Raw genomic sequence first — 288,358 nt, 5'->3', positions numbered from 1 at the left:
CTTACTACTATCACAGTAAAAGTGCGACTTAAGCACCATATTTTGTAAATACGTGTTGGGGCTAAAGACGCCCAGTGTTATCCTGCACAATAAGCGACCTACAAACCGACAATGGCGCATTTCTCCACCACGTATATATCAGTAACGAGAAACATATATCTTTGAGTAAGATTTGTCTTCTACTTATTATCTCTCTGTCGGTTTGCACCTCGTAACTGTTATGATCAGTATAAAAATATATGTGCCTATTGGCTATTGGTCAACAATCACTATCCTCTCAATCTTCAAACACACTCATATTCACACTTCACTATCCACCTCAATGCTGGGTCTGTAAGAAGCACTTGTCGTGAAACGAAATAGGTAAAATAAATCTGTATTTTAATAATCATTGTAAATTCATCCCTAGTATTTTATATGTGACATAATAAATCATACACATAAAGATCCTATACAGTTTAAAATAATAAAAGCACCACACACTTTGTCACAATTGTTTCAAAACATTTTTCATGCCATAAAAAGGAGAACGGTAATCGACAAGCAATGTGTCATACATCTGTCAATTTGGATTTGTCAAAGGCAGTGTCAGACATAAGTTACTGATCCCTGTCTTTCCCTAACTGCACCAAATTTAACACTTTGAAAACAACAGGCGTCGACGCGTTTCGGTGGTGAAACCTTCACATAGAACCACCTTCCTCAGGACTCAAGCTATTTTCTCCTTGTGTGTATAAGTGTTCAATTATGATGTCGAATTCACCTATTGGAAAAGCATATTTGTACACTGTAAAATCCAAACTGGTGATTTAAAATTTTTTTTTTACAATGGTGCATTTACATAGGTTACCCATACAGATGTATAATGTCCTACACGTGTTTAATTTTGTAATCTATCTTTAAATAGACTTTTATTTCCAAATGTGTAAACTAGTTCAAAACCAAAAGTGCTTAATACAGGTCAACAAACCCTTCTATTTGATATACAAATATATATTTCTCGTTGCACGCGTCTTTCAGTAATCATTCAACCATTACGCTTTCACTCAACTCTTTTCATCCAATTGTTCATAGAACTCACCGGTACAATTGTACTGCGGCAAGAATGTCTCCTACAACGGAGTACTTCTAGATATCTTGGCGGAACGTTGGAGGCTTGCAAAAATTGCTGGAATGATAAAAAAACCCACATGTAAATCTCTATTTTCGAGAAAATGAGATTTAAAGATCCCTTGTTACTTCCACCTTTTCAATATCACTAGTTTCGTTCTTATGTCTCCCATACAGGAGTACTTCTAGAATTCTTAACAGGTGGTTGTGCGCTTACATGGATTGCTTCAATGAAAGGGTACATAAGACCAATTGTTATAATTATTGGGCTACTGTGAGAACCCTCATCAATTTATCTCTTTAGGAGAAAAGTTCCCAATTTAAAAATATAATGCCTAGATTACATCTAACCCCATAAAATCTCTATATTGGTATGATGGAGTTCTTTTCCTATCTAGGTCCAAAACCCACCTTAATGTTTATCATAGGACGCAAAGACGGGGTAGACTTCAGTTCAAGTTCATTTTATTTGCCGGAAATAGTCTCGGTCGCTGTAAAAGATACATGTTTGGTATAATATGGTTCAATTAAAAATGGAGCAGTGGTTGTTAATTAATCTCCCTTTCTTTCTACAACTCTTGTTGACGAATGATTTACTCACTTCGCGCTCACCTCTCTTGTCTGGAACTGTGTTTATTCCATGTGGATGTCAATCCCTCTCTTGCGATTTCTTATAGTTCAAAAAGGGGCGAGCATATTATTTGTCATCTCCCTTGGTTGTCTGTAAAGCGGGTGAAAATAACTATATAAATCGTAATGTATCACCACCAATCAGTTATTGTCTATTTATGTTCTTAAGTAAGTTCTCTATCAGTCCTCTTGCTGTTTAATAAATTGGTCTTTAATGCTTTCCTTCAAACCTGCTACCTTTCTGCTGTTAGATTACTTCTATGAAGGTAGGGGTATTCGTTAAACCTTATTGGTTACATTTCCTAAAAGGATCAGCCTGTATATCCATCCTCCTAAATAAGCGTCGTACTATACGTCACTATTTTGTTAGTTATCCACGAACCCTCAATTGTTAGATCAATGTCCACCTAGCTTGCTACGGTTCGCTACACCAAGGGAGATGACAAATAATATGCTCGCCCCTTTTTGAACTATAAGAAATCGCAAGAGAGGGATTGACATCCACATGGAATAAACACAGTTCCAGACAAGAGAGGTGAGCGCGAAGTGAGTAAATCATTCGTCAACAAGAGTTGTAGAAAGAAAGGGAGATTAATTAACAACCACTGCTCCATTTTTAATTGAACCATATTATACCAAACATGTATCTTTTACAGCGACCGAGACTATTTCCGGCAAATAAAATGAACTTGAACTGAAGTCTACCCCGTCTTTGCGTCCTATGATAAACATTAAGGTGGGTTTTGGACCTAGATAGGAAAAGAACTCCATCATACCAATATAGAGATTTTATGGGATTAGATGTAATCTAGGCATTACATTTTTAAATTGGGAACTTTTCTCCTAAAGAGGTAAATTGATGAGGGTTCTCACAGTAGCCCAATAATTATAACAATTGGTCTTATGTACCCTTTCATTGAAGCAATCCATGTAAGCGCACAACCACCTGTTAAGAATTCTAGAAGTACTCCTCTATGGGAGACATAAGAGCGAAACTAGTGATATTGAAAAGGTGGAAGTAACAAGGGATCTTTAAATCTCATTTTCTCGAAAATAGAGATTTACATGTGGGGTTTTTTATCATTCCAGCAATTTTTGCAAGCCTCCAACGTTCCGCCAAGATATCTAGAAGTACTCCGTTGTAGGAGACATTCTTGCCGCAGTACAATTGTACCGGTGAGTTCTATGAACAATTGGATGAAAAGAGTTGAGTGAAAGCGTAATGGTTGAATGATTACTGAAAGACACGTGCAACGAGAAATATATATTTGTATATCAAATAGAAGGGTTTGTTGACCTGTATTAAGCACTTTTGGTTTTGAACTAGTTTACACATTTGGAAATAAAAGTCTATTTAAAGATAGATTACAAAATTAAACACGTGTAGGGCATTATACATCTGTATGGGTAACCTATGTAAATGCACCATTGTAAAAAAAAAATTTTAAATCACCAGTTTGGATTTTACAGTGTACAAATATGCTTTTCCAATAGGTGAATTCGACATCATAATTGAACACTTATACACACAAGGAGAAAATAGCTTGAGTCCTGAGGAAGGTGGTTCTATGTGAAGGTTTCACCACCGAAACGCGTCGACGCCTGTTGTTTTCAAAGTGTTAAATTTGGTGCAGTTAGGGAAAGACAGGGATCAGTAACTTATGTCTGACACTGCCTTTGACAAATCCAAATTGACAGATGTATGACACATTGCTTGTTGATTACCGTTCTCCTTTTTATGGCATGAAAAATGTTTTGAAACAATTGTGACAAAGTGTGTGGTGCTTTTATTATTTTAAACTGTATAGGATCTTTATGTGTATGATTTATTATGTCACATATAAAATACTAGGGATGAATTTACATTGATTATTAAAATACAGATTTATTTTACCTATTTCGTTTCACGACAAGTGCTTCTTACAGACTCAGCATTGAGGTGGATAGTGAAGTGTGAATATGAGTGTGTTTGAAGATTGAGAGGATAGTGATTGTTGACCAATAGCCAATAGGCACATATATTTTTATACTTATATTCCTGGGTACTCCAGCCTTCTGGCTTTAAGAGTCCCCTCTCCTTGTTTTCAAGACTGTTATGATCACACTAACACACTGTTTAAGCACCACATTGTGCCAATTCCTGTTAGGGCTAGGAAACTTTAAGCTTAGCAGTACAAAGGTGCGGCCGCGCACGAAAAACGGCTGTATCAACTAACATATCGACAATGGTCTATTTCAGCTCACTACCACGCAACTGACACCAATGAGCCTAATGAAAAGTGACCATATATACATACAGTTATCTTTTAATAAGAGTTGACATTTTTATACTTGCTTTTGCCTCGAAATGTGTTCTACTACTAGCTACGTGTTCGAACACCACTTGCATTTTATTTAAACTGTATCTAGAAGATTTGCCATTTATTTTGCTTCATTGGTAGATTCACTAATTTAGCATTGCATCACCATTGGTTTTTCGACGTATGTGCTACCAAATATGTAAGGACTTCGATGTCTTTTTACCCATGCACTCTTTCTCTCCCACAGGCAAATAAAATAACCTTCTTTAGGAGTTCTACAGATTGACATTTGAACTCCCTCTTTTCTTGATTCTGGGTATTATCCCTTTATCCCAGCACCCTTTCAACACCTTCAAGGTCCTGACGAAAGCCCCCCCGACCCTTCGGGGCGAATAAAGGGCTGAAACATGTCGACCAATTATTCGGACTGATTGCGCAGTGGACTCACTAAATGCCTATTCTGCACAACCTTCCCCTTTTTATTCTTTCCCCATGCACCAGACAACAATAAAAATATAGTCCAGGTAGCATGAGGGACTAAACCCCCTTTTTTTAAAACGTATTTTTTCAATCAACACAAGCACTTTATCACAATTTTTATTTCTGATCACTACCGTTAATATCCAGTGGTTCCCTCCGGGTGGAGGAAGCATAAACAAAACCCAATGATGATGCTGTCACGTTTCTTAGGTGGAGAATCAAGATATACCGCCCTACGAACCACCTAAACTTGAATGAGGGTTTTTTAATAAATAGAAAAAACATGAATGAAGGCAGCCACGGTTTGGAGGGCGGAGGCCTTGTCCTCATGGTGTGGGTTGTCCTGTCATGTTCTCTTCCATGATTCCGTGATCTGCTGGTAATCCACCATCTGCTGTCTGATGCTTGGGGGCACTAATATGGGACTGTTCAGGGGCCTAATGTTGGTTATCCATTTCCTGTGTTCCTAAGTTATCCAGGACCGGTGTAGGTCTTCTGGATCATAGAAATCCCTTGAGTCACCATCTCATTATACAGAACCGTGAGGGTTCAAAAGGACCATATTTGATATTCATCTGGCGCAACGTATGCCTCAATCAATCAATCAATCAATCACTGCATTTATAAAGCGTGATACATACCCGAGAGGGTCTCAAGGCGCTGGGGAGGGGGGGTGCTACTGGTCAAAGAGCCAGGTCTTGAGGAGTCTTCTGAAGGACAGCAGGTCCTGGGTCTGTCGTAGGATGGTGGGGAGAGTGTTCCAGGTCTTGGCGATGAGGTAGGAGAAGGACCTGCCGCCGGCGGAGGTTTTTCAGATGCGAGGGACTGTGGCGAGGGCGAGGTTGGCTGAGCGGAGGCTTCGGGTGGGGGTGTGGAAGCTGAGTCGGTTGTTGAGGTATGTGGGTCCGGTGTTGTGCAGTGCTTTGTGTGCGTGGATCTGAGGAAATATGAATTCTGTGATCAGTTATGTCCCCTATCGTAGACCCCAACGGCTCCATGTACATGCTATAAGTACATGTATGTTCCCTCCTGCTCCAGTTTTGAAGACGCAAATATATGTGCGTCCACCGTCAACATGTCCTCTTTCAGATCCACCATGAATGGGTCAGATATTCCTTTCCTAAGTATGAAAGGCCACCGACTTTATGTGGTTCACTTTCCACATTTTTACAGATTCAGGCGAGTAGGCCCGAATTCTGTCATCAAGCCTTTTCCTGCCTTCTGCCTCTGAAAGCTCCAGTCTGAGCCTGCATCTGTGACCATGAACTTTGTCTTACTCCCTGCGCGGCTAACGGTGCCTGATCCAGCCCGTCGCCTGCCAAAAACTGTATTTCACCTTCAAGATTATCTCCTCCGCCCCTCATCCGATGCATTCCTGTCTAGCAGTTTAGGTAAACATTCCTCCAGCTACCGTGCAAAGGGCCAGGCCTCGCTGTCCTCATGCAAGTAATTCATAGTCCTGTTACCATGGAATATTCCTACCCCCTCGCATCTAGTGTAGACACTTAGACGCTTGTACACGCACTAACAGTCAGTATAGTCAGTATAGAATAAGATTCTATCCTAAGAGACCTCTCTTTTTGGATAACACAGTTCTTTAAACATAGGATATTAGATATGATTTGGGATTAGGTTGACATAACCCCAGACTTCTGTCTCCACATGTAGAGCTAAATGTCAAGTCCCTTTCTCCCTCTAGTTGCACGTCAATCACACGTCATGCGGCTGCGCACGCATCTCTGCCAAATATTTCTGCTGACATTGCAGGATTCTCTTATGGATCCACCCACTTGTGACATCATGTATAATGACGTTTTCTAGTTACGCCTATTCTAGTTACGCATGCATATTTTATTTTGTCTTATCAGTTGATACGCCTACTGCATCTGTTTCACTGTAATGCCTTTTCTATAAAAATGATTACCTGTCAATAATATATGCCCTTCCTTCCTGAACTTTCGTGGTGATGGAATAGAATGCCTACAATTCGAATTGTATTCCTTTGTATAGGAATAAAGCCTTTTAAAACCTCTAATACCACGGATTCTGCCTCTCATTTTACTGAGTTATTCTTAATAGACTTTACCGCATAAAAAATAGTACCGGTCACGAAATATTTACCACATAAATTGGCGCCCGAATAGGGACACTTTCTCATCTCACGCGCCGGCGGTGCGTTGCAGGCCCGGTCTCCTGCCACAGCTGAACGGACAAAAACGCGTACCTGCAGGATTTCCTGTATCTCCCTCCGGCCAAGCGGGGACGACTGAGGCTGCGATCAACACCCATACGAGGCGGTGAGAAGTGCGAAGTATCCCGACCAGAGCCTAGCTGAGAGAGCAAGATCCGAGGTATACAGAGACCCGCCAGGTTCCGAAGTTCCGAGTCCAGTCGAGTCGAGTCCAGTCCGGTCCAGTTTCAGTTCCGTTCCGAGGCCTTCCGTTCCGAGCTACCCGGTGAGTACCATTACCGGGGAGGCATTTAACGTGCACATAGTCTGTGCCGGTCAAGACGGGTTTGGGTACACAAATCCGGTCTGCACTGTTTCAGCAGTGTATCTGTACTGTTTAGCAGTATATATAGTATGTTTCGCATATAAATTAATATAAATAAGTATTATCTAGTGTCAGTATTATGTCAGTAACTAGTTTTCTATTAGTTATCATTGTTCGTAAAACTGTTAAGTGTCCAATGTTTTGAAATACGTTCTATATACTGTGGTGTGAATGACTGTTCATTATTGTGTTTTTTTGTATAAAGTGTGTTCTAGTAATAAGGTCTAAAAATGCCGCTCTTTTCGAAACTAAGACAGATCAAAACTAGAAAAGGTGTACTCGAAGAAGCTGTTCCCATCCCACCTAGGGACACTCCAGGGTACTTTATGTATCATAAGCATGGCCTAGATGCCGTATTATTTCTTGATTTATGGGTGGACTACACCAAGGATTTACCAGAAAGTCAGAGATGGCCCGCAGCGGGGACCTGGGATGCAGATTGCATCATGAGAGTAGAAGAAGAATTATGGAAAAAGAAAGCCAGACAGTCACAGAAAGATGCCATTGAATTATGGCGTAAAGAATCGTATAGACGTACAGAAAAAGCACTCAGACAGGAAGAGAAAGGTAGAGAGAATTCAAATAACACCCGAGAAAATTTATTACTTGAGGAAGGTACCCGAGTAAAATCAGAACAAGTAGACAGACAAAGAAACGCCCTTATGAATGGTATGTATCCACTTCTGGCCGAAGGGTTACCTAAGGCTACTCCGGAAATACCAAAAGACTTGCCACCTCCATTGTTTCCGATAAAAGCACATCCCAAGGGGCATCCTAGAACCGCAGAAGATGTTTTCCTTTCTTCTTATTTAGATGACGCAGCTCCCGAGTATGCAAATACCGCACCACATAGACCGCTTGCCGATGATGCTCATCGCCAAGATTCTCCGTCTGTACCTCCACAACAACAAGCTCCGACACACATTCCGACAAACACATCTGTTTCTACAGCTTTTCCCGCAACGACGGTTGCTGTCTCACCTTCAACAAATCCTTTCACGTCCAGCACCCCAGACGGTGCTACAGGAGGTACGACAGACATTTTTTCTACGCCACCCAGAGGAAATAAATTTTCCCTTAGAGAATTAGCACACCAACGTACGCCCAAACTAGCAACTCCCGACATGCTTAAGGAACTTCTAGTAGATTGTAGATATGATCCTGTGCCCCGTAAACGGGACGAAATGCTGCTGTCATCATTACGTATTCGACGAGCTGCAATATATTTAATGAAGCTACCAGGAATGGCTACACATTTAGAAAATATATATCACTTTGTCCAGTCAGGACGAGGTCCTGAAAGTATTAGCAGAGCCATGGAGTACCAGAAAGCGGAGGTACAGGGACAACTGTTACGTTTCCTCATAAACTGTGTAATCAGAAATCAAGACCGGCCTGGGGTAAATCCGGAAGAAATGCAAAAACTTGTCACTTGGGGCCAGAATATATCAGAAGGGAGACATGATAAACAGTTATGTATAGTAGCTATGTACCGAAAGATCCGCAAAGAAGTAGAACGAATGCACGAAGAAAGATTAGAGGTAGACGCCACTGACCTAAACAGAGAGGAGGGGGAGCAAGAATCAGACCAAGTAGATACAATAGCTTATGTAGGTAGAGGAAGATCCCATAATAATACCAGAGGTTTTAACGACCCAATACGTCCAATACGTCCAGAATGTAATAGACATCTTCCAAACCCTATGCTAAATACAAAATCCCCTGAACACTTATTCCAAGCCGCTGATAAATTACTCCGAGATCGAAGGGGATACCACGTGCTTGATTCCATGGACGAACAAGAATTAGCCAGGTCAGCAGTACAATGGGCTGACAGTCCCGGCGAATACAATGATGATGTACTTGCACACACGTTTCTGAATCTAGACCCATATGAACAGCGTTTAGCTAGTATATACATGATTCAACACCTCCTTATATTATATAAAGGCCAACATTCCGATCCAGGACCCTTACCTGACATATTAACAGAACTACTCACGAATATATGGAGAGGGTCAGGTACTGATTTGATTAAGGAAATTCTAGAATACCGAAACCAATATTTAAATTTCGTAAGCCCAGAACACGTTCCAGTTCCCATCATGGGAAGAAAAATGTATCACATAGATAGACAGAATCCGTTACGCGAAGTACACCCAATTAGAGGTGCCGGTGATAATTTTACACGCGTGTTTGTGTACACGCCTATAACCAAACTGGAATTATTAGAAATGAAGAAAGTAGTACCCAGCCATGACAAGGACCCAGCAGGTTTCCACCGTGAGATAAAAGACATGTTACTCATGGGAGAGTATACCTACCCCGACATTATGAAAATATTGAAAGTCCTATTACCCGCCGGTGTTTATGAGAAACTCAAAGAAAAAGAATGGGAGGTGGGAGACCAAAAGATAGATTGGACAGCATTAGAAAACGAAGAAAAGGCCCGAGCTGCAGGAGCAGGGCTTGGGGAAAAGACTACAGCACTAGCAGGATTACTAATACAGGTACTGCCACGTTTATTAACTACGAAAAAGGAAGACTGGGGTGCAATCTCAGCCTGTAAACAAAAGCCAGATGAAGACACTAGTGATTTCTATTCCCGATTTGAAAAATGTTTTAGTATAAATAGTGGCATAAAAGCCAGTAGTGAGTCTTATCCACATCTGTTTGTGACAAAATTAGTTGAAAATTCTCTGCTACAAGTCAAGAATGGAGTATTGAAATTCGAAAGTACCTGGCAAGGTAATACCCCATCACAGATGCTACAGATGTTACAATATCACCACAATAGAATTAGAGAAGAACAAGAACACGAACAAAGACGTATGAAAGATACAAAAATGAAAATGCTTGTTGCACAGTCAGTTCCAGCCGATAGTCATCAAAAGGGTGATTCCGCAAGTCCTGCGAAAGGGACATGCAACTATTGTAAACAACCAGGTCATTATATACACGATTGTCCAGTCCTGAAACATAATATTGCCACAGGTAGAACGCATGAGAGACCACGTCCACCTAGACAGGATCAGAATCAACAACTAATGCCTCAGCAGGCACAACATAGGTTAGCTCCGCAACAATTAGCTCCGCAACAGGCAGCTCCACAACAGATCGTAGCTCCACCACAAGCGCAGCCTATTGCTGCAACTCAAGCAACAACACAACAAATGTATCAGTATGCACAAACAGATTATCCCGATTATCAGCGATACTCATGAGATAGCCTAGAGAGGGAAGTTGGCTTACCCCTTATAGAGGTTCCTGTAGACCAAGAGGGACCTTATGTACATAGTGAACTATTAGGGGAAGACAGAAAGTTTTTACTTGATACAGGGGCAAGCAGAACAACTATAAGACGCAGTGAAGTTCCAGGGGCACCCCTCTCAGGCTCACAAAATATTTCCCTTGGATTCTCAGGAAAACCTATAATAAATGACGTAACACAACCTCTTCCACTTACAGTCGGTCCATTAACACGTACTACAGATTTATTGCTTACTAAATCATGTCCAGAAAACCTGTTAGGTATAAAAACATTGTAAGCTCTAGGAGCCATAATATGTTGTTCTCCGGAAGGAGTACGACTATTTTTACGTGACTTTAAAGGTCACTACGTATCCAGAGACATGGATCACCGACTGCAGAATTTACCTACACATTTATGGGCACAAGGCCCCACTGATGTTGGTTGCATGAACATTACACCATATCGAGTCACACTAAAGACAGGAGTGGTACTACCACGAATGCGACAATACAAGTTACCTCCAGATGCTGTAGTGGCTTTACTGCAAATCATTGACGAGCTTATTGCCCAAGGAGTGGTTGTGGAAACTGACTCCAATGTATGTAATTCCCCGATAATTCCGATCCTTAAAAGAACGGATCCAAAAGCACCACCAGTATATCGATTAGTTATTGATCTGCGCGAATTAAATAAATGTATTGTACCACAATACCCTGTGGTCCCAGATATCTCCTCATTACTCACAGCTATTGACTCAGAAGCAACGTTTTTCACTGTAATTGATCTCAAGAATGCTTTCTTTAGTGTCCCAATTGATCCAGAAAGTCAATATCTTTTCGGTTTTAGTTTAAATGGACGAAGTTTTAAGTTCACACGCGCACCTCAAGGATTTACAGAAAGCCCCAGCATCTATAGCCAAGCACTGAAACGAGAACTTGACAGTATACACATGCCAGTTAACACTGCCTTGCTTCAATATGTCGATGATCTGCTGATCACCGCCCGAAGCGAACCTGAATGTGAAAAAGCGTCACTGACGGTTTTGAAATTTCTGGCTGACAAGGGACACAAGGTGTCCCCTTCCAAGCTGCAATTCTGTGTCCAGCGAGTTATTTATCTTGGGCACTCGCTGTCCAAGGAGGGAAGGCAGCTTACACCCGATCGCATCCAGTTAATTGCTAACATGCCACCACCCAAGACACAAAAGGAGGTGCGGGCTTTTATAGGCCTCACTTCATACTGTAGGCAGTGGATCCCTCAATATGCATTTCTAGCAAAACCACTCATCCAGTTGACAACACAGGAGGCAGCCACATCGACTGTCCTCCCTTGGACTCCAGAACATACACATGCCTTTGAAAGCTTAAAGAAAGCTTTATGTCAAGCACCTGTCCTAGCAACACCATGTTACAGTAAACAGTTTACACTCTTTGTTACAGAACGCGAAGGTACTGCTTTGTCAGTACTCACTCAGGAACAAGCAGGATCACAGAAACCATGTGCTTATTTCTCTAGTACATTAGATCCAGTAGCTCAGGCACTTCCAGCGTGCCTGAAATCAGTGGCAGCGACAGCTTTAGCAATCAGGCAAAGCGATGCCATAGTGTTAGGACATCAATTGACAGTACAAGTACCACACGCAGTAGAGGTTCTCTTAAACCGCACACAAACACAACACTTGACTATAGCGAGACTCACCGGTTACGAATTGACATTGTTTCAGCCACACATAGAAATCAGACGTTGTAATACGTTAAATCCTGCCACATTGTTACCAGTAGGCGGAACAGACCCATTGGCACATGATGGTGTCGAAGTTATTACTATCACGACGAAACCCAGACAAGACTTGACAGACATCCCTTTGTCAGATCCAGACTTGACATGATATGTAGATGGGTCATGTATGAGAACAAGTACAGGAGAGTTAGTGGCCGCTTACGCAGTCACAACAGACACTGAAGTCATTGAAACAAATTGTATTAACACTTTGTCAGCTCAAGCAGCAGAGCTCACCGCTCTGACACAAGCCTGTATTCAAGCCACAAATAAAAAAGTTAACATATACACAGATTCACGTTATGCATTCGGAGTCGTCCATGACTTCGGCGTACTGTTGCGAGAGAGAGGTTATTTAACGTCTCACGGTGCCCACATCCAACATGGACCCCTCATTCAAGCCCTATTAGACGCGATTCATCTACCTACTGCAATATCGATTATGAAATGCAAAGCCCATACAAAAGTTACCGATATCATTTCTCAGGGTAATGACCTAGCTGACAGAACAGCTAAACAGACTGCTCAGAATCAGACTCATACAACTGATACGACAAAGACAATAGTCCCGACACCAACACATTGCATGACAGTCAAGGATCCCGCTCTTGATGTAATTGACATACAGACACATGCTACACCAGACGAAATAAAGAAATGGACTGAATTAGGAGGGATCCAAACAGATCAAGGATGGATGACGAAGGAAAAATCTATATGGTTTCTTCCCGACTCAATGGTCCAAGTCATCATTAACACAATACATAGTCCAGCGCACCTAGGAGAAAAAGCTATGCTAGACAGCATTCAACACATCTGGTTCAACAAACACTTGCGAGCCGCAGCTAAAAAAAAAGTTCGTACCTGTATGATATGTTGTCAGTTTAACCCAGGTAAAAGCATTCCCGTAGAACAGGGTGGATTTCAGCCTCCTGACCACCCTTTTGAAGTCCTCCAGATGGATTATATCCAGATGGAACGATGTCGAGGATTCAAATATGTTCTCGTAGTTGTCTGTGCTCTTTCCCGTTGGACCGAAGCCTACCCGGTTTCAGATTACACTGCCCCGACTACTGCCAAACAGTTAGTTCGAGAATTCTTCCCACGGTACGGTTTACCACGTGTTGTCTACTCAGATAACGGCCAGCCGTTCTCGTCCGACCTAATGAAACACGTTTCCCTTCTATTAGGCTACAAATGGAAATTCCATTGTGTCCGACATCCTGAGGCGGCAGGTCTCGTGGAACGTCATAATCAAACTCTGAAAATTAGATTGTCCAAAATATGTAGAGAAAAAGGAGTCGATTGGATAGTAGCCTTACCAGTTGCGCTCTTTTACATGAGAATGGTAGCACATTCTCGAACAGGGCTATCCCCGTATGAGGTGATCTTCGGTAGACCACCAAATATGTGGGGGACGCCTATACCTCGTAAAATCACTGATGTTGACTGTAATATGCTGACAGATTACCTGGCTTCCTTGATGTCTGCACTACAATCTTGTCGTTCACAGGTATCCGCAGCTTTTCCCGACAATACTGAGGTAAAACCCCATGACGTGGTTCCTGGGGACTTGGTGTTGGTCAGGAATTTTGACCGGAAGACCCAACTGGATCCTAGGTGGAAGTCACCGAAGTTGGTTCTACTCACCACAAGGACAGCTGTGAAGATCGAGGGAAGGAAAGGGTGGTTGCACTCGAGTCATATCAAGAAATTTTATGGACTACCATCCAGCGTAGATACTCAACCCTGTATTCCCTCACAGACAGGCTCAAAGCTCCCCTTGGCTGAATTAACAAAACCGGAACTGTATAAACTAAAATTGAGGTCTAGTAAGTCAGACAATTTGATTGTTTAAGTCCTCTCCAAGGTGAATCGGTTGAATTTGTCTCTGACATGTATCCTCTAGACCGGAATAGAGAAACAAATCATCAAATACAGCTCAAGAAGCATGCGTATTGTAAATCATTTCGTAGTCACTGCACAGTAACATTATTAATTTTGTTTTTTCTAAGTCTTCTGATCATCATTGTCAGCATCCTATTGCACATGTATTACCCTATTCCTAAGCGTGCTTACAATATAACTGCAGAACATTCTTTTAGTGAATTACCTCCACATGAATTGTCTTATAGATTTGCGCTGCGCAACAACACATTCATTAGTATGTTACATCATTCCCATCAAACCAGCAATGCCACAAATTGTTGGATATGTGGCCGACTCCCTCCCTATCAGAACTATAAGGGAGTTTTGCCCCTCTTTCCCTATCCGTTCACACACAATGGCTCCTGTGGAGCATGGTTTAGTTTGATTAATTCCCTAGATTCGAATTCCGCAGTTTATCAAGACAACTGGGTATGGGGAAACCTGAACTTAGTTTTGCTTAAAGTCTGCTACCCTAACAAGGAGGGACTTCCCAAAAGAACAGGAACTGATCTAGAAAATGAAGTATATGGATTAGGTAATTTTACACTTAACCTTATGATCCTGAACGTTGAATCAGAGGCTACACCAATCTTGCCCGCCATGTCCGTATTCCCAGTAAAAGGGAAACTATGTATAAGAAAGAATGGCTCCATACACATGGGCCATAGTAAATGCACCACTGTAATAAAATTCAGTGATCAAGGCAAGTCTACATTTAGAGCTTCCCGTCATTCCTACTTTATATGTGGCCAGACCGCATATATACGCCTACCTTTAGATTGGGATGGTACCTGTTACATAGCATTCCTTCTACCACCTGTTTTTCTAGCTCCTCCTGATTATCATAGAAATACCCATTTAGTACACAATAGACAGCAGAGAGATCTCCCAATTGTCGATTACACTGAAACAGCATGGGAAAAATACACAGATTTCAATAAAGGTTTCTTTCCCTATATAGGTACAGTCACTAATAGTAAGCTGATACGTAGATGAACCAGAACCCTTGAAGCAGTAGTGAACGAAACTATTTCCGCCTTGGGCAATTTAACAGAAGAGCAGTCTGCTATGCGGATTGTTGTGCTTCAAAATCGTCTTGTCCTTGACGTCATCCTGGCCGATAGGGGCGGAGCTTGTAGGGTCATCGGATCAAGTTGTTGCATTTTCATACCAGAAAATTCGCCGTCAGTATATAAAGCCATAACCCGCCTTCATAAGATTGTAAGCCAGATACACCAGAGTCCAGGCACCTGGACTTGGTCCGGTTGGTTCTGGGGCGTGTTGTCAGCCTGGGGATGGAGAATGCTCTCCTTCCTAGGTATTGGCTTTCTCATACTATTCAGTTGCTGCTTATGTCTACAATGTGGGCCAGCGATTTGTGGTCTGTGTGCCACCTCGTGTATCCCACATCCAAGTTTTCGCTCAAGATCCCGGAAGAAGAAAGAAGAACAAATGATGTTATATGAACAGATCGACGGATTGATGAAGATCGATATCTCCTAAGGGTCCGAAGGGGACAAGGAGGGAATGAGGAAATATGAATTCTGTGATCAGTTATGTCCCCTATCGTAAACCCCAACGGCTCCATGTACATGCTATAAGTACATGTATGTTCCCTCCTGCTCCAGTTTTGAAGACGCAAATATATGTGCGTCCACCGTCAACATGTCCTCTTTCAGATCCACTATGAATGGGTCAGATATTCCTTTCCTAAGTATGAAAGGCCACCGACTTTATGTGGTTCACTTTCCACATTTTTACAGATTCAGGCGAGTAGGCCCGAATTCTGTCATCAAGCCTTTTCCTGCCTTCTGCCTCTGAAAGCTCCAGTCTGAGCCTGCATCTGTGACCATGAACTTTGTCTTACTCCCTGCGCGGCTAACGGTGCCTGATCCAGCCCGTCGCCTGCCAAAAACTGTATTTCACCTTCAAGATTATCTCCTCCGCCCCTCATCCGATGCATTCCTGTCTAGCAGTTTAGGTAAACATTCCTCCAGCTACCGTGCAAAGGGCCAGGCCTCGCTGTCCTCATGCAAGTAATTCATAGTCCTGTTACCATGGAATATTCCTACCCCCTTGCATCTAGTGTAGACACTTAGACGCTTGTACACGCACTAACAGTCAGTATAGTCAGTATAGAATAAGATTCTATCCTAAGAGACCTCTCTTTTTGGATAACACAGTTCTTTAAACATAGGATATTAGATATGATTTGGGATTAGGTTGACATAACCCCAGACTTCTGTCTCCACATGTAGAGCTAAATGTCAAGTCCCTTTCTCCCTCTAGTTGCACGTCAATCACACGTCATGCGGCTGCGCACGCATCTCTGCCAAATATTTCTGCTGACATTGCAGGATTCTCTTATGGATCCACCCACTTGTGACATCATGTATAATGACGTTTTCTAGTTACGCCTATTCTAGTTACGCATGCATATTTTATTTTGTCTTATCAGTTGATACGCCTACTGCATCTGTTTCACTGTAATGCCTTTTCTATAAAAATGATTACCTGTCAATAATATATGCCCTTCCTTCCTGAACTTTCGTGGTGATGGAATAGAATGCCTACAATTCGAATTGTATTCCTTTGTATAGGAATAAAGCCTTTTAAAACCTCTAATACCACGGATTCTGCCTCTCATTTTACTGAGTTATTCTTAATAGACTTTACCGCATAAAAAATAGTACCGGTAACAAAATATTTACCACAGATCAGGAGCTTGAAGGTGATCCTTTGGTTGACGGGGAGCCAGTGCATGCTTCTCAGGTGGAGTGTGATGTGGCTGCGGCGGGGGACGTCGAGGATGAGTCTGGCCGAGGTGTTCTGGATGCGTTGGAGTCGTCTCAGGAGCTTGTTTGTAGTTCCTGAGTAGAGGGCATTCCCGTAGTCAAGTCTGTTGGTGATGAGGGCCTGGGTAACGGTTTTTCTCGTGTCAAGGGGGATCCATTTGAAGATCCTGCAGAGCATACGGAGGGTGTTGAAGCAGGACGCAGAGACGGCATTGACTTGCCTGGTCATGGAGAGAGTGGAGTCGAGGATGACCCCCAGGTTGCGTGCGTGGTCCGTGGATTCCGGGGCTTTGCCAAGTGACGTGGGCCACCAAGAGTCGTCCCAGGCGGATGGGGTGGGTCCGAGAATGAGGACCTCTGTCTTGTCTGAGTTCAGCTTCAGTCTGCTGTCCTTCATCCAGTCGGCTACGGCATTCACTCCTCTGTGGAGGTTAGCTTTGGCGGTGTGGGGATATTCGGTGAGGGATATGATCAGCTGGGTGTCGTCGGCGTAGGAGATGATGTTGAGGTTGTGTTGTTTTGCGACGTGGGCGAGGGGGGCCATGTAGATATTGAACAGCGTCGGGCTGAGGGAAGATCCCCTGTGGGACGCCGCAGATGATCTCGGTGGTTTTGGAGCGGAAGGGTGGGAGGTGGACGCTCTGGGCTCTGCCGGAGAGGAAGGATGTGGTCCAGGCCAGGGCCTTCACTTGGATACCGGCGTCATGGAGGCGTGCTGATAGGGTGCGGTGGCAGACCGTGTCAAAGGCTGCTGATAGGTCCAGGAGGATGAGAGCGGCTGTTTCTCCTTTGTCCATCAGGGTCCGGATGTCATCAGTGGCGGCGATGAGGGCGGTCTCGGTGCTGTGGTCGCTGCGAAAACCGGATTGGGAAGGGTCCAGGATGTTGTTTACTTCGAGGTAGCGGGTCAGCTGTTTGTTGACAATCTTCTCGGTCACTTTTTCCGGGAAAGGGAGCAGGGAGATGGGCCGGAAGCTCTTGAGGTCCTTGGGGTCCGCCTTGGGCTTCTTCAGAAGGGCGTTGATCTCGGCGTGCTTCCAGCTTTCTGGGAAGGTTGCTGTTTCCGGAGGTGGGGCGCAATGATTGCGCTGGCTTTGTTGAAGATGTGGTGAGGGCAGGGGTCCGATGGGGATCCGGAGTGGATGGAATTCATGGTTTTGATGGTGTCTTCGTCGCTGACGCTGGACCAGACGGTCAGGCGACTGGTGCGAGTGGTAGTCGCAGTGTTGAAAATTGAAACAGCGATGTGATTAAGCATTCACCAAAGACATGAATTCCCCTTCGTTGGGCCAAGTTTCCCTCCTATGTTGACTAATGTTTGGACTCCATTTTGTGTTGTCATGTCTCCACGTGCTTTGCACAAGACGAGTCCTATCTTTCTGCTAGTTGCTCTACAATCTGCCCAGTAACAGTCTATAAATAGCTCCTTTGTCCGTCTGGCGCATGCCCAGACTTGACCACATCTGTTATCAGTTAGTCCTTGTTTGACCATGTTTTCGCGGGCTCAGGAAATTAGTTACTCCGCTCACATATTGATTCTGTATCGAAAATGCCCATAAAAGGTAATGCATTTTGCTCCATGTTGTATCCACCCACTCATGAGCCCCTCTGTTGTGTATAAAAGGGGACTATGTACGCAAGTTCTTTGTGCTACTCTATGCAATACAGAAGAGTGTTGTATAGGTTGTAGGACCACCCTTAAGGGTTAATAAACTTTGTCTTTGTACTTTGCAGTTTCCGTGCCAACTTCCTTCTAGCTTCCGTTACAGGAGAGCGAACCCTTGTATGCTGCGGGCCTAGCTGCGGCCTGTACTCATCAGCAGGGGTGGTGGACTCGGTGGTGGGTGCGGGGGGGGTCGGAGTTGAAGCTGTCGTGGATGTTGGTGATCTTGCGGTGGAAGAAGGTGGCCAGGGAGTCGCACAGGTCTTGAGATGGCGGGATGTCGTTGGTGTTGGAGCTGGGCTTGGAGAGTTCTTTCACGATGCTGAAGAGCTCTTTGGTGTTGTGTGCATTGCTGTCTAGGCGGTCCTTGAAGGCGGTCTTCTTGGCGGTCCTGATGAGTTGGTGGTGTCTGCGGGTGGCGCTCTTGAGGGCTGTGTGGTTGTCTGGTGTTCGGTCGTGGAGCCATTTCTTCTCCAGCTTCCGACAGGTGTGCTTGGAGATCCGGAGGCCCTCGGTGAACCAGGCGGCTTTCTTGTTGGTGTGGTTGGTTGTAGAGGTCTTGAGAGGGGCGAGGGTATTGGCGCAGTCGTTGATCCACTGTGTGAGGTTGGTCGCGGCGGTGTCTGGGTCAGTGGGGTCGGTGGGTGGTCTCAGGGCGAGGGCGGTAGTCAGTTGGTCCTCGGTGACCTTGCCCCAGCAGCGGCGTGGTAGCTGTTGGGTGCGGTGGTGTGTGGTGGGTTTTCTGAAGGTGAAGTGGACGCATCTGTGGGCGGTCCAGTGTGGTTTGGTGGTGTGGTTGAGGGAGACGTGGGTGCTTGCGGAGAAGATGGGGTCGAGCGTGTGTCCAGCGGCGTGAGTAGGTGTCATTACGAGCTGTTTGAGTCCGAGGTTGGCGAGGTTGTCGATCAGGGTGGTGGAGTTGGTGTCGTTGTTGTTCTCGAGGTGGAAGTTCTGGTCCCCGAGGAGGATGTAGTCCGTGGAAGCGAGGGCGTGGGTGCTGATGAGGTCGGCGATGGTGTCACTGAACTGTGGGCGGGGTCCGGGAGGTCTGTAGATGAAAGTTCCTCTGAGAGTGGTGTTGGGGTCGGTGTGGATCTGGAAGTGCATGTGCTCGGCGGTGGTGAGGGTGTCATCGGTGTTTGTTGAGATTTTGATGGAGTCTTTGTGGATGATGGCGATTCCTCCTCCCACTCCGTTGGTGCGGTCTCTGCGGGAGATCTTGTAGCCCTGTGGGATGGCTATGGCGATGTCTGGTGCTGGAGTGGTGTTCAGCCAGGTCTCCGTCAGGAAGGCGACGTCAGGGGCGGTGGAGTCTAGGAGGTCCCAGAGTTCGATGGCGTGCTTGCGAGCGGAGCGGGTGTTGAGGAGGATACAGCGGAGGTGGTTGGGTTCTCTGGCTGGTGGTGTGGAGGGTTGTATGCTGGTAAATCTGCAGTTCTGGCAGGTGAAAGGCCCCGGGGTGCGTTTCGGAGTGGCCTAGTAGCAGGGGTGGTCTCGTCTGTTGTGGAGTGTGTGGAGGGTGATTGCGTCGTAGTGCAGTCTGGCGTTGTGGGGGGTGCGGGGTCCAGGGGTTCTGGTGCTGGGTGCGGTCCAGGCGCGGACGGGCGCAGACAGGCTTGCCTTAGGAGCGCCTTCGGCGCACCAGCAGCGCGCCCGCTGCAAGCGGCCGCTGCGCAGCCGCTTAGCAGCTTAGCAGCCTCCATATGGGGGCAGAGGGAGGGAGGAGCAGCTGGGAGGTGGGAGTGGGGCGGCAAAAGGGAGTGAAGGGGGCGGGGCCGCAGGGGCTCAGCGGCGGGGAAAACCCGGGGAAAACCCGGGAAAAAAAACGGCAGGAAAAGACGGCGGGAGAGGGACAACAGAGCACAGGGGTACAGAAAGCAAAACACAGGGGCACAGAATGAAAAAACAAAGTGGCACAGAAGCCAAGTGCAGGGTACAGAATAAAAAAGGGAGCGAGCAGTCAGGCGGCAAAAGCGGCAACGGAGGTTCAACCCACAGGGGGCTGCGTGGCGGATGGGGGGAGCGACCTGCCTGGTGACAGGGTCAAAGGTCGCTCTCTACCACCGCTTCATGGCCTCCATATGAGGGCAGAGGGAGGGAGGAGCAGCTGGGAGGTGGGAGCGGGGCGGCCAATGGGAGCGAAGGGGGCGGGGCCGCAGGGGCTCAGCGGCGGGGAAAACCTGGGGAAAACCCAGGGAAAAAACGGTGGGAAAAGACGGCGGGAGATGCACAACAGAGCACAGGGGTACAGAAAGCAAAACACAGGGGCACAGAATGAAAAAACAAAGTGGCACAGAAGCCAAGCGCAGGGGTACAGAATAAAAAAGGGAGCGAGCAGTCAGGCGGCAAAAGCGGCAACATAGGTTGAACCCACAGGGGGTGCGTGGCGGATGGGGGGAGCAACCTGCCTGGTGACTGGGTCAAAGGTCGCCTCAGGGAGGGAAAAGTCTTGTGGCGCTCAATAGTCTCTCTGGAGAAATCAGCATGCACCCGAATACCATGGCCTTCTTAAGGGAATAATCCTTGGGCACACGCCGCAGCCAGTATCTGCCTCATCTGCTTGTGGCATAGGAAACAGTAACTGAGCTGACGGGGTCATGTGTTAGAGTCCTTGCGTGGGAGGCCTATGCGATGAGCACAGTGTGTCTCCAATGGAATCAAAGGCAGCATGTGTAACTTTGGGCCTTCAATTGTTTCTGGGAAGCCAAAGAAACAGGCATTGTCCCTTTGACTGCAGTCTTCCAGGTCAATCAGTTTGCTACGGAGGAAGAGAAGTTATTGATCCCTATCCTGCATGGTGTTGAGATGGCCGTCCACTGCCATTAGTCTTTGGTCCGTCCTTTCGCTTGTGTGTGGAACCCTCCGATGACTGCTCCTATTGATTTCACCTCATCAGTAAGCTTAGAGATATTGGAACACATTCCTTCCAGCCATCGGCTGACTCTGGAGATTCCCTCCAGGATGCGGTCCATGGTCTCACCTGTTGCAGAGGCTGTTGGAGGTGTAGAGGAATGGCTTACAGGGAAGGCGTCTCCCTACATGGCCAGGGTGCGAGGTTGTTTGAATGCCTCCGTGAATAGGAGCTGCCTTGAGGGTTTATTCCTGTGTTTATTGGTGGGCTTTCGCTACTGTTCACAGGGTGAGGCTTGGTAATGTCGTGCCAGACTGCCTGGTAGCCAGACAGCAAGACCAGTGGCGTTCCAATGAAGGGCTAGAGAGCGGGAGCAAAGTATCTAGAGTGGTTGCTCCTCAGTGGCCTGTGGTTGAAGGTTAAAGGTAGGTGCCCACCCCACTGCAACACCTCTGTAAGTTGTCCCTTAGTTCACCCCTGAAGGGGCCCAGGAGAGCTTGCCTTATTGCATTTGCTGCCTAGGCTGTGGCATACGGGGCAGCCCCGGAGGTGACAGGCGAAGAGTCCTATGGGCTCGTCTGCAACTCGCTGCATTGTTTGTGATGGATAGCTCCTATCTGGGATGCCAAGAAAAAGTAAATGGGTACAGTTAACACTGTGCACCCTCCAAGGGTTCAATGTCACACAAGGGTCAGCCTCTGCGAGTCCCAGCAAAGTTGAGGTGGGGCCATCTGGGATATATGCGGGCGTCCACTTTGCCCTTGGTAGGGAGAGACACCAGTAGATGAACAGTGGCCAACAGGTCAATGCTCACTTAAGCATGGTGTATGAGGTGACATGGTGGTCTGGAGGACCGTGTTTGGCTCGCTCCCCCTAGGATCTGCTTCCTGGTTACACCCCCATGTGTTCTTTCACTAGTTAGGGAGAAGGAGGATGGGGTTGATCAACCTTGCGTTTTGTTGCCCTTTGGGTAGTTCTCACTGTCTGCTGTGTCCCATGGGACATGGAGTATGTAGTTGTCCAATTAGAGGCCCCAGGAGGCATCACGCTTCGTCACAGCAGCAAGCATGCCCTTGGTCTGCCAGGAGTGCAACCCACTGTGTAGTGTAGTTCCTATATCCCTGATAGGCTCTGTGCATTGGAATAACATACACTATAGCTTTGACATAGGACTAAGGTCAGTATGTCTCTATGGAGTATAATAAACTTAATTACTTGTGTGTGCCAGCTAACTCAGAGGTCACTAGAAACTTCTCGAATATACAAGAAGGGATTAGTCTCTGACAACCACATAAACATGACAACTTTATTTCCCTTTAGAATCTGAACAGTCTCAGAATCGTGGAAACAATAGATAACAGTTTCACTCAGTCAATCATGCATGCTTCGTTTCTACGGAGTTGCACAGAAATAGAGAGACGGGCCTTTCAATAAAAGGGTTTATTGAACAGTCTTATTTCTCATGCAAGATATATGAATTGCTACAATCGTAAGACAGACAATATGTACAAGGTTAGCAGTAAGATAAAATAATACTGCAATAGCATGCTTTGTAGCTATTACATATATTAATCAAAATACATACATAAATAGCATAATGCTAAAATGTGATACTCATGTGATGCTTCTAAATTGTTCTACCTCAGTGTACCTAACCTAAGTGCAGTACGAGGTTTGAAGGATAGCTAGTTATATTTTAGTTTAGCCAAGAGTTGCCAAACGTTTCTCTAAGTTCTAGTCAGCTCCATACCTGAGAATGAGAGAGGTTGGAGTCTCTTTTCTGGACTCGATAGTCTAACCCCCACAAGGGAAGTCAGAGTGCACTGGAGCTGGATTCTCTGCGAGGAGGATGGCAGCGTCAGGTCAGTGCGTCAGGCTGGAACTCGATTTCCTTCCGAACTTGCCGTGGTGAACCGTGTAGTCTGGGTTGGATCGAATCCTCCGGGAACCGCAATTTTCCAGGGCAAGTGCTGGTAAATTTATACCTTGAAGGTGTCCAGGAATGCCAGTATTGACGTAAAAGTCGGCAAGAGGAACGTCATAAATGAACCCCTAAGGAATAGATGTTTATGCATACCTAATGAGTTCTTGGAGAAATCAATATTCAACCTGAGGGAAATTCCTAAAGGCTTAAGGGTCTGATTTTCCAAGAATTTGTTGTGACGTGGATGGGCTGATGTAGGTTGCCATGCCTGTATTTAGTTTGTATGGAAAATGTCTAAATAAGGGCCGGATTTCTATGTCCAAATAAGGGCAATGTGAATTGTACCTATATAAGGGAATACATCGGGAAACCTATATTCGGAATCAAAATCTGCACACAACAGCTGATGTTTCAGGGCTAGTGCACTGCTGCCGTGAAAGAAGGAAGGATGCAAAAAGAACAATTGACAGAATGCAGAACAATGACATACATTCACCCTAGTACAGAGATCTGGGCCTAAATCCAATGACTTTTTGCTCACCATGCCATTCCAGTTTGGACCCAGCCATATGCAAATCAGTCTTGACCCTGCTCCCAATGGAAACAGTTCAGCCCGAACTGCGAGGCCAGGTTCTCCCTGGACTGAAAATAAGCATCCTAGGACCGGTTTTGGATTTACAGCCCTCATCAGCCAGGATAGCTTGAGTCCAGTGGCATGGAGAGCACAGGACCCATGTCTGGGCATACCCATCCCACCTAAAATGATGGATTTAGGCCCATATCTCTGTACTGGGGTGAATGTATGACATTGTTCTGCATTCTGTCCATCAATTGTTCTTTTCATGTGAGAGAAGGAAGGAGCAGGAAGGGATGTTATGCTACTCGGGGGGTGCTGTCCCCTCTGCGCCAGTTTCACAGCTCTTGAGCACTGGCAGGGGAGCCCCTCTGGTCCTCGGACTCAGGCCCTCAGGGTGGAAGTCTGATGGAGAGTAGCCCAGCAGTCCCACATTGAGGTGAGTATGAGGTTGAGAAGGGCTTCCAGGAGGTTTTCATGTTGGGCCCGCTTGTGGGGGACAGCCCCCTTCTCGATAGCGGGATGGTCATAGGTCTGCAGTGCGAAAGGCTGGCGCAGCAGGGCGAGGCAATGCGCAAGGTGCAGAGGGCAGGGTCAGGCTGCAATGGAAGGGCCAAGGCTTCAGTCACGCCTCATGGCCCCACACTCCCACCTCATCACCAGTGTGAGTTCGCTCCAATGGGGCATACAACAGTCGCAGACCATGAACCGGGGTGTCCAGAGGGTTAGGCAGCATGCGGGCGGCAAAAGATTGGCCCCACCCACCACTGGAAGGCTGCTGTCACTACTTGGAAACACCCTCAGAGTAGAGCTCTCCGTTTAGGTCACCATCCTCGTTTGTGGCCAGACCACACCTGTGACGTATAGGTTTTGAGAGCAGTGACATTAGATATAGGGAAACCTAGCACCAGCTTATGCAGCTTGCAATGTCAGGCCTGTAGTTAGAGTTTGAGTAGTTTCCCATGGGTGGCATAATTCATGCTTTTGTCCATGTGCGGCCCTTGGTGTACCTATGCCCTGGGTACCTCAGTACTAACCATGGGCAATAAACATCACTCCGCTAGCAGAGGCTGCGGAGATTTGTTAACTACACATTATATTGAAAACACAGAATTCATGCTATAATTCCGACTCCGCCACGTAGCGGAGTTAGCTTCGGCACCCACAACCCTTTAATAAAATAACCTTACCTTTAGGTGCTAAATAGCATATAACAAATTCAGAAAAGTGAACTCTGAAAAATATTAGGCAATGAGAGAGGTGATGATTTTGGGGTGACCCCTAACCTAGGGGGAGGGCAAGCAGATGCCTTAAACACAAAGAGCATATCATGCTAAATGATTCGGTGGTGGTCCCATCCTCCTAGGACCAACCCACGCAAAGTTATGGGCAAAAATACCATGCCAACAAAAGGCCCAGCAAAGTATTATGGGGCGAGATTCTATAGTGCAGTGAATATTATAGTATTAGCTCTCAGCTGAGCCTGAGAGCCTGCCCCTTGAGTAATGTTTTAATATTGGATACTATAATATTCAAATTCAAATATTGGGCAAAAATACATTGCCAACCGAAAGCATTATGAGACTCTGTCCATTTTATCTGTGAGAAACATTGAAACTTGAATGACTCCTCAAGCGTATCCAAACAACAATAGATGACTATAATACTAATCAGCTCTGAGTTTTCTTGTCAACGTTGGTGCATGAATAGTTGTCACCATTATCTGCTATACACCATCACTCCTTTGAGCATGCAGTGCACCCAAGAAGAATACTTTTTTAAGAACTTGGTCACAGAATGTACCATCATTAGAGGCAGATAAGAATGTCACAGGGAGGTGATTTTTACCCTTTTTCACAAATCACATATTCTGTTTCTATAATCTGTTTTTAACTTCACTCAAATGCACGGTTTTAACCCCTATAGATCCCCTAAACGCAACGGAACCTCTAGCACCCATGTTGATTTTATTGTAAACAGGTTAAACATATATATTACAGGACATTAAGATTGTAATGAAAAATTGACATAGGTGCACGTAACCATTGAAATGTCATTAATTGTGTGTCCAATGCAGTGAAAGTTGAGACGGTGACCTGACGAAGGCAACTTGCTGAAACGCGCGTAGTTCCATCTACCGCCGACCCTCCTTTCTGTGCATATATGATCTGGAGCCTGTTCTAAATATATGAGAAAACATATTGTATCCTTAGAGAACAGTATCATTATGTTCTAATCTCTTATCTATCTGACTATGTCTTATATATCGGAATATGCGTTGCTGCATTGTGATTGTAAAATTTTCTGAAATATATATTTTTGATATTCTGGAAAAAAATGATAAAATATTATGCAAAACAATATAAAAATATATTTTTTGATAATAGGTAAGCACTATGTCGTTTGATTAGGTGTAAGATGTCCTGTCATAATTTTAAACATTCATGCTTGTGATTAGCTTGTCCTTTTCCCCTTGCCCAATCTGGGATGTACCTAAGTACTTACCATAACCAATTTAGGGGAGAAAGAAGAGAGACTGGGGAACTAATTAGCAGGATACCAGTCAGTCAGACTAGTGAGCATAGCACCAGGCAAAGAGTGGGGGTAACCATAAAGGCAGATCCTGCTTTCCTACAGCATTTACAAAAAGCGAACCACCTGTCAATACAATAAACAAACTTCCACCACATTAGCATAAGATAATTAGGATGTTAAGTAAAACCGACTAAAAGAGACCATGTGGCAATATCAATACTTAAGGGCCCAATGAACAAAAGAAAGAGGATGGGGTAGAGTGCCATTAAACCAAATCTGAGTAACTTCAACATCAGCGCCTAAGGGTGTTAAGCAGGCGGACCAGCAGCTGGAGTGTAAAGATGGAAAGAATCATCATTTGCATACACTGTAGGAAACATAACCCAAATGTAAAATACTTTGTTATGGTATGATTCCAGAACATTCCACCACAGAAATGTGAGGAAGATGTGTTTTTTTGGACACATTTTGAGGTTTGCAAGGGATTCTGGGTAACAGAACCTGGTGAGAGCCTGACAAGTCACCCCATCCTGGATTCCCCTGGGTGTCCACTTTTCAAAAATGTGTAGGTTTGCTAGGTTTCCATAGGTGCTGGCAGAGCTAGGGTTTGTCTCGGTCGAAAAACAGGCTCCAAAACCGGATTGGGAGGAGTGTAAGAAATTAGAGGATTCAAAAAACTGTAAATTGTAAAAATTGAAAATGTATGTGCTTTTCCAAAATGTTTGAAATAGATCGGAAGTAAAGAAATTGGTCTGAAATTGGAAGACTGAGCAGGATCTGCATTAGCCTTTTTCAGGAGCGGGAGGACATAGCGTGTTTCCACTCAGATGGAACAATAGCTTCCTTCAAGGAAGCATTAAGTAGCTCCATGATTAACATGAGAGATGATAATTCAAGCTGCTGTAGCACAGTGGTAGGCAGAGTATCTCAGGGAGAGCCTGATTTAATGCTACCTAGGATCTTCTTATAAGAATGAATGTCTAGGAGTGACCAAGATTCCAGTTTATTAGAGGGTTCAGCCATACAAGTAAACCCAGAGGTGAAGGCTAACTCAGTAAAGTCAACTGACAGAGTATTGCATAATGTAAAGTGAATTTGCTTCACTTTGTTCAGGAAAAAATTAGCAAGGTTCTCACATTGCAGCACATCAGTGATTGGGGCGTGGGCTAAGTATCAGAACCAGACAACTTTTTGACCATTGTAAACAGGGTGCGGAAACAATACTGTGCATTGGAAATAGTAGATGAAAGAAAATCCGAGCGAGCTGATTTACAAAGGGCTTGGTAATCTTTTGAGGCCTTTTTTATTTAAGTTTGGAGTCTGCTGCATAATTCCTCCTCCAACTTCTATCCAGGGCTTTACATTTAGTTTTTTCAGTTTTTAATTTCTCTGTAAACCAAGGGGCAGGGAGACAGTGATTATAAGACCTTTTAACTAAAGGTGGAAGACAGTCATTAATAGCTTTAAGAATCCAATTTTGGATTATGCCCTGTGACGTGGTCGACATTTTTATGAATGGTGGGGACACTATTTTACAGGAGTTTATTAAAAAGTTCCATATCTAATTTTCCCCGATTCCTACATTTTTCCTGAGTTCCAGAGACAGCTGTAGGCAAGTTCATCGGAATTGTGCAACAAAATTGACTGCAAAATGATCTGACCAGCAAACGGGAAGAACAGGCAGACACAGAATGTTAGGGAAGCTAGAAAAGATGGGATCCAGTAAGTGGCCTGCCATGTGATTAGCACCGGTTTTGCAGAGCACCAAATTCATCGCTGCAAGATCCAAGATCAGCGTACTGCTGATTGTGCATTCAGGGTTATCAACCTGAAGATTAAGGTCACACAGAATGGTAAAGTTGGCTGCTTAAAGAAGGTAAGGAGTATTTAAGTCAGAGAATGATGAGGCCCAGGGGCCTGATGACCCAGGAGGACGGTAGATAATTATACCCCACAAAAATAAATAGAGGGGTCAAGGCAAGTTTGAAAAATGCTGCCAGGAGATAGTTATAGTTAGGAACTAGTTTAAAAAGTGTTTTGGGGGGGCGTGGCCAAGATGGCGGGGTGAGCGGACGCTTCCTCCCGTAGCTCCTCCGGCCCGGCCAAGCTAGAGCCCTTTTCTTATGCTTTTCTCCCCCCGCTGAGGCTCAGCGCGGGAGAGGAGCGTGGCGGAGCATCAGGGGTGCACATTGGTGCTGTTTTGGTTCGGATCGCCTCGGGGGAACCCCCCCAAAAGTTCGATCGAGACCAAGGAACGACGACGGCGAGCCCGAGGGGCGGAGCGCATTGGAGAGCTGTCCGGGCGCCTCGGCTGGGCCTGGTGCTGAAAGTTGCGATCTGGAGGGGATCTGGCCCGCCGTTCGACGGTGACTGAAGGAGCCTTGCGGGAAGGGACCCGACGGTGTGGAAGGCTTGGGACGGGTGCCCCGGCATTTAGACTGGTGACGGCGACACCTCGCACTGCGGAGGCCCTAACCCCTAGCCGAGGTACAGCGGACTCCCTGATGGGGTTGGACCATCTGGGCCCCTGTGCGTGACAGACGGGGGCCGGTGGTGGAACTTATTTTACTGTGGGGTGCCTCGGGGGCCCCGGTGGTGTCGTCGGGCCTGGTCGTTTTGGCCTGCTCCGCCCGGCCGCCATTTTGTCCCCGAAGGAGCAGTGGTGGCAGCCTTCGCCGGAGTCCTGGCTGCTGGATGCAAGCGACCCCCGCTGCTGCTGGGCTGATTACCGGAGGGATGTGCTGATGAGACCCCTCTGCTGCGGCCCCCTTGGTTGTCTCACACAAGCTCTTGCGGCTGACGGTGACCGGACTGGGCCGCCATTTTGTCACCTGTGACGCAGCGACTTCACTCGTGGGGGATACCCAGGTCGAGTGCTAGCCGGCGGCTGAGCATCCCTGGAGCGCCTGGATCGGTGCCCGACTGCGGAGCTAGCGATGTCTGGAAGAGGAGGCCCGAAGAAAGGGGACCGTACCCTGCCGGAAATGCTTGGCAGGGCCCAGCACTTGCGGGACAGGACGCAGCCCTCACCGGGGCCCTCCCGGGCTCCGGCGGATGTGACTGGAGGGGAGCCACCCGTCACGAGGGCCTTTATGGAGGAACTGTTCAGCTCCCTCAGGGAGGACTTCCAGACACTGAAGCGGGAGGTGGCCAGCGAGGTCCGAGAAGTGCGCAGGGAGGTGGAGGGCCTTGGCGAGCGTGTGGAAGCGGTGGAGACGGAGGGCCAACAGCGAGCGGAGGAGATAGTCCACCTCCAGCAGGACGTTCTTCGCCTCCGGGAACAGTGTGTGGAGCTCCAGGCCCACTCCGAGGACCTTGAGAACAGATCTCGGAGGAACAACATCCGAGTGCGTGGCGTGCCGACTGCGGACGAGGGGTCCGATCTGGGGAGCTACCTGCGGGCCCGGTTCCGAGAGATCCTGGGGGAAGCTGCGGACTTTCCCATCAGCATTGACAGGGCGCATAGGGTTGGCCGGCAGCGCCAGTCATCGGCACCTCCACCGGACATTCTGGCCTTCCTGCCCGACTTTCCACTAAAGGAACGCATCATGGCTGAAGCCCGCAGGAAACAGCCCCTGACTTTCCGGGATCGGCCGGTGGCGCTTTACCAGGACCTCTCCGCCATCACTCTGCAGAAACGCAGGTCCTTTAGGATTGCCACTGACTTTTTGCGCGAGCATGAGACGCCGTACTCTTGGGGTCACCCCTTCCGCCTGATTTTTCGGTGGAACGGAGTGCTACACCAGCTACGCTCCTTGCAAGACATTTGTGGTGTCCTGGGGCTCACGGCGGCGGAGGAGGAGGGAGCTACGCCGTCGTGGAGGTCCTCGGAGAGACGGAACCGGCGGAGGTCAACGAGGCGGCGCTCAGCGACCAGTGTGGGGCGCCCGGACTCCCCTACCATCAGAGCGGACATGGCCGACGCCCTGAGGGCGGCGGCCGGGGACTCGACCGGCTCCTCTAGCGTGGCCTTGACGGCCTAACACACACTCCGGGGGGAGATGTCTTTAGCTTCTTTACATGCTTGGTACGGGGCGGGGGGGTTGGGGGGGAGCGGTTGGAGGTGAGTGGCTGGACGTCCACTTCGCTCTTTTCTACGGACTTGCCCGTTTTGGGGCTTGACTGAGACTATGGGGTGTTTGAGTTTGTGGGTGGCTAGTTGCCAGGGTTGTGTTTTGGGTGGGGGAGGGGGTTGTTTTGGGGTTGGGAAGGTCCCGTCCAATGTTGTCTATGCCCGCTTTGTTTTGGCTTGTCCTGCGCTGCGGCCCCGCGCGCCCCACCCGCTGATTCCCTGCCCATTGCATGGCGCTCCCGACCCCCGCGAGGAATTCCGGGCCTAAAGGTAGTGACCCTTAATGTTCAGGGTCTGAACAACCCGGTGAAGCGCAGAGCGATCCTGTCATTGCTGGAGGGGACGCAGGCGGACATTTGCCTTTTGCAGGAGACACACTTATTGCCCCGAGATTGCCATAGGATGCGCTCTGCTAAGTTCCCTACCCAGTTCTTTTCCTCGGCAGCGAACAAGACGGCGGGGGTAGCCATTCTCCTAGCGAGCTCCTTTCGGGGGGAGGTGTTGCATAAGTGTGCTGAACAGAAGGGGAGGCTCCTTGCGTATCGCATGCGCCTGGGAGGCATAGCATTTACGGTCGGCTCCGTTTATAGCCCAAACGATCACCAAGAGCGCTTCCTAGATTCCGCGCTGGTGGATGTCACTGCTTCCCCCGACCGCCACATTATCTTGGGGGGAGACCTCAACATTGTCTTTGACTCTGTGATGGACAGATCGGCGCAGCGCTTCCCGCAGACGGGGGAACTGTCCCAGGCTGGGAGGGCCCGGATTGCGGAAATGGATCTGCACGACCTCTGGCGCTCCATGCACCCCACGGATAGGGACTACTCTTACTTCTCGCACGCACACCGAACCTACTCACGGCTGGACTACCTCCTGGTGAGTGGACCGATGCGTGCCGCTGCCACGGCGGCGGACATCGGGGTCCTGACCCTGTCTGACCACTCCCCAGTCACCGGCGTTTTCCAGTGGCCGGCGGCCTCCCCCTCTCGGGGGGTGTGGCGCCTCCGGGATACACTTCTACACAAAAAGTCGGTGGTGCAACGCATCGGGGAGGTCATACAGTACTATCTCACCCACAATAGCAACACTGACACCTCGCAGGCGACACAGTGGGCGGCATTGAAGGCCGTCCTCCGGGGGGAATTCATCTCTATCTCTGCAGCTGAGAATAAGGAGCGGCAACTGAAGAGGGATGAGCTGACAGCTCAAGTCCGGGAGCTTGAGCAGGTCCACCGCCGTACGGGGGCGCCGAGGGTGTGGAGGCAGTTGAAGGCAGCGAGGAAGCTCCTGTCGGCTCTGGATCTTGACAGGGCGGAGTACGCCGCCCTACGCTTGAAACATGCCTACTACACTGGGGGGGACAGATGTGGCAAGCTCCTAGCACACCGGCTCCGGGTCGCGCAACAGCGCAGCGTTGTGAAAGAATTGGTGGGCGCGGACGGGGGGGTTGTCTCCGGGGACGCGGAGGTAGCGGAGTCTTTCCGCGGCTTCTACGAGGCGCTGTATGCTGAGGAGCCATCCTCGCCACGGGATGCCGACGGCTATTTGGAGTCGGTGACCCTCCCGGTACTGGATCCGGCTCAGGCTGACCACCTGGAGCGGGACATCCATGTTGAGGAAGTGATTTCAGCTATCGCGCGGCTGAAACATGGCAAGGCCCCGGGCCCGGACGGGTACACGTCGCTATTTTACAAGACTTTTTGCACGGCCGTGGCCCCTGTCCTTACTCGGCTATTTAACTCTTTCTCCGAACCGGGAGCCATCCCTCCGGATCTCCTGAGGGCGACGGTCGCGGTAATCCCGAAACCTGGGAAGGACCGGGCCCTCTGCGGCTCGTACCGACCCATCTCGCTTTTAAATGTCGACCTCAAGTTGTACACGGGGATTCTCTCGTCCAGGCTGAGTCCACACCTCCCCGACCTGGTGGAGGCGGACCAGGCTGGTTTTGTGCCCGGCAGACAGACGGTTGACAACACCAAGAGGGTGACGCATGTTCTGGAGAAGGCCTCAAGGATCTCGGGGGAGCGGATGTTGCTGTCCGTTGATGCGGAGAAGGCCTTCGACAGAGTTCACTGGCCGTATCTTGAGCTGGTCCTCAAGAAACTGGGAATTGGCGATAAGTTCCGCACCATGGTCTTTAACTGCTATAAGCATCCTTCAGCGTCGGTGCGGGTCAACGGGTGTAGCTCCGGTGGCTTTGCCATCGAGCACGGCACGCGGCAGGGCTGCCCTCTTTCGCCGCTCTTGTTTGCCCTCTACATGGAGCCGTTTGCTCAGAGGATTCGTAATAATCCGGATGCTGTCGGGGTCCGGATGGGCCAGTACGTCCACACCGTCAGTCTCTACGCGGATGATGTCCTGCTGACTTTGGACGACCCTAGGAGGTCGCTGCCTGCTTGCCTCCGAGAGCTGGACGCCTTTGCGGGGGTGGCCGGCTTCAAAATGAATATGAGCAAGTCGATGGCATTAGACGTGTCCCTGGCTGCGGAAACCAGGAGGGATCTTCAGCGGCTCTTCCCCATGCAGTGGTCCTCGTCCACGGTGCCGTATCTGGGGATTCTGCTGGCGCCTACATTACCGGAGATGGTTACGGCCAATTATGCCTCCCTCAGCAGGAAGATCAAGGACGAGCTTGGCCGCTGGAACAAAGGCCTGCTGTCCTGGCTGGGGCGAATCGCGGCGGTCAAGATGACGGTGTTGCCCCAGATACTATATCTTTTCCGGGCCCTTCCGCTCCAACCCCCGGTGGGCTGGATACGACAAATGCAGGCTGACATCTCCCGCTTTGTCTGGCAGGGCCGCAGGCCACGCATGAAGAGGGTCCTCTCCACGCTTGCTCCGGAAGCGGGGGGTCTCGGCATTCCGGACCTCCGTAAGTACTTTCAGGCGGCACAGCTCCGCTATCTGGTGGAGTGGAGCAGGTGGGAGTCCGACAAACATTGGCTCTTCCAAGACCAGGCAGTGGCGGGCCGCACCTTACAAGAGGTTCCATTCCTGCGCCGCGCGCATCACCCCCCTAATCTTTACGCTTCCTTTGTTACGCGGGTCCCCCTGCGTGTGTGGGACGCGGTCTGTGAGGCCCGGGGCCTTACCACCTTCCCTTCGCCGCTCACGCCCATTGCGGGCAACCCGGACTTCTCCCCAGGGATGGAGCCGGGGGTTTTCTCCCACTGGGTGCAGGCGGGCTGCAGGGCACTCTTCCAGATCTATGGCCCGGAAGGAGTGGTTCCTTTTCAGCAACTCCGCCAGGAGTTCGGCCTGACGGAGCTGGACAGATTGCGCTACATGCAAGTTCGGCATTGGGCCCTCCAGCCCCAGGTGCGTGCCACCGCCGCCCGTCCAATTACACCGTATGAGAGGTGGTTGGCTACTCGGACCTCCGACGCTAAACTGATCACCGATCTGTACAAATACCTACAACCCCCGCCGTTTCACTATTACAACCCGGGGAGGGAGCGTTGGCACAGGGAATTGGGTAGGACACTCAGCCACAAGGAATGGGACAAAATTGCGTATCGGGCGCGGCACTCTGCATATCACACGGGCCTTACGGAGACCTTTACTAAGGTGTCCACATACTGGTACTACACCCCGGAGAGACTGTATGAAATGCATAAACACACTGACAGGGGGTGCTGGCGGAGCTGCGGGCAGGAAGGTACCCTTACACACATTCTTTGGGATTGCCCAGTGCTGACCGCCTACTGGAAGGAAGTCTTGGACGAGGTGGATAAGCACTTTGGGATAGAGCTGCCGCGACTCCTGGCGTATGTCCTGTTGGGCCTCCCCAATGACCTAATGTACCCACTGAAGTCCCGTAGGGGTAGGCAGATCGCAATCGCGCTGGGGTCTGCGGTCCAGAACATTCTAATCCACTGGCGCACAACCACCGTCCCCTCCATCACCGATTGGTTGCATAGGCTCTGGCATGTGCTGGGGATGGAGAAGCTGTCGCTTACGGTTGCGGGGGAGATAGACCAATTTGAGGAGCTATGGCAACCCTTTCTAGCGCTGCTGTCCACTGAATTCCGGGAGCTCACCTGCCCGAGGTATCTTAGGCTTCTCAGGCTGACGCCGCCGGTGACCCCGGCGGACTAGCTTACATGTGAGACGGGGACCCCCCGGGGAGGGGGGGGGGTGCGGGGCTTCCTGGTTAGGATTACTCTGATGCGGGACCATAGGACGGGGGGGGGGGAGTGTTGTTGTTTCGTTACTGGGAGGATGGGGGATGGGAGGGGGGGGATTGTGTTCTATTGAGGTGTTGATGGGGGGGTTTTTATTGCTTAGATTTGGGGTGTCGGATACGCGTGCGGGGATTCCACAGCTTGTATTTCTAGCTTTCATTTACTGTGTTTTTCCCCCTGACCCACCGCGCTACCTATTGCCAACCCTCTGGAGTTGCACCCTTTTTCTTTGACTGTATTCCATGTATCCTGCCCTCCTATCCCCCTCCCCCATGGTTTGTTTTGTCTCAATAAAAACGTTTTAAACATAAAAAGTGTTTTGGGGGCGTGCCTATAACTTTGGCATGTTTGACCAATCTTCATGATTTTTCCCAAAAAAGTGTCAAAGTAGGTTCTGTGTGATGGAAAGTTTGGGGGTGATCCGTGATGTGGGGACCAAGAAATTGGCCCACAAAAAAAGGGTGCCTTTGTAATGTTCATTTCCATAGAAACCAGTTGTTAAACCTACAACCTGAACCACTGGATAAAATTACACCAAATTTGGCAGAAAGGTGAATGTTGTTATGAAGATTGTGCTTTTTGTTATTTATTGTAAATCCATCCAGTAGTTTTGAGAAATTTAAGCTGCAAATTACAGATATATCTCTGGCTGTGGATATTTTGCAGCGGTTTTGTGATGAATCACAAATGTGCGTGCCAACGGGAATGCTCTGATTGGATGAATGCAACATCAACAGAAAGGTGTGTCCTCCATTTTATGATTTGTGAATGGTTCCCGGGGCTGAACATTTGTTTAAAAACTAAAATGAGGGGTCAGGGTGGAGATATACTGATGCCATTCTTGATTAATGGGTGTGATAGTGACACAAGTAATGTTTTCAGAATTGATTTCTTTAATCGCACGTGCTATATGCAACGATGCTGCTGCCTCCAATGCAGACCTCCTGTGTACCATTGTGGGGACATCACAAAAGCATCATGAATATTAGTAATAATATAATAAAACATATATATATATATATATTTGTGCATACTCACGGGTCACTGTTACACACTCAAGTATGCACTGACAAACCACTCAGACACTTATTAACATACCCACTCAGATACTCATGCACTCACTGACATACCCATCCAGGTACTTTTACGCACCCAATTACAGACTCATGCAGAGAGTGACGTACCCTTGTACAGGCCCACTCAGAGACTCATGCACATATTTAGAGACTAGTCATAGACCCATATATACATTCTCACCCATTCTTAGAGACTCTTACACCCACTCAGAACCATTTAGGGACTAATATACCAATTCACAGAATTACTCACATACTCATGCACCCACTTACAGACTTAATTGGAGAGTCATGCACCTTTGTACACACCCACTCAGAGACGCAAGCACCTACTTAGAGACACACTCATAGACTCATCTGTAAAGTGTGATACCCACTTAAAGACTTTTACACCCACTCACAGAACTACCTGGGTATTCATGTACCCATTCACTGACCCACCCGGGTTCTCAGATACCCACTCACAGACCCACTCAGGTACTCTTGCGCTCACTTTAATACTCACTGAGAGAGTCCCACACCCATGTATAGACCCACTCAGAGACTCAAATCTACTTACAGATCCAATCACACACTCATGTATGCACTCACAGACCCACTCATACACTCACTTACAGATCCACTCAGACACTCATACACCCACCTACTCACCAATACAGTCACTCCCACAATCAGTTACAGAAGCTCTCAGACACTTATGGACTCAACACTTACTCATACACTCAGAAACTCAGACACCCACTCACAAAAATGCTACATGTACCCACTCAAGGCTCATGTATTCACCCACTGACTGACCCAGAAACTCAGATATCAATGTATGTACCCATTCACTCACCCACTGAGAGACTTATGCTCTCACTTACAGACCAATTGAGACACTCATACATCCACTCACGGAGTCACTCAGACACTAATAAACTCATTCACAGGCCCACTAAGGTACCTACATACCCATACATCCACTCATAGACCCACTTAGAGACTTATGCACTCATCAGTTATGCACTCAGTCTCATATACCCACTCACATTTGCATTCTGAGACCCACACACCCACTGACAGAACAACTCAGACGCTGTCAGTCATAGACACACTGGGAGACTCATGCATTCAGTCACAGATCTACTCATGCACCCACTCATTCACTAACTGAGACAGCCACTTAGAGACTCATGTAAGCACTCACAGATCCAGTCAGACAGTAATATATTTACCTATAAATGGACAAAGACACTCATGTACCTACTCACAGATTGAGTGAGAGACTTACACACACAAACACAAGCCCACTGTGACACTGATGTATCCACTCATTGATGTACTGTGGTAATCATGCATTTTGGTACAGAAGTTTTGATAGACTGATGCAACATCTCACAGATCCCCTCAAATGCTTATACAGTGAATGAGAGACTTAGGGGATGATTTCAATGCAGTTAGAAACAGCTCTTACAATTGGCCAGAGCCATTCCATCTGCAACGTAATATGCCAGCTGGATTCCTTTCTGACTGCCTCATTGCTATGGAGGTGGTCCGAAAGGAATCTGAACGGTCATTCTGAAGGTCTCAGAGAGCCCGTTCGCAAATTGGAGTACAGCCAGTAATCCCTAGGGTGGCTCTTTCTGCACTATAGATTATGATGTCAGGTTTCGGCAGCCTTTCTTTGCCATCCTTTCTGACACAGAAAGGCTGTCCAAACTCAACTTTAGGGGCCCCAGCAGGGCCCCCTTGGTTGTACGCTCTCCTGTTTGAGGCCACAGGGGCACCCTATAGATCCTTGCATCCTGTAGCAGGCACCTTGAGTTGCCTGCCACCGGGTGCAGGGATGAACTGCACCTCCTATTTTACAATGGGAGTGTGCATTCCAGCCGGAATCAAGGCATGAAACAAGTCGACCTATAGACTACTTTCACTTTTCAGCCCTCACTTTGAGCTACAGCAGATTTAATTTTCCTTGTCAGCCACAACTCTCATAGTCGGTTATAATCACAGCATCAGTATCAAGAGAATAACGGATCTTCGGACACTCATAGCTATTTTTAGACACACTTTCACTATGCATAACTATATATAACCTACTGGCGGTCACCAGTAGGTAGTTATAGTTAGGACCTAGGGGCATATCAACAAGGGCTTTATCTCTGCTTTTTTGGCTTTAAAAGCCAAAAAAGCAGAGATAAAACTAGCGCCCTATCAACAACAGGGTGCTAACATGCAAATGTGCATGTTAGCACCCTTTTACTCTACGCTTCCCCTTGCATCTTTAATGAGATGCAAAGGGGGCGTTCCAGAGTAAAATAATAGGAGAAATGTCGCTAAGCGACATTTCTCCTATTATCAAGAATGTCGCTAACCCTGTTAGAGACAAAAAAAGCAGCGCTAACCGCGGTTAACGCTGCTTTTTTACGTCTGGTATTTTTCTGACTTAGCCATGATATCCTATGGAAGGTGGATATCATGGCTAAGTTTGTCTGTCCCTATCAACAAGGTAACGTGACATTATCGCTGGGTTTCCAGCGATAATCTCACGTTAGCCTGTTAGCGTGTAGATTTTTATCGCTATTGAGATAAGCGTTGCTAATAGCACGCTATCTCAGCGATAAAAATTCACGCTAGCCGGCGATAATTATCCTCACGCTAAGAGCGCTGAGCGATAATTATCGCCGGTTGTTGTTGATATGCCCCCTAGTTTCCATAGGAAAAGCGTTCTTTCATTTACCAATAGCTTTGATGCCGTTTGACAAATCTTTGCGAAACTTTTAAGACTAATGGGGTACTCCGGTCAGCTCATATCTTGGAAGTTTCCGGGTGATTTGTCAAGTGGGGTCGGAGAAAAAAGGGGGGTCCCAAAACATGTTTTCCCCATGCCAATTTCCATAGAAAACTTTAGACACAGCTACAGTCCGAACGCTGAACGGAATTACACCAAACTGGCAAAGAGGTAGCTCTTGGTTCAGAAAGCTACTTTTTTTAAATGGTGTAAATCTGTTCAGTAGTTTCAGAGAAATTCAAAAATAAAGAAATTATATATCTGATCACCGAGGAGGAGTCACAACTCCTCCTGAGCACGAGCTTCATTCTAATTGGCTGTCAACACTCCAAACCAGGAAGTGATGGCAGTCATCTTGTGACTCGGTAACCGAGTCACAAGAAAACAGAAAAAAGAAGGTGAAAAATAAGAAAAGGGGGCACGGTAGAAATACACTGACCCCCAAGGCCTGCTCAGGGTTTTTTTTACAAACCCTTAGAATAATGCATCTACACAATAAGATAGAAAAGTGATTTTATAAACAAACTCAATCTTCTGAGATGTTAATTACATGTTTTTGAAAGTCACAAAAATTATTACTAAGCAATATAATTTTGTCATATTGAAATAGAACATGTTTTAATATATATTATTATTTAAGCTATATAAATCAAATTGTACGTTTTTGTTATATATCTATTAATAGGTAAGTAAGAAATAGTTTGTCTCACGTTCAGATTAGATGTCTGTCAAGTTAGTTTAGAATGTGTTTCCATTGAAGTCAATCTTGCACTTGTATTGCTTTAATGCATTCTGGAAGTGGTTGGAAAAAAAACTGCACACTAATCGTTAAACCTATATGTTATCTTGTAGTATATTATATCAAGATTTTATATGTGTATATAAGATGTGCTGCTTATGACTAATGTTTGTATTTGAATTCTGGGAGTTATAGTCATATTTGGTCCATTATAAAAGATGAATACAACACTCAGTTTTGAAAGTGGGATTTATGCACTATAACTGTTTATGAATTATGAATCTGAATGGATCTGTGTATGGAGCTTTATTGGTAGGGGTGTCTTAACACATTAAAACTGCTAAAGAACTTATACATATTTCTTAAACCATATATAACTGAACAGCGAGGTAGGCTATAGCTAGGCCATAGAGCAGGGAGCTATTGGCTTAAAAAGTAAAAGATGCATCAGAAAATGTTTCAGTGAGCTATATGCACTCATATAAACCTATGTGCCCAATTATACATCCGGCCTACACCAAGACTCAAATCTGATCTACCTAAGTAGGAAAGCAGTCAGACACTGAAGCATCTAGTGTGATAGTTAGAGAGGCACGGAAAGATTCGCTCACACAGACAGCCACAGCTGATATATATTTTGTGATAAGGAAAGCAGTTACTTACACAGTTAAATAACCCAATATTCAATAGTACACCCAGGAGGCAATCTATGCAGGCCATTACAGACACATTCACATATCACCTAAAGAGAGGCAGAGATGTACTAATACATTTACATACATATGGAATCACAGCACTGGAAGTTAAACACTTATTCAGATGTCTGCTGAACAACTGATACTTTCAAGTTTAGTATGCAGAGAAATATCCCTTGCATTATGTCTCACACATGTTATATCTGAGCTTGGGCAAGTAGATTTTCTGGTAGAGCTGTCTTATCACTTAGAAGTGCTACATAAGATGAAAACTGTCCTTGTACCACATTTGAGTACACAATGAGCTCGTCTGTAGCTAGGCAACAGTGCAGGGAGCTATTACCTTAAAAATGAAGAAGGTGCACTTTGATGTTCCAGCTAAATATATGCATTCATAGAAACCTATGTGGCAAATTTTATATCCAGTGTACACCCACACTTAAATCTGAGATAGCATAGGGTAGAAAAGCAGACAGACACTGAAACACCTAGTGAGGTACTTAGAGAAGCACACAAAGATTGACTCACACAGACTGGCACAACTCGTGTGCATTTTTTATGGTAAGAAAGTCAGTTTCTTACAAACCTAAATAACCCAATATTTACTAGTTCACCCAGGAGCAAATCTATCCAGGCTCTTACAGAGACATTTAGACAATCACATACCACATAAAGAGAGGCAGTGATTTTGTGCATGATTTACATACACATGGAATCACAGTCCCAGATTATTATTATTATAGAGGCTTTTGTAACGCGCTCTGCTACTAAATAGTATAGTATCCTGGCGCGGAGAGAAAAGGAAGGGGGCAGATCACAGTAAATGCAAAAGAGGGACAGCCATTAGGCGTTGGTGTTAAAGAGGTAGGTTTTTAGGCCTTTCCTAAATGCCATGATGGAAGGGGCTGTTCTCAGTTGCAGGGGGAGGGCATTCCAAGCTCTCGCTGCTCTAACAGAAATGGATTGTCCACCAAGCCTACTATATTTGAACTTTGGTACAGTCATTTGATGAAGATTGCTTGATCTGAGAGGGCGGTTGGGGGCATAAAGGGAAAATCTTTTTCTCAAATAGGTAGGGCCTGTTAGGTGGAGTGCACGGTATGCTAACACAAGGATCTTAAATAAGATTTTTGAGCCACTGGAAGCCAGTGAAGGTCTCGGAGAGGTTGGCGGACGCTAGATCTTCTGGGGATGTTGAACAGCAGCCGGACCGCAGCATTTTGGATGACTTGGAGGCGGTGGATCAGATAGGCTGGGAGTCCGCAGTAGAGAGCATTCGCATAATCCAATCTGGATAATATCAGAGCGCGAATGACCGTCTCCTTAGCTGTTCGCGGGAGCAAAGGAAGGAATCTGCGTAGAGTTTTGAGAGTGGAGAAGCAGATTCCGGTGAGTTTTTTCAGGTGATCTTCAAATCTTATATTATTGCTAAACCAGATTCCTAGGTTTTTTGCAGGTCCACCTGTGGATTTGGGGCTGGGAAAATCGGTGGGCCAGAGAGAATCATAGAAATTATCTGGGAAGGAGCCGTACAGCAGAATTTCCGATTTGCTCTCATTACACTTGAGTTGAGCCAAGGCCAGCCAGCGGAAGACCGATGATAAGCAGAATTGGACTCTCGTCGTGTCCAGGTTGTTTTTGGGCCATGTAAACAAGAGCTGGGTATCATCGGCGTAGGCCATAATTTTGGCCCCCAGCTGTTCCGCTAGATAGATAAGGGGGGTCATATAGACATTAAAAAGCAGGGGGCTCAAGGTGGAGCCCTGTGGTACGCCAGTTGAAAGTTTTTTGGGAGAAGAAGAGAAAGGCGGCATCCACACTTGCTGGGACCTGTCATCTAAGAAAGATCTTAACCATCCGAGAGCAGGGCCAGTTATGCCTATGTCTGCTAGTCTGGTAAGTAGGAGGGAGTGAGGAACCGTATCGAAGGCGGCAGAGAGGTCCAATAAAATCAGCGCCGCTCTGCCACCTCCGTCTAAGCACTCACGGATAGCCTCAGAGACCTCAACTAGGGCCGTCTCTGTACTGAAAGCAGCTCTAAAGCCTGATTGCGCAGGGTGGAGAGCTTGAGAGTTTTCTACGAATCGGTCCAGCTGTGAAAATGCAACTTTTTCGCATATCTTTGTTAGAGCTGGCAGTAAAGAAATGGGTCGGAAATTAGCGGGAGTTTTTGGATCTAGGCCATTTTTCTTAAGGAGTGGTAGCAGTTTTGCCTGTTTCCAGCAAGCTGGCACTGTGGCGCTGGAAAAAGAGAGGTTCACAATATGTGTCACCTCTTGGCCGACTGTGTTAGCCAGGCCCGCAAGAACTCTGGCTGGGCAGGGGTCCGCAGGGGAACCCGATTTTAAGGTAGCCAGAATTTTCACGACCTCGGTTGTATTCACTGGAGTGAAGAGGGCAAACTGATCCGTAGAAGCGGGCATAGTGGGGATAGAAGTAGTCATGGAGGATGGAAAATTGTTGCATACGGTAAGTAGATCATCTTGGATTTTATCAATTTTTTCCACAAAAAACACAGAGAGTTCCTCACACCATTTTGCCGATGAGGCTAGAAGAGGGTGAGCGGCGCTAGGAGAGACAAAGCTTTTGACAACAGCAAAGATTTCTGCGCTGTTGTTATTGGCCTTGGAAATACGCTCTTCATAGTATGAGCTTTTTGCCACTCTAATTGCAGCATAATACTTCTTTTGAGCTGTTCTGAGTTCTTTCTTGGCCTCAGGGAGGTATGCTTGTCTCCAACGTCTTTCGAGTTTTTTGCAGCCTGATTTAAGATCGCGGAGGGTGTTGGAGAACCAGGGTTTAGAGGGGGAGGAGCGAACTCTACAGACGCGACCTAATTTGGTGGAAAGAGCAACCCCTTCTTCAATCCATGAATTGAATAAGCTCACTGCTGGTTCAATTTCTGAAGGCAGTGAGGGGCGAGAGGTATCGAGATGATCACAGAGCAAAGCTAAATTAATTTTCTGTGTATGAGCCTCAGCATGGTTGGTCTCAGCAAGGCGGGACAAGGGCCAGGAGAATCTTATTAGCATGTGATCAGACCAGTTTAAAATCTCAGGTTCAGACATATTAATGTTGAAGTTGGTACATACTAAGTCAAGGGCATGACCTCCTGAATGGGTGGGAGCCTTGATCCACTGTTTCAGTTGGGCCATTGCAAACGCCTCGTTTAGCCGAACTGTGTCAGATAGATCAGGCTGGTCCACATGGATATTAAAGTCCCCCAGAAGGAGATATGTGGGGTATTTCAGGGCGCGTGGGACTATCATGTCCTCTAGTGCCTCAAGAAATTTACCTGCGTGGCCAGGTGGTCGGTATACCAGAGATCCACCTAAAGTAAAATGAGCCCCTAAGGTGAGAGAAAAATGGAGTACCTCAGCATCAATGGATGGGCCCATAGGGTCTAGAGAAAAGGTCCATTTATCCCGAAAAATGGCTGCTACGCCGCCTCCTCTGCCTAGGGGGCGGTCTTGTCTGATAATTTTAAAGCCACGTGGGATGGCGAGTTCGATCACTGGGTTACATGTATCATTGAGCCATGTTTCTGTGACAAAGAGAAGGTCAAACTCGTTGTCGCTAAGTAGCTCGAATATTTCATTAGAATGTTTTACCAGAGATCTGGCGTTGATCAAGCCGGCCTGGAGACATGACGGGTCAGTAGCACACTGTGTAGGGGCTGGAAGAGTAGGTTGAAAGCGAAATGTGCATGATTGACAAGTGTACTGAACAGTATCTGCCAGGTCCCATTGACTCGAACAGGAGCATGGTTTAGTATTAAGTGCAATTAGGTACTCACGAGAGTAGGGAACACGTGGTCGATTACAGGGTAGGAGGGCAGCTACAAGGGGGCTGGCGCTGGCTGCGTCCGGGACATGGACGGGCACAGACGGGCCCTCCTTTGGCGCTCCTTCGGCGCGTAGACGGCGCTCCCGCTGCGCTCGTCCGCTGCGCGTCTGGAAGTAACACATAATGTAGCTGAGGAAGGGGGCGTGGCCTGCGATGTGGGCGTGGCCCAGGGACTCGCCTGAATGGCGTTTGCAGCGGTCGTTGCAGCCGGCGCTATGCAGCGCTTCACGGCTGTTTCAAGAGGGCTTGGGTAGGTTGTCAGCAAACAAGTTAAAAAGATAAGAACTGAAACACTCATTGAGATATCTCCTAAACAACTGACACTTTCAAGTTTAACATGCAGACAAGTAGTGCTTACATTATGTCTCACACCTGGCATACTTGAGCTTGGGCATGTAGTTTTACTGGTAGAGCTGTCTTATCACTTAAAAGTGTTACACAAGGTGTAATCTGTTGTTTTGCCAGATATACGTGAACTTTGAGGTCGGCTGTAGCTAGGCATACTGCAGGGAGCTATTTGCTTGAAAAGTAAAAGATGCATTTTGAAGTTTCAGTGAGCTATGTGTACTCATTTAACCCCTTGTGTGCCCCGCCCTTTCCCCGCCCTGTGCCGGGCGTTGAATTAGCGGGCGGGGTTCATGACGAGATAGTCTCGTCATGAGCACAGCGCAACCGCGGCCCATGACGAGACCATCTCGTCATGGGCACTCAAGGGGTTAAATGTATGTGCTGAATTATACATCCAGCCTACACCCAGACTTAAATTTGAGATACCTAAGTACAAAAGCAGACAGACAGTGAAACACATAATGATGTACTACATTTACACATGTAATCACAGCCCGTTAAGTTAATGAATGTGTAAGTGGGTGTATGGATGAGTGATAGGGTATGTTAACTCTATGAGTGAGTAAGTGTTTGCATGAGTTGCTGTATGATCAACCTCTCTTCAAAGTGAACACATGCAGTCTGAATAATGCCTAAGCTATATACATATCCACATCTAAACAAAATGTTTGAGTAGTTAAACATATGTAAAGTGACACTATATAATTAAGTGATGAATGTACTTTTCTATTATTTTGTTTTCAGATATCAATATCTAGTTATCTCCACAGAGTTACCATGCCAACAAAAACTCAGAGAAGAAGCAGCGGCAAAAAGAGCGTATCCCTAGAACTAAGAAACAAAAGGGGTGAAATGCAAAAATGATAGTCAACGAGAAAAAGCTTGCTGGTAAGAGGACCCAGATATTTCTTAAAATCTTTTGTGTAGAAATGGTAATAGTACAAAAATAAGTAAAGAAAATGAAAACTATAACATTGAGTACTAAAGCACAAAAGTCACTGATGTAAAAAGTGAGAAGTCATTGAAAAAAGCAGACTTTAAACAGAAGGCAAGAGTTCAAGGAAATCAGAAATAGGATTTTCCATACTAGAGTAATTCAGAACTTGTTAGCATCTATGAAGAAATATAAAAGAAGAACACAAGAAATCACACAAAAAACTATATTGAAGGTGTAGTTGATAAGGCATTTGCTCTGAAGAGAAAACTATGAATGAATACACTGGACAAAATAGTGCTGTCTATGAGAAGACACAGCCAAAACAAAAGACTAGTTAATAGAAGTAACTTTTCCAAAGTTTTCAGTGGTAAATAGATACATACTTCATGTACTGAGACTTTCTTTAATGAAGAAGGCTATTTCCAAGACAGCACATTAGTGCATGCAGTTGATGAATCTAGATGATGTTATGAGATAAGAAACAAAAATGATATTCCTGTTTCAAAGGTACCTAGAAATGTTGAGGAAGACATTGCTGAAGAGATGCAAGGAAGGTGTAGACAGGACCCTGTGTACAAATGGAATTGTAGTAGTGTTTGTAGTATTCATGAACAATCAATTGATATATTGAGACATTCCCTCTGCATGTTGCAGACGTTTTAAACAGAAAATACATAGGGGCAGATGTACAAGCCCCTTGCGCCTCTTTGCGCCGCCATTGCGTCTCTTTTTTTGACTCAATGGCGCGCAAACAATACACCCTATTTACAACGTGACTCATCTAGGGAGATGCGTCACGCTGTAAAGCCCTGTGTCACATTATACCTGCGCCAGGTATTGTGTATGCAGGGGGCGTTCCTACGCAGGAAAGCCTCGTTAAAGTGACGCAGTCAAATCTACCAGATTTCACTGCGTCACTTTTAGGATGCCACTGGGTCAAAACCTTACGGCTGCTTGAAGCAGGCATAAGGAGTGACGCAGTGTAGTCGGACTAGGCTACAAAATGCATTGCTGGAGTTGCGTCGTGCTTGCAACACGACTCCAGCAATGTGTGACATTTGCCCCAACTGATGCTTCAGAATTTCTGACGCATCTGTCAATCCATCCACCATGGTGCGATGTATTGTAAATACGGCGCATACTTGAGCATACACGGGGGGGTTCGACTCGAGCGTACACGGGGGGGTTCGACTCGAGCGTACACGGGGGGGTTCGACTCGAGCGTACACGGGGGGGTCCGACTCGAGCGTACACGGGGGGGTTCGACTCGAGCGTACACGGGGGGGTACGCACCGTACATACACGGGGGGGGTTTGACTCGAGCGTACACGGGGGGGTTCGACTCGAGCGTACACGGGGGGGTTCGACTCAAGCGTACACGGGGGGGTTCGACTCGAGCGTACACGGGGGGGTACGTACCGTACACGGGTGTACACACAGGGGGGGTCGACGCGTACCTACGGGGGCTGGGGGGTGTCGGCGCGTACCTACGGGGGCTGGGGGGGGTCGGCGCGTACCTACGGGGGCTGGGGGGGGGTCGGCGCGTACCTACGGGGGCTGGGGGGGGGTCGGCGTGTACCTACGGGGGCTGGGGGGGGTCGGCGCGTACCTACGGGGGCTGGGGGGGGGGTCGACGCGTACCTACGGGGGCTGGGGGGGTACGGCACGTACCGGGCACCTGTTTGGACGTCTCCATGGTTGTTATGGGAGTTCGGTGCGGACGGTCTTTTCACCATACGGTTGTACATTCGGACGCCCGGGATGGATCGTGATTCCCCGGTCGGAGTTCACCTTTCACGTTTGTACGGTGAATCGTCCGAGGACGTGTCGGACACATTTTCCGACCCGGGGACGTGTGGGGAAATATTCCCAGTGCGGTTCGTATGGACTTTTTACCATGCGAATCGTGATTGCCAGTTCGTACGGCACTTGTACGATTCGTACGGTAAAAAGACCCGATACGAGTCGTACGGGGACATTTTTTACCGGATCGTGATCGCCACCCTAGTCTTCCAGCAACTCTGGTTTAAGCCTACACGTAGCGATTGTGTGTCGGGGTTGAGCCCATTGTAAATGTAATAGGACAGGATTATGATTAGGGGTGGGCGGAATTCGCGTAATCGCGTTACGCAAATCTCCGCGAAATGGTAAAAAATCTCCGCGAACACGCAGAAGTTCCGGGAACACGCGGAATTGCTTGTTCGCGATACTTTTTTCCTGTTCGCGATCGCTGTTTGCGTGCTCGGGGTGAAATATCTCGCGAACACGCATATTGAGAACGCGAACAAGCAAAAAATTTCGCGAAGTCGCGGAACGCAGATTTTTGGGCAATTTCGCGTTCTCCGCGGAACGCGAAATTACCCAAATTCCGCAAATTCCGCAAACGGAACGGAATTTACCGCCCGGGCCTAATTATGATCCAATATGGTGCAGGAGAGATACTCCACAGTGTGTACTAGGCTATGAAGACTTGGGGTACAGAGAAATAGATCTAATCGGACATGAACATCATGAACCCCAGAGAAGAGGGAGTAGTCCCCCCCCATCGCTTATAGCCATCCCTATGAGTCAATGAGCCCCCAATGCTGTTGCCAGTCTTTAAACGCATAGGCTGTGCGAACAGTTTGGAAGTCATGTAGTGGAGGGTGCAATCTACCCAACTGAATATCAATAATTTCCCACCTTTGTGGGTCGGTGGAATCCAGATCTCTTATAATAGCTGTTCTACATTACTTTATGTCTCTATCCAGGAACTCTCTCTGTGTTGGTTGCAGTATCTGACAGTGGCATACCAGATGAACCGAATTCTCCTTTTTATAGCCACAATGCCTCCAATTTTTGTTTTCCTTATGCATCCAATGCGGGGCGTCTGCAAGAGTAGGGAACTGTCCAAAACGCAGGGTTATTTATTTTCTTTTAACATACATAGAAAAAGTGGACTCCAAATAGGCTGCTTGTTTCAATGTTTTATAAGTATTGATCACTGTCCACGAGTGAGTTCTTTTAGAAAAAATACTTTTATCAACCAGCCGCGAATGGAACTTTGCAGCCTTGTTTAATGTTAATTTGAAGGTTTGGTAGGGCATACATTTATTCCAAAGATCTTCAGTGCAGGTAATCTTTAGCGCATGTTCCAAAAATGTATAGGCTGGCAAATGTTTATCCTGTTCCATTTCCTGCCATAATGATTCGTTAAGACTATTTTCCTCTACAGTCTGTTTTGTCTGATACCAAACGTTTATGTATGTGTAAAGTCTGCCCAGTACCTCGTTCAGTAGCCCAAACTCTGAGCACATCTGTGCTGGTGAAGCAGTCTTTGGAAGCTGAAGAACCTTTTTGTAGATACTCGTTATTAGTTTGTTTACAATTTCTGAGTCCTTCCCGTACATTGCAGCACTGGCGTATGATAGTGTTGGCAGTGCTTTAGCAGAGATTGCCATCAATAATGGTCTTAAGGAAGGACCCTCCAGTTTCTTTGCAAGAGCTTTTAGGGCAAATGTTAGGGCCCCTGCTCTCTGCGTCATGTATTTTTTCTGGTCTCTAAATAATAATTTGTTGTCAACATAAAATCCCAAATATTTGTAGCATGATACATTCTCCAGCAAATTACGTTTTAGTCTAATCTTGTGATTCGAGGCTATACGGTTTGTAATGAGCATCATTTTTGCTTTTGAAAGATTTAATTCCAATTTATTAACAGACAGAAAATCAGAAAGTTCATTTAGTAGTCTTGCTAAGCCTACCTTAGTTAAGCTTAACAGAACAATATCATCTGCATAAGGTAGATGCGACAGTTGTAATTTGCCCAACTTTGGTGAAAGTGAGTTAATTCCATCAAGCTTTCTCGAGAGGTCTGAGATGAATAAATTAAATAGATGCGGAGCCAGCACGCACCCCTGTTTCAGTCTCGTGTTGGTATACACTTTTCTGGATATTCTAGCTCCATTTCCGAGCTTCACGCCTACCCAGGATGCTGTATAAAACAGCAATAGACCCTTCAATAGTCTCTCTGGTATATTCCAGGATTTTAATTTAGACCACATGAGTTTCCGGTCTACGCTGGCAAAGGCAGCTTTTAAGTCTATATAATACAGGTGAAGATCCTGTTTTCAGCTTTTGCATCTTTCAGCAATCAGTGAAATGGACAGGATATTTGTGATAGTTCCGATGTCCTTTCTAAATCCTGTTAGATTTTTTGGTATCAAGTTACATTCTCTTGACTAGTCAGCTGGATCTTTAAGGAGCAATGAGGCAGGGTTCCTGTAGGGCTATTATATCGCAATCTGCCTCTCGTTAAGTGGAAGGCCTTCATTAAGTAGTCGCCTGGCTCCAGCTATATTCCAAGATAGCATGTGTATTGCATGTGTTTCAGAGGTAACATCTGAGGCATTTTTAAAGGTAACCAGTTCCTCTTTTATAGTACATTAGGCATATACGTGCAAGTTAACACGGCATGCCTGACACTTTAAGTCGTCACGAGCACAGCGGTGCCACGGCCCCCGCACCACGGGGGAATTACCCCCGCAGGGAAGGGGTTAATTTACACCTCTCCTGTTCAAGTAAGAGAACAATTTATAACGAAAAGCATTTATATGTCATTTGCCCTACAGTAGATGCCATGTAAGGAAAAGTCATTATGCAAGTCCTCTTTATATCTCCTGTCCCGCAACCCCAATAAGCACAGTATGGGCACAATATACAATGTTTTACGACTCATCAATCCCCAAGATTTTAAAACAATAACTAGTGTCCCAACTCCGCTTCCCCAGGACAAGCCGAGGAACACCACCCATCCAAACAGTAAAATAAAACAGAGCCAGTAATGTAAGTTCTTCCATGCTATGTATGAGTAAGGGGGTTAGCCAGTGAGTTGCCCAAGCTATTGAACTTACGTTCAGCTTATTTCAATAGCATTGTAAATTCAGCCCATTGTTTAGTGTTAGACTTGGGGGTCTCTAGTTGGCACAGGTATGCACTTGTGACAAATAGGGACCCTCGCCTCTAGTCAGGGTAAGGGGCTACACTCCTAAAATAACCCCTGCTCACCCCCTTGGTAGCTTGGCACGAGCAGGCAGGCTTATCTCAGAGGCAGTGTGTAAAGCATTTGTGAACACATACAGTAATCAAGTGACAACACTACAGATGGACACCACACAGGTTTTATATAAAAAATAAGTATTCTTTATATATATTTACCACAAGACCTTTAAAGGACAAAAACACACAATACTGTTACTTTAGATGGTAGAATTTAACTTAGTTCTCTTAAGTTCTTAGATGCGACACTTTAAGTCAATGTACCTTTTAGATGCGACACGCAGGGCAACGAAAGTGTTGCAACGATGTTGATGCGATGAAGTTTTTGGTGCAAAGAAATAAAGATGTGAAGATCTTCCAGATGCGGCACGCTTCTCCGATGTTGCGAGAAGACTCGACTCGATGCTTCAGCTGCAGCGGCGACACACTTTACGCGATGCGACGACATCGGGCTTGGCAGCAACACTCTTCTCCGACGTTGCGCGATGCTTCCGCTCAATGCGATGTTGCAGCGGTGACACCCCTATACGCGATGTGATGACAGCAGCTCCGACGGCAGCACGCTTCTCCGTGGATGCGAGGCACTTCTCTTGATGCGGTGCAATGCGACAACTATGATGGCTGCGATGGCGACACGCTTCTTCCTCGATGCGAGACTCTTCTCTTGATGCGGTTCAATACGTCAGCTACAATCTCTGCGATGGCGGCATGCTTCTTCGGTGTTGCCAGACACTTCTTCGATGATGCGAGACGTTTCCGCTTGATGCGATCCTGCAGTGGCAACACACTTTACGCGATGCGACGACAACAGTTTCGACGGCGTCACGCTTCTCATTCTTGAGTTGCGCTTCCAGCTCCTTGCGACGCGCAGTCCCTCATAAGGCCCAACAGCAGCAGGCAATTCCAAAGGACTCTGGGGAGCTGGGGGGTGAAGTCTGTTGTTCCTGAGACTTCAGCAGGAGGCAAGCTCTTTTCCAAGCCCTTGGAGATCCTTCACAAGTTGAGCAAAAGTACACACAAAGTTCCTTTCTCCTTTCTTTGGCAGTAGGCAACCCCTGCAGGCCAATCCCCAAGTTTCAGGGATAGTCTCTCCTCAGTTTCTTCTTGATTCCTCTCCTCAGCAGAGGTTCTTCTTGTTTCCCAAAGTGATCTAAATTCTTGGGATCAGGGTCTCAATACTTATACCCCAACATCCTTTGTCCTCTGAAGGCAGAGGGGCCTTTGCCTTGTTCAAGCCAGTTCTGGTCAGTCCTGGAGAACTTTGTTTATCTGACTCCTTCTTTCCTTTCAGAGTGCAGGGCAGAGACCTCAGACGAACCACAGGAGGTGGAGCCAGCATTGTGGAGGGAAGGCACAGCCCTATTCAGGTCCCAGGTGCAACTCCTCCAACCCATCTAGATGCAGATCTCTCTATTCACCACTGGGACACCTCAGCCTGTCTCCTGGAATTCCTCAGCCCTGTCAGTCAAACTCCAGGCAGGGAATAGACAGCCTAGCAGAGGCAGGTTTGAATGGTTAGACAAGAAAATACCTAATTTCTAAAAGTGACATTTTCAAACACAGAATGTTAAAACCAACTTTACTAAATGATGTATTTTATCATTCTTTGTTCAGGCATACTAAATTCAAATTTCTACCATGTTCCCTCAGTCAGTTAGGATTATAAGATGTAATAACCAAACTGCCCATGCTGGTCTATGGAGAACAGGTAGCCTTCCAATAGTGAAAAATGAAAATGGCTGTAATTCACTATTAGAACATGCCACACACACCAGGCCATGCCCTACCTTATCCTTACAATGCACCCTGCCCTTGGGCCTACCATAGGGGTGTCTGATATGAAAAGGGAAGATTTAGGGACTGGCAAGTGGGTGCACTTGCCCAGTCTGCATGACAGTACCAGACTGCACGCAGGTTCTGCAATGGCAGACCTTAGACACATTTTTACAGGCTGCTTCTGTGGGTGGCACAACCAGTGCTGCAAGCCCACCAGCAGCATTTGGATTTACAAGCCCTGGTCACTCCTGGTGCACTGTACTAGGGTCTGACAAGTAAACCAAAGCAACCAATCGGAATCACAAATCATACATCAATTTACAATAGGGAGCACTTGCACTGTGGCACTGGACAGCAGTGGCACAGTGCCCTGAGCAACTAACAGCAGCAAAAACATATGAGGCAACAGCAAGAAATGGAAGGGAGACCCACGCCAATGTGCCAGGTCTAACATTCAGCTATCAGTATCTTTCTCAGGTGTCCCACGTGAGTGACAACCATGCTATTCTTTTGTAGTATTCCCCCAACATGTTACCAGTTTGTCGTATAGCTCAGGTAATGTCATCCAATGATTTTGGTGATACCTTGTGCATCTCCAGGCTTGAGCCCTCTGAAGCATTAGAGCCATGTCCAGAATCTGAGTCGCGAGTAGGAGAACTCGGCTCCGGCGTCATAGATACCATCATTCTCCCACTTGTCTTGTCTACGACTTCCATTGCGCTCTGCCACCCAAGTTAAACTATGGCCTGTGAAGGGGCAGTAATACCTCGCTGCAATTGTGTCAAAATCAGGTAACTCACTGTTGTTTAGGGCTCTTGTCAGCTCTCGGTGCCTGTTGGCAGTCCAGCCAATCCCAGGCTTCCTGTGGGGAGTGGGAGAACTGTGTCCCCTCTGAGGTCGCCACCATCAGCCTTGCAGGGAAAAACCTTGCATACTTAGGGTCCAGTTATCATAGTTTTTTCTTAGCATCATTAAACAATGCTTTGTCTTTCGATGTCTCTGGAGAAGTCAGGGAACATTTGTATAACTGTATTATCAATTTGGAGCTCCTTCTTTCGACTGGCCTTAATCAAAATATGATTGCGATGGGACTTGGTGTGCCCTCTCAACTGCAAAGAATGTAGAGAGGTCCTCAAGCACAACCTTTGTATATAACCAATTCTCAAGATAGTTCATCATGTTGGCGCCCTCCACAATCTCAAGTAGTCTGACCACTCGGATATTATTGTCGGGGGAACAATTTTATACATTTCCACTTTTCCGAACATTAGATTTCACCGCTGTCAATTGAGCCTTCATTGTAGAATTGGTAGGGGGTATTTCCCTCAGAATCTGTTAGTTTATAGTGACTTTCTCCACAAGGTGCTTATGATCATCTCATAAGAGGCCCAAGTCTATGCTAATAGTATCTATTTTGGATTCCAGTATCTCACAGGAAGCTATCATAGCTTGAAGTATGTCCTGTAACATCAGATTTCTAGGAGACCCCGCAGGCTGTGACTTGCCTTCAGCCCGTTCTGGCAGGTAAGCATTGCTCTCAGGACCCTAGTCCCTTCTGTGAGTAATCTTGCCCATAATTCCCAATATTAGACTAATGCTAGCGGACATACTCTCTTCCTGCACCTGCACCTGATAAATTACAGTGCCATCAATCTGGCAGGGGCCATACATACCACCCCCTTAGTAGTGCAGACTGAGAGTCAGAAAGAGCTTCAAGCAGGGGGGTGATAACCCATTCACGATAATATTCTGCTTAAGGACAACAAGGGCCCAAACACATCTTGTCAGCCAAAGACTCCCCAGACACAGGCCTCGCAGTATTCTCTGAAATGATATAGGTTGTAAATCACCTCCTGGTCATATTACTTACCCCCTTTTCCAAGGAGATGCTGGTAGAAAAGTGCTAGCAATTCTTTAGTCTGTTTCCTTTGTCGTACTTATATCGGTTATCTCTGAGACAGGGCCTCTTCTTTACAGCCTCTTCTAGCCGTCACTGGAATGGGAATGCGCTGCTCAGATCCAAGCCACTCCTTCAGACCCGGGTCAAAGTCAATCTTGCGGTCCTCAACTGATGCAGCCATATGGCCCAGGGATAGGAAGAGCACCCAGCAATCTCCCAGGTCTCCTTGCAATGCTCAGCAAGATGTCCCTTGAACTCAAAGGACTAGGGCCAATATGTCTGAAAGGAGAATTCGGTGCCTTCATCTACACAGGGGGGCCCAGCAGCCTCTAGTACTGGCATACCTCACATCTCTCACATTGCTTTTCAGTTGGTATGCCTCTGTGCTCCAGCACTCACATCTGGCCTACACTGTGTGACACAGGCCCCACTATTTTTCTTCCTTGCAGGTTCCTCTGAGTACCTCCTCATCTTCAGCAGTCTCCAGCTGGCAATACAGCAGATATAGAACCCTCAGTAGCATGCCAATATGGAGGGGGGAGTTGGGGCTCTTGAGCTGGTCTCAGTTTATCAATTTGGAGCTGGATGCAGGTCAGCCAAACAGAGCTCTGAGCAATGCTGTTCACTCCATTGGCACCAGGCCACACTCCACATGCATACTTGATGCTGCTAAGATGGGACAATATCAAATTCCATGGGTGTTCAGAGATAAAACCAACATCAACACCTGTGGAAGGCCTCATTCATGCAGAGTAAGGCAAGGCAGCAACATGCACCGATTTGCCTTACTCCATATCTACAAGTCAATGAAAAGTCACACAGGGTGGTTTTATGTGGCCTTGTAGATATAGCTAAGCCCTGTATACCAGCTGAATGTTACCAAAGTGATATCTGGAGGTACACATGGCTTTTAAATAAGTCCCTCAGTATGGCAATTGGTGTTATTCATCATGATAAGATCTGATGTACATAGCCTCTCCATCACCTGTGGCAAGTTCCAATGCACCCAGAGTGCTCAAGGGCTAGAAGCAGCAATCTTCGATTATAGCCGAATGCGCACCAATGTAATTATCAATTGGCTCACTCTTGAAAACATACCCATAACATCACCACTTTCCTATAACCTTTTAGGTCTTTTGTTTAAAGTCTAATGTTTAAAAATATTGAATTTCAGTAAGTGCCAAGGAATGAAGGAAAATAAACTACCCTCCTAATTTTCAAAATAAATATCAAGAAATCATGAGTGCATGGTCAACCTTCCCAAGTGTCATTTCATTGTCAGAGATGAAGTGGAATTAGTGGTCGACTTCTGTACAACTGATGAACTGATGCTGGAAACCGGGCACTAGTACTGTCAGGCTTCTGGGTTATGAATATAATTGCCTGAAAGAGAATCCAGGTCCTTGGGGTTTACAATTAAAAAGAAAGCACCAGAAATGAGAAGCTCTTGAAAAGAAAGCCATGTCCAGGAGTTAGGATGACATCATTGTTTATTGATTGTATTTATGAACCAACTACTCACTAATGGTTTCACTCACCATGGTTACTCAACATTGCCCAGCTTTGTGGACTACTTCTGTGTTCTATGAACAGTTCATTATAATATTACAGAAATAATTATAATTTTGAAGAATATATATAATGCGAAAATGGAAATGAAAGAAATTTGATGCTCAGATGAGCTTAATTTTTCATAATTTTGCATCCACTTTTTTATCTACTGAAAGATTACAGTTCTCTTTCTTTGCGTGCTTTTATAACAGCAAAATATTTAAAATCTGCTAGATTGTACAAACCTTCAGTTTTCCAAGGATAAATGTGATCTTCCTCAATGACAAAACCAGCCCCCTTGAGAGCATCCTTCACAAAATCCGCATCCAAGCAGAAAACAGGTAACTTGACGTCACCGCACATGAAAAATGTCGCACAGAATTTTGTAATCATTATCAGATGTCCTCCAGTCTTTAACAGTGACGAGACATTTTTCAGAGCTTCGCAGTAGGACTTCTCGTCTGAGACAAAGTGCTCCACACAGTGCACCAGGAGCAGACAGTCAGCTTGGGAGTGGATGACGGGAGACAAAGGGTTACTGCTCATGACGTCATATTTCAGAACTCTTGTAATTTTTTTTCGTAACATCTGTTCCTTCTCAGTCAATGTTTCACTGGAATAAAGAAATACAAGGTGATTAATATGCTTTTAATTGTTGACTGACACTTGTTATGCAATGGGACCATCTTCATAGCTGCAATGGAAAAATGTATAAACCTTTTCAAGATGGCCGCTCCACTGCCCGTGCTGTTCACTTTCTGTCTTGCACTTCGCTGCAGCTATCAGTATGTTATGTTATGATAACAGGTATTTATTAAGCGCGCGGCTACTCCCGGGAGTGTCCCGGCGCTTTGGGTCACTGGGTTATTAGCTACAGCACATTCACATACACATCTCATTGCATTTCTGCCTTCCCTGGAATCCTATTAGACATGCTGGTGTCAGTTTATATGTTTGGAATTATTGTTTTCCTTGATGTAAAAGAGCATTCTGTTCCTAGGCAATGTGAAAATATCCATAATTTCTTAAATATGGTCATTGCCAGATACGTTTACGGTGATCCTTCCATCTACATCACACATTATTACAACCACTGTGTGGGAGCAGTCATCTCAATCGGCATTAATAAACCTTCCCATCAAATCAAATCCCTCACCAAAGCATGAAACAGCAAAATATAAGACCCTCACTTCCAAAAAATCCATTGAGTGAATATATATTTCTACCTGGGTTTCAAGACAAAATTCACAGTAGTCCCCACAGAGATTCTTTCTAGATACTGATGCATTGGAAGACTGGTGTCCTCAGACCCTGGCAATGAAACACATCACCTTAACCTCATTCAAACCCCATTCTCTTCCACTGATTTCCAAAGCAATCCTCCTCAAATGTCTTCCACTCAAATGCTGCTGGCCTCAAGACAACACCTTAAGTAAAACCTCAACATTTTATTTTATTCCTAACAGAAATCTGGTTAAATGTCTCCTCGGTTTATTGATAGATTAGAATATTGTGTCCATAAAAATAAGCCCAAAAATATTGAGATTGTAAGTGTAATTAAGTATATCCACTAGTGGGGGACGAAAAAAGGGGGGTAAGAAAGTGAGTTTCCTATTCTATTTCCCTTAGGGTTTATAGACATGAATACAGCCTGAACAGCTGGACAGAATTACACCAAATTTGGTAGAAAGGTAGATCTTGGTCCAGTAAGCGACTCTTTTTGTAATTTGGTGAAAATCAGCTATGTAGTTTTCAAGATAGCAACTGTAATTCAAATGTGTATCTATAGGGGTTTGTCCCTCTGCAGATCCTCCTCGTATTCCTGATTCAACATGCCAACAGCAATGTAGTGATTGACTGGCCACACCTGATTGGAAATTTGGTGTTGTCATTGTGTTCATTCATATACGGTCCTAGTGGGGAAAATAAAGTTAAAAGGTGATAGAAGGGGTCAGGGTAAAGGTACCCTAACCCCATGGGACTAATGGAGGGGTCTGTGAGGGATCCCTCATGGACCATAAATGTCCAAAAATGTTTTGATTTAAGCATCAGAGAAGCCACAGATCCTCCCCAGATCCTCATGGATTAGGGTGGATCTACCAATCCAGAACACAACAAATAAGCATACACTCACTCAGAGATCCATAACCCTACTCATTCCTCACTAACATACTCCAACACCACCTTACTCTCCCATGATGTCACTCACACAGCCACTCACGCACCTATGCAGGCACTCTCACACCTACTCACAAATCGTAAAAACCACTCACATACATTTACACACCCACACAACCAATGATATACCTACTGACACACCCACACAGCCAGTCCCATACCCACTCACAGCCCCACACAGACAGTCACATACACACTCATATAGCCACCACACACTCACACACCCACACAACCACTCACACACACACTCACATGCCCTGAGACACCCAGGTTGCAGGGACATTATAGTTAGGAAACAGCAGTGAAAAAACATAGAAATTCACTGAATAAAAACAAAGGTTACAGGGACATTTTAGTTAGGTTCAGATTTTACACACACAAAACCACTGAAAATCAAAAGTTATACTTACAGTTATCTCAAGTAACTATATGTGCCCTAAGGTAACTATAACTCAAGCCCTCATCATGCACTGCTAAGTACCCCACATATTAAATTGCTCATGACATCTTCTATGACATCATTAATAATATTACTGCAACATTTGAAGTGAGCATTTTTATGAGAAACCTGTGCATGGGGGTGTGAGTTATAGTTACCTTAGGGCCAATTTTGGACCCGGGGAGGGGGTCGATTGTGGACTACGGGACCACATTCCCCAGGGCACAGCCTTTAAATTATGTTTTTAATAGGGGAGTGGGCTGTGGAGCTACCCCCTCCTCTCCTATGGGGTCCCGGGGACCCCATCACCCGGCCTTTTTGCCATGGAGGAGGGGAGCAATTTTGGCCAAGGGACCCCAGCCCCCTGGGCCCGGCCATTATATTACTGGGTGGGGGTCTGCACAGCCCTCCCCCGGCCAATTTCTGCCCTGAGGACCCCATCCCCAGAGTTTCAGACATTATACTATCGGGGAGATTGCCTATGTGGCACTCTCCCAGAGTCAATATCTGTCCAGGAACGCCAATCCCTGTGGCCCAGCCATATTTTCCTGCGGGTCCCCAAGGAACACAGTCTGCACCTGGACTGCAGGAGTAGCCTGAAGGCACCTTCAGTTCCTGTCGGTGCCTCACCTCCTGCATGAACTAACATTGCTTCCACACATATGGAGGTGCTGAAAATACAGCTCCCTGTGTGTGAAAGCAATTTGCCTGTTCCCCTGCTCGCTTGAAAGTGGGCAAGGAAACAGATGAATGCTCTGCTTCCAGCAAGTGAGAGAATTTTCCCGCTCTCGCTTGCTGAAAGTGGAGTGTTTGTTATGGCTTGGCAGGAGCAGTTAAAGCTCCTGCCATGGAACAGTAATCCGCAATATACCAGGGTGAACACCCCAGGACAAAGCAGGAGCTGGCCCTGGGAGGTAGCTATCACCAGACAATCTATGGCTCCAAGAGGTGGGTGGCACAGCCCCCCTCCACTGTGATATATAGCCCAAGGGAGGTGGTGGTCCCTGGGGCTGTGGAAATTCCGTGCAGGCCCCCCATTTATTTGATGTTTAGCCTTGGGCAAGTGGCATGCATGGGGCCATATATATATATATAGGGCGGAACATGGATACTTATGAGGAAACTGCCAGCTGCCTCTCTTCATTGCCTTCCCGTGAGCAAGGGCTAGAGGAAGCCCGAAACGCGTTGGGACATTGATGGCCAAAGTTCATGCTGTACTTAACGTGCTGTTGACCGTTGCTGCCTTGCAGAATAAAGATGTAAACACGCTGAGAATGGGCCTCCAAATGTCGGGTTCTTACAATTGAATATATATATATATATATATTCAGGTGCCTATATATTTGGTAACAGTTGATAAATCTTCATGAAATGCTGATACTTCACATGGGGTCTGGAAAGTTTTGGGGTGCTTTTGTGTAAAAGGGGCAGAGAAAAAGGTAGGGTCCCAAAATGTGTTTTCCCTATGTTAATCCTATAGGACCATTAGACACGACTACAGCCAGAACTGCTGGACGGAATTATATCAAATTTGGCAGAAAGCTAAATCTTGGTTCACAGATCATGTATTTTGTGATTTGGCGTAAATCTGTTCGGTAGTTTGGAAGATATTAACTGGAAAACAAATTTTTATATCAGGGGATGTGGATTCAAATTCACTGACGAACTCCTGATTGGCTGGCTGCACCTCGACAGAAAAGATCATTATGTTTGCCATGGAACGGTTGCAGTTGTTGAAATCATAGAGTGAATATTAAGTGAAGGGGACAGGTGAGAGGTTTATTGACCCCATGTGAATGCTTGCAATGAAGAGTGAGGGTGTATTATGGCCATAAATATGGCTCCAATTTTTTTTTGATCATTCGTTTAATCTGCGGATTCCTTGCGAGGCGAGGCTAGAGATCCGCTAAATTAAAGCAGCTGAAAAAATATATACATATAGAACAATATATACATATTTGTATCCTATTCTTCTCACAGCTACTCACATACCCATACAGATAATGTTACACCCCCTCTTATACCCATACAGTCATTTACACATTCAGTGTTCCACCCATATAGACACTGTCACACTGATTAACAACCCCATAATGACACTGTCACTCCTATTCCTAAACCCATACAGACATTGTCACACCCATTCATAAAGTCATATAGACACTGTCACATCCATTCACGTACCTAACCAGGCACTGTCAATCCATTGACAAAGTTGTACAGACACTGTCACACCTATTCACAATCCCTTAGAGACTGTCATACCCATTCAAATCCCCTTAGAGAGCCGTGGGGCTCATCGGCGACTCGGATGCTCGAAGGACTGGTCGCGACGAAGGTGAGGAGTTTGGCCAGGGACGTGATCACTGCCAGCGGCGTCTTAGCCTTGGCATCCCGAGGTTTTTCTTCCTTCCCTTCCGAGCTGACCATCTGGGTGGCGCCGGTCATCGACTGAGACCTCTTCTGTCGGTCCTGCCGTGAGAGCCGTTTGGGCGATTGTGGAGCTTGGCAGTTGGAACCTGGACTCTTGATTGGTAAGAACCGTTGTACGGTACTTGCTCCGAGTTTTGAAGCCTGGTGTGGCTATTTGAGTTTGATTGATGGTGACTAGTCATATTTTGAATTTGTCTTTGTGAACATATATGCGTTGCAACACATATAGGCAGGTAATGTGGAGAAATTTCTCCGGAGCTGTGTAAACTTGGAACGGCGCAACGATTAAGTGCCATTTTTCTTGATAATACTGCATATTTTGCATTATTCCTAACATGCCTGCTTTTAGCGCACTCCGTAAGTGGTGCTGCTGTTTGGGTAACCGGTTGAACCTCGAGGAATCTGCTCCAGCTCCCCCAGAGGGGACTCCTAATAGGGATATGTACGTGAAGCATGGTCTTTCTTCCATAATGTACAGCACATTGTGGAGGAAATATACCAAGAAGGATCCTGAGTTGCGATGGCCTTTGTATGGATCGTTTGATATGCGTAAGATTGAGTATGTGGAACAGTGTATGTGTAAGCGACGTGCTCGTCAGGATATGTTTGAGTGTGTGCGGTTATGGGTGAAGGAAGTGCGTGAGCGAGAGAAACGTGAGAAAGCATTGTTTGATAAAGAGCAACGAAAGAATGATCATGTGCGAGCACAGGAAGCAAAGCGTCGGGAGGACAAAGAACAGACGGATAGACAAGAGAAAGAGCGTAGGCTACAAGTTTCGGGTCAATATGTTGTTCGCCAGCCACTTTATCCTGTCCTTAATAATCCTGATGACGATTTTTATTTACTAGATCGCTCTCCGCCCCCTTATGTTGGCGCATCTGCTCCGCGGACGCAAGATTCTGACCCGGCTTCGGGTAAGGTAGACACGCGGTCCATGTTGCCAGCCGAGCAAATGGCTGAGCTTCGGCAAATTTCCTTCCGTGCGCTGAAAGGCAAGGTATCCCAGGAGGACTTATTTCAAATTTGGGGGCCATGGCAGGAGAGAGATAAAGTGTATTTTCTGGGTCATTTCGCGGATGAAGTGATTAATGCTTTCCGAAAATATTCTCATGTTTTTGAGCCTGACGAAGTGTCTTCGGATGCCAGAGCAATACGTAACGGTGCTTTTTCTCCCTCTAAGGCTCCTGAGGCGGCTCGGCGGCTGTTCGCCTTGCGGGACGAGGTACTGGCCCTTCGAGAGAAAGCACGCCAACGAGCGGAAACGGAGAAGCAGTCGGATTCGGTTGCAGCAGAGGGCCACCCATCCGCCTCCCAGTCAGATAAGGATGACATAGTGCATGCTAAACCAATGCGAGAGGCGGGGACTAGCTCCGATATTAACTCCGTCGATGCTAAGGGATATTTCGTGTATAATTGGGTTTATACTCCATGGCATAGAGCCGATGTTATGGCGTTAAAGAATGCATTGCCTGACCCCCGCAAGAATCCAGCGGCCTTCTATGAAGAAGTCGAGGGGGCCTTGAATTCTTGCATTATGACCTTAGCGGATATAGATCTGTTCTTTGGCCTTATTCTACCACCGGACACGTGGCGATCTGTCCGAAAGGTGGATGATATAGTTGCTTTTAAGGCCCGGTGGTCTGACCTTGAGGATGAGGATAGGGAGCGGAAGCCCGCACAGAAACCTCCCCGGAATATTCTAGATCTCCCTGCTGCTATTGTGGCTAAATTAAAAACAATAATCCCCCCCAAGAAGATTGACTGGAATATGTTGGCGGCATGTAAGCAGAAAGTTGATGAGTCAGTGGCAGATTTCTTCACGCGCTTTGAAGAAACGTTCCATGATTTTAGTGGCCAGTCGCTTACCGACGACACAGGCCGCCACCTTTTCGCGGACAAATATGTGGCTAATCTACTGCCGGCAGTTGCGGCCCGGTTAAAAGCGAGTGAGAGCTCTTGGTCCTCCGCGACACCGACGGCCCTTCTGACCATCGCCCAGTATTATGAGCGTCAGGAGCACGAGGCGAAGGGCCAGGAGGAGAAGAAGTCAAAAGATCTCAAAACGAAAGTTATGTTAGCACAAGTATATGGCCCGCCCCGCCGGGGTAATAACAATAGGGGAAGGAGCGGATCTTATGGTCCCCCTTCGGGCCGACCTGATTTGAATAAGAACCAATGTGCGTACTGTAAGCAGTTGGGCCATTGGGCCAGGGAGTGCCCAGCTTTGCGCGCTTCGCGGCAGGGGCACACTCTAGGTGGCCAGAGGGGGAGAGGGGGCTTCTCGAACTTTAGAGGGACCTCTAATGATAATGTCCGTTTTGATACTGCCGGACAGCACCGAGATAGCTCGAATATTTTTGATCGCCAGCATCAGTACCATGTATCGGACATCGATCACTCGGGATATCACGATTCTCAGCATGCATAGGAATGCGTAGGATGGGGGTCCGAATCAGTTGAGGTGCCGGTCGATCAGACGGGTCCTTATGTATCGGCTGAGGTTTTAGGTTCTACTGATCAGTTCCTAGTGGATACAGGAGCGACACGTAGTGCGTTGTCTAGGTACTTGGTTCCGGGGGCTCCCCCATCCGGCTCAATAGTTACATCGGTAGGGTTTGACGGTACACTTTCCCGAAGCCCTCTTTCACAGCCCCTTGCATTTAAAGTTGATTGTTTTTCTGCGCCTTGTCCGTTTCTGCTTGCTCCGTACACACCGGATAACATTATGGGCCTTGATATGTTAAAGCATTTTAGGGCTACAATTCGCTGTTCCCCTGAGGGTGTGAGGGTGATTTTAAATGACAACTACCCCCGATCTGGGCGGATGTGTACGATTTCAGAGGATGCGTTGTTGGCTACCCTCCCCCGAGCTTTATGGGCCACGTCGGACACGGATGTGGGACAAATGGTGATTCCTCCGGTCCACATTAGTGTCCAGGAGGGGGCGGTGCTACCACGCCTCCCCCAGTATCGTATTTCCCAGGAGGGCGAGGAAGCTCTCATACAGATTGTGCAAGATTTGATCGCGGTAGGAGTAGTGGAAGAAGTTCCCTATAATATCTGTAACAGTCCGATTCTCCCTATTCTGAAAAAGGACACGGATGCAAAGGTTTATCGGTTCATAATTGATTTGAGGGAGGTGAACAAGATCGTGATACCTCAGTACCCGGTGGTTTCCGATATCACGACGTTGCTCACCCTGGTCCCGCCTACGGCGACCGTGTTCTCAGTGATTGATTTGAAAAATGCCTTCTTTTCTATTCCCATTCACCCTGATAGCCGATTCCTTTTTGGGTTTACATTAAACAATAGATCTTATCGCTTTTGTAGAATTCCCCAGGGCTACACAGAAAGCCCTAGTATTTACAGTCAGGCCTTGAAACGACAGTTGGATTCCTTTGCTTTACTCGAGGGGGTCGCCCTCATTCAATATGTCGATGACATCCTGTTGGCGGCTGACACCCTGGAGTTGTGCGAGGAAAGTACGATAGCTTTACTTTCCTTTTTAGCATCCCACAATCACAAGGTCTCTAGGAAGAAATTGCAATTCTGTAGACCAAAGGTGACTTATTTGGGTCACCTTTTGTCTAAGGAGGGGCGTGCACTCACACCAGATCGTATCCAAGTAATTTTGGACACACCAAGGCCATCCACGCAGAAGGATGTGCGTGCATTTTTGGGTCTTGTTTCTTTTTGTAGACAGTGGATATTGGGATTTTCACACATAGCTAAGCCATTACTAGCGCTCTTGACAAAAGACACGCCCATCCCGATCCCCTGGTCAGATGAGTGTGACGCTGCTTTTCAGCAATTAAGACAGGCCCTTTGTTCAGCACCAGTGTTAGGGACCCCTGATTATGCAAAACCCTTTTCGTTGTATGTGCATGAGAAAGATGGATGTGCATTATCAGTCTTAGTGCAGATGCACGGCGATAAGCAGCGCCCTTGTGCATACTTTTCGGCTGTGCTTGATCCTGTCGCCCGAGCATTACCAGGGTGTTTTCGCTCGGTTGCGGCGACAGCTGTGTCAATACGGCAGAGTGAAGGAATTGTATTGTCCCATAAACTGTTGGTGTTAGTTCCCCACGCTGTTGATGCCCTGCTTAATCAAACAAAGACGCAGCATTTGACCAGTGCCCGTTTAACGGGATATGAGTTGACGCTTTTAGCTCCTCACATTACGTTAAAAAGGTGCGTGACGTTAAACCCGGCCACATTGTTGCCATACCCCGAGATCCAGCCTGAGGCGCAGAAAGCGCATGATTGTATTCTTGTGACTGAGGAACAAACAAAGGGTCGTATTGATCTCCAGGATACGCCCTTTTCAGAGGTAGATGGAGAGTTGTGGGTAGACGGATCATGCCTGAAGCTACCAGATGGTACGACTTCAGCAGCGTATGCAATTACCACGTTACAGACGATAGTGGAAACAGCACGCATACCACAGAAATCAGCTCAAGCAGCGGAACTGATAGCGTTAACACGAGCGTGTGAGCTCAGTACAGGATTGTGTGTGAATGTTTACACAGACAGCCGCTATGCCTTCGGAGTAGCGCACGATTTCGGCCTACTCTGGAAGGAGAGAGGGTTTCTAACGTCACATGGGGTACAGATAATGCATGGGGAGTTAGTTCATAACCTTTTAACTGCATTGACATACCCAAAGAAAATCGCCATTGTTAAGTGTAGCGCCCATAGGAAAGTGGTTGATAAGGTTGGAGAAGGGAATGCGTTAGCAGATCGAGTAGCACGGGAGACTGCGATGCAGCCCGGCACTACTGCCATGTATGTAGTGAAGTCACAGGTGGAGAGATGGCATGATGCGAAGGAGCAAGTGCGAGAAATACAAAAGACCGCTTCTGACAAAGAGCGGGAACAATGGGTTAGCGAAGGAGAGCTGGATGACGAGGGTTGCTGGAGAAATAAGCAGATGGATAGATGGAAATTACCCACGGCTTTTGTACAACCTATGGTCCAGATGGCACATGGGCTAGCACATGTTGGAGCTTCCGCAATTGTGAAATTGCTTACTCAAGTCTGGGAGCATCCAGAGATTGCTAGCACGGCAAAGAGGGTGGTGCAGACCTGTATGATCTGTCTGAAGTACAACCCAGGGAAAGGCACGCGAACTCCAGCAGGAGGATTTGCGACACCCACTGCACCCTTTGAGGTTCTGCAGATGGATTATATCCAGCTTGAGCGCTGTAACAATTTGAAGTATGTTCTAGTAGTGGTTTGCGCCTTCAGTAAGTGGGTTGAGGCGTACCCTGCGAAAGACAATACTGCAATGACTACAGCGAAGCTAATGCTGAAAGAGTTTTTCCCCCGATACGGCGTCTGTAGACTTCTGTGGAGTGATAATGGCCCTCACTTTGTAGCGGATGTTATAAAGTATGTCTTGAAGGGCCTAGGCATCACTCAGAAGTTCCATGCCGTGTTCCACCCTCAGTCTGCAGGACTAGTCGAGAAGTATAATGGTACACTGAAGCTTAAGATCGCCAAAATTCAAGCTTCAACATCTTTGACTTGGCCAGACGCCTTGCCACTGGCGTTATTGTCAATTAGGTCGGTGCCACACTCTCGAACCGGCCTTACACCCTATGAGATTGTATTTGGACGCCCAATGAATATCTGGGGTCCACCAAGGCCTAAGGCTGTGTATGATGTACCTTGTGTAATGATGAGCGATTATCTGGCACAGTTAATGGATAACTTGGTTTCTATTCATCAACAGGTCCGAGAGGCGCTCCCTGATCGGTCTACCGGTGAAGGACATGGTCTCCGGCCTGGGGATCATGTCATGCTGAAGGTCTTCGACAGAACGAACAGTTTGGAGCCGAGATGGATCGGACCTGAGCAAGTCCTTCTTGCAACGAGGACGGCAGTGCGAGTCTCGAACAGGAAGAATTGGATCCATTCCTTGCACTGTCGAAAGGTACCGCCCGGATTGGTGGAGTCTGCCGTGCTGACCGATCAACGAGACATCTTAGCAGCAGAGACAGGCCGTGTTGCGAGGCCAAACGACACTGAGGAGCTCTTTTCGGACCACACGACTTCTGGAGGAAGGCGATATCATCTGCGACCAAGGAAGTGAGATCTTCAGTACTGGGACATACTGTCAGAACGGCCCTTGGGTTAGTGAAACGGAGAGCCGCTGAGGCAAGGGGGGGGATCAGCCCTGCATTAGTGTAGCGACACCCGTCTTGGCCCGTTGGTGAAGAAATCAACCGCTGCCCAAGGGGAAGAGTTCTGACAGACTTTTAGTTTCAGGAAGATATTAGGGTATTGTTTCCTTTGACATGGAGAAGAAGAAGATTTTTTGTGCGTTGGGGTTCATGCTAACAGTAGCTATCGTTGGTATAACCACATGGTTTGTGGAGGAGGCAACTCCAGCTCGAGAGACACTTGTGTTGACGACTCCAGTGCCTGCGGAGCACTACTTTTACACATTGCCATATCAAGAGTTGAAGCATCGACAATCCTATTTGAATAACACTTTCATTCAGATGCTGCATCACACCCACGTTGCTACAAATGCTACGAACTGTTGGATATGTGGGATGATGCCAGCCCATCAGAAGAAAGGAGGTACGCCATTCATACCACTTCCTTTCTCTCACAATGGCTCTTGTAGAGCATGGTACACTTTGTTGTTTGCCACTCGGAAACCGACAGTGGGACGACTGCTTTTTAGACTTAATAAAGAATGTCATCAGGACAGAAATGGATATCCACAAGCAAATGGAACGATTTGGGAATGGGAAGAGTACCGACCAGACAATGAATCCATTCCCTATATCTTTACGAACACTAGAGACACTATGGGGAAGGACAAGTTTGTGATCCAAGTGGCACAAGCCCAAGCGGACCTGTGTGTCCAGAGTGTGGGTTTTATCCCTGTTGGTGTCAGTGATTGTTTAACTGTTCTGAATATCGACGGACTGAATAACAGCACCTTCCTAGCATCCCATAATACCTATTTTGTATGTGGAAATAAAGGTTATTACCGTTTGCCGGCTGGGTGGTCCGGGGTATGCTATGTATCATTCCTACTACCCCCTGTATTCCTAGCACCTGCATCGTATCATAAAGACCTGAAATTGTTGAATAATGTGACTGTAAATAGGTATAAACGTACTTTATCGACGGATGATGTGGACCAGACTGATACCAGTTTGCAACAGTATATTGATTTTAACTTAGGATTGTTCTTCTTTGTTGGTGCCGCCTTGAATAGTAGGAAGATCCGAAGATTAACAAGAGTGGTAGAAGCTGTGACAAATCAGACTGCTGCTGCTCTTGGGAATCTTACGGAAGAATTACAGATTACCAGAATTGTTGCATTGCAGAACCGTATGGTATTGGATGTAATGCTAGCTGATCGAGGAGGAGCCTGTAAAATTATTGGAAGTAGCTGCTGTGTGTTCATTCCTGATCATACACCATCCGTTTATAACGCCATTAATAAGCTGCATAAAATAGCAGCTGAAATCCACACGGAAAACGGCACTTGGTCCTTTTCTGGATGGTTTTGGGCATTGGTTACTGCCTGGGGATGGAAGGTCTTAACTGGTCTTTGTATTATCATAGCAATTCTATTCTTTCTCTGTATGTGTATTCAATGTGGACCATTATGTTGTTCTGTATGCATTTCATTCTGCATTCCAGATAAGAAAGCTATTGCCGAAGTTGCCCGCCAGAAGGGTCTAGCTAAAGAGGTTAAAGGAATGATGATAATTGACGTATACGATGATTATTCTTGGAAGCCAGATGTCTTCAGTAAATGCTGAAAGGGTCGTCTGTTGTAAATTAAGGCAGAATGTGATTAAGCATTTACTGAAAACATTAGTGTTTCCCTTTTATCGTGTTTTCCCCATTATGTTGGCAGAAGTCCGGACTCCATTTTGTATTGACATGCTGCCACGTGTTCACCACGAGGAGAGTCCGACCTCTGTGTTAGTTGCTCTTGTAATCTGCCTAGCAACAGTTATAAATAGCTCCCTCTTGTCCATCTGGCGCATGCCCAGACTTGACCACATCTGTTATAATTAGCTTTGCTTGACCATGTGTTTTCGCGGGCTCAAGGAGTGTGTTAGCTCCGCCCATGTATTGATTTAGAATCGAGAATGACCCTAAATGGTAATGTTCTTCGACTTCATGTACTATCCACCCACTCATGAGCCCCTCTGTTGTGTATAAAAGGGGACTGTGTACGAATGTTCTGTGTGCTACTCCTTGCAATACTGAAGAGTGTTGTGTGGATTGTAGGACCACCCTTAAGGGTTAATAAACGTTGTTTTTGTACTTTGCAGTTTCCGTGCCAACTTCCTTATAGATTTCGTTGCAGAAGAGCGAACCCTTGTCTCTTGCGGGCCTAGCTGGGGCTTGTATTCATCAAGCCTGTTATACCCATCCACACACCCATAGAAACTAAATTACATCCATTCACAAATCCATAAAGTCACTGTTACCCCTCCTGACAAATCCGTACAGACATTATCACAGCCATTCAAAACTCCGTCAATACTCTGTCATACCCATTTACAACTCTAAAGAAATACTCTAATATACATTCATAACCCCATACAGACTCTATGACGCCTATTGGAAAACCTATAAAGACAGTGACACAACCATTCACAAACCCTTACAGTCACTGTCAAACCTATTGATAAACCTATAGAGACTGTCACACTCATTGACAACCTCATACAACCTTTGTTATATCCATTCATATACCCATACAGACACTGTCACACCCATTTATATCCAATACAGTCACTGTCACACCCATTGACAAACCAATACACACACCGTTACAGACATTCACAACCCCATATAGCTTCTGTCATGCCAATGCATATACCCATACAAACAATGTCACACTCATTCACAAGCACATACAGCCATGTCCATACTCATTCACAAAGCCATATAGACACTGTTACACCAATTCATGTACCTAAGCAAACAGTGTCAGAGCTATTCACATACAGACTCTATTAAACCCAAAACCCATACAGTCACTGTCACAGCTTTTAAGAACCCCATATAAACTGTCAAACCAATTAATATACCCATACATAGACTTTCATATATACTTACAACCCCATACAGACTCTGTGATACCTATTCACAAACCTTTTGGGACACTGTCACACCCATTTACAAACCCATACAACACTGTTACACCCTTTGGCAAACCCACTTATGCACCTAAAATAACACCAATTTAGACTATGTTATACCCACTGTGAAAAATCATTCAGAAGCTTTTAATCGAATTATTAAATGTGCTCTTTTTCATTGAATGTCTGCTTTTGATTTATTGGGCTGCGGAGTCAAAAACCATTTGGGACATAGCGTGCCTCTTAGAAGAGCTTTTGTGTTAATTGTGAGTCTATGATAACTACATATACGAGTGATTGCAGAGTTTCCAGTTGTTCAGAAACACTCTGTTGCCTTCATCTGGGAAGTGAAAACCATCTCTCCTGTATATTCCATGCATGTTGAAATGCAGGTAAATATTTTTGCCAGAGTCCATGTTACAAGAGATTTATTAAGATATTTCCTGGCTTTCTCTGTCTGTGGACAGAATTCAGAAAACAACTTCCATTTCTGCCTCTGGCATATCTTAGAAAACCCCAAGGCAGTGTAAGGGAAAAGTTTCATTAAATGTTCAAAGGTACTCTTCATTGGGATTTCCAGTCCTTTCTCAGTCACTGTGTCCAGGCCATTCCCACCACTGTGTACAATCTTGAGGGCTGGATGTTGGTTCTCCATAAAACTTTCAACCAATAGAAGCAGGTGATGCCACTTTAACTGGCCAAAGATGAGAGTGGTTTACCATTCTTCTGTTTGGTTTTTGCATGCTTTCTTGAAACAAGTTTGAAAACCTGATAGTGAGTACCAAACATGATCAACACCAATCACATTTAACAGGCATGTGTATCCATCTATAGCAAAAGAAAATGATACAGAGGGTCTGAGTATTATTAAGATGGATGAAACTGAGCAGGATGTCAAAGGACATTTTGAAAGTGAGTAGATCATGAAAATAAAGTGAAGTGAACTGATAAGTAACTATGAATAAAAAGTGGTGAAGGAAAACAAAACAGAGGCATACATCAATGTATGGAGTAACACAAGGAGTGAAATGCTAATGTATGCTGTGAGATATTAAGGCATTTTATTATGTATACAGTTATACAATGAGATATACACATATATGTAGATTAAGATGAGCTGGTTCACACTGATGCTTTTGCAAAGAGAGCAGGGTATAATTAAAGATATTTACTTTTTTCAGATATTGATATAGCTATGCATAGACTAACAGAGAAAGGTTTACAGTAATGCATACATTACATAGTCAGGAGGAAACTGATGTGTGCATCATTTCTTATACTCATTCAGACCTCTTTTATTCTCCTTTATATACCTACAAAGACGCTGTTATACCCATTCACATACTGAACCAGAGACACTGACATCCTCTTATATACCCAATGAGAGACTCTCACGTACCCATACAAACTCATACGTACTGTCATATCCTGTCACATACCCTTTTAGACCACCTTTAACCCTATCCACATTGCCATACAGTCTGCCCCCCATTCACATACATATACAGATAGTCGCATCCTCTCACATACCCATACATATACTGTCATCCCCTGTGAGAAGTTGGCCTGGCACATGGTGTCTCCTAGTTATAAGGGACACCTTGCACCAGTCCAGTTCGACTCCTATTGATGATAGGTTTAAGACAACCTTTAAAGAAAGCTATCCTAGTGGTAGCTGTGGAGAGCAGCCTTCAGGCTAAGTCTTGAAGGAGTGTTAAGCTTATTGTTTTACCATAGATAACCTCTTGAATGACCAAATGAAAGAGTATCCCACACAGGTATATATATAAAATATATGTATTTATTCTAAACAGAATCCCACAAGTCTCTTTATGAGGCTGAGGCAAAGTTACAATTCAAACAAGCATTGATAGATACAATAAAATAGCACTGGAATCATAGGACCCCAGGGGGGGACCAAACCATATATTAAAAAAGTGGTATAAGAACCACAACAATTCTACAGACAATGCCTAGGGCATTTAGGATCACTGGCCCCTTAAGAATCCACCCCAGGTTATGAGGAAGGGGACCCACGGGAGGCGTGTGCAGTGGAAATAGCTGCTATCGAGCTCTCTATTAAAGTCTATAGAGAATGTTGCGGTTTGATTTAAACAGATTAAAGTCACTTCTAGCAGGAGTACAAAGTTAAAACTTTAGAGTTAAGCTTTTGAAGAGCCCACTACCACGAGAGTACCAAGGTACCACTGTTACCTGCCCCAGGGAAGCCGGGTGCATAGGTCGTTTTCGATGTCGGGTCGCGGGCTGATTTTCAATGGGAAAATGTTCAAAAGTGCTGCTAGCCAAAAGCGTTGATGATGCCGTGAAGATTGAAGTTGTAGATCTTGTAGAGAAGAACATGAAAGCAGAGGGGACAGAGTCTGGGTCACGGCACAGTGACCAGGGAGCTCAAAGCAAAGAGCCCTTCAATGTCGGGTGCTTCAAGTGGAAAGAGGTGTAGCTTGGATCTGCAGCCATGGGAGGCTTCAAGGAAGGCCAGCTTCGGGAGGGCAACTGTCCCACATCGCATGAGGGTCGCTGCGGTGTTAGTGGCCGGATTGGATCCACTAAGCCTTGGCAACTGCAACCCACGCAAGATAAACAAATCAGCTACTGGTGCAGATCCACGAGGTCTGTGAGAGGTCTCCTTTGGAGAGACTGTAGAGCAGGCCTGGAGCAAGGGGACCAGGCCCTACCCCTGTCTATGTGGTATTAGCGAACCGCAAATGGTAAATGCGGCATGTACGAGTGCTTTACTCGTCGTTCTGGCCTTGAATGCACTGCGTACACGTTATCTTGCTGCACTACGCGGGTTCCATTTTGGAAACAGTGGCCATCTTGTCATTGCCCCCACACAGGCTATAATGGAGCAAATACGGGCCTCTCAGTACATGTGCTTTCCCGTGACTTCTCGGTGACCTGGGCAGCTGGCTCCGCTGCCCCGGGTCAAACCGGTCTCACGAGCTCCCCTTCCTCCGTCCACCTGTGATTGGCATCAGGGCTCGACCCATCATAAAACCCTTCTCATCCTACACAAACCCCCGGCTAATCTCTTCCACACCTGCTTGTTCCTGCTTTATGACTTGTTTCCCAAAACAGGAGATGCTCATGTTTATTGGGGGGTCTACTGACATCTAACGTGGGATCGCAACCTTATTGTGTAAATCATTGTGAGTTGGCCGAACTGGAATGTGGGATGGTCATCATGACTCTGCCTTTTCTTTGTAATGTACACTGTTATATTGCCGTTTCATAAAACTCAGGAATGTACGCTTGAGGCCGAAAAAGGCCTATTTAAGATGTAGTCCGTTCCTATGATTGGCAGCAGTCTCCTGAGAACATACACGCTGTTGTACTTCTAGGATACCTGTCATTGGTCTGCAGCCAATAAACGATTCTTTGACTTCACCCAGAAGACTCTGGTTTTCTGTAGGTCCGGAACAGGGTGAAACCCCGAAGTCATAGGGTGTGTGCCCCTGCACCGCTGGGTCTAAAATACCCGGTACTTCAGTTTGGCGCCCAACGTGGGGCCGATTTCAGCGGTACCAGTCCAAGCCAGAGGTTCGTGAGGAGCTTTGTGTGGAAATTCCGGAGGAAGGCCGCCACTTCATCGACCCCTGCATGTCGACGTGGTCCGAAAGTCTTTTCTGTGAGGTTCCCCGCGTCCCGACGGCTACGAAGGACTGCTGCCCTGATTAATCGACCTGTTTTGGACCCTTGACGAGTTTGAGAGAGCGAAACAATCGAGAGAGTCTTCTGGTGACGTCATCGATCAGCAATATTCAGTTAAGTATAAGTGGAGCGTCTCCCATTTGTTTTGGTATCCCTCGGGATCGTTTGATTTGATTTGGTAATTGGTGATTTGGTGTTTGCAAACCCCAAAGCCAGAGGATTCGTGTATTCACGAGACTATCGTAATCGATAATCCTTTGACGTTTGGATCTAGACTAGTGAGCGAAGATGCCTGGTTCTAGAATATTTGGTAGATTATTCTGTTTAGGTTGTGGAAAAGATTTCCAGCTGGAAGAATCATGTCCGGTTCCTCCGGTTGGAACTCCAACTTATGAGCTCTATGTAAAACATGGCGTAGGCCCTATTGCATATAACGAAGTGTGGATCCACTACACCAGGAAGGACGGTGTTCTAAAATGGCCCCAAAATGGTAGTTTCGATACCGATATTCTAGATAATTTGGAAATTAAATTGTTTAAGAAGAAAGCCCGGCCGGCGATGTTTGACTCTTTCCGCTTATGGCGGAAGGAAGCCAAACAGAAGGAAATTAAGCTAGCGAAAAAGAATAAAAGAGAGAAAGGTATGTCAGTAATGCAAGCAGCTGTACAATTTAGAGATACTGAGGAGGAGCAGATGAGCGAGCAATTGCACAGGCAGCGTAAGTTAGGGATTGACAAATGTTACCCGGCTTTACCGCACTCTAAGCAAAATGAGTCCGAAGACAAGGAGAAAGATCCCCTAATGTCACACTTGTTGAGTTCGCCACCCCCATATGCGCAAAATGCTACGGCGCCTCCTCAGCTTGTTAATATGCCACCTCCAGTTAATGTATTGCAGGCTTTGCCGCAACCACCAGCTGCCGCACAACCTGTGGAAATATGGATTTTCTGATCAGTTATGTCCCCTATCTTGGACCCCAACGGTTTCATGTATGAATCACAAGTACATGTATGTTCCCTCCAGTTCCAGTTATGAAGACGCAAACACATGTGCGTCCACCGTCAACATGTCCTCTTTCAGATCCGCCATGAATAGGCCGGATATTCCATTCCTAAGTATGAAAGGCCACCGGCTTTATATGGTTCACTTATGCCATTTTTCAGTCCAGGCAAGTAGGCCCTGATTCTGTCGTCAAGCTCTTCTTGCCTTCTGCCTCTGAAAGCTCCAGTCTGAGCCTGCATCTGTGACCATGAACTTTGTCTCATTCCCTGCGCGGCTCTCGATGCCTGACATCAGCCTGTTGCCTGCCAAAAACTGTATTTCACCTTCGAAATTATCTGCTCCGCTCCCTGCCCAATGCATTCCTGTCTAGTAGTTTAAGTAAACATTCTTCCAGCTACCGAGCAAAGGCCAGGCTTCTCTGTCTTTATGCAAGTAATTCATAGCCCTATTATTATGGAAGACTTCTGCCCTCGCATCTAGTGTAGACACTTAGACGCTTGTACACACACTAACAGTCAGTATAGTCAGTATAGAATAAGATTCTACTCTAAGAGACCTCTCTTTTGGATAACATAGTTCTTTAAACATAGGATGTTAGATATGATTTGGGATTAGGTTGACTTGACCCTCCAGACTTCTGTCGCCACATGTAGAGCTAAATGTCAAGTCCCCTTCACCCCCTAGTTGCACGTCAATCATACGTCATGCTGCTGCGCGCGCATTCCTGCCAAGTATTTCTGCTGACATTGCGAAATTCTTTCATGGAACCACCCTATTATGACATCACACCTGATGACGTTCTTTAGTTACACCCAGTTACGCCTACTTTTGCTACGCATGTATGTTTTATCTACATTATGAATTGTTACGCCTCCTGCATTTGCTTCATTGTAATGCCTATTGTATAAAAGTGATTACTTATCAATAAAGTATGTACTTCACTTCCTGAACCTCCGTGGTGATGGAACTTGGAGTCACCGATTCGAATCGTCCACTGGAATAAAGCCCATTCCGAACCTCTAATACCACGGATTCTGCCTCTTATTTACTGAGCTATTTTTGTTATGTTTCTGTATCAAATTAAGTCCCGGTAATTAAATTATTTACCACATGAATGGTGCCCGAATAGGGACACTTTCTCATCTCACGCGCCGGCGGTGCGTTGCAGTCCCGGTCTCCTGCCACAGCTGGACGGACAACAACGCGTACCAGCAGGATTTCCTGTATCTCCCTCCGGTCAAGCGGGGGCGACTGAGGCTGCGATCAACACCCAGACGAGGCGGTGAGAAGTGCGAAGTATCCCGACCAGAGCCTAGCTGAGAGAGCAAGATCCGAGGTATACAGAGGCCCACCAAGTTCCGAAGTTCCGAAGTTCCGAGGTTTCCGATGTTCCGAAGTGTCCGAAGTTTTCGAGTCGAGTCCAGTCCGGTCCAGTTCAGTTCCGTTCCGAGGCCTTCCGTTCCGAGCTACCCGGTGAGTACCATTACTGGGGAGGCGTTCTGACGTGCACATAGGTTGTGCCGGTCAAGACGGGTTTGGGTACACAAATCCGGTCTGCACTGTTTTAGCAGTGTATCTGTACTGTTTAGCAGTATATCTAGTATATCAAGTATATAAATTCAGAATAATTCAGTTAATGCCGAGTATTATGTTTAGTGATTAAGTTTCCTTAGATCGTCATCATCATTGTTGCTCATTTAAATGTTAAATGTTAAATTTGTTAATACGTCCTGCATATTGTGGTATGAATGACTGTTCATTATTGTGTTTATTGTATTAAGTTTGTTCAAGATTAAGTATCAGATCAGTTCTCAATATGCCGCTCTTTTCTAAATTAAGACAGATCACAACTAGAAAAGGGGTACTCGAAGAAGCTGTTCCTATTCCTCCTAGGGACACTCCAGGGTACTTCATGTATCATAAACACGGCTTAGACGCTATATTATTTCTTGATTTATGGGTAGACTACACCAAGGAATTACCAGAAAGTCAGAGGTGGCCCGCAGCTGGGACCTGGGATGCAGAGTGCATCATGAAAGTAGAGGAAGAGTTATGGAAAAGGAAAGCCAGACAGTCACAGAAAGACACCGTTGAGTTATGGCGTAAAGAATCTCATAGACGTACAGAAAAAGCACTCCGACAGGAGGAGAAAAATAAGGAGAATTCAAATAAAGTCCGAGAAAATCTATTAATTGAAGAAGGTACACGAGTGAAATCAGAACAAGTAGACAGACAAAGAAATGCCCTTATGAATGGTATGTATCCCCTCCTGGCCGAGGGATTACCTAAGGCTACTCCGGAGATACCAAAAGACTTGCCACCCCCATTGTTCCCAATAAAAATGCATCCTAAGGGGCATCCTAGAACAGCAGAAGATGTTTTTCTTTCCTCATATTTAGATGACGCAGCTCCCGAGTATGCTAACCCCGCCCCACATAGACCGTCTGCCGGGGTGGTTCAACGCCAAGATCCTGTATCTGTATCTCTACAGCAACAAATCCTGACACAAGTTCCGGCAAGCACATCTGTTTCCACATCTGTTCCTACAGCTACTTCTATAGCCGTGTCCACACCTATAGTTGCTGTATCGCGTTCAACGAATCCTTTCACGCCCGATACCCCAGATGGGGCTACCGGAGGTGCTACCAACATTTTTTCTACGCCACCCAGAATAAATAAACTTACCTTTCAAGAATCAGCACATCCACGTACCCCCAAACTCATAAATTCCCGCACGCTTAAGGAACTTCTTATAGATTGTAGATATGACCCTGTGCCCGGCAAAGAGGACGAAATGATCATGGCATCATTACGTATCAGACGAGCCGCGGTGTATTTAGGGAAGTTACCAGGAATGACTATGCATCTAGATAATATATACCATTTTGTCCAAACAGGGCGAGATTCTGAATGTATTAACAGAGCTATGGAATACCAGAAAGTGGAGATACAGGGGGAACTGTTACGTTTCCTCATAAATTGTGTGATCAGAAATCAAGACCGACCGGGGGTAGATCCGGAAGCAATGCAAACTCTTACCAGATGGAGCCAGAATATATCAGAAGGGAGACATGATAGGCAAAATTGTATAATAGCCATGTGCCGAAAGATCCGTAAAGAAATAGAACGCCTACACGAAGAGAGATTAGCGGTAGACCAGTTTGAACAAAACGAGGAGGAAGAAGGATCAGGACTGCCCACAGGACAGTCAGAAACAATAGCCTATGTAGGTAGAGGAAGATCTTGTAATAGTACTAGATGTTTTTCTGACCCGATACGTCCGATATGTCCAGATAATAACAGGAATTTCCAAACACCTATTATAAATATAAGGTCCCCCGAGCATTCGTTCCAAGCCGCTGACAAATTACTCCGAGAACGAAGGGGTTATCATTTACTCGATTCTATGGATGAACAAGAATTAGCCAGGTCAGCCGTTCATTGGGTTGACAGTCCCGGAAAATATGGTGATGATACAGTAGCACACACATTTTTGAACCTTACCCCAGATGAACAGCGTTTAGCTGGGATTTATATGATTTAACAACTCCTTATACTATATAAAAACCAACATTCAGATCCTGGTCCCTTACCTGATATATTGACTGAATTACTCACGAATAGATGGAGAGGTTCAGGTACTAAGTTAATTAGAGAAATACTAGAATCAAGAAAGCAGTACATTCTTTTTGTATGCCCAGAACATGTCTCACTGCCCATCAAGGAAAGAACGACGTATTACATGGACAGACAGAATCCCTTACGAGAAGTACACCCAATAAAAGGCGAGGACAATCAGTTTAAACGTGTATTTGTATATACGCCCATATCGAAAATAGAATTGTTACAAATGAAGAAAGTGGTACCCAGTCATGACAAAGACCCAGCGGGTTTCCACCGAGAAATTAAAGACATGTTACTCATGGGAGAGTATACCTATCCCGACATTATGACAATATTAAAGGTATTGATGCCTGCTGGCATTTATGAAAAACTCAAGGAAAAAGAGTGGGAGGTGGGAGACCAAAAGATAGACTGGACAGCATTAGAAGCAGAAGAAAAGGCCCGAACTGCAGGAGCAGGGCTTGGGGATAAAACTAAAGCACTACCAGGTTTACTAGTACAGGTACTGCCACGTTTATTAACTACGAAAAAGGAAGACTGGGGTACAATTTCAGCCTGTAAACAAAAGCAAGATGAAGACACTAGTGATTTCTATGCCCGATTTGAAAAATGTTTTGGTATAAATAGTGGCATAAAAGCAAGTAGCGAATCATACCCACATCTGTTTGTGACAAAATTAGTTGAAAATTCCCTGCCCCAAGTGAAGAATAGAGTATTAAAATTCGAGAGTACCTGGCAAGGTAACACCCCATCACAAATGTTACAAATGTTACAGTATCATCACAATAGAATTAGAGAGGAACAAGAACATGAACAAAGACGCATGAAAGACACGAAAATGAAAATGCTAGTCTCCCAGACAGTTCCAGCTGAAGGACATAAAAAGGGTACGACACATTCCGGTGATTCAGCAGGACCTGTAAAAGGGACATGCAACTATTGTAAACAGCCAGGACATTACATACACGATTTCCCAGTCCTAAAGCGTAATATTGCCACAGGTAAAACACAGGAAAGACCACGGCCACCTAGACAGGATCAGAATGAACAAGGAGCCCCGCAGCATGCACAGTCCATGCCAGCTCCACAACAGTCTATACAGTTTGTGCCAGCTGCACCAGCGCTGCCTGTTGCTGCCACACAAACCACGACACGACAGCTGTACCAGACCGCACAGTACGACTATCCTGATTATCAACGATACGCATGAACCAGCCTAGAGAGGGAAGTTGACTTACCCCTTATCGAGGTCCCAGTAGACCAAGAAGGACCTTATGTACATAGTGAATTATTAGGCCAAGATAGAAAATTTTTACTTGATACAGGGGCAAGTCGAACAACCATAAAACGTAGTGAAGTTCCAGGGGCACCCCTCTCAGGCTCACAGAATATTTCCCTTGGTTTTTCAGGAAAACCTATTGTTAATGAAGTATCACAGCCTCTTCCACTTACGATAGGACCTCTGACCCGAACTACAGATTTATTACTTACTAAATCATGTCCAGAAAACTTGTTAGGTATAAAAACACTGAAAGCTCTAGGAGCTATAATATGTTGTTCTCCGGAAGGAGTAAGATTGTTTTTACGTGATTTCAAAGGTCACTATGTGTCTCGAGACATGGATCCCCGACTGCAGACTTTACCTACACATTTATGGGCACAAGGCCCTACTGATGTTGGTTGCATGAATATTACACCATATCGAGTTACACTAAAGGCAGGAGTGGTACTACCACGAATGCGACAATACAAGTTACCCCCAGATGCTGTAGTGGCTTTACTGCAAATCATTGACGAGCTCATTGCCCAAGGAGTGGTTGTGGAAACAGACTCCAATGTATGTAATTCCCCGATAATTCCGATTCTTAAACGAACAGATCCAAAGGCCCCGCCAGTATATCGATTGGTTATTGATCTGCGCGAATTGAACAAATGCATTGTGCCACAATTCCCTGTGGTCCCAGATATCTCGTCATTACTGACAGCTATTGATTCCGAAGCAACATTCTTTACTGTAATTGATCTCAAGAATGCCTTTTTCAGTGTCCCAATAGATCCGGAAAGCCAATACTTGTTCGGATTTAGTTTAAATGGACGTAGCTTTAAATTCACACGCGCACCTCAAGGATTTACAGAAAGCCCCAGCATCTATAGTCAAGCACTGAAAAGAGAACTCGACAGTATCCACTTGCCAGTCAACACTGCCCTGCTTCAATATGTCGATGATCTGCTGATCACCGCTAGAAGCGAACCGGAATGTGAGAAAGCATCACTGACAGTTTTACAATTTCTAGCCGAAAAAGGGCACAAGGTGTCCCCTTCTAAGCTGCAATTCTGTGTCCAGCGAGTTGTTTATCTTGGACACTCGCTGTCCAAGGAGGGAAGGCAGCTTACACCAGATCGCATCCAGCTAATTGCTAATATGCCAATACCCAAGACACAAAAGGAGGTGCGGGCTTTCATAGGCCTCACTTCATATTGTAGGCAGTGGATCCCTCAGTATGCATTTCTAGCAAAACCACTCATTCAATTGACAACACAGGAGGCAGCCACATCGACTGTTCTCCCTTGGACTCAGGAACATGCACAAGCTTTTGAAAGCCTAAAGAAAGCCTTATGCCAAGCACCTGTTTTAGCAACACCATGTTACAATAAACAGTTTACACTCTTTGTTACAGAGCGCGAAGGTACTGCCTTGTCAGTACTCACACAGGAACAAGCAGGATCACACAAACCATGTGCTTATTTTTCTAGTACATTAGATCCCGTAGCTCAGGCTTTGCCTGCATGCCTAAAATCAGTGGCAGCAACAGCTTTAGCAATCAGACAAAGCGATGCCATAGTGTTAGGACATCCATTGACAGTTCAAGTACCACATGCAGTAGAGGTTCTTGTGAATCGAACGCAAACACAACATTTGACTATAGCGCGACTTACAGGGTATGAATTAACATTGTTTCAGCCACATATAGAAATCAGACGTTGTAACACATTGAATCCTGCCACACTTTTACCTGTAATCGGAACAGACCCACTAGCTCATGATTGTATTGAAGTTATTACAATCACGACGAAACCCAGACAAGACTTGACAGATGTCCCATTGTTAGACCCAGACCTGACGTTGTATGTAGATGGTTCATGTATGAGAACAAGTACAGGAGAGTTAGTGGCCGCTTACGCAGTCACAACGGACACTGAAATCATTGAAACAAATTGCATAAATACCTTGTCAGCTCAAGCCGCAGAGCTCATCGCTCTGACACAAGCCTGTATTCAAGCCACAAATAAAAAAGTCAACATATACACTGATTCACGTTATGCATTCGGAGTTGTACATGACTTCGGCGTGCTGTGGCGAGAGAGAGGTTATTTAACTTCTCACGGTGCCCACATTCAGCACGGACCCCTCATTCATGCCTTATTAGATGCAATACATCTACCCACTGCAATATCAATTATGAAATGTAAAGCTCATACGAAAGTTACTGATATTATTTCTCAAGGCAATGATCTAGCTGACAGAACAGCTAAACAGACTGCTCAAACTCAAACATCCGACATGACAAAGACAATAGTCCCGACGCCAACACATTGTATGACGGTTAAAGATCCCACTCTTGACGTAATTGACATACAGACACATGCTACACCAGACGAAATAAGGAAATGGACTGAATTAGGAGGGATCCAAACGGATCAAGGATGGGTGACGAAGGAACAATCTGTGTGGTTCCTTCCTGATTCAATGGTCCAAGTCATTATTAACACTATACATAGTCCAGCGCATCTAGGAGAAAAAGCTATGCTAGACAGCATTCAACACATTTGGTTCAACAAACATTTACGAGCAGCAGCTAAACAAAAAGTTCGTACCTGTATGATCTGTTGTCAGTTTAACCCAGGAAAAAGCATTCCCGTAGAACAGGGTGGATTTCAGCCTCCTGATCACCCTTTTGAAGTCCTCCAGATGGATTATATCCAGATGGAACGATGTCGAGGATTCAAATATGTTCTCGTAGTTGTCTGTGCTCTTTCCCGTTGGACAGAGGCATACCCGGTTTCAGATTACACTGCCCCGACTACTGCCAAACAGTTAGTTCGAGAATTCTTCACACGATACGGTTTACCACGTGTTGTCTACTCAGATAACGGCCAGCCGTTTTCATCCCAACTAATGAAACACGTTTCACTTTTGTTAGGCTATCAGTGGAAATTCCACTGTGTCCGACACCCCGAGGCAGCAGGTCTCGTGGAAAGACATAATCAGACCCTGAAAATTAGATTGTCCAAAATATGCAGAGAGAAAGGTGTCGACTGGGTAGTAGCGTTACCAGTTGCACTCTTTTACATGAGAATGGTAGCACACTCTCGAACAGGGCTATCCCCGTATGAGGTGATCTTTGGCAGACCACCAAATATGTGGGGGACGCCGATACCACGCAAAATAACTGATATTGACTGTAATATGCTGACAGATTACTTGGCTTCCTTGATGTCTGCACTACAATCTTGTCGTTCACAGGTAGCTGCAGCCTTTCCCGACAACACTGAGGTGAAACCCCATGACGTAGTTCCGGGGGACCTGGTCTTAGTGAGGAACTTTGATCGGAAGACTCAGCTGGATCCTAGGTGGAAGTCGCCGCAACTGGTCTTGCTCACCACAAGGACAGCCGTGAAGATCGAAGGCAGAAAAGGCTGGGTACATTCAAGTCATATCAAGAAATTTCATGGACTACCATCGGATGTAAATACCACACCTCGTGTGTCTTCACCCATTGACTCAAAACTTCCTTTGGTTGAAATGAGTAATCACGAACAATACAAACTAAAACTCAGGTCTAACCAGTCAGGCAATTTGATTGTTTAAGTCCTCTCCAAGGTGAAGCGGTTGAATTTGTCTCTGACATGTATCCCTTAGACCTGAATAGAGAAAAAACCTGAAAAATGTTGAAACGACATGCGTACTGTAAATCACTGCGTAGTCATTGCACAGTGACGTTATTAATTTTGTTTTTCTTACGTTTTTTAATAATTACTGCAAGTATATTGTTGCACATATATTTTCCTATTTCTAGACATGTTTATAATGTTACTGCTGAACATTCTTTTAGTGAATTACCTCCGCATGAGTTGTCTTATAGATTTGCGCTGCGCAATAACACGTTTATTAGTATGTTACATCATTCCCATCAGGTTAGCAATGCTACAAATTGTTGGATATGTGGTCGACTCCCTCCCTATCAGAATTATAAAGGAATTCTACCTCTCTTTCCATACCCGTTCACACACAACGGCTCCTGTGGAGCATGGTTTAGTTTAATTAATTCCCTAGATTCGAATTCTGCAGTTTATCAAGACAACTGGGTATGGGGAAATTTGAACTTAGTTTTACTTAAAGTCTGCTACCCTAACAAGGAGGGACTTCCCAAAAGAACAGGAACTGATCTAGAAAATGAAGTGTATGGATTAGGAAATTTTACGCTTAATCTTATGATCCTAAATGTCGAATCCGAAGCTACTCCAATTTTGCCCGCTATGTCAATATTTCCAGTAAAAGGTGAATTATGTGTAAGAAAGAATGGTTCCATACATATGGGCCATAGTAGATGCACCACTGTAATAGAATTTAGTGATCAAGGCAAGTCGACATTTAGAGCTTCCCGCCATTCCTATTTCATATGTGGTCAGACGGCATATGTACGTTTGCCTCTAGATTGGGATGGTACCTGCTACATTGGATTCCTTTTGCCACCTGTTTTCCTAGCTCCTCCTGATTATCACAGAAATACTCATTTAGTACACAATAGAGAAAGGAGAGATCTCCCAATAGTCGATTATACTGAAACAGCATGGGAAAAATACACAGATTTCAATAAAGGTCTCTTTCCCTATATAGGTACCGTTACTAATAGTAAGCTGATACGTAGATTAACTAGAACCCTTGAAGCAGTAGTGAACGAAACTATTTCCGCCTTAGGCAATTTAACAGAAGAGCAGTCTGCTATGCGGATTGTTGTGCTTCAAAATCGTCTTGTCCTTGACGTCATCCTGGCCGATAGGGGCGGAGCTTGTAGGGTCATCGGATCAAGTTGTTGCATTTTCATACCAGAAAATTCGCCATCTGTATATAAAGCCATAACTCGCCTTCATAAGATTGTAAGCCAGATACACCAGAATCCAGGCACCTGGACTTGGTCCGGTTGGTTTTGGAGTGTATTATCTACCTTTGGATGGAAGGTCCTATCCTTCCTAGGTATTGGCCTTCTCATTCTATTCAGTTGCTGTCTATGTCTACAATGTGGACCAGCGATCTGTGGTCTGTGTGCCACATCGTGTATTCCACCACCAAGATTTCATTCATCCCAGAAGAAAAAAGAAGAACAAATGATGCTATATGAACAGATCAACGGATTGATGAAGATTGATATCTCTTAACGGGCAAGTAGGGGACAAGGAGGGAATGTGGAAATATGGATTTTCTGATCAGTTATGTCCCCTATCTTGGACCCCAACGGTTTCATGTATGAATCACAAGTACATGTATGTTCCCTCCAGTTCCAGTTATGAAGACGCAAACACATGTGCGTCCACCGTCAACATGTCCTCTTTCAGATCCGCCATGAATAGGCCGGATATTCCATTCCTAAGTATGAAAGGCCACCGGCTTTATATGGTTCACTTATGCCATTTTTCAGTCCAGGCAAGTAGGCCCTGATTCTGTCGTCAAGCTCTTCTTGCCTTCTGCCTCTGAAAGCTCCAGTCTGAGCCTGCATCTGTGACCATGAACTTTGTCTCATTCCCTGCGCGGCTCTCGATGCCTGACATCAGCCTGTTGCCTGCCAAAAACTGTATTTCACCTTCGAAATTATCTGCTCCGCTCCCTGCCCAATGCATTCCTGTCTAGTAGTTTAAGTAAACATTCTTCCAGCTACCGAGCAAAGGCCAGGCTTCTCTGTCTTTATGCAAGTAATTCATAGCCCTATTATTATGGAAGACTTCTGCCCTCGCATCTAGTGTAGACACTTAGACGCTTGTACACGCACTAACAGTCAGTATAGTCAGTATAGAATAAGATTCTACTCTAAGAGACCTCTCTTTTGGATAACATAGTTCTTTAAACATAGGATGTTAGATATGATTTGGGATTAGGTTGACTTGACCCTCCAGACTTCTGTCGCCACATGTAGAGCTAAATGTCAAGTCCCCTTCACCCCCTAGTTGCACGTCAATCATACGTCATGCTGCTGCGCGCGCATTCCTGCCAAGTATTTCTGCTGACATTGCGAAATTCTTTCATGGAACCACCCTATTATGACATCACACCTGATGACGTTCTTTAGTTACACCCAGTTACGCCTACTTTTGCTACGCATGTATGTTTTATCTACATTATGAATTGTTACGCCTCCTGCATTTGCTTCATTGTAATGCCTATTGTATAAAAGTGATTACTTATCAATAAAGTATGTACTTCACTTCCTGAACCTCCGTGGTGATGGAACTTGGAGTCACCGATTCGAATCGTCCACTGGAATAAAGCCCATTCCGAACCTCTAATACCACGGATTCTGCCTCTTATTTACTGAGCTATTTTTGTTATGTTTCTGTATCAAATTAAGTCCCGGTAATTAAATTATTTACCACAAACCGGCTCTTATTAATGTGACGCAGCCCCCTCAAGGGCCGCCAGTTGTGCTTCCAACTGCCCCCGCGCTTCCTGTAACCTTGCCTAATTCACCAGCGGCCTCTCCCAACACTTTTCCTTGCACCACTTCGGTACCTGTTTCTACGTCCTCTTTTCTTCCCTCTGTTTTCCCCCCTGTTTCTGCCTCAGCTTCTCCTTCAGCGCGACAGCGTTTAGCTAATGTGGTTACTTCATTAATGTCGCCTCTCTTTGAGTTGTCTGGTGCGACTCCTGGTTTGCAGCGTAAGCAATTGCGTAGTCAGTTGCCTACCTCTGACGAGAAGAACGTAATAGACAGCATGGCACGCAGATGGATTGTTTTCCCTTCATTGTATGATGTGGAATCAATTGCTAATGTCTTCCATCAGTGGGATGCCCCGAAGCAGAGATATGTGTTTGAGAAGATGTGCGAAATTCTCTGTGAGGAATTGGAGGATAGTGGTAGAAATCCGAGGCCACGAGAATTGTGTAGAGTAAGGTCCGATATTGGAGCTGGTATGATTATAGACCGCGATATAGATAAAGCCGTTGCGGTTGTACTATCCTTCAGGAATGATGAATGTCAACAGTCATTGTTCGAACAGGATGTCCCTGTGGGGAGAAAGGAGAAAGTGCGACAATACCCCATGAGAGAAGTGCCCCCGGTATGGAAGGAAGCGGTTGCAGCTGTCGGTGCTAACCCCGCTGTGGCAGCACATTTCCAGCGTATTTGGGTGCATGTGCCATGGAAGCGTTCTGAGGTGTTAGCGCTTAAGCAGTCCTTGCCTGATCCCCGTAAAAATCCGGCAGGTTATTATAAAGAATTGTCACAAACGGCAGGATCATGTATTATGAATCTGGCCGACATAGACATGTTGTTTGGTAATGTTGTTCCACAGCCCCTATGGGGGTCAATCCGTAATGCGGATCATGACCAAGAGCTGGGGGATACATGGGCTAACATTATTGCTGCCGATGCAAGACAAACTGGTGGCGCGAAACCTGAGCCTTTAGTGGCTGAACTCCCTGGTAGAATCATCACGTATATGAAGACACTAATGCCAGCAATGCGCGTAAATTGGGACAAGTTATCTGCATGCAAGCAGAAAAAGGATGAGACAGTGTCAGACTTCTTTACTAGGTTTGAGGAAACGTTCATTGATCACAGTGGGCAGGATATGAGTACGGAGGGTGGCCAACGGTTGTTTGTGGATAAGTTTGTGCAGAATTTACTCCCTGACCTGTGTAAAAAGTTGAAAGATTCAGAGAGTTCTTGGGCCGTTTCCTCTTCAGCGCAAATACTGGCTACCGCACAGTATTATGAAAACAGAGATAAAGACGAGAAAGATAGAACAGAGAAGAAAACGAAGGAATTAAAGACAAAGGTCCTTTTACAGCAGGCCTATCCGCCACGTGGAGGTGGTAATAATTATAGGCAACCCCAAGGTGTCTATCACCAACCCCAACAATTTCAGAACAATCAGCAAATGAATGGGTATTATCAACCACGTGTCCCGGTAGGTCCCAACCAATGTTCATACTGCAAAGAGGAAGGTCATTTTAAATATAGTTGCCCTAAGTTAATGCAGCGGAATGGTACTATGTATGGCGCAAGAGGTAGAGGTGGTCAGCCAGCTCCTAGAGGTAGAGGGCGTGGAAGTGTTCCCCAAAATGCGCGTCCTCTGCCGCCTCAGAATACCATTAATAGCTTTGATCAACAAGCTAACGCGATCGGTAATACGGCACAGTATTATAATAATGATTATTATGCAGAAGATGGTGATGTAGAAAATAATGATTACTAGGACAGCCGTAGACAGAGAGAGGGAGTTGTTTCAGTGCCAGTGGATCAGAGTGGACCGTATGTTGAGGTGACTACAGCAAATGTAACGGAGCCTTTTCTGCTAGACACTGGTGCTGCAAAGAGTTCAATTATGCATTCCAAACTCCCTGGCGCACGTTTGTCTGGCGACATAAATGTTTCCGTAGGTTTTTCTGGCGCCCCTGTTAGGAACCCAATTTCTAGTCCCATGTCACTTTCTGTTGGACCTTGTGAGCTGAAAGCACCTCTGATTCTGACGACAGGTTGTGGTGAGAATTTGCTGGGACTGGATTTGTTGAAAAGATTGCATGCCACGTTGTATTGCTCTCCTTCGGGAGTACAACTTACATTAGGCAAGAAAGTAATTTCCCCAATGTACTTGTCCAAAAATACAATGCCGCCTGAATTGACATCCCTTCCGGATGCCCTTTGGGCTACTGGTCCCAATGATGTGGGCCTCTTGGAGATACCGCCATACGTGGTGACTTTAAAGGCTAATGTCAGACTGCCACGTATTCCCCAGTACAAGATCTTTAATGAAGGCCAAAAAGCATTATTAGATATTGTCCACGACTTTATTGATAAGGGTGTGATTGAAGAAACAAGAGGCAACGTTTGCAATAGCCCGATTTTACCTGTCTTAAAGCGAACTGACCCTTCACAGCCACCTGTTTACAGATTCGTGATCGATCTTAGAGAGGTTAATAAGATTGTTGTGCCACAGTTTCCAGTTGTCCCTGATATAACTGCTTTGTTAACGATGATTCCAGCCTCTGCTGAATGGTTTTCAGTGATCGATTTAAAGAATGCTTTCTTTAGCATTCCAATTGCAGAAGAGAGTAGAGACATTTTTGGTTTCAGTCTGGGAGGCCGAAGCTTCCGCTTCAAACGCGCTCCCCAGGGCTACTGTGAGAGTCCATCTATATACAGTCAAGCTTTGAAAGCACAGCTTGATGCACTTGTTTTACCTAGTAGCGCTATCCTGATTCAGTACGTAGACGATTTACTAATCGCTGCGGATACTGAGGAGATCTGTAAAGAAGCCACATTATCATTGTTGCGCCATTTATCCGTTTTTCATCACAAGGTGTCCTTATCTAAGCTGCAATATTGTCGACAAGAAGTGACCTACTTAGGTCATCTCTTATCGAAGGAGGGAAGGAGACTGACCCCAGAGAGAATTCGAGCCATTGCACAGTTGAGTGTGCCAAAGACACAGAGAGAAGTACGTGCTTTCTTGGGCATTACCTCATACTGTAGGCATTGGATCCCTAGTTTCTCCTTGCTGGCAAAACCTTTGTTAGCCTTAACATGCAAAGACACACCGAATCCTATCCCATGGTCTGAAGAGTGCCAGAAAAGTTTTGTGGAATTGCGTAATGCATTATGTTCAGCACCTGTGTTGGGTACTCCTGACTACAGTAAACCTTTTACATTGTATGTGCACGAGAAAGATGGATGTGCGTTGTCAGTGTTAACACAGCCTTTTGGCGATAGACCGCGCCCATGCGCGTATTTCTCATCCACCTTGGACCCTGTAGCGAGGGCATTGCCAAGCTGTCTGAGAGCGACAGCTGCTGCAGCGATGTCTATCCGACAATCTGCTGGTCTGGTAATGGATAACACATTGATCGTTATGGTTCCACATGCTGTAGACACATTATTGAATAGAACCAAGACACAACACTTGACTAGTGCACGCCTATCGGGTTACGAACTTACACTGTTAGCGAATCACATACACATAAAACGATGCAATACACTGAACCCAGCTACGTTGTTGCCGATTCCAGCAGACTCAGATGAGATTGAGCAACATGACTGTTTGTTCAGAACGGAAGAAGAGACGAAAGGAAGAGTGGATCTGAAAGATACTCCCCTGACTGAGTGTGATGGCACTTTATGGGTAGATGGTTCATGTTTTAAGCTCCCTAATGGTGACACGACTGCTGCATATGCTATCACGACTTTACATACGGTTGTGGAAACTGCACGAGTGCCACATAATTCGGCCCAAGCAGCAGAATTAATCGCCCTCACAAGAGCATGTGTGTTATCTGAAGGAATGAGAGTAAATATATATACAGATAGCCAGTACGCCTTTGGCGTGGCTCATAATTTTGGGCGACTGTGGAAAGAGCGTGGGTTCCTGACGTCACATGGAGCTAAAATTCAGAATGGCAAGTTGGTGAATGATCTCCTTGAGTCACTGACCCTACCGTTGCAAGTTGCGATCATGAAATGCAGTGCGCACAGGAAAGTCACAGACGATGTTGGTCGTGGGAATGCGCTTGCTGATGAGACCGCGAGAGAAACCGCACAGAATGTGAAGACTAGAATGTATGTTGCAGGTCCCGCAAGATGGGTTAATGATGTAGGAATGTGTGAGAATACAATAGAGAGTGTGAAGTCGCTTCAAGCTGAAGCCACAGAGGAAGAGTTAAGCAAGTGGAGAGAGAGTATGGGTAAGTTGGATGAGAATGGTTGCTGGACTGATCTGACAGAACATAGGCGATGGTTGTTGCCTGACGCGTATGTGCTTCCAGTGGTTACTATGGCACATGGAATGGCACACATCAGTATGAAAGGTATTTGCAAGTTGTTGGCTCCAGTATAGCAGAATGCTGGGATTCCCAAGTGTGCAGAGAATGTGGTCAAGAATTGTATGGTATGTTTGAAGTACAACCCCGGTAGGGGAACCCCAACTCCGGCCGGTCACTTTGCGCCCCCATCATGTCCATTCGAAGTTTTGCAGCTGGACTTTATTCACATGGAAAGATGCAACAACCTGAAATATGTACTAGTGGTTGTTTGTGCTTTCTCAAAATGGTTAGAGGCTTATCCTCTAAAAGATAACACTGCCCTGTCCACAGCCAAAGTCCTTGTGAAAGAGTTCTTCCCCAGGATTGGAATGCCGAGAGTGGTATGGTGTGATAATGGGAGTGAGTTTGTGGGTAAAGTGATGAAGAATGTATGTGAAGGTTTAGGCATCCAGCAGAAGTTTCACGCTGCAAATCACCCCCAATCAGCTGGATTGGTAGAGCGCTACAATGGAGCCTTAAAGCTCAAGTTGGCTAAAATTCAGGCGAGCACTGGTCTTAAATGGCCTGATGCCCTGCCTCTAGCACTCCTGTCCACCAGAATGACAATACACTCACGAGTGGGACTTAGTCCCTACGAGGTGGTCTTTGGCCGCCCGGCTAATGTATGGGGTGTGCCAAGGCCCACTAAATTCAGTGAGATAGAGCATCCAGTGCTGCTCGATTACCTGTATGATTTGACTGTTAAACTACGTGTTTTGCACCAACAGGTACATGATACTCTTCCCCAAGCTTCCGAAACTCCTGGACACCCTATCAACCCTGGTACGTGGGTGCTCGTCCGGAACTTCCAGTGCAAGAGCAACGACGAGCCCCGCTGGCTTGGCCCTCATCTTGTTCTACTATCGACAAGGTCAGCGGTGCGAGTGAAAGGGAAGAAGCACTGGGTTCATGGTACCCACTGCAAGGTAGTCCCCTTGCCTTTGCCATATGACCGGTGGGTCAAAGAGGGTATTACCGACTCTGAGACAGACACTGTACTCCGTTTCACACCATTCAGTGATGCACGCCTAAGAAACACAGCTTCAGACCAAGAGAGTGACAATATTCTGCAGGAAGCTGTGCCACCATCGAGTCGATTGGACACCACTGAGCCTGAACTTTTGTTCCGAGACCAGACAGCACCTGGCCGTCTACGTTATAATTTAAGACCTAGGCCCATGGACAAATAAAGATTTCCTCACTATTTCCTTTTTGACATTTTTCACTCTCCCATCTGAAAGACTTTCTTGATTTTTTGTTTTTCGAACCACCATCCGGGTTCTGCCGCAGGGTCGCGGTGTCAAGACTTTGGGGTACAGGCCGAAGACGCTAGGTCGACGGTTCTGGTTGGTCTAAGGCGTTTCCCTGGACTGACAGGCGTACTCCTTAGCAGAAGAAACTCACCCGCCGCGAGCGGCCCGAGTAGAGGATGGAGTTTTTCAAGATGGAGAGACCGATCGAGGAAATGAGCTTTAAAACCAGGATGTGTAGAGTTGTAAAAAGTAAATGTTTTGTCTTTTTGTGCCTTTTTATACTGTGTAGTATTATGATGTTTATTGTAGGACTTGTGTTCTTCTCCGCTCAAAAGCCTATTGCACCCACTCAACAGCCTATATTCCTTTCTACTGCCTCCTCTCACTCTTTTCACCCCCTGCCTGAGCACGAACAGACCAGACGATCGGAGTTTGTAAATAACTCATTTATCCAGCTCTTGCACCAGCACCAGCTAGTAGTGAATACGACCAATTGCTGGGTCTGTGGGTTAATGCCACATACCATTAACAAGGGTATTCCCTACCTGGTGTTGCCGTATAGTTCAAATGGATCATCATGGGCATTCCAGACCATGTTTCTCTATGCTCTGGAGACGTACTCCCCTCGCCAACCGCGTTCCATCAGACCCATCACCAATAATAAGGCTTTGATGAAAGGAGTTGCCGATATCAGTAGGGATATTGATGCATACTCGTCCATTCCCAAAGAAGAGTTGAGACCTTATGTAGGATGGAACGCGACGGAGTATAGTATTAGTCTGGGTGAAAGACAGCGACAAATCTCATCTCCAATCTGGGTCGTACCCCACATGGGTCGGTTCTGCTTACAGGGTAATGGTCAGAACCCTAGGGCTCAACTGGGTAGAAGTGACTGTACCGAAACGTACACTTTCCCGTCACAGTTTTCCCCAACGTTTCTAGCTGCCAAGGGTACCTATTTCATCTGTAATGACCGAGCATATACATGGTTGCCCCCTGATTTCTCGGGCACATGTTATATTGCGAATCTGCTACCGCCTACCTTCACTGCTGCCTCTGATTATCACAAGACGAGAGTCGTGAGAGGTGTAATTAGTAAGGAGGACACTGCCGGTCAGGAAGCAGGAGACTTCTTCTTGGGTTTCCTGCCGTTTTGGGGACCTATGGTCAATAGTAGGAACCTAAGACAGCTGACACGTGTGGTTGAATCCACTATCAATGTAACGGCTGGTGCCCTTAGTAATCTGACAGCTGAGCTCCAAGCGGACCGCCTTATGACTCTGCAGAACCGCATGGTCCTAGACGTTATTCTTGCAGACCGCGGTGGGGTATGCAAGGTCATCCAATCCAGTTGCTGCATTTTCATACCAGACAATGCTCCAACGGTGTATCAAGCTATCTCCAAACTCCACAAAATATCTGAATCCGTACACGTGAATAAGGGAGATTGGCCATTGATGGGATGGTTCTGGGAACTGATATCTGCCTGGGGTTGGAAAGTCCTGATGGTCATTGGAGTGATTTTAGCCATTCTCTTCCTGTTCTGTCTGTGCATACAGTGTGCTCCTGCGATGTGTGGCCTCTGTGCTACCTTATGTATAAGGAAGCCTGTATCGAGAGACGAGCTAAGTAATAGGATGATGCTACAGCAACATCTCCATGACTTTGCGGACATTGACCTAGACTCAGATTAAGATGAGTATAGTGATTGCCTATGTAAGGGCAAAAGGAGGGTCTGTCGTACTTTACTCTTTGGAACCGCGTAGGGGACCAGGCCCTACCCCTGTCTATGTGGTATTAGCGAACCGCAAATGGTAAATGCGGCATGTACGAGTGCTTTACTCGTCGTTCTGGCCTTGAATGCACTGCGTACACGTTATCTTGCTGCACTACGCGGGTTCCATTTTGGAAACAGTGGCCATCTTGTCATTGCCCTCACACAGGCTATAATGGAGCAAATACGGGCCTCTCAGTACATGTGCTTTCCCGTGACTTCTCGGTGACCTGGGCAGCTGGCTCCGCTGCCCCGGGTCAAACCGGTCTCACGAGCTCCCCTTCCTCCGTCCACCTGTGATTAGCATCAGGGCTCGACCCATCATAAAACCCTTCTCATCCTACACAAACCCCCGGCTAATCTCTTCCACACCTGCTTGTTCCTGCTTTATGACTTGTTTCCCAAAACAGGAGATGCTCATGATTATTGGGGGGTCTACTGACATCTAACGTGGGATCGCAACCTTATTGTGTAAATCATTGTGAGTTGGCCGAACTGGAATGTGGGATGGTCATCATGACTCTGCCTTTTCTTTGTAATGTACACTGTTATATTGCCGTTTCATAAAACTCAGGAATGTACGCTTGAGGCCGAAAAAGGCCTATTTAAGATGTAGTCCGTTCCTATGATTGGCAGCAGTCTCCTGAGAACATACACGCTGTTGTACTTCTAGGATACCTGTCATTGGTCTGCAGCCAATAAACGATTCTTTGACTTCACCCAGAAGACTCTGTGTTTCTGTAGGTCCGGAACAGGGTGAAACCCCGAAGTCATAGGGTGTGTGCCCCTGCACCGCTGGGTCTAAAATACCCGGTACTTCAGGGGAACTCTTAGATGTCGAGATTGTCCTCTGCTCGGGCCCACAATTTGAGAGAAAAGGGACCGTGGAAGGCAGCTAAATGGAGTGTGTAAAAGGGAGCCCACGGGCCACCGGAGGGGGCTAGGGTGCTGATCTTTGGCACAAATGCTGCTTGGTAGTTGGCTCAAAAATGGGCCAAAGCACAACTTCCCCACTGGTCAGAGTTGTGTGCTACACAAGAGGTGGCTGGTGTCCTGGGGTATTTGGAATCTCGGCACCCACACGGTCCACGGGGCTCAGGTTTGCTGTGCACACTCACTGGCCTCTGGAATGCTTGGGAAACCCACCTCAAGGGTGATGGAAGTCGACGAAGTTTGTGAGAGCAGCGAAGTTCCAACAGGGTCACTTGCAGTGTTTCAGGTGCCTGCCAAGCAGGGGGGTAACTCCTTTACCCCAAGGGAGATTTCTTCAGCCAGCTGGGCAGCAGCTCGTCGAAGGTCAAGTCTGTAAAGTCCAAGATTAATCTGAGGCTCTGGGGCCACGTTATTCACCTTTATCCCCAAGATTAGGGGAGTGTCCAGAGTAGTGTCCACCAATGAGAGGTGAGGCGGGAAAGGGTGGCTACACCCTCTCCCCTTTGGGCGATGGGCAGGATGCCCCTGAACCGGTTCCAGGTGGTGTATGCAGAATGTAGGCGCTGTAGCTGCCTACGTGCAACTCTGAAAGGCAACTTTGGTGCACCCACCCTGTTCCAATCCACATATCCTGTCTGGGGAGATGCTAGCACCTCCCTGCCACAAGAGCCCTATTGTCCAGCTGGCGAGGCTGGGGTTTTCCCCAGCAACAGCCAGCCAGAGTTGTGTGGGTGGCGGGTAGTAGCCATTTTGTACTACATGTGCACTTTTAAATTGGTGTCCGAATTCTGCCGCTTTTCCCATATCGATCCTCTAGCAGGAGGGAATCGTGCCCTCATGCCCATGGCTGGACTGGGGGTAGGATTCTTACATGTTTGACACCAAACACGATATGGTTCAGTGTAACCATTCTCAAGTTATCACGCTATCGCGATAGACTTATAATGCGGTTAAGAGTATATGGTATGGCTACACTACAAACAACCCAGCAATGATTTTACGAGGGTTTGCAGAGAGGCCCTACTCAGGTAGGGGTCTCCCCTCACACATACCTCAGCACCCTGCCCTGTAGGATTAGCAAGGCCTGCTATAGGGGTGACCTATGAGAGTACATGTGTTGTAATGGGGTGGGATATAGGGTACCTATATCCCTGTAAGGGGTGCTAGCACCACCTTACCCAGACTACAGTAGTGGTCTGGTGGTGTCAGTTTGTATGGCTGTCCCAGGGTGGCACAATAAGTGCTGCAGCCCTGGTAGGCCTACTGAGGGACCCATGCCCTGGGTACCTAGGGTACCATCTACAAGGGACTGTCAGGGCATCCTCAGCATCCAATTGGTTGGTACCTAGGGTACTCACATCGTTTAACAGAGGAAGCAGATAGGCTGGGGTCCTGGATAGCAGGGCCACAGCCTGGCTAAAGTCATAAAAACAGTCAAAACATCAGCAAAAAGTTGGGGGCAACTATGCAGTCGATGCCACTCTCCTACATAACCCCCTCCCCAAACGCAGGGACATTAAACTAACCTTGACCAGTTGAGTCTTCATGTTCTAAGTGGAAATATCTGGAGAGGCCATCTGCATTGGCATGGTTGCTCCCAGGTCTATGTTCCACTGTATAGTCCATCCCCTGTAGGGAAATGGACCACCTGAGTAGTTTGGAGTTTTCACCCTTCATCTGTTTTAGCCATAGGAGGGGCTTATGGTCTGTTTGAATAATGAAGTGAGTGCCAAACAAGTATGGCCTCAGCTTCTTCAAGGCCCAGACCACAGCAAAGGCCTCCCTCTCTATAGCTGACCAACATTTCTCTCAGGGGGTCAACCTTCTGCTAATAAAAGCTACTGGTTGATCGTGGCCCTCCTCATTCAGTTGTGATAACACAGCACCTACCCCCACCTCTGAAGCATCAGTTTGAACTATGAATTCTTTGGAGTAGTTGGGGCTTTGGAGCACTGGATTAGAGCACATTGCCTGTTTTAGGTCATCAAAAGCTTTCTGACAGCTGACAGTCCACTGAACCTTTTTGGGCATCCTCTTAGAGGTGAGGTCATTCAAGGCAGTCACAATCGATCCATATCCCTTTACAAACCTCCTATAGTAACCAGTCAGGCCCAAGAAAGTTCGAACCTGAGTCTGGGTGGTTGGAGCAACCCAGTCCATGATGGTCTGGATTTTGCTCTGAAGTGGTTGAACCTGGCCTCCACCTACAAGGTGACCCAGGTACACAACCTGACTCTGCCCTATCTGGCACTTAGTAGCCTTGATAGTGAGCCCAGCCATTTGCATGGCTTCCAAAACTTTCCTCAGGTGGATCAGGTGATCTTCCCAGGTGGAGCTAAAGACAGCAATATCATCTAGATATGCTGCACTAAAGTCTTCCAGGCCTGAGAGGACTTGGTTCACCAACCTTTGAAAAGTGGCAGGTGCATTTTTCAAACCAAAGGGCATCACAATAAATTGATAATGCCAACCAGGGGTAGAAAATGCAGTTTTGGCTTTTGCAGACTCAGCTAACCTTATCTGCCAATAGCCAGCTGTCAGATCAAATGTGCTCAGATATTTGGCTGAGGCCAATCTATCTATGAGCTCATCTGCTCTGGGAATTGGGTGTGCATCAGTCTTAGTGACTGCATTGAGTCCCCTGTAGTCAACACAGAACCTCATCTCTCTCTTACCATCCTGGGTGTGAGGTTTTGGTACAAGGACTACGGGGCTAGCCCAAGGGCTATCTGAGGGCTCAATCACTCCTAATTCCAACATCTTTTGGACTTTTGTCGTTATGCAGTCCCTGACATGGTCAGGTTGCCTGTAGATTTTATTCTTGACAGGCAGACTGTCCCCAGTGTCCACTTCATGAATGCACCAGGGGGTCTGACTTGGAGTCAGAGAAAACATATGACTGTAAGACTGAAGAACTTGTCTATAGCCTGCTTGCTGCTGGTCAGTGAGGCTGCCTGCCAAGGCTACTCCATCAACTGACCCATCGTCAGGGTTCTGAGAGAGCAGGTCTGGGAGAGGGTCACTCTCTTCCTCCTGTCCCTCATCTGTTGCCATGAGCAAGCCCATGTCAGCCCTGTCCACATATGCTTTCAACCTATTGACATGAAGTACCCTGTGGGGACTTCTGGGAGTGCCAAGGTCTACCAAGTAGGTAACCTCTCCCTTTTTCTCCAAAATGGTATGGGGTCCACTCCACTTATCTTGGAGAGCTGCTGGGGCCACTGGCTCCAACACCCATACCTTCTGTCCTGGCTGGTACACCACCAGTACAGCATTTTGGTCATGCCAGGCTTTCTGTAATTCCTGACTTGCCTCCAGGTTTTTAGTTGCCTTCTTCATGTACTCAGCCATCCTGGAGCGGAGACCAAGTACATAGTCAACTATATCCCGTTTAGGGGTTCGAGAGGTTGCTCCCATCCCTCTTTCACTAGACAGAGTGGCCCTCTAACAGGATGGCCAAACAAAAGTTCAAAGGGGCTATAACCAACCCCCTTTTGTGGCACTTCCCTGTATGCAAAGAGAAGGCAGGGCAGAAGAACATCCCATTTTCGCCTAAGCCTTTCTGGGATCCCTTTGATCATATCCTTTAAGGTCTTGTTGAATCTCTCAACAAGGCCATTGCATTGAGGATGGTAAGGGGTGGTGAACTTGTAGTTAACCCCACACTCCTTCCACATTGCCTTGAGGTAGCTACTCATAAAGTTTGTACCTCTGTCAGACATACCTTTTTCGCTGTATGTGCATGAGAAAGATGGATGTGCATTATCAGTTTTAGTGCAGATGCACGGCGACAAGCAGCGCCCTTGTGCATATTTTTCGGCTGTACTTGATCCTGTTGCCCGAGCATTGCCTGGTTGTTTTCGCTCGGTTGCGGCGACAGCTGTGTCAATACGCCAAAGCGAGGGAATTGTGTTATCTCATAAGCTGTTGGTATTAGTCCCCCATGCTGTTGATGCCCTGCTTAATCAGATAAAGACGCAGCATTTGACCAGTGCCCGTTTAACGGGATATGAGCTGACGCTTTTGGCTCCTCATATTACGTTAAAGAGGTGCGTGACGTTAAATCCGGCCACATTGTTGCCATACCCCGAGACTCAGTCTGAAGCACGGAAAGCACATGATTGTATCCTTGTGACTGAGGAACAAACAAAGGGTCGTATTGATCTCCAGGATACGCCCTTTCCAGATGTAGATGGAGAACTGTGGGTGGACGGGTCATTCCTGAAGCTACCAGATGGTACGACTTCAGCAGCGTATGCAATTACCACATTGCGAACAATAGTGGAGACAGCACGCATACCACAGAAATCAGCTCAAGCAGCGGATCTGATAGCATTAACATGAGCATGTGAGCTCAGTACAGGATTGTGTGTGAATGTTTATACAGATAGCCGGTATGCCTTCGGAGTAGCGCACGATTTCGGCCTGCTCTGGAAGGAGAGAGGGTTTTTAACGTCACATGGAGTACAAATAATGCATGGGGAGTTAGTTCATAATCTTTTAACTGCATTGACATATCCGACGAAAATTGCTATCGTTAAATGTAGCGCCCATAGGAAAGTAGTCGATAAAGTTGGAGAAGGGAATGCGTTAGCAGACCGGGTGGCACGGGAGACTGCGATGCAGCCCGGTGCTACTGCCATGTATGTAGTGAAGTCGCAAGTAGGAAGATGGCATGATGCGAAGGAAGAAGTGCGAGAAATACAGAGGACCGCTTCTGATAAAGAACGGGAGCAATGGTCCAGTGAGGGAGAATTGGATGATGAGGGTTGCTGGAGAAATAAGCAGATGGATAGATGGAAATTACCCACGGCTTTTGTACAACCTATGGTTCAGATGGCACATGGGCTAGCACATGTTGGAGCTTCAGCAATTGTAAAATTGCTTACCCAAGTCTGGGAGCATCCAGAGATTGCTAGCATGGCAAAGAGAGTGGTGCAGACCTGTATGATCTGCCTGAGGTACAACCCAGGAAAGGGTACTCGAACTCCAGCAGGAGGATTTGTAACACCTACTGCACCCTTTGAGGTTTTGCAGATGGATTACATCCAGCTTGAGCGCTGTAACAATTTGAAGTATGTTCTAGTAGTGGTTTGTGCCTTTAGCAAATGGGTTGAGGCATACCCTACGAAAGACAATACTGCAATAACTACCGCCAAGATGCTGTTGAAGGAGTTCTTCCCTCGATATGGCGTTTGTAGACTTCTGTGGAGTGATAACGGACCCCACTTTATAGCGGATGTTATAAAGTATGTTTTGAAGGGTCTGGGCATCACCCAGAAGTTCCACGCAGTGTTTCACCCTCAATCTGCGGGACTAGTCGAGAAGTATAATGGTACACTGAAGCTCAAGATCGCTAAAATCCAAGCTTCGATGTCTTTGACTTGGCCAGATGCTTTACCGCTGGCGTTATTGTCAATTAGATCGGTACCGCACTCTCGAACCGGTCTTACACCGTACGAGATTGTCTTTGGACGCCCAATGAATATTTGGGGTCCACCAAAACCTAAGACTGTGTATAATGTACCTTGTGTAATGATGAATGATTATCTGGCGCAGTTAACGGATAACTTGGTTTCTATTCATCAACAGGTCCGGGAGGCGCTCCCTGATCGGTCCACCGGTGAAGGACATAGTCTCCGGCCTGGCGACTATGTTATGGTCAAAATCTTTGACAGGACGAATAGCTTGGAGCCGAGATGGGTTGGTCCTGAGCAGGTCCTACTTGCAACGAGGACGGCTGTGCGAGTTTCCAACAGAAAGAATTGGATCCATTCCCTGCACTGCCGCAAAGTACCGCCCGGATTGGTGGAGTCTGCTGTATTGACTGATCAACGAGAAATTCTGGCTGCAGAGAAAGGCCGTGCTGGGAAACCGAACGACACTGAGGAGCTCTTTCCGGACCACGCGACTCCTGGAGGAAAGCGATATCATCTCAGGCCAAGGAAGTGAATCCTTCAGTATCGGGACATGTTGTCAGAACGGCCCTTGGGTTAGTGAAACGGAGAGCCAATGAGGCAAGGGGGGGGGGGATCAGCCCTGCATTAGTGTAGCGACACCCGTCTTGGCCCGTTGGTGAAGAAATCGACCGCTGCCTAAGGGGAAGAGTTCTGACAAACCTTTTAGTTTCAGGAAGATATTGATTCTTTATTTTGACATGGAGAAAAAGAAGATCCTTTGTGCAACAGGTTTTATGCTCACAGTAGCTATTGTTGGGATAACCACATGGTTTGTGGAGGATGTGAGTCCTGCTCGAGAGTTACTTGTGTTGACCACTCCAGTGCCTGAGGAGCACTACTTCTATACCCTTCCGTATCAAGAATTGAAGCATCGTCAGTCTTATTTGAATAACACTTTCATCCAGATGTTGCATCATACCCACGTTGCCACGAATGCTACGAACTGTTGGATATGTGGTATGATGCCAGCTCAGCAGAAGAAAGGAGGAACGCCATTCATACCTCTTCCTTTCTCTCATAATGGCTCTTGTAGAGCATGGTACACTTTGCTTTTTGCCACTCGGAAACCCACAGTGGGACGATTACTCTTCAGACTCAATAAAGAATGTCATCAGGATAAAGATGGATATCCGCAAGCGAATGGGACAATTTGGGAAAGAGTATCGACCAGACAATGAATCGATTCCTTATATTTTCACGAACACCAGAGACACTGTGAGAAAAGACAGATTTGTGATTCAAGTGGCTCAAGCTCAAGCGGACCTGTGTGTCCAGAGTGTGGGTTATATTCCTGTTGGTGTTAGTGATTGCATTACCATATTAAACATCGACGGGTTGAATAACAGTACTTTCTTAGCATCCCATAATACATACTTCGTATGTGGAAATAAAGGTTATTACCGTTTGCCAGCCGGTTGGTCTGGAGTATGTTATGTAGCATTTCTATTGCCTCCTGTATTTTTGGCACCTGCATCCTATCATAAGGATTTGAAGTTGTTAAATAATGTGACTGTAAATAGGTATAAGCGTACTCTATCAATTGATGATGTGGATCAGACTGACACCAGTCTGCAGCAGTATATTGATTTTAATTTAGGATTGTTTTTCTTCGTTGGAGCTGCCCTAAATAGTAGGAAAGTTCGAAGGTTAACAAGAGTGGTAGAGGCTGTGACAAACCAAACCGCTGCTGCTCTTGGGAATCTTACGGAAGAATTGCAGATTACTAGAATTGTTGCATTGCAGAATCGTATGGTGTTAGATGTTATGTTAGCTGACCGAGGTGGAGCTTGTACAATTATCGGAAGTAGTTGCTGTGTGTTTATCCCTGACCACACACCGTCAGTCTATAATGCTATCAACAGGTTGCATAAAATTGCAGCTGAAATCCATACAGAAAACGGCACTTGGTCCTTTTCTGGATGGTTCTGGGCATTGATCACTGCTTGGGGTTGGAATGTTTTAACTGGTCTCTGTATAATTGTAGCAGTTCTGTTTTCTTGTTGCATCTGTGTCCAATGTGGTCCCTTGCTCTGTTCCTTATGTGTATCATTCTGTATTCCCGATAAGAAAGCTATTGCCAATGTCACTTATCAGAAACGTTTAGCTAAAGAAGTAGAAGAAATGATGACAATTGACATATACGATGATTATCCTAACACACCGGATGTCTTCAGTAAATGCTGAAAGGGTCGTCTGTTGTAAATTGAAACCGCAATGTGATTAAGCATTTACTAAAGACATGAATTCTCCTTCCTTAGAACATGTCTCTTTCGTTATGTTGACTAAAGTCTGGACTCCATTTTGTATTGTCATGTCTCCACGTGCTCAACATGAGAAGAGTCCTATCTTCGTGTTAGTTGCTCTTGTAATCTGCCTAGTAACAGTCTATAAATAGTTCCTTTGTCCGCCTGGCGCATGCCCAGGCTTGACCACATCTGTTATCAGTTAGTCCTTGCTTGACCATGTTTTCGCGGGCTCAAGGAGTATGTCAGCTCCGCCCACATATTGATCTTGTATCGAAAATGTCCATAAAAGGTAACATTCCTTGCCTCATGTTGTATCCACCCACTTATGAGCTCCTCTGTTGTGTATAAAAGGGGACCGTGTACGCAAGTTCTTTGTGCTATTCTATGCAATACTGAAGGGTGTTGTATGGATTGTAGGACCACCCTTAAGGGTTAATAAACTTTGTCTTTGTACTTTGCAGTTTCCGTGCCAACTTCCTTATAGATTCCATTGCAGGAGAGCGAACCCTTGTGTCCTGCGGGCCTAGCTGGGGCCTGTATTCATCATAGGGGACCAACAATGTCAATCCCGACCCGCTCAAAGGGCACCCCAACCACAGGCAATGGTATCAGGGGGGCATTTGTGGATTTACCTGCCTTGCCACTGGCTTGACAGGTAGTGCAAGAGCTGCAAAAGCTCTTACATTCCTCACTCATTTGGGGCCAATGAAAGTGAGGGACAATTCTGTCCCAAGTCTTGTTTTGGCCCAGGTGTCCTGCTAAGGGAATATCATGGGCCAGTGTGAGCAGGAAGCCCCTAAACTTTTGAGGTATGACCAACCTCCTGGCTGCACTAGGCTTGGGGTCTCGCCCCTCAGAGTAAAGGAGCCCTTCATCCCCATATACCTTATGGGACCCACTGGCATTCCCTGCAGCCTCAGCAGCAGCTTGCTGTCTGAGGGGTTCAAGAGTGAGCCAGCTCTGCTGCTCCAGGCTCAAGTCTGCCCTAGAAGGTCCCCCTGCCCCCAAGAACTCAACCTGATAAGGTTCCAGTTCATCTGGGGCAGTTCCTTGTTCAGGAGATAGATCCTCTTCTGCTAAAAGAGTTTCTACAGACTGATCCTGGGGGAAGGCTCCGCCTTACCCCTGCTACTCCTCCTCTTGGAAGGTCCTTGGTCCATTTTTACAGGATCCAAGGCCTGTTCAGTTCCTGTCAGCTTTGCTTTTGACCTTGTCATGGCAAATACTTCTGCTGGTATACCCAACATTGCTGCATGGGTACTTAGCTCCACCTCAGCCCATGCTGAGGTCTCCAAATCATTCCCTAGTAAACTTTCAACAGGTAGGTCTGCACTCACCACAACTTTCTTGAGGCCAGTTACCCCTCCCCAGGAGAAGTTCACAACTGCTAGAGCATAGTTAGTACTGACATTGCTTGCATTGGTCACTTGGTAAGTTTCCCCAAGTATGATTTGCTAAGGGTCCACAAGGTCCTTAGTCACCATGGTGACACTGGCCCCTGTATCCCTGTAAGCTAGTGACTCCCTTCCATTTATTTTTGTCTGTTGTCTGTATTTGCCCAGACCACTGGGGCTCACAAACAGGGACAGGTCCCCATCACAAACTAGAACAGACTGAGTAGGAGTTCTGACTAGGCCAGAGTCCTCTCCAGATCCCAGGGTCAATCCTACTATGCCCTTGTTCTGTGTACCACCACCTATAGCTGGACTAGAGGGAACAGGTGCCTTAGGGGCAGGTGTGGTACTGTTGGAGTCTTTGGCCTTATTACAATCTGAAGTCCAATGGGTTTTCTGTTTACAGAATTTACACCATGGCTTCCTTGGTTGTTTAGCTTTAGTAGCTTGGGTGTTCTCAGATGCAGATTTTTGGGGGCCTGTTGAAGACTGCTGGTCTTTTCCTTTTCCCCACCCTTCTCAGAGTTCTTGGCATCTTCCTTTTTAGTTGCACCCCCCAAGGGCTGGACCTTCTGCTTAATCCTGGTTCTGACCCATTTGTCTGCCTTCTTTCCCAATTCTTGGGGAGAGGTCAGATCTGAGTCCACCAGGTGCTGATGTAAGAGCTGATTCTGACAATTATTAAGGATCTGCTCCCTCATTATGAGATTATACAATCCTTGGTAATCATTTACTGTACTGCCAGTTAACCACCCTTCCAGTGCCTTGGTAGCACAATCAAAAAAGTCTACCCAATCTTGATTCTGTGCTTTTTGGGTGTCTCTGAACTTAAGTCTGTGCTGATCAGTGGCTAAGCCAAACCCATCTATTAAAGCATCTCTCAAGATATAGTAATCATCTGCATCCTCTTCTCTTTCAGAGAGGAGCTTGTCTCTTCCTTTGTCTGCAAAGGAGAGCCACAGGATTGCTGCCCACTGCTCTACGGGGACCCTTTGTACTTTACAGGCCCTCTCAAGAGCAGAGATCCATTTGTGGATGTCATCCCCTGTATGATAGGGGGGAACAATCTTGTGGAGGTTCCTATTGTCAGGGACTTTCTCTCTAACTCTAGGGGTTTCATTACTGCCACCAGGGGTCTCTAGACCCCACTTTCTTGAAGCTTTCTGAAGCTCCAGGGATTCCCTGTCCAATGCTAACTGTTCTCTCCTGAGCTGAAGTTTAGCCTGCTCAAACTGTATCAGTCTGCATTTCCTCTCTTGGGAGGAGTCTCTTCTCTGAGAAGAGGCAGAGGTCCCCTTGGATCTCTCAGAATAGTTGGACCCCTCTGAGGGGGATCTTTTCCTTCTGCTTGGACCCACCATTCTCCCTTTAGGGATGAAGAGAGTGCCTTTTGGGCCATCACCTCCATGTTGTGAATGGTCTTGTTCATCCAGGTTGAGTTCATCTTCCTCTTCCTGGTCCTCATCAGAGTCCACCCCAGGGGTGTCCTCTTCTGGGGGATGCCCACCCAACCTGTCTACCCCATCAGACATTAAAGTCTGCTTAAAGTCTGCTATGAGCAGGATTTCCCTGAGACGTTGGGTATTGGCACCTTTGTTTGTCTTAAGTTGCCTAGAGGTGCACATCTCCCTCAGCTCAGCAAAGGAGAGATGATCATATTTGTCGACTGGGACCCTCTGGGGTCCTTCCAGAGCCTTTTGGGCACCTGAACTTAAAGACTTTTCTAGTGTAGTGGTACTGGTGTATCTACCTACAGTAGGTGTGGCCTACTGAACCCTTTCTTGAGTTGTAGTCAAAGTGTGCTAAACCCTCTACACACAACTCCTAAGTTCAGTAGAACTTATTATATTCTAAGCTTGAATTTATATGTACCTTTGGTACCAAGTGGCTTTCACTTTAGAAATTCAATTTGTTATCTGGTAAAACAATGGCAAGCTTGAATCCCACCGCTGCCACCAATGTGAGAAGTTGGCCTGGCATATGCTGTCTCCTAGTTATAGGGGAAACCTTGCACCAGTCTAACTCGACTCTTATTGATGATAGGTTTAAGACAACCTTTAAAGAAAGCTATCCTAGTGGTAGCTGTGGAGCGCAGCCTTCAGGCTAAGTCTTGAAGGATTGTTAAGCTTATTGTTTTACCATAGATAACCTCTTGAATGACCAAATGAAAGAGTAGCCCACACAGGTATATATATAAAATATATGTATTTATTCTAAACAGAATCCCACAAGTCTCTTTATGAGGCTGAGGCAAAGTTACAATTCAAACAAGCATTGATAGATACAATAAAATAGCACTGGTATCATAGGGCCCCAGGGGGGGACCAAACCATATATTAAAAAAGTGGTATAAGAACCACAACAATTCTACAGACAATGCCTAGGGCATTTAGGATCGCTGGCCCCTTAAGAATCCACCCCAGGTTATGAGGAAGGGGACCCACGGGAGGCTCATGCAGTGGAAATAGCTGCTATCGGGATCTCAATTAAAGCCTATGGAGAATGTTGCGGTTTGATTTAAACAGATTAAAGGAGTACAAGGTTAAAACTTTAGAGTTAAGCTTCTGATGAGCCCACTACCACGAGAGTACCGAGGTACAACTGTTACCTGCCCCAGGGAAGCCGGGTGCATAGGTGGTTTTCGATGTCGGGTCGCGGGCTGATTTTCAATGGGAAAATGTTCAAAAGTGCTGCTAGCCAAAAGCGTCGATGATGCCGTGAAGATTGAAGATGTAGATCTTGTAGAGAAGAACCTGAAAGCAGAGGGGACAGAGTCTGGGTCACGGCACAGTAACCAGGGAGCTCAAAGCAAAGAGCCCTTCAATGTTGGGTGCTTCAAGTGGAAAGAAGTGTAGTTGGATCTGCAGCCACGGGCTCCGGGAGGCTTCAAGGAAGGCCAGCTTCGGAAGGGCAACTTTCCCATGTTGGATGAGGGTCGCTGCCGTGTTAGTGGCCGGATTGGATTCACTAAGCCTTGGCAACTGCAACCCACACAAGATGAACAAATCAGCTACTGGTGCACACCCACGAAGTCTGTGAGAGGTCTCCTTTGGAGAGACTGTAGAGCAGGCCTGGAGCAACCAGGGGAACTCTTAGATGTCAAGATTGTCCTCTTATCGGGCCCACAAGTCGAGAGACAAGGGACCGCGGAAGGCAGCAAAATGAAGTGCGTAAAAGGGAGCCCACGGGCCACCAGAGGGGGCTAGGGTGCTGATCTTTGGCACAAATGCTGCTTTATGATTGGCTAAAAAATGGGCCAAAGCACAACTTCCCCACTGGTCAGGGTCGTGTGCTACGCAAGAGGTGGCTGGTGTCCTGGGGTATTGGGAATCTCGGCACCCACGTGGTCCACGGTGCTCAGGCTTGCTGTGCACACTCACTGGCCTCTGGGATGCTTAGGAAACCCACCTCAAGGGTGATGGAAGTCAACAAAGTTTGTGAGAGCAGCGAAGTTCCAACAGGGTCACTTGCAGTGTTTCAGGTGCCTGCCAAGCAGGGGGGTAACTTCTTTACCCCAAGGGAGATTTCTTCAGCCAGCTAGGCAGCAGCTCGTCGAAGGTCACGTCTGTAAAGTCCAAGATTAATCTGAGGCTCTGGGGCCACGTTATTCACCTTTATCCCCAAGATTAGGGGAGTGTCCAGAGTAGTGTCCACCAATGAGAGGTGAGGCGGGAAAGGATGGCTACACCCTCTCCCCTTTGTGTGTTTCCCACCTGGGCGATGGGCAGGATGCCCCTGAACCGGTTCCAGGTGGTGTATGCAGATTGTAGGCGCTGTAGCTGCCTACGTGCAACTCTGAAAGGCAACTTTGGTGCACCCACCCTGTTCCAATCCACATATCCTGTCTGGGGAGATAGCACCTCCCTTCCACAGGAGCCCTGTTGTCCAGCTGGTGAGGCTGGGGTTTTCCCCAGCAACAGCCAGCCAGAGTCGTGTGGGTGGCGGGTAGTAGCCATTTTGTACTACTTGTGCACTTTTAAATTGGTGTCCGAATTCTGCTGCTTTTCCCATATCGCCCCTCTAGCAGGGGGGAATCGTGCCCTCATGCCCATGGCTGGACTGGGGGTAGGATTCCTACATGTTTGACACCAAACACAATATGGTTCTGTGTAGCCATTCTCAAGTTATCACGCTATCGCGATAGACTTATAATGCGGTTAAGAGTATATGGTATGGCTACACTACAAACAACCCAGCAATGATTTTACGAGGGTTGCAGAGAGGCCCTACTCAGGTAGGGGTCCCCCCTCACACATACCTCAGCACCCTGCCCTGTAGGATTAGCAAAGCCTCCTATAGGGGTGACCTATGAGAGTACATGTGTTGTAATGGGGTGGGATATAGGGTACCTATATCCCTGTAAGGGGTGCTAGCACCACCTTACCCAGACTACAGTAATGGTCTGGTGGTGTCAGTTTGTATGGCTCTCCCAGGGTGGCACAATAAGTGCTGCAGCCCTGGTAGGCCTACTGAGGGACCCATGCCCTGGGTACCTAGGGTACCATCTACAAGGGTCTGTCAGGGCATCCTCAGCATCCAATTGGTTGGTACCTAGGGTACTCACATCGTTTAACAGAGGAAGCAGATAGGCTGGGGTCCTGGATAGCAGGGCCACACCCTGGCTAAAGTCATAAAAACAGTCAAAACATCAGCAAAAAGTTGGGGGCAACTATGCAGTTGATGCCACTCCCCTACATCCCCTCTTACATACCTATACATACAATGTCCTATCCTCTCATATACCCATTTAGACCTCCTTAACCCTATCCACAAACCCATACAGTCTGACCCCGTTCACATACCCATAAAGATAGTCACATCCTCTCACATCACCATACATATACTGTCAACCTCTCTCACATATCCATACAGAGTGTGTCATATCCATTCTAACATGCACTGTCATATCCTGTCATATACCCATTTAGACCTCCTGAACCCTATCCATATACCCATACAGTCTGACCCCCATTCACATACCCATACAGATAGTCACATCCTCTCACATATCCGTACATATACTGTCAACCCCTCTCACATACCCATACAGAGTGTGTCATATCCATTCTAATATGCGTACAGAGACTCTCACATATCCATGCAGACACCCTTATACCCCTTCACATAGCTATAAACAACTTTAACACCCTTTCCCTCACTCATTAAGACCTGCTTTATTCCCATTCTTATACTCATAGAGACAATCTGACACCCATTCTCATACTCAGACACTGTTAAACCCACAGGCACTATTATACTGATTCACAAACTGAAACAGAGACTCTGACATCCTCTTATATACCCAAAGACTCGAACACCCTCTCACATACATATACACATCCTGTCATATACCAATTCAGACCTGTCACATCTTCCCACATACCAATGTTTATTGGCAACACGCCTGACTCCATTTCTGAATTTCAATCTACCATGGTGCACATCAGTTACTGGATGAACAGCAACCATGTAAATTTAAATCCAGATAAAACTGAACTGATTCTGATAGTCAGTGCTCAGAACACTTGGAGCTCACACTTTTGGCCAACTGAGCTGGACTCCCCCCAGCTCCATCTACTTCAGCTAAGAGCCTCGAGGCCACAATCAATTGTGAACTGTGTATGAAGTCCCAGATTAGAACAGGAGTTTGACCAGTTTCTTCCAGTTGCGGCAGATAAGGAAGATCAGCAGACTCCTTACCATGTAGGCACTGGTCCAGGTTACCTTAGCCCAGGTCATTTTCCATATAGATTATGCTAACTCACTGTATTTTGGTCTGCAAATGCATCTAGTCAAAAGAATGCAGCTGGTGCAGAATCAGGCAGCTAGACTGATTTTCTATCAGCTGAGATGGCAACACGCCTCCCCTCTTATCAGGAAGCTACATTAGCTTCCCATAATGCAATGTTGCGCCTTCAAAATTGGGTGTCTCATCTTCAAATCTTTGCACAGTGCCCACCCAACATTTGTTTCGAATCTTATTGAGAGACTTAAACCCACCTGCAAATTGCCGGCTGCCACATAAATCTTCTGGTCATTCCACCTAACAACCAGAAGAGACTAGGCATCAGCAGGTTTGCAGTGTTGGCCCCCCACTGTTGCAGGGATTCTGCTTATACACAGAACTATGCGTAGAACCCCAGGACCTCAGTGAGTTGTGGTGTACCAGAAACTCACCTCAGAACCCAGAACCCAGTATCCGGCTAGCATAAGTGTCCCATTCGTTATCCGAGATTTAGCTCGGCGGTCCCAATGAAAAGACAACCCAGAACACGCGACTCAGTAAATACTCAGGAATGGTGGGAATCGGAAATACCTGTTCGTATATTATTCTCACATCAGTCCACAACAAGAATCAACAGAGACACGGTGAAAATAAAAAGAGTTTATTTTTATAGACCACGTGTCCTAATATGCAGTACTTTGGCTAATACAAGCAGACAAATGATTAAAATCAAAACCATCAACATAGTTACAATTCCATAGAATATAAAAGGGGTGATCATGTTATAATGACAGTGGATACTACCACTTTCCCTTTACTAAGAAGCTAATATTATTATTAGACTAACAGAAGGTCTCTTAGGCTTGAATAGGGGACCCCATACCTCAAAGATCAGCTTAGTGAAATCACATCACAGGAGCATCAGGAGTCTTCTCGCAGGAAGGCTCGTCTTCGGTCTGAATAATAAACATGATGTCCGTGATATTAAAAGCACCAACTTTCAGGTATGTGCAGCTGCTCGTGTGTTATGACTAAATAGTGGGTCGATCAACCTAGAGTGGAAAACATGCATTGTCTAACAACTCAGACTGTTTGTCACATCGTGTGCAGACCAAGGTCGCTTCGCAGAGCTCGGGATGGTAACAACAGATTGCTCTCGTGTGAGGCAAAACTCGAGTCAGCAGTTCGTTGAAGCAATAACATGTGAACACAGTGTCGTGTGCAAAAGCAGCAAGATGGCTTTCTAACTTCTGACGTGGTTATGCTAACTTAACAATGTATGTACGTATTAAGGGAGTCCTTACTACATGCCCCCTTGATCGAAGCACTACTTAGTATGCAAGAAAAGAGAGAACGCAGAGTTCAAGCGCGACAGAGCAGAACAAGGCGTATCCAATTTAAAAACATTGATCAGTTCAGGCAAAGTCCGAACAGGAAAAAAACAAAAATGGAAAGAAAAAACACAAAACCACAAACGTGCCGTGGGGGGTGAAAAAATGAAAAAACGCCTCACCGGGCAGAAGTGCAGACGTACAGGGACAGTTCAAGACACGTGAGGAAAACACAGTGGACGAAAGTTCACTCAATCCATGAAAGTATATGCAGCATATGTGGCCACTGCTTCCAGCAGAAAATCATTGGCACGGCCACTGAAGTTTTCAGCCATCCAGTTAAGTAAAGAAAAGGAACATACGTGTTCTTCTATCAGCGGAGCCTCTAGCACCATCAGAGGGCAACCAGCGTGTACTTCCAAGTAACTCATATCCAAGAAGTCATATGCCGCTTTCACGATGTCCCAATTACCCAGGATACCATGCGCCGCACCGCAGGCCATAATCCGAACACCAGAACAGGCAGACTCGTGAGACACTAAGGGCCTCATCAGTCGATCAAATTCGGGTCCGGAGACACCATGTTGGTCAAGCACAAATCCATAGGCCATTCAAAGGGACAATCTAGGCAGTGGAAGACAGGTTGCACGTAGGTGAAGTAGGAATACCGGAAGGATAATCCATATGCCAGGCTCAAAGTCGCCAATGGCAGGACACCATAGTAATCAAGCATCCTGTCACGAAGAAGCTGCAGACGGGACAGGCTGTCGTGTGGCACAGAAAGAGCAGCCATTCCACAAGATGAAAAGTAAAAGTAGCACACCTGCCACTAGAGCCAGAATTAACGGGACACCTCCAAAGACGCTGGAGAAAATAGAATGAAAAAATGCCGGAATCACACCAAAAATAGTTTGGAAAGAGGTCACGAGGCCCGAGCCCACAAGTTTAAAAAAATGAGCCAGGCCAGTCGTGGATGAGGCATTGAAAATTGTTTGGATCAAAGCTCCAAAATGCAGGGGGAGGTCAGTATTCAAAAGCGCCTGTACCTCGGTGCGCGTATTTGCTACGTGAAGGACAAATGTTTCCCGGGAGGAAGTCAATGGCACCTCCTTTTGGGACAATAGCGCTCTTATTCTGCTCATCTTGTCGAACTCTGCTTTCAAGGTTGGATTTGAAGGCCACATAGAAGTATCCAGCCTCCCATGCGGGGGTGGAAACAGGACGTTATTGCAGCAGACAACCCTCTGTGTTACAGTTACTATATACGGGATCCCTACTAACATCCCGCAGCAAGCTTCATTGTTTAAAATTAAATAACTACCGTTTGCAAGCAGCGTGAAAGATGGCGTAATCACTGGTACCGGGATACCTTTGAGGACGCAGGCCAAATTCGGAGTGTGTACATTACAAGCACCGTGCAATTGAATGTGCCTACACACAACAGAATGATCAGGTGACGTTGTACATTCCTCACCCTTCAGATAAACCTCAGTACCGTCCCTTGTACATCTATACGTAAAAGGGAGGGACCAGACTTCATGTATGAAAGCGGTACCCAGCCGTTCATATCTACCCAGAGCATAGTGTTTCATACAAGAGGTAAACTTAAAAAGCGCAAACGGTAGACTTATCAATCCGTGTAAGAGCCACACAGCGGAGTCGACTTCCGCAACAGAAAAAGGTAACGGCTCCAATTTCTCAATATGGAGCAAGGAATATGTAGCATCCTTCATGGACATGAACTGCTGTTTGTCAGTAAGGTTAAAGGGAAGAAATAACGATGTTGTATTCAGATAGTCCCAAGGGACCTTCCCTGCCTTCAATGTTTGTAATGTCCATGCAAACTGCATAACAGAACGCAACTGGTTTTGACCATGATACAACACAGACATATCATCCTGCACAATATCCACAATTGAAGAAACAATATTATCTAATGTATAAATACGAGAAGAAAGAGTGTTAATGCTGTTATCAATAACTGCTAATACTTTTTCCATATTAGCCTGATCAATAGCTCTCAATCTTGAAGCTGCCTCAATCTGCGACAGTTTCCATACTTCGTTGTAAATAGCATACGCCCACCTTTTGGATCTGCCACCCACAGGACCTTTAACAAAATCATTCAAATCTATTTTGTCATGTAACTTTGATAAATGAACTTTGACAGATGCCAAGGTGGAATGCCGCAGCCAGGACTGACATAATTTCCCTACAGAGTATGTAGTTACTGTATGTGACGACTCAAACCGGGGGTCCACGCGATCTTGAGTATACCCCGGTTTCAGTCCTAGAAAACGACGTTGACAGGTATCAGAACTGCTTTGCCAAATTAACCATCCCTCACTATTAAATTTTGAAATATTGAAAGACGAATTGGAAACCAATAACTGCAAAGCAGGAAGAGACAGATCTGTGTGATTATACCAATTTGGGTAAGCACCCAGATCCGGCACAGAAGGCAAATTTAGTTTTTTAGAAGTGGCCAATCCGAAACAGGTGGTTTGGAAGATGGTTGCATTTAAAAACAACATATGATTTGGTACTAGACAGGCACGGTGTAAAGCTTCAGTTCCCTGAACCTGCCACGGTTTGGAACCCCAAACCGACTTAAGATCAATAGTAGCCTTCCATAGATCATAACCTTTGATTGACAACTCATCCATAAAGGACTTAGAATATAGCAACTTGGTGTGTGTCAGTCTAACCTTGGAGGCAGACTCGGGCTTAACTTTAAAATAAAAGGATGCCGGGGCCGAAACACTGAAATCAGTAAAATAAGTAACCTTATCAACTAATGTATGTGAACTGCCAAACGAGGGGGTGGGACAATGTTCCCACTGGGTAAAATTTACAAAATTTCTAAACGAATTCGATTTATGCAGGAAGTGATTGCCATAATGTTGAAAACAATACTGTTCCGCATAATTAGCCGCATTGTCATACAAATCCTCAGCATCAAAGGCGGCATAATATTTCAAATCTGAAAACAGTGCTTCAATGGCGTGTACATCCCAATCATCAGAACGTATGTTCTGTTTAACTACATCACCCATAGAAACACGAAATACATTAGGCACATTAATGACCTCTGTAGGCCCATGAATTTGAAATTTAACTGCATCCCATGCGATTCCATCCATGACGGGCCAGGCAGTAATATTCACAAAAGTCTGGTCCCTTTTCATGATGTGGGATGAGGAGTGGGGGGCCAAAGTTCCATTGATAAGTCTAATTGTCGATCTCTCTTTGAGATAATGGCCATCCACCAAACGGAAGAAAACTACAACAAATCCAATGGACATAAACAAAAAAATACCAAAAAGCATCAACCAGATGTATGTCCAAGGAGCTATCAAAAAATGTTTCTTAAACCAGCTCACAAAAACAGCAATGTTTGACGGGGGAGTTGAGGGCAAAGAGTTAGTGTCAAATGAAAAACGGGACTGGCCAAGTGCTGTAGATTGTAAAACAGGCGAAGGTCCACGTGTAGGATAAGCGTACTCAGTCTCATCGGGCAAACCACCAGCCGGTGGTATCAGCAAGGGATCAGTAACTGAATGCATCTCGATTGCAACATCAGACAAGGTGGTAGAAGCAGGAACCATCATTGAATTTCTTTGCATTGTCTGGCATGAAACTGCCGGAGTCATACTAAGAAGTATCGGCCACTCGCTGAAGTTTGACATTGCCAATAGAGATGTACCTGTTTTCTTTGCGACCAGGAAGTGGAGGTAAAATGACTGTTCTTGTACCCTGCACTCCAAGCACTGGAACTGGTGCACGATAAGAGGGGCCGAACTCCTTCTTGTTCTCCACCTTCTCATGGACCAGATCACCAACTCGGGGTAGCCAGCCGACTACCGGAATCTGAACCTCAGCTTCAGACGTGGAGGGCAAATGTTCTTTCGAAAGAGAGTCTCTGGCTTCTTGTAGAGTCTGCAAAACAGCACAGTGATCATCTACGTCAAAGGGTGCGGTCGACGCCGCAATGTCTAGACCATCAAGGTCTGGAACAAACATTCTGATTCCGAAGAGCATCATGTACGGGGTCCGCCCACCCAGAGACCTTCTAGGGAGATTATTTAGTGCACGTTGGACGTTATACAAATGGGCTAGCCAGTTCCGGCCCGTGCCTAAAACACGTGCTGTCAATGATTGCTTTAAGTCACGGTTCATTCGCTCCACCACACTATTACCCTCAGGTCGGTAGGGAGACGAAAATTTGACAAGGACCCCCAAATTTTTCATAGCCTCCTTGTAAGCCTTAGAGGCGAACGCAGGGCCCTGATCAGAATGGAAGGTACCACACGCAAAAGTTCCCACAAAGACACGCAAATCCCTGATGACAGTCCGCGAGTCAGCACTCCTTTGTGGCCACACCCATAGAAAACGTGTGCACGAATCCACTGCAACCAAGATGTACTTGTACGCAGTATCAGAAGAAAAAGGACCGCAGTGATCTAAATAAACACAACCAAATGGCTTATTAGAGATGTACAGCTGTGTCTGTGGTGGGTGCGCAACAGTAGAAGGTTTAATCTGTTGGCAAATGTCACAATCAAGAACATAAGCGCGCGCTTGTTTATATAAACCAAACCACCAGTAACGTTGTTGTAGCAGAGATATTGTAGCTGACACACCGGCGTGGGCTGACGCCAACCCCTCGTGCGCAGCCAAGATCAGTGCTAGTCTGCAGTCCGCGTTGGGAATAATTCTATCACCAACGTCGTTAATCCTCACTAATGGGACGTTATCAGGACTTAAATGATAAATATACCGAGAGGGAAAACCCTTTGGGTAATCTCCTCCCTTCTCTGTAGCAGCAATAGCTGCCAAGATGTCATCATCAATCTTACTTTTGGATCTTGTAACTGCTGCCACTAAGTATGTAGCCACTGCTGTTTTCGCTGCCTCGTCAGCTAAGCTGTTGCCGACAGCATGGACACCAAGCCGCTGGTGACCAAGAGTGTGAAGAACACTCACGAGAGGGAGACGTTCTTTAAAGTCTGCCACCCGAACCCAAAGCGTTTTATGCTTAATTGTGCTACCTTTAGTGTTGCGGTAATCATTCTGAGACCAGAAGTGTAAATTGTCATTGTAGGACTGGACACAGTAGAAGGAGTCACTCACTATAAGAGTAGTGACTCGGGGATCAGCGAACTCCAGTGCAAGCACCAGAGCCCGGAGCTCCGCCAATTGCGCGGTACAATCACCCAATGACTGCGTATGCACTGCATCAGATTGGAATTCACCATTTACGAATGTACCTACGACAATTGCGCAAGCCGCAGAATAAGCGTGCTTCGATCCAATTGCGGGTTGCGCAGACCCGTCAGTGTATATGACACAATGGTATTCTTCGAGCGGGCGCAAAGACAGAGGTGCCGAATGAACGAATTCATACTGCAAGTACTCTTGAGTCTGTAATGAGGCATCAAAGATGTAAGTGACGTCTGGCGACGTCAGTGTTGTGGCCCATTGTATCCACCGTGGATGCAAAGCTTTAGAATTTGGTACACTTGCTTTAGTCACTGCTTCTAAAGCAGGATATGGAGTTACAACCAGAATCTGTTTCCCATGCGACAGTGCGCGTTCCTTGAGGATCGCCATCTGCACAGCAGTCAGAACTTTTTCGACCGTGGAAAAACGTAATTCAGCAGAGGTGTACAAGTGGGATTTGTACGCAATGGGGACTGTGTCGCCCTCATTAAACGTCAAATACGTGAACCCCACGGCGCCAGGCACTATTCTTATTACCAGGTTAGTGCGGTTATCACGTGTCAGCAAGTATTGTGAAGCAAGAAGGTCAGCCTGTAAAGACTGTAAAATTGCAGAGTGTTCTAGCTGCCAGCTAGATTTCGAAAACGAAGGCTGTACCAAGGCGTAAAGCGGCTTGATACGCTGGGCATAATCAGGAATGTACGTACGGCCGAAATTCAGAAAACCCAGCAGAGATTGTAATTTCTTCAGTGTCGTAGGAGCACTTAAGCGTGCACACTTTTCCAGAAAGTGGGGGGCTAACCCCTTACCTTCATTGTTGAGCTCATAGCCCAAAAACAACACCGTATATTCTGCGATGTGTGACTTCGCAAAATTGAATTTGTAGCCATAGTCAGCAAAACTCACGATAATATTGTCAACCCGAGACAGATGCGGCATCAGCTCATCATCCGTAAGATAGATATCGTCAACATAGGAGTATGCTTCGGGGTCTATTCTTTCTAAAAGAGAAACCACGCGAGCAGAAAAGACGCCAGGGCTATTTTTGTAACCCATGGCTAATCTTGTAAACTGTTTTTGTTTTCCGCCTGAAGTAAACGCTGTCCACTGGCTACTCAGTGTGGACAGGTTGTGGCTAAAAAAGCCATTGGAAATGTCAAGTGTCGTTTTAAATCTTTTACGCACGAGACTGTCGACCAAAGCCGAGCTATGTGTATTTTGTACCGCGCAGGTCCGGCAATGGGAGTTTAGGTGCCGGTAATCCAAAACTAAACGGTACGAGCCGTCAGGCTTCGTTACAGTGAATAAAGGGTTATTCATAGGGGACACACATGTTTCAATAACACCCTGATATTCCAATTGTTCAAGGATTGCCGCGACGTGGGGTCTCGCTTCACGACGCATAGGATATTGAGGTTGAGGCTGGGGCATAGACCGCAATGGAATCTCATGGCAGGGGGACAATCTGTCCCATCCCACCTGAGTACGATACACCGCCGGCGCAAGCGCAAGCGCCCACTCCTCAGCATACACTTCAGCTTGGTCCTTAGGCACTGTGTGCGCAAAGGACGGGAGGATTACTTCCTCCCCTCTAGGAGCCTCTAAAATGAAAGCTGGGGGCCAATCTGCCTCCGCTAGGAGGATATCATAGGTGGTGGTCAGATTATCCCAAAAAATCCCTTTTATAGTACGTTGTATGTCACCCTCTATTAATAAGACTATTTCATAAAGTCTGTCAGGGGGAGCCACTCTGGTGTCAGCTGTTTCAACAGTAACCGATATATCAGTTGCTGTCACCGCCAGAAATGGACGCAGAGCTTGACGGACTATGGTAATTTCCGCTGTGCTGTCCAGGAGCGTCAGCGCCCATGTCCGGTTCCGAAGCTGTGTCCGCACTATCTGAGGCATACCTTGCCGTCAGAGCCGCCACTTTCTTCTTCTGAAACGGGGGTCTTTGTCGTGCAAATTCGTCCTGCTTGCCTTTACCCTCAGTCTGTCGGGGCTGGTCACGCTGTTGTGGAGCACCCCGACCTTTGCCACCGCCTCCGCCACCGGACTGTGTAGCCGATGTTTCCTGTGAAGAACGAGGAGAGCGCTGTTCAGAAACCTGAAATCTATCAGGAGACTTTATAGCAGCACGATCGCGCAGATCATAAGTGCGTTCACTACTAGACTGTACGGGAGAGGCAGGCCAAGAGCCCTGTTTCTGTTGCTGCTGCTTTCCCTGTTGTTTAACCTGCCATTTTTGTTTAGGAAAAAAGGGCCGTTCGTCCTTACCAGACGTTTCTGCCTTACCCTGCTGTTTTAGATCGGGATTCTTTATTACAGGCTTAACTCCTAAAGAGCTACGACCCAAATCCCGATATGCCTCTGCAATTATTTTTGCAAATTCCTGCGGTTTGTCCTCCTCAGCAACTCGTTTCAGTTCATTACGAACCTGGAAATGCAAAGCATCACCCTTCAGGTTACCAATTATCATGGTAGCCACCAGGTCAAATTGCCCGAGGAGCCGCATCCCTAACTCTATCGCAGACTCCGCACCATGGTTCTCTTGAACTCTTTTGATAACGGAGGGCAGCTGCAACATAGACGGAGTGCCAAAGCACTGCGCGTACGTCGCTGCAAAGACCTTGCCCCAATTTACACAATCATCAATGTGGGGGACCAAGTCTTTAGGCAAACTAATGGTGAGGATCCTGTGTTTCTCCACAGGAGTAGTATTCGGGTAAACCGCTTCTATTTGGTCAAATTTTTCAGCAAGCCAAAAGGGGAAATCATCCCTAGTTTGGGGGCGCTTGCCCATAACAGAATTAACCATAACAGGACTAATGACCACTGCGTGATGATCAGTAGGCTGTTCCGCAACAGCAGGTGCCCCCGCCTGCATATTGCGCGACACATACTGCACTAACGCCCTATATACCGTAATGAGGGCAGTGTGTAGTACACGCAACTCAGCCACCGTCACCGTGAGGTAACGGGGATGAGGCGTAAATCCGGCTAGTACCGGCCAAGTGGCCCCTGCAATTGATAAAGGGCCCATTCTCGGCGGTATAACCACATGGGGAAGGGCGCCATTAAACCAAATATGGTGCTGCCAAGCAGATATTGGTATTTCCTGTGTCCTATACGGCGTATAGTTCGCCGGCACTGCAGCGGCAGTGTAAGAATGAAAGGTGTCATCATCCCCCACCGCTGGAATCGTCACCCAAAAGTAGAACAACTCATAGGGATGAGCCGCATCGGCTCCCACTACAAAGATGACGTTCATACCAGTGTCCGGTACCCCATACTGCGTCAAATGACGTTTCACAGCCGCACGGCTGTGCGCCGCAATCTCCACCGACATTAGGACAACACACACTTGAAACTATCAGTAGCACAAGGGTTCAATAACCTTTTTAATTATCAAGCTTGAAAGAACCTATATCAATAGACCTAGGTAGGTTTTAAATCCGTCAGACTTGTTATCCGGAAACAAGAATGAGGGTGTTGTGGACAAACGCGAGCACTACTAAGGCGTTTCAACTCATAGACCAAACGTTAGGTGCGCCATGTTGCAGGGATTCTGCTTATACACAGAACTATGCGTAGAACCCCAGGACCTCAGTGAGTTGTGGTATACCAGAAACTCACCTCAGAACCCAGTATCCGGCTAGCATAAGTGTCCCATTCGTTATCCGAGATTTAGCTCGGCGGTCCCAATGAAAAGACAACCCAGAACACGCGACTCAGTACATACTCAGGAATGGTGGGAATCGGAAATACCTGTTCGTATATTATTCTCACATCAGTCCACAACAAGAATCAACAGAGACACGGTGAAAATAAAAAGAGTTTATTTTTATAGACCACGTGTCCCAATATGCAGTACTTTGGCTAATACAAGCAGACAAATGATTAAAATCAAAACCATCAACATAGTTACAATTCCATAGAATATAAAAGGGGTGATCATGTTATAATGACAGTGGATACTACCACTTTCCCTTTACTAAGAAGCTAATATTATTATTAGACTAACAGAAGGTCTCTTAGGCTTGAATAGGGGACCCCATACCTCAAAGATCAGCTTAGTGAAATCACATCACAGGAGCATCAGGAGTCTTCTCGCAGGAAGGCTCGTCTTCGGTCTGAATAATAAACATGATGTCCGTGATATTAAAAGCACCAACTTTCAGGTATGTGCAGCTGCTCGTGTGTTATGACTAAATAGTGGGTCGATCAACCTAGAGTGGAAAACATGCATTGTCTAACAACTCAGACTGTTTGTCACATCGTGTGCAGACCAAGGTCGCTTCGCAGAGCTCGGGATGGTAACAACAGATTGCTCTCGTGTGAGGCAAAACTCGAGTCAGCAGTTCGTTGAAGCAATAACATGTGAACGCAGTGTCGTGTGCAAAAGCAGCAAGATGGCTTTCTAACTTCTGACGTGGTTATGCTAACTTAACAATGTATGTACGTATTAAGGGAGTCCTTACTACACCACTTTTGGAATACCCTCTGCCTAGGAATCAGATCCTGTACAGACCTGCTGACATTCATGAGACTCCTTAAGACATGGCTTTTTATTCAGGCATACTAATAACTCACCAGGTCTCAGATTCTCCTATTTTCAGTGCCAAGAAAACGACCGGTGTACGTGAGCTCTAGAAATATTTTTACCATAACATAACATATATTGTCACAGCCTCACAAATACCCATACACACACAGTAATACCATTTACATACTGATACAGTGATTCTCACATGCTCACATATACCCATGCAGAGTCTCACACCCTCTCAGGTACCCATATATAGTCAAGTCAAGTTAAGTTTATTGTTTTTATGAAACACAGTATATTCTATACATTTGTAAAATGACATGATTGTGTGTAATGTATCATACTTCTGTCAGCAGGTGAGGGGTGTTTTTGGGATGTTTCAATAGGCTATGTCTAACAATGTCATGAATGTACAGTTTAACTGAGAAGCTCTGGGCTGAAAACAGGCAATTACAGCTTCCCTGCAGGTGCATTTGTTTCTCTTATTAAACCGCTCTTTAGGTATTGTCGTCTGGTTGTTTGCAGACCCGAGCAGGTACAGATTATCTCTGTTATAATTACAGTATTTGCATGCTGTAGGGCCGTTATATTTCCATGTTGGCAAGGCTGCAAATGCGGGTATGTTTCCCATGCATGTGGAAAGAAATCATTGTTTGATATGTGCCAAAAAAGGGATGGTCATATACAAGGCAGCAAAGAACTCTGTATAATATTTCATTACCCTCCATGCATGTGGTACTGGGTACTAAAGTTGATTGTGTCTCCCAACGTGGAGATCTTTTTTGTGGTTTTGTTTGTTACCCTTCTAAAGGTGTCATAGGTCATGCCTGATGTCCATAGCTACGTAAGATCTAATTGTTTGATGGAGGCATGTAGGTATTTATGATGCTCTGATAACTGATTATGTTGAAGTGCTGATTATAAGCCCTCATTTAAACAGTTGGTTGAACAGCTGGTTTTTACTGCTGTCACTCTTCTTGATAGATCTTGCTTAACAAGGCCAAATGGATTTGTGTCAGGGACAAACCCCGCTGTAAATTAAATACTCTCCTAGATGCACTTATGTGTATCTTGTCCAGTATTTCGGAACCTCGGTCTTACATCGCCATACTTGGAAAAGTGCTTGTTGGTATTAATTGGGAGGCCATTACCATTAAGAGCGACTGAAGAGATGGCCCGTTCAGTTTCCTTGCTAAGAGATAAAAGCTTAATTTAGGGGTGTCTTCTTCAGATTGATATACTATTCTTGCAGTGTAAAATTCCCTCGCTAGTCGAAGTGTACGTCTAGATGTTTATATTGCACTACTGATTCAAGGCACTATTCATCCAAAAAGAATCTGGGGCAGGGCTCAGAGGAATATTAAGGGACATTGTTTTTGTTTTTGCTATATTTATCTCCAGGTCATTGTCTCATGCATGGTGTGTGCACTGATGTTGTAATCCCACTCTGGTTAGACTAAATGAGATGATATCATCGGCGTAACATAAAAGGGTGGGTTGAAGCAGACACAGATGGGAGGGGGATTTAATTTGGTCAAGCACAGGTGTAAGATCTGACAGGAAGATATTGATATAGCTATGCATATAGTAACAGAGAAACAGATGGGTTTTTGGCTCTCAAAGAAGTACTAATGAGTTGACTATATTAGTGGGTTCGTCCATGTTGTTTTTCGTGTACTTTATCCCTGGGATAGGGACGTATCTCCTTAGAATCCTCGCTCACTCCTTTGTTAACATATAGTTCTGACAGACCCATACAGAGAGTGATATACCCTCTGAAATATACATATAGTGACTCTTACATCCTCTCAAATACCCATATAGACATTTAAATATCCATACGGAGAGTCACACACCCTGTCACATACTTATAAATAGAATATAATACATTCTCACATAGCCATAAAGGGAGTGTCATAATCATTAACACAACCATACAGACAATCTAATTCTCTGACAAACCCATGTAGTGACCCCTAAATCTGTTTACATACCAATACACATTCTTTCACACCCTCTCACATATTTACTCTTAGACTATAAGACCCTCTCACATAGATTAACAGACTCCATGGCATCCATTCACATACTCTCATACTCTCTGATATACCTATGCAGATACTGTTTTACCCATTCATATACCCATATACAGGCTCTCACCTCTTCTCCTGATATGTTACATTGTTTCATTGATAAAGTTGTTACTTAGTGACTTAGTAATTAGATGTTTTAATCTGGAGCTTAAAGTATTGATTATTACTTTTCAATATAAACAGTTTTGAAAAAGAAGAAGAACTAAAATGCCTAACAAACACAAAAAAGAAGGAAACAGTATTACCCATTTCAAAGTGAAACAGAAAAGCAGAATACGGTGGAGAATGTCCAGAGAAAACAAAAGAGAAGCTTGTAAGAGTACTTAGCAGTTCCTGGAAAATAATATGTTGTAAAATGCAGAATGAGAGTACAGTATTATCTAAAAGTGCATTTGCACATCAACTGAAGAAAAGTGAGGAGTAAGTGTTTCACAAAGTACGAAATGTTCTAAGAAATCAGAGATTTTCTCCTGGAGACAAAAACAGTTTAAGGAGTTAAGAGCTAAACATTTTCAGAAAAAGTTCATACAAAAATTGCAGGAAAGAATGAAGAAATATAAGAGGAGAAGCGATGCATTTAAGCAAAAGTAGTATATTGAGAGTGTTGTCGAAAAAGCTTTTGATTTAACCCCTTCAGTGCCCATGACGAGCTGGACTCGTCATGGGCCGCGGTTGCGCTGTGCCCATGACGAGTCCAGCTCGTCATAGACCCCGCCCGCTAATGCAACGGCCGGCACAGGGCGGGGAAAGGGGCGGGCACTGAAGGGGTTAAAGAGGGAAGTATTTATTTTGATATTGAATAGAATGAGGATAGTAAACAAAACAATGTTGTGTATGAAGAAGTGCTAGAAAAAGGCATATTAATAAAACGTATTAAAGGTGTATGGATGCATAAGTCTAGTATAAATGATTATTTCAAGGAGGAAAGCTATTTCCAAGAGAATACAGTAGAACATACTGTTGATTTAAGTGGTTGTTGTAATCAAGTAACATATGGTTCTCCTGTTGCAAAAGAGGAGATGGGTTCTAGGAATGTAGAGGAAGTGATAGCTAAAGAGGTGCAAGGAAGGCATAGACAGGCCCTAGTATACAAATTGAATTGTAGTAGTATTTACAGTATTTGTCAAAAATCAATTGATTTATTAAAGATTTTAAACATGATTTTCTATGCAGAAGTCTGAGAAAGCAAAGCATAATTTTGCAAGGTTTAGATCCATGGAAAGTGAGAAAATATAGTAATTGACAGCGACATTCACTGGCAGGCCCTTTAAGGGAAGTTTGCACAAGCATGTTTCATCATTTGTTGTGTTAGCAGTTATATAACATAACACCCAAAAAAATGAACTTTGGTTACTGCTTTATGCTTAGGATTGATGAATAGAGCTTTATTGTGTGGTACACTAGCAGAGGTAGAAAAAGTTTAAGAAGATACTCAGTTTTAGTTTTAGTTTTAGGAGTATAGGGAAAATGTGATGTTGGTTACTGAAGATGTAGAAGATACAGAAATTTCAACTCAAATCAATGCAAAGTGTAGCACAGTTTCCTTTGAAAAAAAAAATGTGTTTATATTTGTTGTTGACTCATTCACTACAAAACACAAACTCTAAATGTAGTGTACTCTAAAATTAGAAAAGAGGACACTGATAAATGGCAAGAATATGGTGCACACTTATTAGTTGAGGAACAATTATCTGTAGAAACTGCTACTACAAGTTAGAGAATAATAAAATGCCAGCTAGGGGTATACATAAAAAAAGTAGAATTGGTCTCCATTCCACTAGAGCTTAAATCATTGAATGTTTATGAATTAATTCTTCTACAACACATACATACTTCAGCAATCATTTGTATGGATCCAAAGACAGGGGAAACACCTCAAACTGAGCAATCCAGATGACAAAACAAGAGTGTTGTGTATTTACCTTTAGATTTTAAGGAGAATATTTAAACTGTAGTAGAAGTTATTGAGGTAGAATGATCACTTACCATTTTAGTAAATGGTGTTGTAACAAAGAATAGAAAAATCTGGCAAGAGTTAGTAGATGTGAATAAAGTTTAAAAAAAAACATTATACCTTATGCAATACGATATCTACTATAGAAATGTTGATGCTGCTGAAATTTGAATTTGCATACACGTTGCTACATTATCGTCATGCGTACAGATTATAAAAGTGGATCAATATAGACAAGAAGAATTATTTGAACACTGCATTACCCATCCACTGAATTCTAAATAAGTTATTGGTGATGCTATTGAACTCTTTCAAATGAAGCAAACAAAACAAAGTCCCTTAAGTGTCTGCTAAATTTCTTTAGAGACTTGTTGTTTTACGCAACCGTTTTCCACTGGAATAGTTGGACGCTGTGATAACCTCTCTGTTCAGATACCAGCAGCTGAATACAGCTCACCACAATTAGACACAGAGAAACCAATATATTGTCTGTGTATTAAATACATATTTCATCTTCTGTTTTAAAGTGATTTCTCTGGACTTTCTTATGCTGTGAATCAATTTGAAGACAGGAGCAAATCTTCAATATTTGTTTGCAAGGGAATTTGTAGATAAAGTTCAAGAAAAACATGTAAACTGGGAGTATAACTCAATGAATTTTATTGTATGCCAAAGGGAAAAAAAATAGTATTAGTATTGTCATCATGGAGAACTCAAATGCATGTTGAGAAACCTAGGAGCACCTACTTGGTTTGTTACACTTAGTTGTGCTGAGTATACATTAATTTTTGATAGAGGCAAATTCAAACATTGAGGACATGAATTTAAAGACTTGGTTCTGTCGGGTACAAATTATCTCTTTAAATTCGATAGTCAAGTCATTTGTTTAGTTTACATGAGAATATCAAAAGAACAACACACATAAGACGACCATCCAGGGTATTCAAAAGTTTTATAAATTACCTCATTTATAAATACCCACATTGATTTGTGTGGCTGTCAGAGACAAAACATACAGGGCATTTATATTCTGTGACAAGGTGAATATAGTGCTCAGTGACGTATTGAGGGTGCAGTATATACAAAGTGAATTCTCCTAAACTGTTATTAAAAAGGCCAGAAAAAGAACAATGTTTGAATAGCTCTGTAGGTTGAATGAATAAGTCTTGAAACAGAGGCTTTCAACTGGTCCAAGGATTTGTCGACGTTTCAACCCAGGGGGCATTAATAAGTCAGTCAATGCGGGTCTTCATCAGGACAAGTGGCGGACAGCCTATGGAAATTGAGGGTAATGGTCAAGTGTGTTGTAAAGGTGATTTAATATGACTAATTTTGGCAGTAGGCGGGAAACTCACCTAGAAAGCCCAGTTTCAAACACAGGGCGTGTGTATCTTCAAGATTTCAAACAGTTTCCAAGTTGTACTGTACTTCCAGGATTTAATCCAGAAGAGGGAGGGGGGTTGGGGCCCTATTAATGAAATGAAGCATGTTTAGGGAACCCAGGCGTTAAAATTAAATAATGAAACGCTCTTTCGTTAGGTGTAAGCAGGATCAAAAGTTGTATAATGTGGGCTTACCCTAGGATGGATCAGTCATCCACGGTTACCACTGGTAAACATTAACCGGCAAATGAAGAGGTAGCCTGTCCTTGCATCTCTAATGCAGTCGAATGCGTGTTTCTAAATTAAAAGTTAAAAACGGAAAATTAGTTCCTGCGCAAAAGGCATCTATTCTCATGGAGTATCTGCCTCGCACGCAAGCATACCTTTTGGTCTAGATTCCTTTCGTAGAACCGGGGGTCAAGTGGAGCGGTACAGGCAAGCGTCCTGTTACGTCCGTGGAAGTCGCAGCAATGCCGCTCGACTGTAGTTAAGGACCTAGACGCGTGTACGTTGCGTGGCGTCTGTGAAACTGGTTGCTAGGAAACGCTAATTATCTTTAGCGTGCTCTGTCATGGAGGGTTCAACTACGTGACGTGGCATTCTTAAGGATAGTTGCTAGGCAACGCCCAGAGACTCCGGAGCGCGTTCTATAGCATTCGAGGGCGCATGGATGTTACGTAGCGTTTTAGTTGCTAAGCGACTGTGTGGCGGGCTACGTGGCATCTTGTAAAGTAACGGGCGTGCGCTCTATAACATTAGAAGGCGCATGTGTGTGCAACTTAAAACCACAATAGCATGAATCTAACCATTCAAATCATCCTTGATTATTAGTTGGGTAGTTTTCACAAAATTCATGGATGTATATCAAAGCAATTTGCATATAGTCTGAACTTTAAAAATTATTGCTAGACCCAAGTGCAGAATAAACAAAATATACATTCTATTGGGTATTGATAGTATCCGAGATGGATTGCAATGAAAAACATGGTACAACATCCGAAACCCGATTGATTACAGTGTAATAAAATCGTGATTAATGTACCGATTACACTAAACATTGGGTTGAGTCATACATATTCTTGTGGATTACAGTGGGTAAAAATAAAACATACATATATTCAGAACACGGAAAAGTCGTAGTCTAATATACGCACAATCAGAATACAGATTATCCAAGACATTAAGTCCTAACTCTCCTAGGTTATTGAAGCTAGTGGGGAGACCAGAGTTGGCTAGGTTAGGTTAGACCCCATCAGACACAGAGATGTGGGTCCCAGATGTGAGAAATTCCTAGCTAGTGCAGGGGCGTGAGAAATTCACAGTTGTCCCATCTGTCTTGTCGTCTCTTCCATCTCGTTCAACCCATTCTGTATTGAGTTAAGGGAATGAATCCATCTGCACTCCTTATAGTTAAGGATCCCAGAGATTGCGCCTCCCCTTGGATTTGGAAAGATCTTTTCAATAATCCACCATTTTATGCTGTCTGGGGGGTGACCGTGTGTCAGAAAATGATCAACCATGGGTGCGCCCTGTACTTTACACCTTATTCTACTCATATGCTGGAGAATCCTGACTTTAGCTTTCTGAGTGGTTTGACCCACATATATCAGGTCACAGGGGCAAAGAATAGCATAAATGACATGGGAACTATTGCAGTTTGTAAAGTGTGTTTGTTTGTATGTTTTGCTGTTATACGTGAAAGTCATTCCTTCTTGGCATAGCTCACAGGCTTTACACTGTCCACATTTGTGATGTCCACTGAGTGCCGGTAGTCCCAAGTAGTTCCTTAGATCAGGTTGTTTAGGTGGTTCAAGAAATGCTCTGACAACAGTGTTCTTGATGTTTTTGCCTCTCTTGAAAGCAAAGATCGGGTCTTGTTTGGTCATGAGTTCACTGGACCCCAGATTCCAATACTTCTTGACGATTCTTTTAATGTCATTGCTCCGGGTGTTGAATGTCGTGACACAGACAATGTTGTCTGATTTGGCATCTTTGGTCTTGACTTCCAACAGTTGGTCGCGCGGGCAATACCAAGCGCGTTTCTTTGCACGTTTTAGAAGTCCTTTTGGATAGCCTCTTTCTCTCAAGCGACTCACGAGGGTATCCGCCTCCTTGAAAAAATCAGTTCGCCTGGTGCAATTCCTTCTGAGCCGCAGGAATTGCCCATATGGCAGGTTATCCCTCAGGTTACGGGGATGGTGTGAATTGTACAACAACAATGTGTTTCGTTCCATTGGTTTCCGGAAAAGGTCACAGTACAGGAGACCATCTTCAACACGGAAAGTGAAATCCAAAAAGTCTATTGATTCATTGTTATTCGTCATTGTAAATTGGATGTCATCAGATCTGGTGTTGAGCTAGGCATGGAACGCATTCAACTCCTGCACATCGCCTGTCCAAACTATTATCACATCATCGATGTATCGTTTCCATACTGTAATCTGGTTCAGATATGGATTATCATTACTGTACAAATGCTCTTCCTCGTAATGATCCATGAAGATATTGGCCAGGCTCGGCGCATAGGTAGCCCCCATCGCCACACCTTTGCATTGATAATAAAATTGTTTCCTGAAGACAAAATAATTCTTCTTCATGGCGATCTCCAAAATAGAAATCAGGAAATCAGTCGGGATCCAATGGGGTCTCTGTCTCCCCTCAAGTGTATTTCTGATCACAGTCAGTGCCTTATCCTGGGGAATTGATGTATACAATGATGATACATCGAGCGTTACAAGCAGTTGTGTCTGTACATTAAACGTCTGTCCCTCCAGAAGCTGTATAATATGCATCGAGTCCCGTACAAAGGATTTAGTTTTTGGGACCCATGGTTGGAGGAAATGGTCAATGAATTGGTTCAATGGCTCAAGTATAGATCCACATCCGGACACAATCGGCCTGCCCGGTGGTTTTGTTATTCGCTTGTGCACTTTAGGTAGTGTATAAATAGTCGGAATCCGAGGTTCTTTTTTATTAAGAAAATCATGTTCAGGTTGGCTGAGGAATCCGGAAGTCAGGCCATCCTTCGTTATGTTTTCTATCAAAGACTTAAGGTTTGGCGTGGGGTCGCGTGGAGTAGGTTGATAACTCTCCCTGTCACTCAATTGGAGGTCTATTTCTTCAACATAATCCGTGGAGTTTTGTAGCACTACGGCCCCTCCCTTGTCCGCTGCTTTGATGACTATACAGTCATTGCTTCTCAGTGAGTTCAATGCAAGTTTTTCCTCTTTGCTGATGTTATATTGTATGTATTTTCTTTCATCCAAGACCTGCATGGCTTCTTGGAGGACAATTTTCTCAAATGCCAGTATTTTCTCACTCATTAAGTATGAGCCAGGTGTAAAAGTGGAAATGGGTCTAAAGCTGGTCGCAGCCGGTTTAGGACTATATGTGTTCTTGCTGAAGTAATATTTTAGTCTGATTTTTCGAAAAAATTGTTGGAGCTCAAGTTTAACTTGAAATGAGTCCGGTACGACCGTTGGCACAAAGGAGAGCCCCTTGGCAAGGACATCCCTCTCAGCAGCGGACAACACATGAGTCGACAGATTAATTATGGGTTCATTCTGATCCAGCATTGCGTCTTTGTTTGGTGGTAATATCTGTCTAGACACGTCAATCAACAACTCTTGTGGTGTAATCATGTTGGCGTTGGGTTGGCTGGAAGTTGTCACATTGATGGGTATGGTCAAAGCATGTTCCAGTTCTGTGGCGTTAGACCCTTCACGGTCTGCCATTCTTGGTGTACACATGGTATTGTTATCAATAACAATGAGATACGGTATACTTGGTAACTCAATGTTATCACAAATAGCCCTCTGAGTTTCTACCATCTGTAGGTTTGCCTTCGGGTTGAAATCTCGCCATGTGTTTCCGGTTGATAGAAGCGCACCCGCGATGCTCCCTGTTGGGTGTTCCTGCCCCTGTTCCATCCCCTTGGTCTTTCCCAGTTCTGTGACCTCCCTCCTCCCCTGTTGGTCTGTCGGTAACCTTCCCCTAAAAAATGGGAACCCTGATTACCTTGATAACTAGTGGAAGGTCTATCGGGGTCGGAATCTGTGCTACTCCCTCCAGTGGAATCTGAGAATGTTTTAAATCTCCTTGGACCCTGTCTGCTTCTATTGGAGAAAAAGCCTTGACTGTCCTGCTGATAGAAGTCATCTGACAAGTAAGGATAAGTTACATTTTTATCATAACTCCTTATGTCCTTTGCAAGTTTATCTAACTTACGGTTAAGTGTAACTGTGTTGAATTCAGCAAGAGTTTTTTCTGCTCGCTCTAGGGCTTCCCTAGCGTTTGAGAGGGCTCTATCTTCGAGAATCTCTTTCTTCAGATCAGTTATTTCTTGCGTGAGTTTTTTGACGTACTCAATCGCAGTTTCGACACCAAGGACCATCCAGTGTCGCGAGCAGTTGTTAGCTACGAAGCTGAACCCTTCTCTGAACTTAGGGACATCTATAAATATAGCTGGTTCATTTCGGACTTGCAGCCCTTTAAGTTAGAAGCACCTTTTTTCTAGGATCAGATAGAGTTTCAGTAGATGTAGGACTAAATGAGAAATTGGCCAAAATTGAGAGGTTGGAAAAGAAACTCATCAGATCCCGCCTTCATGGGCATGTACTAACCAAATACTTACATGCTAATATAATCCCTAAAGGGCTGCAAGTCCGAAATGAACCAGCTATATTTATAGATGTCCCTAAGTTCAGAGAAGGGTTCAGCTTCGTAGCTAACAACTGCTCGCGACACTGGATGGTCCTTGGTGTCGAAACTGCGATTGAGTACGTCAAAAAACTCACGCAAGAAATAACTGATCTGAAGAAAGAGATTCTCGAAGATAGAGCCCTCTCAAACGCTAGGGAAGCCCTAGAGCGAGCAGAAAAAACTCTTGCTGAATTCAACACAGTTACACTTAACCGTAAGTTAGATAAACTTGCAAAGGACATAAGGAGTTATGATAAAAATGTAACTTATCCTTACTTGTCAGATGACTTCTATCAGCAGGACAGTCAAGGCTTTTTCTCCAATAGAAGCAGACAGGGTCCAAGGAGATTTAAAACATTCTCAGATTCCACTGGAGGGAGTAGCACAGATTCCGACCCCGATAGACCTTCCACTAGTTATCAAGGTAATCAGGGTTCCCATTTTTTAGGGGAAGGTTACCGACAGACCAACAGGGGAGGAGGGAGGTCACAGAACTGGGAAAGACCAAGGGGATGGAACAGGGGCAGGAACACCCAACAGGGAGCATCGCGGGTGCGCTTCTATCAACCGGAAACACATGGCGAGATTTCAACCCGAAGGCAAACCTACAGATGGTAGAAACTCAGAGGGCTATTTGTGATAGCATTGAGTTACCAAGTATACCGTATCTCATTGTTATTGATAACAATACCATGTGTACACCAAGAATGGCAGACCGTGAAGGGTCTAACGCCACAGAACTGGAACATGCTTTGACCATACCCATCAATGTGACAACTTCCAGCCAACCCAACGCCAACATGATTACACCACAAGAGTTGTTGATTGACGTGTCTAGACAGATATTACCACCAAACAAAGACGCAATGCTGGATCAGAATGAACCCATAATTAATCTGTCGACTCATGTGTTGTCCGCTGCTGAGAGGGATGTCCTTGCCAAGGGGCTCTCCTTTGTGCCAACGGTCGTACCGGACTCATTTCAAGTTAAACTTGAGCTCCAACAATTTTTTCGAAAAATCAGACTAAAATATTACTTCAGCAAGAACACATATAGTCCTAAACCGGCTGCGACCAGCTTTAGACCCATTTCCACTTTTACACCTGGCTCATATTTAATGAGTGAGAAAATACTGGCATTTGAGAAAATTGTCCTCCAAGAAGCCATGCAGGTCTTGGATGAAAGAAAATACATACAATATAACATCAGCAAAGAGGAAAAACTTGCATTGAACTCACTGAGAAGCAATGACTGTATAGTCATCAAAGCAGCGGACAAGGGAGGGGCCGTAGTGCTACAAAACTCCACGGATTATGTTGAAGAAATAGACCTCCAATTGAGTGACAGGGAGAGTTATCAACCTACTCCACGCGACCCCACGCCAAACCTTAAGTCTTTGATAGAAAACATAACGAAGGATGGCCTGACTTCCGGATTCCTCAGCCAACCTGAACATGATTTTCTTAATAAAAAAGAACCTCGGATTCCGACTATTTATACACTACCTAAAGTGCACAAGCGAATAACAAAACCACCGGGCAGGCCGATTGTGTCCGGATGTGGATCTATACTTGAGCCATTGAACCAATTCATTGACCATTTCCTCCAACCATGGGTCCCAAAAACTAAATCCTTTGTACGGGACTCGATGCATATTATACAGCTTCTGGAGGGACAGACGTTTAATGTACAGACACAACTGCTTGTAACGCTCGATGTATCATCATTGTATACATCAATTCCCCAGGATAAGGCACTGACTGTGATCAGAAATACACTTGAGGGGAGACAGAGACCCCATTGGATCCCGACTGATTTCCTGATTTCTATTTTGGAGATCGCCATGAAGAAGAATTATTTTGTCTTCAGGAAACAATTTTATTATCAATGCAAAGGTGTGGCGATGGGGGCTACCTATGCGCCGAGCCTGGCCAATATCTTCATGGATCATTACGAGGAAGAGCATTTGTACAGTAATGATAATCCATATCTGAACCAGATTACAGTATGGAAACGATACATCGATGATGTGATAATGGTTTGGACAGGCGATGTGCAGGAGTTGAATGCGTTCCATGCCTGGCTCAACACCAGATCTGATGACATCCAATTTACAATGACGAATAACAATGAATCAATAGACTTTTTGGATCTCACTTTCCGTGTTGAAGATGGTCTCCTGTACTGTGACCTTTTCCGGAAACCAATGGAACGAAACACATTGTTGTTGTACAATTCACACCATCCCCGTAACCTGAGGGATAACCTGCCATATGAGCAATTCCTGCGGCTCAGAAGGAATTGCACCAGGCGAACTGATTTTTTCAAGGAGGCGGATACCCTCGTGAGTCGCTTGAGAGAAAGAGGCTATCCAAAAGGACTTCTAAAACGTGCAAAGAAACGCGCTTGGTATTGCCCGCGCGACCAACTGTTGGAAGTCAAGACCAAAGATGCCAAATCAGACAACATTGTCTGTGTCACGACATTCAACACCCGGAGCAATGACATTAAAAGAATCGTCAAGAAGTATTGGAATCTGGTGTCCAGTGAACTCATGACCAAACAAGACCCGATCTTTGCTTTCAAGAGAGGCAAAAACATCAAGAACACTGTTGTCAGAGCATTTCTTGAACCACCTAAACAACCTGATCTAAGGAACTACTTGGGACTACCGGCCCTCAGTGGACATCACAAATGTGGACAGTGTAAAGCCTGTGAGCTATGCCAAGAAGGAATGACTTTCACGTATAACAGCAAAACATACAAACAAACACACTTTACAAACTGCAATAGTTCCCATGTCATTTATGCTATTCTTTGCCCCTGTGACCTGATATATGTGGGTCAAACCACTCAGAAAGCTAAAGTCAGGATTCTCCAGCATATGAGTAGAATAAGGTGTAAAGTACAGGGCGCACCCATGGTTGATCATTTTCTGACACACGGTCACCCCCCAGACAGCATAAAATGGTGGATTATTGAAAAGATCTTTCCAAATCCAAGGGGAGGCGCAATCTCTGGGATCCTTAACTATAAGGAGTGCAGATGGATTCATTCCCTTAACTCAATACAGAATGGGTTGAACGAGATGGAAGAGACGACAAGACAGATGGGACAACTGTGAATTTCTCACGCCCCTGCACTAGCTAGGAATTTCTCACATCTGGGACCCACATCTCTGTGTCTGATGGGGTCTAACCTAACCTAGCCAACTCTGGTCTCCCCACTAGCTTCAATAACCTAGGAGAGTTAGGACTTAATGTCTTGGATAATCTGTATTCTGATTTTGCGTATATTAGACTACGACTTTTCCGTGTTCTGAATATATGTATGTTTTATTTTTACCCACTGTAATCCACAAGAATATGTATGACTCAACCCAATGTTTAGTGTAATCGGTACATTAATCACGATTTTATTACACTGTAATCAATCGGGTTTCGGATGTTGTACCATGTTTTTCATTGCAATCCATATCGGATACTATCAATACCCAATAGAATGTATATTTTGTTTATTCTGCACTTGGGTCTAGCAATAATTTTTAAAGTTCAGACTATATGCAAATTGCTTTGATATACATCCATGAATTTTGTGAAAACTACCCAACTAATAATCAAGGATGATTTGAATGGTTAGATTCATGCTATTGTGGTTTTAAGTTGCACACACATGCGCCTTCTAATGTTATAGAGCGCACGCCCGTTACTTTACAAGATGCCACGTAGCCCGCCACACAGTCGCTTAGCAACTAAAACGCTACGTAACATCCATGCGCCCTCGAATGCTATAGAACGCGCTCCGGAGTCTCTGGGCGTTGCCTAGCAACTATCCTTAAGAATGCCACGTCACGTAGTTGAACCCTCCATGACAGAGCACGCTAAAGATAATTAGCGTTTCCTAGCAACCAGTTTCACAGACGCCACGCAACGTACACGCGTCTAGGTCCTTAACTACAGTCGAGCGGCATTGCTGCGACTTCCACGGACGTAACAGGACGCTTGCCTGTACCGCTCCACTTGACCCCCGGTTCTACGAAAGGAATCTAGACCAAAAGGTATGCTTGCGTGCGAGGCAGATACTCCACGAGAATAGATGCCTTTTGCGCAGGAACTAATTTTCCGTTTTTAACTTTTAATTTAGAAACACGCATTCGACTGCATTAGAGATGCAAGGACAGGCTACCTCTTCATTTGCCGGTTAATGTTTACCAGTGGTAACCGTGGATGACTGATCCATCCTAGGGTAAGCCCACATTATACAACTTTTGATCCTGCTTACACCTAACGAAAGAGCGTTTCATTATTTAATTTTAACGCCTGGGTTCCCTAAACATGCTTCATTTCATTAATAGGGCTCCAACCCCCCTCCCTCTTCTGGATTAAATCCTGGAAGTACAGTACAACTTGGAAACTGTTTGAAATCTTGAAGATACACACGCCCTGTGTTTGAAACTGGGCTTTCTAGGTGAGTTTCCCGCCTACTGCCAAAATTAGTCATATTAAATCACCTTTACAACACATTTGACCATTACCCTCAATTTCCATAGGCTGTCCGCCACTTGTCCTGATGAAGACCCGCATTGACTGACTTAGTAATGCCCCCTGGGTTGAAACGTCGACAAATCCTTGGACCAGTTGAAAGCCTCTGTTTCAAGACTTATTCATTCAACCTACAGAGCTATTCAAACATTGTTCTTTTTCTGGCCTTTTTAATAACAGTTTAGGAGAATTCACTTTGTATATACTGCACCCTCACTACGTCACTGAGCACTATATTCACCTTGTCACAGAATATAAATGCCCTGTATGTTTTGTCTCTGACAGCCACACAAATCAATGTGGGTATTTATAAATGAGGTAATTTATAAAACTTTTGAATACCCTGGATGGTCGTCTTATGTGTGTTGTTCTTTTGATATTCTCATGTAAACTAAACAAATGACTTGACTATCGAATTTAAAGAGATAATTTGTACCCGACAGAACCAATTGTTTATATTATATGTTGTTGCCCAGGTTCTGAGGGATACTGGGTTACCCCATTGTTACTATATCATGAATTTAAAGACAGCAGGAGAACTTTGCTTTCTGGATCCCGTTATTGTATGCAGATATTTTATTCATAAATTCCAGGCCATGCTGTGTTTTATCTGTAACACAAATAATCCTTCACTTGGAAAAGTAGCTGATTTTATTTGGCATAAAATGTACAAATCAAGACATTCTGGATGAAAGATTCTCCAGAATTTGCAACAGAGAGCGATGAGTGTGTGCTCTCCTTCATAGAACAGTATGGGACATGCGCCATCACTAAACACACCACTGACAAAGACCTGAGACAACAAAATATTCACTTTCAAGCACATACTGTAGTATAAGATACAGATATAAAGGACATTTTTAAACAAGATGTTGTTTTGGACCCACAACTTATTATTGCACAAGGATGAGTGAACAGCTTTTTGTCTGCAGTGAGACATACAGCGACAGGAAAGTCACAAAAGCACATACAATTTGAGAAGAGTAGAGACATCCAAAATCATTAATGTTTAAAATGCAGTCATTCTAAAAATATGGAATATAAATATGGACATGCAATTTGTTGCAGACAACTGTATTACTGTTGCTCCAAATATGACTTAGTACATTACACAATCAGAGAATACTGAGATAAAAGCTGTGGCAAGAGATTAGTGAAGAAAAAAGTCTAACAAAAGTTACAGTTTCAGTTTAAAAATGCTGTTGCTTAGGGAGATTGGTTTTTATGAGTGCTTGGAGATGTTGAACTTGGCAAGTTGTATTCTAAGTCTAGGGGAATAGTTTGGTTAGGTTTAGGCCTTACAAGTACTCCAAATAGAGTGTTAAACTCTTTTCCAGAAATGTAGTATTTATCAGCGTTTGACCCGGAAGTACTGACAAAGTAAAAACAAACATGTTGGATATATACTACCCAAAAAGAAGGCTACACTTGGAAAACATGTGCCTATATGAATTCTTCAGTACTACAGATACGGAAATATTGTAAAAGAAAATGTAGAAGTAGGACAATTTCCTGTTCTCCGATAAGATTCTTATTTAGTGAAACATGCAAAAGGCAATCTCATTAAGCACAAGAAAGGTAGTCTTCAACTTTTCAAAACTTGGCATGCAGAATCTGAATTCCTTGAAAGCTGCAAATGCTATGAAGATAATTTTAATGCTGTAAAATACAGTATTCAGTGTTCAGTCTTCCAAAAATATATGCAAAAAGTGCACAATCCCTTCCCTAAGAGATGATTTTAGACATGACTCACTTTTGTCAAATGAATATTTTTTTTAATCTTTGACAATAAATATTATTGGCAACCCCAAGGCACTGTGATATGCCTTGCCCCCAGCTATGCATGTCTCTACATGGGCTGGTGGGAGGAGAGGCTTGTTAGCAACATCCATCTGTTTGATGGCCTGAACAAGAATGATTATAAGTTAAGTTTCACCAGCAGTTTGTTAGACTTTTTAGATCTCAAGATTGGGATTCATGATTCTAAAATAGAGACCAAGCTATTCTGTAAGGAAACAGAATACAGCTTTGTGTTGCACACCACCAGTAATAACCCTAAACATCTGATCTGCAGTATCCCTTACATAAAATTATTACGGACCAGAAGTAATTTCAGCAATAATACTGATTTTGAAGAAGACTAGAAAGTCATGCTTGAGAGATTTCCTAAAAAAGGTTATATGTCCGAGATTCTGAAGGATGCAGTAAATGAAGTTGATAAACTAAAGAGAGATGATTTGCTCATAAAGAGAAGTAGGAATTTGAATGAAACTAAGTCGATTAGATTCATCACTACATATTGTAATAAAGCCATCCAAAAACTTCCTTCAGGAGGAGTAAATCACTGAAGGATATGTTATGTAAGATCAAGATTTCAATTGAACAGGATGTTAGAAAGGGGTGGAAGATCATTGGTTTCATTATCCAGAAAAATGCAAGGCTTGTAAATTTAGTAATGGAGACGTCCGTCTCCACTACGACGCCAACACCCTCCACGCACTCAACACTGGACGAGCGCACACCTGCTTCCTGGCCGCCCGAAGCGCATCAAAGGACCCTTCTCCTGCCGGAGCTGCAGCTTCACCAGTCTCCGAGCCGCCAACTCGCCCACCAGTACAGGACGCAGCCACCTCAGATGCATTCTATTGAACACCTGCTCCACACGCAAACATGCCGTCGAACTCTGGGACCTGCTCGACACATCCTCCCTGGACCTCGCCTTCCTGACAGAGACCTGGATGAACGATTCCTCGGCACTGGACATCGCCATAGCCATCCTGGACGGCGACAAGATCACCCGCAGAGACAGCTCCAATGGAATAGGATGGGGAATCGCCATCATCCACAAGTCCACCCAAAAGGTCTCAACCAACTCTGACTACACCCTCAGCACCGCCAAACACCTGCACTTCCATATCCACACTGATCCCAACACCACCCTCATAGGAATTCTGATCTATAGACCCCCCAGAACCCGGCCTCAGTTCAGTGACTCCATCGCCAATTTTGTCAGCACACACGCCATGACCTCAACAGACTACATCCTCCTCGGATACCTGAAATGCGACCTCGAGAACAACAATGACACCAACTCCACCACCCTGATTGCCAACCTCACCAACCTCACCAACCTCGGACTCTGACAGCTCATCACAAAGCTCACCCACTCTGCCAGCCACACTCTTGATCCCATCTTCTCCGCAAGCTCCCACGTCTCCTTCAGCCACACCACCGAACTCCACTGGACTGACCATCACTGCATCCAGTTCACCTTCCAGAAACCCACCACGCACCACCGCACCCAACAGATCACCCGCCGCTGCTGGAGCAAAATCACCGAAGACCAGCTAAACACCACCCTCGTCCGAAGCCCACCCTCTGATGCCACAGACCCCGACTCTGCCGCCAGCAACTTCAGGCGTTGGATCGACGACTGCGCCAACACCCTCGCTCCAATCAAGAAAACCTCCAACAGACACACCAACAAGAATGCCAGCTAGTTTTCCACAGACCTCCAGACCTCCAAATAAATCTACCGAAGACTAGAGAAGAAATGGCACCGCGAACAGACACTGGAGAACGACGCAGCCCTCAAGAACGCCATGCGCCAACACCAACACCTCATCAGATCCGCTAAAAGGACCTCCTTCAAGGACCGCCTCGACAACAATGCACACAACAGCAAAGAGCTCTTCAAAATCGTGAAGGAACTCTCCAACTCTAGCTCCACCACCAATGACATACCACCATTGCAAGACCTGTGCAACTCCCTGGCCACCTTCTTCCATCGCAATATCCAAGATTTCCACAACACCTTTGACAACCGGATCACCACAACAGCCAACAACACCTCAGACCCCACGACCACTACCCACAACAACCGCCTGCTCACCTGGACTAACATCAATGGCGACAACACCATCAAATCATGAACACCATCCACTCTGGCTCCCCGTCAGACCCGTGCTTACACCACATCTTCAACAAAGCCAGCGCCGCCACCGCACCCCATCTCTGCAAGGCCATCAACATCTCCTTCAAGACTGCGACATTCCCGGAGAGCTGGAAGCACCCCGAGATCAACGACTTGCTCAAGATACCAAAGGCAGATCCGAGGGACCTTAAGAACTTCCGGTCCATCTCCCTGCTCCTGTTCCTGGCAAAGGTCATCGAGAAAGCCGTCAACAAGCAGCTGACCCACTACCTCGAGGAGAACAACATCCTGGACCTGTCCCAGTCTCGGTTCCGCAGAATCCACAGCACCGAAACTGCCCTCATCGCTGCCACCGATGACTTCAGGGCCCTGCTGGACAACGGCAAAACCGCAGCCCTCATCCTCCTGGACCTATCAGCCGCCTTCGACGCGGTCTGCCACCGCAACCTACGCATGTGCCTCCACAACGCAGGGTTCCGAGACAAGGCTCTGGAATGGATCACTTCCCTCTTCTCCGGCAGAACACAGAGCGTCCGCCTCCCCCCTTTCCATTCCAAAGCCTCCAAGATCATCTGCAGCGTACCCCAAGGATCATCCCTCAGCTCGACATTGATCAACATCTACATGGCCCCGCTCGCACACATCACCAGACTGCATGACCTCCACATCATCTCCTATGGCAATGACACACAGCTGATCCTCTCCCTTACCAAGGACCCCCTCACCACCAAGACCAACCTCCATGAAGGAATGAAAGCCGTTGCCGAATGGATGACAAACAGCCGCCTGAAGCTGAATTCAGACAAGACGGAGGTCCTCACCCTAGGCTCCACCCCCTCAGCCTGGGACAACTCCGGGTGGACGACCGCCCTGGGAGCAGCATCAACGCCCACCGACCACACACGCAAACTGGGGTTTGTCCTCGACTCAACACTCTCCATGACCAAGCAAGTCAATGCCATCTAATCCTCCTGCTTCAACACCCTCCGCATGCTCTGCAAGATCTACAGGTAGATCCCCACCGACACAAGAAAAACGGTCACCCAGGCCCTCATCAGCAGCAGACTGGACTATGGAAACACCCTCTATGCGGGAGCCCAGGCCAAACTGCTGAAACGACTGCAACACATACAGAACGCCTCGGCCCGCCTGATCCTCGACATCCCTCGACACAGCCACATCACACCCCACCTGAGAGACCTGCACTGGCTGCCTGTCAACAAGAGGATTACCTTAAGCTCCTCACCCACACACACAAGGCACTCCACGACACCGGACCAGCATACCTCAACAGATGACTCACCTTCTACACCCCAAACTGCCAGCTCCGCTCCTCTGACCGTGCCCTCACCACCATCCCCCGCATCCGAAGAGCAACCTCCGGCGGCAGGTCGTTCTCCTATCTCGCTGCCAAGACCTGGAACACCCTACCCATCCTCCTACGGCAGATCCAAGACCTACTAACCCTCAGGAGGCTACTCAAGACCTGGCTGTTCGAGCAGCAGCAGCGCCCCCTCCCTAGCGCATTGAGACCCTCACGGGTGAGAAGTGAGCTGTACAAATTCCTTGATTGATTGATTTATTCACTGTTATGAACACATATTTTTATTTTGTGATTCAGAAGAATCTATCTTGAAATTCAAACTTTTCATAAGGCAAAAAAAAGAGTATTGGAGCACATTTGTGTTATAAACAGTATCCTGTTGCGAGGCATTTCAAGGAACATCCTTCTTTGTATTTGATTGAATTTTACCAAACATGCAGTAGACTGGAATTTTTTCACAATTTAAATGTTAACACTAAGTACCCCATGAGGTTGAATCAAGATGAAGAAATGACTGTTCTTTTTTGCTAATTGGTAGCATTTACTGATAGGAAAAATATGCTAGAATACTATTACAGTTTTTTGCAGTTCTTTGCAGTCACCCTTATGACTAGGATTGTGGATTATTCTTTATCTTTACACAGGTGATGTTTGTGAGATGAATATGCAGAGACTTAAGCTAAGAAAATAAAACACTCTGATTTCCCCACAGCGTGCCTCTGAGTGATTGAATGCTTGGGAGAGGCAATTGGGCTCGGTGAGCTCTTTCACAATTTTAAACAGGTCTTTTGACAAACTGCTATTCTCCTAATAAAGTAATACATTCTTAGACATTCTTAATGCCTTATGATATTTTTTTAGTTCCTCTTTATAAATTAGGTGATCAGTTATATTTTTTGAGCACCACCTGCTATGTTCACGTGGTTTACGTTTCCTTTTTGCTAGTCTTAAATCTTCAGAACACCATTTTTCTGAGAGAAAACCTCTAGTTGGTTTGCTAGCTGTTGAGGGGGCATATCTATCTAAAGAATTTGAAATGGCTGTATTAGGGTTTTCAATGTAATCTTCTAGAGATTTTGAAGTGCCATTAAGTGGTGGAGTGAAATAATTGTAAAACGTTTTAGCATTAATACAACTAAAAGCTCTTTTGAGTGCTACTGATGAATCTGGAAGTATTTTTTTTCTGCTGGTAGCGTGAGAGAGAAAGTAATCAGGGAGGTGGAGTAGCACCGCCCCACATTTTTGTGGATTCAATATTTGAGAAAAGGAGGTCTAAAGAATGGCCAGATGATTGGGTGGGGCCAGTGATACATTGTTTTACTTGGAACATTTTCTTATCATTACAAAATTGTCTGCAAAGGGGGACTTTGGTGTTATCAACTTGTATATTAATGGTGTATATTAGATTAGAATTAGTAAATGAATGGTGCTTCAGACGTAGCAGTTTTAGCAGTACCAGGAGGTTGGCGGGCATTTGGGGTTTATAACCTCGTGGACTACACCTCTAAGCATCTTTTGTTATTTACAAAACAGCTGGAATACTAAAAGTATGCAGTCTGTTATAGGGGAGCTACGTACCATGTAGCAGGTAAAAGCATCTTTAAAAATTAGCTCTATTATGGCCAGCTCTATCAAACTTCAATATCTTTTAGCCTAATGATATGACTAAAGGAGGGTTAGAGTATTGTAGGGGATTCCATTCCAAAGAAATCCACAGTAAATATATCATTTTAACTAAAATAAGAAGATACAGTGTTAAAGAGGTAGGGAGAGCCATCCTGCTCCTTAATAGTATAGCCAGCAATATGTCTGGTACAGTTAAGTCCTTAAGCCAGTTTTGTCTAAAAAACATGCTGTCCTAGATCTCTAGACAATGTTTAGGTAGGGTCCTCACATTAAAGTACAAGCATTTCAGAGTTAAATCAATATTATTGTTTTTTTTAAATGAGCTAGTGGCTCAAGAAGAAACAAGAAAACTGGCCAGTTGAGTCTTTCCAGCAAGAAGTGTCATTATATGCAGAAGAGTGCTTAGTGCTAGAAGTGTTTTACAGGAGACATGATTATAATTTTTTCCTGGCATTTTATATTGAAATAAGCATTTTTCCTGGCTCCGGGACCCATTCGGGAACAGAGGGGTGTAGACAGACTTTCCTTTTGAATATACATAAATATATGCATGTGAAATGTCATCAGTGATGTCAACAGTGATGTCACTGACCGTGTCATGGGTGATGTAATGTGTGAGGTTATAAGCAGTGCATTGCGAGAGTGTAAATGTTAGTTAGTTAGCTAGCTGCTGAAATTTCAATGGTTTTGCACAAGTGAAATCTGAGCCTATCTATGACGTCCCTGTAACCTCTGTTTCTTTTAATGATTTTCTACATTTTTTCATGTTATTTCCCAACTATTACACTCATGTAACCTATGGTTCATTTAGTCAATTTCAGAGATTTGTATGTTTTCCCTAACTATAACATCACTCTAACTTTTTTTTCAGTGAATTTTGAAAGTTTTTTAATTGGATTTCCTAACTCTAACATCTAAACTTTGTGAGTGGGTGCTTGATTGCCTGTATGGGTCTGTAAATGACTGTATGGGTCTGTGACACTACAAATCAAAGACTTCATTCCAAACTAGTTGCTTTTCTCCAGTATTGTTAATTGCAAGCAGTGTGGCTACAAACTTGAAACCTTCTCGCATTTCCTCAGTTGTTGTCCGTCACTGCTCCACTTTAGGCGAACACTGCTAGAAACACCTTTTTTCCCGTCCCTTATATAACATGGCTTTAATTTTCTTTGAAATGCTCTACATTGATAAGGTTTTAATTAAACACACAATAACATGTTCTACTACATGGTCTGTGAGTGGGTGTATTAGTGGCTGTATAGGTACATAAGCAGGCATGTGAGTAGTTTTCTGGGTCTGTTACTAGCTGAATGGGTCTGTGAATGATTATGTTAGTGTCTGTATCTGGCTATGAGTTCTATGCTGCTATGTTGGATGTGGGGCAAATGGGTGATGCCCCCAGGTGATTTTGCACTTTTTCCTGCTCATAGTAAATTAAAGGGAAAACCACAGACTCTGCTCTCACCATGAGAAGCCAAGAAAGCACACGCTTGTCACAGTCAGTACAGATTGCACTCTGATGCATTCATCTTCACCAATGATTTCAGATCCTTTTTCAATGTACAGTTGCCCAGAAAACACACTTGCTTGTCTTAGCCAAATGCAGGATGTTAGGATAATTTGGCATTTACAGAAGTGGAGCTTCAACTGGGGCACCTGCTATGTTTTTATTCGTAAGTGCTTCCTGTTGACATTTAATTTCTGTGAAATGAGCATCTGGGCCAAAAGGCAATCTCACTTGCCTGTTTATCCAACAAGAGTCAACAATATATAAAATATCTGCTCAACTGGAATAGCCTCTACCGTTTAATTAATAAGTGCTACCTAGTTGCATGTGTCACATTACAGCTGTGTAATGGACCTTCTGTGCATTTTGGCAATGTGACTGTTCCTCTTGTGTCTTCTTCCAGAAATCTATGACAACAAATTCTACCGAAGACGTAAGACTACAAAGAGGTGAATCTCCACCAAACAAGGGTACTTCCTCTTAGCTATATGTAATTTGTTGGAGATGTCCTCATATTCTCTGGGATCAAGAAGACGTCACCAAAATCAGCAGGAATTGTGCTGGGGGCTTTTTGGTACGGTATCCATCATCCTGGTAAAAGGGAGGAAGATATTTTCTTAAGGGTGGAACTTCAGGTGATTTTGTACCTTTAAATACTCACAGTTATTTAGAAGGAGAATCATGTGCTCTGCTTTCACCAGGAGAGGTGAAATAAGAAAGAACCCTCTCATCACAGTCACTACAGAATAGCTCAACAATATATTCACCTACACCAAAGAATTCAGATCGTTTTTCAATGCGGAACTGGAGAGAAAACACACTAGCTTAACCTCCTCCAAGCACAGAAAATTAGAATCATTTGTTCTTAACAGTAGTGGAGCTTCAACTAGATCATCTGCTATGTGGATACTTGTAAGTGCACCCTGTTGAGGTCAAATTTATGTGAAATGAGTATCAGGGCAGATTAGTCTAGATAACACCTAATGGAGGAGGGGGCCTCGTGGCTCCCGTCCCTCGGCCGATTTCGGCCCGGGTATCCCATCATAAAACATACCCAGGGCACTCAGTAGTGCAATGTTTGGAACCACTGGGGGAGCCTCAATGCACACATGGTCCCTGCCAGCTCCCTAGCTCTAGCGTCAGTAGGCATTGCTTCAACACATAGGGAGCAGCAAAAATGCATCTCTCTAAGTGTGGGAGCAATAATTTCATCTGTTTTACTGCCTGCTTCACAGCAGGCAAAAAAAACAAGAAAACGTCAGCTCCCAGCAGATGGGAGCGTTCTTCCGCTTCCCTTCTACTGAGAGCTGACTTACTGTTTACTCTTGCTTGGAGGGAGCTTTGAAAGTAAATGGCTATCTACAGATGGTAGGCACATTAGGAGATAGTAGGAGCTGGCCCTGGGGCTGGCGCTTCCCAGGGCCTTTATTGTCTCAAGGAGGGGGGCCGCACTGCGCCCTCCTTCTAAAATAATAAGAATGCTCCGTGAAGGTGGTGGTACTGTTATTTTCCATATATATATATATACCCTATATAGGCACAGGTAACACTGCAACCTTTCATCATATTCTTCCCTACATTACATATATAACAGTTCTTAGCCACTGACCTTTTACCCAGATATGACACTGCATTCAGAACGCAGGTTTTTCCCTGGTTCATTCTCATACATTATGCATGAGGCTTCTTGGAAGCACAGCAGGGCTAACAGTAGGATTACCATCTCCTGTATAATATCTCTGTATAAAGTTCAGGCCGACAGCCTAGAGGGATTATTGGCATAACACCTACATAGATGCTAGGTACATTAAGGTATATCTAGTTAGGGAGACATCGTAGGAGTACGCCCCTTTAGTGCGCACTTTTAGGATGCACTTTTTATCATGTGTTTTATGTACATGTATATAATCATGATTTCTGCAAGATGCTAATCATATATCTCTGCTACTGTCTAATGGTTGTTGCAGCTCATATATTCTACACTAGAATAACAACTGTTCAATAAGTACTTATTGAAACGCCCAGACTGTTTATTCTGTGTACCTCTGAGACGAACTAAGTGTGCACAAGTGACTAAGTTTCCACGATCCTGGGGGGTCAGGGTTGTCATGTTCTGAGGTTGCCAAGAACTATTCTCTCCCCGATAAGAGCAGACTCAACTGGCACTGTGAGCTAGCTAATTCAAACAGGCTAACATATCCGGTGGGGGTGCACAGAATTAGTCTGCCACCAAACCCACAGTTTATGCTATCCAAAACACGCAGATCGTGTATAGGTAATATAGGAACTAAACATCAGTACCCAGGGCTGAGAATGGAGCGGGAGGGGGCTGCACAGCCCCAATGCTTCTAAAAAAAATAGGAATACTTTGGGGGAGGTGGTGATGCCCAGGGGCTGTGAAGGGTACAGTAAGGGGGGTGCTTGGCTCCCCTGCCTCTGTTATTTGAATTCATGGCCCCAGATAGGTTTTTGCATAGATAGATAGATAGATAGATAGATAGATAGATAGATAAATAGATAGATAGATAGATAGATAGATAGATAGATAGATAGATAGATAGATAGATAGATAGATAGATAGATAGATAGATAGATAGATAGATAGATAGATAGATAGATAGATAGATAGATAGATAGATAGATAGATAGATAGATAGATAGATAGATAGATAGATAGATAGATAGATAGATAGATAGATAGATAGATAGATAGATAGATAGATAGATAGATAGATAGATAGATAGATAGATAGATAGATAGAGAGATAGAGAAATCAGGACCCAAATATTTGCACTCATTTTGACTTCTAAATGCTGGACTTGGATGGTACCCTGGCGTCTGATAACCAGACCCGGGCCCTATGCTCTGATTGAAAGTAAATGGTAATTAGGTATAATTACAATTGGTACAGACAACCTATTTGTAAGTCTCTAGCATATGGTAGGAGATGTGAGTTTAGAGTCCCAGACGTTTTAATACAATTAAGTGTGCACTACTGTGGTGTCATTACAGGCTGCCTTTAAATAGAAATGCTATGCAAATTCAACTTTGGAATTAAAGGTACTTCCAAAGTCTCAATATACCTAATTTTGTTAGATAACTCACCCCTAAGGTCCACACTAGTTGCCCCAGGAGTAGGCATAAGTGTATATGTTATGTGCACTGGTGAGGGAAAAACTGCCAATTTCATTTTCCCCTTTATAATGCATTGGCTTCATAGGCTGAGGTGGGAATACTTTAATCAAGTATAAATATCAATAGGAAGAAGCTAAAAATAAAATTCAAGACTAAAAGAATAGTTATAATAAATCCTAAAACTTGCCAGTTTGAATTGTTGTAACTATAACAGAAAATAGGTTATAGAACTTTCTTTCCTGTGAGCTAAAATCCAGCACTCCAGCTGACCATCTCCGATTGGCCAACCTCTGCTAGCCTGACCAAACTGGCTGTACAGAGGATTTCCTCTGGAAGGAGAACTGCAAGCTGCAGAGGACAAGACAATAAAGGGGTGGTGGGGCCAAATTTGTCATTGAACAGGAAACAACAGTTTAATCAGCCCCACATGCTGTAACCCCAGCCAAAACAGGAGTCCCAGTAATTAGATTAGTGAGGGGGCAGTTAGAGCAGTGTTATTAGGTTGGCTTAGCCACATCTTACTCTTCAGGAGAAATTTCTCCAATTTGTATTTTGGAAGTATACTGCTTTCTGGGGCAAGACTAGGCAACACTTTGGAGGAAGTGGTCATACACATAGGTGTACCAATTGGTCAGTGGTGCCCCCCCCCTCCTTGATACCCAGGAACTCTCAATACATATGGGAGAGCTGCCAAGTTACTCATATCCCTGCCTCAAAAAATCAAAATCAAGAAAAGGACTGCATTGCTGGAACCACTAGTCTGCACCCCAAGACAACTTATCCCATACTGAGGCACCTGCTGCACACTTTGGAACTAGAGCCTTAGTAACTTTGCCTTACTTCAAAAGGATTGACATTGGTCTCCATGAAAGCAGTAGGTAAAAAAGAGTGACAATATATATACTGCGTGAAACAACTAGGAGAAGGAGAATGCTCTGCTGGAACCATGATCTGCATCCAAAGGATTGCACTCTGAAGGCTGCATCTGCTGCATAATCTGGGACTATAGCCCTAAGGTCTTTGGCTGACTTCACTGATTAGCAGAGATCAACTACATCATCTCCTCCAAGACGTCCCCAGCCTGGAGTTTGTCCAGTGGACATTCCAGGATTTGGCCAGGCGCATTTTGGGAGTTGTAGTCCCAAGACCCCAAGGACGATTTCAGATCTCGTAGACCCTTGGACTGGTGTTTTGGTTACTTTTAACCCACAAAAAGATGTCCAGGAAGAAGTTCCAGAAGTTTGGAGCAACTTTTGTAAAATGCTCCATAGGTTGACCAGGCGCATTGTAGGAGTTGTAGTCCCAGACCCCAAGAGACAAACCAGAGCATCTGAACTCTTGGCTTGTACTGTGGTCCAATTTCCTGCCCCAAGAAATACTCCTGGAAGTAAATGTGAAGAACTTTTGACTTTGTCCCAGTCCAGCGCAACCTTTTGTAACCATTTCGAGTTATATTTGCTTCTAATCGCTAGTTTTACTTTTGCTCTTTAAAAATCCATATCTCTGCTTCTTTATATTGGATTTTTTGTTGTTTTGGTGTCTGTTTATTCTTCAAAGTCTAACCTATGTATATACATTGATGCTGTATTTTTATTGTGTATTTTGTCTTACTTATTTGATGTACTGATGTTTTTAAATGCTTTACAAACCTGTCTCCAAAGTTAAGCCTGTCTGCTCGTTGCCAGCTACCAAGGGTTGAGCAAGGGAATCATTTATTGAGACCCTAACTTAACCTTTTTTTATTGTGTGTGTGCACTTATTTATAGTGGTAGGTCCCTACGTATCACTACCAATTTAAACCATTTTACAACATTTGGTGTTCAGAGGTGAGGATATGTACTTGTGTTTGAACTACACAATACAATATATTAAGTTAAGATCTTTAAAAATCCTAGTTATTGACTTAGAACAATATTTTTGATTTTGTGAAATGCAGAATTAACTGATTTGTTATCCATCTTTTTGATTTTCCTAAATTTGCTCCATATCTGATTTGTAAAGTATGTGTGACCAAAAACTATGGATACCATGGAAGTATATCTGATTAACCTTAACAAACTCACAGTGGCTGAGCTAGGGTTCAATGCAGGAATGAAAGGGAGGCGGAAGATGGTTCCTCAACCAATCTCCAGGTGGAGGATGAGGATACCTCATCTAGTACCAGCTTCATACTTCCAACTAGTGGAGGGAGGGGAGGCTCCCCCACAGAGGAGGCAGAGATGGCCCTCAGAAAGCAGGAGCTTTAGGATTAGCTGTCAAACATGGCCACGGAAAAAGAAGAAGTAGCACTAGAGAAGAAGAAGTGGATAAGGGGGAAAGCAGGAATAAATGGTGATTGAAACAAAGATGAAGATGTTGAGATGTCCAGGGGTGGTGGGTTTTCCACCAGGTTTCCCAAAGGAATAGTTTGCATGTGTGTTGAGGGGATCAACATTGACAAATGGCTGACTGCATTTGAAATGGCCCTTGATATGAGGGGGGTCCATTACAAGAATTGGGGTTCACTCTTATGGGTACAGATCCCAGTAGCTGGGATGAATAGGCTCCTGACCCTACAGGGGGATGAGGGAAAACCCTACCCACACATGAGGAAATGTTTAATTAAGAAATTTGGAATGACCCCAGAGCAGAAGAGGGTAAAGTTCAGGGACACCAAATAAATCAACACCCAATGCTGGCTGGACTTTGGAGACATCTCAGCGAAGATGCTTGAGGGCTGGATCAATGGTAACCTAGTGAGTACCTATGAGAGACCCTAATATTCGTTCGTAAAGGAGCACATATTGGCTAGTTTACTCTCAGATGATTTACAACAACATCTAGTGCACTCAAAGCTGTCTAGTCCCAGAGAGCTGGCTCTGAAAGCTGATGAGTGGATGCAAACCAATATAAACAAACAGCACCAGGTAAGAGACACCAAGAAGGGGAGGTTAGGTTCACAAAAGCCAAAGGAGGGAGGTGGTAAGACCACCACAGAGACTCCCTCTGTACCCAGAACCATCAAAAGGAGGAGGGCAGATCCCACCCTAACCCTAAGTATTTAAACAATAGATTGTGCTTTGACTGTCAGCAGTCAGTTACTTCGGTGGTGACCACTCCTATTCCAAGAAAGAGCTTAGCACTGGGCTGTCCAGTGCAGTCATAGAAGAGGACTCCTCAGACGAGGGGGTCCTCTAAACATTGTGTTGGGAGTCAGGTCCAGGTGGTAAGCTGGTGATTTGTGAGGGTTGGAGTGGACATTTCCATTCCATTCAGGTGAATGGGAACCATGTCATTAGCCTGCAAGACACATGTGCCAATCACACTATAGTGAGTGACAGATTGGTGTCCCCAGACAAGTATGTGCAGGTGATACAAAAAGAGTCAGGGTATCCACATGTGCGGTCATACCAAAACTGTAGTCTTAGTCCCCCTAGAGTGGAAGGGTACAAGGTGATAGCCATTGCCAACCTCCCCTTAGATTGTCTCCTGCAATGACCTCCAAGAGGTTTGTCTGATCCCAAGTGGGGCAGTCATCAAGGGAGGCCCCCCAACCTAGAGAGCCAGTCCCTACAGTTAAGAAACTGGGGTCCCAAAAGAAAAAGAAGATGAAAGGTAAGCCACTCTGAAAGAGAATTTCAGTAAGCATGGAGGGAGAAACCCGAAGTTGAGACTAATTATGCTTCACCTGACTGCAAGAAAATTTTGAGCAGTCAGACTGCTATAAAACAGCAGGGTACTGCCCCGCACTGACAGAAGAGAGACGGGAAGAAGGATGTCTGCCACAGGATGTTTTAGCCCACCAAACAATCACAGAGGTCCCAGGAACCCACAGTTGCCCCTAAAAAAGCTAATCCACCTGTCAGTCGAGAGCCTATGGTGTGGTTTTGGATTCCAGACAGCTGTCAGTATTCTTTGCTGGGTGTTGGCATTCATGGCAGCACTGTACCTGGCATGATCATAGTGGGGTTGCTCAAGTGTTGGGTAGCCTCTGTGGGTAGGCTAAGAGTTGCTTGTGCAAAATTAGGGACTGATGAGGGGGTCACTTCACTACCCAAACTAAAGAGGGAGAAATACGACAAAACTGCTATGATGAAGTTTCAGATTAGAATGGGTCATGTTATTGTAGAGATGGGTCAGCTCCCGAGAGGAAGTGACCTTGGCAGGAGGATGTAAGGCAGAGTAGCTCCTGCAGTCCTACAGCCTGATTTCTGTATTTTCTTCTATGCGTGACAGACCAGGGAAACTCTCTGGGGTGATGGATGGAGAGGAGGGATTGTGTGAGAAATCATGACTTGTTTGCTGTGTCTTCCAACATTTTGCTCCCATTTTGAATGAATGAATGCATGAAATTAAATTTATAACGCGCTAAACTCAGCCCAAAGGGCATCAAGGCGCCTAACTACTAGATGCTGCTTTTCTGACTCTGCTTGCAGGTTAGGCCACTCCCCATGCTGCACAGCTCTGTCTGTGTGTGCCTGCCATCTGCGCCCACTGCTGCCGCTCATTGCGTTTGCCGCTTCCCCCTTCGCTGTGTATAGTTTGTCTTTACTGTGCTGTTTCTTTTCCTCAACTATTTTGTGCCATTTTTACTACTTGGTTGCCCCTTGTGTTAACTGTTCTGTGCTGCAATTACTTGGTTGCTCCTTTTTGCCTACTGTTTTGTGCCCCTATCCCCCTTTGCTTTTAGTGTCCCCGTCTCTTCCAGACGCTGCCTCCCTGCGGCCCTGTCCCCTAGCTCATCCATTCGCCGCCCCGCTCCCACCTCCCAGCTGTTCCTCCCTCCCTCCCTTATAAGGCAGCCGCTGTGCAGCACGCCTCTGGTGCCGAAGAACCCCTGGCCCCCGCGAACGCCACCACGCCCGTCTCCGCTACGACTCCAGCACCATCCACGCACTCAACGCCAGACGATCGCGCACCTGCTGCCTGGCTGCCCCAAAGCGCACCCAAGGACCCTTCTCCTGCCGGAACTGCAGCTTCACCAGCATCTGGCCCGCCACCACACCTACCAAAGAACCCAACTACCTCCGATGCATCCTCTTCAAAACCCGCACCGCACGCAAACACACAGTTGAATTCTGGGACCTACTCGACTCCAGCACCCCAGATGTTGCCTTCCTGACGGAGACCTGGCTGAAGCCCTCCTCGGCACCCGACATCGCCATAGCCATCCCGCAAGGACCGCATCAACGGAGTAGGAGATGGAATCGCCATTGTCCACAGGAACAATCTCAAAGTCTCGACAAACACCGACAACACCCTCAGCACTGCCGAACACCTGCACTTCCAGATCCACACCGACCCCAACACCACCCTCAGAGGAACCCTCATCTACAGACCCCCCCGGACCCCGACCACAGTTCAGTGACTCCATCGCAGACTTTGTCAGCACACACGCCCTCGCATCCACGGACTACATCCTCGGGGACCTGAACTTCCACCCCGAGAACAACAACAACACCAACTCCACCACCCTGATTGACAACCTCGCCAACCTCAGACTCAGGTAACTCATCACAACACCCCCCACTCCGCCTGCCACACTCTTGACTCCATCTTCTCCGCAAGCTCCCACGTCTCCTTCAACCACACCACCGAACTCCACTGGACCGACCACCGTTGCATCCACTTCACCTTCCGGAAATCCACCAAGCACCACCTCACCCAACAGATGCTGCGCCACTGCTGGAGCAAAGTCACCGAAGTACAGCTATCCACCACCCTCGCATGGAGCCCACCCGCAGACCCAACTGACCCCGAAACCACCGCTCGCAACCTCAGACAGTGGATCAACGACTGCGCCAACACCCTCACCCCGCTCAAGAAGCTCTCCAACAGCCACACCAGCAAAAAAGCCAGCTGGTTCACAAAAGACCTCCAGGCCTCCAAGCAAACCTGCCGAAAACTGGAGAAGAACTGGATCCGCGAACGAACACCGGAAAGCTAGGCAGCCCACAAGAACACCACCCGCAGACACCACCACCTCATCAGATCCGCCAAAAGGACCTTCTTCGAAGACCGCCTAGACAACAACACACACAACAGCAAAGAGCTCTTCAACATCATGAAGGAACTCTCCAACCCCAGCTCCAACACCAACGACACCCCACCTTTGCTAGCCACCTTCTTCCACCGCAAGATCGCAGACATCTACGACAGATTCAACACCGCAACTGCCCTGGCACCCACTGAGACCCCTACCCCCACCACCCACACCAACCACCTGCTCTCCTGGACCAACATCAACAACGACAACACCATCAGGATCATGAACACCTTCCATTCCGGATCCCCGTCAGACCCTTGCCCACACCACATCTTCAACAAAGCGGGCACCACCATTGCACCCCATCTCCGGAAAGCCATCAACATCTCCTTTGAGAAAGCGACCTTCCTGGAGAGCTGGAAGCATGCCGAGATCAACGCCTTACTCAAAAAACCCAAGGCGGACCCCAAGGGCCTCAAGAACGTCCGACCCATCTCTCTGCTCCCATTCCCGGCAAAGGTCATCGAGAAGGCCGCCAACAAACAACTGACCAGCTTCCTCGACCCTTCCCAGTCCGGGTTCTGCAGCAACCACACCACCGAAACAGCCCTCATCGCTGCTACCGATGACATCAGGGCACTTTTGGACAACAGTGAAACCGCTGTCCTCATCCTCCTGGACCTGTCAGCCGCCTTTGACACGGTCTGCCACTGCACACTACGAGCACGCCTCTACAACGCCAGAATCCAAGAGAAGGCCCTGGACTGGACCACCTCCTTCCTCTCTGGAAGAACACAGAGCGTCTGCTTCCCCCCTTCCGCTCCGAAGCCACGGAGATCATCTGCGGCATGACCCCAAGGCTCATCCCTCAGCCCAACTCTGTTAAACATCTACATGGCACTCCTCGTCCACGTCGCCCGACTGCACAACCTCAACATCATCTCCTATGCCGACGACACCCAGCTGATCCTCTACCTCACCCAGGACCCCCACACCACCAAAACCAACCTCCACAAAGGAATGAAGGTTGTCGCCGATGAGGAACAGCCGACTGAAGCTGAACTCGGACAAGATGAAGGTCCTCATCCTCGGATCCACACCCTCAGTCTGGTGGCCGACTGTGCTAGGAATAGCCCCAACACCCACTGGTCACGCACACAACCTAGGGGTCATCCTCGACTCCACCCTCTCCATGATGAAGCAGGTCAACACCGTCTCTTCCTCCTGCTTCAACACCCTCTGCATGCTCCGCAGGATCTACAAGTGGATCCCCACTGAATCAAGAAGGACGGTCACCAAGGCCCTCGTCAGCAGCAGACTGAACTACGGAAATGCCCTCTACGCAGGAGCCTCGGCCAAACTCCTGAAACGGCTCCAAAACATCCAGAACGCCTCCGCACGCCTGATCCTTGACATCCCTCACCGCAGCCACATCACACCCCACCTAAGAGACCTACACTGGCTCCCTGTCAACAAATTGATAACCTTCAAGCTCCTCACCCACCCACACAAGGCACTCCACAACACCGGACCAGCATACCTCAACAGCCGACTCAGCTTCTACACCCCCACCCGCCAGCTCCGCTCTGCAGACTGCGCCCTTACCACTGTCCCCCGCATCCAAAGAGTGACCGCTGGCAGCAGATCATTCTCCCATCTCGCCGCCAAGACATGGAACACCCTACCCATTCACCTACAGCAGACCCAAGACCTACTGACCTTCAGAAGACTCCTCAAGACCTGGCTCTTCAAACAGTAGCAGAATTCCCACCCTTAGCGCCTTGAGACCCTCATGGGTATGTAGTGTACTTTACAAATGCTCTGATCGATTGATTGATTGATTGATGGTATGGTACCTTAGAATATGCTATCTAGGGACTGTGCTCTGATTAAAAGTACATGGTAAGTAGGTATAATTGGAATTGGTACTAACAACCTATATCCCTATTTTATAGTGGGGCATGTAGCTTTTGAGGCCCAGTGGATTTAATGCACTTAAGTTAAAAGTACTGTTGAGCCTGCTGTCGTTTTAAAAACCAGCCCTGCCTTGCAGGCTGCTCTTAAATTGAAATTCGTCTTTGGAATTAAAGGTATTTCCAAAGTTTCAAAGTACCTTATTTCTACACAAGTGTCACCCTTTAAATCTCCCCTGGGTGCCCCAGGGATAGGGTGCCTTGTAACTATCATAAGGGACATTCTAAAAGATGCTTTACATGGCCTGGTAAGGGAAAAACTGCCTATTTCATTTTTTCCAGTTATAATGCATTGGCTTTATAGTCTAACATAGGAATACTTTAATAAAAATATATCGATTGAAAAAAATAGTTGAAACATATAATTCCAGTTATGATAAATTCAACAACTTGACATTGTTGCATTTGTTATAAGCATAACAGAAAAAAATTCATATAACTTTCTTTTTAGTGAGCCATAATCTAGCCTTCCAGCAGACCTTCTTTGATTTGCCAGTCTCTGTCAGGCTAAGGGAAGCTGGCTTAATGTGGTGTCAAGTGGCCTGCCTTGAGACAAAGGATTACCTGTAAGAGGAGAACTGCCAGCTGCAGAGCACAAGGCAGGAAGGGGTTGGAAGGGCCAAACTGGTTTTCAAAGAGGGAATTAATGTTTTTACAGGACACAGCCTCACCCCCACATCCTGCACCCCCAGCCAAACAGGAGCCCCTGTAATTAGAATAGTAAGGGGGCAGGAAGGGGAGTGTCAGACAATCTTAGCCATGCCAGTGGGTTGGTTTTGCCACATCTAGCTCTAAAGGAGAGGCTGTCGCCATTTTGGATTTTGGAGGAATAGTGATTTCCGTGGCAAAAATATTCCACTCTTTGGAGGGAGTGGTCATTCAACTGGATGTCACCCTGTACCCTATTGACCAGGGGTACCCCCTGCTTGACACCCAGGAACTCAGATCCCTGCCTGGAAAAATCAAGAGAAGAAGGACTGTCCTGCTGCAACCCATGGTCTGCACCCCAAGTTGACTGCACTCATAAGGACTGTGTCTACTGCATACTTTGGAACTACAAGTGTATTGCCTCGCTTCAAAAAAATTGAGGAGGGTCTCCCTGAAAGAAACAGGTACACAAGAGCTACACAAGATCTTCTTCCTGAAGCAAGAAGGAGAAGAAGGACTGCCCTCCTGGAACCCCATGTCTGCACCCCAAGATGATTAAACTCATAAGGACTGTACCTGCAGCACAAATTTGGGAGTTCCGCTAAGCCAGTCTGCTGACCACTGCAGGGAGACTGAATTCCGCAGCTGTCTCAGCCCATAGCTGGAGAGCTGCAATGTATGCAAGGTGCCAGAGCACCATATAATCACAGGAGGTGTCCTGCAGAGGGGGAGCCTCACCACACCAGTCTGCTGACCACCGCAGGAGGACTTAATTCCCCAGCTGCCTAATCCCATAGGAGGAGTTCCGCAACTTGTGCAAGGTTCCTGAGTGTCATATAATCGCAGGACATGTCCCTCAGCGTGGGTGTAGCTAGGGTGAAGACTGGGCCTCGAGAAGGCTGATCTGCACCCATTGGCACAAGGCAGAGCCAGGGCAGGGCTACCCGCCTTAAATCTGCAATTAAAAGGTGCTGATTTTAATGTTGTTACCACCAGCCTATTGATCTGTTTGACCCCTGTGATATAGCACCCTGATTTGCATCACAAGCTTTTTCTTGAGCGTAAACGGGGAAACAGATGGCTGTTCCTGACCCTGCAAAACCTACCCCAGGTTACACTTTGGATGGCTTTTTGCAATGTGCTGTGTGGGTTATTAGTAGGGAAATTGAATTGGCGGAACAGCGTTTGTCTTTGACATCTTTGCCTGAGATGTTCCCAAGGTATCACAATCACTTCCTGAGCCTCATGTGTCCACCAGCATGTCCCCCCGCACTGAACCTTCTCTAGAAGCCTTAGGCCCTGATCAATTTGCCAATTCCACCAGCATCAAAACTGTAGCTACTACTGGGAAGTGTGATGATATTATGATACAAGACCAACCATCTGCATGTCAGACTAATTTGACTAATTATGAGGTGACTAACAACAGAGGAGTCAAGAGGAAGAAACTGAACAGAAATGCCAAATCAAAAAGTTTATATCCAGAACCACCTATTGCGCCATCTACCCCAGCCCTAGCTTCAAACTGTGAAATCAGACCTCTATTAATGACCTCTATGGAGGATTCCCTATTGGTTCTTGCCAGAAAATGTGTTAAAATGTAATATTCACTTACTGCGTCTCTGGGCATTATTGATACATTAAGCAAGGTTGAGGAAGCTTTGGCTAAGTTGAGACTCTTTGCTGGTGCAACATTCTATAAGATCCTCTCTACCTGCTCCACCAGGCTGCACTACTGATGTGGCCCTTACAAAACACCCTTCACTACACCCCTAAGGCTCCATTCTTCCCAAGCTATAAGGGGTACTGTCTGTAGTTTTAGTCCAGTCATGCCAATTCAGGGACCACGGGCTTCAAAATTCATTTGAAGGGACTTGTGGGGACCGGGTTCAGCAAGTTATACTGTGTGGTTCTACTCAGCCCACTCGTCTTTCTAGGGGTCATACATTACAGCTGCCCCCTGAGGCTACCCCTTTTGTCATGATTTTAAGAAACGTACCTCCATTAAGTAAGAGATCAAGTTAAGATCATAAGAAACTGCTCAATAAGGTTGTCCAATGGGCTAACACTCAACTTGGTGGCTTTATGCCTGGTCATAAACAGATACATCTTGTGAATAGAGTTCCTTTGGGGGTAATACTCTGAAACCAGATGACACTGTATTGTTATTAACTTCAAAGATAGAAGAGTGGCTAACGACATCTTGTCCAAGTTAAGTTTTACTCATCTTGTGCCAATTGCTATTGAGGCCCTCCCACTTGGCTATTTTATAAACCTCAGGGTCGTATCCCATCCTTTACCATATGAGCCTACTTTTCCAAATTCAAACAGGTTAACTATCCATTCACAACTGGATCAACAGGATTGACTTCCTGGTGAAGTTACTAGTAGAATGTGTGAAACCTGGGATGATATTGGTTCAGAGCATTCTGCCCCTTCCAGCTGTAATCCTATTACCATTGAGGTCAGGAAGAGTCATACAAAACAAGCACCATCTATAGCCTCTTGGGATATTGCTGGTTTAGCCAGAGAATGGGATAGGTATGATTGGCTTAGGTTTTTTGGAAGCCATGCTAATATATGTCTCCAAAACGTTTTTTTTTTCTTTCTTTTTTACAGAGTTTTATATAGCGCAAACTTGACCCAGTATCGGGTATCAGAGCGCTTTACATAGCACCAGTTGCGTTACATGAGGACACATTCATTTTTGTTATGTACAGAGAGATTAAGTGATTTGCCCAGAATCACAGGATGTTCAGCATCATTGCGTAGACTCGAACGACGGTTCCCAAGATTCGAGGTCGACTGCCCTAGCTGTTAGGCCAACTCCTCTCCCCTTGACTTGGCTTACTGACCCTATTTATGTGGACGGGAATGCTACCTTTCATATCCAACAGCCGGTAGTAACATTGGCAGGGCCAGGGGTGGTCTGATCATGTTTAATTCTCTTACATTTAGGGTTAAGGTGTCAAATTGTAATTCAGCATGCTATCAGATGATCTTCTTTCAGTTTTCTGCAACAAGATTGTTGCTGATAATTCTATACAATAACATATTTGATAACACAAAGGTTGATATAGCGTGCTCTCTGCTTAAGGACATTGAGAAATGTTCTAGTAACATTCAAGGTGGCTGTGCTGTGGTATTGTTGGATGACTTTAACCTAAATGCATGTCAGTTCTATGAGGAAAACATCTGTGGGCTAGAGGACGAGTCTGGGGTTCTTTTTATCCACTTTGTACATTGTCCTCTTGGTGAGGAACTGCATCTACTGCTGGCTAAATGTAATCTCTTATTTTCCTTTGATGCTTTAATGCCAAATCCCATTTGTGGGGTGAGCACGTCAAGCCATATTGATTTTTTTTTTTTCTAAATCAGTGAGAAATTTGTTTCTAGATTACAATCTTGCTGATTCCCCCTCAGTGACTATAGACTTTTGTCTCGCTACATGGTTCACTGAATTTGAGAATGTCTGTTGTGTTCCATCCTTAATGCTTATTATTTTCTAAGAATGTGGGGTGATAAAAGCTTGGTCTAAGGTCAATGAACCATCTTTCCTAGCACATTTAGTGGCTTTTTCATATCCTAGTTTTCTGCTCTGTTTATAAGACGAAGACATTCAGGGTTGGGGTTTTGCACTTCTCAATAAGTTTGATAAGATCTGCAGAGCAGCATTAGACTTCATTTTGGTTCCAAAAAACATGGGCCGTAAGCCACCTGCAAAGTGGTTTGATGCTAACTGCACCCATGCACATAACCACTTACTTGTGGCTTTGAGAACAGGATATGGTGCAGAGGTGTAAAACGCTAGATTAAGTTGCCCTTAGAACCAGGAAGAACACTATCAGAGAGGTAGCTTTTTTCATCACTGGTACAGGCTATTGAACTAAGGGACTGCACAACTGAGACCGTGAATCACAGAATTTTTAAGCCCAAACAAGATCCTGCCATCAATACTGTCATTCCTTCTGATATCTGGGTCACCCACTTCACCAAGCTTTATGCTGCTCTTGCTGAGGGCATTCAGATATCTCCAACCATATCCCTTTAATTTCACTGCAACAACAGATCGACCCTTTTCCAGTGTGCCAGCCTTCTGCTAGGTTTCTTGCTTTCCCAACTATTGAAATGGAACAGGTTGTGCGGGTGGTGGCTAGCTGTCCAGTTGGGTGCGCTACTGGTCCAGATGGACTTCTCTCTGATATGTTTAAAGCTGATATCCCTTTGTGGGCCCCTATATACTGACATATTTATTTAATGATGCCTTAGTTGCTGGCCCTCCCAAGAACTGTTCCCATGCAACTATTGTTCTGATTCTTAAAAAGGACTCAACAAATTATCCCCACTGCCATCACCCCTCTCTGATTAATTCTACTGCAAACATCATCTGTCTAATTCTGTTGGATTGTTTGCAGTTATGGGCTATACTTGATAATTGACAAAAGTACTGTTGCCAAGTGTGGCAAGTTGTATTTGACTTTTATTGATTTAAGTTCTGCCTTTGACTATATCATTAGGTCCAAACTGTGGGGCATCATATTTGATATCAGTATGATTTGTACATTGTTCATGTTCTTAGAGAACTACATAATTATGTCACTGATAGAGTAAGGCATGGCCTTGTGGGGAAACTATGCCAGCCTTTAGCCTGGCAAGGGGCACAGACCAGGGATGTTTTGGCCCCCTTCCTTTATTTTATTTATATAAACAGCCTGGAGGATAAATTGGTGGAACTTAGGGCAGATTGTCCTTGTTCAGGTGACAGTAGTATTCCCACATTAATTTATGCTGACAACACTGTCCTAATTGAGAGGGCTGCGAACGGCTTCCATCTTCTGCTTAACAGTTTTTGTAAGTTTATGGCCAGTTTAGACATTATGTTCAACGAAAATAAGACCCACATAATGATCTTTGGGGGAAGGTAGAACGACACAGTATCCTTTTTAGTAAATAAGAAGAAAATTGGTTCAGTTCCCCTTTTTTCCTATTGTGGAAATGTGGATTTTCCTGATCAGTTATGTCCCCTATCTTGGACCCCAACGGTTCTATATGCATGTTACAAGTACATGTATGTTCCCTCCAGTTCCAGTTTCTAAGACGCAAACATATGTGTGTCTACCGTCAACATGTTCTCTGTCAGATCCGCCATCAATGGGCTGGATATTCGATTCCTAAGTATGAAAGGCCACCGACTTTATATGGCTAAGTTACTCAATTTTTACAGTTCAGGCGAGTAGGCCCGATTCTGTCCTCAAAGCCTTTCCCTGCTCTCTGTCTCTGACAGCTTCAGCTTGAGCTCGCATCTGTATCCATGAACTTTGTCCTACTCCCTGTGCAGCTAACGGTGCCTGCCTCGGCCAGTTTTCGCCTGTCTGCCAAGAAGTTGTATTTCACCTTCGAATTATCTATTTTGCTCTTCAGCCGATGCATTCCTGTCCAGTGATTTAGGTAAACATTTCCTTTAGCTCACAAGCAAAGGACTCAGCCTTTCCGTCCTCCTGCAAGTGATTCATAGCCCTGTTGCCATGGAAAGTTTTCTGCCCCTCGCATCTCATATAGACACTTAGACGCTTGTACACGCACACAGTCAGTATAGAATAGATTCTGTCCGAGAGTCTCTTCCTTGTGGATAACATAGTTCTTTAAACATAGGATGTTAGATATGATTTGGGATTAGGATGACTTGACCCCAGACTTCTCGTCTCCACATGTAGAGCTAAATGTCAAGTCCCCTTCACCCCCTAGTTACACGTCAATTACACGTCATGCTGCTGCGCGCGCATCTATGCCAAGTATTATCTTATAGATCCACCTATGTCTGATAATCCTAACCAATCATGTTTCTTTTATTCCTTATTACGCCTAGTTTCGATTATGTCACTGTCACGTCATTTTTCTTATCAAATGTTACGCCTTCTACATTCGTTTCATTGTAATGTACTTATTATAAAAATACATGTCTGTTAATAAATTATTGTACTTCACTTCCTGAACCTTCGTGGTGACGGAACCTGAGGGCCGCGACTCGAGTCGGCCATTTTGAATGGAATAAAGCCCATTAGAAACCTCTTATACCACGGATTCTGCCTCTTGTTATTTTGAGCTATTTTACTTTATTTTAAGACTCCGTACGAAATTCAGTCAGGTAATATTTATTTTATTTACCACATAATGGCGCCCGAACAGGGACACTTTCTCATCTCACGCGCCGGCGGTGCGTTGCAGGCCCGGTCTCCTGCCACAGCTGGACGGACCATAAACGCGTACCAGCAGGATTTCCTGTAAGCTCCCTCCGGTCAAGCGGGGGCGACTGAGGCTGCGATCAACCCAGACGAGGCGGTGAGAAGTGCGAAGTATCCCGACCAGAGCCTAGCTGAGAGAGCAAGATCCGAGGTATACAGAGGCCCACCAGGTTTTCCGAAATTCCGACGTCCAGAGGGTCCGATGTCCGCAGTTATCGAGTCCTGTCCATTCTCTGAGGCCTTCCGTTTCAAGGAGCTACTCGGTGAGTACCATCGCCGGGGAGGCGTGTTGACGCGCACATAGGTTGTGCCGGTCAAGACGGATTTGGGTACACAAATCCGGTCTGCACTGTTTAGCAGTGTATATGTACTGTTTAGCAGTATATCAAGTATTCCGAAGTATTCAGTTATTGTCAAGAATTCAGCGTGGTGATTAGTTAGGGAGACTGTCATCATTGTCGATCATTGTTATAATGTTTAATGTTTAATGTTTAAAGTATTCAGAAAATGTCTTGCATATTGTGGTATGAATGACTGTTCATAGTTCACTGTTCATTATTGTGTTTCTCGTATTAAGTAAGTTCAAGAGTAAGTATCAGGTCAGTTGTCAATATGCCGCTCTTCTCGAAGTTAAGACAGATTACTACCAGAAAAGGGGTGCTTGAAGAAGCAGTTCCTCTTCCTCCTAGAGACACTCCAGGACATTTCATGTACCATAAACATGGCTTAGATGCCATATTGTTTCTTGATCTATGGGTAGATTATACCAAAGGATTACCGGAAAGTCAAAGGTGGCCCATAGCGGGAACCTGGGATGCAGAGTGCATCATGAAAGTGGAGGAAGAGTTATGGAAAAGAAAGGTCAGACAGTCACAGAAAGACGCTATCGAGTTATGGCGTAAAGAATCTCATAGACGAACAGAAAAAGCACGTAGACAAGAAGAGAGGAGTAAAGAAAGTTCAAATAAAGTTCAAGAAAATCTATTAATTGAGGAAGGTATCCGAGTGAAATCAGAACAAGTAAATAGACAAAGAAATGCTCTTATGAATGGTATGTATCCCCTTCTAGCCGAAGGACTACCTAAGGCTGTTACGGAGGTGCCAAAAGACTTGCCACCCCCGTTATTTCCAATTAAGGTACATCCAAAGGGGCATCCCAGAACCGCAGAAGATGTTTTCCTTTCCTCATATCTAGACGATGCAGCCCCCGAGTATGCTAACGCCACACCACATAGACCGTCTGGCGGAGGGGTTCAACGTCAGGATCAGGTATCTGTCCCCGTGCAACAGCAAGTCCCGATACAAGCATCGGCAAGCACATCTGTTTCCGCATCTGTTTCCGCAGTCGACTCTACAGGGGTATCGACACCCATAGTTGCTGTATCACGTTCGACGAACCCTTTCACACCCGACGCCCCAGATGGGGCCACGGGAGGTGCTAGCAGTATTTTTACACCACCTAGAATAAATAAACTTGTTTTTCAAGAGTCAGCACATTCACGTACACCTAAGTTCGTAAATGAACGTACGCTTAAGGAACTTCTTGTAAATTGTAGATATGACCCGGTGGTTGGTAAAGAGGACGAAATGGTCCTGGCATCATTACGTATCAGACGAGCCGCAGAGTATTTAGCAAGGTTACCAGGGATGGCTACGCATCTAGATAACATATATCATTTTGTTCAAACAGGACGAGATCCAGGATGTATTAACAGAGCTATGGAATTCCAGAAAGTAGAGATACAAGGGGAACTGTTACGTTTCCTCATAAACTGTGTGATCAGAAATCAAGATCGTCCGGGGGTAGACCGGAATGCAATGCTTATTCTTACAAGATGGAGTCAGAATATATCAGAAGGGAGACACGATAAGCAAAATTGTATAATAGCCATGTGCCGAAAAATACGTAAAGAAATAGAGCGTATTCATGAAGAAAGATTGGGAACAGACGAGTTTGAGCAAGATGAAGTGTCCGAATCAGGGGACTCTGCAAGACAGTCAGAGACCATAGCCTATGTAGGCAGAGGAAGATCTTGTGAAAATACTAGATGTTTTTCTGATCCAATACACTCTGTATGTCCAAATAATAGCAGAACGTATCCGACGCCTGTAATAAATCTGAAATCTCCTGAACATTCGTTTCAAGCCGCAGATAAAATACTACGAGAACGAAGGGGTTATCACCTCCTCGATTCCATGGATGAGCAAGAATTAGCCAGATCAGCCGTTCACTGGATTGTTAGTCCTGAAAAATACGGTGATGAGACCGTAGCACACACGTTTCTCAACCTCAGTACAGATGAACAACGTTTAGCTGGAATCTATATGATTCAGCAACTCCTCATATTATATAAGAGCCAACATGCTGACCCTGGTCCTTTACCTGATATATTAACGGAACTACTTACGTACAGATGGAGAGGTTCTAGTAACAAGCTAATTAAAGAGATATTAGTGTCACGTAAGCAGTACGTCCTTTTTGTAAATCCAGATTCTCTCTCCCTGCCCCCCAGAGAAAGAGCACCGTACTACATGGATAGACAAAATCCTCTACGAGAAGTGCACCCAATAAAAGGCGAAGACAATGAGTTTCACCGTGTATTTGTTTACACACCCATATCAAAAATGGAATTATTAGAAATGAAAAAAGTAGTACCTAGTCATGACAAAGACCCAGCGGGTTTCCACCGAGAAATTAAAGACATGTTACTGATGGGAGAGTACACCTTTCCTGATATTATGACGATTTTAAAAGTGCTTTTGCCTGCTGGCATATATGAAAAACTGAAAGAAAAAGAGTGGGAAGTGGGAGACCAAAAGATAGACTGGACAGCATTAGCAGAGGAAGAAAGGGGCCGAGCCGCAGGTTCAGGGCTCGGGGATAAAGTTAAACTATTACCAGGTTTACTAGTACAGGTACTGCCACGTTTATTAACTACAAAAAAGGAAGATTGGGGTGCAATCACAGCCTGCAAACAAAAGCAAGATGAAGACACAAGCGATTATTATGCTCGATTTGAAAAATGTTTTGGTATAAATAGTGGTATAAAAGCAAGTAGTGACTCATATCCACATTTATTTGTGACAAAATTAGTGGAAAATGCATTGCCTCCAGTGAAGAATAGAATATTGAAATTCGAGAGTACCTGGCAAAGTAACACTCCGTCGCAAATGCTACAAATGTTACAGTATCATCACAATAGAATTAGGGATGAACAAGAACACGAGCATAGACGCATGAAGGATACAAAAATGAAAATGCTAGTTTCTCAGACAGTACCAGCAGATGGTCACAAAAAGGGTGTGACACATTCTGGTGATTCTGCAGTTCCTGTAAAGGGAACCTGCAATTACTGTAAACAACTAGGCCATTATGTACATGATTGTCAAGTCCTGAAACGAAATATAGCTACAGGTATTGCAAAAGAGAGACCACGATTAGTTAGACAAGATCAGAATGAAAAAGGAGCTATGCAGCATGGACAGTCCGTGCCAGTTCAGCAACAGTCTATGCCAGCCTCGCAGCAACCCATACAGTTTGTGCCAGCTGCACCACCGTTGCCTGCTACTGCCACACAAACCACAACACAACAAATGTATCAGACTGCACAGTATGAATACCCTGAGTATCAGCGTTACGCATGAACCCGCCTAGAGAGGGAAGTTGACTTACCACTTATCGAGATTCCTGTAGATCAAGAAGGACCTTATGTACATAGTGAATTATTAGGTCAAGATAGAAAATTCTTACTCGATACAGGGGCAAGTCGAACAACTATAAAACGTAGCGAAGTTCCAGGGGCACCCCTCTCAGGCTCTCAAAATGTTTCCCTTGGTTTTTCAGGAAAACCTATTGTTAATGAAGTATCAAAGCCTCTACCACTTACGATAGGACCTTTGACACGAACTACAGATTTATTGCTTACTAAATCATGCCCAGAAAATTTGTTAGGAATTAAAACTCTGAAAGCACTAGGAGCCATAATATGTTGTTCTCCGGAAGGAGTAAGGTTGTTTTTACGTGATTTTAAAGGTCACTATGTGTCTAGAGACATGGATCCCCGACTACAGATTTTACCAGTACATCTATGGGCACAAGGCCCTACGGATGTTGGCTGCATGAACATTACACCCTATCGAGTCACACTGAAAGCAGGAGTGGTACTACCACGAATGCGACAATACAAGTTACCGCATGATGCTGTAGTGGCTTTGTTGAAAATCATTGATGAACTAATTGCCCAGGGAGTAGTTGTAGAAACAGACTCCAATGTATGTAATTCACCGATAATTCCGATTCTTAAACGAACTGATCCTACTGCTCCGCCAGTATACCGATTGGTTATTGATTTGCGTGAACTAAACAAGTGTATTGTACCACAATTCCCTGTGGTCCCTGATATATCATCATTATTGACAGCAATTGATTCCGAAGCAACATTCTTTACTGTAATTGATCTCAAGAATGCCTTTTTCAGCGTCCCAATAGATCCGGAAAGCCAATACTTGTTCGGATTCAGTTTAAATGGGCGCAGCTTTAAATTCTCACGCGCTCCTCAAGGATTTACAGAAAGCCCCAGCATCTACAGCCAAGCACTGAAACGAGAACTTGACAGTATCCACATGCCAGTCAATACTGCACTGCTTCAATATGTCGATGATCTGCTGATCACCGCGAGAAGCGAGCCAGAATGTGAAAAAGCTTCTCTGACAGTTTTACATTTCCTAGCCGACAAGGGGCACAAGGTGTCCCCTTCTAAGCTGCAATTCTGTGTTCAGCGAGTTATTTATCTTGGTCACTCGCTGTCCAAGGAGGGAAGGCAGCTTACACCAGATCGCATCCAGTTAATTGCTAACATGTCAATACCCCAGACACAAAAGGAGGTGCGGGCTTTCATAGGCCTCACTTCATATTGTAGGCAGTGGATCCCTCAGTACGCATTTCTAGCAAAACCACTCATTCAGTTAACCACACAGGAGGCAGCCACATCGACTGTTCTCCCTTGGACTCAGGAACATACACAAGCTTTTGAAAGCCTAAAGGAAGCTTTATGTCAAGCACCTGTTTTAGCAACACCATGTTATAGCAAACATTTTACACTCTTTGTTACAGAACGCGAAGGTACTGCCTTATCAGTACTCACTCAGGATCAAGCAGGATCACGCAAGCCATGTGCTTATTTTTCCAGTACATTAGATCCCGTAGCTCAGGCTTTGCCTGCATGCCTGAAATCAGTGGCAGCGACAGCTTTAGCAATCAGACAAAGCGATGCCATAGTATTAGGACACCCATTGACAGTACAAGTACCACATGCAGTAGAGATTCTTGTGAACCGAACACAAACACAACACTTGACCATAGCAAGACTTACCGGTTATGAACTGACATTGTTTCAACCACACATAGAGATCCGACGGTGTAATACATTGAATCCTGCTACACTATTACCTGTAATTGGAACAGACCCACTAGCTCATGATTGTGTTGAAATCATTGAAATAAAGACGAAACCTAGACAAGACTTGACAGACGTTCCATTGTTAGATCCAGACCTGACGTTGTATGTAGACGGATCATGCATGAGAGCAAGTACAGGAGATTTAGTGGCCGCGTATGCAGTCACAACAGACACTGAAGTTATTGAGACAAATTGTATAGATACTTTGTCAGCCCAAGCAGCAGAACTTATTGCTCTAACACAAGCCTGTATTCAAGCCACAAATAAGAAAGTTAATGTATACACTGACTCACGTTATGCATTCGGAGTTGTACACGACTTCGGCGTGCTGTGGCGAGAGAGAGGTTATTTAACGTCCCATGGTGCCCACATTCAGCACGGACCCCTCATTCATGCCTTGTTAGACGCAATACATCTACCCACTGCTATATCAATTATGAAATGTAAAGCACACACGAAGGTTACTGATACCATTTCTCAAGGCAATGACTTAGCTGACAGAACAGCTAAACAGACTGCTCAGAATCGCACATTAGACATGACAAAGCCAATAGTTCAGACACCAACACAGTGTATGACAATTAAGGATCCCGCACTTGACGTAATTGACATACAGACACATGCCACAGCAGAAGAAATAAAGAAGTGGACTGAACTAGGAGGGATCCAGACAGATCAAGGATGGATGACGAAGGAGAAATCTGTATGGTTTCTCCCTGATTCCATGGTTCAAGCCATTATAGCTACAGTTCACAGTCCAGCACATTTAGGAGAGAAGGCTATGCTAGACAGCATTCAGCACATTTGGTTCAACAAACATTTACGAGCAGCAGCTAAACAAAAAGTTCGTACCTGTATGATATGTTGTCAGTTTAATCCAGGAAAGAGTGTTCCCGTAGAGCAGGGTGGATTTCAGCCTCCTGACCATCCTTTTGAAGTCCTCCAGATGGATTATATTCAGATGGAACGTTGTCGAGGATTCAAATATGTCCTCGTAGTTGTCTGCGCTCTCTCCCGTTGGACAGAGGCGTATCCCGTATCAGATTACACTGCCTCGACTACTGCCAAGCAGCTAGTTCGAGAATTCTTCCCACGGTACGGTTTACCACGTGTTGTATATTCAGACAACGGTCAGCCTTTCTCATCCGAATTAATGAAACATGTCTCACTCTTGTTGGGATATCAGTGGAAATTCCACTGTGTCCGACACCCCGAAGCAGCAGGTCTCGTAGAAAGACATAACCAGACACTGAAAATCAGACTGTCCAAAATATGTAGAGAGAAAGGTGTCGACTGGATAGTAGCATTACCAGTTGCACTCTTTTACATGAGAATGGTAGCACACTCTAGAACAGGGCTATCCCCGTATGAGGTGATCTTTGGTAGACCACCGAATATGTGGGGGACGCCTATACCCCGTAAAATAACTGATGTTGACTGTAATATGCTGACAGATTACCTGGCTTCCTTGATGTCTGCACTACAATCTTCTCGTTCACAGGTAGCTGCAGCCTTTCCCGACAACACTGAGGCGAAACCCCATGACGTTGTTCCGGGTAATCTTGTCTTTGTGAGAAATTTCGACAGGAAGAGTCAATTGGAGCCCAGGTGGAAAGCACCCAAGTTGGTCCTGTTGACCACAAGAACAGCCGTGAAGATCGAGGGACGAAAAGGGTGGATTCATTCCAGTCACGTAAAAAAGAATTTCATGGACTACCTTCAGATATAGACACTGTGCCCTGCACTCCCTCACAGACTGATTCAAAACTTCCTTTTGTTGAACTGAATGACTCTCAGTGCTATAAACAGAAACTCAGGTCCAGATCTAAACTGTCGGACGATTTGATTGTTTAAGTCCTCTCCAAGGTGAAGCGGTTGAATCTGTCCCGACATGTACCCTTTAGGTCTGAATCATGTAGAGTCCAGAATCATAATGAAACGACATGCTTATTGTAAATTACTGCGTAACCACTGTATTGTGACATTATTAATTTTGTTTTTATTGAGTATTTTAGTAATTATTACGAGTATGATTTTGCACATATATCATCCTGTTTCTAAACGTGTTTTCAATATAACTGATGAACATTCTTTTAGTGACCTACCGCCACATGAATTATCTTATAGACTTGCGCTGCGCAATAACACATTCATTAGTATGTTACATCATTCCCATCAGACTAGTAATGCGACCAATTGTTGGGTGTGTGGCCGACTTCCTCCCTATCAGAATAACACGCATTTACACGCAATGGCTCCTGTGGAGCATGGTTTAGTTTATTAAATTCCATAGACCCAGACACAGCAGTTTATCAACAACATTGGATATGGGGAAATCTGAATCTAGTTTTATTCAAAGTCTGTCACCCTAATAAGGAGGGTCACCCCAGTAGAACAGGAACTGATTTAGAAAATGAAGTGTATAAATTAGGTAATTTTACGCCTAATCTTATGATTTTGAATGTCAAATCCGAAGTTGAACTAATTTTGCCCACTATGTCAGTATTTCCAGTTAAGGGTGAATTATGTGTGAGAAAAGTTGGTTCCATACATATGGGCCATAGCCAATGCGTTACTACAGTAGAATATAGTGATCAAGGCAAATCTTCATTTAGAGCTTCTCGCCATTCTTACTTTATATGTGGTCAGACGGCGTATATGCGTCTGCCTCTAGATTGGGATGGTACCTGTTATATAGCATTCCTTTTGCCACCTGTTTTCCTAGCTCCCCCTGATTATTATCGAAATGTTCATTTAGTACACAATAGAGAGCAAAGAGATCTCCCAGTTGTCGATTATACTGAGACATCATGGGACAAGTATGTAGATTTCAATAAAGGTATCTTTCCCTATATAGGTACTATATCAAATAGTAAGCTGATACGCAGACTCACCAAGACTCTTGAAGCTGTAGTAAACGAGACTATAGCCGCCCTAGGCAATCTGACAGAGGAACAATCAGTGATGAGAATTGTTGTTCTCCAGAATCGTCTTATCCTTGACGTCATCCTGGCCGATAGGGGCGGAGCTTGCAGGGTCATCGGATCCAGCTGCTGCATATTCATACCAGAAAATTCGCCATCTGTATATAAAGCTATAACACGCCTTCATAAGATTGTAAGCCAGATACACGAGAATTCAGGCACTTGGACGTGGTCCGGGTGGTTTTGGAGTGTGATATCAGCCTGGGGATGGAGAGTTCTATCCTTCCTAGGTATTGGCCTTCTTATGCTCTTCAGTTGTTGTCTATGCCTGCAATGTGGACCAGCGATTTGTGGTCTGTGTGCCACATCGTGTATTCCACATCAAAGTTTTCGCTCAAGATCCCGGAAGAAGAAAGAAGAAGAAATGATGCTCCATGAGCAAATCAATGGAATGATGAAGATTGATGTCTCGTGAAGGGCAAGAAGGGGACAAGGAGGGAATGTGGAAATGTGGATTTTCCTGATCAGTTATGTCCCCTATCTTGGACCCCAACGGTTCTATATGCATGTTACAAGTACATGTATGTTCCCTCCAGTTCCAGTTTCTAAGACGCAAACATATGTGTGTCTACCGTCAACATGTTCTCTGTCAGATCCGCCATCAATGGGCTGGATATTCGATTCCTAAGTATGAAAGGCCACCGACTTTATATGGCTAAGTTACTCCATTTTTACAGTTCAGGCGAGTAGGCCCGATTCTGTCCTCAAAGCCTTTCCCTGCTCTCTGTCTCTGACAGCTTCAGCTTGAGCTCGCATCTGTATCCATGAACTTTGTCCTACTCCCTGTGCAGCTAACGGTGCCTGCCTCGGCCAGTTTTCGCCTGTCTGCCAAGAAGTTGTATTTCACCTTCGAATTATCTATTTTGCTCTTCAGCCGATGCATTCCTGTCCAGTGATTTAGGTAAACATTTCCTTTAGCTCACAAGCAAAGGACTCAGCCTTTCCGTCCTCCTGCAAGTGATTCATAGCCCTGTTGCCATGGAAAGTTTTCTGCCCCTCGCATCTCATATAGACACTTAGACGCTTGTACACGCACACAGTCAGTATAGAATAGATTCTGTCCGAGAGTCTCTTCCTTGTGGATAACATAGTTCTTTAAACATAGGATGTTAGATATGATTTGGGATTAGGATGACTTGACCCCAGACTTCTCGTCTCCACATGTAGAGCTAAATGTCAAGTCCCCTTCACCCCCTAGTTACACGTCAATTACACGTCATGCTGCTGCGCGCGCATCTATGCCAAGTATTATCTTATAGATCCACCTATGTCTGATAATCCTAACCAATCATGTTTCTTTTATTCCTTATTACGCCTAGTTTCGATTATGTCACTGTCACGTCATTTTTCTTATCAAATGTTACGCCTTCTACATTCGTTTCATTGTAATGTACTTATTATAAAAATACATGTCTGTTAATAAATTATTGTACTTCACTTCCTGAACCTTCGTGGTGACGGAACCTGAGGGCCGCGACTCGAGTCGGCCATTTTGAATGGAATAAAGCCCATTAGAAACCTCTTATACCACGGATTCTGCCTCTTGTTATTTTGAGCTATTTTACTTTATTTTAAGACTCCGTACGAAATTCAGTCAGGTAATATTTATTTTATTTACCACACTATTTAGGTATCCCCTTTGATACACGTCTCTCATGGGGACCCCTGAAGACCAGTAAAGCCACGGCCTTCTCTAAATCAGTGGAGACCATTCTTAATTTTGCCCACAGCCTTGGCCAGAAGACCATTAAGGAACTCTTGACTGTTTATAAAGCCAAATGCTGTGCTTGTGCTTTGTTTGGTGCAGGGTTTTGGGGAACTAAAGGTCAGGGGGTCCTCAAAACAAATTAGAATGGCTTTATTAAAAGGCTCCTAGCTGTCCACCAAAGTACTATCTCCTTTAGTTGCAGAAAAGAGGCAGGTATTGGGTACATTAGCGACTTCATCAAAATTCAACCCCTCCTTTTGTGACTTAGAATTTGAACCAAAAGCCAGACTTTCTTTAAAAAGGCTGGGCTTGCAGATTGCTCAAAACACGATCACTGTCTAAGTATTTCTTGTATAATGTATATCCAGAATGTCTGTCACAGTTTGGGGCAGGAGGAATCGTCGCCTCTCTCAGCAATGCTCTAACTAGGTCAATTGTGACTTTGAAGAATGCATTTTTAGAGAGTTGCCTGGAGGGGAGAAAGTGGAGGGATGTAGACAAGCCAATGGTCCAGATTTTTGTGGGGATTTGTATTGACTAGACTCAGGTTATTCACTGTGCACTTACTGGCTGCTTCTCTGTTCCATGGCTTTTATTTTTCTCAACTACTGCTATTCTGTAAATTTTACTCATTGTTGAGGAAACGCTATTTGCTGCCTATTCTTAGGGTGCCAAATATTTGCTAATTTACCAACTATTGAGCTCTCTATTTTTGCTGCTGTAAACATTGAAGAGGTTATTAAACAGACGGCCACTGTTTTTATGTGATGTTTTATTAATTTTATATGGATAGTTAGTAGATCTTTGTTTACTTTTTGATGTGTTTTTATTTATGCTTCTATTGTTCTTATACTTTTATGGTCTAATTAGACTGAATAAAGATATTTGATGATGATGATGACTGCACTCATGAGGACTGCACCTGCTGCACACATTTGGGACTAAACCCCTTAGGGCTTTGCCAGACTTCACAAGTATTAAGGAGCGGACTCCCTTATACCATTTCCCCCAAAAATTCCCCAGCCTGGAGTGTTTCCAGTGGACCTTTAACGAAAAGGCCAGGTGCATTGTAGGAATTAAAGTCCAAACCTCTTAAGGACTATATCAGAGAATCTACACCCTTGGCTTGGTGTTTGATACACGTTGAACCCAAGAAAGTAACCTCTGGAAAAGTCACAGACGTTTGGAGAAGTTTAGAGCAACTTTTGTAAAAAAAAAACTTCACAAGTTGATCAGGAGCTTTTTGGGCATTGTAGTCCAAGACCCCAGTAGGCAAACAAGAGGATCTGAACCATTGGCTGGTGCTGTGGACCACCGTCCTTCATCAAGAAACACTTCTGGAAGTAAGTGGAAGTAACTCTTGACGTTCTCCCAGTCCTGCACAACTCTTTTTAACCCTTAGAGCACTATCTGCTTCTAAGAGCTAGTTTGACTTGTATTTTCTTAAAAATGCATATCTTTGGTTCACTACATTGTATTTCTGTCATTTTGGTGTCTATTTGTTCATAAAAATATAATTTGTTCCTGTGAATTGGTGTTGGGTTTTTTATTGTATTTTACTTATTTAATGTATTGCTTTTTTAAACTGCTTTACACATGTGTCTCCTAAGCTAAAACGGTCTACTTGCTGCTGGCTACCAAGCGTTGAGCAAGGGAATAATTTATTGAGACCTTGACTGAATCTTTTATTATGTTTATGGACTTATTACTAGTGGTAGGTCCCTATCAATAGTAATATGTCACTACTAATTAGCCATTTTCCGATAGATAGATAGATAGATAGATAGATAGATAGATAGATAGATAGATAGATAGATAGATAGATAGATAGATAGATAGATAGATAGATAGATAGATAGATAGATAGATAGATAGATAGATAGATAGATAGATAGATAGATAGATAGATAGATAGATAGATAGATAGATATTTCCTACTTGTGATCACCAGAAGATAGTTAGAGTAGGATATAGTTTCCATAAAAGAGACATTTTTTAGTTTTGCCAATAACTTTTGGTACCATTTCACGATTTGCCAAGCGGGTGCTGGAATAAAGGGAGCATCCAAAAATGCATTTTTATTTTTCCCATGGAATTTCTCATAGGGTGTTTGAACATTACTGAAATCTAATTGGCTGCCAACACTTCAACCAGATTGGCAGCCATTTTGGAAAAATAAAAAAGAAAAATGTGAAAAGGAAAGAACTAGTTATACTCTAATAAGTAGAGCAATTCTGTCAAATATTTTTAAAACCAGCTGGGAAAGAATACGCGATCCCATCTGTTGAGACATACTCTGCTTGCCGTTCTACAACTAAATGTTAGCAAAAGGTATGACTGCTGCTTCACTATAGTTTATTGCCTTTTTAAGAGGAGGAGCAAGCAATAGACCACTAGATTTCTTAGCAGGTAACAAAATTATATATGTTAGCTGTAAGGAAGCCCAGATGTTACTGCTGGTGCCCAACACATTCTATCCAAGCCAGCAGGAACCAAAGCCCTTGACCTTGCTATACATTAAAGTTATCTCTGATTTGCGGATAGAGAAAGCCTGTCAAACAGTGAACTATGCCGCTGGTGACTACTGAGGTTGTGGTATTAGAATAATTTGCTGCCTCACTAGAAGAGCACAGTGGGAGATTCTAAAAAAGATAGGGAGAATGTATTTCCTCCATTTGGCTACTGTTGAAGAAGAGGCCTCTTTAGACAGAGACAGTACAAATTAAGCCATTTTAGCTTCTGCATTAATTGGTTCTATTGGCATGTATGCAGTAATCCGCTCTTCAGAGGCCAGCTGGCCTGGATTTGCAAAGACAGCAACCGACCCTTTGTGATTCATTACGGGCTTCTGATGCTAATAGACAGAATGTTCATAAAAAATGTCTTGCAGAAGGATTACTTACAAGTCACTATGTGGCAACATGCCCCAGGGCTATTGTTAAGAATATATTGCAAAAGTTCTGGGGCCTGTCACTTTGAAGCTCAATTCAACATATCACTTAAAACGTGTTCAGACAAATTCCGTTCATTAGTATTTAGCCCATATACCGTAAATTGGGTTAATGGACATTCCATGGTTACTACGTAGGGGCTGCAGATTTGTAGGACTTGGTCCAAAGCCATAAAATGGCTTTCTGTATCTTGGATAAATGACGGGGGGGTAGCGCACTCCTGTTAAATCGGGCTAAAACATAGATTTTATCACTTATGACTTAGGTGCTGCAGTGGTATGCTCGCTGCCAATCGGGCATAAAGTCTTAATTATCACCACGGTGCATTACTTTTTCTGGTGGCGTTGTTCTTGCTGCCTTCATTCAGCACAATATATTGTTATATGCACACACTCCACAAATAGTGGCTCGCTTCACTATCTATGTAGCGTGACTAATAGCTTGTTGAATCATCAGTAATGGTTTTTATTGAGTACTACCAGTATGTGTTCAATCAGCAGTAATGTCTATTATTATTGTGTTTTTGTCCTTAGATTGCCCTTGACGAAGGGACGTGCCGGTCCCGAAATGCATTGGGCTCATCTTTATTCTTTCATGTACTAAATTGAATGAACCAAAAATGTATTTTATCTGTTAACTTACATAAATGTGTCAGCATTAGGATGCACTATAAATGATGTGTTCTATCCAAAAAAATGAACCATAAGCATATGTGTACAAATAATTTACATATATGAATCAATATATGTCTTCTGAATCCAATTGATTTGTTTGATTACTTTGTATATGCTAAGGTGACTAAAAATCAAGGGTCATAGCTACCCCTAGCACTGTGCGCAGTGGCAACTACCGCATGGTCAGTTTCTTTTTCTTCCTGTATCTTAGGGCATGTACCTTTCAGTTCCAAGCAGGCTTGTCAGTACATGAGGTGACATTTCCTTTAGATCAGTCCTGTTGCCTACAGATGTTGAGTGTGCCTGTTACATGGTTTCTGAAATGAAGAGGTGCTTCAAAGACAACCAGGTAACAGCATGGGTGCAAAAATAAAACATGCCTTTGACATTTTACTGGCTCTGCGTGCTTGTAGTCTGAAAGTGATTAAGGTGTTTGTAGGAAAGTGCCTCTTTTAACATGACTAGCCCCCCTTTTTTGTCTGGTGTCTGATCTGTAAGTTATCTGGATTCCTGCTAACTTGGTCCACAGTGCAAGATCAGTTTCCCAAAACCTGTGCCATGATTGGCACAACTTCAGGTACCCCTGTAAGTCCCTGATAAATGATTCACCTGGTACCCAGGGAAAAGGGACTAAAGAGGGTCCTCTAGGGCAGCAGAATTGGTTGAGCCACCCAAGGTACCCCTCCTCAAGGCTATGAACTGTGCCATGGTAGGCTGCAAGTCATTGTGCATAGAAATCTAAGAGTCGCCATGTGCCACACCACACATACACTGCAAAAGATATAGGTAATTACTGCTACTGGAAGTCATTACCCTAATGCAGAGTGCACCACATCCTATGTACGGGCCATATCAGCATGAGCAGGCATGCCCCCACAATTTCAAGTTTATTCTGGGATGTTGTAAGGGCACAGAAAAGCCACAAAAGAGTACATGGGCCTGATACTTGTCAACACGAGTTTCCTAGCTCCATTATGGCTTCACTGATTCCTAAGTTGTTTGGTACCAAACAACTTGTCTTAATAAATCCTCACAGATGCTGGGGGTAGATATTCTAATAGATTCTAACAGGAGACCCTTTTGGATGTTCCACTGAAGACCTAATAATCACTGATCTGTTTCCTGACCTGTTGCTATCAGCCTGCCAATATCAGACATGTTTCTGAACTCATGGGGTGAGATCCAGTGCTCTCAGAGGACAGAGACAAAGCCTGCTCTGGGCGAAGGTGCTTCAAACCTCCTCCAGGATAGAATGGCCTTCCTGGGCAGGAAGCTTCAAAGGCAATGCTGCCTTTGAAGTCCAACCTAGGAACCTCCGGATAGTGGGGGTAGCCAAGTCTCCTTTTCCTGATCCACATTTGACAGGAGGAAACATGTGAAAAAATAGTTAGATTAGCTGAAGGGTCTCCCCTTAGCCTACATCACCTCTAGGGTGAGGCAGGCAATGTGTTCCACTCTCCCGAAATTCCCCCATCTTGAGATGGTGTGAAAAAACCTCCTTTCAGGGCTATAGTAGTGCCTCTTCCAACAAGAAGTGGGCACTAGAGGATGTAGACACCCTTAAGGCAGGTAGACCATTGGCTACAACCTGTCTCCCTTTTTGACACCCCTAAATTCAGTATATAGGTGGCACCCCAAGACCAAAATATCAGATTCAATGGGCAAGGACATTTCACATTCGCTGCTTGATAACTGAAGCCCTGCTGCAGAAGAAACATTTTCTAAACCCTTCCTGGTGATCCCAGGATTCAACAATCGCTGCTGCTGTGTCATCCTGAAACCTGAAAGGACTCAAAGAACCCCAGATCATCTCCAGTCTTCAAGAAATTGCTGTGTGACTCCCTTCGAGTGATGATATCACTCCCCTGCACACATCAGGCACAAATCCCAGACTCCCAGAGGTAAACAAGAAGAAGAGTCTACTCTGTGCTCTTGAAGCACCAGAAGCCATCGCCCATTGAGGGATGTCAAGACACTCCAGATCCTCTTCCTGAGTGTCCCAGCAGTCCCAAGATCACCCTTCCAAGTTGCCGACTCCTGACCACAATGTCCTTAAGAGACATGAAGCCTGTTTGTCCTGTTTGCTCTGCAAACACCCCCACTGCCCTCAGCACCAACCAACCGGCTCTGCTCCTGTATTTCCCAGGTTCTTGTGACCTCCTCCCTCTAAGGAGACCTTCCGGACTTATTGGTTCCGACATCCACCTCAAACAAAAAGGTAAACTTTGTGAAAGCCTTGCCTGAATCTCTATGCATTTTCCTGCTTTTCCCCCATTGTTGCCTATGGTGCGTAATTATGCATAGAAGTGATATATTTATCGAGCTTTGTAAAATTGTATCTCTGAAGGTACTTACCTTAGAACTGTGTTCTTGGTCTTAAAAAAATATATAAAAATCTATTTATTTTTAAAAATTGGTCTCAGATTTATTCTTGAGTGTGTGTCATTTATTTCATCTGTGATTACGACATATGCTTAACACTACCCTCTGATAAGCCTAACTGTTTGCCCACACTACCTCAAAAAGAGAGTTAGTATTATCTACTTTTATCTCTATCTGTGCTTTTTGGGATTTATTGCACTCTGTGTAGTGTATTTCATTTTAGTACACTGTACAGAGAGGCTATTTCCTACAGTGTATTACTCCTTAATATCTCCACACCAAGAGATGGAACAGCAACCAAACAACTCATGATGCACCATCAAAGCAAGGAGGCATTTCAAGTAAGAAAAACAATAAAACATTGTTTGACAAAAATGGTACTGTAACTGTCTGAATTCTTCCTATCTAACTGAGTGCTAAGAAATAAAAGAACAGAGATGCATAAGCCTTACAAAATGGGCCATATATATGAAACTCACACACTCTCTAATGGACCCACTCAGACACTCATACCCATTCTCAGACCCATTCTGACACTCACACATCCACTCACAGACCCACTCAGATACTCACATACCCAGCCACATACCCACTCAGACACTCAGACGCCCACTCACACAACCCTTCAGACACTCACACACCAACTTACACACCCACACAGCCAAGGTTACAGGCACAGTATAGTAAGGAAAAAATATTAAACAACTTTAGAAATTCACTGACAAAAAGAAAGGTTACAGAGACATTATTGATAGGAAATAGAATTAAAAACCTTAGAAATCCACTGAAATGAAACGGACGTTGTTTTAGGATAAGATTTCACTTGTACAAAACCAAAGAAATCCAGAGGTTATAGTTATCCGGGCTAACTATAACTTATGCCACCTGATGGAGCGGGTAGTACAAAATTTTGCATCAATATACTAATTAGAATAATTATTAATCATAAAATTATTAATTGCGTTTGCATGACATTTAATCAATATTACTAATATACGAAATACACGTGGGATTTGCTATTTGCATGGCTAAATAACTTTTGTAATTAAATATGTACGCATACTAATAACAGAAGATAGAATATTGCTTTGTGATGTTTTTGTAATGTCGCACCAGATGACATTAATTGGTGAATATGAACGTTTTAAATGTCGCTATCTGCTAGATAATTACAAGCACATAGAGGGATTAGTAAGGGGTTAACATTTCATTCATTATTTCTATGTATTAATTACTCTTTTGCATTTGTTTCGCTTAAGCTGTCCTTTAGGCCTAAAGCAAAGATGTCCGCCAGTGTAACACAACGTGATGGCCACCATTCCACGAGGTTTCGGGCGAAGTGCGCCTGCGCCACTGCATGTTCCTGTAGCCTCAGCATGACCCTTGTCTCACTGTACTCAAGCAAGGCCACAGTGGGATGCCCGCCAAGTATCATGACAAAGGACTTTTGCAAAAACCGAGAACCATCATGAACAGTTACATAACCTCTTGAACTGTGTGAAACCTCACAGAACGATCCCAACCGACCAATGGGAAAGGCCCACATTTTGTAAAATGTATCATCTTGACTTTACTTTTATTATAAAAATGACGGTAGAATAGAGAGGGGGTTGCATGCTTTCCTTTTTGCTGACGGAGACGACAGTGACGCTACGTGAAAAGACTTCTGCATTCTTGAATCTTTGACTGACTGAATGCTGCCCAATTTCTTGATGAACCGAGGACTTCATAAACCTTATGGGCACTGATCGATGCTTGCACGTCTCTGGTCCCTGACCCAATCTTTGGGACTGTAGCGTGCTGCATGAAGAACTTTCGAATTCCGACTGATTGACAACTAATTTGATGACTTAGAGGACGATTGATAGCCAGATTAGGTAAGTATGGTGTTCTGTGATTTATGAAAGATTTAATAAACTTATTAGATGGAATTAATTCTTGCAATAAATAGATAAACCAATATTGATTAACAGGCAAATGTGTTTTGTCATTTATTGAGGGAGGATAGATCAAAAATCCTAACTGCGTTTTTAGCTGGTCTAAATCACCTTACCGATCCAACTAAATGATCCATTGATCAAGTGGGAGGAGTATCTTGATGTTTAGGATTAAGATCTATAGGTGTGAGGTTATTTATGTATAGTTATGTAGTATAATATTTTCCTATAGGTTATAAGATATTCCTTTCATGTCAGCGCTTGGAACATTCATCTCTCCTGTAAGTGCAGACCAGTGAGAAGTGAAGCGTGAGTGTTGGTGTTATGGGCCCCACCAATGATTGTATGAGTGAATGTATTAATGTGGTATTTGGTCTGTGACGAAGGGACGATTTTGGTACGGGGTTTTGTCCTGATTCCCGTTACCCAGGTTTCCGAGCTGCAACAGTTTTTTCTGGTAGCAGAGTTATGGTTTTTATTGTTTTGGTTTGGTGATTATTGCTTGTACATTTCTTATTGATTATTGATTATTGATTGGTATCGGTTTATGTATTAACACTCTATGTTGAGTCGCGTCGAGTTCTATGTTGTTTGCATGACTTCTGGGATGTAGGAAGTCGGAAGTTTGTAACGGTTCCGTAGTAGAGCAGAGGTAAGCGCTGCTCTCAGGAAAAACTGAATTGTTGTTGCCCTGTTGGCACACAGGGAAAACGTGTGACGATTGAAGTCGCACGACGCATTGTCTGGGTTCGATTCAGTGACATCATCGTGTGTTGCCATTGGTGATATTTTCTGGTATGAGAGAAGTTCATGGTAGCGAAGGTCACCTATGAAATTTTGGTCTTAGGTACCAGGAGTCCAGAAGGTACTCTGATAACGCTTATCACTGAGTAGGTGTTCCCTTAGCTTGCTAGAAGGATAAAGTAGAGGGAAGTTCTACTTTGTTAATGAGGGTCATAATTCTGTAGTAGGACAGACTGTTCGCTGTTCTCGGGAAAGACAAATTCTGTGTGAATGAACTACATTTTCCGTATGAAAGCGCGTGAATGAAATAGCATTCGGGTTAATTGCGAAACTCTGGTTTTATTTCTCAGGAGCATTGGGTCTCCAACTAGGAGTCTTAATTCTAGAGAAACAGTTAGCTAATGCTTGCTAGAAGGGTATGGTAGAGGAATGTGCTACTTTATCAACGGAAGTAACGATTCCGTAGTAGGGCAGAGGTAAGCGCTGCTCTCGGGAAATCCGGAATTCTTGTGAAAAAGGTCATTAACTATTCTTTGGTTAGCGAAGCGGACAATGGTGGCATTTTTATGTCGTTACTAACAGATTTGTGAATTTGAAGAACGTAAAAAGCTTACCGAGGGAACTTTGTAAAGGAGGGGTCAACAGGAGCAGGAGCTGCGATAGCGAGAAAAGATGACGTTAGAAAAGCCATGCTGGGATTGGCTAATCAGCTAGTAATGTAGACGCTCCTGATTGGCGCGTTAGTGTACGCCGCGCTAGGAGTGGAGAATTACAGGGTGACGTAGACGCTCCGGATTGGTGCGTTAGTGAGAGTCGCGCTGGGATAGGAGAATTGCAGAAGTGACGTAGACGCTCTGGATTGGTGCGTTAGTGTGAGTCGCGCTACGATTGGTTAGAACAACAGAATAGTCGGAAGGAAAAGACTAGCAATTCACAGGAGACAAAATGATGTATTACGATCCACCAGAAAAAGAGAAAAAGTCCTGGTTTGGGAAAATCAAGAAGTGGTTTAAAAAGGACAAACCGATTGTGACTAGGGAAGGACAGTTACTTCCCCTACCGAAAACTCCTGCATCCTTTATGGTTGCAAAATACGGATATCATACTTGTATCTGTTAGATAATTGGGTAAAATACACAAAGAATGACGGAGTCTTGGCATTTCCAGAGCATGGTTCATTTAATTTAGCGGTTTTGAGAAATTTGAGAGAGAAAATGATGAATCTAGAACCACGACCTAGACCAACACAGTTTGGAGCACTGACAGAATGGGAAGATGAGATGCATGACAGAGAGAGACAGAGGAGTGGCGGAAGATATAAGTACATGTTTGGTAGATATAGGCATGACACTCATGATGAGAGAATGAGAAGGTGGCGGAATGCAAGTGTGACTGAAGGTCTGTTTCCTGTGAGAAATGTGGAAGAAGTTGGAGGTAGAAAATGTACAGAAAAGAGACATAATATAGAATCAGGAGGGTATGGAGTGCATGAATCAGAAGATGATGTTCTTGATGACATGTTTTATAAAAATCCACCTCCGTATCAACCAGAATCTGAAATGTTGACACCAAGTGCCCCAATGAGAGAAACTTTGCGAATCATTAAGACTGAACCAGTACCCCAAGAATTAGGGGAAAATAATTCCATAAGAGAGATAGAGAGAAAATCAGATAATAAAATGAGTGGTGAAAAATCAACAGAATTAGCAAAAAAAACTTTAGAATTAACTGAAAAGATAAGAGAATTGACCAAAAATTTAGAAGCTGTAACTGTTCCAGTGACTATAGGCCCTGTGATGCCTATTTTTGATAAACAGAAAGATAGTGAACATTGTTTAACGGTTCCTTATAACAGTAATAAACAGACTGAGAAGTCAAAGCAGAGCCTAAATGAAAATCCATGGAGACAGACAATGAGTACGATCGAGCCAAATGTTTCGAATAACCAGTTTCTAGGTCCAAATATCGCAGAAAGACATACAATGACAATGGAATCAGTATTAGAGACTCAAAAGGACTTAGAATGAAGTTCTGTAGAGAAACCAGTAGGTCCAACTTCAGAGGAATTGAGTGAATGGTTGAGAAGTTTGCAGAGAAAAGACAAAGACTCCCAATCAATAGATGTGGCCAAACTACGAATGGTACTGGAAGAGTTAATAGTAGGGACTATCCCCACAGAGAAGTTAAAAACTTATCAGGATGAGGAGTTACTGTTTCTGTGCAAAAGTGTAACATGGAGAGCAAAAAACCTGCTTGAAAGATTAGAAGAAGTAGCAAATGAAATGGGTATAGATATTGAAAAGGTTAAGGATTTACAAAAACCATATCGAATAGATTTTGCTGAAAAAGATATTGAACATTTGAATACCACAGGACGAATAAGTCAGATTAAGGAGATAATTATTTTGTTGAGAAAATGGGGAGATGTGGATAAATGGAGAAGCAGGTGGTACCGAAAATGAGATGATGCCACAGATAAAACATTTGCAGCGTTCCCTGTTAGAGAAAAAGAAAAGTTAGTAACAGAATGCCCTATGAGAGAAATTCCAGGAGGAGGATATGTACACGTTCCTTGGACTAGACAAGATATTTTGTCATTTACAAATGATTTCCCTTGACTATGCGAAAAGCCTGTCGAGTGGTATAGGCAAGTGGACAGATTTGTAAAATTATCTAAAGTATTATGGATTGATCTGAATAGTTTATTTGACATAATAGTACCAGCAGATTTGTGGACAGAGTGTAAGTTGATGATAAATTGGCCTACACAGGAATACCCTAGGGATCCAAAGACAGGAGCCCCTGACCCTGGGGTAATGAAGAAATACCAACAGGTTATTGCTTTCTAAAAAATAAAGTACCTCCCAAAGAGACTGATTGGGTGAAAATTGACAGAACTCATCAGGAAAGTAAAGAGTCAGTACATGCATATTACGAGAGATTAATCTTAGCCTTTAAACAGTTCAGTGGTGATGAAAATTTGAGTGAAAAGGATTTGAGTCACTTTGTATATAGATTTGTATATGGTCTACGTCCAGAAATTAGTGAGATGATCAAACAACATACTGTAGATTGGCAAAACAAGAAAATAGATGAAGTATTGAAACATGCAAAATATTTCAGCGATGAGATTGAAGCTAAACAGCTTAAATTAAAAGAGAAAGCTATGTGGGCACAAGTAAAAGTGGCAGAGAGACAGGAAGCTCAGTTAGCGGAACAAGCGAATAATACAGGACTCAGACCAAAATTCACTCCTGGGAAAGGTAAGGGAAATTTTAATATAGAAGAAGCTAAAAAGAAATTCCCATGTCATAATTGTGGTAGAGTAGGGCATTGGAAATCCGACTGTAAATTTCCCCCAAGTACGAAAAATAAATAATGAAAGTATTACTTTCTTAGTCGATACTGGTGCTACTCGATCAACTGTTAGGTCAGCTGATGTTAAGAATCTTCCTCTCTCGGATGAAACAATCCAAGTAGTTGGCATATCCAACGGACAGATTAAAACTTATCTTACAGAACCAGTGAAAGTTAGCATAGGGAAATTCTCTGAAATGCACCACTTTATTGTGTGCGATACAAGTCCTGTGATTTTGTTAGGTAGGAATTTGCTGTGCAAGATGAATTGCACCATTTTTGAACCCCTGATGGTATAGCATTTGAGACCCCTGATGAAGATGTGCTGTATAAAATGACTATGGCAAACAGGGAAACTGAGGTTACTGAAGCCTATGCTGTATTTAACCCTGATGAATTACCTAAAGAATTAAAACAGACTGTAAAGGCAGAAGTCTGGAATTTCACAGGAGAAGATATGGGACTAATGAGAAATGTGGACCCAGTAAAAATAACAGTGAAGGAAGGAATAAGCTATCCAAATGTCCCTCAGTATAAATTGACACCTGAGATAATTGAAGGAGTTACTCCAATAATTGAGAAAATGATAAAACAAGGCATTTTGAGAGAAATAATGAGTAGTCCATGTAATTCCCCAATTATGGGACTGAAAAAGCCTAATGGAAATTTCAGGATAGTGCAAGAATTGAGAAAGATACACAAAATTGTTGTGTCGTGTTGTCCCATTGTAACAAATCCATCTGTGGTTTTGTATCAGATTTCCCATGATGCAGGATGGTATACTGTGATTGATTTATGCCATGCTTTCTTTTCCATTCCATTGCACCATGACAGCCAGCAAATTTTTGTGTTTCGTTTTGGCAAACGTATTTTGGCTTGGTGCCGAATTCCACAAGGGTATACAGAAAGCTCCTTATTATTTAATCAGATATTGAAGAAATCCATAGAAAGTCTAGAGATGCCTGAGAATTCAGTGTTAGCACAATATATCGACGACCTTCTTGTGGCGTCGAAAACTCGTGAAGCCTGTGTAATGGACACTATAACCTTGCTGAATCATCTGGCTGATGGAGGACTTAAAGTGTCACCATCAAAATAAAACTTTTGCAAAAATGAAGTACATTATTTAGGCCATAATATTGAAAAGGGACTGAGAAAGATAACAATAGACAAAATCAGGATCATAAAAGGAATGAGAGCTCCCATCGTGCAAAGAGAGGTGAGAATGTTTCTTGGAATGGTTGGATACTGTCGGCATTGGATAAGCGGTTTCTCCCTGATCGCAAAGCCCTTGGTACGCTTGACAAGAAGTGATGTGAGATATCCCATTGATTTGAATAAAGAGGAATCGGCAGCTTTCAAACGACTGAGAGATGGTTTGTATGAAGCGCCTGCATTAGGAATGCCTGATTACGAGAAGGAGTTCGAGTTGTATTGCATTGAGAGGAATTGATGTGCACTTTCTGTTCTAATACAGAAGCATGGAAAACTGAGGAGACCAATTGCATACTTCTCATCAATGCTAGATCCAGTAGCTGTAGCCTTACCTGGGTGCTTGAAAGCAGTGGCTGCTACATGTCGGAGTTTAGAACAGAGTGAAGGAATTGTGATGGGATATCCTGTGAAAGTGTTTTTACCTCATGATGTGGCAATCCTTTTAACAAGGAGTCGCACTCAGTACATGACACATAGTCGGCTGACTAAGTATGAGAAAGTCATATTAGGTGCAACAAATGTAAGTCTTGTGAGATGCCTGAACGTGAATCCTTCAACGTTGTTGCCTGATGCTGAGAATGTGGAAGTCAGAGATGAAGCGGATCACGATTGTCTGGATGTACTTGATTTCTGTACCAAACCATGTCCTGACATAAAAGATGTACCATTACCAGAAAGTGATTTTGTGATGTTTGTAGATGGGTCTTGCCTGAGAACAGATGATGGAATGTTGAGTGCAGCATATGCAGTATGCACGGTTGCAGCAGTAATGGAAGCATCCTACCTGAAAGGAGTAAGATCAGCCCAAGTAGCTGAACTTGTTGCTTTGACTAGAGCATGCAAGATTAGAAAGAGTGTGAGAGTGACTGTGACAACTGACAGTCAGTATGGTTTTGGTGTGGTGCATGACTTTGGCCAAATATGGCTACAGAGAGGATTTTTAACATCAAGTGGAACTCCCATCAAGAATGCTGAAGTGGTTGGGAAATTGCTTGAGGCGATACAGCTGCCTAAGCAATTGGCTGTTGTGAAGTGTGCTGCACATAGTCTGTCTGGCGACTATATTGCCATCTGCAAAAAATACGCAAATGATATGGCCCAGTACTGTGCATGAAATCAGAATTCCATTAATCGGGCGAACGAGAAGGAAGTGAATTCTTGCACCTTAATGTTTACTAACATTGTGGGTACCTGGGAGGAAGTAAGCCAATTGCAGGAAGAAGCAGGAGATGAGGAAAAGAAGCAGTGGATAAAAGCAAGATGTACACCAAGGGAAAGGGACCATGTGTGGGTCTATCGGGATGGAAGACCAGTCATGCCTGATGGCATGATGTCTGCCATGGCATGGATGTATCATGGACAGGGACACATAGGGAGAGACGCCATGATCAGGTCATTTAAGCAGACCTGGCACAATGCAAAATTTAGACTTGTAGCAGAAAGTCTTTGTCAGAGATGCCTTATATGCCAGCAATACAACCCTGGAAGAAATACAGTGGTGAATCTAGGAACAATAGGTCGAGAAGGAGGGCCTTTTACCAGAATGCAAGTAGATTTCATTGAAATACCTCCCTGTAACAGGTTGAGGTATGTTCTAGTTATGGTCTGTTTGTTTTCTAGATGGGTAGAAGCATACCCAACAAGAAGAAATGATGGAATCACAGTGGCAAAATTGCTGTTGAGGGAATTTATTCCCAGATTCGGGCTCCCAGTAACAATTGAATCAGACCGAGGAAGACATTTCCATAATGAGATCATAAAATTTATTTGTGAAGCATTGAATGTATGGCAAAAACTACTTTGTGCCTATCACCCAGAGTCTTCTGGTCTGGTGGAACAAATGAATGGTACTATCAAAAACAGAATAGGAAAAATGTATTTAGCCACAGGTATGAAATGGCCTGATGTCTTGTCTCTAGTACTTATGACTATAAGATCAATTCCAGACAGAACTACAGGGTTGAGCCCCCATGAAATGATCTTGGGTAGAGCAATGTGTCATGTGTTCATACCAGTCAACAAGCCATTGCCTATAACTGATGACATGGTGATGGATTACTGTAAAAGCCTGGCTGACACAGTTCATTCTATGTTTCATCAGGTTGGAGCGGATGCCACCACCCTTGAAAAGAAGCAAGCTCATGATCTGAGCCCAGGGGACTGGGTAAGAAACAAAGTACACAGAAGAAGAAACTGTTTGGTCCCAAGGTGGGGAAAACCATGACAAGTGATTTTGACTATAACAACGGCTGTGAAGTGTGCTGGAATCAAGAACTGGATTCATGCAAGTCACACATTGAGAATTACAAATCCAGTGGATAGCACAGAAAGAGAATATTTATATGAATCAGAATCTAGTACTGAATCAGATGATGAAGAGACAGGAATACAAGAAAACCCTGAAAGGGGGGAATCAGAGTCAGATCTAACTTTTGTCCCAAGAAGTATTTCCCTGAGGAGAAGGTTACAGATTTCTGATACCAGCTCAGACTCAGAGACTGAACAAGGAACTCTACGTTCGAGAAAAGAAAAAGACAGTGAAAAGACAATTAAAGAAATTGTTGATAAAGAAGTTCCAGATGAAAAACTGCGAGAAATTTCACCTGAAATAACAAATTTAGATGGACAGGTGTCAGATACAGAGAGAGAGGGAAAGATTCTTGCGGAAGACCCCTGAGGAGGTGTAGGGAACTCCAACATCCAGTTAGAGGAAGGGACAAGTAGTCAGCAGGAAGATTGTGCGTTGGAAACTCGAGGAGGGACAGAAGTAGGGAAAACAAATAAAGTGGTGGCAAGAAAAGCGGTTGAAAGTAAAAACCAGGTTGAAAGAGAGTCAGAGGAAAGCGAAGACGAAATACCCTAAGGTCGAGTCTTAAGAAAGAGAGCTTGGAGAACTGAAAAGAATGATAAAGGAAGCAAGCTGAAAAGATCAGGAAAAGACTAAGTTTGGCCGAATAAAATAAAGAGACTGAGATATCGACTGACAAGAGTAAATTCACCAAGAGCGGAACAGGTGAATGAAGTAACAAGTCAAGAGAAATCAAAAGATGAAGAAGTAGTTGTAATTGGAGAAAGCAAAAGAACGAGGAAACCTAACCAGAAGAATAAGTCGCCGGAATGAACGTATGTGGCCCTGCCTGAAATAAAAGAAGAGGCGGATAGCCAAGGAAACCCAGAGGTGACTGTACCGGAAGTGGTTGAGGAAGATGAGGAATCAGAAATCCTGAGAGTTATCTTGTCCGATATTGGAGAAGAAGCGGATGTTCAGGACATTCTGTATTCAGATCACAAAGGAAAGGTGAAGGACGATGAGATGCCAAACTGAATGAGACAAGAAAGCTGCTAATGGAAAGACAATAAAATACGGGAAAAAGACAAAAACTGGTAGAACCAAGTAGGTGCTTAGAGCCTTGGGTTAGACAAACTAGTTGTGAAGCAGAAGAGGCTAAGTCAAAGGACACTGCTCATTTTTACAAAAATGGCAAACACAGATAGTAGAAAAAGTAGACATCTGAGGGAAAGGTGGAAAAGACAGTTTGCGATGTTGAAATGGAAAAACACTTGAAAGGAGAAGCTAGTCCAACTATGACTTTAGATTGGCATCAGAAAGGGAAATTGTGTATTAGAAGGAATCAAACTGCATATGATAATTACTTTGTAGGTAACAGTGAGTGCCATGATACATACCGAATCATGGGTGGATGGGGATTTAAAGGAGGAAGAGATCCAGTTTTTCCTGGATTATACTTTATCTGCGGGAGCAGGGCGTATTATCGTTTGCCAGACCATTGGTATGGCACATGTTACGTAGGCCTGGTTTTCCCAAAGATTTTTCACATGGGATGAGGAGAAGATGGTGTACATAAATTAGGTAGTTATTTAGCACGTAGAAAGAGAGAATCTTGGTCAGAAATTGTAGGTGACATCTTTGGAGCATTGATACCAGCAGCGGGAATATCTCTGAATGCAAACAAAATTAGAAGAGTATCAACAGTAGTGGATCGCTTGTCAACAACCACAGCTGGAGGATTCTTATTGGTAAATACTGAATTGGTTGCCATGCATGCCATGGTAATGTAAAATCGACTTGCCCTTGATATATTATTGGCAAAAGAGGGTGGAGTCTGTGGAATGCTGAAAGTTCAACATTGTTGTACTTACATTCCAGACGAAAGTAAAGATTTAAAAATTTATATTAAAAATATAACTGATCTGCATGATGAAATTGCACCACTGGAGGTTGAAAGTGTTTGGGAAAAGATTGGAAAGAAAATATCTTCTATTAAAAACTTCTTAGTAAACCTAGGTAGTACCTTTTTAGGAAACATTTTATTTCCATTAACATGCGTGATTTTTCTAGTATTAATATTAAGATTAGGATGCCTCTGTCATAAAAAGAAGAAAATTCAGAAAAAGTTAAAAAGAGAAAATTTAAGAAGACAGGATAAGAAACAAGAGAGAGAATTTGAAGAAATAAAATTAGAAGATGTAAAAGAAAATATGTTTAAGACAGCCAGAAGAGAAGAAATTGGGGAGACTGAGATGTAAATAAAAGCAAGAACTCATTTCAATTCCATGAAAAGTAATACAAAATTTTAATGATGTGGTGATAAAATCACCAAAGGGAGGATTGATGGAGCAGGTAGTACAACATTTTGTATACCCCCTATTCTGCATGAATATACTAATTAGAATAATTATTAATCATACAATTATTAATTGTGTTTGCATGATATTTAATCAATATTACAATATACGAAATACACATGGGATTTGCTATTTGCATGGCTAAATAACGTTTGTAAATAAATATGTATGCATACTAACAATAGAAGATAGAATATTGCATGATATATGTTGCTTTGTGACGTTTTTGTAATGTCGCACCAGATGACAACAATTGGTGAATATGAATGCTTTAAATGTCGCTATCTGCTAGATAATTACAAGCACATAGAGGGATTAGTCAGGGGTTAACATTTCATTCATTATTTCTATGAATTAATTACTCTTTTGTGTTTGTTTCGCTTAAGTTGTCCTTTGGGCCTAAAGCAAAGATGGCTGCCAGCGTAACACGGCGAATTGGCCACCATTCCACGAGGTTTCGGGCGAAGTGCGCCTGCGCCACTGCATGTTCCTGTAGCCTCAGCATGACCCTTGTCTCACTGTACTCAAGCAAGGCCACAGTGGGATTCCCGCCAAGTATCATGACAAAGGACTTTTACAAAAAACCAGAACCATCATGAACAGTGACATAACCTCTTGAACTGTGTGAAACCTCACCGAACGATCCCAACTGACCAATGGGAAAGGCCCAAATTTTATAAAATGTATCATCTTGACTTTAGTTTTATATTAAAAATGACAGTAGAATAGAGAGAGGGTTGGGTGCTTTCCTTTTTGCTGACAGAGACGACGGTGACGCTCACGACAAGACTGCTGCGTTCCTGAATCTTTGACTGACTGAATGCTGCCCAATTTCTTGATGAACTGAGGACTTCATAAAATGTATGGGCACTGATGATGCTTGCACATCTCTGGTCCCTGACCCAATCTTTGGGACTGTAGCGAGCTGCATGAAGAACTTTCGAATTCCAACTGATTGACAACTAATTTGATGACTTAGAGGACGATCTGAGGAAAATAATTATCTATGAGGCCTATGTGTCCCCATGTGCCCCCCCCGAACGCTTATGTGCACATACATGTAACCTATGTATTTCCCCTCCATGGCCTTTCTATCATGATGCTTATGCTATAACGTGGCCTGCCATCATCCAGTCTCCCATGAGAGAAACGACAAATCTGTATTGAGGCCTACACGTTTTTCATCATGTTTTCCTGCATTTTCATGAAGCCCATGTTTATGGCTCAGCCAGAGCCAAAAAGAGGTTTAATGCCTCAGAACGCTCTGAAAGCTACAGCTACGTATCCTTGGCCTTGCACACTTGGGCCTCAGCCAAAGGGGCCCCGACCGAGGTGTCGAGACAGTATTGAGCACGGTTATCTGCTTACTCTTACTGAAACCACATTCTTGCCTGGTGAAGGAGGAATGAACGCGACCCATCTGCAAGGAGGGAGCCCAGCCCTACTGTCTCTCTTTGTGAGATTGCAAAGCTCACGTCAGTAAAAAGCCCATAGCCCCCATGTAAGGCTTCTGCAGTAAATGAAGTAAATGAAGAAATAGATGCCACATCGGCTCTTGGTGATGAGCAACCTATGTCACAAATCAGTCCCTGCTCCAGACATCGGATATCAGATAATACAAGATGTGCTGGTCGTCTTGACACTGAAGGCCTCACTAACTGAAGGCCTCACTTCCAGACTTGTTCGGTTGCATAGCAACCCTCCTCACGTCAGTTACACGTCATGCTCGAGTTGAGCACAAGTAAGGCAAAGTTCCAGTACAATTCCAGCAGATCACGCAACTCCCTCCAGGTATCCACCCACACATGACAAATTACCCATTATCACCTTCACGCCTACTTACACGCCCTCATGCTCTTATCTCATTCTCTCTTGCTCTTTTGCTTACGTACAATTGAGAAATGTATATATACTGTACTCTGTGAATAATGTTTTGAGAATATTGAGAATACTTTTGAGTCCCCTTCCAGATCCCTTTTTGGTGATGGTAATATTCTCCCTTTGACTCGAGTTATTGGAATAAAGCCCTTTATGAACCTGATACCACAGACTTAGCCTCTTGCTTTATGCATGATCCTATTGATATTCTGAAATACATAGAGCGTAATATTTTATTTACCACATAATGGCGCCCGAACAGTTTAATCTCTTTCCCCACACGCCGGAGATGAAGGTCCAGTTTTGCCCCCTTCCATAGCCGTGGCGGACTTCAAGCGCGCACGTCGCGGGTCTTCCCGCCAACTCCCTCAGGCCAACGAAGGGGACAGACTGCGACCAGGCATCCATACGAGGCGGTGAGGAACGCAGATTGTCCTACCCAGAGCCCACCTGCGAGAGAGCTGTGTCCGAGGTATACAGAGGCCCACCAGATTCCGAAGTTCCGAAGTATCCAAGTCACGAGTCGAGTCCAGCCCAGTCCAGTTTGGTCTAGTCCAGTTCAGTTCCGAGGCCTTCCGTTCCGAGCTACCCGGTGAGTACCATTGCCGGGGAGGCGTTCTGACGTGCACATAGGTTGTGCCGGTCAAGACGGGTTTGGGTACACAAATCCGGTCTGCACTGTTTCAGCAGTGTATCTGTACTGTTTAGCAGTATATCTAGTATGTCTAGTATATAATTCAGAATCACCTAGTTAGTGTCGAGTATTATGCTAAGTGATTAGTTCCCTAATGGCCATTGTTGTTCGTTAAATGTTAAATGTTAAATGTTTTAAATACGTTCTACATGTTGTGGTGTGAATGACTGTTCATTATTGTGTTTATTGTATTAAGTGTGTTCAAGTAATAAGGTCTAAAAATGCCGCTCTTTTCAAAATTAAGACAGATCAAAACAAGAAAAGGGGTACTCAAAGAAGCTGTTCCCATTCCACCTAGGGACACCCCAGGGTACTTTATGTACCATAAGCATGGCCTAGATGCCGTATTATTTCTTGATTTATGGGTGGACTACACCAAGGATTTACCAGAAAGTCAGAGGTGGCCCGCAGCTGGGACCTGGGATGCAGATTGCATCATGAGAGTAGAAGAAGAATTATGGAAAAAGAAAGCCAGACAGTCACAGAAAAATGCCATTGAATTATGGCGTAAAGAATTGCATAGACGCACAGAGAAAGCGCTCAGAAAAGAAGAGAAAAGTAGGGAGGATTCAGACAAAGCCCGAGAAAACGTATTAGTTGAGGAAGGTATCCGAGTAAAAGCAGAACAAGTAGACAGACAACGAAACACTCTTATGAAAGAGAAAATGTAGACCAGCTTGGAAAGATGCCATTGAGTTTTGGCGCAAGGAGTCACATAGGAGGACAGAGTAAGTGTTTCACGAAGCAGAGAGAAGTAGACTGGAGTCTGGAAAAGCCAAGGAAAAGATGTTACAGGAGGAAGTGGAGCAGGTAAAATGAGCGCAGGCTGACAGAGAAAGAAATACTGACGTTGCTGGTATTTATCCCGTCCTTTCAGAGGACCTAGCAAGAGTGGCCCCAGTAGAAAGACCAGTTAGAGTGCCACCGCAAGTACCACAATACATATAATAATGATATAGTAGCCCAAAGGTTCTTGAGCCTCCCACCAAACGAACAGCGCATAGCTGGTGTTTTCATGGTCCAACATTTGATTACGTTGTTAAAAGGGACTTGAGAGGGGTGTAGCTAGGGTAATAGCAACACCTGTGATTTGATGACACCCCTAATGTACAAAGTGTTAATGAAAAATAATTAGTGAAAAGTTTAGCTTGAGAGAAATTGTGGGTATTTCGAATTTGCAAAATTGTTCCAGAATCCAGGTTTGTGTTCTTGGTGGTCCAGTGAGCCAATGTGCTGGGTCAAGACGGTAAGATTATGACCCCCTGAGAGCAAATTGTATATAAAAATAATTTTTCAATTGGGCGAATTATTGCAGTTTTTATGGAATTGAGTAGTCTTTTTGTCTTTGACAGCTTCAGAGTGAGGAGAAGGTGGGGGCTGTGTAGAGCAGTATGTGATACAGAAATCGGAGACAGATTCTGACCTTGTAGCCAGTGTAGGTGGGGGCCGGTGAGAGGAGCAGAACAGAGGCACTGCTTAGAAAGCTTCTCTGACATCGCATCTGTGTAATGCCTGCAGCCGGAACAACAAAAAAGTTGGCTGGCAGCCCAGGCTCAGGCCGCGCTGAGGGGCTATTTTTAGCTTCTCTGATAAGACAGGGCAGCTGAGAAATGTAAGTCGAGAAAGATTCCCTTGGTCTATTCTGTGCTAAACCAGTGCCCCGGGGAAATGTCTATGGAGAAGATTTGTTTTATTTTTTAGCAAATGTTATATTGCTTCTGGCCAGAAAGTAAAATGTTGCTCTTGCTTGGAATTTTAAGGGCTATGTGCCTATATAAAAACGATTTTCAAATTCAGACATTTTTGAATTGTGGCCACAAGCTGCCACCAGTTGCATTGGATAAATGATCCAGTGGTTAAAAGTCTGTGAGGAGAGATGAGAGGTGCGTCTTCGTCTGGGACATTAGGGTACATTGTGTTGACGAAGATGCATAGCTCATTTTTATAAAAGAAAACAAACAGGTTCGTGTGTTCTTCGTTTTTGATTATTATTGCTGATTCTGTTTTTATAAAAGAAAACAAAAAGGTTCGTGTGTTCTTCGTTTTTGATTATTATTGCTGATTCTGTGTGTCAGACTTGACACGGTGATTTCAGATGGGGGTGTATAGGGCAGGTAAATAAGTTATTGATTATAAGCCTGACAAATTAAGCAGGCCAGAGTGTTCGCCTCTGAGCTGTAGGTACTATAATTGCGCATCGCTGCTCATTTATATATGTTAGTGTAATTGTCTATGCTTTCTGTGCTTGGTATACTGATGGCTTGGCATATGTATTTTATATATGTTTTGTTTTTGTGTTGTATTGACCAGTCTGTTTAGCGTTTAATACAAAGTTCTCCTGTGCAGTACCGAGATAGTCATGACGACGGCGATCTTTGCACAGCGCTTGGCTGGAACTTGTTCACAATTACTAAATTTCACAGACATGATATTACCTTTATCATGCTGTCAAAATAGCAGACAACACGTTATCAGTGTATGTCTAATTGGTGTTGGAGATGAATGAAATAAAAGAAAACGTTATGCAAGACTAAAATATTTTTCACATGACTGCCTTTCTCTTATAGACAGGCAGCCTCGGTCATATGTTTCCAGATTGGACATTGAGGAACAATTATGATCTGTGCACTCGCATCTTACCTCTTGAAAGGCCTGTTTTAAATAAGGACTGCCACCCCAGAGTGACAAATGAGGCTCGGTATTTAGGGTAATGAGAAAATATCTGACAGGATTTCCTTTTTAAAGTTTGCTTTAGTAAGCTCATTCTTGTAAGTGGTGGCCCCAAAAGTTGACTTGTTTTTAAATTAGGCTGTTTATTGTATAGGTGGAAATTATTGCAGAATTACTGATTTTTTTTAGCAGATGAATTATTAATTATCAACATTAACAACTGTTCTTAAACTTGGTTTTCCGAATATTTAGGTAATTTAGCATTCCTATTAGGGCCTCCTAGCATTAATATTGACTTCAGGTTGGTGTAGGTTCATGTAATAGGGACATTTGCATATGAGATGTCATTTGGCCAGCTTATGAGCTAACACAATGAGGTTTGTACATTAATTTGAAGGATTTCTCGCCGTTTCAAATACGCTGTGTATCTCCTATAATTTTGATTACGCCCAGTAGCTACACACAGGGATTAATAGTGTTGACAAGACACAGGGTTTGATAGTGTTTGACAGCAGTGAAATCTGTTTCAGATTTCCTCCTGTCAAAAAGGGGGGGAAGGAGGAGAATATTGGCTTTCTGCTGGCCCCTGAGGAGGTTCGCTTCCCGCTAGCCCCTTAAGAAATTAAGCCCCTTAGAAATAAGCCCCCTTAGAAATTAAGCCGAGGAAATAGGTATGGTGCTTTCCCCTTTTTCTCATGTTTTATTACAGTACTAATACAGTTGACGACACAGGAGGCAGTTTCTACTAAAGTCCTCCCTTGGACACAAGAACACACTGTGGCATTTGAAGAATTAAAGAGAGCTTTATGTCAAGCACCAGTTTTAGCAAACCCTGATTACAACAAATCGTTTATGCTTTTTGTGACAGAGCGGGATGGAACAGCACTATCTGTCCTAACACAAGATCATGCAGGAAAACACGAGCCCTGTGCTTATTTTTCTAGTACATTAGACCCAGTAGCACAGGCTTTGCCTGCGTGCCTAAAATCAGTTGCAGCAACGGCCTTAGCCATAAGACAAAGTGACTCGATAGTGCTGGGCCACCCTCTGACAGTACAAGTACCACACGCAGTAGAGGTTCTCTTGAACCGGACAAAAACACAACACCTGACTGTAGCTAGACTGACAGGCTATGAGCCAACGTTATTTCAACCACACATAGAGATCAGACGATGCAACATACTGAATCCTGCTACCCTTTTGCCCTCCAGTACAGAAAGCGTTTCACCACACGACTGTGTTGAAGTAATACATACCGTGACTAAGCCAAGACAAGACTTGACAGACGTTGCACTCCCAGACCCCGACCTAACACTATAAGTTGACGGCTCATGCATGAGGACAGGGGCGGGAGAATTAGTGGCAGCATATGCAGTGACTACTGATACTGTAATAATAGACACTAAAAGAATAGACATATTGTCAGCACAAGCAGCAGAGCTCATCACCCTGACACAAGCGTGCATAAGAGCTAAGCACCTGAGAGTAAACATTTACACCGATTCTGTGGCGAGAAAGAGGTTTCTTGACCTCTCATGGGGCCAAGATACAGCATGGCCCCCTTATTCAAGCCCTACTGGAAGCAATACATTTACCAACAGCCATAGCTATCCTAAAATGTAAAGCACATACTAGAGCCACAGATACCATTTCCCAAGGCAATGATCTGGCAGACCGAACAGCTAAACAGACAGCTCAGACCCCACTAGACATGACAAAATCACAGATACTATCACTGTCCAAAGCCATGACAGTTAGGGATCCTTCCAAGGATATACAAGACATATAGACACATGCTACTATGGACGAATTAAAGAAATGGTCGGAACAAGGAGGGGTACTGACTGATCAGGGTTGGATGAATAAGGGCAAATCCACATGGTTTCTTCCTGATTCGATGGTACAAGTGATTATAAATACCGCACATAGTCCTGCACACTTAGGAGAGAAAGCAATGATAGATAGCTTACAGAATATATGGTTCAACAAGCACCTGCGTGCAGCAGCGAAACAAAAGGTCAGAACATGTATGATCTGTTGCCAATTCAATGCAGGTAAAGGCATTCCGATGGAACAAGGTGGATTCCATCCACCTGACCACCCTTTTGAAGTGCTCCAAATGGATTATATCCAAATAAACAGATGTAGAGGTTACAAATATGTCCTGGTACTAATGAAGCAGGTGTCCCTTCTGTTAGGGTATACCTGGAAATTCCATTGTGTGCGACATCCTGAAGCAGCAGGCCTTGTAGAAAGACATAATCAGACATTAAAAATTTGCGCAGACAAAGGTGTAGATTGGATGGTAGCCCTGCTGGTTGCCCTCTTTTACATGCGAATGGTGGCCCATTCTAGAACAAGCTTATCTCCCTATGAAGTGGTCTTTGGTAGACTACCAAATATGTGGGGCACTCCAATGCCTAAAAGATTACTGATGCTGACAGATTACCTGGCTTCCTTGATGTCTGCACTACTCTCTTGTTGTTCGCAGGTTGCTGCCGCCTTCCCTGACAACACCCAGGTCAAAGAATACTCCATCGCTCCTGGATGGAAGGCGCCAAAGTCAGTGCTCTGGACCACGGGGACGGCCGTTAAAGTCAAAGGGCGGAAAGGATGGTTGCACCTTCACCACTCTTTTACAAAGGAAAAAGACTTTGAACTTGGACTTTGGACTTTGAACACCATTTTCTAAGAGGAGACTCCCCAGCAGTTTCCACAAAGCTAAACTTAGATCTAAAAAGTCAGAACCCGTTTGATCAATTAAGTCCACTAGGTGGTGAAGCGGTTGAACATGTATTCTGGCTTGCATAAGATCTTGGACAATAACATTGATAAAAAAGAGCAAGATGTGCATCACGATAATATGTATCAGCTTAATACTACATGCTATTTTTCCTCCTATTGCCTCACTCTTATACTCCTCCACTAATGATACCATAAAGCACACATTTAGTGATCTGCCATCCTATGAGCTATCATATCGACTTGCCTTACGCAACAATACCTTTATTCAGATACTGCACCATTCACATCAGACTGCTGGGTCTGTGGCCGATTTCCCCCGTATCAGAAGGTAAAGGGAGTGTTGCCTCTTTTTCCTTTTCCGTTCTCCCATAATGGTTCTTGCGGAGCATGGTTTGCCTTAATGACATCCATCAACGGTGATGCCAAAGAATACAAAGCAATAACAAGGCTCCACAAGATTGCCCAAAACATACATCAAGACCCAGGCACGTGGACATGGTCCGGTTGGCTCTGGGGATTAATATCGGCTTGGGGATGGAAAGTGTTGACCGTCTGTGGGTTGATACTATTAATGATATTCAGTTGTTGCCTATGTCTGCAGTGTGGCCCGGCCATTTGTGGCCTGTGTGCTACTGCATGTGTTCCACATCCCTATTTACAAAGCATTGAAAATGGAAAAATAATGCTGCAAGAACAGATCGACTGTCTCATGAAAATAGACCTTACATAGGGGGTTCACTAAGGTACAAGGAGGGAATGAGGAAAATAATTATCTATGAGGCCTATGTGTCCCCATGTGCCCCCCCCGAACGCTTATGTGCACATACATGTAACCTATGTATTTCCCCTCCATGGCCTTTCTATCATGATGCTTATGCTATAACGTGGCCTGCCATCATCCAGTCTCCCATGAGAGAAACGACAAATCTGTATTGAGGCCTACACGTTTTTCATCATGTTTTCCTGCATTTTCATGAAGCCCATGTTTATGGCTCAGCCAGAGCCAAAAAGAGGTTTAATGCCTCAGAACGCTCTGAAAGCTACAGCTACGTATCCTTGGCCTTGCACACTTGGGCCTCAGCCAAAGGGGCCCCGACCGAGGTGTCGAGACAGTATTGAGCACGGTTATCTGCTTACTCTTACTGAAACCACATTCTTGCCTGGTGAAGGAGGAATGAACGCGACCCATCTGCAAGCCCTACTGTCTCTCTTTGTGAGATTGCAAAGCTCACGTCAGTAAAAAGCCCATAGCCCCCATGTAAGGCTTCTGCAGTAAATGAAGTAAATGAAGAAATAGATGCCACATCGGCTCTTGGTGATGAGCAACCTATGTCACAAATCAGTCCCTGCTCCAGACATCGGATATCAGATAATACAAGATGTGCTGGTCGTCTTGACACTGAAGGCCTCACTAACTGAAGGCCTCACTTCCAGACTTGTTCGGTTGCATAGCAACCCTCCTCACGTCAGTTACACGTCATGCTCGAGTTGAGCACAAGTAAGGCAAAGTTCCAGTACGATTCCAGCAGATCACGCAACTCCCTCCAGGTATCCACCCACACATGACAAATTACCCATTATCATCAAGTGGACGCCCACATGGACGCCCACCTTCACGCCTACTTACACGCCCACATGCTCTTATCTCATTCTCTCTTGCTCTTTTGCTTACGTACAATTGAGAAATGTATATATACTGTACTCTGTGAATAATGTTTTGAGAATATTGAGAATACTTTTGAGTCCCCTTCCAGATCCCTTTTTGGTGATGGTAATATTCTCCCTTTGACTCGAGTTATTGGAATAAAGCCCTTTATGAACCTGATACCACAGACTCAGCCTCTTGCTTTATGCATGATGCTATTGATATTCTGAAATACATAGAGCGTAATATTTTATTTACCACAGATCGATAGCCAGATTAGGTAAATATAGTGTTCTGCGATTTACGAAAGATTTAATAAACTTATTAGATGGAACTAAATTCTTGAAATAACTAGATAAACCAATATTGATTAACAGGCAAATGTGTTTTGTCATTTATTGAGGGAGGATAGATCAAAAATCCAAAATGTGTTTTTAACTGGTCGAAATCACCTTACCGATCCAACTAAATGGTCCATTGATCAAGTGGGAGGAGTATCTTGATGTTTAGTATTAGGATCTATAGGTGTGAGTTTATTCATGTATTGTTATGTATTATAATATTTTCCTATAGGTTATAAGATATTCCTTTCATGTCAGCGCTTGGAACCTGTAAGTGCAGACCAGTGTTGGTGTTATAAGCCCCACCAATGCTTGCATGAGTGGATGTGTTAATGTGGTATTTGGTCTGTGACGAAGGGAGGATTTTGGTACGGGGTTTTGTCCTGATTCCCTTTACCCAGGTTTCCGCGCTGCAACACCCCTGTGATGCACTGCTTATGACCGTGCATATTACATCATTCAAGACATCACTGATGACATATAAAATGACACTGCTTAGGACAACACAGATGAGACCATCCACAGAAAACACACACACTCACACAACCACTCACACACCCACTCATACTCCCATCTCCATGTCTCCAAAGACCTGGTGTGCATTTCAGCACTGAGATAATTATTCATATATCTTTATCCTAAAACCTGTGAAAACATGAATTTCCCTAAAGAGAGGACAACATGAGCACAAAAAGGTATATTGCCCAAAAACAAGGGAACATCGTCTCAACTACATAAACTAAGTGAATCTTTCTTTGGTGGAGACATATTGTCCGGCATTAAATACACAATAAAAAATAACCAAAATGGGCCAAAAGGGCAAGGCATTCTTGTGATGTGATTTTCTATGATAAAAAAGGGAGAACCATATATTCTCTTCTCACCAGAAGTTGATAAGAAAGAAGCTACTGATCACAGTCACTACATTTTGCACTATGATGCATCAATGATTTTTTCACACCCATCCTACTATTTGTGAACATTTTTAACGTTGAATTTGGCAGAAAACACTGTTACTTTTCCTTTACCACGCCCAAGAAGTTAGAATCATTTGAATGTCACAGATATATTCTATCTTGGATGAAACACAGGTTGCCAGAATGTTTTCTTTTTCTAGTTTTCTTTTCTATTTACAAATTTGTTGCAAAAAGATGTCATACGTATATTTCAGTACCACGGTTGTTTGAGAAATCGGTGTGATTTTAAGAATGTGTAATTAATATATATATACACATATTGTAATTCATGTTTTTTTCAGCTGTTTACTTATATAAAATGATTTTTATTAGTAATTTTATTATATTTCCTGTTTTCGGGAATACTTTGCAGTTTGCGAATATCACAAGACTACAGAAAATAGTGATTTCATTGGACACTTTTGATTATTGTAGAAAGGAAGCCCCCACCCAGTCTTTCTTTCATTACACTTGTGGTGCTCAGATTGGAGGTACATATTCCAGTACCTGCCAGTTTTTGGCTTTCTTCTTTAAAATGGCATCTGGTGGCAGTGGAGAACAGAAGCCTCACCCTGTGGACGAGAATTTGTCAGAGGAGAAACTCCCGATGAAACACCAAACCCATCCAATGGAAAGATTCCACCAGCCCCGCCACAGAAAAGAAAACAGTGCCAAAGTATGTGAAGTGCTCTTTGTGTGAAAAGAACCTCTCCACGGTCATGTCAAATAAATATTTGTGTGGCACAACACAAATGCTGACATACCATTCCAAGCAGTTGACCAGAGCCGAGATGGAGTGCAATAATCCTCATCCCCCACGGCCTAATGTATTCTTTAAGGGCCCCCCTCCTTGAGCCCATAAATGGTTTTGGGGACCCCATCAATGGGCTTGGCTTACTAGCTAGGTCCCAGAGAGCCCACCACCAGGACATAGTGGTTTCCCTGCATGCACCGGAAAGCGGTTTACTGTGTTTAGTGCCTTGTGGCCAACCCCCCTACAAATAGGGTCTATGCATCATAGGGTGTTAGATTTATGGATGGTAATTAAATATTACTTCCCTGAAAGAAAAATAGAAATTCACTGAAAAAAATGAAGATTAAAGTAACTTTATAGTTATAATAAAAGTTCAATTGCATCATATTGTTTTTTTGCACTCTAAGATCTTCTGCAATTCACCAGTCATAGATATAGTTATGTCAAGTAAACATAATCTCTTCCATAAGGTAACAATGACTCGTGCCCTCACCATGCACTGCAAATTACCCCACATTTTGCATCACTCATGACATCTCCTATTACATCATTGATAACATCACTGCAACATTTCAGTACAATTTCTGATGAGAAAACTGTGCATTAAGAGAAAACTGCAGTTTGGGAATAGAAAGAGAAATGTTTCTTCCACTCATTTAATTCCCATTTTAAATCCTCTCTAATGGCAAAGGTGATTTTTAAGTTACTGTTCTGAAGAAGGCATTTTTAGAAAGTTTGCATTTGTCTGCCTAAAGCAAATATGCCTTCCTGCCAGTGTCTAGAAACATATGACTGTGAATTGCCTACTTATTGTGTGTCTTTTATGCGTGCAAATATGGTATTAGGAGAGTAGGTCTTCCTGATAGGATGGCTGGGATGAAGTTAGTCCCTACCCTGAAAACACTTCAAAGGACCCAACCTGCAGTACACACAAAGGAACTTAACAACAGGCCTTTCCCTGCCTTTGTCCCCCTAGACAGATTGAAACCAAACAAAATGAAAGGGAAAAAAACTGGATAAAAGCTTGTTACACAAGGACTGGCCCCTACACAAAGGCTTATACTGGGTATAGGAATAACACCATTAGAACCCCTCATTAAAATACTCCTGGGCCTGTGGAAGTTTCAGAAGAAGGACTGCTTTGAACCCAGTATCCCAATAATTGAGTCCAAAGGTAAATTGACTGACTTCCTGTGTGAGCTACGGGTGTACAACAAGCTTCCATAGGCCTGTCTGCAACTGTCCAATTGACCAGCACTAACTGGACCTGCCTGAGTGTTAATTATGGCATCTGCTGCAGTGAGCCAACATCCCAAAAAGATGTCCCAATTCCTGGACCCTTGGCCGGCATCAGTATGAACTTCTCTTGCCAAAAACTTAAGTCCAGGTGAAAATCAAAACCATAAGTGTGCTTCTTGCGTCAGCAGCAATCAATGTGTTTTCAACAGTGAGCTGTTCTTCACGCCACACGAAGACTGATCATGTATCGCGGCTTGAGAAGATACAGCTATAACCTGGTCCTAGCAACAACAATGATCTCCACGCAGCCCCGGCTCAAGCTAAGGTTCATTCGAGTGGACTTGGACTCAGTTGAGGTAAACTCTTCACTGGCATAAGTACGTAGTATATAGAAGACAATTGAAATCTATTGGAACATTCAGTTGGGAATCCAAGGTAAACAGGCGCCCTCTCTCAGACTTGAGGGCAATAATCGTAAGTGAGTAAAAATGCTGGAACCCCCGAAATGCAGCAGTCCAATGTTGTAATGATGCTTAAGTATGCTCATGTGGTCTTGTGACCCTAGTCGCTTGGGTCAATACGTGAAATAAGTCATAAACCCACGAGTGGCGCTGTGGTCTTTTTGTCATAACTACAGTCCTGATATTGGAATTTAGTCATTTTAAGTGTTACATTTTACTCTATTTTCTAAATTGATTTGGGATTTTTCTAGTCTTATCTTTTCACGTATTACTGTTTGAATGCTACATACATACTTTACACATTGCCTCTAAGGTAAGCCTGATGCTTTTCGAGGTACCAGACAGTTAAGCACATGTTTATTTAGAGGCTTCTGTAGTTCACTTTGAGAAGGATTGTGTTTATAACTACACAACACCAATTTCTTACAAGTTGCAGAACACTCTTCAAGAAAATAGAGCTTTTCACCAACCCCAAGAATGACCCTCTAGGACCTTACTCCATGGGCAATTGCAAACTCACTTCTTCTTAAATGGAAAAATTCAGATGATATGACAACACATTACTATGCCACCCATCCCTCTGTGCTGTATTCCATGATGCTTTCCTTTGAAGCCCTGTCAATCGTAGACCTCACTGATATCCTCAAATCCATCAATGCCATATCCTATAAAGATGATGCTTTCTACTGGTGTTTTAACGGCACTCTCACTGGACAAACTTTCTAAAATCTACTTACCCTTGTCAATATCTTCCTCAATCAATGTATGTAGTCAGAAAATCCCACTTATTTTTAAAAACCCCACACTAGACCCTGAGGACCACAACTAACCGTTGACAACAAAATTTCTGAAATAGCTAATGCCAACAATAATTATTTCTTGCACCAGTCTAGCTTAGGACACGGTGTAGCACAGGACACCTATCTTACAAATCATAAACAATGCTCTCCTGATCACAGATAAAGATTATCCCTGTTTCCTCATATGACTGGACCTTATAGCCAACCTCTTTACTAACTACCATTTCACCCTCATCCACACTTTGAAATCTCAAATAAGAATCCATGGAAGCATCATACACTAGTTCTTTTCCTACCTATCTAAACCACCCCAATTGGGCATCACATCTTTAAAGAACTCCAGGCATCTACATTATCCCCATGTAATGGTACCAGAAAACTTTTGCCAAAATATCTCCTGGTAAAAATTAATTTTCCTAAAGTGTGTTAGGTTGCCTATTTTCAATGCTTATATTTTGTTGATTTCAGTGTTTTTTCTGTGTTTTTCAAACCTTCTGTTTTTATTGGTGTTTATTCTGCTGCATAGCCCCCAAAATAGACAAAACTGTCTTTTTTATATTTGCAAAATGTGTTGTTTTGCAATGTGTGTTATAAAGCAAATATTTAATTTAAATATGAAGTAATGTGGGGGTTGTGCAATCAACATATTAATCTATTTTTTGAAGACAAGCTGCTTGCATTGCCCTCCTACCTTCAATTACACTCACATCTTGTTACCCTTTCTCACATCTTGCTATTTTCTATACTCACTGTCAGGACTCTATCTGATTTGCGTTGATGGATTAAAAAGTAAGGTCATTATATTAAAAAGTTTTAATAAAAATTCCTCAACACAGTTGGGAGTAATTCACCTACTAATTTGTCAACACTATCAGCAGCATAGTGCCTTTTGAAACATTTAAAATTAATTTGGAACTAAATCAGATTAATCTGTAACCTTTAATTCTAGTTATGCCGGACAATATTTTGATAACAATATTCGGACATTCAACCATAGCATTTTTCTTCAGCTTCTAACTGGAAGCACTTAGGAGCTTACTTCCAGATGCATGCAACAGCACATGATTCTACTTGATGTTTTTTTCCGCATCAAGCATTCAAGCATCCAATACCTCCCAAACTGTATGTTCTTCATCCATACCTGGATGTCTAACTCCTATCTCGAGCTCATCAGAACCAAAACCAAATTACTTTTATTCTCTAGTAACAACAAGCTACAAGTACTCCAAACCAGGCTCTAAGTCATGAAAGTAGACAGATTGGATCCCTCACTTTGACCCAATGCCAAGTCACTTGGATTCGAGAAAGACAACAACCTCCTACACAAAGGACACATGGCAAAAAAAAAGTTGCCTTGGTACCAACTCTCTTTACTATAAGGAGACTTTTCCAGGTACCACACACTTCCTTGTGTGTGGATGAATTTGGATGCCACCCTCTCTCCGCAAGTGAAAATTATTGCAGACAGGTACTGTTCCTCTTCCAGAAAAGTGGAGCAATTCTCACAGGAGGCAGACTCAGTTCAAAGGCAGAACACAGATAGGTGACAAGGGGGAAGCTTAGAGACAGATGAAGGAATGCATTGTAAAAAGTTGCAATGATACTGAGGGATAACACAGCCCCAGCCATTTAAAAATACCATTGGTTGATATACTTGAGATATGTTACGTATGAGTCTAAATCCCCCCGTGTAGCAAAATTATCAAGTTTCTCCAGACAATTTTGTTTGACAACACTATGACACCATGTTTAAACATTGATCAAGAATTACCATCCCACCTGGAGTTTTTCAGACCTTCATGTGAAATCCTAGACAAGCATTTATAAGCCTTTTTCAGTAATTTTAATACTGTTCTGTCTTAAGCGCAGTCCTCCAGTTAGAGAGTGTTAGTTTTGCCAATAAATCTACCCATCCTTGAGTCTGTTCCCCTGAAAGTGGAAGATAAATGTGAGAATAGCTGAAGCACATGCATTATGTTTCATAGGAAGTGTTACCTTTAAAGCCATCCACTACAGCCAAAAGTCAATATCTAACTTTGTTCTAGTTAAAGAGTTATCCTCCTCCTTCCTTGAACAAAACTCTGCGTCATAGCGCAACCAAGCCAACCCAATGGAGGTGTATGTGCTTACCCTCTAATGTAAATGTACTTGAAAGGAGAAATAGTTCCCTTGGAGCCCTTCTTGTATATGACATTTGCATACATGACTTATGCTAATGTCTAGAATTTAACACAAACTGGCTCTATGAGACTTCTAGCTAGTTCTTTCTCCCCTGTATTGGCTCTACGTTGGATCTTTTTTTCTGTGTGGTAGCTTTAAAAGGCCCATAAAGTCACAAATCCATATTTTTACCTTTATTGTGCCTTTATAGAAACCATAAGGTGAGATCTGAGTGGCCTTAGCACTGACAAATAGAGCTTAGTTGCACCAGATGTGCTTATGTGCGATGGTCTCTCCATCAGCCAGTCTGACCATTGGTATGTTATTGGAGAGATAGGATTGGGAGATTTTAGACTGCCAGGTTTTATATTTAACACTTTTAACTCTAAACTAAGATTGTTTGTGGAGTGGCCCTAAAAGATTTTATTGGTGTGATTTCCATGTCATGCATTTAAAACTGTGCAATCCAAACCTCAGAGCCTCTATGTCGTTTAACATTGACTTATTTCAACACATTTGAAAAATCTTGCACTCAACTCGACCCTCATATTCCAAAATGATGGACAGGTTGGTTTTAAGACAGAAGAATTTTTAGATGCTTCCAAGTTCTAGATGTCTATCCCAGTGATGACGCATGCCATCAACCAATGAGATGAGAGTCATGAGATGGTAATCCACTAAAGATTTCGTAACCACTAGCGGAGGTGTATTTGTTTCATGTTCTCTATAAAGTAATGAGGGCGACAACAATCTACAACATCCTCTCACTTTCCTACTTGTTTTCAACATTCATTAAACAGTCTGAGGACATGAAGTGCATAAACAGGTACATGTCAGAGTGAGGAACTAAGTCAACACTTTTAAAATCATGACCTGAAATTAAATTGGTATGGCATTGAAGCTTTTCTACAAAAAAAGGTATGACTAAAAGAATCCAGGGTAGCTTGGTGAGCCTTTGATTTATCTGTGATTCTGGGTAACTGAGTCAGTGATCATGGAAGCCCAAGAATAAAGTACAGAAGATTACTCCTTCTTTTATACTTCTAATCGGGGTATCAAAACCTTAATTTCATAATCTTTACCCTTGGTGTATTTGCTCCTCTCTATGAGTACTCACATTCTATATAGGAGTAATGCATAGAGAAGATGGATAGGAAAACAAAGTAGGACAGTGTTAATACATAGCACAATACATACCCTGTGCCCTGAAGCTCACAAATCATCTCGATTGCGTGACTATAATCCATGACATCAGGTTCATTCTTCAACCATTTCTGCATCTCTTGGAGGGAATTGTCATCAGCGCAGGCAACGGTGATCTCGTTGAAATAGTCGCAAAGTGGGAGAGTGTAATAGGGATAGGGCCCAATGCAAAGTCCAATTAGGGAGTCTCCTTTAACATCACCTGTTTACAAAAACATTCATACTTGAGTGAAATAAGAATCTATAACCTGTAAATGTCTCTTTTTCATCAGCAAACTAGAATGAATAAATATGTTCAGTACGCTCATCATTATCATTTTTATGTTAAATATTGTGGTCTTCTTGCATCATATGAGTCTGTAATATATCCTCAGTCTCTCTTGTGACCCTCATAACCACCCCAGATCTAATTTGGAGTCTGCAGTGTCTAATTTGGGACTCAGCTTCTGTGACTGGGTGGTAAAGGAAGTTGGAAGGTTATCCCTTTCTTTCATTTGTTTTAGAGGTGTTATTCAGTGGGGGTGAGTGGGTTTTGATTCTTTTGTCAAAAGGTACTTGCACCTCTTGTAGACTATAGATTTTCTGCAGTGTTTTTGCCTTGGAAAGATATACATCCAGGCTATAGGAATTCCCTTTCAAGTTCCTAGGACTAGAAATCAAGATATCTCTTGCATCTGCCCATCACAGTGCTTGTGTCAATGTCAGGTCACTTAGGGCCATATTCTTTACATGGTTGTGTCACTTTTGTTGTTTTGTACCACACAACAGGGTGCATGTAAGGCATAACCGTTTAGCGTGTATTCAATGTCAGACCTGTTTGAAAACCTCTGCGTGTGAATCAACCAGAAAAATTGTTATTTAGTTGTTATTTAAACTTAGTAAGGGTTGATGTGCATGACCCAGGGAGTAAGAAACAAGGAAGTGGTCAGACAGTCCATCATGTCATAGGTGGCACTCCATAATATTTTTTCTGCTAATGAAGCAGTCGAGGAAAAACCCTTTTCTAATGAGTTAGGTTTGGAACAGAATTTTATGAGGTCATTGTTGATCAGAAAGAGGGTTAGTTGTAGCACAGAGCGGTATCTTGGGAAAATGGAATGATATCAGGAGTATTGCTGTTATACTCAAGAGAATTAGCTGAGAACAGCGTACAGTAAGATTTGGAGGTTTCTGAATGAATAGGAGATTGGGAGGTGAGAGAACTGGATGAGAAAGTCAAAGCATTGAATGTCACTCTTTAAGATAATTTGTTGGACTATTCTGAGACAGGGAGAATAATTGGATTGGAGAGATGTTTTGAGATGACCATTAGAGGTACAAGAGGATCAATGAGAGAAAAGGAGAGGGTTGAACATAGATTCAAGGGTGGGTAGGATAATTTTCAATATGAAAATGGGTGAGATAAATACGGCATTTCAGAGATAAAACGGTGCAGATTGTCGATAAGAGTATTCTGATTATAGGTGATCAAAGGTGTCCTCGTGTCATAGGGGGAAATGGGTGACAGTTTAGTAAGTTTTCAAATCCAGAGACCTGTGAATAGGGCCATGGGACTCTAAAAGTGGTTCCACTTCAGAAATATTAGGACATATTTTTAAGTTAAAGCTTGATGATGGACTCTTTTCATGTATTTGCTCTGTAGGGGAATGTGCCAAGGAAGGAAAGAAATTAGGTGGAGAAAGTTATCAAATAAGAGGGGAGGGGCAGAAGAGGAATGAAGTGTTCTGGATGACAAAATCAGGACATATTTATGATGAATGTTCTCCAGTTTATTCCTCAATAAGAATCCCATTCAATAGCATCCAAGCATCAACAGTAACTCGTTAGTTTATCTTCAAAGCTCCACTAGAACATCATGAGCCCAGTGGATGACACAGTAAATGACTCATATCAATTCTAATATTCTAACAGTGACATATTACAATTCCATCAATGCCCATGTAATGAAAGAGATACAGAACATCACATACCTCCCTTCTTTACTCTAACAAAACAAATAAACATAACCAATATTTAAATTTATTACAAGACTCCTATACATGATCAGCAAGATATGATGGTGCTTTACGCACCCTCAATGAATTACGACCTCTAACTCTCTCTTCATCTTTAGATGAACTGTTGCTTGGATTACCATTAAGTTTTCCCTTTACAACAACATCCCTATTTAAGTTCCATATCTGATGATCTTCTGTTTTGATGGCATTATTAAACACCTTAATAACTTTAATAGGTTTCATGAATTTTGAAACAGACTTACCCATCAAACCTGGACGTTTTATCATGACAATGTCACCTACCATCACTTTTGTTGTTTTCACTCCTTTCTTCTAATGAAAATAATGTTTTCTTTGCTTAGCTTTCTCCTCATTTTTCATCCGCACCATCTCATTATCACATTTGGCTTCTTTACCTTTACTCAATTCATATCTGTTAACCCATGCAGGTTCTACATCAGTATTAGGAAGTCTACCTCTAAACAATAAAAAAGGAGTTTTCACAGTGGTAGAATGAGGCAACAATCTATACTCCTCAACCATTTTTAACAACTCACACTTCCAATCCATACATTGTGATTTTGCCAAAGCGATAGTTTCCTTAATCACTTTGTTAAATCTCTCTACCATCCCGTTGGTCTCGGGAAGATAGAGAGCACAAGTTTTATGTACTATCCCTTTAGATGAAAGGAAATTTTCCATATGTTCAGAAACTAATTGAACTCCGTTATCCATCAAAATGGAATCTTAAATCCCTTCTCTTGAAAACAGACTTTGAAGACATTGAATAATGTGACTTGAATCAATGTTCGACAAAAAGAAAACCTCTGGCCATCCTGAAAACATATCAATTATGACTAACACATAAATTTGAGAGCCATTGTTATGTACTGGACCCAAGATATCTAGAGAGATATCCTGCCACGGATTTGAAGGGCGTCTCCTTAACACCATAGGTTGCACACGTGTACACTTTGTCTTGTCACTAAGAGAGCAAGTTATACAATCACACACCACCCGTTATATCTCTCTGTCCATACCTGGCCACCAATATGACCCATGTAATCTCTCCTTACACTTTGTAAGACCAGCATGTGATGAATGCACCAACATCAATAAGTTCTTTTCTAAGATTGTCAGGAGGAATTAATTTTGTGCCACGAAATAATAACCCACTATCTATGGATAACTCATTTTGCAATGGCTAAAACTTTTTAGTAAAGTCAGATCCTTCTTTGTCACTGAACCAACCTTTCTCCATAAGACCCATCACTTCTTTCAAAGTAATGTCTTGAGACATTCCATCACTCCACCTTTTCTCAGAAATAACTTCTTGGTCAACTACACAGACCCATTCATCAGGATTCTCAAAATCTTCATCTTCAAAAACAATTTTGGGTGTCAAACGTGATAACACATCAGCAACATTGTTGTCTACCCCAGGAATATACTTGATCTCAAAATGATATTCTTGCAAACCTATTATCCATTTAGTTATCCTCCCTGAAATAGCATCAAGACCTTTTTTAGTGAAAATTTCAATCAGAGGATTGTGATCGGTTCTCACCTCATCGATACCCCATATGAATTTCTTCAATTTCTTAATTGTCCAGAATACTGCTAAAGACTCTCTTTCCACTACCGAATACCTAGTTTCCGGATCTTTGAGACTGTGAGATAGAAACATAATTGTTTCCATTCCTTCTGAACCTTGCTGTTGTAAGACTGCCCCCAATCCCTTTTCACTGGCATCTGTAATTAATATCGGTTTTACTTTAGAATTAAAACTCCTAAGAGAAGGAGCAGCCATGAGCTTCTTTTTAATGTCAGTAAACTCTTTTTCACAACTGTCAGTCCACTCAAAATCCACACCTTTCTTTAGTAGATATCTCATATTGATGGCACAGTCTGCAAAATTTCTTACAAATTTTGCATAATATTCCACAACTCCTAGAAACTTCATAAGCTCATTTTTGTTTGTAGGAGAGCTCATGTCTTGAATAGTATTAATCAAATCAGATTTTGGTCTTACCCCTTCACTAGTATTGTTATGACCTAAATAATCAATGGAATTAGTTTTGAATTTGCATTTTTTGGCTTTGATGGTAAAGTTATGATCACTCAATCTTTCAAACACTCCTTTTAATCGAGCATCATGTTGACAATCATCATCTCCTACTACCAGTATATCATCTTGATACACATGAACACCTGCCAACCCATGAAGGATATTTTCTATGACCCTTTGGAAAACCGATGAGGCTGCAACTAAACCAAAGGGCATGCGTATAAATCTATATGTGCCAAAGGGTGCAATGAATGAAGTAAGATCACACATGATTCATCCAATTATATTTGGGGATATACCGAAGATAAAACCACTGTACTGAAGACCTTAGCTCCCCTCAACAAAAGCAATAGTTCATTAATATTAGGCAAAGGATACCTGTCGACAACCACACATTTGTTTAATTGCCTCAAATCAATGCATAATCTTAGGTCCCCATTCGATTTCCGCGCTGCCACCACCAGAGCCAACCATTCAGTTCCTTCTACTTTTTCTATTATTTCCCAACATTTTAATTTCTCAATTTCTCTCTCCATGTCATCTCTCACTGATATGGGAACATTTCTTACTTTGCAGCACACGAGAATAGCATTCTTCCTAAGTATGATGTTATGTTTATAGCCTTTGAGACAACCTAACTCATTCTTGAATACATTGGGATATTTTAAGATCAGAGATTAAATCTTCATTACCACTTTCAAGAACTGAGTTTACATTACCTTCAATTGAATAGGAGGATCAGCATTGGGATGAAGGAAAACCCCCAATTCACCTTGATGTATCCAGCTTATAATGCTGTCTCCTTTCTTAGAAAAATATATCTTTCCAGAGACAAATCTATTTTTATACTCTATGAGTCCTATAAAATACCCATGTAGATCGATAGGTTCTCCACCATACGCTAATGGTCTTATGTCAGATTTTAAAAGTTTAACTTTGCCTTTTAATCCCTCCATGAAAAATGTATTAGAAACAATGGTAATTTTTGCACCTGAGTCAAATAAGACCTTCGTGCTAGCACCTTCAACCAACATTTCATCACAAGGAGAATTGTTCCTCTTATCTCCACTTACCATCTGTACAATGATTTGAGCACACTCATAATCTTCAGTATATGATTCATCATTATCCTCCTCATATACCTCAGTTTCTTTGACTTTAAAAATTGGTTTGCTCTTGCAAAAAGAGGTCAAATGACCTTTCTTCTTACATTTAAGACATGTTTGATTTAAAGCTGGACACTTCTTATTGTTAGCTAAATGTCCATTTTTCCCACATATAAAACGTTTGCAGACATTAGACTTATCCTTATTAAATGCATTAACTTTTAAATTATTTCCTTTAAACGACTCATTTATCTTACTTTTGTTTCTAACGTCTTGAACTTTGCCCTTTTTCACTGAGTCCTTCTTCAATACCACAACACATTTTATGGAATATTCAATCCTCTTAGCTACACTTAAAACCTCATCCAATGTGGGCTCATCATGCAGCCACAACTCTTCTCGAACTTTCTCCATGTTGCAGCTGAACATGAATTGATCTCTTATTCGCTCATCTTTTAAATTATCAAATCTGCAAGACGATGCAAGTTTTCTTAAATACGGTACATAACTTTCCACAGTTTCTTCTTCACCTTGCATCCTCTTTGCAAACTTATACCATTCCAGAATAGTACTTACTTTAGGTAAGTAGTGTTTGTCTAATTTCTTAATACATATCTCGTAGTCATTAAGACCATTTGCTTACTCTATAGGTAAGTCTGGTAAGTGATCAAACACATCTTGACCTTCTGATCCTAAACAGTGAAAGAGTAAAGAAGAACTTCTCTCAGAGCTGACTGAAGGTCCGCACACTCTCGCGTATCTCTCAAATACCACTTTCCACTTTTTCCACTGTATGGGAGGCATGCCAGAGCTGGTAAGGAAAAACGGCGTGGCAGTAACATTCTGCATGACCAACTATTGTGTTGAATATGTACGTAAATAAATTATATAAGCATAAATTATTTAGTTAAATTAAGAATAAATAAATTGTTAAATTACTCCATAACACATGTTGAAACAATTGTTGTCATTGGAATATTGCCTTTGCAATATTGCTCATACAGCTGTGCACATCAGGGTGTCGTTTCTTGTGTAGATCGATGTGAAAAATAGCGTGCACCAATACAAAATACTTAAATAAAGGCTGTGCGCACCAGCGTTATTAAACATTGAGTGCAATTTAATGAGCACTGCTGAGCGCATCAGCGTAAAGTTCTCCTTGTTTTGAACCACTAGACTATAATGTGCGTAAAGGTAAAACATTTAAGTTGAGATGGGTGCACGTAAATTCAGTTCGACCTCACCTTTAAGTTTATGATGGGCGCATGTAAATTGAGATTTATTGCAAAATTGCCTTGCGTAAATATTAGAGACTTCGCTTTAAGCTGTGCACATCAGCGCACACCGGAAACTTGTTTCCTTGGTTACTGGAGAAATCAAAATGGCCGTCGGTGACGTATCACGTCATCGTGCGTGCATGATCCGACGTTTACAGCAGCTCAGAGATTGCGATCTTCACAGGCAATGGCAAAGAAGGCTCCGTCAATATGGAACGCTGGCTGATCTCAATGGGCACGGGCAATGGCAAGTAAAACGGTTGATGTTTACTTTGAATTAAAACATCATTCAATGTCTCAGCAATAGTAAGTAAGGCGGTTGATGTTTACTTCCAACTGTAACATCGCTTATTGCCCAATGAACCCCTTTACCAACATACTTGTAATGCCAAACTCGCCCGTACTGTAGAACGAACGGAGTTTCAACACAACAATAGGAAAAAAAAGCTTTCAGATCCACACAGTCATGCAATGTTCATGAAATCTTTTTTTTTTCAATTAAAGCAACTGTGACATTATCTTCTACCATGAGTTACATACTGCTAAATCCACCAAGGGAATCGACATACAACGCAGAATGAAGCCACATATTAAATTGTATATTTGAGGATTAGCTGCTGACCATACAATTTGAGAAGAGTTCAAATTCCAATCTAGATGAAACTAACACTCCCGCTGGTGCAATCAAATCACAATCCAATAAGAATACAGCCGCAGGTGCTATCAAGGCACTTAATTTTGAATGTTGATTAGAAAATCTTCATAGCAGCCTCCAGCATTTTCCTAATAATTTAAGAGATTCATTTCTCTTAAATCCACTTTAACAAAAATTTGAAAGTTACTAAGATGATTTAATATTAAAGTTCTTGTAAAGTCACTTGGATGAAAAGGAAGGCTTGAATTGTTCAATATCCATAAGAAAATTCATACATTACTTCACCAATCTTTTGTGTTAGGATCCTCAAAGGCTTATTCTGCCGACTACACCAGTCAAGTGTTCTGGATGACAAAATCAGAACACATTTATGATGAATATTCTCCAGTTTATTCCTCAATAAGGATCCCATCCAACAGCATCCAAGCATCAACAGTAACTCCTTAGTTTATCTTCAAAGCTCCACTAGAACACCATGAGCCCAGTGGATGGCACAGTAAATGACTCATATACATTCTAATATTCTAACAGTGACATATTACAATTCCATCAATGTCCATGTAATGAAAGAGATGCAGAACATCACAAGGAATATGTGTCCTGTTGTTGTAGAACTTACTAACCAGCAGGTATGTAGTAGATGTGGGACAAACATTTTAACTGTCTAGATGCCCTTAGAGTTGTATGGGGGAAGCTGAGGAGTAGGAGATGAGGAGAAGGAGGAGGATAAGGAGAGAAACTATGAAAGAGTCACAGGGAAAGTAATGTGACCTAGGCAGGGATGTGTTTAGTAAAGGGAGGGAGTAGGGAAAGTCCTTCAAGGGGTAATTTGAATTTATTTTTGAAATGTGCAAGTCTCTCATTTGTTTAATGAATTATTATCTTGCCATTCTTGATAATGGAGATTAACAGCTCTCCACCAAATTGAGTCAAGTTTACCTACATGTGGAATTTGTCTAGGCTTCTCCAATTCAGTTGTGCACCTGAAAACTGCATTTGAGTCTAGTGTATCAACCGCAAACATTTACCTAGTATTACAGCATTTTGAACATGGCCTTTTAGTGCACTATTCAAGACTCACCAAGGTCCTTGCATGTTGACTAAATTCTATCTGCACTGCTTCTCTTTTTTAGTGATTTTAGATCTCAGGTGTTTATCTCGACGCATGACAAAAAATGTGTGAATGCAAAGAAAATTACAATGCCTTTCACCATTAGTGTGTGCTAGTAAAGGTGGAGATTTCCTAATCACATTTAACACGCCTATGTCAACCTTGTTTTTATTATGTTGGTAGTACCAATAAATATAGACAGCTTGCGCTGCTCACCATGCTTTACAGAGAGAGCAGAACCAGCCCCATGAGCAGTATATGATCAGATAGAGAATTCCAAGATGATTTTATAAATGCAGGCTAATCTTTCATTAAACTTAATTGCTAAATAATCTGCTGTATTTTCCACCATAGCAATCTCACACTGGATACATCACATCCAATACAGCTGTTTACAAATATATTGCCCCGTTAAGTATTTCTTTTATTACCCATAATGAAGCAAGATCTTAGAATAGGATATTGTGGGCATTTTATGTATGTAAGCTTACATTTACACCACAATATTCTGGTACCATGTTATCCAGTGTACAGGGAGTGACCAGATTGTGGGTGCATTCCAGCAAAATGTCTGTGAATTAAAAGCTGAAGAGGCATGTTTTTTTCTCCGCCTTTCTCATTTCACTTTTCCTTGCTCATATGCTGTTTACCCCATGATACCTTGTGTTGGCGCTTTCAAGAGAAGGAGTGAGTCATTTTGTGGGACCAATACCTGCACTGCATGTTGTTCCCTGACCTGTGTGATAATGAGTGCTTTTGATTCCCTCCTTCTTATACACCTAAAAGGATACCTTGATCGACTAGACTGTTATCTGAAACAACGTTGGAGCATATAGACATGTCAAAGTATGTGGCAGAACCTCTTTCAGAGGGCCACAGGGCATGCAGGGGTTAATAGATGAAATATAGGGGGTTGAGGCCTCTTACTCCTGATGTACTGGTCCCGAACTACTATAGGACTTGAGCAACGTGGCCAAGTCCTCCTTCTGCACTTGACTCTCAATGGTAACCGTAGCTCAGCAGTCCAAAGCTACCTTGCATGTCAAGTCTGAATACAGGTTAGTAAACACAAGTCACAACTAAAAGAGCATGCAACAGTGTCAACAAATTGATGTCCAGTCAAAAACCTATTTTATCTGTAACTCTACCCATTCAAATAGTATTGTGACATGCAGGAAAAATGAGGTGGGGGTCTAGTGTTTCGATGAAAAATCCCTGTCCAATCCCGTAATGTGGTAGGTGTTATTCCCTATTCACTGGAGCCAAATCCAGAGTTGCTTAATTAAAGGCCTTAACTCAAGAGTCCACTCTGACTCTAAATAAAGTAGTCAAACTTGTCTGGGTGATTCAGCATCCTTAGCAGCAAGTCCAATGATTGGCCCCTAACCAGTCTTCCAGCAGCGAGGAAGCTTGCAGGATCTCAGATATTGACCTGACCATGGATACTCACACTGCTCTGGTCCTGGTGAAGGTGTCAGCTGCATGCATGCTCAGTGTCCAGAGCTTATGCAGCTGGCTCCATTTGTACCCATAGGTGAAGCAGTGCTCCTCCTAAATAGCCTGATGCTCGCAAATGGGGGGCTGAACTGGATTTCATTAATCCCAGAGTACTCCTCATGTCACAGGGAACTCTGGCACAATTCTTGATGCTTGGTGGTGACTCACGGGTTGCGCGATTCACAATTGTCAGACGGCGGCCGATCCTCCGCAATCCCTGATAGCAGCAGCCCCTCCTGGCAAACGGAGTTGCTGTATCACTACCTGCCAAGGCACTGTCCTTCACCATATGTTAGTCCATACCACAGCAGTTCCTCCTGGCATACTGGGTCACTACTAGACTCCACACAGGACTTGGCAACTTACTCTAGCAATATTTTCACATCTGCTCCTCCTGGCCTATAGGGTCATCAGGGCGTTGTGGAGACTTAACTCACCCTACAAGGCACTCTCCTCATGGCAATCATTGTGAAGACCCTCTTCTGGGATACAATAGTTGCAGCTAGAATCTGCACCTGGGCAAAGGCCAACTAATGCAACTGCAGACACCACACACCTTGCACTGGGAGTTCACTCGCTTGGGCTCCCCACATGATTTTACCCCATCCAATGCTCTCCTCTCCCTCAGTGGACACTCTTATCTTGACAAGCAGACTGGTAATGGTGATTCGAGCTCCAAAAAAGGTCTTCTTGGTTTCCTTGCATGATGTCCCATTCACTAGCAGGGAGACTAGCAGTCCCTGCCCCCAGTATTGGTCAGAAGCAGAAATCTTGCACAGCGTCCCCTCCTCACACAGCCTATAGGTGCTCCCTTGGCCACCATCCGGCGGCCTTGAACCCATGGAGGCCCTGCTGGGGACCCCCAAAATCAGATTCCTACAGCCTTTCTGTGTCAGAAAGGTTGTGAGAATCTGCCATTGTAATCCGTTGTGCGGAAAGAGCTGCCCGAGGGATTACTGGAGGCTTTCCTTAAATTTGATTGCATTGTTACATGAATAATTAATCTACTTAAAATGTATTGTATGATTCTTGTACTTATTATGCTTTTTTTTAGTGAATGTCATTAATTATATCTATATTGATATCTAGTCAGATTACTGTAAACTAATATTAGGCTTTACTTTAACTACTGTACAAGATACTTTACATGCCCAAAAGTAATTCAGGACAAACAAGCCTTTTGAGGAATTGGCAGAGTTATGAAATGCAAAAATAGTGGGCATATTGACAACCTGCATTTAATAGTACAGCTAGAAGTACTGCAAAAGTAATACTAAAATACAAAAAAGCTATTTAAAAACGTTTAAGCATAAATCTCCAGCTCTACTGTCCTGTATCTTCTATTGGGAGATTCTTACATGTGCTTTCGCTACATAGTAGGGAGGAATTAGGAGTGATTTAAGGAGGGTTACAGAGGGCATGTGCCCACCCTCAAAAGGGTGAGCCATTTTCTCTATCACCACAGAGGTACCAAAAACTATAATTACTTCAACTTTTAGCTGAATTAAGACCACTGGACCAACCACTGATACAACAATACCCTCACACAGAAAATAATGGAATAGGACTATTTAAAATGGTTACAAACAAAAATAAATACATAAATCACCGATCTCATAAAACCTCGTTCGACAATAAGATCAGGAAAGAAAAAAATAAATGAGAAGTGAAATAGTGTGTAAAGGGGTGATTTCAAAGGAGAGGGAGGTGCATCTAGGGTATAATCACAGTTCTATGGGATTCTAGTTCGTCCATGGACCACAGCATATGCCAGTATAAGATAGGGTGACACTGCATAAGTTTTGGTTATAGGAACAATTCCCAGAACCAGCAGTTGGGGGAGGTGGGAGGCACTCTGAGGAAGGTTGAGAATGCTCCTCATGAACCTTTTTTTTGGTTTTCCCGAGAACATTCCCTTTGAAGTGTCCCCAAAATTTGACCACGTTCATGGCTAAGCTTTTTGCTTTGATGTTGTAGAGCTCCACCGCTGGTTCTAGAGAATGCATACGCCCATTTGCACAGTTTGAGTACTGAATCAGCTTCTTGTTAAAGTTTTAATGAATATCTCTTGATATGAGAGGACCAACTCAGTACCCTGCACTCGATTTATATGGATTAAAAGCCATACATTTTATTTTGTTGATGTTTAGTTCCAAACCATGCTCATTACAGAAGATTAAAAAGTGGTAAAGTTGTGCCTGCAGACCACATGGTATATTGGAAATTAAGAGCATGTCATCTGCAAAAAGTAGCATTGCAGTTTTATAAGGGCCAGGTTTGTGTCTTTTCAGGGAAATCAAACATGTGCACAAAGTCATTTATATAAAGTGTGAACAATGTCGGGGCAAGACAAACATCCCTGACAAATACCAGTTTTAATCTATAAGTTGTCTGTGAACACAACGCAGTTGCCATACCTGACTCTGGCAGTATTGAGTCCATGGAACCTGATAAAGACAGAAAAAATGTATCGGGCGACACTCATCTTTTCCAGAACTTCCTGCAGCTTGCTCCTAGGCACAGAATTGAAAGCTGTCTTCAGGTCAACAAAGACCACATAATGAGGGCCTGTTTCCCAATATAGGGCACTGAAACAGAGTATTTGATCCACCGTAAATCTGAAATTCGCCTGGAGCTCTGAGAAAACAGCATTGTTGTTTGCCAATTAAGCAGTTGGTCAAATATAAGGTGGCAAAATTGTTTCTGTGAGGATTTCAATAGGGCTGATAGGCCTATAGGTCCCCAGGTCATCTTTAGGCCCTTTTTTGTAAATAGGGACATTCTCTGCAGTAAGCCAGGGACTGGGGTCGGACTGCCTGCAAGTATAGAATGCAACGGTGCCTGGAACTCTGTGGCCCAGATCAGAGGTTCTGAACGGAAGAGGACCCCGGGGAGGGAATCGGGGCCTGGAGCTTTATCTGCTGGGAGTGACATTATTGCTGCCATTAAATCATTAAGATGGAAGGATAAGGGGAGGCCTTCATCTAGGAGCAGGCCTGTAGAATTGTTTGAATAGGCATGCTCCAGTTGGGTTTGGCTATGGACATTTTTGGGAAATGGTCCACCCAGATCTGAGGCTGTAAATTATATTCTAGACTGGCAGTGGCATTCTGCCTGTCATGAGCCACAAATCCACAGAAATCTGTAATATCCCCTGCCTTTACTGCAGCTACTAGGTCCTCCCAAATCTCTTGTGCCAAATTAAATTTGGCCTGGTTGAGCATTGCTTTATATTCTTTCCTAGTGTAAATCATTTCTTGCCTATTTGCGTTTTTCATACTTTGTATAATGTTACCTCTAGATTGCGTAAACTGGAATTGAACCAGGTACAGCGGGATTAAACGTTTAGGTTTTGCAGACATCTTTGCTAATCATGGCTTAAATGGAGCTAAAATAACTTTAATGCGGTTTAGCAATAAAATTATGACCATGCTAGATGGCCCCACTGTGTTCAGTGCATACATCATATCAGTCACCCGTTTGTATATCTGGGTCACCATTTTGTGGCCCTTACAAACAGCCCCCCATTTTAGAGACCTCTTGTTGTTTCAAATTGTCAGAGCAACCACAGAGTCCAAGGCATCACATTCGATTTTTCCCTCACTTAGAGGTAGGTAGAGAGCATTATAGTAACTTTCATAGCGCTCAACCACTACCATGCCTAGGAGCGATGGCCATAGCGGAAGAGACAGGAATATGTGATCAATATGGCTCTTTTGCAATGCACACTTGAAGGTGAGGGACCACTAAATTCTGAACGGGACCAACCATTACAGGCCCTAACACCAAAATGAAGAGTTCCAAAATGAAGGGTTAGATGCATCAATTGGTCAGCAATGAGAGAGCATCTTGTAGGGTGGCCTAGGGCTAGCTGAGGGACCCCCCAAACTGCAGTTTCAGCTTCAGTGAATTTAGGGAGCTCAGGGCTCAAGGGAACAAAGGTAACATTGAAGTCTCTGACAATTGTTACCCTATTATTCTGTGGGCACTGGTGATCAGCAGTCATAGAGCGGGCTGCAATAGTTTCAGAGCTGACAGGTGTGACATCAGAGTTCCAATAGAAATTTATGGCCACTGCAGGAAAGGATTCCCCAGTTACCTGCAACTGTAGTCATCAGTCCTGAGCATGAAGAAGGTTAACTGTTAGAAGAGGATTTTTATCATAGGAATTGGCACATGAAAAGCTGAAATAGTCATACCTAATGTCTGATCTCGCCTCAACGGTCATGGAGAGCAAATGACGGCAGGGCTGATAAAAGTACCCCAGCAGTAGTGTTTTAATAAGTCTTGCTGAGGGTGCCAGCAGATCAAGCTGGCTAAATAAAGATTCCACAGTTAAAGGGGACTTAAAATTCACTAACACACATTTCCCATGATGAGCTTTAGAGTGGTTGCCCAACCACAGTTAATGTCTGACAGAGCGTATCTCTTGGGTCAAGTCACAGGGCCACCTCGTATTGGTTTGTAGCCAATGTGCTGACTTATTCCTCAACAACACAGGAATTTCACCTGGGGTACACTCAGAAGTAAGGTGTGGATAAACTAGGGGAGTGCTGTCATGTCAAGGGGATGGTAACTTTTTCCTGCTTTTACTGGCTCCACCCTCACCCTCCCGAATACCCGTTGTTTTCTGGTCACTAGAAATCTTCAACCGGAGAAGTACGTGTGGTTGAGTTTGGACAACAGAACTTGAATCACATGTTACAGACTGGGAGTGGTCTGGTAGGGTAGATCACTGGGCTAGATGGTGGTCCCTCTCTTCCAGTGGCCGTAGGAAGGTTTTTCAGAATCAACAGTTTCCCTTCTAGATGATAGAAACTGGCCAGCAGAGGGTGATACCGGCTGCCAGGATAGCTCAAAACTTCTCCAGTGAGACCTCCAAGAATCAATCCAGAAGTTTTTGAAGGAGTAACCCCGTGGGCCTCAAGAGTCATACAGGTGATACAAGTGAATTAGGGTTACTAGCATGGGTCAAATTATTTGCTTTATTTTTATTTGATCGGGGAACAATAGGGATTGTGTAGTATGACTGGATAGTTGCTCTACAGGTGGCTCACTCATGAGAGCACAGCAATTACAACTGGAAGGTATGTCATCAAGTGGAGCTAGACTAGGGAAACAGAAGAGTATGGTAAGGGTGGATCTACACTAGGGTTATCAATGGGTTCCTGGCCTGAATTACCCCAGTTTCCCAGTTTGCCTGCTCTACCCCACCTGGTAAACATCCCGGAACTGTCCTGTAATTCTGCAGGACAGTACTAGGGGCAGCATTAGGTATCGTACTTCCTGTGTGAACACCTGAACGGAGAGGGGGAAGGAACAAGAAACTGTTCACATTCTGATAAAAGGTTATCTATTCTGTTGATAGCACAGATTTCTGTCTTTTTTAAATGTGTTCCCCTTTGGTGAACTCGGCCCTCCTTCCAAGGCCTATCTCTTTCCCATAGTAAGCAAAGGGACAGGGACTCGGACAGACTGCACAACCTCTAATACAGCAGGGCACAATAAAACTTGAGGGGGAAGACCAGTCCCATACCAGTATCAGACCCAGTACAACAAAAGCAAGCAGGAGCAGCAGGAAGCAGCAGACAATCACTGGAGATCGAGGAACCCTATGCATTTATAACAAAACTGGGCCTTCTTTGGAGTTTGAAGACAAATGGACGGTTCAGGTTCTAGCGCTGTGGGTGAGAAGTGCTCTTCCAACAGTGCTGGCTCACTTTTGTGATCAATTAGGGCAGGGAATAGCCCCCCTGAGGTCAATATGGTCCTCAGATGACAGTCCCTCTCCCTAGTTCTCTTGAGGATCTGTGCGAGAAGTATGGTATGATAGTTGGTAGTAATATTGAAGGGATGAAAAGCTGCACAAAGTCTGTGTGAGAGGTATGGTAGCAGGTAATATTAATGAAGTGATAAAAAGCAATAGAAAGTCCACTCACCGCCTCCCCTGTTCTTCCAGGTCACCACATCCACCCTCACACTAGGCTGAGCTGTTGGTCAAGTAAAGACACAAGATCTCTCCTCCTTTTTTGCCACCTTCTGCCGCAGCACTCAGTAGTGGCCCAGTTGAAGGCCTCTGGTATTTAAATAACGTGATTCAATTATAGCCAGACTTTTTCAGAAGCTCTCAGCAGTCTGACATAAATATAAGCACTGTTTTCAGTGGGGGGGCTTGTGTGAAGAGAGCTCAACCCCTCCTAGGAACTCTCACCTCTCAATACAGGTGTCCACCCAGGTCGTCCGTGAGAAGCTGCCACCCCAGCGACCACAAAACATGCAGTACCCTCACAAGCACCCAGCCCACAGCATTTTTGCATTAATAAATTAATGTAAAATTTACTTTTATTCAAACATATTTTTTTAATTACTTTTAGTTAATTTTCTACATCACTTTAATCATTATTAATGCATATTCAGAAAATAAATATATTTTCATTTCAGGTGGGAAATCATTTTTTTATGTTATCTTCTGAAAATGTATTTGTTTTTATTGAATTGACTAAAGTAAACAGTATTATTTTGTTTCACATTTAAAGTAAATTTATTAAGTTAATTATATTGCATCATAAGTTTTCAGTATTTTCTTTTGACTTATATAACCTTTTTTAATGTACTCTATATTTTACTATAGAATCTACAGTCAAGTTGGAAATCACCCTTTGCTGAAGTGAAGCAAATATAAAAACAAAATATTAAACTTAATAAAGTATTTTTCAGTTAAATATGAAGGTAAATATCTTTTATATATTTGTTTTAAATACAATTTAAAGGGACAAAAACATTTTAAAAAATTCACAACCCAAGTTGAGTTATAATTAATGTTAATATATTAAATATTATCAAAAATGTTTAACTGAAGTTTAAATTAAAAAAAGTAATTTCCCTCCTTAAGAGAACAACATGAAGTAGTAATTTTATTTAAATGATGTACTGACTTCTTTTACTTTTTTAATTTCAGGGAGGGAAGATTTGCAAGTCTAAACTTTTGATGAATGTTATACTCAGAATGTCAGTCAAAAATAGTAAAATTACGATTTTTCATTTAATAACATTTAAGTCTGATAGAATTGCATAATAAGAGCATTAAACAAATAGCTTATGTGTATATCTGAATAAAGTAAAGAAAAAGCGGGGGGCGAACAGGGCTTTGGAAAGGAGGTCCAGCTAAGCGAGCCCTAAAATGTACAACCAAAAAAGTGTCGAAGCTGTTCCTTTAACAAACGAGACGGACCAAGTGGTGTGCATGAGAGTTTGTGTAGAGGCAACAATGTTGGATATGGAAGCCCTCACACACCCATCAGGATGTCATGCTTCATCATCGGGCTGCTCCACGTCGAGTCGGCTGGTGCAATACCCGACGGGCTCCTTATTAGGGAACACTCTTATGGAGATCTTTTATCCAACAGCCGTTCGGTGAAGTGGGGGTGAGGGGCTCTAATTTAATGTAGATGAAAGGAGATAGTGATTGTGAATTAAAATAGGGATGGGAGTGCTTCTCAATCAGTTTATTATGAAGCCTCCTTACCTAGTTAACAGCTATGAGGTGAAGTGTTGGTAACGTAGATTTATGTGCTAGGTTGTATACACTGCCTCATCTAGGGTCAACATGTTTGTCGCTCCATCTGAGGATTACTCTAGCGATTCTTCAGGACCTAGTGTGTTCTATCTACATTTAGACTGTTTATCCAGTATTCAGTAAGCATTCATATTGGTAGCTAGTGTTCCACAAGTTTACCTGTAACCCGGTCTACCTATGGAGAGGAAGGAAAGGAAGACCAGGGTGGTTATAGAATGCAAAAATACAACTTCTCATGTTTAAAATGTGCGTCTCGTGAACTAGTTAGTGCAGCTGCAGTGACGGTGCACAATATTCATAGTGGTTCTAAAAACCCAAGCCACGTCATGTGATCACTCCACAATGTGTCAACTATCTAAAAACATTAAAAAGGAAACAGACGTGCTGTGTAAACTTACCCTACCAATTCCATAGGATAGCACACTGCAGTTCCTGGTAGGCTACGCAAGGAGTTCCTTGCGTTCTGTAATTGTATATTGAAAAACAAGGCTAGTAGAAAACATGATAAAAATCGCAGACTCCAGGGCTATATAAGCCCCTTCTCTTTGTTGAACCACATGCAAAAGGACGGCTCTATATATCCCTTCTATTAGTTTAAAGACATAATCTTCAACCGCTCTGTGTGCTCGGGGACCCAAAAGATATGGATAAAGGTTGACCTCCCGATTCTATTGTGAGCAGCATAAAGCCGTGGTAATGCCGCGGGAAATGCCGCGGGAAACAGGTAAAGAGCATACAGATCGCAAATGCCCGAAGGCGTTCGTATACTTACAGACACGCCGAGTCCGTGTCACCGGTCGTCCTACCCCGCTCTACCAGGACTGGGAGGTGAAGTTTCATGTATCGTGGGAGTTTTATCCTGTGGTGGGCGGAAGTGGAAATCGAGGCTCTAATTCAAGTGTGGTACATCACTCGAGGCTCGTTGTGGCAGCCATCTTAGGTGAGGGGCTCGCTGTCGGCAATTGGACTCAATGCGTGTCAATGGCTATCAAGTATTAAGGCTTTGATATGTTAATCTGGGCAAAACATTTTTGCTACAGTATACATGTGGTATATTGCAATGGTGACATTAAATGTAGTTTGAAACAATACCATTAGAGTTGGAAAACCTTATTTTCTTCATCCCATTTGCGTCATGTGATTGTCAAATACTCGATGTATAGATTAGCTGTTGTGGGGGAGTTGACCCCTAGCGCCCATATTCGTAGGTCTTGTGTAGGGATGAAGTGTAAGGGAAGTATGGCATATGGCGCTGTATTATACAGATATTCTGATTTAGAGATTAGGGCTAGAGATTCGTGTTCAGACTGGTCACATTGAAGAGGGGTACACCGTGTTCTCGGTAGCTGAGATGGTGTGGAATTACTCAGGGTGGTTTCAGGGAAGACCATGGTATGGCTTCATTAGGGCCTGTAACGTGGGAGCCTAGTCTGTACACCCACCTTTGTTCTTTCACTAGTAGGGCTTCTTTAGTGATATTGGAAAAGGATTCCAAAACTAGCCAGGTGAGTGAGTTCGGGGTGTGTCCCTTTTCTTGAAAGTGCATGCACATCCTGGTGTTGGTTCTTTTGCAACGAAAGTTGCTGCGGTGCTCAGTGTTGCGTGTTTTTACTGGGCGGGTTGTCATACCAATATATTGCAATTTGCAGGGACATGTAATCAGGTACACACAGTTGGACGTATTGCAATTGGTGTGGCGACGTAACTTCCATTTGAAGCTGTTGTTGAGCTGGACTATCTTGTGTGTTGTAGTTAAAGGGCATACCGAGCATGATCCACATGGGTAGTGCCCGGTCACAGGTGGGAGATCCCATAGTTGTCTTTGGTTGGGGGGCACCTGTGTTCCTGGGCGGGTATGTATCAGTGTGTCCCTCAGGTTTATAGTGCGTTTGAACAAGAATCTTGGCACTTCAAGGTTCATTGTGCCCGTGTTCAAGATGTTCCAGTGTTTTTTCATCACTTTAGTGATCTCATTGGAGACTGGAGTGAATGAGGTGACACAAGTGAGGACATCTGTTGGGTTTTTCGTTTTAGGTTCCAGCAGTGCCTCCCGATGGCTGTTGCGGGCTCTTTTATTGGCTAAAGCAATATGTTTTTCTGGGTATTCACGTGACCTCAGTTGGCTTGCCAATTTTTCTGCTTCTGACCTGTAATCTGATAGGTTACTGCAATTTCGCCTCACCCTCAGAAATTGCCCGACAGGGAGATTATCTTTCAAACTTCGTGGGTGATGGCTGGAGTAAAGTAACAGGCTATTGCGGTCTGTCGGTTTCTTATACAACGATGTTGAGAGTGTACCTCTGTTCAGGTTTATATTTAGGTCTAGGAAAGGGATGTTGTGCTCTGACACAGTGTGGGTGAACTTGAGATGTGGATCGAGGGTGTTGATCCATCCACAGAACTCAATACAAGCTGACATCTCTCCTTTCCATAATATCAAGATGTCATCAATGAACCTTTTCCAAAGGTATATATCAGCATTGTATGGGTTAGAGTTATGGAAAATATGGCGAGTCTCGAAATCTGCCATATACAGGCATGCTAGACTCAGCGCGAAAGTGCTGCCCATACAAGTGCCTTGTGTTTGTTGGTAAATTTGACCTTTGTATTCAAAGAAGTTTTCTGTCAGGGCTAGTGTTGCACAGTCCATAAAAAACTGATAGGGGTATTGTGATCCCAGGGTTCATGATTTAGAACACTTTCCACTACGTCAAGTGTAGCCCTCTGGGGTATATTGGTGTATAGAGCCTGTACGTCTAGGGTCACTAGGAGTTTGATCTCATCCGTTATTGTTAACCCTGCTAGGAGGCGAAGCAAATCTGTGGTGTCTTGTATGTAAGATTCAGTCTTTTTGACAAATGGTTGGAAAAAATGGTCGCAAAATTGCGCGAGAGGTTCGAGGACTGAATCAATTCCCGACACTATTGGCCTGCCAGGTACAGGACGGATCCCCTTATGAATTTTAGGAAGGGTGTAGAAATATGGGGTCCGAGGGTTCTTCTTGATCAGGAAAGCGGCTTCTTTCTTACTTATCCAGCCTTGACTCTCAGCCGAGAAGACTAAGGCTGTGATAGTGGTCAGAAGCCGCTGTGTGGGATTATTGGTGACTGGAGTATAGTAGTCCCGGTCACTAAGTTGTCGTGTACATTCCAATTCGTAGTCAACGGTGGCCATAATTACTGTGGCCCCACCTTTGTCTGCCTGTTTGATGGTAATGGATGTGTCATTGGACAAGTTCTTAATTGCCTCAGTCTCAGCATTAGACATATTGTTGTATTGTCTAGGTATTGTCATATGTAACAAGTCTTTGAGTACGGCCTGGTCAAAGGTGATTACCTCAGGTGGAATCATGGTTGTATTTGGAGTGAAAGTGGACGTGTTGTGTAATCCACTATCTGTCCTTTGTACAGTTTCCGTGTCTTGAAAGAACGATTTCAATCTGACCTTACGGAAAAACTGTTGGATTTCACATTGTTGTTTAAAAAGGTCTACCTTCGGAGTTGGTACAAAGCCCAGGCCTCTCTGTAATACCTTGTATTCGATGTCTGTGAGGTTTCTTTGGGAAAGGTTGACTACTAGGTCTTCTTTTTGTTGTTGGTGTAGCTCCGAGTTTCCATGGTTCTCGGGGTGTCCTCCCACTGGACTCTCGTTCCTTGTGGGGTTGGTTGATTGTTTTTTCTTCTTAGCCCGCGCCCTCTGCCCCAGCCTCTGACTAAAAAAGGCTGATTGTACACCGGGGGGTAGAATTGGGGCGGGCCTTGTGGTGGCATAGGATATTGGGGCGGGCCTTGGGGGTGCATTGGGTATTGCCAAAATGCAGGGTTTTGGAAAGGGGCCATCTGGAAGTTTTGATAGGCTTGGCGATTTCCTCTACGGGATGTGCCGTAGTTTACTGATTCAGAACTGGAATTGCTGTTGCTCGAGGATCCTCGTCTGGAGGAATTGGAGCCAGAGTCTCCTTCTTAGCCTGGCAGAGGGCGCGGGCTAAGAAGAAAAAAGAATCAACCAACCCCACAAGGAACGAGAGTCCAGTGGGAGGACACCCCGAGAACCATGGAAACTCGGAGCTACACCAACAACAAAAAGAAGACCTAGTAGTCAACCTTTCCCAAAGAAACCTCACAGACATCGAATACAAGGTATTACAGAGAGGCCTGGGCTTTGTACCAACTCCGAAGGTAGACCTTTTTAAACAACAATGTGAAATCCAACAGTTTTTCCGTAAGGTCAGATTGAAATCGTTCTTTCAAGACACGGAAACTGTACAAAGGACAGATAGTGGATTACACAACACGTCCACTTTCACTCCAAATACAACCATGATTCCACCTGAGGTAATCACCTTTGAACAGGCCGTACTCAAAGACTTGTCACATATGACAATACCTAGACAATACAACAATATGTCTAATGCTGAGACTGAGGCAATTAAGAACTTGTCCAATGACACATCCATCACCATCAAACAGGCAGACAAAGGTGGGGCCACAGTAATTATGGCCACCGTTGACTACGAATTGGAATGTACACAACAACTTAGTGACCGGGACTACTATACTCCAGTCACCAATAATCCCACACAGCGGCTTCTGACCACTATCACAGCCTTAGTCTTCTCGGCTGAGAGTCAAGGCTGGATAAGTAAGAAAGAAGCCGCTTTCCTGATCAAGAAGAACCCTCAGACCCCATATTTCTACACCCTTCCTAAAATTCATAAGGGGATCCCTCCTGTACCTGGCAGGCCAATAGTGTCGGGAATTGATTCAGTCCTCGAACCTCTCTCGCAATTTTGCGACCATTTTTTCCAACCATTTGTCAAAAAGACTGAATCTTACATACAAGACACCTCAGATTTGCTTCGCCTCCTAGCAGGGTTAACAATAATGGATGAGATCAAACTCCTAGTGACCCTAGACGTACAGGCTCTATACACCAATATACCCCAGAGGGCTACACTTGACGTAGTGGAAAGTGTTCTAAATCATGAACCCTGGGATCACAATACCCCTATCAGTTTTGTTATGGACTGTGCAACACTAGCCCTGACAGAAAACTTCTTTGAATACAAAGGTCAAATTTACCAACAAACACAAGGCACTTGTATGGGCAGCACTTTCGCGCTGAGTCTAGCATGCCTGTATATGGCAGATTTCGAGACTCGCCATATTTTCCATAACTCTAACCCATACAATGCTGATATATACCTTTGGAAAAGGTTCATTGATGACATCTTGATATTATGGAAAGGAGAGATGTCAGCTTGTATTGAGTTCTGTGGATGGATCAACACCCTCGATCCACATCTCAAGTTCACCCACACTGTGTCAGAGCACAACATCCCTTTCCTAGACCTAAATATAAACCTGAACAGAGGTACACTCTCAACATCGTTGTATAAGAAACCGACAGACCGCAATAGCCTGTTACTTTACTCCAGCCATCACCCACGAAGTTTGAAAGATAATCTCCCTGTCGGGCAATTTCTGAGGGTGAGGCGAAATTGCAGTAACCTATCAGATTACAGGTCAGAAGCAGAAGAATTGGCAAGCCAACTGAGGTCACGTGAATATCCAGAAAAACATATTGCTTTAGCCAATAAAAGAGCCCGCAACAACCATCGGGAGGCACTGCTGGAACCTAAAACAAAAAACCCAACAGATGTCCTCACTTGTGTCACCTCATTCACTCCAGTCTCCAATGAGATCACTAAAGTGATAAAAAAACACTGGAACATCTTGAACACGGGCACAATGAACCTTGAAGTGCCAAGATTCTCGTTCAAATGCACTAAAAACCTGAGGGACACACTGATACATACCCGCCCACGAACACAGGGGCCCCCCAACCAAAGACAACTATGGGATCTCCCACCTGTGACTGGGCACTACCCATGTGGATCATGCTCGGTATGCCCTTTAACTACAACACACAAGATAGTCCAGCTCAACAACAGCTTCAAATGGGAGTTACGTCGCCACACCAATTGCAATACGTCCAACTGTGTGTACCTGATTACATGTCCCTGCAAATTGCAATATATTGGTATGACAACCCGCCCAGTAAAAACACGCATCACTGAGCACAGCAGCAACTTTCGTTGCAAAATAACCAACACCAGGATGTGCATGCACTTTCAAGAAAAGGGACACACCCCGGACTCACTCACCTGGCTAGTTTTGGAATCCTTTTCCAATATCACTAAAGAAGCCCTACTAGTGAAAGAACAAAGGTGGGTGTACAGACTAGGCTCCCACATTACAGGCCTTAATGAAGCCATACCATGGTCTTCCCTGAAACCACCCTGAGTAATTCCACACCATCTCAGCTACCGAGAACACGGTGTACCCCTCTTCAATGTGACCAGTCTGAACACGAATCTCTAGCCCTAATCTCTAAATCAGAATATCTGTATAATACAGCGCCATATGCCATACTTCCCTTACACTTCATCCCTACACAAGACCTACGAATATGGGCGCTAGGGGTAAACTCCCCCACAACAGCTAATCTATACATCGATTATTTGACAATCACATGACGCAAATGGGATGAAGAAAATAAGGTTTTCCAACTCTAATGGTATTGCTTCAAACTACATTTAATGTCACCATTGCAATATACCACATGTATACTGTAGCAAAAATGTTTTGCCCAGATTAACATATCAAAGCCTTAATACTTGATAGCCATTGACACGCATTGAGTCCAATTGCCGACAGCGAGCCCCTCACCTAAGATGGCTGCCACAACGAGCCTCGAGTGATGTACCAAACTTGAATTAGAGCCTCAATTTCCACTTCCGCCCACCACAGGATAAAACTCCCACGATACATGAAACTTCACCTCCCAGTCCTGGTAGAGCGTGGTAGGACGACCGGTGACACGGACTCGGCGTGTCTGTATACGAACGCCTTTGGGCATTTGCGATCTGTATGCTCTTTACCTGTTTCCTGTGGCATTTCCCGCGGCATTACCACGGCTTTATGCTGCTCAAAAGAGAATCGGGAGGTCAACCTTTATCCATATCTTATGGGTCCCCGAGCACACAGAGCGGTTGACGATTATGTCTTTAAACTAATAGAAGGGATATATAGAGCCGTCCTTTTGCATGTGGTTCAACAAAGAGAAGGGGCTTATATAGCCCTGGAGTCTGCGATTTTTATCATGTTTGTCTACTAGCCTTGTTTTTCAATATACAATTACAGAATGCAATGAACTCCTTGCGTAGCCTACCAGGAACTGCAGTGTGCTATCCTATGGAATTGGTAGGGTAAGTTTACACAGCACGTCTGTTTCCTTTTTAATGTTTTTAGATAGTTGACACATTGTGGAGTGATCACATGACGTGGCTTGGGTTTTTAGAACCACTATGAATATTGTGCACCGTCACTGCAGCTGCACTAACTAGTTCACGAGACGCACATTTTAAACATGAGAAGTTGTATTTTTGCATTCTATAACCACCCTGGTCTTCCTTTCCTTCCTCTCCATAGGTAGACCGGGTTACAGGTAAACTTGTGGAACACTAGCTACCAATATGAATGCTTACTGAATACTGGATAAACAGTCTAAATGTAGATAGAACACACTAGGTCCTGAAGAATCGCTAGAGTAATCCTCAGATAGAGCGAGAAACATGTTGACCCCAGATGAGGCAGTGTATACAACCTAGCACATAAATCTACGTTACCAACACTTCACCTCATAGCTTTTAACTCGGTAAGGAGGCTTCATAATAAACTGATTGAGAAGCACTCCCATCCCTATTTTAATTCACAATCACTATCTCCTTTCATCTACATTAAATTAGAGCCCCTCACCCCCACTTCACCGGACGGCTGTTGGATAAAAGATCTCCATAAGAGTGTTCCCTAATAAGGAGCCCGTCGGGTATTGCACCAGCCGACTCGACGTGGAGCAGCCCGATGATGAAGCATGACATCCTGATGGGTGTGTGAGGGCTTCCATATCCAACATTGTTGCCTCTACACAAACTCTCATGCACACCACTTGGTCCGTCTCGTTTGTTGAAGGAACAGCTTCGACACTTTTTTGGTTGTATATCTGAATAAAACAATGAGAATACAAAGATTGAGTACTTAATATGAATGCTGAAAAATGTTGTGAAAACAACAGTATCAAAAACTTTGCAGTTTGTAGGACACATTCAATGGGTTCCTTTGCCATGATCTGTAAGACATTGTTTTATTCTGACTGAGCCTCTTCTGTATTTAGCAAATCCCATTTGCATTTCAATGTGTATACAATGTCCTGAAAAATAATTGGACGTGTGCTTGACATTTTATAAAGTGACCAATTGTGATAAAATTATTCAAAAGAGAAAATCCTGTACATTTTTAAACAATAAACATTGAGCCCTTTGTCCTGGAATTTTGAACGTGACAGATCTTTCACATATAATTCCCCAAGTTGATACATTTTACTCATTTTCTCAAAATGAAAAAATGAGAAAAATTCTCTACCTCAGTAAAATTGGATGACCCACGAACATTTGAATAAATATAAACGTTTGTAATTTTCCAGCTGTTCAGTGGAATAATAAATATCAAAGCAGTGCAAGAATTGAGTATCTGAATTGTACAAAAAGTAGCTTCTAAAGATGTTGCAGAATAGCGTTCAGAAAATATTTAATCGATCACAATTCCATATAGAATGGGATCAGTTGTCTGTGTCTATTGAGTCAAAGATAAAAATATTACAGATCTATCAACCATTTGTAATACAATTGCATTGTGCATACTTTCGTACTCCTGAAACCTGACAACAGCAAGCAAAGTTACTTAAAAGTGTAACACTAAATTACACATACACTGCTCACAAGGTAATTTACCTTTGAGAATAGCCTTTAGTGTTGATATAAATGCATTTTGAATTCTTCAGCAATTAAAAAAGCAATTTTAAACAATCTTATTACATTTCTTACATTTCTGTGCAAAACACTCCTGATCTCAATAAATGATATCCTAATGCAGGCTGTATACCGTTTGTCAGTATTTAGGGCAAGGGTTATTTAACAGGAAGGAGAGGGGAAGAGCACAAATTCATGTAGCTTGAGACTTCATGGATTCTGTTTTAAACACATGGTCCATGGGTGACCTGGCCAGATCCCCCAGCTGACAGGTGTTAATTATATTGCATCATTGTATTGGTGTTGATTTATTTACCGTATTACCTGTTGCATTGTAGTGGCCACAGCACAAGTTCTTAAAAAGAGACATTCTTATCAATAGTTTAGAGATTTTGTTTCTTAATACCATTATTGTTGCATAACATCTACTCAATCCTCTACTGAAAATGGTTTGAGCTCATTGTTTATGTTAGACGTTATTCTGGTACCACACTTTGGGGCAGATTTATGAGCCCCTTGCGCCACTTTTGCGTCACTTTTCCCATGTTACAAGTGACGCAAAAGTGGCGCAAGGGGCTCATAAATCTGCCCCTTTGAGTTTATCTGCTGCAAGCAGAAATCATAAAATAACTAAGACCATGAATAGAACATACCTGATGAGGTGCATTTGAGGAATTTAGAAAAAACCTGAGTAGTGATATCATCAAAAAAGTCAGCATCTCGCATGCAATATCTCTCCAGGACCTGTCTTGGATTGAAATACTTCTCAAAGAGTTCTTTCACGCTCTTAGTAGAAGCCATTTTTCTGGTGAAGCCTTTACCTACTTTGAAGCTGTGCTACTTGCTCCTCTGCTATATATGGCTTGAAATTTAACTTTTAAATTATCTTCAAATAGATAGGACTCTTCATGCATGTGTAATTTATATTAGTTCCCACATAATTTCACTTTCACCCTCAGGAACAATGATGCTCAACTGTCATAGCATTATTAGCTTGTGGCTGTTTGTGAGTTTTTACTGTTTGCAAGTCATGCACTTTGAAGCATGATGCAACTCCCTACTCAACATTAATATATGTCCAGAAACTTATGAGGTTATGAAGATGGTCTCCAATGATGGCCTTGGGAAAAACTCTACTCTTTGCCTGTACCAAGTGGAAAAGCATCCAATGGCTCTTATTTTTACAAGGCGTAAACAGGTACAGTTAGCAATTCAGTGCAGACTGGCAAATGCTTCACAAGCCCTAGAAAATTACCCTTCATTATGAATGGGCACTGAATTTCGGTGGGACTTGTTGTAACTGTAAGTTCTAGCCCCAATAGACTTGTGAGATCCAACACAAAACTGCAGATCTGTTTACTTTTCTTTGGAGATTTCCAGTTGATGTGGGCATCAAAAATGTCTGACCGAAACTCTACTGAAAAATGAGGAACTACCAGGGATAGTGGACCTAGAATTCCTGGGTAATCTTCCTCAGCAGTGATTACATTTGTGACTAGTCGTACACTGACACTGTTTGTTACCACCTGTTTGTTCACCTCTGTGAGACCTTTGAAAGTTAGATGTGAAGACAGTACCACGTACCAGATAAAGTGAGTACAAACATTTCACAAAACAGATCCACAATATAAGCAAATTGTTCTGAAATTAAAATATTAATATTTTTTGTCTTAATTTCACAGATTTTGACATCTCATCCAAAAACGTTACTCATATTGCACTCAATTCAATAACAGTAATGTGAGTAAATTTCAACTAGACATTCCCTGTAACTAATTTAAACATTTGCCTTAAATTTATAAAAATTCTGTCAGTTTAATTTTAATTTAATAGTCTACCTTTAGTCCAGATTGTCCCTCATGGTAGGTGGTGGACATTGACTGGGGACACATTTATTATTAGAACTCCACTGGGGACATCCCTCAGAGTATGTTTTGGACAGTGACTGGGGCAAAATTATTAATCTAACCTCACTGGGGCATCCCTCAGGACAGCTGCTAGACAGTGTCCAGGGTACATTTAATAATCTAACTCTGCTGGGGGCATCCCTCAGGGCAGGTGCTGGTAAGTGACCAGATGCACATTTAATAATCTAACTCTGCTGGGGGCGTCCTTCAGGGCAGGTGCTGGTAAGTGACAGGAGGCAAATGTATTAATCTAACTCTGCTGGGTGTGTCCCTCAGGGCAAGTATTGGACAGAAACTGGGGGCCAAAATGAACTTGAGAAATAGAGAAATACATTATTTTTGTCTATTGTGGCAGTGTCAAACAATATACTGCAAGTAATGTGAAGTCTCCAGAAGTATTCACCTTTCAACCCCATGCCAACAGGAGACATTGCATACATATTTAAGTGAGCCAACCTTTACAATGAAGTCATCCACAAACCAAAACATAACAATGGTAAAGCATTCAAAGCTAATGACATGCTCTATCTATTTTACTCCACAACAAGAAAACAAACAACATTGTGCGGTGAAAAGCACAAAGATAATCTAGATTTTGACCATCACAGTCTGTCTAATAAAACAAAGCACAATAAACTTCGTGCAAACAAATGCCGTCTTTCCATTTCTCCAACACTAGCAAGCAAAAAATTTTCTATGGTGTGCTGGACAAATTGTCAATGCTGTTTCACATTTTTTAACAGAGTTTGAAACTGTTCTTTTTCTCTCTTGGTAGGCAAAATTAACCAAATAATTTGTCTTTTCTTCTAAACAGGTACAACAAACAGTGTGGAAAACATAAAAAAGAATGATAAAAACACAATACTTAATCCTACTGAATGTTTATCTCCCCAACTAGAACATCAAGAACATTGCAAGGCACAAACATAAAGCCAAAATGGAATTTTGAACATAATAAAATATGTTTCTGGTAAAGAAATCTCACCTTCCCATTTATCCATCTCTAATATTTAATTATAAAAAATGTGTTTATTTATAAAATTTATAAAATATCAAACGGAGCTAGTTGCATAACACAAAAAAGAGAGCCCTAAAAAGAAAAACAAGAGGATCACCTAGGAATAAATGAGAACTGAAAGAGGGAGTTGAGTTCCTAAGCTTGGCTGCGCAAACCATAAAGGTACGGCCACCTTGCCTGGATTTCCTAAACTAGGTTGTGCATAGCATATAGTCTGATGTAGAACAGAGAGCTCTGTTAGAAGTATATATTTTTAGCCTCTTGCGCAAAGGGGCAGGACAACCCCCTGAAATACTTTGAATACAATGCAGAGAGATTTAAACAAGATTCCTTGCTTGAGTGGTAGCCAATGTAGCCCTTTCGAGCTGGGGTGGAAGACGCTCTCCAAAGTCTATTGAGGACTAGTTTAGATGCTGCTGCCTGAACCCTTCGCAAGCGATGTAATAGGTGCTCCGGTATATACAACAGAAGGGCATTACAATAGTCAAGGCAACTAAGAATGGCACTATTGACTACTAAAACTCTAGAGGAATAAAGAAGTACTGGGAGGATCTTCTCAAGGATCTCATGTGCTCGAAGCATGTGCCTGCAACTTTATTCACGTGATTCTCCACACTAAGTTTGTCATCAAACATGACTTCAGGATTTCAGACCAATTTTATGGGAACCGCTGGCCCCCCGAAGTGCCTAGGCCATAAATATCACAGAAGTACAACCTGGAACTTTTTGGGTGGAGCAGCAGAGCAGCTCAGTCTTATCACCATTGCATTTTGAGGAGTTCAGATTGAGCCACTGTATGATATCCTTCATACTGTCATGAATAAAAAATGGAAAGTTGCTTATTGCTTGCCAAATAAACAATGAGTCGCGTAACGTAAACATAGCTGCCAAATGTCACCTTATAGGTCATAATGAGCCAAATCAGGAGAGCCATGTAGATGTTAAACAAAATCAGGCTTATGGAGGACTGTTCACCTCTATCCAATAGACTCCAGATGATCTAAAAGCGTGGTATGACGGACAGTATTGATTGTGCCCGAGAGGTCATGTAGGATCAGCATCGCTGATCGCGCCTCATCGACTCACATCCTTAGTTCATCCATAGCTGTAATCAGAGCTGATTCCTTCTGGTGCCCGGGCCTAAACCCAAATTGCTCTTCTTCCAGGTAATTGCTGTTTTCTAGGTATTAGACTTGTTTGACCGGGTACGGTAGGCGAGAAATTGGTTTGTATGTGCCCCATTGGGGAGCATCATGACTGAGAGAAAAGTTTGATTACAAATTAGCTTGAACAGGGGAAACAGAACTTCTGCATGATCCTTACAGATTTTAACTGGGAGAATATGTAGGTGAGGGTAGCCGGAGGGAGTGGCCATGACCAAGGTATGGAAGACTTCCACTGAGAGGGGTTCAAAGTTAAACATTATTATTCTAGGATTATGTTTCTAGGATGTTATGTGCATAATAACAAAGCAATTGTATATTTTCAAACAATCTGTCTACCCTGGTATTTTCTCTTTTAGAAGCCAGAATTCACCAAAAAATTAGCAAAAAATAAAAACATTGTAAAAACACATTATCTTTTTTCTCTTTCTTTTTTGTCAACAGAATCTGCAAACATGTATGCAACTAGACAAGCTTTGTAAGCATCCCAGCATGGCTTTTGTCCAAAACACTCCACTGAGTCTGCCCTAATCACCTCAGCTGAGGGGATTCGGTCTGTAGTCGATGGGGGGGGGGGGGCAATCCTTGTTCTCCTTAATCTGTCATCCTCATTCGACACCGTTAACCATACGGTGTTGGTGCGGTGACTACAGGAGATAGGGATTAGTGAGCTGGCTCTAGCCCTCTTCTCTTCGTTTCGAGACAACAGGAAACAAAGTCTGAATTGGAAGGGCCTTATATCGGACAGTTGTAATCTGCCCTGCGGTGTTCCACAAGGTTCAGCTCTGTCCCCAACACTGTTTAATGTTTATGTGAAGCCGCTGGCCAGGGTGGTGAGGAAACACGGCTTCACCTTCGTGTCGTACGCGGACGACTCGCAATTGGTGATATCTGTCTCGGACATGCCAGAGTTAACAGCGTGTTTGAAGCATGTTATGGAGTGGATGGGCCTGAGTTTCCTGAAGATCAATAGGAAAAAAACAGAAGTGATTGAATTTGGTAACGGATCACCAATTTGGAGCAATCTGTGGTGGCCACTAGAGGCGGGAGAGTGTCCTCTACCAGTAAGAAAGGTCAGGAATCTTGGGGTAATTTTTGATGACAAATTTAACATGTCAGCTCAGGTGAACAGTCTAACCTCAGCTTGCTGTTTTTAATTTAGGACCCTGCGGAAAATCTTCCCCTTCATTCCCCGGGCACTTCAGAAGAAGGTAATGGCCGCTCACCTTATGTCCAGATTAGATTATTGTAATGCGATGTTTCTGGGCATTGATAAGCATCAGGTCAGTAAAATTCAATCACTACAGAATGCTGCAGTTCGTGTTATTCTAAAGCTTCCCACCTCTCAGGGAAGAAGGTCATTACATTGGCTCCCTGTCCAGCAGAGAATCGAGTTTAAGGCACTCTGCTTGGTACACAAGGCACAATATGGTGGTGGCTCTGTGGAATGTCAGGATAGGTTCAGGCTCTATATCCCACCACGAGTCCTACGTTCGGCCAATCTTGGCCTGATCTGCACCTCTAGATATAGACGGGCCAGATGGGGCGGCAGCTCATTTTCCAGTTGCGCAGTCCAACTTTGGAACAAATAACCGGTGGCCTTGCGACTCCAGACAAATCTTTCTTCCTTCAGGAAAGACCTGAAATCTTGCTGTTTAACCCTGAGTAGCTATCAGTTTATCATTCCGCTTCACTTACACACACCAGCGCCTCGGCGCCTCGGCATTCGAGCGCTTAATAAGCATTTTTATACTTATACTTATGTATAGTCAAGAAGGGGCAATTAACTGTTGAAATATAGTGGGTACGTTTATTGAAAGGATAGATTGACTGAGCCAGGAGTCATTAAAGGTATGTGCAATATTTTGTACCAGTGTGCCTTCAATACCTTATCTTAGAAGGTTGATTCCGAGGGACAACAGACAAGTAATTCCAAACAGGTCACCCCACAGACCTTTTCTGATATTAATATTCCTCAAACGTTTTCATTATTTTTACTAATGAAACTTTTCTACTGCATGATACCAAAAACCCTAAAAAAAAGACTAAAAATCTTTTTAATACACGTAACCTGGTAAGTCTTGAGAATAGTGCTATTTGGATGATGGATGGTACTTTTAAATCCACTCTCCAATTTATCCGCACAAATGTACACTATTTATACACATATTATTAACACAACCATACCTTTGGTATACAGGCTGGTGATGCACAGACTGGCTATGAGATGGGCAGAATTTGGCTGGTGTGGAAAGTTGCTGTAGATGCTTGGGAGTTTGTTGTGGAATCAGTTTGATAGGTCATTGTTGTGTTTTTGGGAGGGGTGCCACTGTTAACAAAGGATGGGGGTCTAGTGAAGTCCTTGATGACTGAGAAAAATTATTTTCAGCTGTTGGCATCCCCTTTAATGCATTCACCTGGTGTTCTTTTCTTGGTGTCTCTCAGTTGCTTATGGTAGTACTGTCAATGATTGTACAGCTGGTTCTCCACTTTCCGTCTAGCTGTTTGCACCATAAACTGCAAGTAGATTTAAAACTTTGGTAATTCTTTTTTTTTAATTCAAATGTACTTGTTCCTAAAAGCTTGTAAGGTGAAGGTATGAGTACAGCAAACATTTTCCTAATGCAATTTTGGAAAATGAAACTTATGCTTTCTTGTTCAGTGCCTTTTTTTTACCATTTCGGCAAAAAAAAGTAACTATATTTAGCTATTTCCAAGGCCCCCTTCAGGGAAAGCACAAACCCTTGGTATCTTTAGAATCCCTGGGATGGTAGAAAAAAGCATGCACGCTGGTGAGGATACTTTATGTCAAAAGAAAAAACTTATGAAAGAGCAAACAAAAGTGAACCAAATAGCAAAAAAAGGCTCAGCATTCTAGTGGGAAAGCTTTAGCAGTGAAGGGGACATCAGTATAATCTCCACTATCTATTGTTGGAATGCAATTTACTTCAATAGTGGATCATGAGATCAATTGCATATTGATATTGTCCCCCCTGACTCCAAGGGGGTTAGATTGCTGAATTGTAACCTGTAGCTGCTTTTGGTGATGCTGTGATACACTTACAAAGCCAGTCAGTCTTCCTAATTGATAATGGCTCCCCTATTTTTCTGATTTTACATCTGGTATAGTTGTGGGTATTGTGATTATCAGTTGCAGGACTCACTCGCATTTGTATCCCTACACATGCATCACCTGGTCATGTGACCAAAATAATAAAAGGGAGTCGGTCTCTTGCATCCTCACTTCATTTGCCCAACTATCTGATGATGTGTGGTGTTCCTGTGGATTGATATGTACCACATATTACTTCATTTGTGATTAGGGGAATTGTATCATGTTTAATGTGCTGAGCATGATGATGCCCCATCTTCGCTATGGTGCTGTTGGGATGTATTGCACACAGCCCCTGACTTACACCAAGTCAAACGAAGGCCTAGATTGCTGGGCACATCAGCAACACAAAGCTTTGCACCAGGCCGTGATCTTTTCTCTGTGTGACGATCACAGCTGCATATTGCCGAGCAGACATGGGCCCAGTGAACTAGCCGAGCAATGACATATCTAATTCTGTACCACCTATGTTGACAATAAAGATGCTCATTGTTAGGTCTATTAGCCTAAGGATGTTCTTCCCTCAAACGTTTTGCCTACTTACCTTGATTTCTCTGCTAAAACTTGTTTTTGTTCGCATTCGGTGCTAGCCTAATGTGCTTGTGCTCACTGCCCTAAACATGGTTAAATTGGTTTACACCTGATTGGCATCCTTAATTTACTTATACAACCCTTGTAGGGTGATAAAAAATATACCAAGGGCATGTAAATTAAATGGTACCAGTATTCCTGCAGCATGTATTGTGCCACCCACTTAAAAAGCACTTTAAAACATGTCCCAGGCCTGAAATGGCATCCTGAATGCAGTTCTAGACTCATAATTTGACTTGGCAATATAAGCTCTTTTCCCAAGCTCTTTTTTTTAATATGTCACCCATAAGGCAAATCATAGGTAGCCCATAGGGCATGGTGCATTGTAGTTTAAAGGTTAGGCATGTACCTTTAAGTTTTTAACATTGATTTGCCTTATTGCAGTTATTAAATGCTAACTTTTGATTGAGGACAAGTAAGCATTTCATATTTGGTATCTACAAAATAGTGATTAATAATTCTCTTCAATGGTAAAGTTCAATTTTAAATTACAATTTTGAAAATGTTATTTTTAAAAAGTTGGCATTTTCCTGCCATCAGACATTTAGTGCCTGCAGCCTCCTGGGTTACATGACTGAGCTTAACTAACAGTAAGACTTTGTAAATTCCTCTCATACAGTCACACAATAGAGGAATTAGGCGTGCCTGATTGGGAAATTTGCTGGCAGAATGGGGGCAGAGCTGGGTCCGGCCCCCCTTGCAACTGAATAAGGCTGTGCTCTGTCTTCACACAAAGGACTTGTCACCTCCAAACTGTCTGTGCTGACAGTTTTGAGCCAGGGAAGGTGGATTTGGGAAGTTTCAAGCCCCCAGAAACACCTCCCAACTTTAAAGGAAGCACCAGATAAAACAATAGGGCCCTTAGACCCACTCTTCAGTTCAGTTTCCAGACCTACAGAAGGACTCTCAGAGAACTGCCTCCTATTGTGGCCTGGTGTGTCCACTACAAGACTGCTTTGCTGCACCTGAAAGGACTGCTTTACTGCCTGGAGCCTGCCTTAATAATCAGAGACCAGCCCTGCTGTTTCCACCCTGCATCTTTACCTAAGCCAAAGTGAACCCAAGGCCTAGTTTGCTTGCCTTCTGGTAAGAGGCACAAGGGCATAAGCTTCAGCGATTCTAAACCTATACCTAAACCTAGTCTGAGTGAGCTCTGAACCCCAAGTGGTGTCCCACCAGTCCTGAACCCTTACTTTTTATGTTACAAAAATCATTGAACCATTAAAAATGTTGGAGTAAGATCTACTCTAAGAACTGAGGGAAGATCCGTATCTACCTGATCATCTATCTAGCCATGGCACATAACCGGTCGGTGTAGGAGAGTGGCATCGACTGCATAGTTGCCCCCAACTTTTTGCTGATGTTTTGACTGTTTTATGACTATAGCCAGGGTGTGGCCCTGCTATCCAGGACCCCAGCCTATCTGCTTCCTTTCTAAACTGATGTGAGTACCCTAGGTACAACCCAATTGGATACTGAGGATACCCTATCAGCCCTTGTAAATGGTACCCTAGGTACCCAGGGCATGGGTCCCTCAGAGGCCTACCAGGGCTGCAGCACTTATTGTGCCACCCTGGGACAGGCATATCAAATGACACCACCAGACCGCTACTGTAGTATGGGTAAGGTGGTGCTTGCACCCCCTTACAGGGATACAGGTACCCTGTATCCCACCTATGTACAACACATCAACCAGGCCGATCAATCCATGGAGAATCTAGCCACCTGCCTGCATAACATATCCAAATGGATGGGCGACTCCAGATTAAAACTCAATGGCGAAAAATCTGAGATTATGCTCCTAGGCGACCCAAACAAACTCCCCAAAACCCTTGCCTGGCCACCCAGCATGGGTACCACCCCCCACACCAAAAAACGAAATCAAGAGCCTATGCTTTTGGCTCGACCAGGACCTCAGCTTCAGAGCCCAAGCGAGAAAGACAGCCGGCACATGCTTTGGGCTCATGCGAGCAGCCCGGAAGATCCTCCCCCTTATCCCTCCCCAGTCTAGAAAAATTCTTGTCCAGGGCCTTATTTTATCTAGACTGGATTATGGAAACGCCCTGTACTTAGGCGCTCCAGTAGCTGTCATTAAAAAACTTCAGCACGCCCAGAATTCCGCAGCAAGACTGCTCACGGGGATGAAATCAAGGTGCTCGGCTAAACCCTCTCTCAAGGCTCTCCACTGGCTCCCCATCCAGGAGCGCATCGCATTTAAATTAAACCTTATGTATCTCTCATAAAATCTTACAAGGTAAAGGCCCACCTATACTAAAACCACTCATCATACCCCATAAATCTACCAGACAGCTCAGGAGGGACTCCCTTTTTCTTGCTAGCGTCCCCAGAATAAGAAGAGCACGCATGGGTGGGCGCCGCTTTGCATACAACGCCCCCAAGCTCTGGAACAGCCTCCCCCTCAGCATTCGCACAGAAAACAATCTGCTTTCATTCCGCAGATTACTGAAATCATGGCTCTTCCCCCAATAATCCTATACCAGGAGTACTTTCAGGCCGACACTATAGCGCTGGGACGCCCGAGGGTAGCTACGCGCTCTATAAAACCCAAATCAAATCAAAATCAAAATCACATGTATTCTCATTGGTCACCCCTCAAGCAGGCCTTGCTAATCCTACAAGGCAGGTTGCTGAGATATGTGTGAGAGGGGACCCCTACCTGAGTAGGGCTCCTCTGCAACCCTCGTAAAACCATTGCTGGGTTGTTTGTAGTGTAGCCATACCATATACTCTTAACCGCATTATAAGTATATCGCGATAGCGTGATAACTTGAGAATGGCTACACAGAACAATATTGTGTTTGTTGTCAAACATGTAGGAATCATACCCCCAGTCCAGTCATGGGCATGAGGGCATGATTCCCCCCTGCTAGAGGGGCGATATGGGAAAAGCGGCAGAATTTAGACACCAATTTAAAAGTGCACACGTATCACAAAATGGATGCTACTCGCCACCCACACGACTCTGGCTGCCTGTTGCTGGGGAAAACCCCAGCCTCGGCAGCTGAATAATAGGGATCCTGTTGCAGGGAGGTGCCAGCACCTTCCCAGACAGGCTATGTGGATTGGAACTGGGTGGGTGCACCATAGGATACCTTTCAGAGTTGCACGTAGGCTGCTACAGCGCCTACATTCTGCATACACCGCCTGGAACCGGTTCAGGGGCATCCTGCCCCTCGCCCAGGTGGGAAACACACAAAGGGGAGAGGGTGTAGCCACCCTTTCCCGCCTCAACTACCATTGGTGGACACTGATCTGGACACTCCCCTAATCTTGTGGATAAAGGTGAATAATGTGTCCCCGGAGAATCAGATTAATCTTGGACTTCACAGACTTGACCTTCGACGAGCTGCTGCCCAGCTGACTGAAGAAATCTCCCTTGGGGTAAAGGAGTTACCCCCCTGCTTGGCAGGCACCTGAAACACTGCAAGTGACCCAGTTGGAACTTCGCTGCTCCTTCGGACATCGACGACTCCTCTCAACCTTGAGGTGGGTTTCCTAGCATCCCAGAGGCCAGTGAGGGTGCCCAGCAAGTCTGAGCACCATGGACCGCGTGGGTGCCAAGATCCCTGATACCCCAGGACACCAGCCACCTCTTGCAGAGCACACGACCCTGACCAGTGGGGAAGTTTTGCCTTTGGCCCAATATTGAGCCAAACTCTCAGCAGCAACTGTGCCAAAGATTAGCACCCTAGCTCACTCCGGTGGCCCGTGGGCACCCTTTTACGCACTCCAAATTAATGCCTTCTGCAGTCCTGTGTCTCTCAAATTGTGGGCCCTGGCGGAGGACAATCCTTACTTTTAAGAGTTCCCCTGGTTGCTTCAGGCCTGCTCTACAGACTCCTTGAAGAAGACCTCTCACAGACCTCGTGGGTTGGCACCAGTAGCTGAGTTGTTAATCTTGCGTGGGTTGCGGTTGCCAAGGCTTAGTGTATCCAATCCGGACACTAATACCGCAGCGACCCTCATCCAACATCGGACAGTTGCCCTCCAGAAGCTGGTCTTCCTTGATGCCTCCCGGATCCCGTGACTGCAGATTCAAGCTACACCTTTTCCACTTGAAGCACCCGACATTGAAGGGCTCTTTTCCTTGAGCTCCCTGGTCACTGTGCCGTGACCCAGACTCTGTCCCCTCTGCTTTCAGGTTCTTCTCTAGAAGATCTACAACTTCAATCTTCACGGCATCATCAACGCTTTTGACTAGCAGCGGTTTTGTACATTTTCCCATTAAAAATCAGCCCGCGACCCGACATCGAGAACAACCTATGCACCCGGCTTCCCTGGGGCAGGTAACAGTGGTACCTCGGTACTCCCGTGGTAGTGGGCTCCTCAAAAGCTTAACTCTAAGTTTTTAACTTTGAACTCCTGCTAGAAGTGTCTTTAATCTGTTTAAATCAAACCACGACATTCTCCATAGGCTTTAATAGAGATCCCGATAGCAGATATTTCCACTGCAAGCGCCTCCCGTGGGTCCCCTTCCTCATAACCTGGGGTGGATTCTTAAGGGGCCAGCGATCCTAAATGCCCTAGGCATTGTCTGTAGAATTGTCGTGGTTCTTATACCACTTTTTTAATATATGGTCTGGTCCCCCCCTGGGGCCCTGTGATTCCAGTGCTATTTATTGTATCTATAAATGCTTGTTTGAATTGTAACTTTACCTCTAGCCTCATAAAGAGACTTGTGGGATTCTGTTTAGAATAAATACATATATTTTATATATATACCTGTTGCTCTATTAAACAAAAACAATCCAACTCACAAGATATATTATGGATCGCACTTAAAGGCCTCAATGGGGGTAAATCCCATGATATATTTAATATATATGCAAGGGGGACTAAAGGTGGTTCCCCTTCCCCGACAGTCGCATCACTAGAAGGTGTACTTAGAAGTTGTTATGCTGACACGCAAGTCTTGGTCGCAGGGGACTTTAACTGTACGTTCGAGCCCCTTGCGGCCGAGGATATTTTAGATCTTAATGTGGATGATGCTAGGAGGGTTATACCATTACTAACAGTACATCCAATAAAAAGATGGACCCAAAGGGCGATCCAAATGAATGGATTAACTGTGGAGTTTGGGTTGCGAGCAGCTAATTGCCGCACCGCTTCAGATCCTCTCGGGGCTCATACATACAATAGGGTGAACCATTCGTCGAGGATTGATTATATTCTCCTCGACTTCGAATTGTGGCATAACGTGCTAGATATGGTTAAATTGCCAACTGTAGACAGTGACCATAATCTTCTTTCCTTAAGCCTAAAGCAATTATGGCTGAATAGGATTGGTTTAACACTACCAATTGAAACAATGTCCACCACGAAAGTCACTGTATCCAATTGTGGCAGGCGCCTAAAGTGGTGCAAAGTCGTTCTGGATCAAGAGAAAATCCAATCTATTGGAGCCTTGCTGGTAGCCTCGCAAAATGAGTTGGATGTGATTGGTTCAGACTGTTATGATCCCTCAAGAATAATGGCTGTATTCCAGAATACCGTTAAGATGATAGGAAATTGTTTTTTGGTTCAAACACGAAGTGGGGTTGGGAGTGGTATTGAGAGGTTTATGGGTGAGCAAAGATGGTACACCCCCGAATGCACGAAAATGAAAAATGCTCTAATTAAAGCAGTAAAAACAAAGTCACAACCCTTAATTCAACAAGCAAGGAAAGTGTATAAACTGGTGATAGTAAATGCTAAAAGGGAGTGGGAGGACCAGTACTGGCAATCATTAAAGGAAGCCAGTGCAGGGAGAAACCCGGGTCTTTTTTGGAAGACTATCAAAGATAAGAACAACCCTGATAGCAATCTCATCACATGTAACATCACCGCCCAGTCATGGGTCGAACTCTTTTCCAAATTGTATGTGGCCCACCAGGGAGTTGCTGGTGATCTAGATACGCCCAGCTTTTATTTGCCCCAGGTGGTAATAAATCGTGCTCCTTTTCTGTTAAGGAAGTGGAAAATGCGATTAGTCGCATTGTACCCCAAAGGCAGCAGGCCCAGATGGTATACCTGGAGATTTGTTCCGTTCTGACACGTCCAAATGGGGGAAACTCATTCATATGCTACTTGTAGCTATTGACAATGGTGCCGCTATTCCTGAATCTTGGAAGGGGGCTGAGGTCGTCCCTATTTTTAAAAAGGGGTGTAGAGACTACCCCTCCAATTATCGTCCAATCAGTTTATTGGACTCTTCCCAGAAGGTCATTGGTAAAGTGGTTCTTGAGAGAATCCTACAATGGGTTGAAGATCATGGGATTCTCTCTGGGTACCAAGCAGGATTTCGGGCTGGAACGGGGACCATAGAGCAAGCCTTTAGATTGCTGTTCCTCTATTGGAAAGTTGTTGTTATAGGCAAAGGCAGCCTCTATCTTGCGTTTATAGATTTAAGGACTGCCTTTGACCTTGTACCTCGGGAATGTCTTTGGAGAGTGCTAATGGATATGGGGATCCCATCAAATATTTTATCAATCCTAGTGAGACTCCACATTGGCAATTTTGCACAAGTGAGGTCGGCTACCGAGGGCCAAAAACCACAAGAATTCCAGTGGAAAGAGGGGTCCGCCAGGGATGCGTCCTTGCTCCCACACTTTTTTCACTATATGTTAATGGAGGGTAGACCATCTGTTGTCAATGCCAGCTGACGCGCCCTCATTGGCGGGGAAACTAATCCCTACCCTCTTATTCGCTGATGATACGCTCTTAATATCTAAGACCCCGGTGGGTCTCCGAAGCCTCTTGGATAATTTCCAGGCCTTTTGTACTAAGCGAGGGCTCGTAATAAATACAGACAAGACCACATTTTTGGTGCTGAATCCCCCCAAAAAACTTGGACGCCCTCCAGTACTCAACCATGTGCCGTTAGAAAGGGTCACTGTTTTTGATTATCTAGGTATACGTCTGTCAGACAACATGCACTGGTTCCCGCATCTTGCTAAAATGTTGTTATCTCATAAGAGGGTTACTGGGGCGCTTCTTAAAGAACAGCGCTCCTCTTTAATTAGACCAATTGCTCCTGTTATCGACATTTATAAAGCAAAGGGCGTAAGCTCTGCCCTTTATGGGGCCGAGCTGTGGGGTTTGTCGAATACCAATCACTTGGTTAAGTCGGAAAATAAATTTTTAAGGGAGCTTATGCTACTCCCCCAGAGCACACCAATGGTACCCTTATTGCTTGATCTAGGTTGTCATTCTTTAAAAGACCTGGTGAAATTATGACCATTGCTCCTGTGGGCTCGTCTTTGGCGTGTCCCGGAACTTGCTTCCTATGCCAAGGGCTTATCAGAAGTTTTGTCGCTTGCAGGATGGCATAAAATAAAGTGGTTAAAAGATGTTAAATTTCTACTTGGGGAATTGGGCTTGAATGAAGCCTGGCTAAGTAGGTCCTCCCCCCCAAAGGCAACACTCAAAACATTGTACTGGAGATGGGTTGCATCGCGAGCTACCTCTGAATCTAATCCTGGCAGGCTAACGGAAGAATTTTTAAAAATAAAAGATGTGGCATTTCGAGAACCTTATCTAGACTTTGTCTGGAAACCTGCAGATAGGGCTTTGTATTTTAAATTTAGGGTGGGGATTCTTCCAGTGTGTGCATTTACTGCCCGCTGGAAACCACCTTTCCAAACAACACCGTACTGTCCTATCTGTAAAAATAAAGTAGAAACTTCTGTCCGGCATATGCAATTCCACGGAAAAGTTGGCTGAAACCAATTTGCAGACTGTTAGGCACTAGGCATTGTAATGAGGCACTCCGCATCTTAATGTCAGATACACAACCTTTGTTTGTTTGCGGTGTTTCAAAGTTTTTATCATGGACTTGGTCCATTAGATCAAAAAGGCTAGATCAATATGTTTGATATGTATTTTAAAACTTATGGTTGATCTTTGTCCAAACTTGAGCAAATGTTTTAAATTCTTATTGATGTATTATGGTTTTTTTTTTTTTTTTCTTAAATGTTATGCTTTTAAGACATTGTCTGTCGAATAAAGCCTTATTGACTTGACTTGATATATACCTGTGTGGACTACTCTTTCATTTGGTCATTCAAGAGGTTATCTATGGTAAAACAATAAGCTTAACACTCCTTCAAGACTTAGCCTGAAGGCTGCTCTCCACAGCTACCACTAGGATAGCTTTCTTTAAAGGTTGTCTTTTAAACCTATCACCTTAAGAGTCGAATTGGACTGGTGCAAGGAGACCACTATAACTAGTGACCAGCATATGCCAGCCCAACTTCTCACATTGGTGGCAGCGGTGGGATTCAAGCTTGCCATTGTTTTACCAGATAACAAATTGAATTTCTAAAGTGAAAGCCACTTGGTACTAAAGGTACATATAAATTCAAGCTTAGAATATAATACGTTCTACTGAACTTAGGAGTTGTGTGTAGATGGTTTAGCACATCTTGACTACAACTCAAGAATGGGTTTAGTAGGCCACACCTAGGGTAGATAGATACACCAGTGCCACTACACTAGAAATGTCTTTAAGTTCAGGTGCCCATAAGGCTCTGGAAGGACCCCATAGGGTCCCAGTCGACAAATATGATCATCTCTCCTTTGCTGAGCTTAGGGAGATGTGCACCACTAGGCAACTTAAGACAAACAAAGGTGCCAATACTCAACGTCTCAGGGAAATCCTGCTCATAGCAGACTTTAAGCAGACTTTAATGTCTGATGGGGTAGACGGGTTGGGTGGGCATCCCCCAGAAGAGGACACCCCTGGGGTGGACTCAGATGAGGACCAGGAAGAGGAAGATGAACTTGACATGGAAGGACAAAACCATTCACAACATGAAGGTGATGGCCCAAGAGGCACTCTCTCCATCCCTAAAGGGAGATTGGTGGATCTAAACAGAAGGAACAAATCCCCCTCAGTGGGGTCCAACCATTCTGAGAGATCAAAAGGGACCTCTGCCTCTTCTCAGAGAAGAGAATCCTCCCAGGAGAGGAAATGCACACTGATCCAGTTTGAGCAGGCTAAGCTACAGCTCAGGAGAGAACAGTTAGCATTGGACAGGGAATCCCTGGAGCTTCAGAAAGCTTCAAGAAAGTGGGGTCTAGAGCCCCCTGGTGGCCGTAATACCCCTAGCGTTAGAGAGAAAGCTCCTGATAATAGAAACCTACATAAGATTGTGCCCCCCTATCAGTCAGGGGATGATATCCACAAATGGATCACTGCACTTGAGAGGGCCTGTAAAGTTCAGAGGGTCCCAGTAGAGCAGTGGGCAGCAATCTTATGGCTATCCTTTGCAGACAAAGGTAGAGACAAGCTCCTCTCTGTCAGAGAAGAGGATGCAGATGATTATTTTATCTTGAGAGATGTTTTGATAGATGGGTTTGGCTTAACCACTGATCAGTATAGACTAAAGTTCAGAGACACCCAGAAAGCACAGAATCAAGATTGGGTAGACTTTGTGGATTGTGCTACCAAGGCACAGGAAGGTTGGTTAACTGGCAGTAAAGTAAATGATTACCAAGGATTGTATAATCTCATAATGAGGGAGCGGATCCTTAATAATTGTCAGAATCAGCTCTCACATCAGCACCTGGTGGACTCAGATCTGACCTCTCCCCAAAAATTGGGAAAGAAGGCAGACAAATGGGTCAGAACCAGGATTAAGCAGAAGGTCCAGCCCTTGGGGGGTGCAACTAAAAAGGAAGATGCCAAGAACTCTGAGAAGGGTGGGGAAAAGGGAAAAGACCAGCAGTCTTCAACAGGCCCCCACAAATCTGCATCTGATAATACCCAAGCTACTAAAGCTAAACAACCAAGGAAGCCATGGTGTAAAGTCTGTAAACAGAAAACCCATTGGACTTCATATTGTAATAAAGCCAAAGACTCCACAAGTACCACACCTGCCCCTAAGGCACCTGTTCCCCCTAGTCCAGCTATAGGTGGTGGTACACAGAACAAGGGCATAGTAGGGTTGACCCTGGGATCTGGAGAGGATTCTGGCCTAGTCAGAACTCCTACTCAGGCTGTCTTAGTTTGTGATGGGGACTTGTCCCTATTTGTGATCCCCAGTGGTCTGGGCAAATACAAGCAACAGCCTAAAATAAATGGAAGGGAGTCATTAGCTTACAGGGACACAGGAGTCAGTGTCACCATGGTGACTAAGGACCTTGTGGACCCTAGCCAGATTATACTTGGGGAAACTTACCAAGTCACCAATGCAAGCAACTTTAGTACTAACCATGCTCTAGCAGTTGTAAACTTCTCCTGGGTAGAGGTAACTGGCCTCAAGAAGGTTGTGGTGAGTGCAGACCTACCTGTTGAATGTTTGCTAGGGAATGATTTGGAGTCCTCAGCATGGGTTGAGGTGGAGCTAAGTACCCATGCAGCAATGTTGGGTATACCAGCAGAAGTATTTGCCATGACAAGGTCAAAAGCAAAGCTGACAGGAACTGAACAGGCCTTGGATCCTGGTAGAATGGACCAAGGACCTTCCAAGAGGAGGAGTAGCAGGGGCAAGGCAGAGCCTTCCCCCCGGAACAGTCTGTAGAGACTCTTTTAGCAGAAGAGGATCTATCCCCTGAAGAAGGAACTGCCCCAGATGAACTGGAACCTGATCAGGTTGAGTTCTTGGGGGCAGGGGGACCTTCTAGGGCAGACTTGAGCCTGGAGCAGCAGAGCTGCCCCACTCTTGAACCCCTCAGACCGCAAGCTGCTGCTGAGGCTGCAGGGAATGCCAGTGGGACCCATAACATTTATTGGGATGATGGGCTCCTATACTCTGAGGGTCGAGAGCCCAAGCCTGGTGCAGCCAGGAGGTTGGTCATACCTCAGAAGTTTAGGGGCTTCCTACTCACACTGGCCCATGATATTCCCTTAGCAGGACACCTAGGCTAAAACAAGACTTGGGACAGAATTGTCCCTCACTTTCATTGGCCACAGATGAGTGAGGACTGTAAGAGCTTTTGCAGCTCTTGCATTACCTGTCAAGCCAGTGGCAAGGCAGGCAAGTCCATAAAGGCCCCCCTGATACCATTGCCTGTGGTGGGGGTGCCCTTTGAACGGGTGGGGATTGATATAGTTGGTCCCCTAGACCCACCAACAGCATCTGGGCACAGGTTCATTCTGGTGGTAGTGGATCATGCCACCAGATACCCAGAAGCTATTCCACTTATGACCATCACAGCACCTGTGGTGGCAAGGGCCCTCCTGGGAATCTTTTCCAGGGTGGGTTTTCCTAAGGAGGTATTGTCTGACAGAGATACAAACTTTATGAGTAGCTACCTCAAGGCAATGTGGAAGGAGTGTGGTGTCAACTATAGGTTCACCACCCCTTACCACCCACAATGCAATGGTCTTGTTGAGAGATTCAACAAGACCTTAAAGGGTATGATTAAAGGGCTCCCAGAAAAGCTTAGGCGAAAATAGGATGTTGTTCTGCCCTGCCTTCTCTTTGCATACAGGGAGGTGCCACAAAAGGGGGTTGGTTATAGCCCCTTTGAACTTTTGTTTGGCCATCCTGTTAGAGGGCCACTCGGTCTAGTGAAGGAGGGATGGGAGCAACCTCTCAAACCCCCTAAACAGGATATTGTGGACTATGTACTTGGTCTCCGCTCCCGGATGGCTGAGTACATGAAGAAGGCAACTAAAAACCTGGAGGCAAGTCAGGAATTACAGAAAGCCTGGCATGATGATGATGATGATAGAGGATTTATATTGCGCAGAACAATAACCCGCAGGTATCAAGGCGCCTAACAAAACAGAGATAAAAAGAAGGGAAAACCTTACACATAGGCTTGCAAGAAGAGGCGAGTTTTAAGGGCCCTTCGGAATATCTGTAGGGAGGGTAGGGACCTAAGATCCAAAGGAAGACCTTGGCCAAGGCATGACCAAAAGGCTGTATTGGTGGTGTACCAGCCAGGACAGAAGGTATGGGTGCTGGAGCCAATGGCCCCAGCAGCTCTCCAAGATAAATGGAGTGGACCCCATACCATTTTGGAAAAGCAGGGAGAGGTCACCTATTTGGTGGACCTTGGCACTCCCAGAAGTCCCCGCAGGGTACTTCATGTTAATAGACTGAAAGCATATGTGGACAGGGCTGACATGGGCTTGCTCATGGCAACAGATAAGGGACAGGAGGAAGAGAGCGACCCTCTCCCAGGCCTGCTCTCTCACAACCCTGACGATGGGTCAGTTGATGGAGTAGCCTTGGCAGGCAGCCTCACTGACCAGCAGCAAGCAGACTGTAGACAAGTTCTTCAGTCTTACAGACATATGTTTTCTCTGACTCCAAGTCAGACCACCTGGTGCACTCATGAAGTGGACACTGGGGACAGTCTGCCTGTCAAGAATACAATCTACAGGCAACCTGACCATGTCAGGGACTGCATAAGGACAGAAGTCCAAAAGATGTTGGAATTAGGAGTGATTGAGCCCTCAGAGAGCCCTTGGGCTAGCCCAGTAGTCCTTGTACCAAAACCTCACACCCAGGATGGTAAGAAAGAGATGAGGTTCTGTGTTGACTACAGGGGACTCAATGCAGTCACTAAGACTGATGCACACCCAATTCCCAGAGCAGATGAGATCATAGATAGATTGGCCTCAGCCAAGTATCTGAGCACATTTGATCTGACAGCTGGCTACTGGCAGATAAGGTTAGCAGAGTCTGCACAAGCCAAAACTGCATTTTCTACCCCTGGTGGGCATTATCAATTTATTTGGTTTGAAAAATGCACCTGCCACTTTTCAAAGGTTGGTGAACCAAGTCCTCTCAGGCCTGGAAGACTTTAGTGCAGCATTTCTAGATGATATTGCTGTCTTCAGCTCCACCTGGGAGGATCACCTGATCCACCTGAGGAAAGTTTTGGAAGCCCTGCAAAAAGGCTGGGCTCACTATCAAGGCTACTAAGTGCCAGATAGGGCAGAGTCAGGTTGTGTATAACCCTGGGCGTAGTTCGCGAAGTAGCACTTCGTGAAGCTACGCAAAGTGCAGTTCGCACTACGCGAGCTACGCGTAGCACTTCGCAAACTGCGTAGTACCTTGTTGGCACTGTGCCAGATGTTGTTTTCCATGATTGCACAGTGCGGACAAGCAACCGGCACTGTGCAATCATTGAAAATTGCATCTTGCACAGTGCGAGCTGTAGTTTTCTGCTGCTCGAGTAGATTTTTACTCGAGCGGCAGCTTTCTCAACGCGAACTGGTAGTTTCTCATTGCGAGCGGTAGCGAGCATACGCGACCACTCGCAATGAGAAACCTGACCTCCTCGCGTTGGGAATCTCGCAGGAGGTTTATTTTCCATGCTCGCGATCGCCAACTTGATGTTGCTGATTGCGAACAAGGAAAAAGTCTCGCCGGAATGTCATTTTGCTTGCTCGCGGTCGCCAACTTGACGCTGAGGACCGCGAGCAAGCAAAAAATGACCGCAGCACTACGCAACACTACGCTACGCGTGTTCGCACTGTGCTACGTGCAATTCGCGTAGTGCGAAGTAGCGCAAACTTCGCAAACTATGTGAGCGTAGCGTAGTGCTTTTCCCAGGCTTAGTTGTGTACCTGGGTCACCTTGTAGGTGGAGGCCAGGTTCAACCACTTCAGAGCAAAATCCAGACCATCATGGACTGGGTTGCTCCAACCACCCAGACTCAGGTTCGAGCTTTCTTGGGCCTGACTGGTTATTATAGAAGGTTTGTAAAGGGATATGGATCCATTGTGACCCCCTTGAATGACCTAACCTCAAAGAGGATGCCCAAAAAGGTTCAGTGGACTGTCAGTTGTCAGAAAGCTTTTGATGGCCTAAAACAGGCTATGTGCTCTGCTCCAGTGCTCCAAAGCCCCAACTACTCCAAAACATTCATAGTCCAAACTGATGCTTCTGAGGTGGGGGTAGGTGCTGTATTATCACAACTGAATGAAGAGGGCCAGGATCAACCAGTAGCTTGTATTAGCAGAAAGTTGAACCCCAGAGAGAAACGTTGGTCAGCCATAGAGAGGGAGGCCTTTGCTGTGGTCTGGGCCTTGAAGAAGCTGAGGCCATACTTGTTTGGCACTCACTTCCTTGTTCAAACAGACCATAAGCCCCTCCTATTGCTAAAAAAGATGAAGGGTGAAAACCCCAAACTACTCAGGTGGTCCAATTCCCTACAGGGGAAGGACTTTACAGTGGAACATAGACCTGGGAGCAACCATGCCAATGCAGATGGCCTCTCCAGATATTTCCACTTAGAACATGAAGACTCAACTGGTCAAGGTTAGTTTAATGTCCCTGTGTTTGGGGGGGGGGGTTATGTAGGAGAGTGGCATCAACTGCATAGTTGCCCCCAACTTTTTGCTGATGTTTTGACTGTTTTATGACTCTAGCCAGGCTGTGGCCCTGCTATCCAGGACCCCAGCCTATCTGCTTCCTCTCTAAACTGATGTGAGTACCCTAGGTACAACCCAGTTGGATACTGAGGATACCCTGTCAGCCCTTGTAGATGGTACCCTAGGTACCCAGGGCATGGGTCCCTCAGATGCCTACCAGGGCTGCAGCACTTATTGTGCCACCCTGGGACAGCCATATAAAATGACACCACCAGACCACTACTGTAGTCTGGGTAAGGTGGTGCTTGCACCCCCTTACAGGGATACAGGTACCCTGTATCCCACCTATGCACAACACATGTATTCTCATTGGTCACCCCTCAAGCAGGCCTTGCTAATCCTACAAGGCAGGGTGCTGAGATATGTGTGAGGGGGGGCCCCTACCTGAGTAGGGCCCCTCAGCAACCCTCGTAAAACCATTGCTGGGTTGTTTGTAGTGTAGCCATACCACATACTCTTAACCGCATTATAAGTATATTGCGATAGCGTGATAACTTGAGAATGGCTACACAGAACCATATCGTGTTTGGTGTCAAACATGTAGGAATCATACCCCCAGTCCAGTCATGGGCATGAGGGCATGATTCCCCCCTGCTAGAGGGGCGATATGGGAAAAGCAGCAGAATTTAGACACCAATTTAAAAGTGCACACGTATCACAAAATGGATGCTACTCGCCACCCACATGACTCTGGCTGCCTGTTGCTGGAGAAAACCCCAGCCTCGGCAGCTGGATAATAGGGATCCTGTTGCAGGGAGGTGCCAGCACCTTCCCAGACAGGCTATGTGGATTGGAACTGGGTGGGTGCACCATAGGATACCTTTCAGAGTTGCACGTAGGCTGCTACAGCGCCTACATTCTGCATACACCACCTGGAACCGGTTCAGGGGCATCCTGCCCCTCGCCCAGGTGGGAAACACACAAAGGGGAGAGGGTGTAGCCACCCTTTTCCGCCTCAACTACCATTGGTGGACACTGATCTGGACACTCCCCTAATCTTGTGGATAAAGGTGAATAATGTCTCCCCGGAGAATCAGATTAATCTTGGACTTCACAGACTTGACCTTCGACGAGCTGCTGCCCAGCTGACTGAAGAAATCTCCCTTGGGGTAAAGGAGTTACCCCCCTGCTTGGCAGGCACCTGAAACACTGCAAGTGACCCGGTTGGAACTTCGCAGCTCCTTTGGACATCGACGACTCCTCTCAACCTTGAGGTGGGTTTCCTAGCATCCCAGAGGCCAGTGAGCGTGCCCAGCAAGTCTGAGCACCGTGGACCACGTGGGTGCCGAGATCCCCGATACCCCAGGACACCGGCCACCTCTTGCATAGCACACGACCCTGACCAGTGGCGAAGTTGTGCTTTTGCCCAATATTGAGCCAACCTCTCAGCAGCAACTGTGCCAAAGATCCGTGCCCTAGCTGACTCCGGTGGCCCGTGGGCACCCTTTTATGCACTCCAAATTGCTGCCTTCCGCAGTCCCGTGTCTCTCGACTTGTGGGCCCTGGCGGAGAACAATCCTTACTTTTAAGAGTTCCTCTGGTTTCTCCAGGCCTGCTCTACAGTCTCCTTGAAGGAGACCACTCACAGACCTCGTGGGTCTGCACCAGTAGCTGATTTGTTCATCTTGCGTGGGTTGCGGTTGCCAAGGCGTAGTGGATCCAATCTGGACACTAACACCGCAGCGACCCTCATCCGACATGGTCCAGTTGCCCTCCAGAAGTTGGCCTTCCTTGAAGCCTCCCGGAGCCCGTGACTGCAGATCCAAGCTCCACCTTTTCCACTTGAAGCACCCAACATTGAAAGGCTCTTTTCCTTGAGCTCCCTGGTCACTGTGCCGTGACCTAGACTCTGTCCCCTCTGCTTTCAGGTTCTTCTCTACAAGATCTACAACTTCAATCTTCACGGCATCATCGACGCTTTTGGCTAGCAGCAGTTTTGTACATTTTCCCATTGAAAATCAGCCCGTGACCCGACATCGAAAACAACCTATGCACCCGGCTTACCTGGGGCAGGTAACAGTGGTACCACGGTACTCCCGTGGTAGTGGGCTCCTCAAAAGCTTAACTCTAAGTTTTTAACTTTGAACTCCTGCTAGAAGTGTCTTTAATCTGTTTAAATCAAACCGCGCATTCTCCATAGGCTTTAATAGAGATCCCGATAGCAGATATTTCCACTGCACGCGCCTCCCGTGGGTCCCCTTCCTAATAACCTGGGGTGGATTCTTAAGGGACCAGCGATCCTAAATGCCCTAGGCATTGTCTGTAGAATTGTCGTGGTTCTTATACCACTTTTTTAATATATGGTTTGGTCCCCCCCTTGGGCCCCGTGATTCCAGTGCTATTTATTGTATCTATAAATGCTTGTTTGAATTGTAACTTTACCTCTAGCCTCATAAAGAGACTTGTGGGATATTGTTTAGAATAAATACATATATTTTATATATATACCTGTGTGGGCTACTCTTTCATTTGGTCATTCAAGAGGTTATCTATGGTAAAACAATAAGCTTAACACTCCTTCAAGACTTAGCCTGAAGGCTGCTCTCCACAGCTACCACTAGGATAGCTTTCTTTAAAGGTTGTCTTTAACCTATCATCCATAAGAGTCGATTTGGACTGGTGCAAGGTTTCCCCTATAACTAGGAGACAGCATATGCCAGGCCAACTTCTCACATTGGTGGCAGCGGTGGGATTCAAGCTTGCCATTGTTTTACCAGATAAACGTCATCACTAGAGAATACAGTCTTTGTTATTTGGGGTTTGCTGAGTAGGCTGTCCACATCTTTCTCAGGTAAGGTACCTCTCACAGGCATGTGGGTGCTTCATCCATGAGCTCTTCAGGAGTAATATTAAACAGGAACATTGGTGGGAGCACACTGCTTCACCTCCCAGCAAGGTTCGCCCCTGGCATTGTGGTAAATGCAGTTTCAGTTACTTGCTTGCTTCAAGAGTGTTCGAGTGTTTCACCACAGTTGGCGCAGATAGTGCTGATCTCTAGACACATGTTTCTGGTTCTTTAACTGTAATCAGAAGAGACTACAGTCTTTCAACTGTGGGGTTTGCTGAGTAGGCTGCCGACATCTTTCTCAGGTAAGGTACCTCTCACAGGCATGCGGGTGCTTCATCCATGAGCTCTTCAGCTCAATGACTCACGGGAGTACTATTAAACAGAAACAGGGGTGGGAGCACACCGCTTCACCTCCCAGCAAGGTTCGCCCCTGAAATTGTGGTAATTGCAGTTTCAGTTACTTGCTTGCTTCAAGAGTGTTCGAGTGTTTCGCCTCATTTGGCACAGATAGTGCTGATCTCTAGACACGTGTTTCCGGTTCTTTAACCGTCACCAGTAGAGATTACAGTCTTTCAAATGTGAAGTTTGCTGAGTAGGCTGCCAACATCTTTCTCAGGTCAGGTACCTCTCACAGGCATGCGGGTGCTTCATCCACGAGCTCGTCAGCTCAATGACTCACGGGAGTACTATTAAACAGGAACAGAGGTGGAAGCACACCGCTTCACCTCCCAGCAAGGTTCGCCCCTGACATTGTGGTAATTGCAGTTTCAGTTACTTGCTTGCTTCAAGAGTGTTCGAGTGTTTTGCCACAGTTGGCGCAGATAGTGCTGATCTCTAGACACATGTTTCTGGTTCTTTAACTGTCATCAGAAGAGACTACAGTCTTTCAACTGTGGGGTTTCCTGAGTAGGCTGCCGACATCTTTCTCAGGTAAGGTACCTCTCACAGGCATGCGGGTGCTTCATCCATGAGCTCTTCAGCTCAATGACTCACGGGAGTACTATTAAACAGGGACAGGGGTGGGAGCACACCGCTTCACCTCCCAGCAAGGTTTGGCCCTGAAATTGTGGTAATTGCAGTTTCAGTTACTTGCTTGCTTCAAGAGTGTTCGAGTGTTTCGCCTCATTTGGCACAGATAGTGCTGATCTCTAGACACGTGTTTCTGGTTCTTTAACCGTCACCAGTAGAGATTACAGTCTTTCAAATGTGAAGTTTGCTGAGTAGGCTGCCAACATCTTTCTCAGGTCAGGTACCTCTCACAGGCATGCGGGTGCTTCATCCACGAGCTCGTCAGCTCAATGACTCACGGGAGTACTATTAAACAGGAACAGGGGTGGGAGCACACCGCTTCACCTCCCAGCAAGGATCCCCCTGGCATTGTGGTAAATGTAGTTTCGGTTACTTGCTTGCTTCAAGACTGTTCGAGTGTTTTGCCAGAGTTGGCGCAGATAGTGCTGATCTCTAGACACGTGGTTTTGGTTCCTTAACCGTCATCAGTAGAGATTACAGTCTTTCAAATGTGGAGTTTGCTGAGTAGGCTGCCAACATCTTTCTCAGGTCAGGTATCTCTCACCGGCATGCGGGTGCTTCATCCACGAGCTTGTCAGCTAAATGACTCATGGGAGTACTATTAAACAGAAACAGGGGTGGGAGCACACCGCCTCACCTCCCAGCAAGGTTTGCCCCTGGCATTGTGGTAAATGCAGTTTCAGTTGCTTGTTTCAAGACTGTTCGAGTGTTTCGCCACAGTTGCCGCAGATAGTGCTGAACTCTAGACACATGGTTCTGGTTCTTTAACTGTCATAGGTAGAGATTACAGTCTTTCAAAGTGGGGTTTGCTGAGTAGGCTGCCAACATCTTTCTCAGGTCAGGATCCTCTCACAGGCATGCGGGTGCTTCATACACGAGCTTGTCAGCTCAATGACTCATGGGAGTACTATTAAACAGGAACAGGGGTGGGAGCACACCGCTTCACCTCCCAGCAAGGTTCGCCCCTGGCATTGTGGTAAATGCAGTTTCAGTTACTTGCTTGCTTCAAGAGTGTTCGAGTGTTTTGGCACAGTTGGCGCAGATAGTACTGATCTCTAGACACGTGTTTCTGGTTCTTTAACCGTCATCAGAAGAGATTACAGTCTTTCAAATGTGGGGTTTGCTGAGTAGGCTGTCAACATCTTTCTCAGGTCCGGGACCTCTCACAGGCATGAGGGTGCTTCATTCACGAACTCGTTATCTTAATGACTCCCGGCAGTACTATTAAACAGGAACAGGGGTGGGAGCTCACTGATTCACCACCCAGCAAGGTTTGCACACTGGCATTGTGGTAAATGCAGTTTCAGTTACTTACTTGCTTCAAGAGTGTTCAAGTGTTTCGTCACAGTTGGCGCAGATAGTGCTTATCTCTAGACACGTGTTTCTGGTTCTTTAACTGTCATCAGTAGAGATTACAGTCTTTCAAATGTGGGGTTTGCTGACTAGGCTGCCAACATGTTTCTCAGGTCAGGTACCTCTCACAGGCATGCGGGTGCTTCATCCACGAGCTCGTCAGATCAATGGCTCACGGGAGTACTATTAAAAAGGTACAGGGGTGGGAGCACACCGCTTCACCTCCCAGCAAGGTTAGCCCCTGACATTGTTGTAATTGCACTTTAAGTTACTTGCTTGCTTCAAGAGTGTTCGATTGTTACGCCACAGTTGGCGCAGATAGTGCTGATCTCTAGACACGTTTTTCTGGTTCTTTAACCGTCATCAGTAGATATTACTGTCTTTCAAATGTGGGGTTTGCTGAGACGGCTGCCAACATCTTTCTCAGTTAAGGTACCTCTCACAGGCATGCGGGTGCTTCATCCATGAGCTCATCAGCTCAATGACTCATGGGAGTACTATTAAACAGGAACATGGGTGGGAGCACACAGCTTCACCTCCCAGCAAGGTTCGCCCCTGGCATTGTGGTAAATGCAGTTTCAGTTACTTGCTTACTTCAAGTGTGTTCGAGTGTATCGCCACAGTTAGCGCAGATAGTGCTGATCTCTAGACACGTGTTTCTGGTTCTTTAACCATCATCAGTAGAGATTACAGTCTTTGAAATTTGGGGTTTCCTGAGTAGGCTGCCAACATCTTTCTCAGGTCAGGTACCTCTCACAGTCATGCGGGTGCTTCATCCACGATCTCGCCAGCTCAATGACTCACTGGAGAACTATTAAACAGGAATAGGGGTGGGAGCACACCACTTCACCTCCCAAGAAGGATCACCCCTGGCATTGTGGTAAAAGCAGTTTCGGTTACTTGCTTGCTTCAAGAGTGTTCGACTGTTTTGCCACAGTTGGCGCAGATAGCGCTGATCTTTAGACACATGTTTCTGGTTCTTTAAACGTCATCAGTAGAGATTACAGTCTTTGAAATTTGGAGTTTGCTGAGTAGGCTGCCAACATCTTTCTCAGATCAGGTACCTCTCACAGGCATGCGGGTGCTTCATCCACCAGCTCGTCAGCTCAATGACTCACAGGAGTACTATTAAACAGGAACACGGGTGGGAGCATACCGCTTCACCTCCCAGCAAGGTTCGCCCCTGGCATTGTGGTAAATGCAGTTTCGGTTACTTGCTTGCTTCAAGAGTGTGCGAGTATTTCACCACAGTTGGCGCAGATATTGCAGATCTCTAGACATGTATTTCTGGTTCTTTAACCGTCATCAGTAGAGATTACAGTCTTTGAAATTTGGGGTTTGCTGAGTAGCTGCCAACATCTTTCTCATGTCAGGTACCTCTCACAGGCATGTGGGTGCTTCATCCACGAGCTCGTCAGCTTAATGACTCACAGGAGTACTATTAAAGAGGAACAGGTGTGGGAGCACACCGCTTCACCTCCCAGCAAGGTTCACCCCTGGCATTGTGGTAAATGCAGGTTTGGTTACTTGCTTGCTTCAAGAGTATTTGAGTGTTTCGCCACAGTTGGCGCAGATAGGGCAGAACTCTAGACACGTGTTTCTGGTTCTTTAACCGTCATCAGTAGTGATTACAGTATTTGAAATTTGGGGTTTGCTGAGTAGGCTGCCAACATCTTTCTCAGGTCAGGTACCTCTCACAGGCATGCGGTTGCTTCATTCATGAGCTCGTCAGCTCAATGACTCATGGAAGTACTATTAAACAGGAACAGGGGTGGGAGGCAATGATATCCTTAGGAAGGAAATTCAAGTTACTGGTAAGTACGGTTAGAATTACTTTTCTGGATCAGTACTGGGCTTAAAGATGCAGCACTGAGGTCTCTCCTGATAACAGGTGAGTAAATCGGAATTCGTAGTTCGGCTGATTTTATAGGAATTTTTGTACGTTCCAAAAATCGACACTTAGAAACTTTTATTCTGAAAACCACACAATAGATTCCTATGGAAGAAAATACAAGTTACTGGTAAGTACGCTTAGAATTACTTTTCAGGATCAGTGCTGGGCTAAAAGATGCAGCACTGGGTTCTCTCCTTATAACAGGTGAGTAAATCGGAATTCGTAGTTCGGCTGATTTTAGAGGAATATTTGTAATTTCCAAAACTCCACACTTAGAGGAATTTTCAAGTGAAACCAGTCAATGTTAGCCTATGAAATGAAATTCAAGTTACTGGTAAGTACGGTTAGAATTACTTTTCAGGATCAGAACTGGACTTAAAGATTCAGCACTGAGGTCTCTCCTGATAACAGGTGAGTAAATCGGAATTCGTAGTTCGGCTAATTTTAGAGGAATATTTGTAAGTTCCAAAACTCCACACTTAGAAACTTTTCTGCTGAAAGCCACACAATGGATTCCTATGGAAGGAAATACAAGTTACTGTTAAGTACGCTTAGAATTACTTTTCAGGGTCAGTGCTGGGCTAAAATATGCAGCACTGGGTTCTCTCCTGATAAGTTACAGGTTAGTAAATCGGAATTCGTAGTTCGACTGATTTTAGAGGAATATTTGTAAGTTCCAAAACTCCACACTTAGAAACTTTTCTGCTGAAAACCACACAATGGATTCCTATGGAAGGAAATTGAAGTAACTGGAAAGTACGGTTAGAATTACTTTTCAGGATCAGTACTGGGCTCAAACATGCAGCACTGAGGTCTCTCCTGATTACAGGTGAGTAAATCGGAATGCATAGTTCGGCTGATATTACTTCGGTCCAGTAAATATAGAGCCACTTTCCTACACCATACCCTTCCTTCACCACTGTGCAAACACGTCCTGTGGCACATTTTAATTTGGGGAAAAAATTCCCCTTCAATCTTGAGGGTCCCTAGAGTCCAACTAGCCCACTAGGTACATCCAGTAAGCGCCACAGAGCTGCGTAGCAGAGAGATGTAAAAAGGCACACGGCCTGCACCACCTCTCTGCAACGCAGCGCAGAGGCACTTCCTGGAAGCACCTGGTGGCCTACTTAGCCCCCAGGGTCCCTCAGGATTGAAGAGGAATTTTTTCCCCAACTAAAAAACGAACCACAGGGCGTGTTTGCACACGTCACCTCATGCCCCATCCCCTCCCTTCACCAGTGTGTAAATGCACCCCATGGCGCATTTTAAGTTGGGAGATGAAGTCCCCTTGAATCCTGAGGGTCCCTAGGGTCAAACTAGCCCACTAGGTAACTCCAGTAAGCGCCACAGATCTGCGTTGCAGAGAGGTGTAAAAAGGGGCGTGGCATCAGAACACCTCTCTGGTGCATACTGGAGGTTCCTGGTGGGCTAGTTGGCCCCCAGGGACCCCAGTATTGAAGGGGAATTCGTTCCCACTCTGTAACCGCGCCAGGGGGCGCGTTTGAAGAATGATGAAAGGATGGGGCGTGGCCTCCTTCCCGATCCCGTTTTTTTAAAACATTTTTCTTTTTAAGAAGGGGGGCTGTGTAGCCCCCCTTATTTTTCTTATTTTTTGGCCCTGTGGACCCTATCTCCCAGGGCCTGCCCCCTAATTTTTATTTTTTATTTTAAAACTGTGGAGGGGGGACATTTGGCCCCCCTCCCGAGGCCTTAATCTGCCCCGGGGACCCCATCCCCCGGGGCATGGGCCTTTTAAAAAACAAAAATAAATTTTTAAGGACGGGGGCTGCTTAGCCCCCCTCCTGTGGCCACTTAAGGCCCCGGGGACCCCGTATCCCAGGGCCGGCCATTGTATTTTTCTTTTATTTTTTATATTGGGGGAGGGGGCCGCATGGCCCCCCTCCCAGGCCACTACTGGCCCCAGGGACCCCAGCCCCCGGGGCCTAGCCTCCGTTGGGGCCGTGGGGGGTCCCAATCCCCCCACGGTCCCAGCCGGCTCCCGCTTTCTGCGGGAGTCGGCATTGCTTTTCCACATGGGGAGCAGCTAACATGCTGCTCCCCATGTTGAAAAGCAATCTGCTTTGCTTCATTGAAGTGAGAGCAGGTTTCCCTGCTCTCGCTTCAATGAAGCAAAGCAATTTGCAATGGCAGGGCAGGAGCCACGAGGCTCCCGCCCTGCCATTGCAAGCAGCAGTGTCCCGGGGGTGGGCACCACGGGACACTGCAGGAGCTGGCCCTGGGGGGTGGTGGTCCCCAGGGCCATCATTGGCTCCAGGGGGGGCCACGCGAACCCTCCACACTTAATTTAAAGCCCCAGGGGGTGGTGGTCCCCGGGGCTTGGGGGTCCATAACGGGCCCCCTGGTTGCGGTCCCCAGGGCTGGGGAGCTGAGAGCCCCCCCACGTATTTCACAAAAGCCCGGGGGGTGGCGGTCGCCGGGGCTGGGGGGCCCCTCTGGGCCCCCATTACTATAAAATATTGTCCCCGGGACTTGGCCCGCATGGGGGCTTATTGTTAACGAAGCGCGGGAGACTGCCCTTCCTTTTTTTTTCGGGAGCGGGATGCGCGGACTTACGATTTAAAAAGATAAATAAATAAAGCCCCAGGGGGTGGCAGTCCCTGGAGCTTGGGGGGGCCTTTGAGCCCCCCCACTCATTTACTGCAAAGCCCCGGAGGTTGCGGTCCCCAGGGCTGGGTGGGACTGAGAGCCCCCCCACATATTTCACAAAAGCCCCGGGGGGTGGCGGTCCCCAGGGCTAGGGGGCCCCTCTGGGCCCCCATTACTATAAAATATTGTCCCCGGGACTTGGTCCCCCCCGGGGGATTATTGTAAACGAAGCGCGGGAGACCGCGCTTCGTTTTTTTTTTCGGGAGCGGGATGCGCGGACTCGCGATTTCTACCCTACCACCTTTTTGTGTTTTTTGCAGTTTTTTGGTGCTTTCTTGTGCCTCGGTTATACTGAGGCACAAGATGGCTGCCAACACTTCCCGATTCAGAGTGTTGGCAGCTAATTAGCATAAAGCTCGTGCTCGGGAGTGTCCGCGGCCCTAGATATATCTATCTTTTTACTTTTGAATACCTCAGGAACTACTGAACGGATTTACACCATTTAAGCAAAAGGCATGTGTCTGAACTGAGGACTACCTCTTTGCCAAATATGGTGTAATTCCGTTCAGCAGTTCGGGCTGTAGCTGCGTCAACAGGTCCTATGGGAAAATGCATGGGGAAAATGTGTTTTAAGACCCCCCTTTTTTCTCGGCCCCCGCTTGACGAATCACCGTGAAATTTCCAGGACAGGAGCGGACTGGAGCTGGCTAAAAGGTTGGAAAATTTCGCGAAGATTCGTCAACTGGCGTCAAAGTTATTCCCAATTGAATGTTGCGGATTTCCTATGGAAAAAAGGTCCTAACTATAACTATCTACTGGCGACCGCCAGTCGATAAAATATATATATATATATATTACCTACTGGCGGTCGTCAGTAGGTAGTTATAGTTAGGACCTAACATCCATAGGAAAATCGTAACATTCTTTTTCTAATAACTTTGGCGTCGGTTGACGAATCTTCGCGAAATTTTCAAAACTCGTGAGCGCTCCGGCCTGCTCCTATCTTAAAAGATTCATGGTGATTCAGTAAGCAGGAGCCGAGAAAAAATAAGGGTCCCAAAACGTGTTTTATCTATGTTAATTTCCATGGGAAACTTTAGACACGGCTACAGCCCGAACTGCTGAACGGAATTACATCTAATTTGGCGAAAAGGTAGCCCTTGTTTCATAAAGATCCCTTTTTGTTAAATGGTGTAAATCCGTTCAGTAGTTCATGAGAAATTAGAAAAATAAAAAGTTTCAATATCTGTGCAGAGCCTAACGACACATGTCATCGTGAGATCTGATTGGCTGTCAGCACTTCATCCTGGAATTGCTGCCTGCCATCTTGGGACCAATATACATGATAGTACCCTATTGAAATGCATTCTAGTGAATCGAAGGTTTTAAGGGTTGCCAAAAGGAGAACTATAAAGGGTGGTAACAGACTTTAGTTACATTAGAATTCATTTGTTGATGGTGCTATACTAATTTCATGAATTGTGTTGTGTTCTAAGGTGATTTTACCCTGTGGAAAACCTTCTGATGGGATATCATGAATCATGTTTGAGAGAAAACTGAAGCTAAAATGAGAGCATATTTTCTGTAAATTCATATTATCTTTCTCAGTCATGTGAGAATGAAGTCTGTCATTATCAGTAAAACATGTACATCCAACAAGGGCAGAGACTGTCAGTTGATTCCTTTGTGTTCTACTGCAGCTTCCCAGAGTGTTCTAAATAACAACTAGAGCGCTAACCGTCTTACTTATGACAAAATTATGGCACACTTGAAGCCATCTTGATTGGAATAAACTGGTAACACTTAAAACATTTAATTTAAAAAGGAACAAAAGGATGGGGTTCATTTTGCCATAGAAATTGTGGTTAGTGCTGTAGGAAGAAAAATTAGGACTTGTTTCAAGTGTGATCTCAAATATCTTCCTGTTATATTTCAACAGAAGCAGCCTGTCAGTTGATGGCTTTGTGTTCTACTGCAGATTCCCAGATTGTTCTAAAGAACAACTAGAGCGCTAACAGTCTTACTTATCACAACATTTTGGCACACCTGAAGCCATCTTGATTGGAATAAACTGGTAACTCTTAAAACATTTAATTTAAAAAGGAACAAAATGATGGGGTTCATTTTGTCATGGAAATTATGGTTAGTGCTGTAGGGCTTTCCGGTCTGCTCCTATCTTAAAAGTTTCATGGTGATTTGGCAAGCGGGGGCGAGAAAAAGTGGGGCTCCCAAAACGTGTTTTCTCTATGTTAATTCCCATGGGAAACTTTAGACACGGCTACAGCCCGAACTGCTGAACGTAATTACACCAAATTTGGCCAAAAAGGTAGCCCTTGGTTCAGAAAAATCCCTTTTTGTTAAATGGTGTCAATCAGTTCAGTAGTTCATGAGAAATTAGAAAAAGAAAAAGTTTCAATATCTGTGCGGAGCCAAACAACACATCTCATCGTGAGATCTGATTGGCTGTCAGCACTTCATCCTGGAATTGCTGGCAGTCATCTTGGGACCAATATACATGATAGTTCCCCATTGAAATGCATTGTAGTGAATCAAAGATTTTGAGGGTTACCAAAAGGAGAACTATAAAGGGTGATAACAGACTTTAGTTACATTAGAATTCATTTGTTGATGGTACCATACTAATTTCAGGAATTGTGGTGTGTTCTAAGGTGATTTTACCCTGTGAAAAAACCCCTGCTGGGATATCATGAATCATGTTTGAGAAAAAACTGAAGCTAAAAAGAGAGCATATTTTCTGTAAATTCACATTATATTTCTCAGTCATGTGAGAATGAAGTCTGACATTCTCAGTAAAACATGTACATCCAACAAGGGCAGAGACTGTCAGTCGATTCCTTTGTGCTCTACTGCAGCTTCCCAGAGTGTTCTAAAGAACAACTAGAGCGTTAACAGTCCTACTTATGACAAAGATATTGCACACCTGAAGCCATCTTGATTGGGATAAAGTGGTAACTCTAAAAACATTTAATTTAAAAAGGAACAAAATGAGGGGGTTCATTTTGCCATAGAAAGTATGATTAGTGCTGCAGAAAGAAAAATTAGGGCACATTTTGAGTGACTTCTCAAATCCTCTTCTATTTCATAAAAACATTCTGACATGCAGACTGAAACATGCACTTTGAATACCAGCAGCAGACTTCCCTGGTGAGCAGTAGCTTTACTACAGTGATCTAATGAGCAACTAGGGCACTAACATTCTGAATTTATGGCAAATGTGTGACGCATCTGAATGCCTTCTTGATTGAACCAAAGTAAAAAACTGAAAGTATTTCCTACTGAGGAGACTGCAGTAAATGAGGAAATTAGGAAACTTTATAACAAATAAATCTCCCAAGATGGCCACCAGAGACAAAAGAGCCCAAATGTAGCCCAAATATCACCCAGATGTATCCCAAGTATAGCCCAATGACAGAAGTGTGCAAAACACTTATTTTTTGTGTATTTGTAGTTGTATATAGTACAGACTTGTCAGGTATTGGAGTGCTTTACATGAGCATTGGTTACATCACACAAGATAAAATTAATTTTGGTTGTAGACATGGGGAGATTAAGTGATTTGACCAGAATCACAGATTGTTGAGCTGAAGCAGAAACTCCAACCTGGTTCCCCAGTTGCAAAGTCTGCAGCTCTGAAAGTAACACCACATCCTCTCCGCTAAGTGCAACATTTAATCAAGTGGTCAACTGAATAAAAAAACATAAAGATTACAAATAATTTAAACGTTCTTTGTCGCTATTTGAAAACTCAGAAAATATGTCCTCATTTTAGTTTTTTAGAGCACTAACCATAATTTTGATGCAAATAAGACCCTCTCATATATGTAATTTCTAAAGGAAATGCTCTAGGTATTACAGTTTTGATTACATCAAGAGGACTTCAGCCGTTCCACACTTTTTTAATAAATATAGAATGTTAGCAATCTAGTTGTTCATTGGGATACTGTTGAGAGGCAGAGGCCAGGGGCACAGACTGTGAAAATTGAAGGCAGGTAGTAGAGTGCAGAGGCAACAATTTGACCACACTGGGCAGGCAGAAAGGGCTGTTGCAGCACAACAGACTATGGAGGGCAATGGAAAGGGGGGCAGGGGCAACAAACCAACAATACATGACTGGCAAGAGATGCTGTGTCAATATAATAGACCATTGTGGGCAGAAGGAAGAGGCAGTGGTAGTACAACCATACATGCCAACAGACCCGTTTCAGCCAGGAAACGTCCAATGTTTTTAAGCTCAAATAGGCTTTATTTGATCTGTCTCCTGTCTACAATCTCCTCTTTTTCAATGTAACACAAAGGGGAAAATCAATACCCCAGTTTTTTTTCAAAATCTCCGTCTTACCAAGTTCAAAATGTTTGCAAGTATGGTACATTGGATCATGGTAGGCAAGAGGAATTGGGGTATGGACATGGACTCGGATAACAGAGGACAGGAGGGACATGGAGAGGTGCACCAAACTGATCCTACAGGGCAGGCATCAGGGCTTTCAGCAGCACAATACACCACACAGGGCATGCGGGACGGGAGTGCAGCACAACAATCCATAGAAAGCAAAAGGAAGGGGACAGGACCATGCACATGGACAACAGAGAACAGAGAGGAAAGAGGCAATGGTAGCTAGGTGACCATGATGGACAGACAGGAGAGAAAGCTGCAGCATAACAGACAATAAAGGGCAGGAGGGACGGATCAGGGGCATTACAATGGAACAGACAAGCCAGGAGGGAGGGAAAAGGGATCTGCACATGGAAACAGAGGGCTGGGAGCAAGGGGGCAGGGCAGGAGCAGCAAGATGACCATGGAGGTCAGGCAGGATGTGCACTAGAAACAAGACACACCATGGAGAGCAACAGTGAGACTATGATGGCATACACACAGACCATGGAGGGAAGGTGGGAGGGGGTCAGGTGCAGCTAGCTGACCACACAGGGAAGGTGGGAGTGGCCATGGCAGCACAGAAGACCATGCATGGCAAGCGGGAGGGTTAGTGGCAGCACAATGGCTATGATGGGTAAGAAGGAGGGTGCAGGGGCATGCACAAAGGACCATGGAGGATAGAAGGAAGGGTCAGGACCTGGGCACAGACAAGAGAGTTTAGGGGAAGGGGCCTCACAACAGACCACGCGGGGCAGGCAGGAGGAGCAGTTGCTGCACAACAGACCAGGGAGGGCAGAAGGGTGTGGCAGTAAAATGGACCATGGAGGACAGGAGGAAAGGGATAGGGGCATGGCATGTGGACAGGCAGGGTGGAGGTGGAAGGGACAGGTTACAGTCATCTGACAATGCTAGGCAGGTGGGAGGGGAGTGGCAGCTCAACAGAACACTCAGAGTAGATAGGAGTGGCAGGTCCATTGAACATGGCGGGCAAAAAGGATGGAGCAGGGGCATGCACAAAGACATCGGAGGGCAGGGGGAAGGAGAATAGGGGCAGCAAGCTAAGCACTGAGGCTAAGCAGGAGGTCAATGATGGCCCATAGAATTGGACAATGGAGGGCAGGAGGGGTGGACTGGTACATCATGCTAAATGGAGGGCAGTGGTAGCACATCAGACCATGCATGGCAGGAGGGAGGAGGCTAGTCCATGGATTCAGACAACAGATTATAGGGAGGAGGTAGATGGGGCAGCAAGCTAACTGTTCAAAGAAGGTGGGTATTAGGAACTTTATTGTTTTTAAAATGTGTGTCTGTGCTAACTAATTAAAATATGAACAAGTATGCAGCATAATCTCACTTTTATTCAGGAAGAAGAGGACGTTTGTGACTCCGGGCCCACTTGGCAGAAACACCCCCTGACCCTCCACCCCCATAGCAAAATGTAATGTCTGTGAAAAGGGTAGGTGGACGCAGTGTTATATAGAACATAGTCCTGAGAGCATGATTGAAAGTGAAAACTAGATAGTATATGGTATAAACTATGCACCAAAAAGTGTGATATAAGATGAACCGGGGCGTGTAATATAATATGCAATACATGGTGCACAATGACAGATTCATTGGAGAGCTCAAGATAGCACAGGCACTAGCGCGTGCTATGCGATATGATCCTTGGAGTGTAATATGCACAGGGCAGTGTTGTGTAACCTAACTAGTCTCTAAAGTTGAAATATAAAATATGTGCTGGAGAGTGTAACGTAGCATATGCACTGTGACAAAGATATGGATCCCAGATTGTAATATGTATGGCATAGCGCTGTGCGTTATAACATAGGCATCGAGGAAGGCACGTTAGATGGGGCAATATAACCCATGCGAAGGCAAGTGTGGCATGACATATTCATGGGGTGGTGCTACAGTGCACATGGGTTAGAGAGTGTCATAGCATACGCACTAGCTGGTGGAATACAACACAGAGGTGTGTGGCACTCGGCGGGCACTGGTGGGTGTAACACAGCATTGGGCTCAGCCAGGAGCACGCTGTGACTCTCAAGTGAGGTTCGTCTTCTTTCCAGAGAGTAAAATAAAAAGTATTACACATCCGGCGGTGGATGTGTGTTTTATTAACCGTGAGGGGGGTTTCTTGCATAGTTTGGTCGAATTTTTGTCGAATCCCCTTTGAATGGCTTGGTGTGCATGTGTATCAAATGTGCCCATCAATAGCTACCCATGTTTGTCTAAATTAACGACAAGGGTGTCTACTTGGAGAGTACCCACCGGCGGGGGCACCGGGATTAGGCACGGTAGGGCGTCAGACACGTCAGAGTTTCACTAGCGGTGTAAATACATTCCATGTGGATTCATTGTATGCATAGTCGCCTTTTAATGAATATCAAGCAAATCGTCATGGTGATAGGTACATACGGTTTGTCCATCATGTCCTAGGTGTTTCTATAAATATATATATATTTTTAAAATAATAAAAAACAAAGGCCAGCCCCGGGAGATGGGGTCCCCGGGGCCATAAGTGGCCTGAGGAGGGGGGCAACGCAGCCCCCCTCCTAAAGAATTGTAAAAAGAAGGCCATGACCCGGGGGTTGGGGTCCCCGGGGCCAATTAAGGCCTTGGGAGGGGGGCCACGCTGCCCCCTTCCAAATGTATTTTTTTCAACCAAAAAATTAGGGTGCAGGTCCTGGGGGATGGGGTCCCCAGGGTCAATAAATTAGAAAAAGAAGGGGGGCAACACTGCCCTCCTTCTTGAAAAAATAAAATAAATAAAAGACCGGCATCGCGCCGGAGGCCACGCCCCCTTCTTGCAGCACTCTGCAAACGAGCCCCCTGGCCAGTTGTAAGTTGGGGAATTAATTCCCCTTCAATACTAAGGGTCCCTGAGGGCCAACTAGCCCAACAGGTATCTCCAGCATGCGCCAGGGAGCTGCGTTGCAGACAGGTTTTCTTAGCCACGCCCCTATTTGCACCTCTATGTAACGCAGCTCTGTGGCGCTTACTGGAGGTACCTAGTTGGCTAGTTTGACCCTAGGGACCCTTTGGATTCAAGGGGACTTAATCTCTCAACTTAGAACGGCCACAGGGTGCGTTTACACAGTGGTGAAGGGAGGGGACGGGCCTGAGGTGACGTGTGCAAACAGGCCCTGTGGCACGTTTTAAGTTGGGGAAATAATTCCCTTTCAATCCTGAGGGACCCTGGGGGCCAACTAGCCCACCAGGTGCTTCCAGTAAGCGCCACTGCTCTGCGTTGCAGAGAGGTGGTGCAGGCCGTGCCCCTTTTTACACCTCTCTGCAATGGCGCATACTGGACATACCTAGTGGGCTATTTTGCCCCTAGGGACCCTCAGGATTCAAGGGGACTTAATCTCCCAACTTAAAATGGCCACAGGGCATGTTTACACAGTGGGGAAGGGAGGGGACGGGGCCTGAGGTGACGTGTGCAATCACGCCCTATGGCGCGTTTTAAGTTGGGGAAATAATTCCCCTTCAATCCTGAGGGCCCCTGGGGGCTAACTAGCCAACCAGGTGCTTCCAGTAAATGCCATTGAGCTGCGTTGCAGAGAGGTGGTCCAGGCCATGCCACTTTTTACACTTCTCTGCAGCGCAGCTCTGTGGCGCTTACTGGAGGTACCTAGTGGGCTAGTTGGACCCTAGGGACCCTCAGGATTCAAATGAACTTATTCTATCAACTAAAAACACCCACAGGGCATGTTTACACAGTGGGGAAGTGAGGGGACGGGGCCTGAGGTGACGTGTGCAAACACGCCCTGTGGCGCGTTTTAAGAGGTAGTTTTAATCCCCTGCCCTATTATATACTAGGGGCTGACAGAGGAGGTCATGCTAATCACAGGGGGACCCCAACACATAGTGTTCCCTTGTATATGTAGGTGTTTTCACTGTGTTCTGAGTGTCTTTTAACATAGCACTGGCTCTAGGACTGGTCAGTCAGACTCAGTTACCACCAGTATCCATCTGAAAAAGTTGAGGGTACAGGATGATTTTGCAATAAGGCTTCTTTCTACTCTTCTGTTTGTTCTTTCTGCACGTTATCCTTCTTCCTGCACTTTTCTTCGTCTTTGAAGACTTCTGTTGCTTCTTTCTGCATTTCTTTTTTTTCTTCTTTCTTCACATGTCCTATCTCTGTAGGCACAGTTAGAAATTAGCATTTAAAAAACCTTTGAAATTCACTAAAAAAAACATAGGTTTCAGGGGTGTTATAGTTAGCTGGACTTTTCACTAGTACAAAAACATTGGAATTCCCCCGTTATAGTTAGTTCAGCTAAGTCTAACTCGCGCGCCCGCAATGCACTGCTGATGACGTCACATATTACATCACTCATGACATGGTCAGTGACATCACTCATGACATCACTGATGACATCTCAAATGACATCACTGATGACATCACTGATGACATCATCCAGTGTATGTGGTTTAGTTTGAAATCAAATATGTATTAGATATATACTAATCTGTATTGAAGATTGAGTGGATATATAACTGTCTGGATGGAGGATTCAGTAGCTGTCTGACTGTCTGTTTAAGTGAGTAATTAAAAGTGTCTCACTTAATACATGGATTAGTAACTACATTTTGTGAATGTGTGCATCACTGTCTCTGTTGTTGTATAACATGCTCCATCAGTTGGTCACTAACTACATGAGTGTGTATATTAGTTATTGATTAGTTTGGTGAGTATTTGTATGGGACACTGAGTTTGTGTGTAGTTGGATGGGGTATGTGTAACTCTATGCACAGATGTGTGAATGGTTGATTGACTAGGTGTATAGGTTTAAGAGTGCATGTGGAAACAGTTGTTTGGGTGACTGAGTGCATTTTCTTGTGTGTTGGTGAGCGAATATATGTTTTAGTTGTACATCTTCAACAAAGTAAAATAATTAAAGGAATTGTATGTGAGAGTTGGTGTATATAAATAAGTATGAATAAGAGTCAGTGATTGTGAGAGTAACTATATGAATGAGTGTATAATTGTAATGGTTATTTTTTAACATATTAACTATGAGTTACTATGTTTTTGAATACATGAGTTGTTGTGTGTATAATTGTGTAAGTGAGTAAATGTAAGTATGATTATTTTTTTTCATGAGTGAGTAGGATGACTGCATAACCGACTAAGATGACTGCTGATGTGTCAATGTCTATATATGTGTATAAGTGCATTTGATAGTGTTCTATTAATTAGTGACTGCATGTATAAGTGATTCTGCTGTTGAATGGGTAGTTGTGTGTGTAGACTTAGGACTCAGTGAGTGGTTACATAGTAACTGGTATTGGTGTATCAACGGTTTCAAATACGGTACTCTGTATTTTACAGTGAGTGATGAAAGATTATACTAGTGTATGATAAGGAGAATCAGATTGTCACGGGGATGATGTCATCAGTGATGTCATCAGTGATGTAATTTGAGATGTCATCAGTGATATCATCAGTGATGTCACTGACCATGTCATGAATGATGTAACATGTGATATCATCAGCAGTGCATTGCAGGCGCGTGAGTTATAGTTAGCAGAACTAACTATAACAGGGGAATTTGTATGGTTTTGTATGAATAAAATGTCCAGCTCACTATAACACCCCTAAAACCTATGTTTTTTTCAGTGAATTTCTAAGGTTTTTTAAATGCTAATTTCTAACTATAACATCTCTGAAACCTATGGTTTTTTTCATCGAATTTCAAAGCTTTTTAAATGCTAATTTCTAACTATAACGTCTCTGAAACCTATGGTTAATATATAATGTTGTGCTCAGTCTACCATTGTTTGTGTCACCATATGGTTGTAATAATGCACACATTTGTATCACACATGTGAGGGCCTTACAACTAATGCCAAGCAGTGTTATAGTGTTTTCACAAAGTTTTCAAAAAGTGTTTTGTGTCAGCAAGGATGATGCTTCCAAGAAACTAGTCCAAGTGTTACAATTGCGAATGCGTTTCAAAAGTCGATGTGGCAAAGATAAGGCAACTTTAGTAAAGGATTGTGTACTTGCAAGAATGGCACTAATTCCTACTGGGCCTAACCCGGGCACATGACAGTGTTCCCATGTGAATCCCCTGTATATTGACGCATTCCCAGATTTGCCATCTCTGGTAGACCTGAGAATGTGCCATAAAGATACACCTTCTCAAGGGAGGCATAACAAGGAGAAATATCTTTATTGCTCCATGTTGCTTCCTCTTTGTATGTGTGCTGCATTCTACCGTACACATAGAAAGAATAATAGACGTCTCAGGATTGCTTTTGTGCAGGAAGGTGACCCTGTCTGCACAAAAACATTCCTGCATGCAAAGCAGGCACCCTTGCACCCTGGTGCATTGGAGTCTGCATTGGCACTAGGCAGCCCATTGTGCTCCAGCACTAGGCAAAAGACATAAATGCACTAGATTGTAATAAATACAGTGCATCACGTCCCTTTCCCGGTAACACAGTACAGCAAGGTGGCTTCCTGTGCTGCGTTGCATTACAACTTCATAAAAATGCCTCGAAGTGTTTTGCTGTACTATGCTACATAATATTATGATCCAAATGATCTCTTCTTTCCACTTACCATGTAGTTCTTGCTGGTACTCGACAGCAGCACTGTCCTGTCCTTCCACTCCTGCTTCCAACCCTCAGATGTGTTTTCTAGAAATTGATGGACACTGGGTTTACAGTGCAGAAAAATAAGTGTCAGATTAAAGTAAAGTCTGTAGATTACTTAGGGCACACTATTTCAGAAGATGGTTTCAGACCTAAACATAGCTTACTGTGTGCAGTGAGGGAGGCCACTTATCAACAGAGTAGAGATGAGCTCAAATCCTTCCCTAGGGTTATTAGAGTATATGGCAAAAACATTATGAATTTTTCAGGCAAATACAAACGTTTGCGTGATCTTTAAAAAAAGAGTAAGGATTTCATGTGGCTGGATGAACACAAAAGCATAGTTGAATCTTTGTAGGAAGAAATAGTCTATTCACCGGCTTTAGGTACTTTCAACCCCAGGTAAAAAACATCCTCATGACTGATTCTTCACACAAAGGCCTAGGTGCCACACTTTTGCAAAAAGATGGTGAGGAGGAAATAATTATTGCTTTTGCATCCAGGTGCTCTACTAAAGCAGAGAGTAATCCCTTTGTTGTTGAGAAAGAGGCCCTGGTATGGTTTTGGCCAGTTAAACATTTTAACTTCTTCCTCTGGGGCTTAAATGTTACTATCCGTACAGATCACAGGCCAATTGCGTTCATGTTTACAGCCAAAGGAATGGAACACAGCACTCCCTTTATATGCAAATGGATACTGTATCTGGAAAATTTCTGCTTCAAAGTTGAGTATTTTCCAAGGTGGTGAGAACAAAATTGCAAATGTTTATCTAGGTCCCCTTTACATGTAGTAACACCAGAAGAAGTATTAGACAGTCCTATTTCGTTGATAATTGAACCTGCATTAACTGAAGAAGAATGTGAAAAATGTATGGCGAGAGATAGGAGTTTGAATATGATCAAGGAGTTGATAGTCAATGGGTGGCCAAACAGGTGCAGTGAAGTCAAAGAGGGAATCAGGAACTTCTGAGAAGTAAGATTTGAACTGTGTATCAAGGGAGGTAAAGTTTGTTATAATAATAAGTTGTACCTCCAGAGGATTTAAGAAAGAAAATTGTGGAATGGGCACACAAAGGACACCTAGGCCGAAGCATGACTAAAAATAGAGTTAGAATTAATTTTTGGTTCCCTAGAATGGATTCATTAGTGGAACTAATTGTGAAGGATTGTTACAGCTGTGCTAAAAGTGACAAATGTAAATGCACACACAAGTCCCCTTTAAGTTGCTGTACCTCAGGAACCATGGAGTAAGCTTGCTAAGGATATAATTAGACCAATGGATAAACTAGGAATGTACAAGAAATATGTGCTAGTCTTGATTGATTACAATTCACACTGGATTATGCTTCGGTTTGTTCAAAGCACTAGTACCAAAATTGTCTTAGAATTCCTCAAGGATGCAATCGGCAAGGAAGGAATATCAAAGTCAAAGCTTTATTTCGATAAAAAGTCATTATCATAAAAGCAGCTCAGTGTATAAAAAGTTACAGTTAAGAATAACAGTAATAAATTTAAAAAGATTTTATATCTCTGTTCCAACATTTAGGAAGGGCAATAGTTTCAAAAAATGTTTGTTCAGTTAAACTAGCCAACTAGTTGGTTAAATTTTAGAGGTTAAACAATTATAGCAGCATTTTCAGTTTAAGAAATTTTTCTAACAAAGAATTAGACAGATTGTTTTAGCTTTTTGGCTCGGATAGCCCATGCCCAGGATAGAAACTTGGCTAGGGCGCAAGCATAGGGTACGCTACTGTCCGAAGTAAGTATCCTGATTGCCACATCATGACTCCTAGTCCCCAGCTGACGGCATAGGTTTTTGAGCCAGACCCTCCTTGGAGTAGCATATTCGCCGCACACAAACATAAAATGTGCTAATGTTTCCGGTTTAACAAGACACGATGGGCATAGCTCAGACATTTCCATACAGGATTTCCATCTTTTAGTAAAGGTATTAAGTGGTAAGGTTCCCATTCTAAATCTAAAATACAAGGCCCTATCAAAGGGTTTTCCAATCGTATCCAGGTACAGTTCCCGCCTGGGGCAGTCTTTGAACCTCAGAAAGTCCTCTGTTAGCCTGCCCAGGGAGGTGCTAGAGTTTCTTTGAGAACAAATCCAGTCCCAATAAAGCTTTTTAAGTGTTTGCTTTGGGGGTGAAGTTCTACTTAGCCATGATTCAAGTTGACCCAACTTAATTAATAAGTTTTTCATGTCTTTTAGCCATTTGATTTTATACCAGCTTGGTGATGACATGATTTCCTTGAGGCCTCTGGCATATCCGCTTAGTTCTTCTACCCGCCAAATACGGGCCCATAATAATAAAGGGCGAAATTTCGCGATTTCGCCAATCTGGGTACAGCCAAGGTCCATGAATAAAGGAAGTGTCGGGGTGCCTTGTGGAAGGGACATTATTTCTCTGCAGAATTTGTTCTCAGTTCTCTGCAGAGCGTCAGTGGACGAAAAGCCCCAGAGTTCCGCCCCATAAAGGGCAGGGCTAACTCCTTTAGATGTGTAAATCTCAAGGACTGTTCCTATAGGCCTTGTTGTACTGGAACGTTGCTCTCTTAATAGGGCACCTGTAGTCCTTTTGTGGCTCAACAGCATTTTATCTAGGTGTGGCGTCCAGTCCATTTTATCCAAAAGGCGTATCCCAAGGTAATCAAAGACCTTTACCCTTTCCAGAAGCTCAGCGTTTAGGGTGGGGGAACGCACATGTTGTTTCGGTGGATTGAGGACAAGGTACTTCGTTTTGTTAGTATTTATTACCAGACCTCGTTTGGTACAAAATGATTGGAAATTGTCCAAAAGTCTCTGGAGTCCCATTGGGGTTTTGGAGATTAAAAGCGTATCATCCGCGAAGAGGAGGGTCGGTATGCGTTCGCCAGCCAGGGATGGCTCGTCAGATGGATGTTTGAGGAGATGCTCAACCACCCCATTGATGTAGAGAGAGAAAAGGGTGGGAGCCAGAACACATCCCTGGCGGACTCCTCTCTCGACCGGAATACTGCCTGTTTTCTCCCCTCCAGGGCCCCACCTGACCTGGGCAAAGCTGTCCTGGTGTAGTCTGACTAATAGGGATAGTAGATAATGTGGCAGCCCCATCCATGTCAGCAAGTACTTTCCATAATAGGTCCCTAGGTACAAGGTCAAAGGCAGTCTTTAAATCGATAAACGCGAGATAAAGACTGCCCTTGCCTATAACCACAACCTTCCAATATACCATCATGAGCCTGAATGCCTGCTCAATCGTTCCAGTACCCACTCTAAAACCTGCCTGGAAGTCGGAAAGGATTTTATTTTCTTCTACCCAATTTAGGATTCTAAGTAACAGGACTTTGCCGACAACTTTTTGGCTGGTATCTAACAAGCTGATTGGCCTATAGTTAGATGGGTCATCCCTCGAACCTTTCTTATGGATGGGGACCACCTCCGCCCCTTTCCACGATGAGGGAATAGGGGCACCCCTACAGATGGCAACAAGAAGGGAGTGGATCAATTTGCCCCATTTGGTGCTATCGGATTTTAGCAGGTCCCCGGGAATCCCATCAGGTCCGGCCGCTTTTTGTGGAATGATAGAGCTTATTGCGTATTCCACTTCCTTTAGCGTAAAATCAAAGTCAGTGGGGCAGAGTGCATAGTTTGTGGTAGGCAGGGATATAGCAGACCCTCTCCCGTTGGAGCCGTCATGGCAGGAGTAGAGTTTGGAGAAGTGGTCCTCCCACACCTGGCTTGAGATGTTACAGGTTAGCAGATCACTGTCTGGTCTGTTACGTGCCCTTATAGTGTCCCAAAAATATTTAGAGTCTTTTTTCAGGCTGGCTTCTTTAAGGGATAACCAGTAGGCATCTTCCCACTCCCTTTTGGCCAACCACAAGACCTTTTTATATTCCCTTCTAGCTATTTGAATTGATAAGGGGGACTTCCCTTTAACTGCCTCAATTAGACATGTCTTGGCCTTTCTGCATGGTGCAGAATACCAGTCGTGTCTGCCTTTGGGTTTGGTTAGAGGTTTGGTTTTCCCTATAATCCCTTTTACCCAGAAAAGGTCCCCTATAGTTTTTATGGCTACTTCGTAGACAGTTGTTACCTTATCTGCTGCCATAAATAAATCTATGGAGCTGATTACATCTTGTGTGCCATTAATCACCTCTTCAATAGTGGACAATTTATTAGTATTACACAAGATCTTATTCCACTTAAGGCGTCTTCCACAAGAGGAGACAGTAATCTCCTGTGGACAGCTTGGTGGTGCTAGCGGCGCTCTGGTAGACCAAGAATTCATTAGGGTTAGGGAAAGTGAGTTATGATCACTCTCTATGGTAGGAATAACAACCATATCGATGACCGAACTCCAGAGCCCCCGGTCCAGCAGAATATAGTCTATCCTTGTGGAGTGACCAACTCTGTTGAACGTTGGGGCACCCATCTGATCAGAACGTGTGCGGCCATTGGCTGCTCTTAATCCAAACTCTAATGTAAGTGCGTTAAGCTGTATTGCACTGCGAGTCCAGCGCTTAATGGGTGGGATAGAGAGGATGGGAATACCCCACCTACTGTCCTCTTCTCCTAAATCGGGTATTCCTTCTAGGGGGAGTGGCTCATATGTGCAGTTGAAATCTCCTGCTATTATGATATGGCCAGGTTCGTTATGGTCCCCTAATTGGGCCTCAAGTTCCGCTACTGTTGGTGAGATGCACCCATTTTTGGAGCCTCTAACGTAGACATCGTAGAGATCTACAAGTAGTCCCCCACGTTGGCCCGATAGAGAGATACCAAGGATGTCTGGGTTTCCTGCCTTTTTTATGGTTATCCGACAGTTGAGCGAAATGCTTACCCAGATGATAAGCCCCCCTGATGGCCGCCCCTTCCCTGCCTTAGGTTTTACAGCTGGTGTATAAAATGTGACAAACCCGACACGGTGCAGTGGCTCAGTGATCCAGGTCTCTTGGAATACACAAATCTTGTGGGCGTCAATCAGGACGTTCCACTCCGGGAGGCCTAATTTCCTAGAGATCCCCGCAAGGTTCCAACTAAGAATTTTTATCTCGCCATGTGTTGGATCACCGTCGGGGATGGTAATAATTTTAGAATTTGGTGGGTCTACACTGTCCCTAGTAAATATGTGGGCAAGTGGTATTAGGGGTGCCTCTGTTGGGGATTCGGAACATATAGGGAGAGATGTGGCTGGCGGAACATCCTCCATATCGTTATCGGTGATAGTGAGATTTATATCTGGACCTTCCATGAAGTTGAGTCAGTCTACCTCATCTAGCACACAGTATCTATTTGGATGAGCGAATTGTGAATACGAGGGGTCAAAAGAAGGGGGCAAGTCCTGCCATGGCTGTTGCCAATGATGGTTAGCGAATTGTGGAGGCTGAAGGGGTTGCTGCCACTGCTGAGCAGCCTGATATAGGGGTGGTAGATGTTGAAAAGGTTGTTGCCACTGAAGACTAGCATGATGTGGGAATAAAGATGAGAATTGTGGTGGTTGTTGCCAGTGTTTAGTGGTATGTTGCGGGGGATACACTGACCCTCTGTTAGTTGGAAAAGTAGGCCGATGGGGATTTAGTCTTGGCGGCATGGGAAGGAAATAAGACAAAGGGAGTGGATTGATTTGGGTAGCAGGACCACTATTGGGTGTATTGCATATGTAGCTGGCTGCCCCTATATCCCTAAAGTTAACTGTAATTACATCCCCTGCTATTGTTTTCTTACTCCTGCCCACCCAGTCCCCTCTACGCACTGTAAGAATTTCACCACTCATATTGCTAGGTAAAGGTTTGTGTAGTTGAAGCCACTGAGCACATTTGTTTTTTAGCTCTACAAAGGTTTCTTTTACTCCCTCCTTCAGTGGGGGAACGGCTGTCAGCACAACCACAAAAGGAGAGACTTCCGGTGGCAGGCTAATTGACTTAAAGCGCGCCTGCTTTGGCTTAGAGCCTTTGGGCTTGTTTGTAGAATGAGGAGCTGCAGTGTTAGTAGACTTTCCTGTGAGATCTTTTGCTTGTAAGTTGGTAGTTTTATTTCCACCAGCAGATTGTTGCAAAGCCGAAGTAGGACCCACCGCCTTCGGAGTAGATAGGGGTGGGGATTGAGCAGAAGTATTCCCTGTTTGGGACAGGTGTAATACAGCTGAATCCTTGGTAGCTGATGGTATTTTTGCCTTGTTAGATGCATCTTTAGGGGGCTTGACGCAAGGTGAAGGTTTGGGAAGCGTTTCTTTAATCCCTTGTGACTGAATAGACCCAGGCCCATTCATCTTATTAGGCCATTTCGAAGTTATTAGCGACGTGAGTCTGTCAAGTTTGGAGATTAAAGGCTTTATTTGCGCTGCTATTGTGGCCTCAAGGTCCAGTTTAAGATCTGTTACCATATTTTCAACCCAGCAGGGTATGCCTGACGCCAGGTGCGGGGTAGGCGATATCAAGTTGTGATTCCTTGCTTTAGCTTTAGGTTTTTCCTTAGACTTGGTCTTGGACGCCACCTTTGTAGGAATAGTAACCCTGCCCCCAGTGTCGATAGGTACAGAAAGTGTTCCTTTGTCCATTTGCCCATCTAGGCTTGGCTTCGTCTTTTCAGATGTCTGGCAGACTTCTAGATCTGGGGCAACCTCAAGATCAACATAAGACGGATCCGAGTCAGATTGGGTGACTGACAAATCGACAACGTTCGGAACTGTGAATTCGCCAGCGATGGTCAAGGGTAGGGGTAAGGAACAATTAATCAAAGCTTGCTGGGAGGGTGAATTTGCGTTTGCAAGAGAGCCCAAGGAAGAGCGCTTAGCGTTCATGAGGTCCAGGGAAACTCTTTTTTCCAGCAATATAATACTTTTATCGATGGTCTCATTCACCCGTGAAATAAAAAGATCTATAGGTCCAGTCACTTGTGCTACCGCCATGGCTTTTTTAGTACAGCTTCTAGTTCTATTGCGCATAGTTGACATCTGTGGTGCTGGGTCAGATGCAAGAAGGGGCCTCTCAAAAGCGGTAGATGATAGGGCTAGGAGGCGGGCACTATGTGTTTATAAAAGAGATGGAAATCACAGTTCCGCCTACCTTGCCAACGGATGAAGGGCGAGGATACAGGGGTTCAGGGCCAGGGCCGTCCTCTGCCTTCCTTGAACGGCCTTAAAGGCCCCGGCCTTTGCCCCGCGCGCGTCCCGCGTGCGCGTTGCTGCCACAGCTTATCTAAGGAGAGGTCAAGTGGAGGGGGCGGGAAGAGGACCAGCTGTGACCGATCCGCGCCGCTAGGCACGCTGGTCCTCGCAGTCCCGCCTCTGACCTTGGTGACCAGCTGTTGGTTTCCAGGAAGCGCGTTGGTGTTCATGCACGTCGAGGGACAGGAGGCTAAGTCCACAGTAACCAAAATCTTTGCCTACGAGCGGCTCCCGCGAAGCGGGGGCCGCGAGGCGTGGCGAAGTGGCGAAGTGGCCGGAGAGCAACAGGAATCAAGAGCAGCGCTCCAAACAGTAAGGGACCCTGGATGGCCAGCTGGAGGTGTCTGGGGATGATGCGGGTCTTCTTGTTGTCATGGGCAGCGTTGCCGGCCAGCTCCAGGATCTCAGCGGTCAGCGTAAATACCTATCCAACTCGCTGTTCGAGCGTCTGCTAGGTGCAACCTTCAACGCTGTAAACTGAGCAGCTCAGCCGAGCAGAAATATGGCTTTCAAGCGTGGTCTGGCCGCGGACAAAGATGACCTTTCCTCACTCGATCGCCGGCTCCCACTGAAGCGGCTTCACCGGATTCGGAGTTGCTGCCAGGAGGTGGCGCTCACGTGCAAGTTCCTTGGGCTATCTGGCTGCTTGGACCAAGGAATATCATCCACCATGGTCACCGACCATGGTGTCCAGTTCACATCTCTAAAGATGAAAGAATGTTTGCAAAACTTCAACTTTAAACATGTAAGAACTGCGTTGTATTGCCCCAAAGCAAATGGACTGGTTGAGAGGGTCAATAGGTTGATTAAAAAGCATATTTAACTAGCTGTTGTAAATGGTCGTGAGGTAGAAACATCCCTGTGTGACTGTCTTTGGGCATACCATACCTCACCCAATCTCATCACATGTGTTTCAGCTTTTGTTTCCCTCAGAGGGAGAGACCCTTGTACTACGATGCACCCTATGTCTTTGGGTAGAGGTATGGGGGTTTGTTCTGATAAAGCTAAAGTCAGTGAGAAGGTGGATCCACATAAGAGCAAGTACAAGAAATGGTATGATGGGAAGAATGGAGTGAAAAATCCCACTTGGAAGAGGGTGACTGGGTACAGGTTAGAAGGAACATTAAGATCCTCAAAGTCATAGTAAGTTCTACCCTCCATGATGGGTGACCAAAGCATATAACAATGTGGTTTTGCTTGAGAACGGTCAGTTATGGAGTTCTGATAGAATTGTCAAAAGCAGAAATGTTTAATTTGTTATTTTCACTATATGCAATGGAGGTGTCTTGTAATTTCCTCTTCTACTTTACTCCCTTTGTTTTCCCTTTGGTGTGCATTGTTCCCACCCCTTGTAATGTTCCCCAGTTGTACATTCCAAGAGAGCTTGCCATGGATTGTTGGAACCGTTGAACTGACAGTCGAGTCGGAGAGTGGATGGCTGAATAAAGAATGCTTCACACCTAACTTTCTGGTCTTCTTCATTTCTACTTTGCTACATTTACCTTTGTGAATCAGGTCCCAGGTCTATAGTTCTGTTGTGGTATGAATTTCTAGTCTGTGTTAGAAGGGAATTTCCAAATATTGAGATGTCTATTTACTGCAGCGTTCCAGTTGTTTTTACCTAACACCATAAAATGAAGGCGCGGTCGAGCTGCTAATGCAACAAGTTGACACTTTCCTCTTGAAGGGGGCATTATTTCTTTTTTAAGTTTTCAAAAACCTGTAACATTTAAAAAAATACATATTGTACATTGTTTGTATACTTCTTTGGCACTTTATTTGAGAAAATGAGTCTATAGTATTGTTGTGATCTGTATTGCTAGTTTGTGTTATGAGATCATATGCACATTGAGAGATGCCAGTTTGGTTAGCGCTCCTGTTGTTTTTTACCATAAAATGAAGTCTGGGTGTGTTTGAGATGGTTATGCAACATGCTGACACTCCACTATTCAAAGGGGCATTATGTTTTTCCAAAAACTTTAAAAACAGCAAAAACCGAGAAAAGTCTAAAAAAAATACATATTGCACATTGCTTTTATTCTTTGTGCATTCTTTGTTTCAGACATCAGGTCTATAGTACTGTTGTCATCTCTATTACTATTCTGTAATAGCCAATTTGGTTGACACTTCACCATACAATGAAGGCTGGGACGCAGGCACACAACTGGCACGTAATTGATACGCCAAAGGCAAGCTGGTCTACTCCTGTCAACGTTCAAATGAGACGAAAGGGCAGGAACCCTCTTCCATTGATTCCAAGTATGTGCACATATTCAACCTTACAGTTGGGTGAGCTAATCGGAACTATCTGGGAGGAGTGCCTCCATCCAATTAATTTATTTATGCTGGAACTTCAATGTAAAAGTTGCTCTATTCCCCCAGTGGTCCTCTTTTCAGTGGCTGGTATATTTATATGATCAATTGCAGGATGTCAGCCATGCCCTATATCTGAATTACTCACTTGTCTGGAGGAGGAAAGACTAACTGGCACATGCATCAACAATGCCATTTGCGATTCCTTAATAGCGAAAAATAAGGATTCGCTAATAAGGAATAGCAAAAGGCTATGCATGTAGAATTTGCTTACAAAATAGCGAATCCTAAACATTCCTTAATTGCTACTCGCAAATTGCGAGTCGCAATTAAGGAATACCTCCCCATTGATTCCTGTGGGCCTAGAGGCCCATAGGAATGAATGGGAGGACGTTCTCAATTTGCTAATCTCAATTAGAGAATCGCAAATTGCTCATGCTATTTCAAGGGTGCCAGGGCATCAAAAAGGACACCCCAAGGGCATGTGTGTGTGTAAAATGGAACTTTGAAAAATGCTCCCCCTATTAGCGAAATCGCTAATTTTTAAACTTTCATGCATTGCATTTAAGGAATCTCAATTTGGGATTCCTTAAATGCAATCGCAATTTAAGGAATCGCTATTTAGAGATTCCTTAAATAGCGATTTTTGCATTTGGGATGATGCATCCCAAATGCAAAAATACCGGTCGCAAAGGGGCAGATTCTGCTAATCTGCCCGTTTGCGAGCAGGTTTCTCGTTGATGCATGTGGCCCAGTATATGTTATTCCTCACAGAAGCCTGGTTATGCTCTGAGTCGGTCCCAACATCATCCAAGCCTTGGCTTCAGGATACTTTATCTGCCAGAGAGAACGGGTGGATTAAAAAAAGGAGGGATTGCTATAATATTCAAGGATACATTTTGATGCTCTAATGAACCGCTGCAGCCACTGCATCATCCTGACTGAGAAAGCTTGGCTTGTTCATCTCCTTGACAACAGCTTTCTCCATTGCAGGTGTGCTCCTGTATCGACCACGTGCTCCAATTGGTTCAGTGACTAAATATCGAGGGACATAATATAGAATGCCCAAAATATCGAGGCCAAAATATAGAAGGACAGAATATTGAATCCCTATCTACAAACAGGTAAGTACTAAAATATCGATTCCAAAATGTTAAAATATAGTTAGCTAAAATATCGAATTTTTTAAATGTATTAAAAATAATATAAAAGTAATTAAATATTAAAAACAATTAAATAAAACATATATAATATAATATAAAGAAGATTAAAATGTAAACATAATAAAAGTAGCGTAGGGGTAAAAATTACTATTCCCACTCTAAAGAGTGCAACAGTAGGGAAAGCGTTGGATAGCGGGAGGATACAATTTACTATTACCACTCCAGAGAGTTCAACAGTAGGGAAAGCGTTGGATAGCGGGAGGGGAAAAATTACTATTCCTACTCCAGTGTGTGCAACAGTAGGGAAAGCGTTGGATAGCGTAGGGGTACAAATTACTATTCCCACTCCAGTGAATGCAACAGGAGGGAAAACGCTGTATAGTGTAGGGGTAAAAATTACTATTCCCACTCCAAAGAGTGTAACAGTAGGGAAAGCGTTGGATAGCAGGAGGGTAAAAATTGCTATTCCCACTCCAGTGAGTGCAACAGTAGGGAAAGAGTTGGATAGCGGAGGGTAAAAAATACTTTTCCCACTCCTGAGAGTGCAAAAGTAGGGAAAGTAATGATTTAAATTTAAAATAAGATTACATTAATTATCAATACCAATAAAAAGTTAATTACAAATAATTACCAATTAATAACAATTAATTACCATTGAAAAATATTAATTAGCAATTAATAACAATTAATTACCAATTAATACAAATTAATGACCAATTAATAATTAATTATCAATTATCAATACACATAAATTAAAACATTTATATTTACTTTATTACAATTAGGTGCCGATTCCGATCCGTTAAAAAAAAATTGCGTACGACTCGTATCCGTATATTTTTCCGTACGATTCGTACAAGTGCCCTACAACCGGTGAAGTACGATTCGCACGTTAAATATACATACGAATAGCGTCGGGAAAAGTGTACGAGAGGGAGCCGGACATTTTTACGTGCAAATCATAAAACAGAAGTCCGAGCGCGCAAGTACGATCCGTACCGCCCGTCCGAATACACAACCGCATGTAAAAGGCCCCGTACAGAGCAAACACAGTAGCACACATGTACACGGGTAAACTTGTGCCCGGATACGAGTCGTACAGCCCCCCCTCCCCCCGCATATGTCAGCACCGTACCCCCGTATGTCAGCACTGTACCCCCCGTCCGCACTGTACCCCAGCCTCGTACCTGTACGCACCGTACCCCAGGCCCGTACCCCAGCCTCGCACCTGTACGCGCCGCACCCCAGGTGCATACCCCAGCCATGTACCTGTACGCACCGTACCCCAGGACCGTACCCCAGCCCCGCACCTGTACGCGCCGCACCCCAGGCCCGTCTCCCAGCCCCGTACCTGTACGCACCGTACCCCAGGCCCGTAACCCAGCCCCCCCACCTGAACGCGCCGCAACCCAGGCGCGTACCCCAGCCCCGTACCTGTACGCACCGTACCCCAGGACCGTACCCCAGCCCCGCACCTGTATGCGCCGCACCCCAGGCCTGTCTCCCAGCCCCGTATCTGTACGCACCGTACCCCAGGCCCGTACCCCAGCCCCGCAGCTGTACACCCTGCACCCCAGGCACGTACCCCAGCCCCGTACCTGTACGCACCGTACCCCAGGCCCGTACCCCAGCCCCTTACCTGTACACGCCGCACCCCAGGTGCATACCCCAGCCCCTTACCTGTACGCACCGTACCCCAGGACTGTACCCCAGCCCCGCACCTGTATGTGCCGCACCCCAGGCGCGTACCCCAGCCCCGTACCTGTACGCACCGTACCCCAGGCCCGTACCCCAGCCCCGCACCTGTACGCGCCGCATCCCAGGCATGTACCCCAGCCCTGTACCTGTACGCACCGTACCCCAGGACCGTACCCCATCCCTGCACCTGTACGCGCCGCACCCCAGGCCCATATCCCAGCCCTGTACCTGTACGCACCGTACCCCAGGCCCGTAGTGCCTGTACGCGCCGCACCCCAGGCCCGTACCCCAGCCCTGTACCTGTACGCACCGTACCCCAACACCGTACCCCAGCACCCTCACTCAGCATCGCATATGTACGGACCTTACCTACGTGAAAAAGACTCGTACAGAACCAGGACACTGTAAAACAGCACAAGGAGGGTCAATTTGACTCGCACAACAACACAAAACACGTCTAGATGACAAAATACATCTCAATGACTGACCTGGCACATCCAAACAGGCAAACAGAGGCCCAAAATCACAACCACCTCTTATAACACACCCACCAAAAATTCAAACCCAGCCACACCCACAAATTGACCAATTAAAAGGGCCCACACACACAACCCATGAGACTTTGCAACAGACCCACTGCAGCCAGACCCCACAGACAAACAACTGCACCTTACTTACACCTTAACTACACCTT

At 44.4% G+C, this 288,358-nt stretch overlaps 1 protein-coding gene across 1 annotated transcript; it reads right to left on the bottom strand.

Moving 5' to 3' along the window:
- Positions 1 to 55,233: 55,233 nt before the first annotated feature.
- On the bottom strand, positions 55,234 to 233,382 carry LOC146829773 (nicotinamide N-methyltransferase-like). The gene is made up of 3 exons (XM_085608491.1): positions 233,187 to 233,382; positions 206,372 to 206,579; positions 55,234 to 55,925 (listed from the first exon to the last, which is right to left on the bottom strand). Exons 1-3 carry the CDS (start codon positions 233,332 to 233,334, stop codon positions 55,490 to 55,492), a joined length of 792 nt encoding a protein of 263 aa, XP_085464617.1. The 5' UTR covers positions 233,335 to 233,382; the 3' UTR covers positions 55,234 to 55,489.
- Positions 233,383 to 288,358: the final 54,976 nt, after the last annotated feature.

The sequence above is a fragment of the Triturus cristatus genome, chromosome 5_2, assembly GCF_964204655.1.
Source record: "Triturus cristatus chromosome 5_2, aTriCri1.1, whole genome shotgun sequence".
In the NCBI taxonomy this organism is placed as follows: Eukaryota; Metazoa; Chordata; class Amphibia; order Caudata; family Salamandridae; genus Triturus; species Triturus cristatus.
Note: the sequence above shows the minus strand (reverse complement) of the source record. Positions and strands in the feature narration are given on the sequence as shown.

Excerpts from the sequence above, each read along its gene's own strand:
- LOC146829773 (XM_085608491.1), bottom strand. The coding sequence starts at position 233,334 with ATGGCTTCTACTAAGAGCGTGAAAGAACTCTTTGAGAAGTATTTCAAT. Across the intron at positions 206,580-233,186 it reads CCTCAAATGCACCTCATCAG|GTGATGTTAAAGGAGACTCC; the intron begins GTATGTTCTATT and ends TTTTGTAAACAG. Across the intron at positions 55,926-206,371 it reads TGTGAGCTTCAGGGCACAGG|TGAAACATTGACTGAGAAGG; the intron begins GTATGTATTGTG and ends TCTTTATTCCAG.